This window comes from Homo sapiens, chromosome 13 (genome assembly GCF_000001405.40).
Source record: "Homo sapiens chromosome 13, GRCh38.p14 Primary Assembly".
NCBI classification, from domain to species: Eukaryota; Metazoa; Chordata; class Mammalia; order Primates; family Hominidae; genus Homo; species Homo sapiens.
The window spans coordinates 102,680,583-102,966,503 of NC_000013.11; the positions used below are offsets into that span (position 1 = coordinate 102,680,583).

Below are 285,921 nucleotides of genomic sequence, written 5' to 3' on the forward strand. Positions count from 1 at the left end.
TCACTTGACCCCCATGAATCTCCTTAAGAAAATCGTGGTGTTGAATCAGTGTGTCTATTCCAACTAAAAAAATTATTTCATTTGAATTAACTGAGTCTTTGCCTCCACTGTGTTTCGTTCTCCGTCCTCCCAGCAACCCAGCATTCAGAATACATGGGTCTTTGTCTTTCCCTTTAGGATCTAAGTCAGAGAAGCCTTCATAGGGAGATAGATAATAGGGATTCTTGCTATCTCCCCTAAAGGGGAAGGGGAGGAAACCTTGAATGGAGAGAATTTTTTGAGGAATAAAGAAGTGAGAAACTGAATTTCAAGAGTCTCAGTCTGAACATAGCAAACCAAGGGGTGAAGAATTTATCAGTAGTCATGGGTGGTAAACTGAAAAAGGGAAGCTGACTAAGTAAAATCCCGGAAACCAGAAGAGGAGGATGTAAGTGACGCTCTAACATGAAGGGTTTTTGGGCATCCCAATCAGCAGAATTTCTACCTGCCTTCTGATACCCTGAGACAGCCAGGTCAGGATGTGATGGTGCAGTACCTGCTAGCACTTTGCTGCAGAATGCCTCTGCACTCAGTTCTGCAAATGTACTGTTTTAGTTTCATTTAAAACCCCTTTTTTTGTGAGAAGATTTCAAACATCAGGCAAGTTTGTAATGAATTCAAGCTGAGTTCTCTCGAGGGACAAACATGTATAACTACAGTTCCAGTGTCAGTGCCAGCTGTCAGGTTTTCACTGTGCAGCTAGGGCTGCCTGCATACCCAGTCATGTAAACCAAATTCACTCTAGAATCGGCCAGGTCTTACCAAAATGCAAATAGAATACAAAGCAACTGGAAATATATTTCGTAATTTCATTTTATGTGTGATTTTAAAAGTTAAGCTACTTCAAAACTCATCTGTCTAACTTATTTTCACTAATAAGTGTAACTTGCCTGGAATTTGGCAGATCTAAGCTGGGCTTGGGCTAGATGGTTTCAAGCCTGAGTCATTAAGATGTGAAATTTACAGAAACAACAGAGGATTGAGGAACAAGTTAAAGGACACTCTAATGGTGCAGTCTGCATAATGCAGTAGTATGAAATTCTACAAAAAACCAAGATGAAAGGAGGATCAGATTTAAGAGACATACTAATCAAATTTGGACCTGATTGGGTTCTGATTGAAACTAAAAATAAATGTCATGACACTTACAAGACAATTGGAAATTTGAACACTACATATTTTAACGTATAATGTTACTTATTTAATATAAAATTATATTTTAGATGTGATAGTATTGTGGTTACGTATCTTGTATAGATACAACCTGAATTTACAAAAGGAATGATTTGTCTGATTTGATTCAAATTAATATGGGAGCAGAGAAAGGAATGTTTTAGATTAACCACGGTTTTCCATGAGTTGAAATATACTTACTTAGCAGAATATTGAGCTATAGTTGCCATATAATAAACTGCACGTATTTAAAATGTACAGTTAGTCTACTTTATTTAAAATTTTCTCTAATAGTGTAAAGAAAAAGGTGACTAATCAATTCAGCCATTCTAAAAGGACACTTCATTTACAAAATAAGCATAGGATCATATTCCTTTGCCCTGGAAATGTGAAAAGTTTTTAAGAAGACATTTAAAGGAACAAGTTTCATTGCTGTAATTTTCTTAATAGATTCCTCTACATTGTATATTTGAAAGATAGAGGATTTGAAAGAAAATTTGCATAACATTTGGGACAAACCGTGGGTTTTTTAACAGCTTTATTGAAGTGTACTGAACATATGATAAAGTTTAACCATTTCAAGTGTGCAGTCTAATGTCTGGAATGCAGCCATCAGCACAATCTGGGTTTTTAGCACTTCCCAATCATCTGGAAGAACTCCCTCAAGCTCATTTGTAGCCAGTCTCCGTTCCCACCCCTAGCCTCAGCCAGTGAACTGCTTTCTAATCCTATAGTTTTTCTAGAAATTTTATATACATGGAATCGCAATATGTAATTTTTTGTGTCTTCTTTCGCCTAATGTAATGTTCTTAAGTTTCAGCCACTTTGGGTGTATCTGTTCATTCCCTGTTGCTGCTGTGTATACTGTGTTGTGTGATGTACCACATTTTGTTCATTCACCAGTTGATGGATGTTTGGATTGTTTATATTTGAGGCTATTAGGAATCACGCTGCTGTGCTGCTGTGAACGTTTGTTTACAAGTCTTTGTATGGGCATATCTTTTCAAGTAATGTTGTGTAGATATCTAGGAATGAAATTGCTGAGATGTGGTATATTTCTTTTTACATTGTAAGAAACTAGCAGACCATTTTCAAAATGACTATCATTTGACATTCCTACTAGCAGTGTGTGAGACTTGCAAGCTTTGCACTTCCTCATCAACACTTGATGATATCACCTTCTTAACTTTGGCCATTCTACTGGTTGTGTTACAGTATCTCATTTTAATTTGCATTTCTCCAGTAAATGAACTTACTAGACACTTGTATATCTTCTTTGATAAAGTTTCTATTCCGATATTTTGCCCATTTTTTCAGTTGTTGGATTGTCTATCTTGAGTTGTGAGAGTTTTTTTTATGTGTTTTGGATACAAGCTGTTTTTTAGATGTGTGTTATGCAAATATTTTCTCCCAGTGTGTTTCTTGCTATGTTGCCCAAGCTAGATTTCTGGATTCAAGTTATCCTCCTGCTCGGCCTTCTGAGGAGCTGGTACTACAGGCACGTGCCACCGCACCTGGCCCAGTGTGTGTAATAGTCTTTTGAAGAGCAAAACTTTTAAATTTTCATAAGGACCATCTCAGCATTTTTTTCATTTACAAGTTGTACTTTTGGTATCATATCTAAGATATCTTTATCTAACTTAAGGTAACAAAGGTTTTTCCCTATGTTTCCTTACAGAAGTTTTACAGTTGTTATAGCTTTAGTTCTTGTATTTAGGTCTGTGATCCATTTCAATTTAATTTTTGTGTATCGTATGAGAGAAGGGTCAAGGTCGTGTGTGTGTGTGTGTGTGTGTGTGTGTGTGTGTACAATTTGAACACTAATTTAAAAAGCTATATTTTCCCATTGAATTACTTTGGCACCTTTGTCAAAAATCAGTTAACCATATATGTGTGAGTCTATTTCTGGACTCTGTTCTATTGATGTATACATCTATTTTTATGCTGAAATCAACTGACTTGCTTATTGGGCTTCATACTAACAAAGCAACGTTTTCCAGATTGAGTGACTTTCCTGGCCTTGCTCACACAAGACAGAGAAGCAGCTGCAAGTAAAATTGGCTGGAATAATTGGGAGTCACCAGGCAGATACCCTGTGCTTTCCACACAGTATCCAGATGTAGAAGACACGCTGCCTTTTCCTACAACTTTTCTTCTGTTTTGGGGGTTCTGATCTTGTAAGTTTTATATCCTAAGGGAGGACATTGCAAAAGGAATGTTCATTTTCCTTCCCTTTTGCTTGAGAGAAAGACGACTTCTTTAGCACCATATATATATATAAAAACATATATATTTATACGTGGGAGTGGGGGAAACATGATTTCCTTTTTAAAAAACAGTCTTAAAATCTTGGAAACAGGTTTGTATCAGGTAGATCTTGCTGTTAATGAATCCACTGTTGCTTATTTTAAAAGAAGAAACTTTAATCACCATCAAGAGGAATTGAAGAGTATTTAAAAACATCACCAAATTTACCTGAGAGACTCATTCTCAGAAGGCAAATATCAATAAAGGAGAAAATAGAGATAATTAAATCTTTGGAATTATGGCTAGAATGCCCATTTGTTCCTTAAACTTACTTCTTGTTTTACAGGCATATTTAAAGATCACTTTAAGAAATACCCATATGTATTATTAGAAAGTCATACTAATTGCTGTCTCAATTATTGCCTCTTTAAAGTACTACTTTTTTTTTTTTTTGAGACAGAGTCTCGTTCTGTCGCCCAGTCTGGAGTGCAGTGGCGAGATCTTGGCTCACTGCAAGCTCCGCCTCCTGGGTTCATGCCATTCTCCCGCCTCAGCCTCCCTAGTAGCTGGGACTACACTACAGGCGCCTGCCACCACACCCGGCTAATTTTTTTATTTTTAGTAGAGACAGGATTTCACCGTTCACAGGATGGTCTCGATCTCCTGACCTCGTGATCCGCCCGCCTCGGCCTCCCAAAGTGCTGGGACTACAGGCGTGAGCCACCGCACCCATCAAAGTACTACTTCTTATGAAGCCTGTCTTCCCACCAGGTTCTTCAGGAGCATCTTGATTCTTCTTGGCCTTTTTATTTTCACATGATTTTAGACTTAGCTTGACAAATTCCACAAGAAAGTATATTGGGATTTTTACAATGATTTCACGTAAGCTGTTGATCAATTTGGAGAAAACTGACATATTTACAATGTCTTCCAATGCACAAACTTGATGTCTCCCCATTTACTTATGTTAGTTTTAATTTGTCTCGATAATGCTAGATACATTTGCATCAATTTCTTGCCCATCTTTTGTTAGATTGATTCCTAAGTCTTCACTATTGCAATTGTAAGTGGTATCTTAATTTAAATTTCATTTTCTAACTATTTGTAGTTAGAATTTACAAATAAGATTGAGCTTTCACTATTGACATTTGGCAACCTTGCTAAACTCTTACAAATTCCAATAATTTCACTGTGGATCGCCTGCAGTTCCAGGGGTTGGTAAACTATGAGCTGTGAACCAAATCTAACTTGAGGCCTGTTTGGGCAGGCTAAGAAGGTTCTTACCTTTTCATAAATGGTTGTAAAAGCAAACAAACAAATATATATATATATATAGCATAGTATGTGACTAGAGAGCCTAAAATACTTACTGTGAAAAAAGCAGACAATACAGAAATTAACTAGAAATTATTAAGATAATTGACACAGAGGGAGACTCTTTGTAAATTATCTTAAGAAGTTCTTAAGACAACATTGTTCTCATTCCGGCAGTTTTATTTTTCACTTTTAATCAACTTTAAGCCTATTAACTGTTTTCTATCATTCAATATCCTCTTTTTGCTGCAGTTAAAAATCTGCAAAAGTAGATTCTTCAAACTAAGATATAGTGACTCTGTCAAGCCCAGTTTCAAAAAGCATGTGACAAGACTATATTGCCAAGTTTAAACATATGCTCTATAGCAGAAATAGGGAAGAAATTCACTTATTACTTTATCCATGTAAGATTTATTAAACATGTAACTTCGTTGGAACCAACAAAGCTACTTTCATGTTTTTATGTTGTTCTTTTTAGATATTTAGATTAACCAGATAATCTTAAATTATCTTAGAAATTAGAAAGTTTCTGCAGTATTGTTACATTTGTTCCAAGTATACAAGTTGTTTCTATGCACTACCTTCTCAATCCTGTGAAAGAAGTCTATTACCAAAGCAATTTCTAACACATTGCTCAAAAGACACAGTAACGTTGTGAAAGGCATTTTGTTGGATTTAGTCCCATTTTAGTATCCCCTTAAAAAGTTTGACTGATGACTCTGGATATTCAGCCAACAGTGTTGTGTCAAAAACTTGCTTGAATTTATCTAAAAATTCATAGTCGGTGCTGAACCTGAATTTGTTTGCCCAAAGCAGCACCGTCCCTGGCTGGGAAAGGTACACCATGGTGGTGAGCAGCTTGTCCAGGAAGTAGTGATGGTAGACCACATCTGAGGCTAGGACGTAATCATAGTAAAAAGCTGACTTGGGAAAGTTTTTGTCCAGGTCTTCCCCCCATACCAGTTCTTTCACTTCAGGCAGATGTGCTGTACATTGTAGTGTGTTTTTTAAAAGATTGTATTGAAGGTTTCCCAGGACATCAGGCAAATCTGTTGCTGTGACTTGAGCTCCTAAGAGAAAAAGAAAACAATGACCTGGAAACATCTGGGCAGTCACAGTGTACATATACCCAGGGAGAAACACAAGAAACAACTGGATTCCTTAGCCTTGGCTCTATTGGTGGGTGGGCTGGACATGTTTGACCTAATGTGGGCTGGCTAATTCTTGTGGGTGGTCCGTCCCGTGCACTGTAAGATGGTGAGCAGCCTCCCTGGCCTCCAACCACCTGATGTCAGTAGCTCCCCCACCTCACCTCACCTGTGGGATTGACAACAGAGATTCAGAGTCATGCCTCTGGACTCAACTTCGTCCCATGGAAACTGGTTGATTGGAGTTTATTAACCTCTCTGAGACTCAATGATCTCTGTAGATAACAGCAGTAATTCCTGCCGCATGACATTTTGGGGAGAGTCACTGAGTGAAGTTAGGGCCAGGCACCTAAACCACAGCCTGTCATAGAGTAAGCACTTGCTATTGTTGTTACAGTAAAGATCTGGATACTAGGTCAGGAATAAACAAACAAACCTAAAATACTGGCCACAATGGAAACAAGGCCTGGTCCGGCACCAATTTCAAGTATTTTTGCATCTTGGAAATTCAATTCCTCGGCATGTTCCTCCAAGTATTGACACAAAGCCATAGCCTAAAAAATAATTATAACTTTTCATGTGGGCATTGGAACATTGGAAACCAGTAGCAACCCTTTCTGGCACCCAAATTTAAATACTAAAAGACATGTTATTACATATGTTCAGTTTATATTCATAAGAACCCAAATGTACACTCAATGCCATATTTAGACCTCTGAAATAAAGAAGTTATAATAAATTGCATCTCAGGAACTGGGGAAAAAGATTTGTTAAATTGCCTCCTAAATCTCCAAAGAATAGGAAGAACAGTAGATCAGCTTAGCTCTTTCAAATCAGGGCAATGTTGGGCTAAAAGAACAGCAACTCCTTCCACTGGTTTAATCATGTTGGTCTCCAACTGCTTTAGGAATGTTGTTTTATGTTAGAATTCTTTCTTGTAAGAGAGTTTTTTAAATTATAGAAGTAATTTTTTAAAATGTCAATTTATAAACTTGAACACCTCTTTCCTGACTCCTTTACCAAAATTCAGGTTGGCGAGCACTTTGCCGTATTGAGCGACGGGTTAGTGACTTTTTTTAAAGTGGTTCTTCTAAGAAACAGACAGTTCAGAAACTGCTTCTCAGACTTCAGTGTGCAAACAGATTCCCTGGATAGCTTGTTAAAGATGCAGATCCTCATTCAGTAGGTCGAGAGTGGGGCTCAAGATCCTGCACGTCTAAACAAGCCCTGACATGATGCTCATCTGCTGGCCCATGTACCCACTTTGAGTAGTAGCAAGCAGATTTTTTTAAATGTTTTATATATCAACAAATATTGTTAGTTTTTTATACAGGAAATCAAACTTCCCTTTCTTCTTTATTCGTTCTCTTCTCCCTCCACCTTCCTCTAACCTTTCCACAAAGAGTAAAGGGTATTTGATTTGCATTGATTGCTGAGGTGTTTACGTGTATGGCAATGAGGCATCAACTAGCAGTGCCCTTGATTGGAGAGATTAGGAAGAGTTATGAGAAGAAATGACAAAAAGTTACTTAAATTTGAGTATAAATAGCCCAGCGTGAGGAACGTGAACACTGAGATTTAAAAAACAATGAACTCTATAATTTACTTATACATTTAGGCCCTAGCTAAAGATATGCCCCCATCTTCCTCTGGACTCTACTTTCTATTTGGGGCCCAGTTTGGAGTGGGGGCAGCCAGGATGATTGGAGACGTGTCACTCTTAGGATTACCAGTGGTAGGTTTGGTAGCCAACCTGACCCTGTACGTCACTCCATTTCATCCTCATCTGTTCATATTGAACTGCCACGGGCAAAGATGAATATGACGCAGTCACCTCTACTGTCTGGGAACTCAGTGGTGGGGCTTAGGGGCCATGTCAGCCAATTACAAACTGAATTCTGGGGAGGTAAGTGCTGTAGAGGAGGCAGACAGCTGGTTGAAGGGAGAGGGGTCACCACAGAGCCGCCGAGGAGTCTGGGCCGACTTCATGGGGCCGGGGAGAAGCCAGCTGGTGTGGAAGGCCAGGGCGGTGGGTAAAATAGCAACATGGTGTGACATAAATAGCACCAACTGCAGCACGCTGCAGGGAGCTCCAGAGCTTAGAAGGGAAGTTTTGAAGAAAGGAGTTCTTTGGTCCTTAAGGAGAGAAGAGAAGTATTTGCTGTGGGGGCTGGGAGGAGGGGGTCAATGTCAGGAAAAGAGTGTCACCTAGAGCCATTCAGAGGGCAGCTCTGAGGAACTTCCTGGAGATGGCTGCAGGGGTCCTTCCTGGTGCCCTGCCCTGTGAGGGGCTGGCCGCAGGGTGTCATGCGGAGACAAAGCTTTTCTCAGGGACAGCTGTGTCTTTTGACATTGCAAACATTCCCCCGCCAGCCCCTTGTCCTGTTAGCAAACTCTGAAGAGATCTTTTCACAGAGTTGCACCTGAAGTCGCACAGGAAAAGGGCGCCTTCCCACTCTAGATGCCCTTCTTGTGCAGCTTTCAGGAAGCAGGTTTCATGAGAGGCTAGTGTTTGGTGCATGAGTGATACCTTGTTCAGAATAAAACAGGGGGACAAATATTCTTTTTTCAATTTCTGATCTTTTTTTTAAAATTATTATTTTTAAAAGGGAGATGGGGTCTCACTATGTTGCCCAGGCTGGTCTCAAACTCCTGAGCTCAAGCGATCCTCTTGCCTCGGCTTCTGAAAGTGCTGGGATTACAGGCATAAGCCACATGCCCGGCCTCTGATCTCTTACTATACCACTTTCTCGCTACACCACTGCTGTCGTCTATTTGCTGAATGTGTTACAATAGGAAGCTGTGAGTAGTTTGGTGATTTTCAAACTCGTTTTTAAGGCAAAGAAAAGCCTTTAGTTGAAGGAAATTATATGCATAAGGTGTAAAAATAGAGCTCCCTGTTTGGGAGTGAGTGAAGGTCGACACCTAAGAGCCTGAAGCCCTTTGGCTACCCTTCTCCCCATCCTGTGCCATCGCCAGATGACCTGAGGGAGCCCCGTGGAACCACTAACCAGGAATACTCAATGTGGGCACCCTGGCCCAGCAGATAGGCATCACCCCGGAATGTGTAAGACCTCCTGAATCAGAATCCGCATTTTAACAAGACTGCAGATTGAGAACTTCTGATCTGGAGCCTTTCTAATCACTGACAACATCCGCAGTGGGAAAAGCAACCACACTGGCTCTGAGGGCCACTGTCTATCTTGGCTCTGCCCTGCACCCCAGTCGGGAGCTTTACCACGCCAGCAGACTGGCCTGCGTTCCCATTTCCTCAGCTGAAAGGTGGAAAGAATATTACATTAATGAGGACAGTTCATGTGAGCTTACGCTAGGACTTCATTTAATCTCACAATCTGAAATTAATTCTCACAATTCTGACAACCACGTCAGGAGCACTGTAGACATTACGACCACCCTAGGTTTTAAATATGGAAATGAAGGCAAACGGAGGTGAGGTGAACATTTGTGACTACCCAGCCCTGAAATGGCAGCTTTTCTGACTAAAAATCCAGAGGACTGCCCCCATTTCAGCGCCATCCTCTCAGGGCTGTGGCAGGGGTGACATGCCACAAAGTCATGCTTCCTAAACATCCCTACCGACACAGCCCCCATGGAAAAGAGATGAATGGCTGGCCGGCCGGGCGTGGTGGTTCACGCTTGTAATCCCAGCACTTTGGGAGGCCGAGGTGGGCAGATCACTTGAGGTCAGGAGTTCAAGACCAGCCTGGCCAATATGGTGAAACCCTATCTCTACTAAAAATACAAAAATTAGCCAGGCATGGTGGCGCGCACCTGTAGTCCCAGCTACTCGGGAGGCTGAGGCAGGAGAATTGCATGAACCCAGGAGGTGGAGGTTGCAGTGAGCCAAGATCGTGTCACTGCACTCCAGCCTGGGTAACAGAGTGAGACTCCATCTCAAAAGAAAAAAAAAAAAAAGAGAGAGATGAATGGCTGAGGGTCGATGGGCGTGGCTCGGAGATGCCCACTGCAAAATCTAAACTCTAAATCCCTGGGTTTATTCTTAACAATTTATACAAGTTTTGCATTCACTTCCTCATATAGCTGAGTTTATTTAATATAAAAATAATGTTTCGAGAAACAGAGCTTGAAGCAAAACCAGTGTTTCTGAAAGAAACACTGTTTTTGCTGATCCCAAGCACTCCACCAACACCCTCCAGGGGGCAAGCAACTGAACCTCAAATTGAGAAGCAGGATATGAAGGAACTTGACAAATTGTCCAAGGCAACTCTGAAGTACGGAATTGTTATCTCCAGAAATCCTGACATCACAAATATGACAGTTCTCTCACCCCTGGCCACACCACCGCTCCGTAACTCTCTATGGATTCCTGGATGACAATCTCCTTTCCTGCAAACCGATAATGCTCCTGAGTGTAGCTGGCGTAATCTGTAGGAACAAATTTCTGGAGGCTATGAAGAGATGGTTCTATCTTGTTGGATTCTGTGAAGCAGAAAAATAAAATGGAGTTCATGATTTGTTCAAATCCAGTGCAAAGACACACTTGGTATAATTGCTAAGATGGCATTAGATTGAATGACCTTTACATAAAGAGAAGGGATGATGCTATCAAGGAGAACGGCTGCAAATTGGCACAAAATTGAATTATATGGGGTGATGGGGACATGAAATTTGGATGTGACAGTTTTATCAGATGACAAAATGCCAAAGAATGCTCTGGGCCTTTTCTTTATTTAGGGGAGGACAGAAGATGTGTGGATCGGTCCCCACCCTAAATTTTGCTGATGGAAAAATGGCGAACTTACCAGCAAAATTGCACGAATGAGCTGTCTGGATACAGAGGAACTAGGTAAACACAAACCTGCCTTTTTTTTTTTTTCTTTTTGAGACAGAGTCTCACTCTGTTGCCCAGGCTAGAGTGCAGTGGTGTAATCTCAGCTCACCGCAACCTCTGCTTCCCGGGTTCAAGTGATTCTCCTGCCTCAGCCTCCTGAGTAACTGGGATTACAGGCGTGCGCCACCACGCCCAGCTAATTTTTGTATTTTTAGTAGACACGGGGTTTCACCATGTTGGTCAGGCTGGTCTCAAACTCCTGACCTCGTGATCCACTCGTCCTGGCCTCCCAAAGTGCTGGGATTACAGGCGTGAGCCACCACGCCCCGCCAGACCTGCCTATTTTTAGGTCTTGAAGTGAAGTAACATTCCCACGTGTTGGCTGGAGCATGTTCCTTCAATCTTTCCTACAATTGCTGTTCAAAAGGTAGAGGCCCAGCCAGCCCCACAGCCCTGGGGGAGGATGTCAGCTGAGCTCTGGCTATTAAGTTACTATTGCTTTAAATACTCCTTTAAACCCATGACCCATCTAGCAGCTCTCAGATGGCATATAAAATGAGAGGAAAAGAGCACCTGATCGGGCTGACATCAAGAGATCACAAGTGTTTGCAGGTTTTCCAGAGTGTTTAGGAATAAAAGAGCAGTGAGTCAAAGTGTGTGGAAGAAGGAGCAGGAGCAGAGGAAAAGGTGTTGGTCCCAGCGGGTGGGAAAGAATTAACAGTGCGGAGAGTAGGGGGGAGGAAGGTCAGTTTTGTTTGCACGAAACCTGCCTTTGTGGCCTGGGATATGACTGTAAAATGTTTAACCGGGGGTCAAATATGGGCTTTGGACAAAGGTAGAAGGGGGCAGCCGGTGAACATTGGAAGTGTTTTAATCTGAAATAGCCTCTCAAGGTGGAAGGCAGGAGGAGGTGAATACGAGGCAAAGGGAAGTGGGTCTTGGGAGAAACCTGGTCAGCAGGGCATCCCTCAGGTCGGGGGCAGGGCCTCCGGGTGTTTCAGGTCTCACTCATTCCATACACACTGGAACAGTTCCCTGCCACTGCTCTGCAAATGCTGATAACAGCTCCACAGTAAGTAGAGGGATTTGGAGTGAGCCTTTAGAAACAGTCACAACCATTTGACGATGCCTGTTGAATCTAACTACAAACAAAACCCGGAGCTTGTATTTTATATGTCTGTATATATTTTCATTTAATTTCTCTAGAAATTCATTTTTGTTGTATATTACAAAAGTATCAGTGTGCAGCACACTAAAAAAAAAATGTGAATGAAGTGACTCATTTGTAAATTAGCATCATGGGTGCCTTCAGTTCTTCAGAGTGTTGTTTTAGCCTGTGACTTTGATTTAGTATGTTCTACCACTTTGAAGGAGAATTCTCTGCCCTGACAAAAAAGGTGAGCTTCCAGAAACCTGGGACCTCAGTGAACTTGCAAGACGCCTCTAATAAAGGTAACCAATTCAGTCCTGAGACCTTGTCCTTTGCGGTCACCTGCCCTGGTAGGAGGCTGTAGGGAGATTGTAGGGAAAGGAGGGAGCCCTGTAGCTTTCCCCACCTCTTTTGGGAAGCCACTGACATCTAGCAGAACCCCAGCTCCCAACACAGGGCTGAGAGGCTGGCTCTGAATTCTGGTTTAGAGGCAGGAGGAAGGCCGAAAAATAGGGTGATTAATGTTTAATAACTAGTTCAGCAAGAGGGGAAGAAGCGGTGATTGACAGCGTTTGACGATTGCTCTGGAGTAAATACTCCCACCGTGCCGTTTTCAGAGAAGCAGCATGACTTCGCTGGGGAAAGACGTGCAGTACCTCGCCACTGTGTAGTGTTCCTACCGTACAGACACCACAGACACGATTAACCTCGAGAGCATAGATATTAGGAAGAGGTAATAGAATAATTGATGATGAGTTTTGAGTGTTTATCAACTTTGCTTTTAATATACCTTTGTCTTTAATATAATCTATTTAATCATAAGATTCTAACTTAAATTTAAATGATGGTTATATATAACAATCAGCTACAAAAAATGCTGAAATTCAGGTGCCAGTACAAGCCGTCGCCAGCACACCACTGGGTGGTGGCTCAGAGCATCAGGGACCTGTACCAGCCCCTGCCGGCTTCCCTGCCCTGCCCCACTCTCATCCAGGCCATGCCTGTCCCTCCTTCCAAATGTCACCATCTGGGGACTTATTTTTCTCTAGAGACTAGGAAGAGTAAGTAGGCTGATTTTGAATGGCTCATCATTTCACAGGTAAATAAACTGACAAATATTAAGCTTGACAGCTGCACTTTTCCAATCAACATTGTAAGGAAACATAGACATACACGTATTCTCTCATAAGACCCTGTGAGGTTCTACAACGATAAAGAAACATATGTTTTTGTGCCTGAAATATTTTCATTTATTCTCTGTGCTATTCTGATAGTTTTAGAGAGATCAGATTTTCAGATAAGGTAGAGTTGCATTTTTACGTAAACAATGCAGTAAAAATAGACAACATTCTCATTTATTGGAGTTGGGATACATTTTTTACCACCTTTAATTATGAACACTGTAAATGCTGCATCTTGGCTTTTATTAGATCATTTGTTATGTCTATTATTTATTTACAACTGAATCCATGCCCAGAAATGTAACCCTAAACTGTTACATTGTCCTAACGGGGAAATACAGTTTGATTTATAAAGATTCACTGTATGACAAAGCTACCAAGAATGTATTTTGGTGAAAAGCAGAAATGAACCTAGATTTTTTGTTCTTCTTTTAAGTTCTTGTTACAAAAATACAGCAAGCTTAGATCTATACATAGAAAAAAAACAAATGTGCAAACTTTGATAAGTAATGAAAAACCAGGAATTACTTTTAATAAGTAAATAATGAAAAAACAGGAATTATGTTTATACTTGCAAAACATTTTTCTGCTAAGCTTCATTATAGCAAAAAATCTAATGTTAAAAGGAAATGGAAATTCTTGTCACTGAAATTTACTTGAAGATGTCATCGCCAGGAAAACAACTGAGGAAAACTGTTGAAGTGATGAAGAAGGAGGTTACCTTCTAGGACTCCCCCGGTGCTGTCTTTCTGCGGAGCCCCCTTCTTCTCAGCCTCTAACCAGCCACCCGGGGAGCTGAGTCCTTCCCCCCGGCGCCCAGGCTGCTGCGCGGAGCTCAGACACACGTCCATAGCCGGCTGTCCCAAAGACAGCTGTGCATTGAAAAGCAATCTACAAAAGAACGACTATAATCTACTGACTGACTGTTACTAGTTCAGCACATCTATGATCTACATCGCATGTTCGTAATTAATACAGAATTGGAAATGACTCCTTGTTAGTATGCCCAAAATAATTTTGAATTGTTACACGTATCTTTACCTTATGCAGCAGAAGAGATGTGAGGCTTCTGTGCACTCTTTAATCCCCAGTGTTTTATATAGGTCTACACCTGAAAGGATTAGCATTTGATGAACAAAATCCAGCCAGTGGAAGCCCAAGTTATTTAGGGTAGCATTATCTACCAGTCCTCATAGACACATTACTTTGCTAGAATTCTCTCTCTTTCTCTCTCTCTCTCTCTCTCTCTCTCTCACACACACACACACACACACACACACACGCACAGTCCTAGCAACATTCAATGGAATTCCCTTCAAAAGTTTCAGGAATATCACTGGAACAGAACAGAGGCTGCCCCTGTGGCATCCAGTTGCTGCGATGTGGTTCGAAACGTTAGACTTCCAGTTCACTTTTCAAAGAAGTGGGTGTTGGACAGTTGCACAGACTTGCAAATTTTGTGCTCATTTGCCAAACTCCAGTAGCCACAGGGAGGACATGCCCACCCAGCCTCTGCCTAGGACCCGTATCCAGGCAGCCAGAAAGAACACAAGGATCTACCAAGAGGAAGGGAATGCTTTGGGGAGGAAGAAAGGAGAGCATCTATCCATGAGAAGGGACGGGAGTCAAAGGCTTAACGTTGAATCTGGGGGATTTAGAGCAGAGGGAAGAGGAAATCAGAAAAACTCTTCCAAGAAAAAGTAAGCCATTGTGATTTATTTAACTGAAATAAGGGATAGTCAAAAGGGAAGGAGAAAAATCATGTGCTCATTTGTGAAGCTCAGAAACCCTTAAAATAGAATATAGGTCACACAAAGTAAAGCCTCAGACAAATGGGAATTAAAGAATCACTTGTGATAGGCTACATTCAACCAGGGAGTTGGATGAATGGTGTTTTAACCTGAGTAGATATAAAAGCCCATTTTTGTTTTTGTACCCACCCTCGGTACTCGTTTCTCTGGTGTCACTATTTTGTGTTCTTTATGTCAGTTTCTTTTCACTCAGGATGTTCATCTAGATGTGCTGTGGTCCCATGTAAATCACCTTTCCCACTTTCTTAAATGACTGGGGATAAGCCGGCATTTGTTCCAGCTCTATCGTTCTAATGCTTTCTTATTCCCCAAATGCATCTAGTTCTATGATTGCATTCTGCATCTCTGCAACTTATTTCTTCCAGGTGTCATCAGTCCCTATGAGAAATAGCAAAAAGATAGTCATCAGTACAATTCTACAAAAACCTTTTAAAAACTGATTGCAATGTACGTGAATATATGTGTGTATATTTATATGCATGTAGACACACACATAGACAAACATATGCGTTCATTCTACAAGCTTTAAAATGAAGCAAAGGACGAAGGAAAAAATGTTGATCTCCTTTAATTCTACTATCTAGAGAAAGAAACCTCACCAACTTTTTTTTTTGTATCAACTTCTAGGCTTATTTTTTTTGTATAAACTTTTTTAAAGCTATTTTACTGAAAATGTGACTTGATAGAAACATGTACCTCTTTAACCTAGCATCCTATTAAGAGTTCCTTTTTAGGATGAGTTCATGTCCTTTGCAGGGACATGGATGAAGCTGGAAACCATCATTCTCAGCAAACTAACACAGGAACAGAAAACCAAACACCACATGTTCTCACTCATAAGTGGGAGTCGAACAATGAGAACACATGGACACAGGGAGGGGAACATCACACACCTGGGCCTGTCAGGGGGTGGGGGACTTAGGGGACGGAGAGCATTAGGAGAAATACCTAATGTAGATGATGGGTTGATGGGTGCAACAAACCACCATGGCACGTGTATACCTATGTAACAAACCTGCACATTCTGCATGTGTACCCCAGAAATTAAAGTATAATAAAAATAAATAAATAAATAATTTAAAAAACAGTTCCTTTTTAATACTTTCTTCAAAGCCATCTTTTAGATAGCTGCTTTAAGATATACATCAGAGCTCTATTGCCTGGAGCTAGACCACGGTAGATCAAAGGCTCTTAAATGCTGGACTTACCTGTAGGCAGAGGCTATGTCCAAATCACCCGGAAGCTTTAACATGCGTCAACTCCAGGCTCTGGCAATTCTTGTTTGCAGGTGTGAGAAGGAACCAAGAAGTCTGAATTCCCTGTCTGAGAATTGTTCTCTGACATATGGTAGCTCCTGGCACATAGTAGGTGTTGTAATTGCTGAATTTGTTATTGAGCGAAACTCTGAGTGCCCAAGCAGCCACGGGAAGACTCCAAAGGTTCAGGAAGGGATTGACGGGGGGCAGGGCAGGGAGGGAACAGGGCAGGGACACACAAGTTGTTTTCAAATAGTTGAAGTGCAGCCGGTGAAAAGGATTAGTCCTCCTGCATGGCTTCGGAGGGCACGCTGATGAAGTCAGTTACTGGGAAGCAGATTTGGGCTCAACAGGAAAGAACTTTCTAACAAGTAGAACAATGGAACAATTGATCCCAAGAAGCCTACATAATGGAAAGTGGGCCAGATTTGGAGTCAGAAGATACAAGATTGGATCAAAGGCTCAATAAGGAGGCTATTCATGTGCTGTCACTCGCCTCTCTCTGTCAGGATGGGCACTGCCTTTTTTCCTATGAAATCTGGCTCTCTTGGGCTGTGGTTCTCAAGGGGGAGTCCTCCCCTCTTGCCAAGGGGACATTCAGCAATTTGGGGGAGACATTATTAGTTATCGCAATAGGGGGTGGGATGCTCCTGGCATCTAGTGCACGGAGGATGCTGCAAAACCTCCTACAATGCACAGGACAGCCCCGCACAGCAAAGAATTACCCAGCTCAGAATGTCCACAGTGCAAAGGTCAAGCCACCCTGGGCCAGGCAAAGGATCAGCATTGCCATGAAGGGTAAACCACAATTACCAGCCTAGGTGTCTACTGACTGAGTGATGTCAGGTGAGTTGTTCCCGCCTCCCCTGTGTCTCAGTGTTCTCGTCTATACGGTGGAGGTGGATTTGCATTGATAGAGGGATTAACACAGGACCAACCCTGAGCTGCATCTTCCAAGCATCCCAGAAGCCCCCATCTTACTTAGTCTGGTTTCTCGATGAAGCAGACTCCAAGGCAGGGATTTGAGTGAAAGTATTTTATTTGGGGAGTGTGAATAACACAGCAAGGAAAGTGGACGCAACCCAGGGAAAGGGTGACATCCTGCCACGTGTGTGCCACAAGACCAGCAACAGGAGCAGGCGACCAGAGCTTAACCCCATGGGGAGACACTGGGAAAGGAGGCAAAACACACACTTCAGAATTATTCCACTCCAGCTGCAGAGAGCTCCGGTGGTATTTTTCCAGCAGGACCTCAGCTACACATGCAGAGCAGCAGCCAGGGCACTCCAACACATCTGACACACATGAGCGAGGCCAGGACAGTATCTGCTACAGCTTCATAAGATGCCGTTGCTCCTTTCCAGAATCAACAGGAGCAAGTGAAATTTTATATATCTGAAAGAATCTGGCACAGTGCCAGGTGCTCAGAGGGTCCTCGATAAATAAATGTCTCATATTATCTTGTATGTTGTTCAAACAGAGGGTTGAGTCCACAGGGTTCTTTGGAAGGGTTCTGGATCACTCACCTAATCATATGGAAAAGCTGAGCATCTGAAACCATCCCAATAAACTTTATTCATCAGGGAAGAAGGGAGGGAGAGAAATGAGACTAAAATGAGCTTGCAGCACACGCAGCATGGATCATGAGGTCGGCCTGTTCTCTGACGCACTTCCTTGTTGTTGTTTGTCTGTTGTCTTAGAATCAGATAGACCCTGTTACAAGATTATAGATCCCCTTATCTGCTCTAGAGATAACAACTAGAACCTTATGAAATGTTGTTTTCCTTTGAGATATTCTTTCACGTCCTACATGCCACTAAAACCACCCACATCAGCAGGTCTGAAGGACCCCCCAAGAAGCTGACTCACCAAAGCACACAGGCTCCACATCCTGATAATTTCATCCTCCTCACCCTGACCAATCAATGACCCCAATTTTCCAGCCCCTCATCCTCCAAGATCCCCTTTAAAACCCCAACTCAGAACTCTCGGGGAGATGGATTTGAGGGTCTTCTCCCATCTCCTCACTAGGAGCCCTGCAATCATTAAACTCTTTCTCTGCTGCCTCCTGGCTGTCTCAGTGCATTGGCCTGTTACTACACAGTGGGCATATGAACCTGTTGGTCCTATAACACATCGGCCTTGAGATATAAAGGGTCCAGGGCTGCTCTGGTTCCAGAGATATCAGCAGCAGGAGTTCATGGACCTTCTGTTTAAACATTGCCATTGAAGGTCACAACTGCAGTCACCATCCATCACTGTGTATCTATGGTCAAGATTCAATGTCTAGGGAAAAAGATTCCGAGTGCTCTTAGTCTTAAGTTCACCCCTATAGTCAGGGCTGGGTTGTGGGAAGCCTTGCACCAAACCACGAAGAGCAGGCTGGCAACTCAAAGAAGGGATGCAGGGCCATAACCCATAAAAAGCAAGGGTTATAATAGCCCTCCTACCCTTCTTCTCACCCAGTGCATACATACTTCCTTATTTGCATAAATACAACTTCACAGTGGAGACCCACCCTTTCTACAGTGGAAAATAACCTGAAGTCTCCTCCAGCTATTGCAACTAAAGGCAATGGAGTTGCACTTCCCAAGTCCAAACCTCTAGATGATGTCCATTTCTTCCCTGGCTCCGTTGCTTCTTCCATAACAGGCACATGATCCCAGGGGACCACTGACAATAACTTGATTGGCTGTTTCACCACAGCTCGCCCTGGGCTGCTATTCCTGTTCCCATCCCAGAATATGAATAGGAGACTCATTGATTTCCACATTGATCTTTCCTAAAAGGTCCACAAAGGATGAGATACTGATCAGGCAAATGCAAGACATACCCACCATGCCTACTTATAAGGGAGACTCAGTGGGAATTCCCTCCCAGAGAAGTGAGGGTTTCATTGGAGACACAGACCTTCTTCAAGAACCCTGGAACCACCGACATTCAATGTGTGTGATTTCCAGTGAGTAATGGAGAAAAGGTCAAAGTGAAATCATGCAATTTCATAACTTCTGGTCCCTCAATTAGCTGGTAACACAGTGGCCCAAATGTCAGAATCCTGTCTGTCAAATGGTCCAGGGCTGCTGCAATACCCCCCCGACCCAGCCCTGCACTGGCCAGACTTCTGGGGGAGTCCCCTGAGAGCAGCCGCTGTGACTGCCAGCTGCTTCTATATGGGATGCAAAGACTGAGGCCACTTAGAACACCTGTGCTTCAGGATTTTAAGACAGGATTCTTCCTGCTTTGGATTTGGCTCTGGTAACAATTAAATCCTATACCCACTCAGGTACAGTGTCAAATCTCCACCTGCAGAGAAAGGAATTTTGTAAACTAAAATTTGTCAGACTTGCGAACATGGAAAATATTACTTCTGTTTCATCTTAGATGACCAACATTACCAGTGAAGAAGGAAATAAAGCATAGCAGTAAAATAATCCAATAGGTTTGGAAACAGCAGTGAAGTTATAGTCTTTTTATTTTAAAAATAGCACATGCCTGTCCCTAAGCATTCGAGCCCCAGGCTTCACTGCAGGGGATGGCCTGGCTGTCCATAAATCACCTGCCTTGTAAAGTGGCTCTGATCAAAGGCCAGTGTGTTGCCTTGATAGACTTATATGCACTTTGGAGAATAGACATACTTAGTTGTTCGCTTCTATTTTTTATTTTCTTTCCCCAATCCAGTCCTTAAAACAGATTTCCCCTCAAAGAAATTTTATTGTAATTTTAGAAAAATCTCCAACTGCAACTATGTGTAAATCACAACGGGTAACTGCCAGGTTTCATGTTATCAAAATAGCCAAGAATGCTTTGCAGCTGAGCTATAAGCATGTGATATTAATTACACGGAGGAACGCTGTGCTTGGGAAACAAGTTTGGATGAGAAAGTCTGACACTGAAAATGTGCTTGAAATAAGGGATACTCTGGCAACGACATTTATTCTATTTTCCACTTTAATAAATGATACCTTTCTGCAGCTCACTTTAATCCTCAGATAAATGAAGTGAAATAAATGTATCAGTGTGGAAACACCATATCTTCACAGTGATTCAGCTTTGAAGCTGAGGAGGGGCAAGGATGCCTCGGTTCCTGTTTTACTGTGAGGCCTGGGAAGCAGCAGGAGAGGCTGCCCCATGACTCTGACACCCTACGACTCCCAGCCAGGAGCAGATGCCTCCAACGCTGTCCGTTCTTTCCATAGCGCCGTCCGCTGCTTGGACATGACACTTTTGAGAGGGGACTTAGTTGTCACTAATCATGCTCCGATTTTAGCAACAGCAGTTGACCACTGTTCAGAAAGATCATTTTTTCCCAACAGATTTCTATTAGGAAAGAATGTGTTTACCTGATGGAACTATTCTGGGATGTGCCACAACGCGGAATTCCTTTCATTCCTTCCCCTGTTCTAGGGGAAGGAATGGACTCCATTGGAGAGACGTTCTCCCATGAGGCCATGCTGTCAAGGTTTGGGGGGAAATACTCTGAATTATTTAAATATCTATCCAGGTGAAAAGCAACAGAGAGCCTGTTCCTTGGAAGCTGAGCCCTCCCCCTTTCCAAATAAGTGGCCTAGATGCGCCTCTTCAGCTCTGGGGTTCTGTTTCCTTCGTCTCTGAGAGACATAGCACCTTTCACATACCAACTCCACCAGGTTCTGGAAGGAAATGCCTCTGGGAACTTCTCCAATCTGCTTCTACCCCATTCTCTAGTAAAAAGCAAAGTATTTGGGTGGAGAAATAATGAAGCCATTCAAGGAAGCTGCCTCCATAGCTGCACCTTCTCACGGACAACCACTGCCCCTTGCGTGCAAATCTTATATGACCAAGACAAACGTTTAGGGGACAAACCACTGAGATGCTGGAGGTTTGTTATCACACATACTTCTAGTCTAGCCTGATTGTGTGTGTGTGTGTGTATGTGCGTGTGTGTGCATGCATGTGTGGCTGTGTGCATACTCTTGTCAAATGATTATTCTACGAGCATGAAGAAAAGTACAAGGCACATGCTGCAATATTAGTGGGAGCTGATAAAAGGGGAATTTGTGTGTAATTCCTCCCTTTAACAGACTAAAGAAGAAAAACTATATGATCATCTTGAAAGATATATAAAAAAGTTTGGTACAAGTCAACATCATTCATGGTCTTTTAAAACCAACATAAATATTAGGGGACTTCGGCAGGGCCCAGTGGCTCATGCTATGATTCCAGCACTTTGGGAGGCTGAGGCGGGCAAATCACTTGAGATCAGGAGTTTGAGACCAGCCTAAACAACATGGTGAAACTCGTCTCTACTAACAATACAAAAATTAGTCTGGTGTGGTGGCGGGTGCCTGTAGTCCCAGCTCCTCTGGAGGCTGAGGCTGGAGAATCACTTGAACCTGGGAAGTGGAGGTTGTAGTGAGCTGAGATCGTGCCCTTGCATTCCAGTCTAGGTGACAGAGCAAGACTCTGCCTCAAAAAAAAAAAGTGTGTGTGTATATATATACATATATATATATGTAGAGAGAGAGAGAGAGAGACAGAAAGAGAGAGAGAGACTTCATAAACCTGACAACATGTGTCCACTGAAAGCCCACATTAAATATATTCATTATTTATACATAATACACACATTAAATGGAGGAAAATTACAAAGACAGGAAAAAGACAACAATATCCACTGTCACTGTTCCTATTTAGCATTGTGTAGAAGTCTGGACAGTATGATAAAAGCAAGGAAATGAAATAAGAGCTGTAACAATTGGAAAGGAATAAACGAAGTTTCATGTTTGTAGATGACATGATTTTCCATATAGAATATGCAATAAATTCTATAGACAAACTATTTGGAACTAATGAAGGAGTTTATCAACTGCGTGTAAGATCCTGTACAAAAACAGGATTTTTTTTTTTTTTTGAGACGGAGTCTCGCTCTTGTTGCCCAGGCTGGAGTGCAATGGCGCAATCTCCACTCACTGCAGCAACCTCCGCTTCCTGGGTTCAAGTGATTCTCCTGCCTCAGCCTCCCAAGTAGCTGGGATTACAGGCATGTGCCAACATGCCAGGCTAATTTTTGTATTTTTAGTAGAGACAGGGTTTCACCATGTTAGCCAGCCTGGCCTCGAACTCCTGACCTCAGGTGATCCACCCACCTCGGCCTCCCAAAGTGCTAGGATTACAGCCGTGAGCCACTGCAACCAACCCCAAAAACAGCATTCTTATATACGAACAACAAAAATTTAGAAAGGGTAATTTTTAAAATATGCCATTTGCTATATAACAATAATTCCAAAGTACCATGGAATAAAATATATTGAAAGATGTTACATGAAACTGTCTTTTTCTCAAGATCTTTCCCTGTAATTGATGGAGAGACAGCTTCAAATAAATACTCTCATTGCAGTGGGATAGAGGTAACATGAGCTATCATAAACCACCTGGTTATGACATTTACCAATGACACCTTTCTTTCTATAGCTGATGACTAGATCTTCAGCAAAATAAATCAGAAGCTTTTAGAGCTTCACGTGCTGCCCTTCTCCTTTCCCCTCCCTGCTCTCTTCTGCTCCTTCCTCTCCTTTCCTAGAGCTTAGTCAATGGGCAGCTGGAACTTCTAGCCCTGAGGGTTCTAGGTGCCCCGTAGCCAGGCCTGCAGGCCAGAAAACATCAAATCTCAAGGTGCTGCCACAGTTAATTCATTGGTGTTCTTTTTCTCTCTCTGTCTCCAGCTCTGTTTGCTTTTTGTTGTCTTTCATTACTCAGTTAAAGTTAACTGCCAGTTTCATTTAGTTTTGTCAAAATAAATGGAAAGAAAACCCTGAAGCAGGAGATGAATGTAAACTGGGAAAATCTTGCAAAATCGCAAAGATAGTTCTTGGCGCTTCTGTTAAAGGAAACATTATTCAGCGACGCTCGTTACAGCACAGTGAAGCAGATGTTATTCAGGATCATCAGGGTTGGTGGAGGAACCACGGCAGTGAGGTTTTGTGGTGGGGGAGATGGGGCTTGTGAAAATATATAATTCAAAATCTAAGCTGTTGGAACTTTAAATTATTTTGACCCTTAAAGGAATGTGATTATGGGGCCTGAGTCAGGCAAGCAGGCAGACATAACCCAGGCAACTGAAACCTGTGTTTCTCTGATTAGAGATTAAACTTCTTCCTTCCCTACATTGTTCTATTAAATGTAAATGACTTAAGGGCCTCAGGGAAGACCTCTTCCCTATTCACTGTGGATCTTCATTATAGATTAACTTTCTCCCTACCTTTCTCACACAAAGACTTTATGGCTATCACATTGTCTTAAGATGCAATACTAAATATACTGTTTTAAATTGGAAAGAAAATGAAAACAAGCAGCAAACAAACTGTCACCATTTAAATTGCCGTAACTCATAAACCAGCTTTGTATAGAAAATGTTACAATCCAACTAAACTTCTCTGTTTTCTGCCTATATAAGCAAAAGCTTAATTTTTAACGTCAGAGCGCTCACCTCATTTCTCTGGAGTCTGTGTTTCCCAGATGGATATTCTCAGCTTTTCAAAGCTTAAATAACTTCTTTCAAGCTAGGTTCTAATTCTTTCGATTATTTCAAGTTGACAGGGTCAAGTTCTACCACAGCAGGGGCAAGTAAGAACTTATAGTCAAGGAGCAGGGAGGGGGTCAGTGGATAGAAAATTACTATGAGGTAACATCTGGGTAAGGAGGATTCTGGCTAAACCGACCTAACAGGATTCTTGCTGAAGACAGGTCGGGGTATGAGACATCACCTAGGGGATGGTGGAGGATGAGGAATCTTACCCTGAAGATGAGGAAGATGGAAGATGATCAGATATCAAGGGTTCTGGCTAAACTGACTTAGCAAGCTTCTTGCTAAAACTAGATTTCACAAGGAAGTGCACAGCTAGATCAAGAAGTGGCATGAGGAACCTGGGTCATGCAAGAATTTTTGTCCCTTCCAGAGACAGAGGGCACTGAAATAGATACACTTCTCCCTGAGACAGAGAAAGGTAACCTTCTAAAAGCTCTGGAATGAAAGATGACATTTACAGCTTCTTATCTCTTAGATTTCAAATGCTATTGTCAACTGTAATACAAAAAAAAAAAAAAAAATGGTCTCTCTCTGTCTTCTCTCTTTTTAACAGGTTGGGATTTTGCTTGCGCTGTTGCCCAGCCTGGTTTGCAGTGGCGCAATCATGGCTCATTGCAGCCTTGATCTCCTGGGCTGAAATGATTCTTCCGCCTCAACCTCCCAAGTCTTTGGGATTATAGATGTGACTACTGCACCTGACTAAAAATTGGTCTCTTTATTACATTTTTCCTTTTTTTTTAAAAAAAAGAATGATGGTCTCTTTTTAATTGGTATAATGAATACAATCCACTGGCCAAAGAAGAAAGAAATAAAAGCATGTGGATATATATGTGCATGTGGTGTGTGTGTGTGTGTGTGTGTGTGTGTGTGTGTACTGTCAATAGACTAGTAATGTCACCTGATAGGTGTACTGCTGCTTTTCAGTTTAAAAACCCCATCTATAAACACCATCTCATTTGATGCCCATGGCAATTGTGTAGGATCCATAGAAATGGCATAATGAATACTGGGGCACAGAAAGTGGAGGAGAGGTCCCTATTAGTCATCAAGGGCAGTGAGAAGGAAAACAATGAGTCAAATAAAAACAAACCAGCCATGAAAGAAAACATTGATATCCTGGACTTCATTAAAGCTTAAACTTCTGCTCTGCAAAAGACACCACCAAGAGAATAAGACACATCACAGACTGGGAGAATATATTTGCAAAAGACATATCTGATAAAGGATTTTTATCCAAAATATGCAAAAAAAACCTCTTAAAACCCAACGATAAGCAAATGAATAACTCAATCAAAAATGGACAAAAGATCTGAACAGAAACCTCCCCAAACAAGATACACAGATGGCAAATAAGCAGATGAAAAGATGCTCAACATCATATGTCATCAGGAAAATGCAAATTAAAACAAGACACCACTATATACCTATTAGAATGGCCAAAAGCCAGAACACTGACAATACCAAATGCTGGTGAGGATACAAAGCAATAGGAAGTCTCTTTCATTGCTGGTGAGAATGCAAAAATGGTTATAGCAACTTTGGAAGACAGTTTGGCGATTTCTTCTTTTTTTTTTTTTTTGAGACAGAGTTTTGCTCTTGTTGCCCAGGCTGGAGTGCAATGGTGTGATCTCAACTCACTGCAACCTCCACCTCCCGGGTTCAAGCGATTCTCCTGTCTCAGCCTCCTGAGTAGCTGGGATTACAGGTGCCCACCACCACACCTGGCTAATTTTTGGTGTTTTTAGTAGAGACGGGGTTTCACCATGTTGGCCAGGATGGTCTCAATCTCCTGACCTTGTGATCCACCCTCCTCGGCCTCCCAAAGTGCTGGGATTACAGGCGAGAGCCACTGCGCCCGACCCAGCTCAGTGGTTTCTTACCAAACTAAATAAACGTACTCTTATTATACAATCCAGCAAACAAGGTTTTTGATACTTACCTAAATGAGCTGAAAACTTATGGAACCCTAAGTTTATGTCCACAAAAACCCTGCACATGGATATTTATAGTAACTTTATTTTAAAATTTTTTTTATTTTACTTTAAGTTCCAGGATACATGTGCAGAATGTGCATGTTTGTTACCTAGATATATATGTGCCATGGTGGTTTGCTGCACCCATCAACCAGTCATCTAGGTTTTAAACCCCACATGCATTAGGTATTTGTCCTGGTCTCCCTAGTCCCCCACCCCTGACAGGCCCTGGTGTGTATTGTTTGCCTCCCCGTGTCCATGTGTCCTCATTGTTCAGCTCCCACTTATGAGTGAGAACAGGCAGTGTTTGGTTTTCTGTTCCTGTGTTAGTTTGCTTAGAATGATGGTTTCCAGCTTCATCCATGTTCCCTGAAAAGAACATGATCTCATCTCATTCCTTTTATGGCTGCATAGTATTCTATGGTGTATACGTGCCACATTTTCTTTATCCAGTCTATCACTGATGGGCATTTGGGTTGGTTCCAAAGCAACTTTATTTGTAATTGCCAAAACTTCGAAGAAACCCTGATGTCTTTCAATAGGTGAATGGATAAGTAAACTGTAGAACATCCAGGCAATGGATTATTATTCAGCACTAAAAAGAAATGACCAAGCCATGGAGAGACATGGAGGAATCTTAAATACATATTACTAAGTGAAAAAAGCTAGTCTGGAAAGGCTGCATGCTGTATGATTCCAACTATATGGCACTCTGGGGAGTGCAAAACAATGGAGACAGTAAAAGGATCAGTGGTTTCCAGGAGGTGGGGTTGAGGGGGATGAATAGGTAGAGCCCAGAGGACTTTGAGGGTGGTGTAACTACTCCATATGAGAGGATAATGGTGAGTACATGTCATACATTTGTCTTAATGTGCATTAAGAGTGAACCCTAATGTAAACTATAGACTTTGGGTGATAAGTGTCCATGTAGGTTGATCAATTGTGACAAATGTACCGCTCTGGTGTGAGATACTGATAGAGGGGGAGGCTGGGGAGAGATGAGTGGCATATGGGGTGTATGGGAATTCTCTGTGTTTTCTGCTTAATTTTGCTGTGAGCCTAAAACTACTCTAAAGACGTCTTTTAAATAACTGCACACATAATAAAAGTAAATAGCAACGATATTCAAGATTCAACGTTTTAGTTAAGAGACTTTATTTGCAATAACAGGTTAGCTTCTGTTTTAGTTCTCCCAGAACAAAATTCCATAAGTCAATATTTTACTAATCCTTTCTCACAATGTTAATAGAAAACCCTGAGTGGAAATCAGAATTCAATCGTCAAGTCTGTGCAAGTGGAAACCCTGAATTGCAGGGTAGCTTAAGTGCTTTACACACATTGAAGATCAGCTGATTTAGTTACTAGTCTTGGATCTCTTCCCAGCACAGCAATAACGATGGCATTATCAGTGGCTTCAATATGGGATCGTCTTGTCATTCCAGACATATGAATCACTCTAGATACTGGAATAATAACACAGGGATTTCTCCCAAAAGAAAGAATTGCAGCATGCCTTAATACAGAGACAATAAAATCAGAAATACTCAGTTACACGTGCATAGAAAACCTCAAGTTTATCTTGCAGTATCTCTTTAAGAAGCCCAGGATGAATAGAAGAGAGCAAGGAAATGTCACACTCCTCTCACTTTAGAGAAGATGAATGTGATAAAAGGCTCATCTCATGAAAGCTGTCTATGTCACCTGTCCCAGAATGTGTTGATTCTAGTCTGAAATGCATGCCAAGTTATCCCAACCACTTAAAACCATCAACATTAGAAGATAGCCAGGAAACGGACTGAGGCCCAAATAGAACCTCTTTTTTTAGCTTTCCTGGCAAAATAGGAGCTGTAGGTTCATAGATCATTTATAAAAACTTTGACTCCATCAAACTTACTAATCATTTTATTTAAAATAGAGCTCATCTCTACAGACATTCCTTATTTAGAGTATAACATTTTCCATTCTCTTGGTTTAATTATTTTATAAGTGACAAGCTGGGCTAGACGTTTTCCTTCCCAGACATTTATTTTGTTCTCTGGAAAATATTTCCTGCCTCTCTTTACCTAGATAATTCTTACTATTTCCTGCCTCACAACTAGGCATCACCTGCATCAGGTCCACTTTAATTATCTGAGAATCTGCCTCTGCCTCCTACCCACTGGACTGTAAGGAACATGAGGGTTGAGACCTTGTACCTGGTCTGGTTACTGGCATGGAAAAAATGCTCATTAAATGTTTAAAGAATGAATGAATGTACGAATGAACACTGGGAACAACTTCTTTTTATTTCTTCAACAGAATTTAGGTCACACAAGTTTTAAAAATTCATGCAGATCAGTTTCTTTTTAAGTAGAGAGATGCTTAATACTCTTATACTCACTCCTTTAGAAAAGATTGAACTGCTATATACCGATCACTTTTTCTCACCAAGATTTTTCTTCGCTAAATTTAAAACATATAGAAAGTTATAAAACTAATATAATAAATACCAAAATTCCCACCACATAGAATTTTAACTTAATATTTTCTCCTATTTGCTTCCAGTTATTTTTTAAAGATATAGATACAAGTAGAGGTCCCTTCCAACAGATACACTGTGTCAGTCATGCACTTACCACCTTTCAGCTCCAAATTCACCCTTTTTTGCCTGCTCTATGCAAACAGATGTGGGCCCTTTCAATACTTTGCCAGCTGGAACAATGCTAAACTTTGTCAGTAGACTAGACAGAAGGAGAGGGTTTTGCCCCTTGGTTCAGGTGTGCTCCTGCAGACTGGCAGCTTCCCCAGTGTCCAGCTCCTTTAGAGCACATGGTTTCCCCAGGACCCAGCTCCTGCAGAGCTCATAACCTCTCTAGTTCTCAGCCTCTGCAAGGCATGGCAGCCAGCAGCACCCAGCAGCAGCAACTCACCTCCCTACCAGCATCCTTGAGTAGTTTCGTAGCTCAGCCCTTCCCTACAAGCAGCTTTCCCAGAACCGTCTGGGGCAGATTTCTGACTAATGTGACTAGCACAGCACCACAGGGACTTCTCCACAATCCAGTGAGCCATGGCCACATCCTCTCAATAGGCTCTGGATCTCAGCCCTTTTGAGGGGACAGGCAACTTCTATCTCAGACTTAAGCATAGAGGCTGCTGCTTATATTTGTTATTTCCACACTTTTTAGGGTTCTTGTTTTACTAGTCAATGCCTCATTATTCCAATCCCTTGTTATACCTAATTCTTTTATATTCAACTTTCCCTGTTTAAATTACTGTCTGGTTTCTTTCTCCTGATTGGACCCAAGCAGAAATAGATACAAAGGGTCCTTTCAATAGGAATATAAAATTTATATTTTTCTTGTAAGGTATAAAATTAATCAGTATAGCTGCTGTAGCTTCTTCTACATCTAGAGGTATGATAGGAACTGATATGCCTGTACTCTCTGTCCTGCAAGTGCCAGAGGGGATGATTCTGATTGGGAAAAGCCACATGTAGAGACATGCTAGCACCCTTGGAGATTCACACACTCCTGGTTCCTTTGAGCTTCAGGTCATGGTGACCAATGATTATGCCAAATGGGGTCCCTGGCAATGGGAGACACCCTCCACCCAAACACATGCCCAGAAGTGTTGAACTTGTCACTTCCCTGTTGTGACTACCAGGCATACTCCTTCTGAAAATCAGCTATCAGCTTGGTCTTGTCCTCTAATTGAAACTGCACACCTGACCTATAAAGGCCTTGTGACTCTCTGGTCTGTTTAAACTCAGACTCAATCGCTAACATGGTGAGAAGGGTCCAACAAGCCTAGGCTGGAAAATGGAATTTGGACAGCCTGGCCCCAGCAGCATCTCGGCTGTACACAAAACAGTGGGCACAAGCCCTCTGAGGGAAATTTTATCTCCTATTCACCACCTGAGGCGAAGCTGTGGCTCCATGGGGCCCTCACTTTACAGAGGTTCCCCTAAATGCATGGGCCTGGGTCACTGATGGTTTTTCCAAGCTGAACCCCAGTGGTGTCCCCTGAGCTGCTGTGACTACACAGATCCAAAAACAGATGTGAGCTGTCTGCTCAGAAGGCAGAATGCATGGCTGTTCTTGCAGGTCTGGCCAAGACTGCCCTTGATGCAACTTGCCCTATTTTTAGTCATTCTTGGGCTGTTGTCAACGGCTAAGCATTTGGTCAGCCACTTGGAAAACTACAGATTCCAGATGAACAGCATCCCGTTTGCAGGTCACAAACTGTGGAAACAAATCGTGACTGCTGAGAGAAACATCTGGGTCACTCACATAGATGGAAATGATCAAGGCCCCTTCTCTGATGAGACCGATTAGAGCCAAGCTGCCGGTGGAGCCTGCACTAAGCAGATGGCCACGTTGCTCTCTGGACCCATCGCTGTGCTGGATGTGGGAACGCACCCACCACTGTGGATGGCACAACGTGCAGGACTCCATGTTTATGATGCGGGGGCTCCCACTGGAGCTCCTGCCACAAGTTGACCTACTTGTCTCACAATGGTGTGGCCTCGTGGCAGGGATGCTTTCCCTGCTGCCGCCCACAGCCTGACCTTTGGGCCCTTCATGGGACTATGGTGGTGCCCTGCTACTCTTGACACCTTTTCAGGTGGTGGTGTTATTGTTCTAGTTCCATTAACCAACTCTGGCCACATCATTGTGGCCCTTGAAGATAATCTTTGCCATATTTTCAGCTCTGTGAACCACCAGCAAATAGCTACTTGATGGCCCTTTCTCTCCTTACCACCCACAGGCATCTGATGTTGTTGATCATTGGAGCAGCCTCCTAAAAACTTGATTTAAAAGATTTCTGACCGTATTCCTGGTCCACACTCCTTAGCCAGGTAGTTTGGTCATGTACGTGGCTCATTATTGACTGAAATGCCATTATAGGCCACACTAATAAAAGACACAAAGTTGACTTAAACAATTGGAAAAACATAATACGTTCTTGATAGGAGGACTTAATTCCTTAAGATGTAATTTCCCCCTTACTATATAAATTTGATGCAATTCCATTAAAAACGCTGATTTTGCCCTCTGGAGCTAGATTATAGGGTTTGTATTTTAAAAAAAATTAATAGGCTAGGCAAGGTGGCTCATGTTTATAATCCCAGCACTTTGGGAGGCCAAGGCAGGTGGATCACTTGAAGTCAGGAGTTCAAGATCAGCCTGGCCAACATGGCTAAACCTTGTCCCTACTGAAAATACAAAAATTAGCTGGGCGTGGTGGTGCACGCCTATAACCCCAGACACTTGGGAGGCTGAGGCAGGAGAATCGCTTGAGCCTGGGAGGCAGAGCCTGCAGTGAGCCAGGATCATGCCACTGCACTCCATCCTAGACGACAGAACGAGACTCTGTCTCAAAAAATAAATGAATAAATAAGTAAAATTAATAAACAAGACTATCAAAGAAAATTTTGGAAAAAGCGCAATGTGGGAGGCTAATCCCATCAGTTATTTAAAACATTATAAAACTTCTATATTCAAAGCTTCATGGTATTGATATGTGATAGAAAAACAGGCCAAAGTTCGCATTTGAATAGCACAACTGGAAACAGACATATATGGTTATGGAAGTTTAATAAATAGTGAAGGTATTATCTCAAGTCATGGGGAAGTTTTGAATTATTTCATAAATAATATTGAGCTATGTGGGAAAAAATACACAGGAATAAATTCCAAATGGATGAAATCTAAATGTAAATAATGTAGCTATAAGTACTAGAAGGCATGTGTTAATTTCTTTATGACTTGAGAATTAAGAAAACTTTTTAAACCATCATTAAAAATCCAAAACCAATGTCTAAAAGATGTACAAATTTTGGCTGAGCATGGTGGCTTACACCTGTAATCCGAACACTTTTGGAGACCAAGGCAGGAGAATCCACTGAGCCCAGAAGCTGGAGACCAGCCTGGGCAACATGGCAAGACCTTATCTCTACTAAAAATTATAAAATTAGCCAGGAGTGGTGGCATGCACCCATAGTCCCAGCTACTCAGGAGGCTGACACAAGAGGATTGCTTGAGCCGAGGAGTTTGAAGTTGCAGTGAGCTATGATTTACCCCACTGCACTCCAGTCTAGGTAATGGAGCAAGACTCTGTCTCAAAAACAGGTATAAATTTGACCACATAAAATTTAAATAATACTGTATGACAAAAAATTCAGATGCAAGGCTGGGTGCAGTGGCTCACGCCTGTAATTGCAGCACTTTGGGAGGCCGAGGAGGGTGGATCACCTGAGGTCAGGAGTTCAAGACCAGCCTGGCCAACACGGTGAAACCCCATCTCTACTCAAAATACAAAAATTAGCCGGGTGTGGTGGCACACACCTGTAATCCCGGCTACTCAGCAGTCTGAGACAGAAGAATGGCTTAAACCCAGGAGGTGGAGATTGCAGTGAGCCAAGATCGTGCCACCGCACTCCTGCCTGGGTGACAGAGTGAGATTCCATCTAAAAAAAATTCAGATGCAAGATCACAAGATAAATTAACAAACTAGGAAAAGATATTTGCAATTTAAGTCTCTGATAAAGGGCTAGATCTCTGTTCAAGGTGAGATTTGGGTGGGGACACAGAGCCAAACCATATCAGTCTCTGAAAAGTTGTTTAAAAAATGTACATCAAGACCATCCTGGCTAACACGGTGAAACCCCGTCTCTACTAAAAATACAAAAAATTAGCCAGGCGTGGTGGCGGGTGCCTGTAGTCCCAGCTACTCGGGAGGCTGAGGCAGGAGAATGGCGTGAACCCAGGAGGTGGAGGTTGCAGTGAGCCCAGATCGCACCACTGCACTCCAGCCTGGGTGACAGAACGAGACTCAGTCTCAAAAAAAAAAAAAAAAAGTACAAATTAACTTACAGTAAACAATGTACAAAAATATAGAGTTCAAAGAAAAATAAAAATGGCCTTAAACATATGAAAAAATGCTCAATTGCATGCATGTAAAATAAATGTAAGTCAAATTACATTGAGATTTCATTTTAATCTGTTTTTTTTTTTTTTTTCCAAGACGGAGTTTCGCCCTTTCACCCAGGCTGGAATGCAGTGGTGTGATCTCGGCTCACTGCAACCTCTGCCTTCCAGTTTCAAGCGATTCTCTTGCATCAGCCTCTCGAGTAACTGGGATTACAGGTGCCTGCCACCACGCCCGGCTAATTTTTGTGTTTTTAGTGAAGACGGAGTGTCACTATGTTGGCCAGGCTGGTCTTGAACTCCTGACCTCGTGATCTGCCAGCCTTGGCCTCCCAGAGTGCTGGGATTGCAGGCATGAGCCACCGCACCCAACTTTAATCTGTCATAGTAACAAAAATTGACAATAAGTTTTATTGATAAGACACTGGAGAAACAGACACTCTAAAACTGGTAGCAATGCAAAATGGAGAATAATTTGTCAATGTCTACAAAAAAAGTATATGCATTTATACTTTGACCCAGCAATTCAATTTCCCAAAGGCACACTAGCAAAAATATAAAATGATTTATGCATCTAATTAGGGGACTGGTTACATAAACTATGACGCATTTTCCCAATGTAATGCCATGTAGCAGTAAAAGAGGCAAGAGGAGGGCCACCACATGCTGCTGTGGAGTGAATGGTGGATATATTGCTAAATGAAGAAAGTACACTGAAAATAGTATATATAGTATGCAACAAGCTGGGCACAGTGGCCACGCCTATAATCCCAGCACTTTGGGAGGCTGAGGCAGGTGGATCAATTGGGCTTAGGAATTGGAGACCAGCCTGGACAACATGGCAAAACCCCATCTCTACCAAAAATACAAAAATTAGCCGGGCGTAGTGGTGCACACCTGTGGTCCCAGCTACTTGCAAAACTGAGGGGAGGATTGCTGGAGCCCGGGAGGTCGAGGCTGCAGTGAGCTGTGATCGTGCCACTGCACTCCAGCCTGGGTGATGGAGTGAGACCCTGTCTCAATATAAATAAGTAAATAAAAAATATATAGTATGCAACCCAGTGTGCAAGCAAGCAAGGAGAATGCAGGTACAGTTTATATTTGTTAAAAGAAAGGCTAGAAAGATAAAATTAAAGCTAATAAAAATAGCTGCTTTTATGGAGAGGGAGGAAGTAGAATGAAGGGGACAGGAATATAAGCAGGTCTCTCTTGAGAGTCATTTGCTATATAGCTTTGATTTCAGAGACAATTCAAAAATAAAATGTTTAAAAACTAAGCCAGGTTTGGTGGCTCACGCCTGTAATCCCAGCACTTTGGGAGGCAGAGGCGGGTGGATCACAAGGTCAGGAGATCGAGACCATCCTGGCTAGCATGGTGAAACCACTTCTCTACTAAAAATACAAAAAATTAGGCGGGTGTGGTGGTGGGCGCCTGTAGTCCCAGCTACTTGGGAGGCTGAGGCAGGAGAATAGTGTGCACCCGGGAGGCGGAGCTTGCAGCAAGCCGAGATCGTGCCACTGCACTCCAGCCTGGGTGACAGAGTGAGACTCCGTCTCAAAAAGAAAAAAAGTTTAAAAACTAAAAATTAAATTCAAACAACAATAAATGAGTCAATGTGTATGACATACTGACAAAAGAGTTGTTTCAAGTGATTTTAGAACATAATATTTTGACTATGTGTGCTTATAGAGATATATTCTAAGGGCAAATAGAAGTGCAAGTAAATGTTAGAGTTGACTGGGTAGTTTAATTTTAAGCAGGTATACTGTATTACTAGTATTTTGAAATTTTTACATAGTGTAGGATAATAAAAATAGATAATTAGGCTGATGTTATTAATAACCAAAATTTTCAGTATGACAAAAGAGAAACAAGTATAAAGTCATAGCCAAAAGTGCACAATTTGGGCATTAATAAGAAAAATATATTCATTCAATTAAATGAGCAAATTGAACATATGAGAGAAAGAGAGCTCCAGCTCATTGGACACCATTGCAAATACCAGGGCACCAATTCCTTACTCTGAAAATTTACAATTAAAAGAGATGAATTAAGCACTCATCTTGTCTTTCAGGATAATTAAATAGCTCTAATTGGAGAGAGAAAATTATTATTTACTGAGGAATTCCAGCTAATAGATGAATAAGGAATGACAGAATCAGAAAACCATCACTTTGCCACCCCTGGTGAAACAATTGAGTCACACAGCAATCACCAGAGGATAACATTACTTCGTGATGGGTTGGTGGGGAAGGAGAATGGAGGGGTCAGGCTGTCACTACTTGAATTCTTTGATCAATCTCAGCATCACTGAAAATGGAAACTGATCATTTGGTGCCTCCTGATGTAATGTGATATGAAGCACACAGCACCAACTGTAATGTATTCTTGCCAAAAAAAAAAAAAAAAGTTAAGCCTGAATCTAACTAAGCCTCTAGGGAAACACAAGGGATAAAGAAGGAAGTGAAAACCACAAGGAAACAAAAAAGAAATCAAAATATGGGACATTCTATAGGACAGCTTGTCTGGTTTCTTAAATAAGCCAACATCAGAAAGCAAGGGAGAGAGGGAGGAATCAATTTGATTAAAAGAGACTTAGAAATTACAATATGCAAATGAAATGAATGGACTTTGATTTGATCTGAATTCGAATAAACAGTCTGTACAAGTTTTTTTTTTTTTTTTTTTTTAAGATGGAGTTTCACTCTCATTGCACAGGCTGGAGTGCAATGGTGCCATCTTGGCTCACTGCAAACTCTGCCTCCCAGGTTCAAGCAAATCTCCTGCCTCAGCCTCCCAAGTAGCTGGGATTATAGGCATGTGCCACCATGCCTGGATTATAGGCATGAGCCACTGCGCCAGACCATGTACAAGTATTTTTGAGACAACTGGAAGAATCTAATCATGGTCTGATTATAAAATGTCTCTGAAGAATTATCGTTAATTGTATTAGGTGTGATAACATTGGGATTAAGGAAGATAATGCTGTTATACTTTAGGGGCTAATGTATGCAGGAGAGAAAGGACATGTTGTCTAGGATTTTCTTTAAAATACTTTTAACAAAGAAAAAGAAAATAGACGTGGGTAGGTAAGTATGGAAAACTCGAGAACTGTTGAATCTGGGGAGCGGTGTGCAAGAGTTCTTGTGCTATTCTCTGTAATTTTGTGCATGTTTAAAATTTGTATAATAAAATAACTTAAAGCCTTTTATATAACAGATTAAATAATAGACCAAAAGAGAAATTATAAATTATTGATTTATCAGCTGAAAAGCTGAAAATCTTCTGCACTGAAAATAAGAAACTTACTAAAGCGAAAGATTTGGAGTGATGTTGAATGCCTTGTCTGTCATCACTGGAAGCTAGGAAACAGTTGGACTGCATATATTAACTAGTGCTAGAAAAAGACTACAAGCTAAGGTTTCCATACCCAGCCGAAGTATCCTTCATCCAGGTAGCGACAGAAACATATGCGTGGATATATATGGTTTGGGAGAGTATAGCTCTCATATGCTATGTGATGAAAGAGAAATTATAAACCATTGATTTATAATTTCTATTTTGGTTTATTATATAATCTGTTATGTTATTTTCTTTTCCCCTCACAAAAAATGTATTGAGTTGGACACGTATAATCTATACATTTTCATGTATGTGTATTATCCCTCAATAAAAGTTTTACTTCCATCAATGCAAATGATTCCTTTAAAATATTCAGTAGATTAACTGAAGAGAGGTTATTTATTGTTGAGACACAAATTTGTGACCTAGGAAATCAAATGAAAGCTAATTTCAAAACACACAAATTGTGAGGGGAAAGATGAGGAATTTGGAAGACAGATCTAAGAAACTTCACATGCAAATAATAGAAGTTCCAGGAGGAAAAAACCAACAGAGGGGCAAACACTGGTAATAGATGAGGAGACCCCTAAGTAGGAGAGAGACACTTATTTGTAAATGGAGAGGGTGCATGCCTCTTCAGAAAAGACTATGAAGGCCCACACCTAGGCATATCCTGGTAAAATAGCTGAACTCTAAGCATAAAGATGAAACTGAAAAGCTTCCGGACTGAAAATAAGAAACTTACTAAAGCAAAAGAATTGGAGTGATGTTGAATGCCTCGTCTGTCATCACTGGAAACTAGGAAACAGTTGGATTGTATATATTAACTAGTGCTAGAAAAAGATTACAAGCTAAGGTTTCCATACCCAGTCAAAGTATCCTTCATCCAGGTAGCAACAGAAACATACATGTGGATATACGTGGTTTCGGAGAGTATAGCTCTCATATTCTATGTGATGAATATGCTGGAGAAATCTATTTACAGTAAACCACAAATGAATTAAAAGATTGACTTAAAGATGAAGAAACACTAAGTGAAGAAATGCTTTATAGCTATGACCCTTGTGATAGTTAAATCTAAATGGTTGATTATTGATTGTTTAGGTTTCTAGAACTCTATATAAATGCTAAATAAAGATTCTTGTAACAGAAAAGGCATTCTGCAGAGGAAAACCTGTCAATAGCCTGAAAGTAAAATATTCAATTATTTATTGTTATGGACTGAATGTGCACTTCCCCCTCCAAATTTATGTGTTGAAATCTCTTGTTAGGATGGTATAATGAGGCGGGACCTTTAGGAAGTGATTAGGTCATGAGGGTGAAGTCCTCATGAATGGGATTAATGCCCTTAGAGGGGAGATCCCAGGCAGCTCTCCTGCCCTGTTTCCACCATGTGAGGATACAATGAGAAGACCACAGTTTGCAACCCAGAAGAGGGCCCTCACCAGACCCCCAACCATGCTGGCACCCTGATCTTGGACTTCCAGCCCCCAGAACTGTGAGAAGGAAACGTCTATTGTTTACAAACCACCCAGTCTGTGGTATTTTGTTAAAGCAGCCTGAACTGATTAAGACAATTATCCATCCCTGATAGTTAGGGAAAGGCTGGGACTCATAGGAAGCAGAGCTTTCTCAAGATCGTATCTGACAAGAGGAAAGTAGGTGAGGTAAAGGTAAGAAAGGATGAAAGTCGTGTCAGGAAGTTAGTGCTGCCTTCACACTCCAACAACAGGGTCCCTTGCTCTTCACATATGTCTTCAAGAGCCTGGCTTTTCTTCCATCCAAAGGCCACCTTCCAAGAAAGGAGTGCATGGTGTGTGCGAGAGGGGCGAGGGGAGGCAGGAAGTAAGGGGCCACCCACCTTCTTCTGGACCCTGCTCCGTGCTCCTGGGATTGCAGAATACCCAGTCTAAAAAGTCCTGAGCCAACTCTAAGCCACATCCGGGAAGAGTCACAACTCCTGAATGTGCCTCTTTTCGGATCTGTTCTCCAAGGAACCCAGTGGTAGGCAAGAGACAGCTGTGTGTGTGTGTGTGTGTGTGTGTGTGTGAAGGTTGATGGCATGTGTGTGTGTACTGGTGTGTCCACACCTGGGACCCCCCTTCTTGCTGTGGAAACAGAGCCAGGTTGGAGATAAAGCTGGGAGGGCTGCAGGCCAGAGTCCTAGACCAAGAGTGGCTGTGTTCATATACATTTCCAGAACAGGCTTCCAGGAGCTCTGAGGATTCTAAACTCAAGCCTGGGCTTTCAGTGCATTCTGAAGATGATTTTGACAGGGTAGAAGAATAGAGCATATATGACAGCTTATTAGTTTGATTTATACATTTTACATATTTAGATAAATGGTACATGGTTCTCCCTTTATATTCTTGTCCCAGCCCTGCTAAATGTTGGGGCAGCATTTTATATGGCAAGGGTGAGTCATGAATTCAGAGCAGAAAGAGATCACAGTGGGCTGGGTGAGCTATGAAGGAAGGCTTCGTGAGAAATCACTGCAAACTATGGCATTTTAGGGTAGAAAGAGACTGTTGAGATTAAGCTAACTAAAAAGCCAGGCGTCTTTTATTTGGGTTTGGATATAGCACAGCTGAAATCAAGGATCTAGTACTATCCTCTTACTTTGCTCTAAAAGAAAGCCCAGGAAGCTCTGGCTGATAGTAACAGAGCTGAGCCTGACCCTACGCCTCTTGGTTGCCATCTCAGGGTCCTGCCGCTTCCCCATGTGCTTCTGCTGACCTGAGAGGAGCAACAGCTCTGGAAAAGCAGGAGTGTGTTCAAGGACAGGCAAAGAACCTGGAGCTCCTGAAACTTTTCGGATGGGAAGCGAGTGATTGGCTCTTCTCTACATCTGGAAGCACAGCCTGAAGTAACTGCCTTTGAAATCTCACCCCGATCTTTAGAGGTGATGTGAATTGTACATTCTGTTCTCTAGTGAGGCTTTGGAATTAGACCAAGGGTAGAACTGAGATGCTGCCCCTTAATTGGTAAATTTGGGAAAGTTATTTGACCTTTGAGCCTCAGTCTCCATGTCTATAAAATGGGAGTAGTAATAGCAGGGCTGCTGTAAGTATTAGATGATGTTATGTATATCAAGAGTTCTTTGGTGTCAGCTCACACCTGTAATCCCGGCGCTTTGGGAGGCCAAGGAAGGGGGATCCCTTGAGCCTAGGAGTTCGATACCAGCCTGGGCAACATAGTAAGACTCTGTCCCTACAGAAAATAAAAAATTGGCCAGGTGTGGTGACATGCACCTGCAGTCCCAGCTACTTAATAGGCTGAGGTGGAAGAATTGTTTGAACCCCAGAGTTTGAGGCTACAGTGAGCTATGACTGCACCACTGTACTCCAGCCTGGGCAACAGAGTAAGACCCTGTCTGGAAAAAGGAAAAAAGAAGAGTGCCTTGTGCTCAACACATGTGGGCTGATGAGCCTCCCAGCTGTGTGGGTGGGCAGATTTCCCTAATGAATGGTCACTCTTGGTATGTTTACTTAGCTTTGCTATGTACATCGAGATGGTATTATTTAGTGTTTAGAATGGATGTTGCAACTTATCTTCTCCGTTTGGAAAATGATATGCCAGCAACAGCTGAGTTTTGAAGAATTGATGACACGTTAACTTAGAACGGACACAGGGTAATGCTGAGGCCTGGTAAATTTCCTGTGCAGCAGCTCATAATCAGTGCAGATTCTTGGATCAAGGGGAAGCTTCTCTTTCCAGAGTTCCAGTCTATTTTTGTCAGCAAGGAGAGGTGATATGGCTTATTTTGTAATAATTCTTGCAATCCTATGATGATATGCATGATCTAAATAGACTAATGAGCCAGTCGCAGTGGCTCACGCCTGTAATCCCAGCACTTTGGGAGGCCAAGGCAGGTGGATTGCTTGAGCCCAGAAGTTCAAGAACAGCCTGGGCAACATGGTGAGACATTGTCTCTATAAAAATTAAAATTAGCTGGGCATGGTGGTGTGCATCTGTAGTCCCAGCTACTTGGGAGGCTGAAGTGGGAGGATCACTTGAGCCCGGAAGGTGGAGGCTGCAGTGAGCTGAGATTGTGCCACTGTACTCCAGCCTGGGTGACAGGGCGAGACCTGTCATAGTATTATGCTTTTATACATATTTAGGGGGAACATTTAAGTTGCTAGAAAAGTCATGGATATGTCCAAGTGGTACACAAAAGGAACCAGGAATACATATTTGACAGTGTTTTAGTAAAACAAGTAATAATCTTAAATATGAAATGTATATGAGTCTCAAAATGAACTTAGAAAAAATGGCTTTGGTAGTATGTTCTCCCTGTGGGGAACTGTGAATTCTAGGAAGAAACTGAATGTTAAATTGTGTAGATCTATCACTAGTTTGCTGCAAAGTAACAGAATTGCTCTCCTCCTATGTTTCACCCACTTTGGATTTTAAGATGGGACTGGGACTGGCCCACCAATAAGGTAAGGATGAACACACACACACACACACACACACAAACACAGACACACACAGAGACACACACAGAGACAATACTTACATACAAGTAGCCCATAAACCAATACTTCTGACCCTCTCTCCACTCTAACCGTTAAGTCAAATTGGGAGAGTTGGTTGGATGATGAGACCAAAGTACCTCTCACTTCGAAAATGATGTGATTCTTTGGCAAGTCAGTGACTTGCCTGTCTTCGTGTCAGAACATTAATTCTAGGATTTTACTAGGATTCTTCCAAGTATAACATAAAGAATAGGGTCTTCAGTCCCAGGCTCCCCCAACCCCACATGTACTCGATGGCCTTGGTTTTCTGATCGTCCCTGAGACTGCTTTGGTTTCAAGATGCCACTGATAAATTGGTAACAAGAACCAAATTCTGGCTTGTCTGACTCCAAAGCTGTGTTAATTTCATTGCACTAGTATTACAAGTTTTCCAAATCTTTCCTTTGAGTATTTTATCTATGATATATTGCTCATATTTTAAATGTTCTATTAAAATACTATGGTATCTGGTACAAGAGGATAAGTACTCTTTATCATCTTGGATAAAAAAGATAAATAATTATTGGGGAAATAATTAAAGAGAGAATTTTGCACCTATCAAATTTACTCAGAGGTTATCTACCCCTGTTTAAGTTTTTTTTTTTTTTTTTTACTAAAGAAAGGGAGATAGTAATAGCTTCCACCCCTTGAAGACTCTGAGTTGGCCTAATAGAATATTTTAAACAACCCTTTATTTCAAAGTTGACTTTTCAATATTGATACAAGGCTCAGTGTTTTCAAAATATTTTAAAAGTTGAGATTCTTATTTAAAGGTATATTGAGATCCTTTTGTGGTTCATACATGTGGTGATTGGGTTTTCACACTCACATGTGAGATGTGCCTCCCTCCAACCTTGTTATGATGTCAGCACATTACCCATCTGACAGGAAGGAGAAAAAAAAGGAAAAAAATTCAACATTATGCAATCAAGTCATGTCCTGTCAATGGGCAAGCAAAATTTGTTTCCATGTGCTGGTCAGCTCTGCTAACCTCTCTGCTCAGTTGGCCGGTTGCCTTTCAGAGCTTTGCCATTGTGTTTGCTCATCCTGCTCCAAAATATCCAAGTGTTTATGTACCAGATGTCTGGGCACAGTGATGACTGTATCATCCACATTTAGCCTGAGACACTGGTCTATAATACATTCTTTTCAGCACCATTAATTTGGGATGCAGTTAACATTTCAGTTCTATTTGTAAGGATCCATTATTTATGTTGGTTGTGGATGGAACAGCACATTCTTTGAGCTCCATCTATTTCTGCCACTATTTGGTGTTTTTCAAAGTGCTCTGAGGAGCTCTGTAGCTTCAGTGCAGAAAGAAGAGAGGGTAGAGAGCCAAGTCACCAGGGGCTCATGCCACTTTCCCTTTACCAAGAGCAGTTCTTCTACTCATGTGCTTGGAGAATATCTTGAGAGGTTCATTTCTAGGATTTTTCTTCTTTTCCATGTAATTTCCTCTTTTCCTTCCACCACTCAAGGAAGTATCCAGCTTAATTTTACTCCTTCCATAGAAGTGTGTTTTAGGGCTAAAAAGCAAATTCACCTGTAAAACTTTCTGAATTTTGTTTCAAAAGATTATGTCCATGGGAGATCATAAGAGGCTGGTGGTGGAGGCTGATAGCAGAGAAGGATTTTCTGATAGAGGTAGAATGTCCAGAAGATGCAGAAGGGACCATGAGGATCTCCCCTCTGATTAAAAAGAATGCTTTTTAATCAAATCTTGTGGTTTGGCTAAAAAGAGCAGTCTTTTCTTGGGACATTTCTTTTGTCAGCTATTTGCATGGTGTTTCCAGATTCTGAGATTCTCCAGTCCAGAATATATAAGTGAAAAAGTTAAATAGGAAACTAACCTCCATATCCTTTTTTGAATCCTAAAGTATCTAGCTAATTTTCCATATTTTCTCCACCTTTCAGTCTTCTGATATTTATTTTATGTGTTTTGTCCAGGGTTTTTAGCTGTAGCTGAAGGAAGAGATATGGTAGAATGTGTTTACTCCTACTTGTGTGGAACACACACACCCTTGGGTTTTTGACCTGAACTACTGGAAGGATGGATTTACCATCAACCGAGATAGGAAAGACTATGGGTAGAACAGGTTTCCTCACAAAGATCAGCACTCCAGTTTGATTATGTTAAGTTTGAAATATCTACTACTCAAATGAGGGGGGATATGAGTAGGGCAATCATACATGTCTAGATTTTAGGAGAGAATTTTGGGGATGGGGATGTAAATTTGGTTGTAATCCAGTAGATAGAATGCCTTTAAAACCATGGTATTGAATGAGATCACCAAAGGTGGAGGAAGAAAAAGAAAAAAACCCAGCACATGCAACTGAGACGTAGGAGCCAATGATGGAGGTCTGTGGTATCCTGGAAGCCAACTGAAAAAAATATTTCAAGAAAAAGACAGCAATCACCTGTGTCAAATACTGCTAATCAAAAACAGTATTTTTGAATTAGATCTAGCATTGAATTTCACAACGTAGAGTCTACTGGAGACTTTGATAAGAAAAGTTTAAGTGGAATGGTGTGAGAAAGAAAGATTGGTGTGGATTTATGGGACAACGGGAATAGAGGAATTGGACTGTGAGTACAGATAATTCTTTTGAGGACTTTTGTTGCAAAGAGGAGAAAATAAATGGGGAAGTCATTGGCAGGGGAAGAAGGGTTAATGGATGATTTTAATTTTATTTATTTATTTTTTAGATGAAGGAAATAACAGCATGTATGCTCTTGGAAATGATCTGGTAGAGGGTGAAAAAATGCTAATGTAGCAGAGAGAGAGGAGAAATGTTGAAGTGATTCCATGAGTGTATGAGTGCTCTGGTTTGAATGTTTGTGTCCCTCCAAAATTCATGTTGAAATGTAATCCCCAATGCAAGAGTATTAAGTGGTGGGGCCTTTAGGAAGCTACTAGGTGAATGGGATTAGTACCCTGAAAAAATAAAATGGCTTGAGGGAGCGTTTTTGGCCCTTTCTACCCTTCCACCGTGTGAGCACACAGCAAGAATCTGTGAGTGAGGAACAGGCCCTCACCAGACACTGAATCTGCTGGTGCCTAGATCTTGGACTTCCCAGCCTCCAGATCTGTAAGAAATAAATTCTTGTTCTTTAGTAATTATCCGGTCTAAGGCAGTTTGTTATAGCAGCCCTAGTGAACTAAGACAATGAGAAAGGATGAGATTTGGCATGCAAATGGAGGCATTGACTTGAGATGGTTCTGTTCATCTGTGGTAATAGGTGAAGAGGCAAGTTATGTAGGTGGAGATGTGATGAAGAGAGTCTGTGAAGTCTCTTCTCAGTGAAGTATGAAGCAAGATCATCTGCTTTTGAGTGTGGGTACAAAGTGTTCAAAGTTTGAGAAGAGTAGCAAAGGTATAAAATAGCTAAGAGGGCCAAGTTCTGTGGCTCATGCCTGTAATCCCAGCAATTTGGGAGGCCGAGGCGGACAGGATCATTTGAGATCAGGAGTTCAAAACCAGCCTAGCCAACATGGCAAAACCCTGTCTCTACTAAAAATACAAAAAAAAAAAAAAAAAAAAAAAATTAGCTAGCCATGATGGCAGGCACCTGTAGTCCCAACTACTCGGGAGGCTAAAGCAGGAGAATCACTTGAGCCTGGGAGGCAGAGGTTGCAGTGAGCTGAGATCATGCCATTGCACTCCAGCCTGGGCAACAGAGCAAGACTCTGTCTCAAAATAAATAAATAAATAAAATAGTTAAGAGGGTTGGGGAGAGAATGGACTATGGGAATGTACTAAGGCCCACCAGAGTTTCGTCACGAATGTAGTGATTCCAATTAGAGTGGCTGTGTGTATGTGGGGTAACCTGGTGGCAGAATGCCATAAATCCAGCTTGAGTCTCTCACTGCTTTCAATTGTCCCCTTCTCTCACTCATATCACCTCTCATCATCCCATTGTTCTTGAACAAGCTACAGAAAACAAAGCATGGCAACAAATTTGAGACAGCAGTTCCAAACATGCGCTCTGCAGTGACATGGAGTATTTTTGAGCTGTGAACATAGCGGCATCTGTTGGACACTGTATGAATTATTAGCTCAAGGGAGTTCACAGTTTTATTATTGCATGGTGCTACATTCCTTTCCATTACATACTTTCTTTGTCGACCTGAGTTTTCAGCCGTTGCTGAAATAAAAGCAAGTATTGCACAAGAATCAGTTTGGTGTTCCATCCAATTCCAAAGTTTGAGTTGTGTCATGCCCAACAGGCAAACACACCTCACTCAGTAATTGTGGTTAAGAATGAAATAGGCGCAGTGGCTCACGCCTGTAATCCCAACACTTTGGGAGGCTGAGGTGGGCAGATCACGAGGTCAAGCAATTGCGACCATCCTGGCCAACATGGTGAAACCCTCTCTCTACTAAAAATACAAAAATTGGCTGTGTGTGGTGGCATGTGCCTGTAGTCCCAGCTACTTGGGAGGCTGAGGCAGGGGAATCACTTGAACCTGGAAGGCAGAGGTTGCAGTGAGCAGAGATCAAGCCACTACACTCCAGCCTGGCGACAGAGCGAAACTCAGTCTCAAAAAAAAAAAAAAAAAGAAAAAGAAAAGAAATAGAAATAAAAAATATTTTTATTTCAATTTATATGTACTATTATTTAAGCAACAACTAAGTTGTTAAGATATGAGTAAGGCCGGGCACAGTGGCTCATGCCTGTAAACCCAGCACTTTGGCAAGCCGAGGTGAGTGGTTTGTCTGAGGTCAGGAGTTTGAGACCAGTAGAGCCAACATGGTGAAACCCCATCTCTACCAAAAATACAAAAAAATTAGCCAGGCATGGTGGTGTGTGCCTGTAATCCCAGCTACTCGGAAGGCTGAGGCAGGGGAATTGCTTGAACCAGGGAGGTGGAGGTTGTAGTGAGCCGAGATTGCGCCACTGCACTCCAGACTGGGCAACAGAGCGAGACTCCGTCTCAAAAAAAAAAAAAAAAGTAAAAAAGAAAAAAAAAAGGTATGAGTAATAATTGTTTAGACCTAAGCTACTTTTAGTGCTATTGTTAGCAATTTATTTTGACCTAGAGGTGCAGTGGAAAAATTAGAGATGCTAAGGGCACCTAATTGACTGAGAAAATGTGGGAACCTCTGACTTAAAAATGAATTCCTGTTGCTTTCTCTATTTCTTCCACGTACTGGGTCAAGGCCTCGTAAAGTGCAGTTGTGTGCAGTAGAACTAAGAAATTCTCATGCCAAAGTCAAAATCTTGCAGGGAAATCGCTTATGACAAACGCTCTCTCCACCCCACTCCACCAAGTTCCCTCATTACCTTAAAACTTGAGCCTAAATATCTCTCCCTAGTTTTAATGGCGTATGGCTGCACCATGACCATCTGTTATAATACGGGAATTTAAAGCCAAGAGCAAACATGTGCCTTTTAGCTCCCCTAAGGACTTACATCTCTAAAAGAAGCCAGAACATGTGGGTCACCAGAAGACTTGGCTTGGAGGTTTATCGTTTTGTCAACATCTACTTCCAAATAGGTAATTCTTGATAGATGACTTAGGCTGAATAATTGTGGCCTCAGGACTGCTTTCTTTTTGCCAACAGAGATACCAGTAATATACGCATGTGTGTTGGGGAAATGAGATGCCACCAGGTGGTGTTTGTTCATATGTCTATGTGTCTATGTGTGTTATGGCCCTTTCAAGAGACTGTCTCTCTTCCCTGACCTGACACTGTGAGTTTTGCAAGTCAAGATTGTGCTTTGCAGCAAAAGAAACTCTCAGCAGAGTAAACAAACAATCTACAGAAAGAGAAAATATTTGCAACTCATGCATCCAACAGAGGATTAATATCCAGAATTTATAAGGAACCTAAATAAACCCAGAAGAAAAAGCAACTCCATTAAAAAGTGGGCAAAGGACATAAACAGACACTTTTCAAAAAGAGACAGACAAGCAGCCAACAAACATAAGAAAAAATACTCAACATCAGTAATCATCAGAGAAATGCACAATGAGATACTACTATCTCACACCAGTCAGAATGGCTATTATCAAAAAGTCAAAAAATAATAGATGTTGGTGAGGTTGTAGAGAAAAAGGAACACTTATACACTGTTAGCGGGAATGCAAATTAGTTCAGCCACTATGAAAAGCAGTTTGAAGATCTCTCAAAGAACCAAAAACTGAACGACCATTTGACCCAGCAATTCCATTACTGGGTATATACCCAAAAGAAAATAAATCATTCTTCCAAAAAGACATGTACTCGTGTGTTCATCACAGCACTATTCACAGTAGCAGAAATGGAATCAACATAGATGTCCATTAACAGTGGATTGGATAAAGAAAAATGTGGTACATATACACCATGGAATACTATGCAGCCATAAAAAAGAACAAAATCATGTCCTTTGTTGTAACATGGACGCAGACAGAAGCAGTTATCCTAAATGAACCAATGGAGAAACAGGCAACCAAATATCACATGTTCTCCTTGATAAGTGGGAGCTAAATCTTGGGTTCACTTGGACCTGAAGATGGGAACAATAGACACTGGGGACCCCAAAAGAAAGAAGGGAGGGAGGGAGGGATGGAGGAAGGGCTGAAAAACTTCCTATCGTGTACTATGTTTACTATCTGGGTGATGGGAGCAATAGAAGCCCAAATTTCAGCACCACGCAATATACTCTTGTAAAAAACCTGCACGTATACCCCCTGAATGTAAAATAAAAATGGAAATTAAAAAATAGATTGTGCTGGCCATGCATGATGGCTCATGCCTGTAATCCCAGTGCTTCGAAAGCCTGAGGTGGGTAGATCACGACGTCAAGAGATTGAGACCATCCTGGCCAACACGGTGAAATCCCATCTCTACTAAAAGTACAAAAATTAGCTGGGCATGGTGGTGTGTGCCTGTGGTCCCAGCTACTCAGGAGGCTGAGGCAGGAGAATCTCTTGAACCTGGGAGGCAGAGGTTGCAGTGAGCCGATATCACACCACTGCACTCCAGCCTGGTGACAGATCGGGACTCTATCTCAAAAAATAAATAAATAAATAAATAAATAAGTAAAAGAGTATGCTTTGTTAATCCAGGTGTGGTGTCACGCACCTATAATCCCAGTTACTTGGCTTGAGCCCAGGAGTTCAAGACCAGCCTGGGCAACATAGTGAGACCTAGTCTCAAAAAAGATAGTTTAAAAAATAATAAATGCTTGAGGTAACAGATACCCTAATTACCCTGATTTGATCATTACACATTGTATGCTTGTATCATAATATCACATCAACCTCATAAATATGTACAGCCAATATGTACTCATAATAATTAAAATTTAAAAAAAAATTTTAAGATTGTGCTTTGTTAATTTTTGTTCTGTTCAGTACCCAGGACAAGGCGTGGTATATGGTTGACTGAATTTGTTGCTTACAATATGGAAAATAATTGATGTTATCTGCATAAGCAGATATACTATAAAAGCTGAAAAAGCTTGAGCTTCAGGGCCCCAAAGATTTGTAAAAATAAGACAGGTTTACTGCAATTAGTTAAAAATGTTATTTCCACTTTGACTTACCCTCCATTACATCTGACTTCAAGTCAGTGAGATTGGATAGGTTACCAATATTTTGGGGACTGGATTTAGGGGAAGTTGAGTTAGGGTGCATTTAGACTGGGTTGTATATTTTTGTGATTGACATTCGCTTTGATATATATTTCTGTCAAAGTGTAGGAATAACTTTCAGGAATCCTTCTGCCCACTTTAAAGGACATATCCTAGGTGGTGAAATAAGGGTGCAAAGTCAGGGGCTACATCCCAACATGAAAGCCTCCTACAGTGTCCAGGACCAAAGGATTGTGCAAAGAGAGGAGAAACAGGGCTTGAAATGTACAGTATGAGAAACTGGTAGGCAGAAAAAGGCTTCTTTTCATCAGGTGTGTACAATTATAAGCAGGTAACTCTTTCTGTACAGCATCTAGTCAAAAAGGATGTTCCTTCTGTCAAGAATATACTCAAAAGAGCAGAGCATGAACTATCCATTTACTAGTCTTTCTTTTTTGATGGGAATTGCATGACATAAGGTTCACCAGAATTTTTGTGTTTGCGCAGTATAAACCCATACCAATACCACAAACAGCAAGGACATCTGTATGTGAAGTCACACATTTTATGCATCCCAACCTATTGGTTTGCACCTTACCATATCTGATGTATCCCTTTCTGATGAAGTCTGGTGGTTCCTGATGAAATGGTATGCAAAATTGCCAGAATCAGTAAAAGTGCCTGAACTTTCTAAATTGCTAATGATAAATAACAAATTTCAATCTATCATTGGAAGATTGGATTACTTTCTATCTTTATATAAAAACACTTCACGAGGAAGCCATTGGATGTTATATGATTGTATTTTTCACAGAATATCACAATAGCGACCAGCTGTCCACTTCAGAGGAGTTTAGCTATGGTAATGTCAGCTATGAAAAACGGTAGTAAGGGACCCCGAGAGCGACCCCAACAACTTTTTGGAGGAACTCCATATATTCCAAGAACTTGAAATCTTTGCCACTAGGGGAATTCTGAAGTTTCTTTTCCTTAAGGTTTCAGGGGGAATAGTCCAGCGAATGGTTTTGGGTATAACCTCCAGTGAGTCTGCCGGTACACAGGCAAAAAAAAAGGGCCGGTTTTGTTTTCTTTCAGAATAGAAGTTGATATCGTCATGATGAGGTTTTGATGCTGATTTATGTTTGCTTTGGAAACAATCCAATCTTTCTGACTCATAATCATACACTCTCTTCTTTCTGTCACGTTTCCCTTTGCTGTGTGTACAACTGTAATCGTGGTCCCAATGACTGCTGTTCTTCCTAAATAAATCAGATCTGGCCTTCTTTCTTTCTTGGCTTTCTGGGTGCCTGTGAGACTTGCCTTGGTTTTTTGCAAGATGTGATTTAATATTTGATTCAGTTAAGGGAGCTGAAGAGTAACTTGTTCTGCTCTTGGTAGTCCATGAAATCTTCTCTTCACTGAATGATACACTAGATGACCTAGACTGAATTTCCGCAGTATTTGATGAACTATGACACAACCAGTCAGGAGATTTCATTTTGGAAGATGATCTATATTTCCTGCTTTTGTGGGACTTACAGGAAGGTGGTGTAATAATTAAGGTTTCCTTTCTGCACTCTCTAGTACAATGGGAACCTGAATCTTCACTGTAAAATGATTTCAAATCAGTCGTGATTTTGTAGACATTTTCCAAAGGAATGCCTGTCTGTAATTCAAATAGAATGTTTTCTGATTCCTGACTTAAATAAGAGTTGGCTTCCAGAAACACACATTCCTCACTCTCACTTACTTCAAGACATGAACACTCGTCCAAGTCAGCTGGACTCTCAATATCTGTCTGAATATCAACAAAATCTTCAGAAATCTGAGTTTCACATGAAACAGCTGAACCAGTAGCATTTCTCTGGGTCCTTAAATCAACAGATTCACATGTATTTCTTTCTTGAAACCATACATGATATTGTTTGTTTTTTTCTGGAGTCACATGGAATTCTGACTCTGAAAGAACTTGAGTATCTTTCTTCCTCGGGCTGTGCAGATCACGGTCAGAAGCACACACAAGGGTTGGCTGTGGGAATTTTCTGATGAGTGATGAGTTTTCATGGGGACTTTGCTTTTTGAAAGAAATATGTTGTTCTAACAGTTCTGTATCAATGGAAAGACTACCACTTTGTCCACCAGCATTTACGTTTTTACACACTGCAATTGTGTTTAACTTACTATGTTTGGGAAGTACATTTGGCTTAGGGAACGTACTTCCAACAGGAAGCCCCAGGAGAAAACGAAGGTATTTGTATTGTAAATCAAGATCTATTTGATGGAGAGATTTCTCCTCAGAAAGTAACAAAATTCTGTTTTGTCGTTTTGGTCCTGTGAAACCAGGATGAATACAGTTAGATAAGGGTTTCTTTCTCTCATGAGCACTGGTCATTGCATAAGATTCTCTTACAATTCTGGGAAAGGCTTTCATTTGTATCTCCAATGTTTTCACAGAAAAGTGCATGAGGAGTTTGCCTTTTTCTTTTACTGAGTGGTTTTGGAGGGTATGAGGCAATAGCATCTCACTAGCAGAAGTCACTGCAGATGTTCCATTTTCTAGCTTATTAATACTCTGTAGCTTTGTGATTGTCTCCTCACTGTCACTTGAAACATCAACAATCAGTGTCTTCATATTGCTGGCAAGAGGTGAATCCTTTTGGTGTTTATGTTTTGAGTTAGGTTCTATGGTATCAGTCCCTTCTAGAGACATAAAGTTCATTGTTTTATGTCTAGAATAGAACCTCCAACTGTTATCTTTTGAAATAGTCCCTTTTGGATAAAAGTTGAACATTTGTAAAGATTTCCTTGCCATCTCTGGTATCAGATTCAGTTGTATTTCAAGTGCTTTTGACTCTAAATGACTAGTAAGCTTATTTTTTTCTTTGGGAGTAAACTGTTCTAAAAGGGATTTGTGCTGCGTTTTGGGATATATTGCTGTTGATATTGTATCTGGACCCTCTGGAAAAGGTGGTGACTTCAAGTCGTCAGGCTTATAGGCTTGTATGTTATCTAGTTTATCAGAAGAAACTTTGTCTTGGATCATATTTTTAACCTGGGACTCAGAGATAGCTTTGGTTGCTTCACAAATGGGAAGTAAATGTTCTGCATTTGTACTGTCTGCAACTATTTTGACTTCGCTACTTTTAACTTGAGGCGGTATGGGCACAGTTCCTGGGAAAGCTTTTTGCTGCTGAACCTTTTGTGTGGTCATGTCCCATACTGGTTCACTCTGATCCCTTTGCTTGGGTAACTTTGGATCTTCAAGCATAGATGGACACTCTGTGGGTGTCAGAATGCGTTTTAGAATCTTTTCTTCCTGCTCGATGATACGTAAGTCTGGTTTTTTAATGATCCTTGAGACATCATGCTCTGGAACAATCCGTTCTTTTGTTTGTGCCTTTAAGTATTTTTTATTCATTTCACTTCTGAGGTTTGCTTCTGATTTGACATTAGGAAGTTTCTGCATTTGTTGTTTGTCCACTGCAAAGGGCTGGGGATCTTGTGGAACTGTGTTTGTAAAATTCTGTTCCCCTTTTACAATTGTTAAAGTGTCTCTCTTAGACATTTCACTAGTGTTTGGTGATTTTTCCTGGAATTTAGGAAGACAGATTCTCTTTTCTCTTTCTAGGTTTGTCTTAGGGTCAGTGTGAGGTGAACGCATGATGGAAATAGAAAGACTTCTGATAAATATTCCTGAGACATCTTTACTCCACGAAGCTATGTTCTTTAACTTAACATCATACTCTAATTTCTTTCTATTGCTTGGTGTACCACGCCCCGTGATATTAAGCATCTGTGGAATTGGGTGATTCTGGATTTTCATAGTTAAATATTTGGTGCTCAATTCTCTTTTCAGATCTCTTATTGTTAATCTGCCTTTCTGATCTTTACGTTTGGGAGAAAGAGGAACATATGAATAAAATGAATCCAGAACATTTCTTTGAAATAATTTTTGTAGTTGAATGCTTTGTTTTGCATTAGATGCTTCTAGTTCTTTTTTCTGCTTTTGCATGATTAGGCGGCTGTTCTCCCTATGAGTGATGACTTGAGTCTTCATTTGAGATTCCTCTGCCTTTAGAGATAGAAGATGCGGGTGTGCACTACTGCTTGTGTCCATTCTTCCTCTCTCCTTCTCCAGATTGGCAGTCCTGGCCTTGTGCATCTCTGTTTTCTCTTCTTGCAGATGTAAAGCTCTGTTTGTGCCTATTTTTAATTTCCCTTCTTTCTGATTCACAGTACTATCATTGTCCATTTCTAATTTTTTCTGCTCTAGATTTATATTGGTGTTTGCGTCTGTTTGATGTTTTTCCTCCAGATCCCCTGATTGAAATTGAAAAGTCCAGGGAGGGAATAGGGACTTCGGAAGAAATTCCAGAACACCTTCCTCTTGTTCTGAAATGAGCAATGCCTGCTTCCTTCCCCCTTTTGCAGGGTCAATCTCTGTCATATCCATGTGTATTCCTGGTAGCATCTGTAGGCTGAGGTGCGCTGTTGTTTTCTTGTCCACATCTGTTTCCGATGGTGTCTTCTGCTTTCCACTTTGAAGGGGAAACTTAGAAAGGATAGTGTTCGTCCTGGTCTTGTGCCCATGTTCACACCGTCGGATCACTTGCTTTTTCATGACAATATCTTGTTCTTCTATATTTTGGGGGGCATTCCAGTTGGTGACGATACTTATTTTTTTGAGTGATCCCTTTGTCTGTGGTGCTAACACTTTGGGAGAAAACATTTTGCTGATTCTATCATTACTTTGTCCATCTTCCTTTGGCTTATCAAATTTACATGAACCTGCAAGTTCTGGAGATACTTTCGATGAAGTTTCTTGCTGGTGAGCGTATCTCTCTGAAACAGAAAATCCTTTTGAATTTGCAGGGGTGCCAAGTGTGACATACAGTTCCTTAGATATTTTCCTTATCAGTGAAACTGAAGCCTTAGGACTGATTTTATGGTTTAAGTTATCCATTATTTCAGTGTCTTCTTCCAGACCTCCCATTTTAGTTGCATCCATTGTGGGATAGGAAAGAAACGCAGTTAAAGTTTCTGTTTTGTATTTTACAGGCTGAGCCTTTTTCCCTGTAAAGAGCCATTCCGGCCTTTTCCCACTTCTTATGGTACCAAACCCTGTGAAATAAATGTCCTCATCCCGTGAGTTTAAAACTAACTGATTCAAATCTTCTTCTGACCTGACTCGTGAAGGTTGGTTCCTTTGCTGGACGCTGATCATGAAGTTTGAGGTCAACTGTTGCTCTGCCTCTGGGCGGGGCACATACTGTTCTGCTTGCTTAACAACGTTTTTATCAACGCCTTCAACTGAGTCTCTATTTGTTATTTTCTGGGTATTTGAGGGTACATGGAGAGTTCGCTGTGGACAAGATGATCCTGTAATTCCTGGAGTGTCTTTGTCTGTTTTGTTCCCTGAATCCAGATAAAGAGGAGGTGCTGACGGTATAGAAAGAAAAGTCCTTGACAGAACCACACATGCTTCATCTTTATCTTTGTGTACTTTTTTCTCCAGTTTGTTAATATTCAACACTAATTCCTTTGCATTAAGGATATGTGACATTGGTGAAATCCTTGCCTCTTGGCAGTGTATCCTGAACCTCATATCTATCGTTTTCACTTCATGCCTGTTTTCTTTCTGTGACCTATGTGGTTTTCCTTTTCTTACATCACCACTCCTTGCCTCTGCATCTGCTGTTTTCTCTGTATCTGGTAATGCTGATGGCATTAGTGGAAGTACAAAGGATGTCTTACCTCCAAGCCTTTCTTCATCTGCATGCGTAGCTCTCTCCAGTTTAAGGTTAGATGGCAAAGGTTTGGAAAAGAGTATGCACATTTTTCTTTGAATCATACCTGGTGGTTTATCTTGACCTTCATGTTCCTTTCGTCCTTGCCCTCCAATGTTCACATGCAGTTCTGTTCTGTGGAGCATACAGGAACGAGGTGACTTCTTTGACTTCAAAGTTATATCTGTGCCTCTCATATCGATTATTTTTTTTTGGTTCCTCTCTTCTTTTTGAGGGATATGTTGCTTTTCATTTTTAACATCTTTTGGGATATCACCAACGACGGACTCTCTATGTACAGTCTCCCCTATGTGTGATATTCTCCGCAAAATAGGTCTTTTAAGTCTTAGCATTTCATTACCTAAATGTGTTTCTTTATCCAATTCTAGTTGAGATAGAGATGGCAATGAAGTAGATTTGGTCAGAACCACACCTGGTTCACCTTCACATTCCTGCACCTTCTCTTCCTGATGTTTGGGGAATATTAAGATGCTTACTATTTGCACGTCATCCTCTTCCTTGTTCTGTGACACATGTTTTCCTTTTTGTAGATAGATTAAAATATCACCAGCAATTGGCCTTATACATGTGCCTCCCTCAGTATCTGGTGATACCTGGAGTTTTACTAGGGGAAAAGAGGGTCTTGTTAATATTGGTATGCTTTCCTCCTGAAACCCTGTATTCACATTAAGGTGAAGTGGGGAGGATCTAGAAGGACTCTTAGACAACATGACACCTGGCCCACTTTTAACTTTCTGGACCTTTTCCTCCTCTTGCTCTCTAGTTTTCCACTGAAGATCACTGAAACTGTGCGTATGTAAGACAGGCGATTTCTTTGCCTTCAAATACATTTTGTTGGGATCCAGTACACTGGTCATATCCGCAACTTTTTCTCTATCCTTCTCTTCTTTCTGTAGCAGGTGTGCTTTTAATTGCTTTACATCACTTGAAAGTTCTCCATGGGTTGCTTCTGGACATGCTATTCTCCCTGCATCTGATGATTCCTTGGACCGTGACTGTGGGAGAGACACTTTTGCAATTCTTATCACGTTCTCCTGTCCTTCTGTTGTATCAAACTTAAGATATGGTGGAGTAAGTAAAGAAGTATTAATGCTTGGCAGTCCTTTAACTTGTTTATTTTTATCTTCCTGAATCTTTCTCTTTTGTTCTTTACTTTTCCACTGCAATTTTTTGGTATTGAGTATATCTGAGAGTAGTAATTGCTTTGCTTTCAGGTCTGTACATTTGGGGAGCATTTTGTCTTCCATATCTATTCTGAGTCCACCTTTCTCTTCTCCCTGTGCTGTGGGTTGCACTGGTCCTTTTGAGTTGCTTAATGTGTAACCATGCAGTGACTCAGTATATGCTTTTTTGCCTGAATCTGATGAATCCTGAATCTTTAGTGGTGGAAAACTGAATTGTGTTTTTCCTAATGTGCCTTCCTTTTCATTCCTTCTAGTGTCACAATTCAGGTAAAATGGAGGAGGAGGGAATGAAGCAGATTTCCTCGGAACCACTCCAGGTTCCTTTTTGCTTTCCTGTACTCCTTCCCCTTGCTCTTCAATGTGCAAAGAGTAGTTCTTTCCATTGCATAGAAGTGCAAGTGGGAGTGCCTCTGCCCTCAAATGTATCCTTTTGGGGAGTATTCTACCTTCCCTGCCTTCTATTTTTACTCTGTCCTTTGCCTCTTTATATGGCATTTGTTGGTTTGCTTTTAGTATTACTTTATGTGAGCTAATACCTTCATTTGAATTTGCAAGTCTGCTTTTTCCTGCACCTGATGATATAGGAAGCTTTGGTTGTGAAGGAGAGAATCTATGGTGAGAGAGAGAAGGCATGAATGGATGAGTTTTTGTCAGAATCACATGAGGACGTCCTGTCCTGTCCTGCTTCTGTCCTGCTCTCTCTTTCATGCCCCACTGTGGCTCCTTTCTCTTACTCAGAGGACTGTGCTCAGTGATGCTGAACACTTGTGGAGGTGCTGATGTCTTTGCCTTGAAAACGGCACCATTGGGGTGCATCAGGCCATGCATGGATACTGTTTGTACTCTGTCTTCTTTCTGTGGAAGGAGTTGTTTCTCTTTCTTTACAAGGCTCTCTGTTGGCTTTGTAGGTGCTGTTTGCCTTGAAGGCAATGATTCCTGGATCTCAAGATGTGGCATAAAGCTTCTTGTTATTCGTGGTTCACCTTCCTCTTCTTTTATTGAGTCTAACTCAAGGAAAGCTGAAGAAGTGACAAAAGGACAAGTTTTGCTCAGAAGTACAACTATTTCCACCTCACCTTCTTGTGCCTTTTCCCCTTGTTGACTGATGTTCACCTGCAGTTCCTTTGTTTTTAGTATATGGGAAAGGGGTGATTTCTCTGCCTTTACAGCTATGTACTCGGGATGCATTACACTTTTCTCTGAAATATTTGCTTTATCCTTTTGGATCTGGGCCATGTATTTTGTTCTGTTTGAATCACCTGTGATATCATTCAAATATGACAATGTATATTTTAATTTCCCTGTATCTGATGATTCCATGTGCCATGAGGGTGGAAGAAAAGATCTTGTTACTCCTTGTTCCTCTTTTTTGCCTGCTGTTCGTTTGTCTAATTTACAGTGAGATAGAGAAGGTATTGTCAGAAACACATCCAGTTCACTTTTTCTTTCCTGTACATGTCTCAATTTTTCTTTTATGTTTGTTAGTACTTCTCTAGTTTTTGAGCCACTGCTGCCAGGGATATTGAGTGTATGTGGAAGTGATAATTGCTCTGCCTCAAAAATTGTGCCTTCAGGTTGCATTATATAATCCACACTTACTGTTTTTCCTCTATCTACTTCTTTCTGTGGCTTGTATTCTTGTACTGTTTTTACATCATTTGAGCTATCCACCCCAAAAGACTTTGTATGTGCTATTTTCCCTGCATCAAATGATTTCTGCTGCCTTAGTTGCAAAGTAGCAGATTTTATTATTCCTTGTAAGTCTTCCTCTCCTTCTTTTCTTGTGTTCAATTCATAACAAGTTAGAGAAGACTCAGAAGGCAAATGTAGGAAGAGAACTGTTTCCTGTTTACTCTTGTGTCCATCCCTTTTCTCTTGCTCTGTGCCTACTCCATCTGCTTGCTGTTGCTCTTCAGTTTCTCCATCCCTGTTCCCTTGCTCCTCACCTTCTCCGTCCTCTTTCCCTTGCTCCTGGCCTTCTCCATCCCTTTTCCCTGGCTCTTTAGGATTCAGTGGTAGGTTCTGTGAAAGTGCCTTCTTTCCTTTCAGATCTTTGTCTTCTGGATGCATTAAGTCTTTCTCAGCTGATATTTTTACTTCATCCTCTTCTTTCTGTTGCATGTAATCTTTTGCTTTTTGTACTTCACTTGCGCTATCACCCTCACTGGGCACCCCATTTGCTTTTTTCCCTGTCTCTGATGATTTCTGGTGCCTTGGTTGTAAAATACCAGGTCTGATTATTCCTTGTTGGTCTTCCTCTCCTTCTATTCTTGTGTCCAATATATAATGGGTTAGAGAAGAATTGGAAGGCAAATATAGGAACAGAACTCTTTCCTGTTCATTCTTGTCTCCATCCATTTTCCCTTGCTCTATGCCTACTCCATCTGCTTTCTGTTGCTCTTCAACTTCGTGATCCATTTTCCCTTGCTCTTTGTCTTCTCTATCAACCTTTTCTTGTCCTGCACCTCTTCTGTCCTCTTTCCCTTGCTCCTCACCTTCTCTGTCCTCTTTCCCTTGCTCCTGAGCTTCTTGATCCATTTTCCCTGGCTCTTTAGTATTCAATGGTAGGTCCTGTGAAAGTGCCTTCTTTGCTTTCAGACCTTTGTCTTCTGGATGCATTATGTCTTTCTTAGCTGATATTTTTACTTCATCGTCTTCTTTCTGTTGCATGTAATCTTTTGCTTTTTGTACTTTGATTGTGATATCACCCTTACTGGCCACTCCATCTGCTTTTTCCCCTGCCTCTGATGATTTTTGGTGTGATAGTTCTGGAAGATAGTATCTTGTTATTTCAGTGACATACTCTGCTTTTTCTCTCCTTGTATCCAGTTGTAAATGAGAAGGAGAAGGAATGGAAGCGCAGGCATTTGTCAGAAGCACACTTGGTTCACCTTTAATATGTTCTATCCTTTTCTCTTGCTCTTTAATGTCCAACTGAATTCCCTGTGAAATTGATGATTTCATTTTCTTCAAAGCCCTAATTTTTTCCATTTTTTGCCTCTGTTCTTTTTGCAATATAGATTCTAGGGCCTTTTTTACACTGTTTGAGATATTATCAGAAATACACTTTTCATATGCTGTTTTCTCTGTATCTGATGACTCTTGGAGATTTGGTTGTGAAAAAGAGGATCTCATTTTTATTCTCATGGCTTCCTCTCCTTCTATTGTGCCCACTTTAGAGTAAGGTAGAAAAGAGATGGAAGCAAAAGGTTTGCTCCAAATCTCAACTTCTTTATCTTCCTGAATCTTTCCTCCTTTTTCTTTGATGTTCAACTCTAATTCTTGGAATATTGAAGGCTGCTTCACCTCCAAAGCTATTCTTTTGGAATGCATGATTTTTTCCAAAGCCTTTTCCACTCTGTCTTTGTCTTTCTGCGGCATATGTTTTGCTTTTTCAATACTGCTTAAACTATCATCAATTGGCTGCTCACATTTTTCCATTGTATCTGATAATTCCTGCTGTGTTGATGATGAAAGACAGAATCTTGTTATTCCTCTCATGTATACCTCTTTTATTCTAGGATTCCATTCCAAGTGAGGTGGAGAAAGAATAGAAGCACAGAGTTTATTCTGAACTACATTTAGATTACTTTCATCTTCCTGCGTCATTTTCTCTAGTTTTTTATTGCTCCGTTGTGGTTCTTTTCCATGCAGTAAATGTCTAAAAAGTGATTTCTTTCCTTTCAAAGTGATACATTTGAGGCCCATTACATCTTTCACATCTACTATATTTTCTCTATCTTCCTTCTTTTTCTGTGGAAAACACTTTGATTCTATTACATTACTTAAACTGTCTCTATTAATTGACTCTGCAGATGATACTCTTCTGGCATTTGATGATGCCTGGAGCTTTAGTGGTGGAAGGCAGCCCTTTAGAGTTCCTGACTTATCTTTACCTGCTTTTGTTCTTGAATTTGAATTACTATGTGATAGAGATGGTAAAGAAGTACACAAGTTTGTCAGTTTCATACTTGATTTACCTTTACCTTCTTGCATCTTGCCCTCTTGTTTTATAATGTCTAACAGCAAAGGAAATTCCTTTATACTGAGTATATGTGACAGTGATGACTTCCTTGGCTTCAAAATGATGTTAGGGCTTTTTATTCTTTTCATATCCATTGCTTTTACTCTATCATTCTTTCCCTGTGATATGTGTTGTTTTGTACTTTTAACATTACTTGAGATCACCCCATCAATTGTTTCTTTATTCAATTTGAAGTGAGGTAAAGAAAGAATAGACTCACATATTTTTGCTGCAACCAAATCTATTTCACTCATTCTATGTTTCACATTGACCATTTTGTCTGTCATGTTCCACTGCATTTCTAGTCTGTTACTTGAGGCACCACAGTCACTGGTATTGAGTATATGTGAAAATACTGATTTCTTCCATTTCGAAGTTCTCCTTTTGTGGCATATCACGCCTTTCCTAATAACTTGTTCTACGCTATCCTTCTGTCCTTTACTTTCTTGCAAAATAGGCATGGATGCAGAAAGAGAATGTAATGTTATAGGCAGACATACTTCTTTTTGTACCTTTTCATTTGCCTTTTGTGTTTCTATCTTCTTCCCAAGTCTTAACTTGGGTGAGCTATTATTTGATATTAAATCAAAGACCTGTACCCCATCTGATGATTTCATTCCTTTTGGAAATAAGAGACTTGCATATTTTATAGTTTTATGGTATGATCCTAAAGGCAGCATTGAATCTTGTTTTTTCATCTGCCTTGGAGAAATCAAGGGCACAATCCATTCTAGTCTATTCTTAGTTATAGTGCTTAGCTGATCTGCAGAAAACAAGTCTAGTCCTGGTGTCCGGCTTGATAAATTACCTCCTTCTGATAATGCTTCCTTTTCCTGAGGCATTAAATGTTGCAGGAGACAGGGATACTTTTGAGGGCAAGATATATGCTCCCAAAAGTTCTCATAGGAAATTGGTAGGTACTGCCATTTTTGGCCTGTTTTGAGTAAGTCTTGTCTTTTTTTACTGTTTTGAGTATATCCAACTATGACATCCATTTGTTTCACTGCTTCTCTTGTCTGTGAAGTTAAATAGTCATAATGTGGAATATCCATAGCATCTAATTTCTCTTGTTGCATAGATGCATTGAACTGAAATAGATCTGTTTTGGAGTGAGATGCAGGCTTTGGAAGAGCCTTGTATGTATATTTTTCTTCCTTTTCTGCCTGTCTTGGAAAAAGCAAGCCAATTCCTTTTGTATTTGAAGTGAGGTACCCTAAACTATTGATTGCCTTTAATGCTTTCTTTACCTTTGGTGACTTAATCTGAAGTACGTCCATTAAAGAGTGAGAAACAGATGCTGGAAAAGCCTCGTGTGTACTTTCTTGTGGATGTTCTTTTCTTCCTTTAATATTCAAATGTATTCCTTCTGAACATGGAGGTTGATCCACCGGAATACCTACTTCATGTGATGCTTTCTCTACCATTGGGCTTAGAACTTTTGAACTCATGATTTCTTCTGCTGAGCCTTCTTTCTTGGGATTTTCAATATAAAGTTGATGCAATATGCAAGGGAGAACAGATTCCAGAATATTCTCTTTATTCTGATAATAATTACTTAGATGCTTCATCCTCAATTTTTTTGAAAAGTCCATTTTCTGTCTATTTGATTTTAATGTAATATCCAACTTTGATTGCTCTTTTCCCCAAAGATTTTCATTGAAACTTTCAGAGATGGTAACATTTTCTTTTCTTGCTGTATTCACTGCCTGTTTTAAGTGAAGAGGGTCCTTACTGAGGAAAGATTCAGAATCCAGAATACTTTCGGGAACATGATCTGGATTCACCTGTTCTTTCTGCTCTGCAGGCACTTTGTGCTGTACCTCTGAATTTGTACAAAGAAATTTCTGTCCTTTAGAACCTACAAATATATCAGTTTCCTTTAATCCTTCTTTTCCCAATACATGTGAACTAATTTTTCTGTTAATGTACACATCTTCTTCCTCAGTTACCTTTCCTGTGTTTTCCAAATGAAGAGGTTCCATAATGGGGCAGGCCATAGACCCCAGGTTTGTCATAGAAATATCTTCTTGTTTCAGCAATTCTTGCTCCTGGCAAGTCTTCTGTTGAGAAGTATCCAACTCTGTAAAAAATATATTCTGTCCTTTTGAGTTTAGTGGAATATCTAGTCTCTTCGATCCTTCTCTCTCCCACGGAATTGAAACTGAATGTTTGGCAATGCCCACATCTTTTTCCTTTGCTCTTTGTGCAATGAGGAATTCAAGTTCTTCATCTGTTCTAATTCGTGGGGCATCGAAACTACTGTAATTGATTTGTTGTGAACTAATCCTTAACGGTCCAATATAGTATTGGGATATGTCTTCTGAAATGCTTTGGTGTTTTTGTTCCTTTTCTCTAATATCTTGTTCCTGTTTTCTAAGAATGCTGGACATATCAGTACAACCTGACAATGACCTTTGCATTTCTTTTAGTGGTTTCTCCAGCTTTGGCTGTGGAAGAATGCATGTCCTGTCTTTTGGCTTGTCTTTCTCCATTTTTACTTCTGTAAGCTTTTTAATGCTAGACACACAGTATCCAGAGTCATAAACAGCCTTTAGAACTCGATGTACTGCATTTTTACTCAGCTGGAATGACTTCTGCTGCTGGATGTTACCTCTCAGTTCTTTTTTATTGCTTGCAGTACCATACTCAAGCAGCTGGGAAACTGTTATTCTTTTTGCCTTCAATTTTATCTGTTTGGTATGCATAGTACTTTCCACATCTGCTGTCTTTGCCTTATCTTTATGTCTTATGATTTTAGGAGAAATAGATGTGTAGGGATTAGGATAACTCCAGATAGTTCCTGAGACACACAGCTCTTGCTGTTTCTTTGGCAGGGCAAATGTCTTGGGATCTGCCCTTGTTTTCCAGTCTGCAGTTTTAAATTCTTTCTTGTTTTCAATTTGAAGTGGATGTATCTTAGAGAAAAAAACAGATTCTGGATTAAACTCTTCTGCAACATTTATCTTTGCTTCTTGATCTATTAAATCAACTTCTGCTTCTGTCTTCTGGGCTTTAAAGTTCTGTTTCTGCTCCTTATTATTGCTTACAACAGCATAACCTGCAGTATCAGGTGATTGTGAAACTGCTGATTGCTTTGCCTGCAAAGGTCTACCTTGGGGACTTGACCTGTCAGCCATTTTAAGTCTGCCATTCTGTCTTTTCATTTCTTCTGAAGCAGGTGAATGCCTGCCAACAGAATCTGGGACAATTGCTGCCAAATTACAGAAAGCATTTTCTTTTAAAACAGAATGGCCAATGTTCTGTTTATCATATTTGTTTGATATGGCATCATCTGTTGCCTCACTCAGTTCTGCACAATTATCTGATTTCTCCATCCTTGCGAGCCCAACTTTGAGACTTTCTTTTCCATTTTTGTTTTTTTCTATTTTTACATTTTTTTCTGAATTCCCTTTGTAAATCTGACTTTTTGAGAAAAAAGTTTCTCCCAAAAGCACATCCTCTGATTTACCAAGATGACGATCCTTTCTAAGATATGTGTTTGCCATGAAGTTTTCTGCATAGAATGGATCCATTTCTGTAAGATGTTCTTGCTTCTCTTCCCCACTTTCTCTATCATGTAGTTTTGCTCCCTTTACCAAGTTGGAAGTTCTTCTCTTGTCAATGGGATCAGAATACCTTGCTATCCCTTCAGCTAGTGACTCTATTTGTGTTGGTTGTGTATGACTTAACCCTGATATTCTCATGTCTATCTCTGTTTGGAATCCACTTTGCCTTTTAATGTCAGAGGAATCTGGAGTGAAGGAAGTTGTATTTGGAAATGTATCAGCCACATTTTCACCTTGCCACATTGCTTTCAGTTTGGTTTTTAAATTGGATTCAAGTTTCTTCCTATGTTTTGTAGTAAACTGCCCACTGATTTTATGTATCTGTGAAATTGGTGGTTTCTTTTCCTTCATAGTTAAACATTTGGGATTCAATATAATTTTCCTTTCTGATAACTGTATTGTGTTTATCTGGTTTTTAGAGTCAGATAAAACAGGCATGAAGAAATCTAAAGGACCCAGGAAAGTTGCAGGTGAGTTTTCTTGTACTTCTTCCTCTTCCTCTGTAATATGACCATGATTTTCTTGGCACTTTCTGTTGGATACAGTTTTTAAATAGGATTTACATTTCTTCCTATGTTTTCTGGTAGACTCTCTATTGATTTTATGTATCTGTGAAATTGACGACTTCTTTTCCTTCATAGTTAAACATTTGGCATTGAATATAATTTCTTTTTCTGATAACTGTGCTGTGTTCCTCTGGTTTTTAGAGTCAGATAAAACAGGCATGAAGAAATCTAAAAGACCCAAGAAAATTGCAGCTACATTTTCTTGTACCTCTTCCTTTTCCTCTGTAATATGACCATCCAGATTTTGTCGGCGTGTTCTGTTAGATAGAATGCACCTCGCTGCTGTATTGTATAAGAGTTTATCAATCATTGATTTGGATGTTGTACTCTTAGCATATTCAGTGGCACTGAGTAATGCCTCTCCTATACTTGTGTACCATTGCTTCCCTTTCATCTTGTACTTAAAACGGTGTTGCTTTTTCTTTCTGTGGTTTTCTGTAGAATATCTTATGATATTAAACAACTGCAAAATTCGTAGTTGCTTTGCCTTCAAAGTTACACATTTGGGACTCATACTTTTCTTGCCTATAAACTCTAATGTATAGCTCCGGCTTTCATATTCAGATGACATGAGGCTGGAGAAATCTAAAGGTTTTAAGACTGTTTGTAAGTTTTTTTGATTCCATGCAGTTTTCTCAGAAATAGAACTATCCCATTTCCTTCTAGGATTTTCATCCCAAGGGGTATCACGTGGTATTGAACCAATCTTTGATTTCCCTGTTTTGGGAAATGAAGTCTTTAGACCTTCCATACATTTTATTCCTTCTTGCATATGAGGACTTTGTTTCATCATGTATCCAGAAATAGGCTCTAAAACAGTTTCTCTAAAGTGTGTTTCTTGCTTTGTTTTTTGCACTATGTGAGACAAATTCCAAGATCTGCCTTCGGGACTCTTCGGTTCAGATCCTGATTTGCAAGGGTCAGGATCTTTCATTTGATGTGTACTGAAACGGAGGTGTTGACTATAGCATGGAACTGATTCTGTTAACATTTTTTGAATATTTTTATCTTCCCTTTCATGTTGTACATTCATGTTCATTGCATTACTAGATCCACTTTCCATGTCAGTCAAATTGGCCTTCTGTGCCTCCCCACCATGTGGTGATTTCTGTAACTCCAGGACAGTTGCTTGTAGATCTTTATTAAACTCTGCCTTTTCCCCTTTACCTGAATTGTGCTGTTCCCCCATACATTTCCTATCAGTTGGTACACCACGTTTTATTGCACCAGTTAAAACTTCACCATTTACTGAGTCCTCTGATTTTAGAGGAAGAAGTTTTGAATTTACTGTACATATTGTGCCATTTTGGGTCTGGAGGCATTTCTTTGTCTCCTCTCTTTGTATTGGCTCTGCAGGCTGAAGTTGCTGTGGGACATCTTGTTTGGTAACAAACAGAATTTTCCTACTTCCTTGGTTTTCTAATTTGTGAAAGTCAAGATCCTTCCCCTGACCTGAACGGAACATGAAATGTTGCAGGTGCTGTGGAATTACTTTTAACAATGCCTCCTGTTTCCTTTCTTCTTGCTCTTCATCTTGAAGAAGGGTTTCTTTAATGTCACGTGAAGTAATACTATCTTCATGTGGAGATGTATCTTGCTTTACTTGAGTAGAACTGAGTCTTTTTTCTCTTAGCGTGTCTTTTTCTGTTTCTACCTTGCTATACTTGTTAATGTCAGGTGTCATAGTCAGGAAAGCATATGTTTCATCTACCCCCTTTTTGCCTTGATGCAGTTCTTTCATTTTGGTTGTCAAGTTACAGCTCAGTTCTTTTCTACGTTTCGGACCAGCACCAGCCCTGATATTGAGCATGTATGAAATTGATGGCTTCTTTGCCTTTATAATTCCACATTTGGGATTCACTAAAGTTTTCATGTCTGAAAATTGTTTTAAGTTTCTCGTCGTTTTAGGTGTAGATAAAGCAGGCATGCAGGAACCAAAAATCGCTGTCTCTTTCTTTTCAGTACCACCAGCCTGTTCCTTTTGATGGCTAGAATCAGATGAGATACCACCTTCTCTTGCATAAAATATGATTTCATCAACCTTTGCTTCCCCAGACTTTAGAGGTGAAAACCTAACATGACTCTCTACCTTTTCAAATGGAAATTGATCCAGTGTAGGGCATGAAGTAGACTTCAAAATAGTTTGTGTAAAATGTGTTTGTGGTTGTACCTGAATATTTGTACTTCCTGGTTGGTTCAGTTCCTCATCTGATTTGACAAGCTCATTATCCTTCTGATATGCATTGAGTATTAAGCCATCGCTGTTCTCCAGAGCCTGTAAAGCTTTGGGAGGTGGAATCTTAGGACCTCCAAGGACTTTTATGTCATTTTCTGTTTCGTTGGCTTTTTGTAGTTCTTCAGCTTCTAAAGGACCCATTTGGAGACTAGTCTCTAAAGTAGTTTGTTCAAAACCTGTTTGGTGCTGCAAACGTTGTCCATTAATATGTAGCTCCAGTGTTAAACAGTTCAGCACTGGGTCTGATTCAAGATGGATTTCCTTCATTTGACCCGCCTCAGACCCCAGGTGCTGGCTCAGCTGTGGCGCTGCTTCTAATAAAACTTTATGTTCCTCTTCCTTTCCATCTTGCAATTTTTCCTCTCTGTCATGGGATATGCTATTCTTAGCAAAGACATCAGTGTATGTCTTATCTGCTGTTTCTCCTTGCTTTAATTGAGACGCAGGGAGACAGAACTCTCTCTGCAATCTGCTATGCATTGGAGAGCAAAGGGTATTTAGACATTCAGGTACCAATCCTTTAGTTTGGTTTATCTTTTTAAACTTAGTCTTAAAGTCTAATTCTGATTTCTTTCTGTGGCTTGTGACACTGACTGTCTCTGAGATTGATGGCTTCACAGCCTTTGTATTTACACATTTGGGCTTCGCTGTACTTGTTGTGAGTGCAAATGTTACTCTCTTTTTCATCACTTTAGAACAAGATAAAACAGGAGTGCAATAATTGAAAGTCTCTGGCGAAGTTGCTGGTAAATCTTTTGGTATTTCTGTCTTTTCTTCTGCAAAACAGTAACCCATTTCTCTTGTATCACTTCCATTACTTGGAATATAACTTTCTCTTGTTTGGTTTAAAGGGTCTCCAATCAGTGATTTTCCTGATATTGGAGAAGGCGTCTCTGAATCTGCAGTGCATTTGCAGTCTGTTTGTGTTTTTTGAGTACTCTTCACATTCTCAGCATGAGATAGTTCCATTATGGGAGAAACAACAGACTCAATAATAGTTTCTGTGAATGGGATTGGTTGATGCATTTCTTTCTCTGTTTTAATCTCCTTCTCTAGATGTGCATCAAGTCCAAGGTTGCAGCTATCATGCAGGACTGCTTTTGGTAGAGTTTCTTTGACGCCTTTTACTTCATCTTGCAATTTAGCATCTAGTGTGTTTTGGGATTCATTTCCCTCATTAATGAAATATGGATACTTTTCTTCCCTTTCAATTTGGGATTCCTCTTGGACTAGCTTGATATGACTGTGATTCTCTGCATTTAATCTGCTATACATTCTAGTATTAGGCAAAATAGACATGGGAGGGTAAATAACATTCAGAAGCATACCTGCTGCAATTTTATCTTGCAGTATCTGTTTAATTATAATTTCAAAATTGCCTCCCATTTTTTTCCTGTGGTTTGAAGTACCACATATATTAATATAAGGCATCAGTGAGATTGCTGGCTTCTTTACTTTCATAATTACATATTTGACACTGAGTACACTTTTTGTTTCTGATAATTTTTTTTTAATTTCCTGCCTTTTAAAATATGGTAAAGTAAGCAAGTGGTTATTGAAAGACCCCAGGGCAACTGCAGGTAAATATCTTTTTACATCTTCCTTTTCTTCTGCAATATGACTATCCGTTGTCTTTTGGAGGTTTCCACCAAATGGGACACTATACTCTGTTGTTTCAATTAAAAGTTCACCAACTGGCAAGTTCTCTGGCATTGTAAGTGGATTCTTTGGATCTCCGGCACTCTCTCTGTCTGTAGGTCTATCTGTGCTTTGCTTCACCTTCTCAACTTGAAATGGATCCATCATGGGGCATGGACTATTCTCCAAAATAGTTTGTGTAGAAAGAGTTTGTGGTTGGACTTCTTGCTCTTTATTTGGGGCTTTACTACTTCCTGAACTGATCTGTTCCATTTGGAATTTGACATACTTGGGCTTTTGCTTTAGATGTATGCTGAACCTGAAGCCTTGTGTCAGCTCTGAATTTGCCTCTTTCTCCTGTTCCTTTCTATCACATTGTTGTGGCTTTTTAAATGTACAGCTCTTATCAATGTATTCTGCGTTCTGTGTTTCCTTCTCATCTGGTAATTTCTCTTGCTTTGATGCTGAATGACTGAGCCTTATTATTCTTAATGTGTCTGCCTTGGCTTTTGATATGCTATGTGTTTCTGTATCAGGTAGTTGAGAAATGGTAGTGTAAGTGGCACTGTGAAATGCATCAGACGTTTCTTTATCTTGATGCATATTTGTTATGTTACTTCCAGTGTTGCATTCCAGTTCCTCACTTTCACGTAGGTCACTGTCTTCTGTAACATTAAGTATCAATGGTTTACTTTCCTTCAGATTTACACTTTCTGTATTCACTTGAATTTTTATGGCTTCTAATTCTTCACTGCTTTTATGCATTTTGCTTCCTGGGGAAATGAGCAAACCGACATTTGACAACTCCAGAACAAGTTCCAAAAAATCTTTTTGTTTCTGTGTATTTTCCCTTGGAAAGCACCTTTGCGTTTTTGGTGTACTGGTTGGTAACTCCTCTCCATTTGAAAGTTGAAGATGGGAATTTTCTGAACTTTGTAGGTCCTCCTGTATTTTCATTCTATTGTTCGATTCCATTTCAGGAGAGGAAACAAGTTTCTGCATAGGTTTTGATATAGCTTCTTCTAAAGATGTCTTGTGCTTTGGAATATGGAGATCAAATGGTTTTTTACTATTTAGAACATGAAATTCTGTAATACCAATTCCCTTTGCTTGTGTAATTGAGTCTTTAAGAGATTCTTTACTCTTCCCATTTGTTTCTACTAGTAAACAAGGTGCTTTTAGTTGAACAGTGTTGACCATGAAGGATTGTTCTAGCTGAGGTAACATTTTTGGTGAAATGTTTTTTAGTCTTTTGTTTTCTTTGTCATACTCCTTTTCCTTTTTAGTAATATCTGAGATTCCTGTCTCCTCAAGAGGACCTGCATAATTGATTTTCTCTGTATCTGGTGACTTATTTTGCTTCTGCAGAAAATGTCCACATTTTATTAAACCCGGCATGACTTTCACTAGTTGTTTTCTGGAATAATTTTTAACATAAGGCAGAATAAGCTTGGAAACAGAAATAAGATGCAAAGCTATATCTGATATATCTTTCCTTTCATGTAATTCTTTCTTCTCAGTGTTATTCTTGCATCCTAACTCATTCCTATTTTTTAAAGTGTGACATACTGTGATTTGAAATACTTGTGAAGTTGGTGTTTTTTTGGCTTTTAGAGATGGAACATTAAGACTGAGTTTGCTTTTACTGTCTGGTGTTTTTCTTCTATTTTTCTGCCCTTTAATGGTAGACAAAAGAGGCACTGAGCTATATACAGAATCCTGGTTCAATTCTGATGAAACAATTTGTTGCTGGCCTTGTGCTTTTACACTCCTTAGTTGTGGCATATCTTCAGTGACTAAATTTGGATTCAGAGTTAAAACGAGAAATTCAGCATTCTTAAAAATAGTGTCTTGCCCCTTAATTGAATATTTAACCTTGTTTGAATCTATAAACCAAACACAATGTTGGTCCTCACCTAAGTGTTCATCAGACTCCAGGCCCTTTACTGAATATTTTGCCTCAACAATTGATGGAACTTCAACAAAATGTTGGTTCCTATCCAGATCTTGGGACTGGAAGGAGTCTTGTGTGCTGCTAGAAAATGGCTTCTTCATCACATCTTCAGGCTGGGCAAAGTTGCTGGCTTTGCTCTCAGGCTGGCTCTTAATTGATTCTTGGTTATGATTTATATATTGGGCTTGACTAGTAAATTGGACTTCATAAAGACCTTGATTCTGAAAAGCATTTTGTCCTGGAAAAGAATCCTGTGCTTGGACAGAAATAACCATTCCAACAGAAGGTTGATTCTGATTCAAGGACTCTTGAGATCTTGAGCATTGATAAGTAGTTCTGCTCCCTAACTTAGTTTTGGGTTTTGAAGGAATTTGATTCCTCACATTTTCTTCCAGAAGTCTAACTTGATCTCTAGAAAGAAATAAGTGGGCAAGAGGGCAAGGTGCCACATCTAGATCTTCATTTTCTACAGTGAATCTAGATGCTGAAAAGCTAAGATCAGAAGAAAATCCTGAATTTTTGTTTTTGTTGGTTTTCATCATTGAAAATAATTTCTTGGAGGAAAATTGTATTGTTTCATATTCTCTGTCTGGATGCTCTGTATGGCTTAGACACGTTTCCTCTACTTCTGAATAAAACAATGGCAAAGATGAGCTGATTCCATTTGAAGATGGCACATGACTTTCACTAGAGGGACTTACTTGATCTTCACTTTCACTAGTACCTGACCATAGTATTTCACGTGAGAATAAAATTCTATCTTCAAAGTTACATTCCTTTTCTTCAGATGTAAGTGATGAAGTAATTCTTTTTTCTAAAAAGGTGCCAACTCTGAAATATAAGAAAACAGTGTACAAATGAATATTAGAATATATTTCGTATAAGAATTACCTTTAGATTTAAGAAAATGCAGCATAGTATATGAAAACAGATCAGCATAGAGATAAATTGGAAAATCATTATCCATATTACAAAACAATTCATTACCTAGTTCTTCTCACTTAATAAACTAATCGACGGAAAAAGTGAAGTAAATCAATTATATATCTCAGAGACTATACCTCAGCATCTCTAAAAGTCTATTTTTGACAAGATTGGGTCAAAGTTGCTGGATTAAGATTATATTATTTTACAAGGAATATCTTTTCTGTTCTCTATATGAAAGTTTTCACTAAAAGAAAACATTCTTATGGAAATGTAATAGGTACAACAGAAGAATACCAATAGTATAAACTAGCTGTCTATAGATAAATCCAGATTATGTTAACAGTTCTTTGAGATCAAAAGAAAAGCCTACATTTTAGGGAAGCACGTCTCAGTACAATTTTGGGCCGGAGTACTGATCATGGATGATGTGAACTTGCCAACACCCATGTACCTCAAATGATTAGTCTCAGTCTAAGAAGTGCTCAGACCAACAGCATCAGCATCTTCTGGTGTGATGGTTAATTTTATTTGTCAGTTTGGCTGGGCAGTGATGCCCAGAGATATGGTCAAACATTATTCTGGATGTTTCTCCCAGGGTGTTTTGGATGAGATTAACATTTGTATCAGTGAACTGTGAGAAAAGCAGATTGTTCTTCCTAATGTGGGTGGGCATGATCCAATCAGTTAAAGGCCTGGATAGAACAAAAGACTCATACCTCAACCCCCTGACATACTCCAGCAAGAGGAAATTCTGTCAGCAGACAGCCTTTTGACTTAAACTGCACACTTTAGGCTTGCAAGTCACCACAATTGCTTAAGCCAATTATTTAAAATAACTGTCTTACTCTCTCTCTTTATACACACACACACACACACACACACACACACACACACACACACACACATATCCTACTGGTTCCGTTTCTCTGGAGAACCCTAACAATACACCTGGAAACTTATTTGAAATGCATATTCTTTGGTCCCATCCCAGCACTGTGGAATCTGACGTTTTGAAGGTGGGGTCAAAAAATCTGAGCTTTAATAAACTCTCCAGCTGATTCTGATACATGATAAATTTCGATAGTCACTGTTTGATGCATGAGCAAGCCTAAAATCAAAAACTGAAATGCATATAAAATAGGTCAGATAATTCTAGTAGCTATTTGTTTGGAGAACACAGATTATCTCTTACTTTACTGTAAGTGTGACTTTACTTTTAAATAACCCTCAATCAAAATAGTGAAGGCAGTATATGAAATCCATCATGATCTACCCAACCACAAAAATTATTTGTGCTAAATGATTACTTGTAGAACTGAGAAATAAAAATGAAATGCTAAGTCCCACAAATGACTGAATGGACATCCTCTTGACCAAGGGGACCCCAAAGGAATCTTGAAAAATGAATTCCTGACCATGATGGGATGGGAGGTCAGACAGGCCTTATTATACCACCTCCCTGCCTCGCTACCATTAGGCTTTCTTTCCTAAGGGTAAACAGAACAGCCCTTTGGAAAGGCTTGCACCACCCTTGATATCAACCAATGACCAGATGCTGCCCCTCCCTTTCGCCTTCAACAAAGCAACCAGCCAGCATTCCTTCCTGATAAGAGACTACCAACCACAGAGTGGTTCTGCCCAGTCTAGGAAGGATGTGCAGTGGGGGTTTTCATGTCCCCTGCTTCACCTTTTGATGTCAGAGGACCAAAAACTCCACCCTCGGATCATGCTAAAGCTGCCATTTTTTGAACATGAGTTCCATGGAGAGGAATGAAGCTCAATTGCTCATGCACACATTTCTCCTTTCATAAATATTCATGACTCCTCCTACAGCTTATTGACTATGAGTATTATCCACCTCGTTCAGCATGATTTCCTGTCTTATTCTTCCTGCCCTCCAATGGCCTGTTTCTGGCTTCTGACAGGAGGCTACACTTCCCAGTCTGTCAGAATGGCTACCCTGCAGGCTGCAACCTTTTATGAGCGCCATCATTCTTTTCAAAACACCATCATTCTTCAGTTGACACAATGAAATCTCATTAATCTGGATTTGGTTAATTAGAATTTGGGGTATTTTAGGCTACACTAATGATTTTGTTTTTTCATCGATAACACAAAAATATTAGGTAAATATTTAAAATATGTTAGTTTTCAAGTTCTCTCAAATTTTAGAGCACTTATTAACCTCTAATATATAGGCTATTTTATGGGCTGAATTGTGTTTCTCTAAAATTCATATGTTGAAGTCCTAACCGTAGTACCTCAGAATGTGACCATATTTGTAGACGTGGCCTTTAAATAGGCTATTAAAGTTAAATGAGGTCATATGGGTAGGCCTTAATCCATATTTGGAGATAAGGCCATCAAAAGATGATTAAATTAACTGATGTTAGTTAACTTATTTATAACTGATTAAATTAACTTATTTAGAGTGGGGCCCTAATCCAATATGACTGGTGCCCTTGTAAGAAGAGGAAATTTGGACACAGAGACACCATGGACATGCATATACAGAGAAAAGAGCATGTGATGCACATGCGTGTTTATTGCAGCAATATTTACAATAGCAAAGACATGGAATCAACCCAAACGCCCATCAATGATAGACTGGATAAAGAAAATGTGGCACATATACACCATGGAATACTATGCAGCCATAAAAAAGAATGAGTTAATGCCCTTTGCAGGGACATGGATGAAGCTGGAAACCATCATTCTCACCAAACTAACATAGGAACAGAAAATCAAACACTGCATGTTCTCACTCCTAAGTGGGAGTCTAACAATGAGAACACATGGACACAAGGAGGGGAACATCACACACTGGGTCCTGTCAGGGAGGTGAGGGGCACAGGGACGGAGAGCATTAGGACAGACAAATACCTAAAGCATGCTGGGCTTAAAACCTAGATGACGGGTTGATAGGTGCAGCAAACCACCATGGCACATGTATACCTATGTAACAAACCTGCACATACTGCATATGTATCCCAGAACTTAAAGTAAAATTAAAAAAAAAAAAAAGAAAAGAAAAAAAAAAGAAAAGAGCATGTGAGGACACAGCAAGAAAGTGGCCATCTGCGAGTCAAGGAGAAACACCTCAGGAGAAACCAAGCCTTTCAGCCTCCAGAACCATGAGAAAATAAATTTCTGTTCTTTAATGCCACCTAATTTGTGATACGTTGTTATGGCAGCCCCAGCAATCTACTACAGACTGTATACACATCTTTGTTATCTGCCCATTACTTTTAGTATATAGTCTTTGGTAGTAAAGTCTATTCTTCAACTAAGACAAAATTTTGCGTTGGATGATCATGATGTCTACTCTCCAACACCTGTTCTACCTCAGATTATTAGGCTCAGTCTAATATAGTAATCCCATTTCTGAGTGATTAGTTTAGGAATGGGCATGATCTAATCCTAATATAAGAAAATGCTGAAGCAGGCTGGGCGGGGTGGCTCACGCCTGTAATCCCAGGTCTCTGGGAGGCCGAAGCAGGTGGATCACTTGACATCGGAGTTTGAAACCTAGCCAACATGGTGAAACCCCAACTCTACTAAAAATACAAAAAGTAGCTGGGCATGGTGGCATGCACCTGTAGACCCAGCTACTCGGGAGGCTGAGGCAGGAGAGTTGTTGAACCCAGGAGATGAAGGTTGCAGTGAGCCGAGATTGTGCCATTGCACTCCAGCCTGGGCAACAGAATGAGACTCCATCTCCAAAAAAAAAAAAAAAAAAAAAACCCTGAAGCAAACCATTTCCCAAAATCCAATAATCCAATGTAAGATCAGCAGTTTGCTTTGCTCACTGAGACTATGCCTGGTCAGCACAGTTCTCTCTAATTTCTCATGTCACCTCCTGACATATAATTTATTTATTATGTTGTCATTTATTGTCTGACCCTGTCTCACCCCCACACCCTGTTTTGTTTGCTGATGAGTCTCAAGGGCCTACAGCAATGCCTGACACAGAGTAGGCAATCAATAAGTATTTGCTGAATGACCATCTCCACCTCCAGGCTTCTGATTGCTAACAACAAACTGACCCAACTCTTTCCTCAATTTCAGTGAGAAAAAAATCCCTCATACACAAACCACTCATATATGTTTAAAATCATGTGACTGATTTTAGTGAAGACTTGGAAGCAGAAGCAGGAGAGAGTTGACTACAGCCATGCATAGGGTTCCCATTTAAACATTAGGTACGTCTCCCCATTTGTGAGATGTCCTTTGGCCTCTCCCCACCAAGGAATCTTAATTGGCCTTTGAGATTTTAAAAACAACTCCTCATTCTCTAGGAAAAGAGTAACAGTTCTAGAGCCATGGTAACCAATAGCAGAACCAGTTGTAAATCAATCAATGGCAATCCTATAGTCATAGTAACAAATAAACAGAGTCTTCTTTTAAACTGTTTTATCTATCAACGATAACTCCCTTCAGGAAATGCACTTCTGAAACCAACCAGTCAGTGACAAGTTTAAGCTTTGAAAGTCAGGTGGTTGGTGGCAGACTCTCACTCAAGCATGCATCTATGGGTAAGGCCAACCCTAAAACAAACCATACCCCAAAATCTGATATAAGGTCAGCCATTTGCTTTGCTTACTGAGACGATACCTGGTCAGCTCGGGTCCCCGGATTTCAGATACTGAGTGGTGGTCTCATCCTTTATGCCACTCAGTCCTAAGCCTCACACCACTACACCTGCAACTCCCTCTGTTCTGCTCCTCTCTGCCCCCCCAGCTACCCCCTTTCTCCTTTGTCTCATTTCATAAGCAAGATAAAATCCACTCCATCTCTAATGCAGTAGATTTTAACCATTCTGATGCTTAGCTTCGGCCAATATACCCTTCTATTTCAAAATAATTTATTAAGATGCTGTCCCACTATTTCCAATAGCAAAGACATGGAACCAACCCAAATGCTCATCAATGATAGACTGGATAAAAAAAATGTGGTACATATACATCATGTAATGCCATGCAACCATAAAAAGAATGAGATCATGGCCTTTGCAGGGACATGGATGAAGCTGGAAGCCACCATTCTCAGCAAACTAACACAGGAACAGAAAACCAAACACCGCATGTTCTCACTCCTAAGTGGGAGCTGAACAATGAGAACACATGGACACAGGGAGGGGAACAACATATACCAAGGCCTTTTCGGGGATGGGGGACGAGGGGAGGAAACTTAGAGGACAGGTCAATAGGTGCAGTAAACCACCATGGCACACGTATCCCTATGTAACAAACCTACACGTTCTGCATATGTATCCTGGTTTTTTTTTTTAGAAGGAATTTTAAAAAATTAAATGAAATAAAATTATTTGAAGGTGTCAATGGTTAAAAATAAAAAAATACTATGTTCATAGTTCTTTTCCCAAAAAAAGTTTATATATATATGTATACACATATATATGTGTGTGTGTGTGTGTGTGTGTGTGTGTGTATATATATACATATATATATATATATATATTTTTTTTTTTTCCTTTTGAGCTGGAGTCGCTTCGTCTCCCAGGCTGGAGTGCAGTGGTGCAATCTCGTCTCACTGCAACCTCTGCCTCCCAAGTTCAAGCCATTCTCAGCCTCCCAAGTCATTGGGATTACAGGCGCATGCCACCACAGCCGGTTAATTTTTGTATTTTTAGTAGAGATGGGGTTTCACCATGTTGTCCAGGCTGGTTTCGAACTCCTGACCTCAGTGATCCGCCCACCTCAGCTTCCCAAAATGCTGGGATTACAGGCGTGAGCCACCGTGTTACACATACTATTTCAACTATTCTTCATGATATTCCTAAGAGGTAATTCTTCTAATCCTTAGTTCGAAAAAAAAAAAAAAATGGAGGTATAGTGAGTTAAGTCATTAGCCCAAGGCCATGCCATCATTAAGAGGTAGAACTACAGGGCCAGGTGCAGTGGCTCACGACTGTAATCCCAGCACTTTGAGAGGCCCAGGTAGGTGGATCACCTGAGGTCAGGGGTTCGAGACCAGCCTGGCCAACATGGTGAAACCGCATCTCTACTAGAAACACAAAAAATTAGCCAGGTGTGATGGTGGGTGCCTGTAATCCCAGCTTCTATGGAGGCTGAGGCAGGAGAATCACTTGAACCCAGGAGGCGGAGGTTGCAGTGAGCTGAGGTCATGCCATTGCTCTCCAGCCTGGGCAAAAAGAGCAAAACTCTGTCTAAAAAAAAAAAAAAAAAAAAAACAAAAAAACAAAAAGAGGCAGAACTATGATATAAAGCTAGACCTTTTTTAACTTCAAAATTTATGTTTTTTCACCATAATATGCTGCTGCCACAGGAGCCATATCTTTTCTCTAATCCTTTTTCTTCAACACCACCCCCTAACCTCTTCTTCTCCATGAATTTCCCTTAACGCCCCCTAGAAAGATGCCACCCGAGGATTAACTTCTGTCTAGGCAGGAAGGGAATAATAGGACACGGGGATGGAAAATCTTTAAAGTGTCCTTGATTCTGAAGCTAAAAATCCTTTTTTTCTCCATGTCTTCTTGTGAATTCCTCTTGCCTGTTAATCCTCTGGTTTTGAATTACATGTGAACCTTGGGTCACCATGCACACCTAAGCCCTCTAATATCTCAAATGCTGAATCTTGGTCTGTCCATTTGGACTTATTCTGATTGCACTACTGACATGCTGTAGCTTGTGCTGGCATTCCTGTTTCCAACTGGCCCTCACAAGGGTTCTACCTACTCACACCTCCAGATATTGTTACAGCTTCCCAAGACACTCACCTGAGAACTAGTGTTGCTAGTACCCAATACAACAATATAGCAACCAGATTAAATGAATAAAGCCCTTTTATACCTGACAAATGAAAGAAATTAGACGAACATCAAGTAATCCTCTGATTCACACAGTGACTAGTGATCTAGCTGAAACACAAAACTGCCACTCTTATGTGTAACCACCAGTAGTGGTTATTATCTACAGAATTGAATCCAGGTCTTAACATGGTATAGAAAGCCGTTTATGACCTGACTCCTACCTACCTCTTCACATTCATCTTCCACTACTTCCTGACTCAACCTCAACATTCCAGCAACTCTGAAATAATAGTAATTTCTTGCACATTGCTGCTGTTTCTGTTCATGTCCTGGAATGTCTTTCTTATCCTCCTAAACCTCTGTCCTTTTCGGGCTAATGTTCATTCATCCTTTAAAATTCAGCTCCAGGATAACATTCTTCGTGAAGCCATTCCCAATGCCCTAGGCTGGCTTAGGTATCTCCTAAATATATTAATATTTCTGTCACTGTGTCACCATACCACAGGGCAACTTTCCTGTATGTATACATCTTCTCCACAAGAATATAAGCTTCTTGAGAACAGAGACTATATTATGGTTTGAATCCCAGTGTTGGCGTCCACTATATTGTAGATATCTAATAATTGTTGAATGGATTTCAATTAAAACAATTAAAATATTGATAGCATCAAGAGTTGTGATTATGTCAGTATTTAATCCCTAGCACGGAGATAACTTTACAATTCTGATAAATTCTGATTTTACAAACTCCTTTCATGTCACTCATGCAGCACCTAGCTCAGTGTTTGCTTGGTCCACAGTAAGTGCTAAATAAATATCTTTTCAGTTGAAATATAAGAACTGGTGTGTTGGAGAGAGAGTTAGAGTAGGAAAGCAAGTCACTTATCCTCTTCAAGCTTTATTTTCCTCATCTGTAAGAAACTACCTGCCTCGAAGGATAATTTCAATAATATACGAAAAGTCCTTAACACAGCTTGGAGCATAGCAACAATTTAAAGTAAATGTTAGATTGAATCATGATATTGAACAGCTAGGAAAACCCTTCTCTGAAATTCAGAAGTAAAGGCAATTTTGAATAGAACACAACCAACCTATTTCATTTAGCTTCAAAATATTTTTGTGATATATCACATACCTTTCTCCTGAAGATGAATTAATAACTGACCAATTCTCTGGAGCTGAATAGGAATAAAAAAGTCACAGTATCAATGAGAAAAGCTCAGGATGAACAAGTTTTATATTAAAATGTGAAATTGTATAATACTTACCAAGTTTCCTGCTTTTGGGGCAACTGTCTTCCGTCTATTTTAATGGAAAAAAAATTGTTAGAGGAGTAATCGGAGTATCAAAATTCAAAAATTTTACAAATTATTCTTATGTCTGATTTTGAAAACTAGGAAAAGGGGAAATCAACCATTTATTCTTACCTCCTGGACATCTGAACTACCCTTTTCAGGAAGTGTGGGCTTCTTCCAAAAGGATGCACAAGCTTTCATGAGTATTATCTCAAAAATAATTCCTAGTAAAATTATAAAGAAAATTGCCACCCAATCATTTTGAATAATCCAGGACTCTAGAAAGTCCCATAATGTCATGAATGTATTATCTTCCAGTCCACTCCCTACCCCTTTTTTAAAGGAATAATATTGCTTTGACATTTTAATGTCATATGTGAAAGAGACTGGTGTCTCATTCAGAAGTCCTTGATTTCAGAGGCCCTGAAATATAAAACCTCGGTATGCCCAACTCATAACCATGTGCAACATTTGGCCAGTGCTGCTGGTATCTTATCAAGTGCAGCAGTGATTGCTCTGGGCCTAAGTTAAGTGAGGTACGTGTCATAGTGGGTATTTAACTGAGCTCATATTAGCTTTAGCAATAATGGAAGTTCATAGGTAAGATATGTACACTGTATAAGTAGTTTTTTACTAAAATTCAAAAAATTACCTTCTCTTAACTTCATAGATAGCAACATAATTCTATCATGGATTGTTGCTGCCCTATTATAAATATAGAATAAATTTGGATTGGTAGAAAGCATTTGACATAACCATTTCTATTAACACCAGGAACAATGTATTTTATGCTTCTTTGTGGTAAGGAAAATATAGTCCTTTCTTAGAATGAATATAGATAGAGTTGACAGGTTTAGCAAATAAAAACATTAGATGCCCAATTTAATTTGAATTTCAGAGAAATGTCGAATAATTTTTTTGGTCTAAGTATGTCCCATTACAACTATGTAGAATGTATGATGACTTGTCTTTTATGAGTCTGATTTTTTTCTTAAAATAGAACACATTTTATATTTCTTTTTGCTAGCAGGGTCTGTTGGCACCATTTCCCTTCAACAATCTATTGACATGCTGAAAACTAAAGTGTCTTTGGAATAACCTCCTGGTGAATTTCCTTTTCACCCTGTCTACAGTGATTTCAGGGAGCTACTTGTGATGTCCTTTCCGATGTCAGAATTAAGGGTAGGGCAGAGGCAGATGTAAGTACAGTACTGCCCACTCCCCTTCAAAGTCTAGTGGGTAGGCCTGGAAGCTTATTGAGCAAATATGATTTTAGTCACAAGTAGACAGGATAGTCTGGACTAATAATGAAAAATGTTAACACTACCTTGGATTTAGAGTACTCTTCCTTTGAAGGTGTAATTAATTAATACTTCCTTTGCAGATGTAATTCATTAATGCTTCACTTTGGTTTTGTTTTAGTACTTCACTTATCCAAGGTAGGTTAAGCAAAGAAGTATTATTCATTACACTGAAGTATTATTCATTACACTGAAGTGAACAGTTCAGGCCTCTTCTGTCACATCAGTTTAAATAAGTACAACAAAGATTTATGACTTCAGCTGGGCGAAGTGGCTCATGCCCGTAATCCCAGCACTTTGGAAAGCTGAGGTGGGTGGATGGCTTGAGCCCAGGAGTTTGAGACCAGTACTAGGCAACATAGGTGGACCTCCGTCTTTACCAAAAATTTAAAAATTAACTAGGCATAGTGGTGTGCACCTGTAGTTAGTCTCAGCTACTTGGGAGTCTGAGGTGGGAGGATTGCCTGAGCCTGGGAGTTGAAGGCTGCAGTGAGCCATGATCCTGCCACTGCACTCCCATCCTGGACAACAAAGCAAGACACTGTTGCAAAAAAAAAAAAAAGAAAAGAAAAAGAAAAAAGAATTATCAACTCTTACTGTCCCTGAACATTGAAGATCAAGAGATCAATGACATTCTAAATGTTGGAATTTACAGTCTTCCAGTCTCCTGGACCACAATGTACAGGTATTTCTAATCTTTATTTAAGTATAATTCTTATCTTGAATTTTGTCTTCGCAAAGAATCGCCCTTTAGAATGCTTGGTAGGTCTTCATTGGCTCTGAAAGAAACTTCAGCAATTCCTCTTGATTTTTCTAGAACTATGGTAAAGTACACCTTCCCCGTACTCCCCTGCCCACAAAGACAATTGAGGTGATTTTAGTCTCCTGGGTTTCCCCATAAAATTCAAGCAGCTGGGCCAGGCGCAGTGGCTCATGCCTATAATCCCAGCACTTTGGGAGCCCGAGGCAGGTGGATCACCTGAGGTGAGGAATTCAAGACCAGCCTGGCCAACATGGTGAAACCCCGTCTCTACCTAAAAATACAAAAATTAGCTGGGCATGGTGGCAGGTGCCTGTAATCCCAGCTACTCAGGAGGCTGAGGCTGGAGAATTGCTTGAACCCGGGGAGGCGGAGGTTGCAGTGAACCGAGATCACGCCATTGCCCTCCAGCCTGGGCAACAACAGCAAAATTCCATCTCAGGGGGGAAAAGAAAAATTAAGCAGCTGGAAAAATACTGTTACTCTCACCTACTTGCAGAAACTCTCTAAATCATTTAATGGTAACTATCTTAAAAGGGATTCATTGTTTCAACATTTTCTTCTCTCTAGTTAATAGATCTTTCCAAGCTTTATGGTACTGAATCCCTAATTAGCATTCCACTGAAGAGCTCTTAAGGAACTGAAAAGGAACTGCTGCGTACCACTCCTGCTGATGGGTAGGTTTACATAGGGGTAAGTATTATCCCTCTCCAGGGCTTTGTCATGTTTGTTACTTATGTACTTGCTACTAACAAAAGTATAATTATCTATTTTTCAGCATAAATGCTTCTGTCTCTTGGACTAGAAACCTCTCAGACCAATGTCAAGTGAACAGCATCAAAAGTAAATGCTAAGCAAGATTTACTTGCTTACAGAGTAAAAAGAAAAAGAGTATCAGAGAAAGCCTATTACAGTAGTAAAACATAGACACTACGAGAAAACACAATGAAAATTCTATTAAAGTTTTTTTTAAAACTTCCTATTATATTTACCAATGTTACCATCTTTGAACTATCTTGACATTATGAACTTGGTTTTTGTTCTTTACTTAACAGGAAAAAGTCCCAATATTAGATATATAAAACAGCAACATAAAGCCAGATATTGTTCAAAATTGTTAGAAATTCTTTCTGTAAATATCTTAGTTTAATACATGTGTTGAATAATAAATGTGTAAAGCACTGAACAAGGAACAAAAACGTGCTTTAACACATTTTGTTAACGTTTTGTTAACATCTTTGTTAACATTTAACAATGATGAGGAAAAAAAATCCCAAACTTGAAGGAATTTGTAATGTAAGTGAGATGGAGATATTAATAACTTAATGAGAAGGTAGAGTTCGGTTAACACAGAAAGGACGAAGATATTACAGGGGTTTGAGGTGAGATGCTTGGTTTGGGGTAATTTCAAGGAAATCTGCAAAGAGGGGAAAAAAATCCCCCCTACTCATTTGGATTTGGTAGCAGGCAAAGATGAACAAACAAAGTAGGAAGAAGAGTAAGAAATACTTCTTCCATTTTATAAACATTTATATAGTCCATGTTAGCTATAGCACGGTTACAGGTGTGAAGTCTGGGAAAAGAAGGCTAAAATGTTGACAGAGCCCTACTGTGGAGCCATCTTCGGAGATCTAACAGTTTTTGAGTTGGAAGTACCAGCTGGTGTATCAAAGCAAGGTGACAATAAAATTGGAAAATCAATTAGGCTACTGCACTGATAGATGAGAATTGATAAGGGTCTGAATTAGAGTAAAAGACTGAAACCCAGGATTTAGCAACTAAAAGAAAGCAAGTGGCTGGGTGTGGTGGCTCATGCCTGTAATCCCAGCACTTTGGGAGGCTGAGTTAGATTGCTTGAGCCCTGGAGTTCGAGACCAGCCTCGGCAACAAAGCAGGACCCTGTTCTCTACAAAAATATTTGAGACCCCGTCTCTCTAAAAAAAGATAATTTTAAAAAGTAGCCAGGTGCAGTGGCAGGCGCCTGTAGTCCCAGCTACTTGGGAGGCTGAGGCAGGAGGATCCCTTGAGCCCAGGAGTTCAAGGTTGCAGTGAAGTATGATAATGCCATTGCATTCCAGTCTGGGTGACAGAGTGAAATTCTGTCTCAGAAAAATAAAACTAGGCCAGCGCGGTGGCTTTTGCCTGTAATCCCAGCATTTTGGGAGGCCGAGGCGGTCGGATCACTTGAGATTAGGAGTTCGAGACCAGCCTGGCCAACATGACGAAACCTGTCTCTACTAAAAATACAAAAATTAGCCAAGTATGGTGGCACACACCTGTAATCCCGGCTACTCAGGAGGCTGAGGCACGAGAATCGCTTGAACCCGGGAGGCGGAGATCGCGCCACTGCACTCCAGTCTCAAAAAAAAACACAAAAAAAACAAAAAACAAAAAAAAAACCTAACATAATAAAAAAAAGCAAATGGATCAAGGTGGGGGATGGAAGAGTTCATGGTGAGGGAGAAAGGACTTACAGATAATCCCAAATCTGGTTTGTCTAAGATGAGGTTTCCCAACGTGGGCACTAATTGACATTTTGGACAGGACATTTCTTTGTTGTGGCTGCAGTACTGTGTATTGTAGGATGCTTAGCAACATCCCTATCTTCTACCTACAGAATGCCAGTAGCACCCCAACCCTAGTCGTGACAAAAATATTTCCAGACATTGCCAAATATCCCCTAAGACAGGGGTCCCCAACCCCCGGGCTGCAGACCAGTACTGGTCCGTGGCCCACTATGAACCAACAGTAGGCAAGCCAGCATTACTGCCTGAGCTCTGCCTCCTGTCACATCAGCTGTGACATTAGATTCTTATAGCAGCAGGGAACCTTATTTTGAACTGTGCACATGGGGGATCTATAGGTTGTGCGCTTATGAGACTCTAATGACTGATGATCTGGGATGGCACAGTTTCATCCAGAAAACATCCCTACCCCCGCCACTCCCAACCCAGTCAGGTGGAAAAATTGTCTTCCATGAAATGGGTCCCTGGTGCCAAAAAGGTTGGGGACCACTGCCCTAAGGGGTAAAGGTCCCCCCTGGGTGGGGAGCATTAGTCTAGGTGAGTGTTTATGAGGCAGGAGAACAGGGTCTGGAGGCAGAGAACCTAAGACCAATTCACCCTGACTTCCTACAACTAAGTTGATAGGAAAACCCCAACTTTCCATGCCTAAGTAACAAAAAGACCAGAGGCTACTCCCTTTGCAAACCCACACCTTATCTGTGCAGCAGATAGAAAATTGAAAGTTGGTTGCAAAATTGGTTGCTTTCTGCAAACAGACATTTGCATGGGAGTGTAACTTTGTAACTTCACTTCAGCCTCTGACTGGTTGCTTTCTGCAACCAATCAGACTGACTGTGGGCCACCACTTCATTTACATGGGGTGAACACCCAGGTAGACAATGGGAAACCTCTAGAGGGTGTTTGGGCCCCAGAAGATTCCTTTTCCAGGGTCCTTGAGCCGCTGCTTGGGCCCACTCCCACACTGTGGAGTGTACTATCATTTTCAACAAATCTATGCTTTCTTTGCTTCACTCTTTCCTTGCTTTGCTGTGCATTTTGTCCAATTCTTTATCCAAAACGTCAAGAACCTGGACAACTTGCAGTCAAGACCCCCTCAATAACAGCTATGCCATTAATTAGGGCCTACCAGAAGAGGTGCCAGAATGGCTCTTTGATTATAATCTCAAACTTGAAGGGGCTGAACATTTTCCTGCAAGGCGTGGTAAATCTATGGAGGAGAGCAGATGTGACCTTTTCCTAAATGTTCGTTTCTGCTGTGGATACATCATTCATCTTTCTCTAGGAGTTCTATGTTCCCCAAATATGGCTAGCTATACAGTCCTCAAATGTCAAGCCATTACATCAATAAGGAACAGTAGTTTCTTATAGAAAACTCAGGGGAAAATCAACTTTAAATGATCATCTACCTACATTACCCCTATATTTGATGTAGTATCTTTGGTCATCATATTATGCCTATAGTTTAATTTTGCAAACGCAAATATTGTAAATTGTATAGCCTGGTCAGTAGCCTTTTAAATGTTTTGTTGTACTCTAACATTATGTAATAAGTTGTCTTTTGTGTTTTCCTTGTCCTGTTAGCTTTACTTCTGGTTCACAATACTTATGTTCTTCAATGACTTATAGTGGTTAATAGACCAGTGATTCTATCTTCTTGATAGCTTTGGATATTTTTTATGTTTATCATCTTTTGATATTAGTAGTGTTTTAAAATTTCAAATGTTAATTATTGTTTACTTATACAACATTCTTAAAAATTTAGGTTCAGGAAATGACTTTTAGTCAAGAATATCTATTATAAATAGTCACAGGAATTTTAAATTTATAGTTATGCATCACTTTACAATGTGAAAGATTTGGACATTATTACCTACGTTTTCATTCTCTTTGTCATATTTAGAAAACTAATATTTTGAATCTACTGATTCCATCAGGGCAGAGGAATAAAGGGCCTCAAAAATCTGCAAGCTGCCCAGGCCACTTGAGGCTATTTTAATGGCCTAACATTAAGAGTAGTAGGGAGGATATGCAAAAGATTAAAGAAACATTTCTTACTACAAACTTCTATTTAAATTTAACATCAGCCTCATCACCTTTTGTGAATTTTACAGGAAATACAGAAACTATGTTCTTTATATATAACTCAATACCATTCAAGCTCGAGATCAGGTGATAGCTGAACTTTCCAAGGCAAAATTAAGTGCCCCAACTGCATAGATATAGCAAAGATGTTAGTACTACAATTTAGCAATTATTTCTCTCTTTAATCAGAGTAGTCTATTGATTTTACACACTATGTTGTGTTTTTGAGACACAGTCTCACTCTGTTGCCCAGGCTGGAGTCTAGTGGTGTGCTCTGGGCTCACTACAGCCCCCACTTCCTGGGTTCAAGCAATTCTTCCACCTCATCCTTCGAGTAGATGGGACTATAGATGTGTGCCACCATACTTGGCTAATTTTCGTATTTTTAGTAGAGACAGGGTTTTGCCATGTTGGCCAGGATGGTCTCGTAGAGACAGGGTTTTGCCATGTTGGCCAGGATGGTCTCAAACTCCTGGCCTCAAGTGATCCTGGCCTCAAGTGATCCGCCTGCCTCAGCCTCCCAAAATGCTTGGATTACTGATGTGAGCCACCGTGCCCAGCCTCACACACTATGTTGTAAGCTCCAAGTTTTTATTCATCTTTGCAAACCCAATGAGGTTTGCCTGTAATAAGCCTTCAGTGAACACTTCTTGAATTAAAGATCTTTATTTCATTCTAAAAAATCTTCAGGGTCCCCATATTTGAAACATATGTCCACTCCTATCCTTTCATTGTGATTTATTAAAAGATAAGGTGAAGAGATGTGTGCATTCTATAAATCTCTGACTAGATTAACCATAATGTTTTCCTTTTCTGAAGATAACGCTGCTCTGCAAAATTTCTCAGTTGCCTATCAATAAGACAAAAGCACCTTTTTGTAACAAAATTCAGATGTTTAATTTTTTTCAAAACTTAACTATACTAATGAAAATAAATTATATGTAGACCACCTTCAATATTTTTACATCATCTTTATACAACTGTAACAGTGCTTTCAAAAGACATTTTGTGAAGGACATTAATTTCACATTTAAAACGTGTTTCAAAAATAAGGGAACATTAAAGAACATCAAATTAGTCTGAAATATATCTCACAATGCTGAGAGGCATACTCTTCTTTATCAAATTAACTGTATGTGTACTCAAGATAACATGGCTTTTAACTAATGACATTTCTTGTCCATTTCAGTAATTTCTTGGATCCAAAACAAAATCTGTGTATTTATTTCTTTGAAAACATCATTTGTCGACCGTCCTTTCACTGCCATGGAATGATTTGCCTTCTCAATCCAGTGGATTTTATGGGGAGCTTGCATTTTCTGTGCCACTTTCTCCAACAAGTTCTAAAGAGAAAAAGAAGAGGATACTAGACTAATGTTCTGTTGATATTTAATAAAAGGTCCTCTCTCCCCTGCCTATACTGGCATTCATTCCCAAGTATTCATTAAATGCTTTCTCAGACAACTTTCTAGGTAATAGAATGTGTGAGGAAATGTCCGTAAAAGTGGCAGTCCACTTCTCTCAGCTGTAGCAGTATCAGATCAAGCATTTATTACTAATAAAATGTAAAATAAATTGGAATAAAAAAATTTCTTCCCCCAAAAATCTTTTTCCCAAGCAAATTATATGCCCTGGGGAATATAAAGTTGTTTCATAATATTGGGCTAATATTTAGTAATGTGTAGACATTGCCAACCCTTTCTCAAGAATCAATTTTATAACAAATACTCTGCCTGAATGTTGAAATGATTAAAAAAATCTATAGTGTAGTAATCCCAAAATCAGATGATTCAGATATTAATCCTTCATTTTCCAAGTAAGGGTCATATTTACCAACTCTATTTCCAGGGATACAAATTTTGTCACTATACTTATATTTTTAGGTTCTCAAAAGCAACAGAGTAACCAGGACACAAAACTAGCATTAGTCAAATTAGCAATTTTTAAAAGACACTGTTGCCAGAAGTATCTTGCTCCCAAGATATGTCTGCCTTTCATTCTCTTTCATTGACACAAACATTGAGTTATAATTCACCTTTTCACACATTTCATCTGCTGAGCCTGACACAAACAGTACAGGCTCTTTTAAACGAAAGAGGTCTTCATCTCTGAGTTTATGCTGCTGCTTTGGATGGTGCAGTGGGTAAGAAATACAAATGAGACCCCGAACAAAATCATCACCATCATCTGGCTCAATGTGACACATTACAGAAGCAGCTGCTCTTGAGCCCATTGAACGACCTAAAATCAATTAAAATTAAGTTCAGTTTGAAATATAAACTTTCACATAAAGTAGCAGTGATGGTGTGGCAAATTGGATCTTTTACTGTTCATCATATCTGTTTACCAACAAATTAACTCCAAAAGGCAGCAATTAACAAGTTGCAATACCAGGCCAGGCACGGTGGCTCACACCTGTAATCCCAGCACTTTGGGAGGCCTAGGTGGGCAGACTGCCTGAGGTCAAGAGTTTGAGACCAGCCTGACCAACATGGCAAAACCCTATCTCTACTAAAAACACAAAAATTAGCCAGGCATGGTGGTGCACACCTATAGTCCCAGCTACTTGGGAGGCTGAGGCAGGAGAATCACTTGAATCCCAGAGGTGGAGGCTGCAGTGAGCCGAGATGGCGCCACTGCACTCCAGCCTGGGTGACAGAGCAAGACTCTGTCTCAAAAAAAAAGCTAAAAATTGATCTTAAATGCTAAAAAAATAAAAGGCAATTATTTTTCTAAAGAACACTTAAAAGGACAAGGACAATCATTGTAAAGGAATCATCATATGCAGGATGATGATTCAGGGATATGAATAAAAGGAGAGAGGCTCAGATTATAATACATATACATGAGGTTCAAGTTTGCTCTAAGTATATAAAGTGCTTTAACATTAAAAAGGTGACTTACCAAAACAACAAAAAAAATCCTTAAATTAGCTTCCTATGATCAACTAATTTTAATTCTCCATTACCTATTCCTATATTAAAACAGGTAATTAACAAGTATTCACAAGTATTGCACTTACCTCCAAGAAAAACACCTGCAAGTTTGTATTCTCCTGATGTCTTCAGGTAATTCTAGAAAAATAAAAAAATCATCAGTTCTTCACCTATAAAATATTCCACTGGAAAGGCAAGATATATTGTTTCTCATCATTACTGAAATGTATGAAAATCTATGCAAAGATAACCAGAAAATCTTAAGGGATTTTTCTTAAAAGAAGTAAGCAGTCCTTCCTCTTCTGGTCATGCCTTCACTATTAAATCACATGTTAGGTAATACAGGCAAATATGTGAGAAAAAAAGTCAATCTACCTTTACTAAAATATTTAAGCACTAAACTATTTTTTAGAGAATTATTTTTTAAAAAGGCCAGCAAAGGCTTCCAACTAATACCAAATTTGATAATGTTAACATCTAAAGTTCTAAAAAACTTATTAGTAAGCTTGAAATTATTTAGATCAGGGGTGTTCAATCTTTTGGTTTCTCTGGGCCACAGTGGAAGAACTGTGTTGTGCCACACATAAAATACACTAACACTCATGACACCTGATAAGCTTAAAAAAAAATTGCAAAAAAAATCTCATAATGTTTTAAGTAAGTTTACAAACTTGTGTTGGGCCACGTTCAAAGCTGTCCTGGGCCATATGTGGCCCATGGGTTGGACAAGCTTGATTTAGAGAAACTTTAGTGTTATCCAGGATTTTAAGCAAGGTTTCTAAATAACATATACAGAAAACAGTATCATATTTATACATGCATAGTATGGTAGATGAAATATTCTAGAATGCCAAAATGATGTGCTAAAGTTACATAATTCCAGGGAGAAAAATCATAAGTAGCTTCCTTGGCAATATCACGGAGGAACATTTATGATGTAAGCATTCATCTCCATGGAAACTGATGACAAGGGAAATCTGACGACTAAAAAGCTTTCATGTACTGCTGAGTTTTCTAAGAATACACTCATTCAAAGATTTTTTAAATTAAACCAGATGACTAATAAAATTTATCTTACATTTATTAAGGATTTCAAACAGAATTCTGTTATAAGTAAATATAAAGAAATTTTCTTACCAAAACTGATTTATACGCCTTAATTCTATGTACAATATTAAGGCCTTTACAGGTAAATCTCAGGCAGAAAAACCCATGAGATGCAAGATGGGATGCCAGTGACATCAAATGAGGAAGATTCATATCTCCTGATGCTCCATGTGTAAGAATTATTCCATATGTTAAGCTCTTGTTAGGTACCAAACAAACAGCATCTAGTAATTTATTTCCAAAAGGTATTTTTAATTTAACCTGGAATTCAAGAGAATAAAGGGATCAAAAATTACTTTCTTGCCTATTAAGACAACTGAACAGCTATATATATGTTTGCTCTGTGAGGCTCATAATTCAAGTCATAGCCTCCAAATAAAAAGTAGTGATATTAATAATAGTAGTTAAGTGCTTACTGTGTCGGGTATTATTATAAGTGCTTTATATGTATTAACTTATTTCACTTTTCTAACAATTCTGTGAGGCAAGCACTATCATTATCCCCATTTTATAGATAAGGCACAGCAGATTAAGTAACTTGCCCAAGGTTATATAGCCGCTAGCTAGGATTTAAACTCAGGGTAGTCTGCTCTAGATTCCTCGCTCTTAACCACTTATGCTATACTGCCTCCCACAGTGAAAGTTGAAAATAAAATTACTCTGAAGCCACATAATTACAAACAAACAAAAAACCAGGAACCCTGAAGATGCAGAACATACGAAAATATTACCTCTGTATGACTCATTTTCACTGTTGAATAACAAACTTAAAGTGCATTTACATCTGAGAAGCAAAGGACATCTCCCTGAAAAGAAGATTCTGTTGTGAAAGGTGAGTTGGCAGACATGGATATGACACAAAAACTATGAATGAACACATTCAGTAGCTAAAATAAACATTTAGAATTACTTCCCTAAAATCTGGTGTCTTTACATGTACATTTTTCTACGGGCACTCAGAATTGGTTAGAGGGCCAGGTGCAGGGTTGGTAGATGTTATAGAAGATAAAACAAAGGTGATACTTTGACATGGAAACTGTAAGGTAATTCATATCAAAGTAGGATGCTGTATCTTGTCAAAATATGGTAATGTAAAATGTATAAATACACATTTTTGTAAGAATCTTCATTCTAAACCAACTATCCTAAACTTAATTTTTCAGCATCTTTCCATTAACCCATTTTCTTCATCATTATAGTTCCCAAGCCTACCCATCCACATCTTGTCATGGAACTTCACAGTGCTGCTAGAAGGCAGAGTATATATGTCTTCACCCTGTTTACTTTGGACTTGGCTACGTAACTTGTTTTAACTAATGGAATGTAGGTAGACATTTCAATGTGTGACTTCTGAGCTGAGGCATGGCAAACTTCCAGAAGCCCTTTTGAACTTTCACCCTCAGCCATGAGAAAAACATGCTCTAGGTGGTTTTGCATTTTCAGCCTGGGTCTCAAAATGAAGACACACGGAACAGAACTGAACCCAAAACTGAAGTCTGGAGTCCAGACTAGTCTAACCAACATCTGACCAACAGCTGATCTGAAGATCCATGAGCATAAAATGTAAGCCACTGAAATTTTGGGGTTGTTATGCAGCATTCCTTCCTATGTTAAGAGCTCTTGTATTGTTTAAGACATTACCAACATCAGGATCTCCATTACTCACCCATTTTTCCCATTAACATTTATTTATTCATTCATTCAATAGGTAACAATAACATGGTTTAAAGTTCAAAAGGTACCAAGAATATGTAGTGAAAAAGTCTCACTCATTCCACTCTTGACTTGACATCAGATTCCCCTCTCCAAAGGTAACCAATATTATCTGCTTCTTACTTATCCTTCCACATAGCACTGTACTTATTTTCACACGATGTAAGTGTATTTATAAGATAAATTCCTGGGGAAGGAATCGCTGTGTCAAAGGGTTTGTTCATAATTTTTTACAGAATTTTTTCATAGAACTTCCCAAGGTGAATACATTTCATTTTTGAATAGGTATCATGTGCACACGGTACATTAAAAAAATGTAAACAGAAGTCAAAGTATTTGTTCATAATTTACAGAATATGTTTTTCATAGATCTTCCTGAGGTGAAGAATACATTTCATTTTTGAATAGGTATCGTGTGTACATGGTACATTTTAAAAGACAATGTAAACAGAAGTTTCCACACACTCTTCCCCCAACCACCAAGTTCCTTTCACTTCCTAGAAACCACCATAAGCAACTTATTATGTACCTTTCCCCATCTGTGTGTGTGAGCGTGTAGAATTCTCTTATTTCAGCCTGGAGAGCATTAGTCTGATCTGACTGCAAAAGTTTTGGAAGTTGAGTGAGACAAAGGAGATGAAAGACTTCAAGCTTCAGTGTCCCTATCTTCATACATGCAGCCCCACAATTATGCCTGGGTTTCTCAGTTCAAAGATCCTCTGTTTTACTTTCTCAAGAGAATAAGCCTCCATCCAGTCTTCTAACAAGGGGAAAGGCAGTCACCCAACAGGTGAAATGGGGAAGGGGATCTGGATATCCAATTGCTTCTCAGATTTCACCTAAATCATCTTTCTTTAAGCTCCTTACACCCACCTTCTGCACCACACCACCTTCATTCCCAGTACCACCGCTGTCCAGTGCTGCCAGTTTCCGTGCAGTTTGAAGATTCTGTGGTTAATACAGGGTTTGCTAAGCCATACATGTTTTGGAGCCCGCTATTTGATTGCCAGCGTTTCCTTTCCTATTCTCCCATTGCTGGAGGTTCATGTTTGTTTTTAAATAGCCTTAATGTAAGTTTAGTGAAACTTCATGAAGGAGTAAATTTAGATGCATGTAAACAACCACTATCTTAATTTAGAATGCTTCCCTATTTTTTTTTTTTTTGAGACAGGTTCTCGCTCCGGCGGACAGGCCGGAAAATTGAGTGGCGCAATCATAAGCTCACTGAATCCTCGAACTCCTGAGCTCAAGCGATCCTCTCGCCTCAGCCTCTTGAGTAGGTGGGACTACAGACGCTCACCACCACGCCCGCTTATTATTTTTAAATGTTTTTGTAGAGACGAGGGTCTCCCTATGTTTCGCAGGCTGGTCTTGAACTCCCGGGCTCAAGCGATACCCCCTGCCTTGGCCTCCCAAACCGTTGGGATCCCAAGGCGTTTGCCACCTCTCCCGGTCTGCTTTACTTCTTTTCAGACTTCACGATGCACAGTGTGTTCTTCACGGCAGCTGCACACATGCTGGTTTTCTTCAGAAACACGGAAAATGCCCCATAATGCAATCCCCAAGCAACCTGCTCTAGGTCATCTGGGTTTGTTTTTTTGAGACAGAGTCTTGCTCTGTCCCCCAGGCAGGAGTGCAGCGGCGCGATCTCGGCTCACTGCAGCCTCTGCCTCCCGGGTTCAAGAGATTCTCCAGCCTCAGCCTCCCGAGTAGCTGAGATTACAGGCGTCCGCCACCGCGCCCAGCTAATTTTAGTAGAGACGGGGTTTCACCATGTTGGCCAGGCTGGTTTTGAACTCCTGACCTCAGGTGATCCACCCGCCTCGGCCTCCCATGGTGCTGGGGTCAGGCGTGAGCCACCGTGCCAGGCCACTGTCGTCTGGGTTTTCATCTCTGGCTTCAGGTTCAGAGAGGGCAGGGTTTGAAGCCTGGCCCGGCCTCAGTGCCCTCAATGGCGATGGTGAAGATGACCGGCTAGAGGTGCTGCGCCCACGAAACGCCAGCTCTAGTGGCGTCCGGAGCGCCGGCTCCACCGGCTAGGCGGTCGGCGGAGTTCTAGGACGACAACTACTCACAAGGGCTGGGCGATCACCTCCCACGCCACGGGACGGAGACGCCACAGCCCCTTCAACTTTCAGTTACAAACGTTCGTGCCCTGTTACGTCCACAGCATTAAGCTGGCTGTCGTGGGGCAAACAAAAACGTTGAGTCCGAGTCTTACGGGGGGTCGGGTCAACAACCCCAGCAAACATGGAGAGAAAATTCAAAGCGGGTCTCACGGGCGTGCGGGGCTCGGCGGCGCTCGGGGCACGGGATCCGTTCTCTCCGCAAATGCGCGCTGCCGGGGCTGCGCCGCGGGCTGCCCCGGTCGACCCCTCTCAACTCCGAGGCTACTTCGAGCCAGTCACCCGGGACTGGCTGACGTGGTCCAGGTTGGCCCCGTCCGGCTCTCCCCGCCCGTACCAACCCCACATTCCGCCCTCCTACCCGGCAAAGCGGACGAAGCCCCCACCGGCTGGTGCCCGCGGGCACCGAACTTAGCGGAACGCCTCCCGGCTCGGACCAGACGCCCCTGAGGAGTGACGCCCGCGAGCCTCAAACGTCTCAGGCGGGCCTGCCGGGTGCTCTCCCCGTCTCCCAGGAAGCCGCCCGTCAGCCGGCGGCGCCAACCGCCACCGCCGCACTTACCCGGGAAGGCAAAAGTGGCCGCGGGCACCCAACCGCCGTCACTCCCTTCAGGGAGCTGACTAGCGCGCTCGAAGCGACCGCCTCGCCTGCCCCGCCACAGCGTTCGGCTACGACGCACGCGCGCGCAGGCCACGCCCCCCGGGTGCGCGGGCCGGGCCGCAGAGCACGCCGGGAGCGTGGGTCTCCCAGCCCGCCACATCCCAGGGCTGTACGCGCGGACTAGCGGAGCTAGGGGAAGGTGCCAGGGTGGCCGCCGCCTCAGTAGCACGCGGACGGCTGGAAAGTCAGCCCCCGTTTCCGCCTCACCCAGGATTGCTCCACTCGGGGCCTTTCCGCATCCCAGCCACCACTCCATTCCGAGGCGCGATCAGCTCTGACCAGTCTTCCTCACACCCATAGTCGATTCGTTACTCCCGTTAAGGTCAAACGCTGACAGAAACCAGCCGCTTCGCACACTTCTACATGGGGTCAAGCCCCCTGTTATCTTTGCGGGGATGATTGTAACAATCACTTAAATGGTCGCTTCGTACCATCTTGCCCCCGCCTGGGCCTTGTCGGCGACGCCGCAGCCACGTGGATGCTGTGGAAGCCTGTCCCCTGGATCTTCCAAAGGCTCCGCGCTCATTGCCACAGCCAGCGGCCGGCAGTGGCCTAGGCTGTTGCACGCGATCGGTCCCCCACATCTCCCCTCTCCATCTGGCTCCTTTCCCTGGAAGCCCAGGGCAGCCCACACTTCGCTGTCCTCACCCCCACTCACCAGGCGGGACCCCACGACGACCGGCTTTTGTCCTGGCTGCTCCCTCCCAGCGTGGGCCGCGTCTCCTCGGGGTCGACAGGGCGCGTGGTTTTCACAGCGAGGCCTCCCCTGATCACCTCCCCGCTCTTCCTGTCCTTCCCCGGTCACCTCACGAGCTATGGATGTATCTGTGTCTCCTCACTGCGCTATAAGCTCCCAGGTGAAGAAAGGGTTGCTTTTTGTAAATTTTTGTTTTAACCGTGAACCTCTTGTGTATGAATAATGCTCAGAAAAAAAAAAATTTCTTAAATGAATGAATCTTCCCCAAGCCCAGTGCAGTTGGCACCTGCCCTCTTTTCTGTCACGGTACATACAAGGAAATACATTCCACAAAACCACATAGTCGCTGTCATTTATCACAAGTGTTTCCCCAAATTACAAAGTCTTAATACTTCTTTGTCTCCTAATTTTTTAGCTGTGTTTTTAAAAAACATTTCTTTACATGCCATAAAATTCACTCATTTGAAGTGTACCATTCAATCATTTTCAGTAATTTTAAAACCATTTGCAACCATCACTATAATTTAAGAACATTTCCATTATCCCCCTGAAAAGTATTTGCACAGTTATAGTTGAGGTAGGAGATCAGCAGGACTTTCCAAGCACTGATCACCACCTGCTGAGCAAAACAGGATCTGGTCAGAACAGGATGCCCTAAAAAAACGGCCAAAACTGCCCTAAAGAAACAGGCCCAAGCCAGCTAAAACCAGGATGGTGACCAAAGTGACCTCTAGTGCCCTCACTGCTCATTATACACTAATTATAATACATGAACATGCTACAACACTTCCACCAGCACTCTGACAGTTTACGAATGCCATGGCAATGCCCAGACCTTACCTTATATGGTTTAAAAACGGAAGAATTCTCAGTTCCGGGGAACTCCCCACCCCTTTTCTAGAAAATTCGTGAATAACCCACCCCTTATTTAGCGTACGATGAAGGAGTAGGTATAAATATAGCTAGCCAGTGGCCGGGTGCCCTGGCGCATGCCTGTAATCCCAGCACTTTGGGAGACCAAGGCGGGTGGATCACCTGAGGTCAGGAGTTGGAGACCAGCCTGGCCAACACGGTGAAACCCGGCATCTACCAAAAACACAAAAATTACTCAGGCGTAGTGGCAGGCACCTGTAGTCCCAGCTACTCGGGAGCTGAGGCAGGAGAATTGCTTGAACCCTGGAGGCAGAGGTTGCAAAGCCGAGAAGAGCGCACCACTGCACTCCAGGCTGGGCAACAGAGCGAGACTCCGTCTCTCTCTCTCTCTCTCTCTATATATATATATATATACATACACACACACACATATACATATGTGTATATATACACACATATAATATATATCCGTACTATATATAGTATAAATACTATGTATACATATATAGTATAAATATTATATATAGTATTTATGTGTGTATGTATATACTATATACATATAGTCATATAGTATAAATACTATATACATATAGTCATATAGTATAAATACTATATATGTATATATGTGTATATATACACATATGTATATATAACATGTATATGTTTATATACGTATGTATATATTATATGTATGTATATATTATATATGTGTATATATGTGTGTATATACATATATATGTATATACACACATATGTATGTATATACATATATATGTATATGTAGATACATATATATGATATGTATGTATATACATATATATGTATATGTAGATACATATATATATATAGCTAGCCAGCAATCCATGAGTGTTACTCTGCCTGTGGGGTAGCCCTGCTCAGTTTACCAGAAGCAATTTTCCTGTGCTTTGTTGCTCTAATGTACTTGCTTTGCTTTCATTTTACTGTCAGTTTGCTCTTGAATCCTTTCCTGTGCAAAGTCAAGAACCCTCTCAGGCTGAGCTCCAATTTTGGGATTCACTGGCATTACAGCCATTCTCTGTTCCTACCCCTAACCCCGGGCAACCACTAACATACTTTCTGTCTCTCTGGATTTGCCTTTTCTGGACAGTTCATATAAATGGAGTCCTACACTGTATGGTCGTATGCCTCTAGCCTCTTGCACTTAGGATAATGTTTTCAAGGTTTATCCATGCTGTGACATGCATCAGAACTTTGCACCTTGTTACAACTCATATATTTTTATTGCCAAATAGTATTCAGCATTTTTGAGTATCCATTCACCAGTTGGTGGACATTTGAATTGTTTATACTTTTTGGTTATTATGAATAATTCTGCTGTGCCATTCAGAGAAACAAAAGGCGATGTGACGACAGAAGCGGAGAGATTTGAAGATGCCAAGATGCTGGCTGAGAAGATGGAAGAGGGGCCTCAAGACAAGAAATATAAGGACTGCAGCTCTAGAAGCTGGAAATAGCAAGGAAAAGTTTTCCCCTCTCAGAGACTCCAGAAGGAATCAGCCCTGCCAATACCTTGACATGAGCTCTGTGAAACTGGTTTCGGACTCTGACCTCCAAAACTGTGAAAGAATAATTTATGTTGTTTTCAACCACATAAGTTTGTGGTAATTTATCATAGCAACAATAGGAAACTAATACAAAAGCTTTATTTATGAACCAAAAATTGAATTTCATATATGCTTCTCATGTAATGAGATACTCTTCTTTTTATGTTTTTCAGCCACTTAGCAATGTTGAGATTATTCTTAGTTTGCAGGCTGTACAAACACTGGTGGTGGCTCAGATTTGGCCTGTGGGCTATAGTTTGAAATATCCTAAATTAAATATTAGTGCAATTAATTCAGCCATGTATTAAAATAATAATATGTAATAACCCTGGGTTTGTTTTTTTTTTAAACCCTGGGGTTTTATAATGTTTCAAAAATTAGAATGCTATTAATGTAATCCATTACAGATTAATGCAGCAAAAACAAAGCCAAATAAAACATGAGCATTTCAATAGATGACTTAAAAACATTTAATAAAATTTAATGCCTTTCCTATTGAAAAAGGAAATAAGTCAGTATTAGATTGGAAATGTATTGTTTTAATAGTGGTTGTTTATCATAAACTATACCAAACATTTTACTCGACATTGAAAAATCTGTAGCATCTTTGATGATCCAATCTAAAGTAGCCACCACTATCTACCCCACTTTTCTCTATAATACCCTATTTTTATTTATGACAATCCATAATTATCTTGTTTAGTTTTTACTTGTTAATTTCATTCTTTTTCAGAATAGACAGCAGTTGTTCACTTCTGTATCCTTAGAGCACAGTACAATGTCTGGCACATATTAGGTGCTCAACAGTTGTTGAACGAATTCCCATTTGTAATGCTAACTTTATGTGTCAAGTTGGCTGATCCAGGGTGCCTAGATAAGTGGTCACACATTATTCTGCATGTTTTGATGAGGGTGTTTTGGGATAAGATTACCATTTAAATCAGTGAACTGTGAGTAAAGCAGATTGCCCTCTGTAACGTGGCAGGGGGGGGGCCTCATCCAGTTAACTGAAGGAGTAAGTAGAACAAAAGACTAGCCTCCCTTGAGCAAGAGGGAATTCTGTCAGCAGACCGCCTTCAGGCTTGAACTGCAATACTAATCTCTCCTGGGTCTCCAGCCTAATGGTCTTTGGACTTTAACTGCAGATTTTGGACTTGCTAGCCTCTATAATTGTGTGAACCAATTTCTTAAAATAAATCCTTATGAACACACACACACACACACACACACACTCACACCCTTCTATTGGTCATATTTATCTGGAGAATCCTGACTAATGATATACCACTGAAGTCTGAAAGACAATAAGAATGCTTGTTGTCACCACAATCATTCAACATTATGCTAGAAGTTCCAGCCAATGCAATAAGGACAGAAAATAAATAAGATTATAAATATGGTAAAGAAGATACACTGTCAGTTTCAAATATGACTGTGTTTGAGAAAAAACAAGTGAAATGTATTAGAGCTAATAAAATCGTTCGTTAAGGGGTTGGGTACAGAACATATATAAAAATCTATAGTTTTCTTAGCTACATTAAATAACCAGCTAGTGAGACCCTGTCTCTACAAAAAAAAACACCCAAAAAACAAAAAACATAATCTTTTGAGCATTAAAAGACAATGAAATGAGAGTCTAAGATATACCATAAAGTAGGATGTATGCAGCATATACCACAAAGTACTAACTCCAAAATATATGTCTATGAATCCAGCAGGAAGTTGAACAACTTAGTAGGAAAATAAGTAAAAATTTAAAAAGATTAAAAATTTTACAGGAAAGGCAACACAAATGGCTCATAACCACAAAATGGTCAACCTCATTAATAATCAGAGAAATGAAAATTAAAACATAATGTGTTACCATTGTGTACTAATCAGATTGGCAAAAAATTTGTAAGTCTGATAATATCAACTGTTAGCAAGAAAGTAAAACAACTGCAAATTCTGTACAGCCCTGGAAAGAGCATAAACTGGGACAACCAATTTGGAATCATTTAACATTATCGAGTGAAATAACAGGTGTACATTCCTTATAACCCAGTAATTCCACTTCTAATCAAATGTGGCCAAGAAACATGAATAAGAATGTTTGCTGTAGCACTGATTGACATTCCCCCCAAATGAGAGGAATCCAAATGTCCATCTGCAATGGACGGTAAAATAAAGTGATCATATTTATATGGTGAAGTACTGTCCACATATAAAAAATGAATAAGGCTGGGTGTGGTGGCTCATGCCTGTAATCCTAGCACTTTGGGAGGCCGAGGCTGGCATAGCACTTGAGTTCAGGAGTTTGAGACAACCTTGGGCAACATGCTGAAACCCTGTCTCTACTAAAAATACAAAACATTAGCCGGGCAAGGCAGGCACCTATAATCCCAGCTACTCAGGAAACTGAGGCAGGAGAATCGCTTGAACCTGGGAGGTGGAGGTTGAAGTGAGCCAAGATTGTGCCATTGCACTCCAGCCTGAGTGACAGAGTGTGACTCTGTCTAAAAAAAAAATAGGCAAGTAACAACAACAAAAATTTGATATGATTCCATTTATATCAATTTCAAAATAGGCAAGAGTAAACTCTACTGCTTAGGGAAGTGTATGTAGGTGGTAAAACTAAAAAGCAAGAAAAAGATTATCACAGCCATCATGTTTGTGGTTACCTGGGAGCAGAGAGGAAATGTGATAAGAGGAGGCACTGTGGTCACCTCTAAGCAATGTTCTATTTCTGAACCCGAGTGGAAATGTCGAAGAAAAACCAGAGCTGGACGATAGTTAAAGTGGTAAAAAAACAGATGTTATTCAGGACTATTGCAACAGGGGAAAAGACACTTCAGTATAGGATTGGACTCAATTCTGAATACAGCATGGTTAAATGGGCATTTATAGCCAAGGAGCAGGGTAGGGAGTCAGTGGATGGAAAATTACTAAGAGGAAATGCATCAGGGTGACAGAGATTCTGGTTAAATAGACCAAATGGGATTCTAGCTGAAAACAGGCCAGCACGATCAGACATGACCTGGGGGATGGTAGAGGATGAGGAAGCAGATTAGATATAAAGTGTGGTCACATATGGAGGGTGGGGGATTTTTGTGAAACTGACTTAGCAGGGTTCTTGCTAAAATTGAATTTTATAAGGCAGTGCACAGATAGGCCTACGACAAGGTTCAGGAGGCTGATGAAAGGATGGTGATATGGTCTGGCTGTGTCCCTACCCAAATCTCATCTTGTGGCAGGCCAGGTCTCACTAACGCAGGCCTCCATACAACAGTTTCAGTACTGACTGAGTGGTTAAATTAAATGTTAAAAGCCAGCGTCCTTATACAAAGGCTGGAATGTAACAACAGCCCAACAAGAGTTTTGCCTAGGCCTTTCCTGAACCTTAAAGCATGATAAAACAAGTTTTACTGGGGGCCTGAAGAAACTCCCAAGGCCTCCATAAACTAATTTATTGGGAGTCTGAAGGAAATCCCTAAACCTTCGTGATTTAGTAGGAGACAAGATAAGGGTAATCACCCCAGCACCTGGACTCATTTAGATTAAGTACATTTACTGAGGCTCCAGAGAAAGGTCTTCAAGACTCAGACCTTAGTTACAGATTAAAAGAAGTTAATCACTTATGTGTTTAGATGAATGCATACTTAAATATAGACATATAGCTTGGAAGGTATATAGGCTCTGGAAAACTTTGTAATTTTCAGTTGGTCTGGTGATAATTTCCAGGCCTTCTCCCTGTAGCTGGTTACAGAAATAAAAACTCTCTTCCTCCCCAGTTCATCTGCATCTTCTTATTGGGCCACGAGAAATAGTAGCCTGACTCTCAGTTTGGTCTGGGAACAATCTTGAATTGTAGTTCCCGTAATCCCCATGTGTCATGGGATGGATCCAGTGGGAGGTAATTGAATCACGGGGGCAGTTACCCCCATGCTGCTGTTCTCAAGATAGCGAGTGAGTTCTCACAAGATCTGATGGTTTTATAAGGGGCTTTTCTCCCTTTGTTCAGCACTTCTTCCAGCTGGCATGTGAAGAAGGATGTATTCACTTCCCCTTCCACCATGATTGTAAATTTCCTGAGGCCTCCCAGCCCTGTGGAACTGTGAGTCAATTAAACCTCTTTCCCTTATAAATTACCCAGTTGTGGGTATGTCTTTTATTAGCAGCGTGAGAATGGACTAATACAGTAAATTGGTACTGCAGAGAGTGAGGTGCTGCTGTAAAGATACCCAAAGAATGTGGAAGTGACTTTGGAACTGGGTAACAGGCAGAGGCTAGAACAGTTTGGAGGGCTCAGAAGAAGACAGGAAAATGTGGAAAAGTTTGGAACTTCCTAGAGACTTGGAGGGCTTAGAAGACAGAAAGACATGGGAAAGTCTGGAACTTCCTAGAGACTTGTGGAATGGCTTTGACCAAAATGCTGATTGTGATATGGACAATGAAGTCCAGGCTGAGGTGGTGTCAGATGGAGATGAGAAACTTGTTGGGAACTGGAATAAAGATGATGCTCGATATACTTTACCAAAGAGGCTGGCAGCATTTGGCCCCTGCCTTAGAGATCTGTGGAACTTTGAACTTGAGAGAGATGATTTAAGGTATCTGGCAGAAGAAATCTCTACATGGCAAAGCGTTCAAGAGGAAGCAGAGCATAAAAGTTTGGAAAATTTTCAGTTTGACAATGTAACAGAAAAGAAAAACCCATTTTCTGGGGAGAAATCCAAGCTTGCTACAGAAATTTGCATAAACAAAAAGCCCAATGTTAATCATTAAGACAATGGGGAAATGTCTCCAGGGCATGTCAGAGACTTTCAAGGCAGCCTCTCCTATCACAGGCCCAGAGGCCTAGGAGGGAAAAATGGTTTTGGGGCCAGGCCCAGGGCCCCCTGCTGTGTGCAGCCTAGGGACTTGGTGGCTTGTGTCCTAGCCACTCTAGCTGTGGCTGAAAGGAACCAAGGTACAGCTTGGGCCATGGCTTCAGAGGGTGCAAGCCCCAAGCCTTGGCAGCTTACATATGGTGTTGAGCCTGCGGGTATGCAGAAGTCAATAATTGAAGTTTGGGAACCTCTGCTTAGATTTTAGAGGATGTACGGAAACACCTGGATGTTCAGGCTGGTTTGCTGCGGGGGCACAGCCCTCACTGCTAGGGCAGTGTGGAAGGGAAATGTGGGGTTGGGCCCCACACAAGAGTCCCCACTGGGGTAGTGCCAAGTGGAGCTGAAGAGGGGCACTGTCCTCCAGATCCAGAATGAGAGATCCACCAACAGCTTGCAGCTTGCACCTAGAAAAGCCGCAGACACTCAATGCCAGCTGTGGAAGCAGCTGGGGTGAGGGGCTGTGGCCTGCAAAGCCACAGGGGTAGAGCTGCCCAAGGCTGTCGGAGCCCACCTCTTGCATCAGTGTGACCTGGATGTGAGATATGGAGTCAAAGATTATTTTGGAGCTTTAAGATTTGATTACTGCCTTGTTGGATTTGGGGCTTGCATGAGGCTTATAGCCCCTTTGTTTTGGCCAATTTCTCCCATTTAGAACAGGTATATTTACCCAATGCCTGTACCTCCATTGTATCTAGGAAGTAACTAACTTGTGTTTGATTTTACAGGCTCATAGGTGGAAGAGACTTGCCTTGTCTCAGATGAAACTGTGGACTTGGACTTTTGGGTTAATGATGAAATAAGACTTTGGGGAACTGTTGGGAAGGCATGATTGTGTTTTGAAATGTGAGATGTGAGATTTGGGAGGGGCCGGGGTGGAATGATATGGTTTGGCTGTGTCCCCACCCAAATCTCATCTTGAATTGTAGTTCCCATAATCCCCACATGTTGTGGGAGAGACCTGGTGGGAGGTAATTGATTTATGGGGACAGTTACCTTCATGCTGTTCTTATGATAGTGAGTGAGCTCTCACGAGATCTGATGGTTTTATAAGAGGCTTTTTTCCCTTTGCTTGGTGCTTTCTCCTTGCTGCCATGTGAGAAAAGACTTGTTTTCTTCCGCTTCTGCCATGATTGCAAGTTTCCTGAGGTCTCCTGAGCCCTGTGGAACTGTGAGTCAATTAAACCTCTTTTCTTTATAAATTACCCAGTCTCAGGTATGTCTTTATTAGCAGCGAGAGAATGGACTAATACAGGTGGTCAAGCAAAGAATCTTTGTCAGTGATTACATGGATGTTTTCTTATAATTAAATTGCAGATATATGTTTAAATTGCAGATATATGTTTTATATTCTTCTGTATGTCTATTTCAAAATTCAAAATAATTTAGAAAAAATTATTTGACTGGAAGATGAATGGAAGAGAGAATATTAGGTAAAGGAATTTGTAGAATATGATATATGGTTCAGTGTTCAGATTTTTAGTTCTTTTTAAATTCTTTTAACTGCATTTCAAAGTGATTTTCATTCATTCATTTACTCATTGTGTTAATGCCATTTTTGTGTTGCTATAAAGAAATACCTGAGGCTGGGTAATTTCTAAAGAAAAGAGATTTATTTTGGTTCATCGTTCTGCAGGCTGTATAGGAAGTGTGGTGCCAGCATCTGCTTCTGGAGAGGGCTTCAGGAAGCTTCCAATCATGGTGGAAGGCAAAGTGGAGCCAGGGTATCAGGTGGCAAGAGAGGGAGCAACACAGAGAGAGGGGGAGGTGCCACACCTTTTAAAACCACCAGATCATGTGAACTCACAGTGAGAACTCACTTGTCACTGCAAGGATGGTGCCAGGCCATTCATGAGGGATCCACCCCTAAGATACAAACATCTCCCACCGGGCCCCACCTCCACCACTCAGAATTACATTTCAACATAAGATTTGGAAGGGACAAACATCAAAACCATATCACCCATTAGATATTTATTCAGTCTTTCTAGTTGCTGGCACTCTATTAGACGTTAGGACTACCCAGAAGAAAGGCCTGGTCTCTGAGGTCATGGCACTTAAAATCTAGTAAGGATAAAATATGTGCTGAAGGATGTGTAAGCCGGTTGAAGAAAAGAGGGCCAAGACATTCCAGGACAAGGGAAAGGCAAGAGCCAGGAAGGTAAGGACACAGGCATTGACAGAACTGGGAGAGGACTCGTTCTTCCAGAGGACAGTATTGATACTAGAAAGTGCTGAGAGATTTGACTAAAGATGCAGGTAGAGGCCATCTAATGACTGGCCTTGTACGAAGTATTAGCTAGAATTAAGTTTGGCTGAATACCCACAATAATATGGGCTTAAAAGGAGACAGGGGTTCATTGCTTTGTCATTTAAAACCAGTCTGGGCAGGTGGTCTGGGCTGCTGTGCATTAAGGACCCAGATTCTCTCTGTTTTTACTGCTCTCTGTTCCAAACACGGCTAATAATTAGCACAACGTAGTCCTTTAAAATAAAGGTGGTTTTATTATAAAATTCTAAAAATGTACTTTAAAGTACAGTCATGAGAATACTGCATAAGTAGAAATGTGTCTTCATACTGCAAACAATCACACAGATTTTATATTGTCCATGGAATTAATACTTAAAAAAATTCTTCTTTTTAGTTAAGAAGAGTCTTCAGAGCACCATTATTCTAATAGAAGTTATTTTGCATATCAGAGTTCATCTTTGGTCTGCAATTAAGAAGCAAAATATTTAGAGCTATCAAGAAGTCTTACACAAGTGAAGAAGACTTACATTCGTTAATTATTTTCCTGTAAAGATGAGAGGGAGCCAAGCTGCTGCTAGAGGCTTTTAGGGCTTGGGACTATTTCCAGAGGCCCAGAGTCAGCTAAGGGTAAAATCACATTGTGTTTCATAGCCTACTGATAAGGAACCCAAACATCCATGGGCTGTACTACTGTAAAGGCCTCATGTTATGAACAGTAGTGGTGAAAGACTAGGATAGACAATGAGCAAAAAATAAACGAAGCTATCATTCTGGCCCCTAACTTCTACTACTCAGTGGAAGAAACTGGCTGGGTACCTCCTCTCAATCACGTAGATGAAGATAAATAACTGAGCAGGAGTGGAGCAAGGAAGCTGCCAGTCTCACTTAGAGCCAAAGTGAGAAGTGTTCTGATACCAAATCACGGATTGGTGAGGGGGAACCTTTCGATTTGGCAATTCTTGTTTTATCATTGGTTTTAACTGATTTTTATGGCCTTGGAGCACTGACAGAGTTCACAATGATGACGAACCACCTCTGAGGGCCAGTTGGTTAGTGGTTAATGAGTTCTATAAAAAACAAAGACAAAAATAAAACAGCCAAAATTCTGATTTGTAGCATGTGCTGATTGTCATGGTGTAAATACTCCTATCAGGATGATTCCAAGCTACCAAAAATTTAACTAGTATGCAAAATTCCTGAATATTTATCAGTGAGCTCATATAAGCTGGTTCTGTCACATCACTGGGGCCAGCCTCACCTTAATTCCTTTTACACCTCCTTGAGAGGTAGACATAATAATTGCCAAATCTGCCTTCTTGTCTTTGGTTATAATACCACAATTTTGAACTTGTCCATTCAGAAACCTAATTATGTTGCCTAAAATGTTAAGTCAGCATATGTTACACACACACACACACACACACACACACACACACACACACTCTAGTTTATGCAATTTACATTCCTTCAAACAAACAAAAATCATAATCAAAGCAACAGTCCCCTGCCACACTATAGCTTTATATACAAGCACACACAATCACAATCTGATGATGAGAGATTGGTTTTTGCTTTGCTATAATCCAGCTAGATGATTTTGAGCACAATTCCTTTTTGGGCTCAGTTTTGTTAACCATAAAATGAAGGCATTTACTGGATGACTTCTAAGGTCCTTTCTACCTTAAAAGTCCAGATGTGAATCTGACTTTCATTTTTATCAATGAGATCCTTATGTAGTGGTATCAACTGAGATGACTTTCAAATGAAGAATTGGAAAACATTAATAATCGTGGTTACATATTTTTCCTTCTCTAAACTGGGATGATGAACTTTGCCAAACTTATCTCATGAGGAGATGAGGGCATCAGATGATACACATGAAAATATTTTTCAGACTGTAAGCATCCATTCAAATAGGGTGTGAGCTGGATTCTCACATTATAAAAGACTTCCCCCCACTTTGCCAGGGAGCTACCATGTCTTCTCAATTAACTGCATTGTAGCATCCTTTCTTGAGCACTGCTATCTTTTATACCTATCTCTCTGGCAGACTGAATTGCTTGGAGACCTCGAGAGGAACTCAAATATTTGCTGCCTGATTGAATGACTATAGGAATAAAAGCAAGTTTGGATCAATGTTAGTTTTTACTCTGACACCGGCCATAAGCTCAGTTCTGGTTACCTTTTTCCTATGGCAAGTACAAGGGAAGAGGTCGTCCTCAGTCTGTGGTTCTACCCTTTTCATGCCCTCTCGGATTTGGGGCTCACTCACTTGTAAATTGGCATATTCCTGTTTAAGCAACAATATAAAAGCATTCCTTATAAAACACTTTATATCCACCCAATGAGAGAGGCTAGAATATATGAAGACTATGATTCATTTAACTCATGTGTGTCAAACTGTGATCTGCATAGTCCGTCATATATACCAGTTCTGAACATCAACAGTAGAGCATCTGAGAGGAGGCCATCCTTTGAACACTGGCTGCCTATTCCTAACAGACACCTCTTTATGCTATCCTAAATTTCCATGACTTTTTTTTTTAACCGTCTTCTGCCTCACAGTAAAAATAATTTTGCACACAATCTTCCCTAGACTGAGAATGTGAAGACAGAGACTATTCTGCTTTCCTTATCATGGCTTGCACAAGCCTCCATCATCATCTTCATTTATCATGTGCTTACTCTGAGTGAAGCACTGTGCTAAGTACCTATGCTAAATGAATGAACACTGCCCCATGGATCCTTAGAAATTCACATGGTAAATCCCCCCAGTTTATTCATTTTACACGGTTTGTCCTCTGCTTCCCTCTATCAAGGGAAGGTTACAAAATCGGGAGGAGCCAGTACAGGCCAGAAATACACCAACTTTGATCTGTAGCAGAGCCTCAGATATGGGGCTCAGTATCTGCAACTGTGAGATAAAACTCTTACTCTAGATCTAGTACTGTTATTAGCCAAGAACTTGTTTACTACCTGATTTTGTTTTTTTTTTTTTGTTTGTTTATTTTTTTGAGACAGAATCTCACTCTTGTCACCCAGGCTGGAGTGCAGGGGTACGATCTCGGCTCACTGTAACTTCCACCTCCCGGGTTCAAGTGATTCTCCTGCCTCAGCCTCCCGAATAGCTGGGATTATAGGTGTGCACCACCACACCCGGCTAATTTTTGTATTTTTAGTAGAGACGGGGTTTCACCATGTTGGCCAGGCTGGTATCAAACTCCTCACCTCAGGTGATCTGTCTGCCTCAGCCTCCCAAAGTGCTGGGATTACAGGTGTGAGCCACCGCACCCGGCCTACTACCACATTTTTAAAAGAGTCCTTTAAATCGTCGGATATGCTTGATTACAATCTCTAAATGCTTAGGTCCATGGAAATAATTTCCAAGGGAAGTCATGGCTCATACAGAGTCAAGACAAGAGGCCCAAACACACCTGGCACTGTTTAGACAAAGAAATGGTAAGGCAGCAGCAATGTAACACAAAGAGAACATACAAATCCATGCACTGTAACTTTGTAGGATCAGAGGCCAATTTCTTAGTCAGACATCACATAGTTCTAATATTAATAGTTTTCGCTTAATATTGTAACATTTTCCATTAGCTAATCTTTGGTTTTCAACTATTTTTTTATGATTACTTAATATTTGTCTCTGATTTTCATCCACAGAAGTATATATATCTCCCTATAGTAACATATGTTTAGAAATTGTTAAGTAAAATATTATTTGTTCTTAACATGTCTACTTATAAGTTACGTGATGATTTTCTTGGAAAATACTGACCTGGAAAAGTTTGAAATAATAACAGAATATGTCATCGCCCATGAGATTATTTCTTGCAAATTCTTGTCCTGCTTTTGCTATCTTTTTGGCCTACAGGAAGAACAACGACAAAATCCTGTAATAGAATCCATTTTTCCCATGCAGGCATCTGCAAACTGCTCTTCAGAGTATGTATACATTGGGGCAACTGTGGGAAATAATATCTTTGGGGGTAGTCTCATGGTAAAACAGAACATTTAACAGAGTATGTTTGTTTAAATCAGAGGGAGGTTTCTAAGACTTAAAAGTTTGAAAAGTCATATTGGACCTTCTAGAACTAAGCCTCTCCTGGAGAGACAAGGTTGTACACCAAGCAAACTGATGACTTTGTAAACGCAAGATGAAGCTTAGCCAGCTGCCTTCACAAATTTCAGGAGACAATTAGCTTAAAGTTTATTGCATTCCATCCCTCTTTATTTCTGTATTTATGGCTGCATCTACTTCTGAATCAATCCCTCATTTTAACCTGGAGCCTGTTAGTGACTTCTGCCAGACTGGCCATCTTACAATTTTCACATTGCTAGCGGAGGCAATGCTTGTGGCTCAGAGCAACGCTACTTGAAAGAGAAAGTGTAATCAAGGCCACAGTTTAGCTTTTTGTTGTTGTTGTTGTTGTTTGTTGTTGTTGTTTGAGACGGAGTTTTGCTCTTGTTGCCCAGGCTGGAGTGCAATGGTGTGGTCTCGGCTCACTGCAACCTCCGCCTCCCAGGTTCAAGTGATTCTCCTGCCTCAGCCTCCCCAGTAGCTGGGATTACAGGCACCCATCACCACGCCAGCTTATTTTTGTATTTTTAGTAGAGATGGGGTTTGACCATGTTAGCCAGGCTGGTCTTGAACTCCTGACCTCAGGTGATCTGCCTGCCTCAGCCTTCCAAAGTGCTGGGATTACAGGCACGAGCCACCGCACCCAGCCTAGCTTTTTGTTTCACATGCAGAGTGGAGAGTTAATGTAAGATGCAGTGCCCGCTGTGTTCAGCCTAGGGGAACTGCCGTGCCATCTATGGGCAGGCAGCTTCCCATTTACAGGCCAAAGTCTATTACGTGAACATCCTGGATGCTCTCCAGGTACAATACATTTCAAAAGGACCCATGATATTGGGAAACAAGTGGAAATAAGCCTTCAAGGGGACTAACCTTACCTCTTCATCGTGATCTTTCGCCCATTTAAGTTTTTCTAGCAGATCGCTCAGGTTGCTCTTAACTGGAATGTAGTGTTTCCAGGGCTGCAGCTCATTGTAAAAATGTTCATAGTAGATGGAATCCTGCTTCAGCACAACACTGTCACCAACTAGCAAATATGGCAGGCGATAAGCTGCTACAGTGCCATCGATATTTATTTGATACTTATGCTGCAAAACAATGGTAAAGTCTAAGAACCTCTATTAAATCTCCTTTTCTCCACTCTATTCTCCTTCCCATCCCACACATAAACCTTTGCAATCCTCAGACACAATTTGGTCAGCTTCCACGCTCTGCCTTTGCCGTTTAGTAAGTGTTATTAAACAACAGGTTGATCTAGAGCTAAATGCTCATTTTGATGTGCTTCTCAATTTTACAAAGGATACAAATCTAGTGTTGAAGCAGCGAATACAATCATACTGCTGTCCTAAGGCTGCAACATAAGGAAGGATGGATTCATTTGTGACTTTTTGTAATTCTCCTGCTACTTTATTGATTGCAAATGTGCCCCTAATGATGGCATATTCTGAGCCATGTTAACCGTATTATTTATGTATTTATTTTGAGACAGAGTCTTGCTCTGTCACTCAGGCTGGAGTGTAGTGGCGTGATCTCAGCTCACTGCAACTTCCACCTCCTGGGATCAAGTGATTCTTGTGCCTCAGCATCCCCAGTCGCTGGCATTAGAGGCACGCACCACCACGCCCAGCTAATTTTTGTATTTTTAGTAGAGATGCGGTTTCACCATGTTGGCCAGGCTGGTCTCGAACCCTGGAACTCAGGTGATCTGCCTGCCTCAGCCTCCCAAAGTGCTAGGATTACAGGCGTGAGCCATCACGCCTGGCTAACCGTATTTTTTAAACACCCAGACATATGTCTTAAAGAAATTAGCAAGCTCTGGAGCAAGAACACCTATGAATAAAAATATTCATAGAACTGTGGTAATCTATCATCTTTAGTTGCAGAAAATTCAACAGGCAGGAATAAAGCCAAGGCAGGATGGAGCACCCCTCCACTGAGGAAGGTTGGCTAGTATCCTTTCACTTTGGTTATAATCATTTCTTTCAAAAATCTTTGGGATATGCATATAGAAAAATACTGACAATTCAACTTTAACATTGAACAAGGTTAACATTTAGGTCAACCTGCCTCAACAAAACCCATCAAAAGAAAATTTGGTCATCTACAGGGCAGACAGAACTCGTTAATCACTTGTCTTCCCACATACAGAGGACAGATGATGACCTTTTTCCCACCTCTCTCTCTACCATGGGGGACTTCAGAAACAACTCCATGGTCTAAAGAGCAGGGTGGTGCCCACTGCCTTATAAAAGGAGTTGTTAGAAAAAGGACTACTCCCCAGGAACCATGCGGAATCCACATTCTAGACAGAGAAAGCAAACCCTAATTCCCAGACAGAACATTTGGATGAGTTTCACGTCATTCCCCACCAGAAGGCCTGGTAAGAAACAAGTAGTTTATATCTTCCTTATTCTGTTGTGATAACATGGCTCTGGGAAAAAGTATTTGTAAAATGACTTACATGTAAGTATTAATAAAAACATATTTGGAGGTGACATGTGCTTATCTCAAGGGTTAGCTGGAAAAAAATTATAGCTCTATCCAGGCTCCAAACTCCCTTGATGCGCATTTAATATCAAGACTGGGCAGTGAGGGCAGACCCTGGTTGCCAAAACAGTCCCCAGCACCCCCATGTCTCAATATTCGCTCAATTTTGTGCTAACTTCTCCCACCTCTTGAAATTTGCAGGCCTTAATTTCCCTTCCCAAAGCACTATGTACAAATACATTAGAAAAACAAAAAAGATTAGCTACTGATTAAGTCATACCTTGAAGAAATCAAAAAATGAAATATGTTTCACAATGGGACCATACAGGTTTTCATCGTGTTTAAAGAAGAAAAAGTTGGTGAAAGCAGCGTCTATGAGTTCTGGGTGTTTTCTACTGAGTTTAACCAGCTCGAGTCTCTCTTTGCGGCTGTCTCGCCCTCTCCAGACGGCAGTGGAATTTTTGCTTTCCCAGGGAGGACCCGTGTTAGCTTGCACGGACATCATATCCAGACTTACCCTAGAAGACAAAGTGCAACAGATTTTCCTCCCAAATCATCATATCACAAAGGTTGTTGCAAAAGAACTCACCAAAGAAAGAAAACCAAGGCTCTGGGCCAACCCTGACTTATCTCTCACCGGCCCATGGTTTCCAGAACAGAATCAGTCAAATCGTACGTAGGCATCACGATATCCTTGGAATCTGTGGAGCCACACCAGGAAAAGATCGGATGGATGTTTGAATTGGATTTCTTTTTTTCCAAAGGCCAGTCTCCCAAATTAACAAAGAGCTCCACATCTGGCATCTTCACCTAGAAAAAACAAAACGAGGAGCTTATTCACATTTCCTGCATTGGATAATACATTGTATTTATCAATTTAAATTTGAAATTGCATTAATGAAAGGCCAATGTTACATGTTTCAGGTAATAATAATTACCTTGGTTTGAATAGTGGGCAATGTTTCAGAATATGGTCACATGTATAAGTATTCTATGCTCCCTATGAAAGGGATGAAACTGCAAAAGTAATCTCTGTTCTAATACTGCGAACAGCCTCTAAGATGATCAAAGAGAAGGAGAATTATTGGAAAATAATTTAAAAAATAGCACTTGGGACTCTAACCCTAGTTTCCTGCTAGTGAGCCAGATGGTTCCATTTTAAAAAACATACACCAGGTAGGTGGTGGGACCAGGATTTGAACTCAGGAAGCCCAACACCAACAGCAACGTAGTAAGTTTCAAGCTATGCTTCCTTCCTCTACTGGCAAATGGCATGAATATGTAAAGAGGATATGTTTTATCTAGTCACAGAAAATGTTTAGAGTATTTACAAAACAACAGATATACATTTTTAAGGCCAGAAAAGCACTGACCAGTCTGAGAAGCATCTTGAGAAACCGAAGTCCTGAAGAACATTCTCATTTTCCCATGGATTGACAAAGAGGAGCAAGAGAAGTATGACGGTACTCTGATGTCTTAGTTTAAAGGAGGCTTAATATTGATGCTATATAACTACCTACATTCAGAATTAACAGACTGTAAGTGCTTTGAAATCTTGAAAAAAAGGCATTATGATTTTCCATGAGTAGTTTAATCAAGATATACATGCAAATTATTCAACAAATAAATATAATAGATTACAAATAAATATACATTTGGTAAAAATGTTGGTAGAGTCTTTCACATCCACCATTTTAACATTACTTTCAAACCATTCCACTAGAACCCAACAAAAGCCCATTATCCCAAGGAATGGGATTCAGTACAAGGCAAGTCATCTTTGGACTCAGAGTTAGTTTAGTACCAAAATAATTTTATGATAAGGCATTTTTCTTTCCTCTATAAAATATTGTGTCCCTGCAAAAGATATGCTGAAGTCTTAAATCCCAGTGTCTCAGAATGACCTTATTTGGAAATAGGGTTGTTGCAGATATTAGTTAGCATGAGGTCATACTGGAGTAGGCTGGGCCATTAATCCACTATGCTGTGTCCTTATAAGAAGAGACCCAGAGACATGAGGGGAGAAGCCCACGTGATGACAGAGGCAGAGATGGGAGGATGCAGCTGCAAACCAAGGAACACCAAAGATGGAGGGCCACTGACAGCAGCCAGGAAGAGGCAGGAAAGGAAAGGAAAGGATCATCTCAGAGGGAGCTGGCCTCCTGACACTTTAATTTTTTTTGGGGGGGGACAGGATCTCACTCTTGTCACCCAGGCCTTGGGAGTGCAGTGGCGTGATCTCGGCTCATGCAGCCTCGACCTCCTAGGTTCAAGCGATCTTCCTGCCTCAGCTCCCCATTAGCTGAAACTACTACAGGCTAATTTTTGTATTTTTTGTAGAGACAGGTCTTCACCATGTTGCCCAGCCTGGTCTCAAGCTCCTGGGCTCAAGTGATCCACCCGCTTTGACCTCCTAAAGTGCTAGGATTACAGGCGTGAGCCATGGCACCTAGCTGACACTTTGATTTTGGACATCTGGCCTCCATAACTGCCAGAGAATACATTTCTGTTATTTTAAGGCTTCCAGTTTGTAGCACTTTGTTACGGCAGCCCTAGGAAACAAACGCAGGTACCTGAAATAACAGAAAGCTTCAGAATAGTATTATCATAAGGCTCCAGAAGAGAATACCCTGATAGTGTATAATTTGTATTTTGAAAAATTATCCTGTAAAATCTGGGCTTAAATTATCTATTACAGCTAAGAGAAAATATATACTTACCTTTCTAGTCAAAGAAAGTAGTATGGCATCCATGAAAATTCTAAAACCTACATGTTCACCATGAGTCTTGATATAAACCTAAAAGAGAATTTACCATTTATTATGTTAGTCTAAAGACGCTGGCAGACTTCACTGAGGAAAAGCTTGTCACAGTGCTCATTCGAATGATGTTTATAAAATGATTTAGCTAATTGTAGCCAAATGTTCAAAACAAGAAAAAAAATCACTAAAACAAACAAGCAAAAAATCATGTGTTGTACCTTGTTATCCTTTAAGGTGTAGTGACATAGGCTCTGCCTCTGTCCAAATCTTTTTGGGATTTCTACTGCAATCTTTTCTGGATCCACAGCAGGGAAATGTGCCAGATCTCTCTGAATCTGAGCAATGGTTTCAGGGCAGTTCATCTCCCGTAGCCAGGCTGCACTATCTTGCAGAGGACAGTCACAGTTCTCATGGTAAACCGGCCCTATTTACATAAGAATAACAAAGTACAACAGTGATCATTTCACTCAGCATTCGAAACTTGTAATAAACATCTATAATGTGGCTTCATGAATTTTGCTTAGTTACATAGGAAGAGCATTTTCATTGAAAACACATTTTAAGAGAATTACAGGCCAGCAAGGTTGGCTCATGTCGGTAATCCCAGCACTTTGGGAGGCTGAGGCAGGAAGACAGCCTGAGCCCAGGAGTTCGGGAGCAGCCTGGGCAACACAGGGAGACCATGTCTCTACAAAAAATAAAAAATTAGCTGGGTGCGTTGGCATGCACCTGTGGTTTCAGCTACTTGGGAGGCTGACGTGGGAGGATCACTTGAGCCCAGGAGGTTGAAGCTGCAGTGAGCCATGTTTGCGCCACTCCATCCTGGGCAAGACAGTGAGAGCCCGTTTCAAAGAAAAAAAAAGTAATACATTTTTACTATACTGGGGCATTGCAAGTAAGTCAGCCTTCTACTCTGACAGCTCTTCACAGTGAAGTTTTGTGATATTTTCATAATAATAAGGTCTACTTTGCATGAGTTCAAAAGAAAGGAAATAGAGGCTGGGTGCAGTGGCTCACGTCTGTAATACCAGCACTTTGGGAGGCTGAGGTGGGTGGATAACTTGAGGTCAGGAGTTTGAGACCAGCCTGGCCAACATGTTGAAACCCCATCTCTACTAAAAATACAAAAAAGTTTAGCTGGGTATGGTGGTGTGTGCCTGAAATCTCAGCTACTCAGGAGGCTGAGGCATGACAATAGCTTGAATCTGGGAGGTGAAGGTTGCAGTGAGCGGAGATTGTGCCACTGTGCTCCAGCTTGGGGGACAGAGTGAGACTCTTGTTTCAAAAAATAAAAGAAAGACAACAGATACTTGGTTTATGTCTATGGTAATATTACAGCTCATTATTCCTTATGTTTTGCAGACTGAAGAATAACCAAATACTGGTAAAAGGGTATCAGAGGAGCATACCTATTTTAATGAAAGACAAAAGTGATATGATTTACTATTTTGATGGTCTGTTATACAAACAGGTTCTTAAAGTGTCTAAGGTACTTTTCTCAATAAGTAAATCATCAATAACAGCAAAAATAAACAAGGAACTGCTATTCTTTTTTTTTTTTTTTTTAAGAATTATTAAGGAGGAAAAGTAGGCTGGGTTCTTGGCTCATGCCTGTAATCCCAGCACTTTGGGAGGCTGAGGCGGGCGGATCACGAGGTCAGGAGATCGAGACCATCCTGGTCAACATGGTGAAACCCCGTCTCTACTAAAAATACAAAAATTAGCCAGGTGTTGTGGCGCGTCCCTGTAGTCTCAGCTATTTGGGTGGCTGAGGCAGCAGAATCGCTTGAACCCGGGAGGCAGAGCTTGCAGTGAGCCGAGATTGCACCACTGCACTCTAGGCTAGTGACAGAGCGAGACATCGTCTCAAAAAAAAAAAAAAAAAAAAAAGCAAAAGTAGCTGGGTACAGTGGCTCACGCCTGTAATCCTAGCACTTTGGGAGACTGAGGTGGGCAGATCACTTGAGCTCCAGGGTTCGGGACCAGTCTGAGCAACATGGCAAAACCCTGTTTCTACAAAAAATACAAAAATTAGTGGGGCATGGTGGTGAGTGCCTGTAGTCCCAGCTACTCATGCAGCTGAGGTGGGAGGATTGCTTGAACCCAGGAGGTCGAGGCTGCAGTAAGCAGTGATTGCACCACTGCACTCCAGCCTGGGCAACAGAGCGAGACCCTGTCTCAACAACAACGGCAACAAAAAGAAGCAAAAGTAATTCTCAAAACAGTCCACTTCACTAATTTTATAACAAATTAATTACAGTCTGCACTGAGGTTTTTACTGTTATTCCTTTTTATAATTCTCAGATCCCACCTAACCCAGGCAGTGGCTGACAATGGAATATCTTTTTAAGGTTTAGTGGGTGATACTGTACCAGGCTGTACTGGCAGAATGTAGGAAAGGAACCTAGACACTCTTGAAAAGTGTTTACCTTTTCTTACTTCTCTGCAGAGTTCACAAAAATAAAAAAAAAAAAGTTTACTTTTCTTGGGGTTGTTAAGGGGGGGACAAGATTTCTGCCTTTGTATATACACTGCTTCCCTACTGTCTTGTGGTACTGTCGCCTGTAAGAGGGAAGGAGATGGCTCTAGGTAATAAAACTGTACTCTCATCCTATATAAGAAACATCAGAATGGCCGAGCATGGTGGCTCACACCTGTAATCCCAGCACTTTGGGAGACTGAGGCAGGCAGATCATGAGGTCAAGAGATCGAAACCATCCTGGTCAACATGGTGAAATCCTGTCTCTACTAAAAATACAAAAATTAGCCTGGCATGGTGGTGCGTGCCTGTAATCCCAGCTACATGGGAGGCTAAGGCAGGATAATCGCTTGAACCCGGAAGGCGGAGCTTGCAGTGAGCCAAGACTGCGCCATTGCACTCCAGCCTTGTGACAGAGCGAGACTCTGCCTCAAAAAAAAAAAAAAAAAAATAAATAAATAAATAAATAAATAAATGTCAGAGAATTTCTCTGGGAAAATGGCATTGGAACAAAGACAAAAAAACAACCACCAGTGCGCTCCTTGTCTTTCGAGCTATCTCCCTTCCTGAAGTGATCTACCTAATTTCAATAACACTTATCAGTTACTTAAGTCATATATTTCCAATTAAGAAAGTATCATATATGAGCATGAACACAGCTTGATTATTCTTGCTAATGTATGTCTTCGCGGAGTAAATTCTCTACTAATATGTTCCTTGCTCTTTAGCAAATCAGAATTTCCGTTCAAATCTTGAATGTCTTTTTACCAGGACTCATAACTTAGCTTTCAAGTAGAAAGCCTTTATTTTTCTTCTTTCAGTAAAAAAAAAAAAAAAAATATATATATATATATATATATCATGCCAAGTTGTTTTTGTTGATGGAATAACATATATTATTTTATTCAAATACTGCTGTTATAAAATTATATTCCAAATTACCTTTTAAAATATATGGGGATTTGGCCACATGTTGCCCTTGGAATTTAATTTCCACCTTCAGATTTTTGTAGCTTGCATACATTCTGTATCTTACTATGAAGGACCCATCTTTTCGGTCTAAAACCTGGACTCCAACTCTAGTGAATTGCTCCTCTGGTGCTGAGACTTTCACCTGGAAGACCTTTTCGCCTGGAGAAGATGTGAATCTGTGATGAAAAGGCAATGGGGGAGATAAACAGATTTTAACGAACAAACACACAAAGGTTATGCTCTTCAGTCTGGAAACTTGATTATTCTCCTCCACATTCTTCCTCTAACATATGATTGCTTCTTCTTCTCTTATGCTTTTAGTACCAGAATGAATATGATGGATCAGAGATTTAAAAAAATGAGGATGACAATGGCCAAGATAACATGAAACAGTTTCATTAAACAGTCACAATGGAGTATGTTAAGACTATTAATCTATATAAGCACAGAACATACTCATGCATTCCATATGGAAAAATATTCTTACTAACTTATTTCATGCTATCACATCTGGATATTTGTGATCAAATGATGCTCCCAAAGATAATGATCTTATTTTGAAAAATCTCTGCCAATGAATCTTTACAATATCAGTATTATAAATCACGCTCAGGCCTGGCACTGTGGCCCATGCCTACTATCTCAACATCTTGGGAGGCCAAGGAGGGAAGACTGCTTGAGGCCAGGAGTTCGAGATCAGCCTGGGCAACAAGGTGAGATCCTGTCTCTACAAATAATAATAATAATAATAAAAAACAAATAGCCAGGCGAGGTGGCACACGCCTGTAGTCCCAACTACTAGGGAGGCTGAGGTGGGAGGATAGCTTCAGCCTGGGAGGTTGAGGGTACAGTGAGCTGTGATTGCACCACTGCACTCCAGACTAGGCTAGGAAGTGAAACCCTGTCTTAAAAAAAAAAAACTCACGCTCAGCCATGGGCAAAAGCAAAGTAGTAGGTAGTGTATCATCTTTTGCCAAATAACAAAATTTACAACCTGCCTTTTACTTGACAACCTTTTATTCCAGTATTTTTTTCTGTATGAAATACACACAGTCAGCATCCACCAATAATAGAGACAATCATTTCAGAAGTATAGGAATTATAAAAATAAGTTTTAAGTATGATGTTAAAGTATTAAATTCATTGGAACAAAATATTTGTTACAATCATATAGGAGATTAATACTTCGATACTTTCCTTCCGAACTCTGAAGTTTCAAATAGTACTTCATTTTTCTTTTTCAGTTTCAAAACATGCTTACCTGCAGATGTCTCCTTGAAAATTGAGGGCCGCACCAGAGAAAGATGAAGCCCATCAAGTCTCTAACAACTAGGTTTAAATCCCTTATAATAGCTTATGCGAAAAGTAGTTAGAAACAGTATTTCCAGCAAAGTGGAGGGACTTTGTCTTGCCCTGATAATGTGGGAATCTGAATCAAAATTGCTAGGAGATTATTTTATATGTTATATACAATACATTATATTGCATATATTATAATTCGGAACAATTTCTACAGCTACAGAGAAAAATGGGTAACCAAATATCCTGGAATATAAACTGCTGTGGAGAAACGAGTTCTTGGAAAGAAAAATCTTAAAGGGAGAAACAGATTTAACCGCCATCCAAAATAGGTAAGGAGCCGTTTCTCGACTTACTTATTCCCTGATGTATCCACTGCCTGAATATAGAAATAGCGGGCGGGAAGGACGACGTCTGCTTTTAGCCCGGGTCCCCATATTTCGCTCTTCTCCGGGCTCAGCTGCCTTTCTCCGCCGGTCTCGGCGAGTGCTGGAACTGTCGCCAGAAAGAAGCAATAAAGTAGCAAAGTGCCAAACATTTACAAGACGGACTCTCGAAATGATCCACCGATAAATGAAGAAGTGTAAGAGGTGGACAGAAGCAGCCGAGCCTTCGGCAGGGACCCGCCGGCCGATCGCAGCAGCCAACGCGACTGCAAAGGTTGCCGCCCGGCGTGCAGGGCAGGCGCGCGGGTCTCCGCGACCCCAGGACAATCAAAGCCCGTGCCCCGGCGCGCCCAGGTGAGGGTCCCCTGGCGTTCTGCTGTCCCGGCCGAGAACCGCGCTGCTCCTCTCTCTCAGGACAATGATGAACTTGAGTTGCTCCTGCCACTGGAGCATCATTTGGGAGCGAATCCGTCTCAGGTTCCAGCCAAGGTGTAGGGCGAGGGGATTGGCCCGTGCGTCGGGCCAGGCTCAGTAACGCCTTCTCCAAGTGGATGGCGGGGTGGACACGCGTCCCGGCGCCCCGGGCTCCCTGGGATATGTAGTTCGCGACAGGACGAGCGGAAATACTGCCAGGATTTTACCACCTCTCGCCCATTTATTTACTTCTCGGTCACCGCTTTCGGGGGACAGATAAACACCACAGATGCCCATCAAAGGGGCGCACGGGTCTGGAGGCGCAGCTCAGGTTTTTGCGTTGGTCACCCTGCCCTCCGCACGTGGAGAGGGCAGGCATAAAGCACCTTGAAAGGAAGGTGCTGTCAATGCTATCCGACGACCTGTCGCCGGGCACCGCAGCATCCTCGCTCGCTCCGATGGGACGAGGGACGCCGGCCCCAGGGTAACAGGAGGCGCCTCGCCGGCCGCGCGCTGGATGCTGTGATCCAGGTCCGGAGCCGGGTTCCGCCGCGGCCGCAGCGACCCGACCCCACCCGACAGGCCAGAGGTACCCCGGGGCGGGGGGCAGGGGCCGAGGTGGCGGCCGGCTGTGCGCTCTGAGCGCCTGGCCCTCCGCTGGGCACCTGGGCGCCGCCAGCCCGGCCTGCTGCCGCTCTACGCGCAGCCACCTGGGCATTCAAAATTTTTACTTAATTCGATACCGGCCTGGGCTGCCAGGGGTCATCGCCTCTCCGAGCCCCGTGGCGTCCAGATGGAGGCCACTGCATGGGTGCGCGCTCTCCCGGGAAGGAGTAGGGGGAAGAGCTGTGTCGCGGGGGGAAGAGAAGCGCCAGGGAAAGAAGGGCCTAGCCCTCTGGTGAACAAAGCTCGATTAGGAGGTGTCCATGTGGATACCGGTGACCCCTGTGCGGCCGTCGGTCTCCACGCCACGCTGGGCAGGGTCCGGGAACCAGCGCGCAGCGGCCGTCGCCTTCCCCTGCACGCCAGCACCCGGGTCTGGGCCGCCGCCAGGAGTCACGGGCTCACCGCCCTGGTCAGCTTGGCAGTCGGACCCGGAGCCGCCTCCTCTGCCTGCCTCCCTCTTGCCAGCTGCCCCGAAAACCCAGAAGAGCCGGTGGCTCCGAGCCAAGGCGGGCCTGGTTCGGCGCCAGGAAAGGGGGTTTCTTTCCTATTTTCTTTTGTGCAATTGTCATTATTAATGATACCGACTCGTTTACTCAAACAGTCGAATCGGAGCCCCAGCTCTTAGCCCGGATGCAGCAATTGCCCGTGGGCCCCCTTTAACACCAACAGCGTCCCCGGGGCCCGGGGCAAGCATGTTCGAGGCGGTCACCCCCGGGCCTCGGCGCGCTCCCCCTGGCGGAGAGCCTCGTCTTCCGGCCGGTGAGGGAAGGTAGAGGAGGGAGTAGGGGCGAGGAGGCCTCGGCGGCCCTTGGGCTCTGCGGGCTGGGGACTCGGGGTGCCCGCGACACGCGCGGAGGCGCGGGCTGGGTTGGCCACGGGCAGGGAGCGCAGCCGCGCTCCTTCCTCTCTGCCCGCGTCGCCTCCGCGCGCACTGGTTCTGCGCGGCGGGGCTTGGCCTGCGCGACTGTCTACTCCGTCCCGGCGGCCTCGGAGCCCGGCCGAGCGGCGAGCTTGTCAGAGGACGGTGGTGGAAACGCTCCCGGCCTCCCCAGGGGCGCGGGCTGGAGGCTGGCGCCAGGCGCGGAGGACTCCCGGTATCTTTTGACAGGCTGGCGCCTCGGCTCTGGGGACCCGCAGGTCTGAAGGGGAGGAAGGGGCCTGGAGGGCGCGGGAGGACACCGGGTGGGAAGGGTGGCATTAGCTCGGCCGGGGGCTATGCGCCTCTGGTTTCGCCCTCCCGCGCATATTCGACCCTTACGAGGTCACCGGAATGCCCCTGCTCCTCAGTTGCCTTCTATACAGGATATCGATCAGGGTATTTTGTTATACGAAAAGGCTTTACTGAAGAGGTTTTTAGAGATGTTTGGTTCTCTCATAAACTTGATACTTGAGAATACAGACAAAATATAACCTGAAAAGACTACAACCTAGGCGATGAAGATTGGCTTTACAAATGGACGTTTATTTTACAGAACACTTCGTTCAGTGACTTTGAACAATCATGACTCTGGCGGTGCTTTTTAAACTTGCCATTTTATAAATTTTTGCTTTGCATACGAGCAAACCATATTTCTATTGCTTATGACATGATTTTATGAGTAAGCTATTAGTTGAGCCTGAGGTCCTGCAGTCATTCTTAGTAGTAAATTTTTTTTTTTTTTTTTTTGAGACGGAGTTTTGCTCTGATCGCCCAGGCTGGAGTGCAATGGTGCAACTGTAACCTCCACCTCTGGTGTTCAGCGATTCTCCAGCCTTGCCTCCTGAGTAGCTGGGCCTACACGCATGCGCCACCATGCACGGCTAATTTTGTATTTTTTTATTTTTTATTTTTTTTTAGTAGAAACGGGTCTCACCATGTTGGCCAGGCTGGCCTCAAACTCCTGACCTCAGATGATCCACCCGCCTCAGCCTCCCAAAGTGCTGGGATTACAGGTGTGAGCCACCACGCCGGCTTAGTAAATCTTAATATAGCAACACCTCACTTGCCTGGAAGAGGGAACCGCAATCAATCAAAATGAGGGCCTACAGTAATGCCTGGCATGATGCAAACACTTAAAAATTATCTGTTGAATGAGACGTCTACAAATCCTAGGCCCTGGGGATACAATAATCTGGAAAACCAGACTTGCAGGATGCAGACGTTGATCATATGAACAGATATGCACAGAAGTAAGTGTAAAATTGCCACCTGGTAAGACCTGTGTGAGGAAGGTACTAGAGTCTGTACCGGGTCACCTGGCCTAGTTTGAGAAGCCAAGAAGGTTTCCCCCAGAAAGTGACATTTGAGCTGACATTGGAAAGATGAATGGGAATGAGCTAAGTAAGGGAGACAGTATTGGGAGAACCAAAAAGTAATGTGGAGCTTGGGGGGTGGGGGAAAGGAATGAGATGGAGCTAACCAGATAGATCTAGGGACCATCAGGAGTTGGCCTTTTGTTCTAAGAGCAGAGGCTTTCAGGCAGAGGAGTTCTGTGATCATATATATGTAGCAAACTTTATTTTCTAATATCTCTGCACAGGTCAGGTTAGAAGTGTCAACTCACTGGGAATAGTTTATAAATAGAGAAACAAAAGGAGATAAAAGATGAGTCAAAACAGTGACAGCTGCAGCCTATTAAGTGGAGGGACAAACTGCCTCTCTATAGCTCAGTATTGTCTATAATGATTCTGTTATTAGTATTATCAGTAATAAATTGTGCTTAGTGTACTTTAAGAAAGCTAGAATCTGAGCATGCAATAATAGAAGCCCCCTTGGCCTCTTGGGGCTCTCACTATAGTGGAGAGAATAGACGTGAGACAGTGTGGAAAGAAAGTAAACACTAGCAGTGTTTGGGTCGTGGGATTTGGGTAATTTCCATTTTCCTGTAATATCTTTTGGTACTTTGCATTTTTTTGTAATGTTTTACTTATAAAATCTATGAATATTACATTTTCAAAGAGAAATTTACATATAGTTTCCAATGAGAATGTTTCATGCCCTTGGATTTTAGTGACAGTCAATATAAAATGCATCCTTATATTGATGATCTTCATTTTTTTTTTGCTAAAACTTCGACCAAATAAATCATCTTGTTCCGTGACCATTATTTAAAAGCAAACAAACTAAAAACACAAACAAACCAGACTGTTACTTTTTTCTCTCTTTCCTTTTTTTTTTTTTTTTTTGAGACAGAGTCTTGCTTTGTTGCCCAGGCTAGAGTGCAGTGGTGTGATCATAGCTCACTGCAGCCTCAAACTCCTGGCCTCAAGTGATTCTTTTGCCTCAGCCTCCCAAAGCATAGATATTACAGGTATGAGCCACTGTGCCTGGCTCACACTGTTACTCTTTTTATTAATCTAGTGCTGTGTTCTATCTTTAGCGTCCAGGAAGCTTACCCCCAACTTTTGTGCTTAAATGCAGTCATTTCCCTTTGCCTATGTTTTTGATAAGAATATTCTCCATGGCTGGGCATGGTGGCTTGTGCCTGTAATGCCAGCAATTTGGGAGGCTGAGGCGGGAGGATTGCTTGAAGCCAAGAGGTCAAGACCAGCCTAGGCAACATAGCAAGACCCTGTTTCTTAAAAAAAAAAAAAAAAAAGGTTATTCTATATATGTTCCAAATGAGCATACTTTTACAATCCCTGCCAGGTGCAGTGGCTCATTCCTATAATCCCAGCACTTTGGGGGGCCGAGGCCAGCAGATCACCTGAGGTCAGGAGTTCCAGACCAGCCTGGCCAACGTGGTGAAACCCCATCTCTACTAAAAATACAAAAATTAGCCAGGCATGGTGGCACCTGCCTGTAATTCCAGCTACTCCAGAGGCTGAGGCAGGAGAATCTCTTGAATCCAGGAGACAGAGGTTGCAGTGAGCTGAGATCCGGCCATTGCACTCCAGCCTGGGCAACAGAGTGAGATTCCATTTAAAAAAATCAAATCAAATCCCTACACTGTCACACAGAGAGCTGGTCCCACAGGCAAAATTCCATTCAGTGTGAGGAAGGAAGCCCTGGGAAAGTGGAAGCCAAGTCTGAGATGAGGATATAAAAGGGGCAGGGCCTGGAACATTTCCGTCTCGCCACCAAACTCACTCTAATAACCTTTGTCTATTGCCTCTCACCGAGACTATATGCTCTTTCATTCCTCACCTCGCACAGCCCACCCCCACGACCCCAATACCACAAATACCTACCTCTCTGTCCACCACACTGATGTAGAGAAAGGCATGAAGGTCACAGATGAGAAGTAGAAAATGCTATGTTAGGACATCTGCTGAGAATCAGAGCAACTCTGTCTTCCAAAAAGACAAGAGTTTGGTCTGAACAACGCCAGGTACTGAGCTTCCCTCTGCCATCACCGTTGCACCACCAGATGAATAAGGAGAGAGCACCACTTCCACTTGAGGACCCACTACAACTACTCCAAGAATTTTTTTTACCAAAAGAAAGTGAAAGTTTTCAAAGTGAAACCACAGGAGGTTCCACCTTTCGTGGTAATATTCCTATCCAACTGACCCTCTTGCAAACAACTATAAACTCTGCACAAATTATTTTAAAACTGAAGAGTTTTTTGTTTGTTTGTTCGTTTCGAGACAAGATGGAGTGCAGGTCACCCAGGCTGGAGTGCAGTGGCGCGATCTTGGCTCAACGCAACCTCCACCTTCGAGCCTCAAGCAATTCTGCCTCAGCCTCCCGAGTAGCTGGGATTACAGGCATGCGTCACTACCGCCTGGCTAATTTTTATCTTTTTTTTGAGATGGAGTTTCACTCTGTCACCCAGGCTGGAGTGCAATGGCAGGATCTCAGCTCACTGCAACCTCCACCTCCTGGGTTCAGGCCGTTCTCCTGCCTCAGCCTCGCAAGTAGCTGTGATTACAGGTGCGCGCCATCATGCCCAGCTAATTTTTTTGTGTTTTTTAGTAGAGACAGGGTTTCACCCTGTGTGCCAGGCTGGTCTCGAACTCTGACCTCATGATCCACCCGCCTCGGCCTCCTACAGTGCTGGGATTACAGGTGTGAGCCACTGCACCCGGCCCTTACTGTCTGGCTAATTTTTAAATTTTCAGTCGAGATGGGGTTTCACCATATTGGCCAGGCTAGTCTTGAACTCCTGACCTCAAATGATCCACCCGCCTCAGCCTCCCAAAGTGCTGGGATTACAGGCATGAGCCACCACACCAGGCCTAAAAACTGAAGGTTTGAATAGAGAAAAAGCATGCTTTAAAAGTAAAGAAAATGGAATTTTGCCTAGCATATGTGGAGTCCTAATATGCAGCTCTGTTTCCTTAAATTCCATGAAAGCCATGCAGTACCTTTGCTAGTTTCTCCTCACAGATCAGGATAACCTAGGGGGCTCTTGTGTGAATCGTCTTCTATTTCTTGCAGCCTAACTCATAGGCTTTCGTTGTTCAATATTTGTATGATGGTTTTGATACTATTTTTGGTAACCCATGACAGTTATTTTTATTTCTAATTTTTTAAGTAAGCAAATGGGCAGAGATATTAACTGGTAAAAGTCCAACTGATCACCCAGGGTGGACTGAATCTCTCAACTGATGCTCTGTTGCTGGAGCCCTGAGAAACCCGCATACCCTGCCCGGGCACCTGCCTGGGGTTGTCTGCTGCGTGTCCTGGGATGGTTCAATTCACCAAGGACTTCCTCTGGTATAAATCTTCAGCTTCCTTGCATGCCCTCAGTTGCTATTTAAGCTTTCTGTTTTCTTCCCTAAAGGAATCAGTTTAGACTTGAAATTCAGTTTTTCCTGAAACTGATCAGAAGTTAGTGACACCTTGATTGGATCCGTTTTTCTGTCAGGTGATGAATCTTTGGAAAATTTACTTTCTGTATTCTGTGTTTATTTAAATCTGTGGCCGTTATTCATCATGTATCCTTTATGCCTATGTACGTAAAAAATCTTGCTAATACATTATTTTTTAGACAACTTTATGGAGGTATAATTCACACACCATATAATTTACCCATTAAGTTATGCAATTCATTGGCTTTTAGGGTATTTACAAGTTGTGTGTTCATTGCCACAATCATTTATAGAATATTATCATTATTACAAAAAGAAACTCCATCACCCCCAAACCCCAAGCCCTAGGAAACCATGAATCTACTTTCTGTCTGCATAGATTTGCCTGTTCTGGACATGTTATATAAATAGAATAATACACTATCTGGTCCTTTGTGACGATCTTCTTTTACTCACTATAATGTTTTCGGGGTTCATCCATGTTGTAGCATGGGTCAGTACTTCATTTCTTTTTATTGCCAAATAATATTCCATTGTATGGATATACCACATTTTATTTATACATTCCTCAGTTGGTGGACATTTGGGTTGTTTCCATTTTTTGGCCATTATGAATAATGCTGCTATTAACATTTGTGTGAAGATGTATTTTCATCTGTCACGGATATATACCTTGGCATGAAATTGCTGGACCATATGGTAACTCTGTTTAATTGTTGGAAGAACTGTTTTCCAAAGCAACTGGACCATTTTACATTTCCATTAGCAATGTATGAGGGTTATGATTTCTCCACGTCCTCACCAACATTTTTGATTATAGCCATTCTAGCGTGTGTGAGGTGTTAATCTCATTGTGGTTTTGATTTGTATTTCCATGATGGCTAATGATACTGAGCATCTTTTCATGTGCTTATTGGCCATTTATTTTTATTTTTGATACAGTCTCGCTCTGTTGCCCAGGCTAGAGTGTAGTGGCGCGATCTCGGCTCACTGCAACCTCTACCTCCCAGGTTCAAGTGAGTCTTATGTCTCAGCCTCCTGAGTAGCTGGGACTACAGGCATGTGCCACCATGCCTGGCTAATTTTTGTATTTTTAGAAGGGACGGGGTTTCACCATGTTGGCCAGGCTGGTCTCGAACTCCTGACCCCAAGTGATCCACCTGCCTTGGCCTCCCAAAGTGCTGGATTACAGGTGTGAGTGACTGCGCCTGGCCTTATTGGCAATTTCTGTACTGATTTTGGAGAAGACACTATTCAGATACTTTGCCCATTTTTAAAAATTGGGCTATTTGCTGGCCGGGCATGGTGGCTCACATCTGTAATTCCAGCACTTTGGGAGGCAGAGGTGGGCAGATCACTTGAGGTCGGGATTTTGAGACCAGCCTGACCAAGATGGAGAAACCCCATCTCTACTAAAAATACAAAATTAGCCGGGCGTGGTGGCGCATGCCTGTAATCCCAGCTACTTGGGAGGCTGAGGCAGGAGAATCACTTGAACCCGGGAGGCGGAGGTTGCGGTGAGCCGAGATTGTGCCATTGCACTCCAGCCTGGGCAACAAGAGTGAAACTCCATCTCAAAAAAAAAAAAATTGGGCTATTTGCTTTTTAATTATTTTTTAATTATTTGAAAATAATTTAATGCATATTTTAGACTAATTTAAAAAATAAGATAGTGATTGTGACTCCAGTCATATAGTAGTTGTAAAATTAATATAGAATGAAGGCATATGTATGCATAAAACTTGCTATGCTTTTTAGTGGCTCTTTGTGTATCTGGTGGATTGTTGATCATTCTTTTTCCTTCCTCTTAGGAGCTCATTTTGCAGCTCTCAAGCTTTTATAGCATGCTGTAAACAATTGTCAAAGTTGTTTATCAAGAAACAGATAGAGTTGCAACTTGTTTCTAGTAATAGAAACTTTTACACTGCATTCAATGCCTAACGTTGCAGAAACAGAAAGGTCAAATGATTCTGGAAATGGTGAGCACAAATCTGAGAGAAAGTCACCTGAAGAGAATCTACAAGGTGCTGTAAAATCTTTCTGCACAAGTGCCTCAGGAGCACCCTTGGGTCCCAAAGGAGATGGTCATTATCCATGGAGTTGTCCAGTGACTCATACACGGGAAAAAATTTATGCCATCTGTTCGGACTATGCCTTTCTCAACCAGGCGACCTCAATCTATAAAACTCCAAATCCATCCCGCTCTCCTTGCCTCCCTGATAGTACCTCTTTATCTGCTGGAAATAATTCATCAAGATACATTGGTATCCCGACTAGTACATCGGAAATTATCTACAATGAAGAAAATAGCTTGGAAAACTTATCCAACAGCCTGGGCAAGCTACCTCTCGCATGGGAAATTGATAAATCTGAATTTGATGGGGTGACCACAAATTCGAAACACAAATCAGGTAAGGAGGGAGCCATGAAGTTCATATGTGAAAATAATGAGAAAACAAACACTATGTCTTGTTTAATCTTGCCATTACACATAGTTTCCTTGTATAATACTAGATAAGGAACATGGCTATCATCTTGTCTGTCAATGTAGTTTTAGGAAAGTAACCTTGACGTAGGGCATGTAGTTCATTGCGGGGCTTCCACTGGAAACTTCAAGCATAAGCTTTGTATCAAATATTTTGAGAGATTTGAAAATCTAATAATGTAAAATATTATAAACAGATGGTAGCTTAGAAAATGAAATGTTAATAACATGGCTAGAATAACTTACTACTGTTTCATAGTTTTATAGGCACATGAAGTTGTATTTCCTGACCAAACATCTTTTTTTCCTGCTATATAATGTTTTAGCTTTTTTTGTTGTTAAAATTTTTTAGGCACCCAGCAAAGCCTCCATGTACCACCAAGTGGGTTGTGTACTGCTCAATTTAAGAGGATGCTGTTTACCGAGGTTGTGCATAACTTTCACAGTTGCAATGGGGTGGTCCTATGGCAGATAGAAATACTTTACACTTCTTTCTTTTGAATTCAAAGTAATACAGGAATTTTATGAGGCAGGTACTGTTAGCCCCATTTGTAGGTGAAGAAATTGAGGCTTAGAAGGGATAAATCTCTAGACCGAAGTTGCAGAGTTAATAAGAGGAGGTCAAACTAGGATTTGTATTTACTTCTAGTCTTCTCTGATGATTTTATAAAACCTTAATGCTTCTGCTTGTTTATCTGCAAAATCAATTTGTTTCATAGAATTTTAGGTAAATTTGTAATTCTTAAGGGTAGGAGGGGGATTTTGCTTTTTTTGTCTAAATTTGTAGGTAATGAGTCTGCAATTTTCTTTTTGTCTAATGCCTTTGGCCAGTTTTGGAATTAGGGCTATGCAAATCTTCTAAGAAAAGTTGGGAAGTGTTTTTTCCTCCTGTTTTCTGAGGATTTTCAGAGAGATATTAAAATCTGTATTTATAATTATGGAGTTGTCTTGATTTCTGTTAATTTCTGACAAATTTTAATTTGTCCATGTCATTTAAGTTGTCAAATTTGGGGGCTTAAAGTTAATGTTATCCCTCTAACATCTAAGGAATCTTTGTTGACAACTCCTTTTGCATCCTAATACTGGTAATTAATTTATTTTCTCTATTTTTTTTAAAACTGATCAATCTAGCTAGGAGTTTATCAATTTTGTTAATCTTTTCAAATAACTAGCTTTTGTTAATTTTCTCAATTGTTTGTTTTCTATTTCATTGGTTTCTGCTCTTTATTATTTGCTTCCTCTGACTTACTTTGGGTTTATTTTGTTCTTCATTTTCTGACTTCTTAAGATGGAAGCTTAGATCATTGATTTTAGACTTTTCTACCATAAGCATAGAATACTCCAAATTGCTAAGTACTGCTTTAGCTGCAGCTCACAAATTTTGATATGCTTATTATTATTACTTAATTGGAAATATTTTCTAATTTCCTTTGCAATTTATTCTTTGATACATGTATTACTTAGATGTATGCTGTTTAATTTCTAGATATTAATAGTTTTTCTAAATATTGATTTCTAGTTTAGTTCCATTGTGGACAGAGGGCATATGCTCTCAGTCTTTTTAAATTTACTGAGACTTGTTTTATGACCCAACATATGGTCTATCTTGGTGAATGTGCCATGTGCACTTGAAAAGAATGTGCATTCTGCAGTCATTGGGAGTATCTATAAATATTAATTATGTCGAAGTGTTTGAAAGTGTCATTCACATCTTTTGTGTCTCCGCTTAACTTGTGTCTTGTTCTATCAATTACCAAAAGAAGGGTGTTAAAAATCTTCAACTATGATTGTGAAGTTGTCTTTTCTCCATTTAATTTCTTTTTTAAAAACTAATACATGTCTAATAACAGAAAATTTACTGTCTTAACCATTTTTACGTGTACAGTTTAGTGGCATTAAGTACATTTACGTTGTTGTGCAACCATCATCACTATTCATCTCCAAATCTCTTTCCTTTTCTTTTCTTTCTTTTTTTTTTTTTTCTGAGACAGAGTCTCGCTCTGTCGCCCAGGCTGGAGTGCAGTGGCGCGATCTCGGCTCACTGCAAGCTCCGCCTCCCGGGTTCACACCATTCTCCTGCCTCAGCCTCCCGAGTACCTGGGACTACAGGCGCCTGTCACCGTGCCCGGCTACTTTTTTGTATTTTTAGTAGGGTCGGGGTTTCACCGTGGTCTCGACCTCCTGACCTCGTGATCCGCCCGCCTCGGCCTCCCAAAGTGCTGGGATTACAGGCGTGAGCCACCCCGCCCAGCCCTTCTTTTCATCTTACAAAATAAACTTTGTACCCATTAAACAATAAATCCTCATTCCTTCTCCTCACAGTCCCTGGAAACCACAATTTTACTTTTTGTCACTGTGAATTTGACTATTCTAGGTACCTTATGTAAGTGAAATCATATAGTATTTGTCTTTTTATGACTGGTTTATTTATAGCCACCCCTGCTCTCTTCTGGGTGCTATTTGCTTTGGAATACTTATTTCCATCCTTTTACTTTCAGCCTATTTGTATCTCTAGATCTAAAGTGAGTGTTTCAGAGACAGCATATAGTTAGCTAATTTTTTCTGTTTCTGTTTTTGTGTGTGAACCCACGTATACAAAAACATATTTTTAAAAAAATGCATTCTGCCAGTCTCTATGTTTTGAGTGGAGAATTTAATCCATTTACATTTGAAGTAATCACTGATAAGGAGAGACTTGTCATTTTAGTACTTGTTATTTATATGTAAACACTCTGTTCCTATACTGCTTCGTCCACACTTAACTTTCAGTTATTGATGTTATCAAATTACAAATTTATATATTGTGTGTCTGAAAACATAAACTAATAATTTTTATGTATTAATCTCTTAAATAATGTGGAAAACAAAATGTGGAGTTACAAACCAAAGTTATTATAATAATAGCTTTTTTATTTTTATTTTTTATTTTGAAATAGGGTCTTGCTCTCTTGCCCAGGCTGGAGTGCAGTGGCACGACCATGGCTTACTGCAGCCTTGACCTCAGGCTTAAGCAATCCTCCCACTTCAGCCTTCTGAGTAGCTGGGACTACAGGTGCACATCACCACGACTGGCTAATTTTTAATATTTTTTTGTAGAGATAGAGTCTCACTATGTTGCCAGGGGTGGTCTTGAACTCCTGGGCTCAAGCAATCCTCCTGCCTCGGCCTTCCAAAGTGCTGGGAATACAGGCATGAGCCACTGCTCCTGGCCTACTACTAGCTTTTAAGCTAATAATAATTTCTCAAAAATGTATTAGTCTCATAAATCATATAGAATACAAAAACTGGAGTTGCAAACTAACAAAATAACACTGGCTTTTATAATTGTTCGTGTATTACCTTCACTGAGGTAAATTTATTTCTTCCTATGGCTTTGAGGTACTAGCTAATGTCCTTTCATTTCAACCAGCAGGAATCCTTTTAGCATTCCTTACAGGGCAAGTCTAGTGGTAATAAACTCCTTCAGTTTTTGTTTGTCTGGGAATGTCTGAGTTTCTTCTTCACTTTTGAAGGACAGTTTTGCTGGATTTAGAATTCTTGTTTGAATTTTTTTTTTATTTCAGCACTTTGAATATATCAGCCCACTTCCTTCTGGCTTCCAAAGTTTCTGATGAGAAATCTGTTGATATTCTTATTAACAGTCCATTGTATGTGATGAGTTGCTTCTCTTGTGTTGCTTTTAAGAGTCTTTGTCTTTTTGCAATTTTTAAATTTTTTATTTGATACGGAGTTTTGTTCTTGTTGCCCAGGTTGGAGTGCAATGGCACGATCTTGGCTCACCACAACCTCCACCTTCTGGGTTCAAGCAATTCTCCTGCCTCAGCCTCCCAAGTAGCTGGGATTACAGGCGTGCGCCACCATGCCTGGCTAATTTTGTATTTTTAGTAGAGACGGAGTTTCTCCATGTTGGTCAGGCTGGTCTTGAACTCCTGACCTCAGGTCATCCGCCTGCCTCAGCCTCCCAAAGTGCTGGGATTACAGGCGTGAGCCACCGTGCCCAGCCTTGCAATTTTATTATAACATATATTGGTGTGGGTCTTTCTAAGTTCATCCTATTTGGAATTTGTTGAGTTTCTTGGATGTTTATATTCATGTTTTTTAAATCAAATTTGGAAAGTTTTTAGGCATTATTTGTTTGGATAATCTCCTACCCCTTTTTCAGTGTCTTCTCCTTCTGGAACTTCTGCAATGTATAGGTTGGTCCACTCGATGGTGTCCCCAGGTCCCTTAAGGTCTGTTTACTTTTCTTCAGACCTTTTTTTTTCTGTTCCTCATACTCAATTATTTCAGTTTTCCCATCTTCAAGGTCACTAATTTTTCTGCCTGCTCAAAACTGCCTTTGAATCACTCTAGTGAGTTTTTCATTTCAGTTATTATATTTTTCAGCCCAAGAATTTATTTTTGGTTTTAAGTTTTCTATCTCTTCATTGATATTTCCATGTTCTTCATACATACATCTTTCGTTAGTTCTTTTGGCATCTTTAAGATAGTGGTTTTAAAGTCCTTGTCTAGCAAGTCTGCCATTTGGTCTTTCCAGGATGGTTTCTGTTGGTTTATATATTTTTTTGTTTCTTTGAATGGGCCTTATTCTGTTTCTTGTGATTTTTTGTTGTTGTTGTTGTTGGAAACTAGACATTCAAATATTATTTAATAATGCAGTAACTCTGGAAATCAATACCCATCTTTCCCAGAGTTTGTTGATTTTAGTTTTTGTTTTTTGATTGCTATAGGCTGTTTCTATGCTGGTAATCAACCTGAGGTATACATTTAAGGGCTTCTCAGGGAAAAGCCCCTGCCTTTCTCTGAGTGTGTACAGTGATTTTCTACATTTCCCTGTATAAGTGATTGCTTTTGAATATACTGTTTTTGAAATGTCTGGCTCCCCAAACAGAAAATGGAGAGGAAAAAAAACAGAACAAAAAAACCACACCAAAGGTGCTGGCCCCTTAAGTCCTCTGGAAGTTGCTTCTGTTGTAGTGGGAGGGGCTTGCAACATTGGAGGGAGAGTTGCAACAATGGCTGCCCCCCTGTATCTGTGCTTTCAAGATCAGAAGCAGCAGTCAGCAATCAGAACACAGATTTCCAATTTTCATAGGACATGGACCTTTTTGCCCACCATGGTTCCCACAAACTGCCTGAAGCTTCTCCAGGAGCATATGCACAGTTTCTTGGACTTGGGGATAGGTAGTTGTACCTTGCTATGTGCTGAAATTGACCAAAATTTGCATTTACTGTTCAGGACTTCCTCTGAAAGTTGCAATCCTTTGAATAGACTCTGGAATTCCAAAATAATTACATCAGACAGATTCTGCCAGTGCAGTTGTCTAGGTGGGGAGACAGATTCCTGGTGCCTCCTACACTGCACTTAATTCTGTTAATTTTTTTAAAAATGTAATTTGAAGCTCTGTTATTAAGTTCACATACATTTATGAGATTTAGGCCTTCTTCCTGAATTGACCCTTTTATCATTATGAAATATATTTCGTTATTCCTGGAAGTATTTCTTGTTCTGAAAGTTACTTTGTTTGATATTAATAAAGCTCCTCAGCTTTATTTTGATTATATTTGCATGGTATATATTTTTCCATCTATTTATTTTAGTTCTAGAATTTACATTTTTATAGCTTCTATTTCTCATCTGAGATTTGCTATATTTTTCATTTATTACAAGAGCATTTTATCTATGTCATAATGCAGAGTTATAATATCTACTTTAATTTCTTATCTGCAAATTTCAAAATCTGGCTAATCTCACAGTAGGCCTTATCTTTTTTCTTGAGAATGAGTCATATTTTTCACTTTCCTTATATGTTCTATAATTTTGCATTGTATCCTAGAGAGTGGGACTATTATGTTATGGCAACTCTGGTATATTCCTTCAAAGTGTTGATTTTTTTTTGGTTTTGGGAGGCAGTTAATTTGGTTGAACTAAAACTGTAAATTCTGTCTCCTTGGTACAGCTCCAACCATCTCAGTTCAGCTCTTTTAGCTGTGTTGCTTGAATTTGCTCCTTACATGCATGGTCCAGGGGTCAGTCCAAGGTTTGGGCCAAATTTATACACAGAATTTGGGCCCCCTCTTCTCTGTGGCTCTCTTCTTTCTGGGTTTCCTCTCACCTCACTTTCAGTGATGGTGATTGCACAGGACTCTGTCCTTTGGTTCTTCCAGTAAAAAAAGACAGTGGATTTTCTGCTTTTGTTTGCTCTTCTCATACCTTTTTCTAAAAGTCAGTGTGGTGAATACATATATTTGTGTGTGTATGTGTCTGTGTGTGTCTGTCTGTCTGTGTGTGTGTTTGGTGTTGAGGCTGTGTGTGTGTGCTGTGGGTAGGGTGAGGAATGGAAGAAGGAACTCAGTAATGAGAAGGAGCAGTGGGCGAAGGTTCTTGAAGCTGATGTGATGGAAGGCAGAAGGTGCAGGTGTTGCTCTTCTATGTTCCCATCTCAAACGGCGCTTTCACTTTGATGTGGCTTCTTTCCCTCAAGTCAAATGAACTTTTGCCTGTGGGACCAGCTCTTTCTGTGGCAGTGCGGGCATTTTATGAAGTACGCTCATTTGGGCCGTATATGCTAATTGATCCCAGGGGCAATCCGAGATTCAACAAAAAGAGAATAGGGGGCAAGGTCATGGAACCCTAGAGGAAAGTGTGAGTACAGACTGTTGGCAGAGCCTATCAAGGTCACACATTTCTATGTTTCATTAGCTTTAACATTTTAAGTGGCTGGGAAAACTACTTAGGGAATTAAGTCATTATTAGGCAGTGAAGACATCTCAAGAAATGTTAGAAACTAATTCTTCTGTTATCTGACTCTGTAAGAGTCATTTTACCAGTCAAGGAAATTTGGCACAATGAGATTTGGCACAGTTGCTCACCTTTGCCAGTGATGTTCAGCTCTGTGAAAAGTGTGTTCTCTGTAAAAACTTAGAAAAAATAATTAAAAGGGTCACGCATGATGGCTCACACTTGTAATCCCAGCATTTTGTGAGGCTGAGGCAGGTGGATTGCTTGAGCTCAGGAGTTTGAGACCAACCTGGGCAACATAGTGAGACCCTGACTTTGTTAAAAATACAAAAATTAGCTGGGCATGGTCGCACGCACTTGTGGTCCCAGGTACTCCTGAGGCTGATGTAGGAGGATTGCTTGAGCCCCGGAGGCAGAGGTTGCAATGAGTGGAGATTGCGTCACTGCACTCTTGTCTGGGCAACAAAGCAAGACCTTGTCTCAAAACAAACAAACAAACAAACAAACAAAAAGAATAATTAAAAGGAAGGCGAAACATTGTTTCTTGACTTTATAGTCTTCATTATTATTACATTTTTACAGAAATTCCCTGTGTAATAATAGTTCCTGAGTTCCAGCTGTTCGTAGGTGTCAAATGGTTTCTCTGTATAGTATCTTGAAGGAATAAAACTGATCTCTTTCCATGTTTGCTTACTAGGCATATATGTATATAATCTATTTTATAATTTATGAATGACTCATAAAAATGAAATATTAGCCTTCAGTTAATTTTTATAACAGAACTGTTTTAAAATAGAATATGTGTGAAATATTAAAGTATTTGAGCATAGCTATCTGAAATCTTAATAGTATTTTAATGAAATGAGGCTTGGATGTTATTTATTGATATTTTACTTTATATAATTTTTTACTAGATACTTCACTAACGATTTAGAAATAAAACTTATAAAAATAAAAAGTATAGGGATGGATACCCCATTCTCCATGATGTGGTTATTTCACATTGCATGCTTGTATCAAAACATCTTATGTACCCCTAAGCATGTACACCTACTATGTACTCTCAAAAATTAAAAAAAATTAAAAAGTACAAATTCTCACTCTTACTTTTGGCTTCCTTTTGTCTAGCTCCCAATTCTCCCTTCCCCAGTAGTAACCACTGTTGTTTGCCTTGAGGGTCTTTTGGAGAATGTTTGTATGTGTGTGCATGTATGAGTGTGTGTGCACATGCATACATAGATGCATACATGCACACAGGAGGCTTGCTTTTCATTCTAGTTTCTGTGCTAGAGTTGCATTTTAGTAATGTATATGTGTGCATCATTCTTCATTCATTCTGTCGTCTCTGTCGGTCCAGAGATATTTTTAAACATCACATCATCACATTAATGGATCTGGTGCTTTTACTTTCTTAACAGAGTTGCTTTAATTTGGTTTTATTGTTTTATAGAAAGCCTTCATTTTCTGGAAAGTGGTCTAGTTAAATTTTTTTACTGTCGATAATTTGATTTTCCGGATGTGGCTAAAGATTTAGTGATTGACTGTTCCACCAGCTAAGTGACTAGCTCTGGAATTGGAGTATAAGAACCTGACACGAAATAGGATTCATGGTTGTTTAAATTTGTTTTTATTATTTCTCTTTAAGGTAGGGGACTATTATTGAAAATACATGTATTACTTCATTGTGTTTGCAAATATCACTTTTAGAACCTGTGGCAGTTATTTATTTGTTATTATTTTTTCTTTGCACTTTCTCAGCAGAATTATTAAGGCAGTTACTTCTTAATTTTGGTGCATAATTAATTTTTGTCATTTCAGTTTACTTCATCTTAAGCATTTTGCTTATTTTATACTCTTGTATTCTAGGCAATGCAAAGAAACAAGTTTCCAAGAGAAAAACTTCAGATAAAAAGGGAAGATATCAGAAGGAATGTCCTCAGCATTCTCCTCTTGAAGATATTAAACAGCGGAAAGTATTAGACCTCAGACGATGGTGATGTTATCAGTTTTTATTTTTTTCATTTTTGAAATATGTAATATATGTTGGCAATAACGTAGCAGTTTACAAATTAATACATTATATGTATCATAAATATTTTTATTTCTAAAATTATTACCAGGATTTCTGAATATTTAAAGTCACCACAAATGTTTGAAGTAGATTAATAATGAGTTATGCTGGTCTTTCCCAAACTCGGCTTATTATTAGAGTCATCTGTGTGACTCCACGTAACTGCCATGTAGATTTAACAATGATTAACCTTTTGATGTAGTTAAATACTTAGCTTTTCATTGCTGAAGAATTTTCAAGTAAGTGACTGATTTTTATTATATTTCATCTCAAGTTACCTAAGTATGCATCTCTAAAAAATGACTTTTTTCTACTTAACCACAATACTTTTGTCATACTTAATAAGATTAACGATATTTCCCTAGTGTCTAATTCCCAGGCTAAATTCACGTTTCCCAGATTGTTCTGAAAAGGTCTTCACATCTGTTTGTTCAAAGTGGGACCCAGTTGTGAACCACATGTTTGCTTGTCATGACCCATAATTCTCTCAATCTAGGTCAGTCTCCACCCCACTTTCCCCCTTGTCTTTTAAAAATTCTATTATTTTAATCGACAAATGAGAATAATAAAGATTGACTTATTGAAGAGACTTGGCCAGATATTTTATAGAATGTCCTACATTCCAGATTTGTATTTTCCTTTTAGTTTCCTAAATTATGCATCTAACCTCAATATTTCCTGTAAACTGGAAGTTGAATACAAAGACTTGATTAAATTCCAGTACAACATTTTATGCAAGAACACTGCTTAAGTGGGCCCTCATACTTCAAAGGTTTCACATCAGAAGGCACATGGTATCTGATTATCCAGTATTAGCAATTCTAAGTGATTACTGGGTTAAGGTGGTGACAGCTGTATTCTACATTGACGAGTTCTTTCTTTCTCCTCTGGTACCCTCAAGTAATCAGTAGAGTGACAGAGTGGCATTAGGTAATAGCCAGGTTCCATCAGCTTTTTACCTTATGGTTTTAGCCAAATGTATTGACAACCCAAACCCATTGATGATCCTTGTCTGAATATTTGTTGCAAAATGGTTATATTTCAAAATTCCAATTTTTTTTTTTTTTTACTTTTATTACCCAGCCTTCTTCTGTAGCTTTCACTGATCAACTGGGGCTATTTGGTTATCTTAAAATACAGTTCCTAGTCTAATGAAAACAAGTTTAATTCATGACAACTTTTATGTATTACTGACCCTGATTTGGGTTTTTAAAATTCCTTTGTATGACATTTTAGAAATATATTTTTATCACTTATTTAATAAATATTGGACCCTTTGCTGTAGGCTGAGAAACAGAGATGCACACAACATTGTCTTTGTTTTCCCAAGGTTTACAATCCAGTTGAGGTGAGGGGACTAAACAGAAAAATGTTAAATATCTTAGGCAGTTTGTCATGTGATGGGTATGAATCACTAATTAACCATGAAAGGAGGTAATGATCACCAGAATGCTTTACTAAGGTCCTGGGTCTTAAGGGAGGAAATATGAAGGGTTGGAGGGTGAAGGGTCTTTGAAAGAATTACAGCAAAGTGTCTCTGGAATGTGGGTAATGAAGAGTAGAGTAGCTTGTCTAAAGTGAGGCTCAGAGAGGCCAAGAAACCTGCCAGTGTCACATGGCTAATAAGTAGAAGATCTTGTATTGAAGCTGAAGAGTCAGACTCAACATTCATGCTGTTTGCGTATAATACATGTCATGATCTGTTTCTTAGATATCAGGCTCAATATTTAGATTTTTTTTCTGAGTTAAAGATAAGCCATGGACGATTTCTTAACAAAAGGAACTTTTATCAAGATAAATTTGGAATAGTTAGTATGTAGGGAATAATGGAGAAGAGACATTAAAGTCACAAACATTCATTTTAGTTTCTTTGAAAAGAAGGTTTTGCTCGTTTGTGCTTCTAATCACTTAGATTTAAGCTTTGTTTCAACAACAAATCTGTGTAACTACATATTAATAGTATAACATGTGAGGCCATGAAGGCTAGGACTAGGAAGGATAGATGGGAGAAATGCCCTGAGGGGAAAACATCACCAGGACTATAAGCCTGTTTTCCACTGAGAATATTACAAGATTAGGTTAGAATGGAAAGTCCCGTAGAAGATAGTAGAATGTTGGTAAGCATTTTAACCTGGTCATAAACAAGACTAGGAAACAAGTTTAGATTGATGAAAAAGTATGAAAAATCTTAAGAGAAATTCCCCTTTCCCTCTCCTTTTTAAAAATTCTTTCAGGCCAAATTTAGTGTTATGAGAAAAACTATATACATGCATGCAATACTTTGTTAGTAAATATATGTAAAGATAAATGTTGTAAAATATAAAACACTGTTAGTATTGGACTTGTAAAATAATCCCCAAAATTGAACTCTGGCAAAAATATTCACAGCAGAAAAAAAAAATCAGTAAATGAATGAGTTGCTTGTGTTTTATCAGCAAGGGCCATATAGCTTATGATGACAGAACTGTTAATAATCACTTGTCCACAAAGGTCTCTTAGGTTGGAGTTCACACTCATATTTAAACAACTAGGGCAGATTACTTGAATAAGGACATTAGTAAATTGCTCATGTTTCCAGGGATAGGGGAAAGGGGTAAAAGGGAGTTGTGTTGTTCAGTGGGTAAAGAGTTTCATTTTTGCAAGATGAAAAAGTTCTGTTGCCTAACAATTTGCATATAGTTGACACTACTGACCTGTACACTTAAAAATAGTGTACATGATAAATTTGATGTTGTATGTTTTTATCACAATTAAAGAACAAAGCAAAACTGAGGGAGGACTCAATAGATTTGACAGTAAGGTGTTGAAGACAGCACTTAGTATGTTAAGTGATAGTTATTAGCTTTTGTGTGTCATTTTGTGTAGTCTACAGATTTAGGGCTCGTGGCACACGTTCTCACTGATAAGTGAGAGCCGAACAATGTGAACACATGGACGTAGGGAGGGAACAACACACACTGGGCCCTGTCGCGGGGTGGGAACCGGGGACAGGAGAGTATCAGGAAAAATAGCTAATGCACACAGAGTGTAATACCTAGGTAATGGGTTGATAGATGCAGCAAACCACCATGACACACATTTATCTATGTAATAAAGCTGCACATCCTGCATGTATACCCTGGAACTTAAAAAAAAATATTGAAGGGTCATGGTTAACTTGTATGTGTGCCAATATGCATAGTATATATACATATACAAATGCATATATGTACACATGCATATGTCTAATTTTTCATTTTGTAATTAATTTTTAGACCACACTAAAGTTGCTCTTAGTGATGATAGGGCTTGTTTCTTTGTTTCATTGTGGCTACTTCTTAGCACCTTCTTTAGAAAGCAGTTAGGAGAAGATCATTTGAAGGCCAACGAGTGTTGTGGGTTATTGTTAAGCTGATTTAACATTATCTCCCCCCACAACCACGCTTGACTAGCTTCACATTTGGCCAGGTGCAGTGGCTCACGTCTGTAATCCAGCACTTTGGGAGGCTGAGGTGGAAGATCACAAGGTCAAGAGATTGAGACCATCCTGGCCAACATAGTGAAACCCTGTCTCTACTAAAAATACAAAAATTAGCTGGTTGTGGTGGCGCACGCCTGTCGTCCCAGCTACTCGGGAGGCTGAGGCAGGAGAATTGCTTGAACACGGGAGGTGGAGGTTGCAGTGAGCCAAGATTGCACCACAGCACTCCAGCCTGGGCGACAGAGTGAGACTCTGTCTCAAAAAAAAAAAAAAAAAAAAAAAAGAGAAAGCAAACGTATTTCTTCTTAAAACAGAATAAATAAATAGTCTGTCTCTTTCTCCTTCTGTTCACATTTGCCCCAGTTTCTTCTCTTGAATCATGACAGTTTGGAAAATTGTCTGGATTGCTTAGTGCCACTGAATCATGCCATGGAAGGATTTTGTATTTCACTTTTAAACTTCTCTGTGACAGGAGAAGCACTGCTTCATGGCTTCTTGCCCAAGGATTTTAGATGGACACAGTGGGTAATAAATGGATGAATTTTTGTTTGGGTTGAAGAATCTCTCTGAGAAGTTGACACGTGGGGGCAATGGTTTGTTTCTCTTGTATTTCTGAAGTTGCAAATAATCATGTAAGCAGTTCAACCAGGAGTTTACACCAAACTTTTAATAGGCGATATATCATTATTTTTTTTCCCATTGGTTTGGATAACATCCACTTTAACTGGCAGTTAGTCATACTTAGCTATTTTTGTTAAAGCAGGTGATTTATTGTTATTTTATATTTATGACATGATTAATAAGTGAATATGGAAGATTTTACATTGACTTAGGGGATCAAAGTTTTCATTATATTAACACCTTTAATTGCCATGAGTTTTCTATTTCTAGCATGCATATTTTGTGTTCATTCAAGTGAAGAAAACAGTCTTTTGTGTTCTCAGGTACTGCATAAGCCGACCACAGTATAAGACTTCTTGTGGCATCTCTTCATTAATTTCTTGTTGGAATTTCTTATACAGCACAATGGGAGCTGGAAAGTAAGTATGTCAATTTATCAGTACCCCCAAACTCCAAAGTAATTTGATGTTGCTTTTTCTATAACAGAAAAAAATTTAAGAATAGATTTTTTATAAATTTAACAAAACCCTGCTGTATTTTAGTGTAAGTCTTTTAGCTTAAAATATATACATGTATTATTTTCAGTGAAATAAAAATGGGCTGGGTACAGTGGCCCACACTTGTAATGTCAGCACTTTGGAAGGCCAAGGCGGGAGTATTGCTTGAAGCCAAGGAGTTTGAGACCAGCCTGGGCAACAAAGCAAGACCCCACCTCTACAAAGTAAAAAAATAAAAACAACTAGCCAGGCACAATGGCATGTACTTGTATTTCTAGTCTCTTAGGAGACTGAGGCAAGAGGATCACTTGAGCCCAGGAGTTTAAGGCTGCAGTGAGCTATGATCACGCCACTGCACTCCAGCCTGGGCCACAGAGTGAGAACCTGTCTCTAAAAAAATAAATAAAATAAAATAATGAAAAATATTACTAATATTATTTGCAAATCAGACAAGCATATTAACATTGAGACAGGCTGTATTTGCGTATGACTGGAATTGAAAAATGAAAGGCAATGAATGTTTCTTTTGTAGCCTTCCACCTATTACCCAAGAAGAAGCTTTACATATTCTGGGCTTTCAACCTCCATTTGAAGATATTAGGTTTGGTCCTTTCACGGGGAATACAACACTTATGAGGTATGAAGACCCTCTTAGAGGCAATATCGTGTTTCTAGTTTTGCAAAATAATAATGATGTAGATGTGTGTTGATAGTAAACCATGTATCCAGCTGCTGGGCTTCAACCTCTCATAGGTATACCAACTTTGGGCTATGCCTGAATTTCTTTAGAATTGGAATAATGCCATCTTTGTTGTAGAATTGTTGCCATGAACAAATCTTCTTGTTACTTTCAGGTGGTTTAGACAAATTAATGACCACTTCCATGTAAAAGGATGCTCTTATGTTCTATATAAGCCTCATGGGAAGAATAAAACAGCAGGAGAAACTGGTAGGTAAACATATAGAAGATTTACATACACACATACACACATGCACACACACACATACACACACACGGTTTAGAGTTCGTCTCAAAGACTGCCTGTTTAGCTTCCTGGGACATTATGTAAACCCTCAGCACAGTCTGTTACTTGCATGTAATCTGTAGGGCACTTTTTAATAAGCAGTTTAATATTTTACCTCTTCTAACCTTTTTATGTAGAACCTTTAGAACTTTAAGGTATATCACAAACACTACTCTAACACATTGTATTGTTTGGGTCCGTGGTGTGTGTGTGTGTTTGTGTGTGTATGTATGTGCGTGTGTACGCGCACATGCTAGTAAAACTCTAAGGAAGCAGCATGGAGTTAGCAGTTTTCTTCCTAAGAAGGAATGTAAGGATTTGAGAATATTTGATGTTAGACCTGTGTGGTGACATATAATGGCAGGAAAATAGACTGTTGAAGTGACAAAGTTCTGCTATAAAATAGTCTTGTTTATAACAGAAATATTAATGGAGTTGATCTCAAGGATTATTTTAGTTATGTGCTAATTAAATAATTTGTACTATTTAGCAATTTCCATTTTTAAAATTGTTACAATCTTTTGACTGTGTAAATCAGAAAATTGTAATACATTGTTAAAGAAAAAATTATTCTGACACTTGTTAATAGGGTGAGAAGACTTTATTTTAAACTTGTGAAAGGCCTATTGTAGTAGGAATGAGAGATCAGGCTCAGCTCTGAATACAGCAAAGACAACAAAGACAACTGGGACTTTATAGCCAAGGGACACAGCGAGGGGTTTGGGGGTGGGATATTACTAAGAGGGTCAAGGGTATGGGGATTCTTGCTAAAGCCTAACAGACTTCTTGCTAAAGGCAGGTCAAGGGCTGAGACATCAGGAGTTGGCAGGGGACGTCCGTAAGGAACTTGATTAGATATTAAGGGTTGTGGGTTCTCTCTAAACTGACTTAGCAGGATTCATGCTAAAACTGGACACAGAAGTCTAAGGTCCAGGCCTGTTTGAGAAGAGGACTCAAGGATTAATCAGGAAGAGAATTGTTATCAATAGAGGGTATATGGTTTACCAAGGTAAAAGACTGAGCACAAAGTCAGATATATTTCTGTTGACCTATATTGGGTATATCAGGTTGGTTACTTGGAGGCAGGCTTGGAGATTACATGTTGCTTTCTACACATACTAGTTTTGTGACCTTGAACAAGTCACTTGCTGAGCCTTGATGTAGACCTTTTATCTTTCTATATTTGTATAGGGTCAGTGTGAGGATAAAAGGAGACATACTTGTAATGTACTTAGCACGCTGTGTTACAGAGTAAGGACTCAGTAAGTGCTAGCATTTATTCCTACTGACTAAATTCTATGCATTCACATGGGGCCTGTCTATCCTTCTGGAAAACACAGCTTTAAATGCTGTGTTGCTATTTATTTCTGTTTCTAGTGAGACTGTCACCACACTACTCTCAGTAAGTGATCAGGCAACGAAAAACTAAGAAAGGATATATTATCCTGTTTGGTAATTTTCTCTTCAGCTGTGTCTAGTTTGCTTTTTATACTGCCTATTGAGTTTGAGTTTTTTAAAAGAGGTTTTCAATCATTTTTATTCTAAAATATGTAGTTCTTTTAAAAATCTGCTTTTAAAAATAACCTCATTCCTTACTCATATTTTCAAACCCTTTTATTTTTTAAATCTATTGAAACTTTTTCCTCTGTATTTGGTGTAATGTAGGAAATGTGTATATATCTGATTTTGCTGTCTCTTGTTTCTTCTGGATCTTATTTGAGGTGTCTTCGTGTGCCATGAAAAGAAAATGCATAATTTGGCATTGTCTTTTATAGTTCTTGAATGTTTACTTCCACAGGATGTGCCAAACCTTTTTCTGGTCCAAAAGATTTTTATGGTCATTCTCCAGTTATTAGAAGGTATAATAATGATTCTGTCAGTTGTGTTCATTAAAAGTTTTATAAAATGTCTGCCAATGACATTTTGCACCCTGTAAACTGAATACATAGCAGTTCAGTGAAAGCAAGTGAGAGGGTAAGGGGTGTCAAGGCACAGTAATTAGCAACCTGAGCTGGCACCACCATGTGGAGTTCCTGCCCCTCTCTCAGGATAGCACATGTGTGACCTGGGACCTTTGGATGTAGGGTTGTATAGTGTAGACAGCATCCACACTCAATCCACAGAATAAATACTAGTAAAGCTTAATTTCTTTTTAAAATATGAGGGTCACTATAAATAAATGTTCTAATATTTTGTTTCTGTGCCCACAAAGGGGGTCATCTTGTATAACCACCTGGATGTGTCGGTACTGAAAATCATTAACCTAGAGGAGCAGTAGTTGGCAAATGTTTTTACATAAAAGGCTTGATAGTAAATATTCTTGGCTTTGAGAGACACATGGTTCTGGGGCAGTCACAGCTGCTTGATGCAGCTGCTTGGATCTTGAAGGCAGCCATAGACAACATGTAAACAAATGGATATGGTGGTGTCCTGGGAAAACCTTACTGATGGACCTGAAATTTGAATATCACATAATTTTCACATGTCACAAAATATTATTTTTCTTTTGAACTTTTAAAAATTTTATTATTTATTTTTTAGAGATGAGGGTCTCATTCCGTCCACTAGGCTGGAATGCAGTGGCTGTGATCATGGCTTACTGCAGCCTTGAACTCCTAGGCTCAAGCGATCCTTTCCCCTTAGCCTCCCAAGTAGCTAGGACTACAGGTTCATGCCACTGCACCTGGCTAATTTTTAATTTAATTAATTAATTAATTTTTTTTTTGAGACGGAGTCTCGCTCTGTTGCCCAGGCTGGAGTTCAGTGGCGCGATCTTGGCTCACTGCAAGCTCCACCTGCTGGGTTCACGCTATTCTCCTGCCTCAGCCTCCCGAGTAGCTGGGACTACAGGCGCCCACCACCATGCCCGGCTAATTTTTTGTATTTTTTTTAGTAGAGATGGGGTTTCACCATGTTAGCCAGGATGGTCTCGATCTCCTGACCTTGTGATCCGCCCGCCTCGGCCTCCCAAAGTGCTGGGATTACAGGTGTGAACCACTGTGCCCAGACTAATTTTATTTTTTAATTTTTTTCAATTAAATTTTTAGAGATGGGGGCTCACTATATTGCCCAGGCTAGTCTTGAACTCCTGGCCTTAAGTGATCCTCCTACCTCGGCCTCCCAAAGTGCTGGGATTACAGGCATGAGCTACTGTGCCTGGCCCAATTTTCTTTTGATTTTTAACAATGTAAAAACCATTTTAGCTTGCTGCCCATTTCAACACAGGCTGCAGTCTGGAGACTGGATTTACCTGTTGGTGGGAGTTTGCCAAACCCTAACCTAGAGGATGAAGCCTAAATTCCTGAGCATGGTGTTTGAGGGACTGGCTTTCGAATATCCTGCTTCAGCCTACCTCCCCTGGTGTTCAGCCATGCTGGGCTCCTCGATGTTTCCCTGTTCTTCACAAGATACAGGTCATCCTTAGGCCTATGTGCCTCACTGATGGGATGCCCTGCTGTGGAGCATGTGGAATGTGGGATTTCATATCTTTGTGATTGGTGGATTCCTATTTATTTGTCCATCCTGGACTTCAGCGTAACAAATGGATATGGTGGTGTCCCGTGAAAACCTGGGGGGATGGCTTTTTCTTCTGCTTGCCAGGCAGGATTCAATCCCTTCGTCTCCTGGGTTGTCACAGCACCATGTGTGCCTCTGGTAGAACTTTGATTTCATTGCGAGGTAATTCTTGGTGCACCGTATGGTTTCATGCAGAAAAACTAGAGTTGCCTTTCTTGAGGATTAGGCCAAGTTCTTACTCATTTGTGCATCACAGTGCCTGATACTTAGGTGCTCAGTAGGAGTTAATTTAATGAATTCGCAATTGAGGATATGAGTCAGGAGGAATTCAGGAGATTGGGGTTACGAAACTTCTAAGAGAGAATTTTGTTGTCCATTCCAAAGCTGGCATTCTTCCTTTGCAAGAGCTCTCTCTTGTGATGTGGAAAGGAAAATGTTTTCTCTTTCCCTTTCTGTAGCTCATCTTTCCTTCTGGCTCCTACCTGCTCTCCCCTCCCCACACTCCCAGACACACACTCACCTGCACCTGTGTGCTAGATCTGCCCTGCTTTCCATCAGAACCCAGTGCGTCCTCCTTCTGTCTTCTGGAGTCTCTCAGTTGACAGTTTTTCGTGTGTTCCTAAGGACAGGAAATGAGCCAACTCATTGAATCTGAAGTTTTCAACTTTACATCTTAGCAGTGCCTTGAACATTGCCTTTTACATTATAAATAGTAAGAGATTAAGATTGTCTCAGAATCACTTCCTAACTGATTCATAGGGTGGCTTTATATCTCTTTTAATGGGGTGTGGACCAAAATGCATGTCTGGGAGTATAGAAATAATCACTGGAACGAATGTCATACTTACGTGTCGGATATAATGGAAAGCTATTACAATACAGTTCTCAGTCTTGTGTCCCAAGACTGCATTATGAGTAAGGCCCTGGGAGACACCAGAACAAGTCTCATAATTCCTTTTACTTGTTTTCTTTTTGCCTGCTGATTAGAAGAGGACTTCATTTGAGTAGTTAATGGCTTTTTCTATTAATATCAGCAGTATCTAGATGGAGTGAGAGGATAGATGAAGAGATGGGTCAGTCAAAGTAAAGGAAATTAAGGGAAGCAGGAAGACCCAGAGAAATTAGAATAAGAGAGAAAATCTATCAAAGAAACTCTGGGTATCGAGGAAACATCAGCTATATACATTTAATCAAATTCCCAAAGTAAGAACATATACTTTTATAATTAATGGAATGGAATAAAACACTAAAAGGGCCATGGAGAGAGTTGACTTAGGAATCACTATTCTGGAATTTTAAAAGATTTTTGATCAACTGTCTTGTCCAACTTTAAGATTTTATACTATAATTTTGCTAGAAATTCTCATTTGTAGATCTTTTGAATATCTGTACTTTATTTATTTTATTTTCCAATAGTCTGGTACCTCCCAAGTTCTTTGTGACTTATTTAAATGTAATGATTTGGTGCATGTGTTAACCAGTTCCCTTAATAATCTAGGATGTGTAGCATTGGGTCCCAATGACTTTTTTTTTTTTTTTAACCTATTTGTTTAAATTTCCTCCAGCATACATCCAAACTTTTCATTGAGGAATGGGATAAACTACCTATTTTCCTTAAATTTGTTTTCTTTTGTTAGGGGGTTGAGGTGCTTACTGTAATTTGAGTAAGTTTTAATATATTTTTCAAGTTTTATTCCTACTTTCAATTTTTTTTTTCCAGAATATTCGACTTTTTACTGCTTTTCTGTGTGCATTTCCTGAAGGATAATTAATCTGCGTACGCCTCCTGGAATATTTTTGTCTTTACCTTTGCTAATTGGGGGACCCAGTTAAGCCCTGCTTCATCTCTGATATGTTCCTTGGCCACCTTAGCCCTGGATTCCTCTAAATTCCTCTAGTACTGATTTTTCACACCCATCATTTTCCATTTGCTATGTGCTATGTTTTATTATGTTTCACCTGTTCAATGTGAGTGTCCAGCTCCTTGACCATAGGGACTGTTCTGAGTAGCCCTTACATGCTAGATATGATGCCCACGACATTACACGTTACCCTATGAATTCTGATGGTATTCAGGCGGTAGGGTGGTTCATGTGTAAAGCAGACGTCTCTTCCGTTCTCTCCCATTGTGGAAGAAAGAGTTGCAGAGATAGGCTTTCTGATTTCTCTCTGGGATGTTCACTGGTGAAAACCATTGTCAGTGGCGCTATTTGTTTAAAAACACTTTTAAATCTATCTTCTCTTTGTGCTTAAATTGTTTTTTAAGGACCACTAAGCCTGTTTTTCACAATGGGCTTTACGTTTTCCTGGGGACCACGCTGTTGTGATTCAGGGACTCCCCGGTGCTTATGTCCAGTGGGCTCTTAGTAACTGTAAACTAAGCACACTAATGGAATAAAAGTGAAGTCCAGGGATTTTGATAAGACTTAGCTGTTAATATCAGTATTTTTTTCAGAGATGTCACTAGTCACAATGAAAATTTATTCTAGGAGTTGCCAACATTAGGTCTCTGTTCAGATAACTTCCGAGTATGGGTTCACTTAGCCACCAACATTTGCACCAGGCAAGTCCAGACTCATTTTTTTAATCAGCTAGCTTGAAAATTGCATTTATATTCATGTATTTAGTTTTTTCTAGTGGGTATTGCAGTTCATAACTTTTGCTTAACAGAGAAGACCCGTCTCTGGCCTCATTCCTGTATAACTCACACATCGCTTCACCATGATTGTTGTTACCAGCTTACTGAAGCACCTCAGTACATCTCCGGTGGACAATACATTAGTATTCTGTTTTCCTCATGTACTGGTTTTCTCCAATTAATATTAGACACAAATAATAAATCTCTTGAACATGCAGTGCTAACATACCCCTTTCCTCTTTAGGAGCTGTTTGGTGCTTGCTTACAGCATAAACTGCTTAGTGTCATTCCAAGCTGACACAAATTGGCCTTCCCCTGCTGTCCTCCATGTACCAGTTGTATTTAAGATGTCAGGGGAAGCTGGCATAGTGGCTCACGCCTGTAATCCCAGCAGGTTGGGAGGCCGAGGTGGGTGGATTCCTTGAGGCCAGGAGTTTGAGACTATCCTGGCCAACATAGTGAAACCTTTTCTCTACTAAGAATACAAAAAATTACCTGGGCATGGTGGCGTGCACCTGTAATCCCAGCTACTTGGGAGGCTGAGGCACGAGAATTGCTTGAACCCGGGAGGTGGAGGTTGCAGTGAGCTGAGATTGTGCCATGCACTCCAGCCTGGGCATCTTTTTTTTTTTTTTTAAAATAAAAAAGATGTCAGGGGAATAAGGACCTTGCAGAGTAATGTTAGATTGCTGGATTACCTATCAGAGTTTCAGAAGCTATTCTTGTCTTTGAAGGTGTAAAAATATACTCTATAAGTTCTTATGGAGTTATCTAGCATTCCTCTATAGATGATCAGGGTCTACAGGACAAGCTCATACTAAGCAAACTCAGAATGTCAGAATGTTAACAGAGTAACTTGAAGTAAGAAACATAATCTCAAAGGGACCAGAATTCTCTTATTGGCTGCTCAGAATACCTGCTCTTCTCCATGCAGCAGGCCAGTGGATTCCTGTAGTTTTTTTCTCCTTTCTCTATGCCGTGCAGATCATGGCTCTGCATTTGGTGGTGGTTGCTTTGTTGCTTAAGTTTCAGATTTTAAAGCTATACTGAAGTACAGACTCAACTTCATTCTGAATTTAGCTTCCCTCAGTAATACATTTGTGTCTTCTCATACACAGAATTACTTTCTTGGACAACTACCTTAATGTGTTGAATGCTGTATTTACTGGCTCGGCACAGTGGCTCACACCTGTAATCCCAGCACTTTGGGAGGCTGAGAGGGGCGGGACACTTGATTTTGGGAATTTGAGACCAGCCTGGCCAACATAGTGAAACCCCGTCTCTACTAAAAATACAAAAATTAGCTGGGCGTGGTGGTGAGTGCATGGAATCCCAATTACTTGGGAGGCTGAGGCATGAGGATTGTTTGAACCGGGGAGGTAGAGGTTGCAGTGAGCCGAGATCATGCCACTGCACTCCAGCCTCGGCGACAGAGCAAGGCCCTGTCTCAAAAAATAAAATAAAATAAAATAAATAATTAAATAAATGCTGTATTTACTATCTTTTATTTCAGAGGGTGATCTTTTTCTTATTTTGGCCTGAAATTGTTGGATTGTCCCACAGTAGGCTCCTCTATACCATCCTACCCTGTATTCTATAAACTAGATCACGGGCTGTTCCCTGAGTATATTCCTTTTCCCCAGTGGTTTTGTTTTCTCCTAATGCTCTTTCCTCTGTCTAGATTGTTGAAATCCTGACACTTCATTAAGTTTCATCTTGAATGCTACTTCTTCTTGACTCCTCAAACCTGATGTGCTCTTTCTCCTTTGAATTCTATGCCCCTTTTGTGGCACTATCTTATTCCACCTTATATAAAAGTTACTTGTTCCATCTTCCCTACTAATGCACTTGAGGGACCGTGCATCACTCCTTGGCTCTCTTCTGCGGCCGTGGACCTGCTGCTCTTAGTGGTCTTCAGCTATTTCAGTGGCCAGAAAGTCGATCACTGAAACTATGACTTGCAAGCTTTCATCTGCTTCATCTATTTTTAGGATTTCTAGTTTTAATGGGCTGTTTATGAATAAATAATTTAGCTTCTTCTAGGACATGCCAGTTAATGAAACCTCAGTTAATGGCTTTGAGTACTAAGTGCTGGTGAAAAGTCATTTCTTATGGTAATACTTTTGAAATTGACCACTATTATAGTTATGGCAAATGTCCAGGGAAGAGTGGGCATAAGAGGTTGTGGTGGTACTACCAGCCTGTCTCTGTAGAGATGTTATCTTGTCACTTGGCTTGTGAAGACTACTCCTCTAGCCTCCATAAGTTTTGTGTAAAGATTAAAGTGTGTGTAGAAAAATCTGGGTTCTTATCACACAACAAGGAAAGATTAGGCTCACAGATACTTTGAAGGGTGAAGGGGAACAGAATTTATTGGGTGAAAAGGAAAAAACTCAGCAAAGCGAGAAGGGTTCCTGCTAACAGGCCCCCATCTCACAGATTGAATCCCAGGTTGCCACACAGGGACAGGAGAGGCCAAGGTCCTCCCCTCTGCAAACAGCGGGCACTTCCTGAGGCCCAACCCCATCCTCCCAGCACGCAGGCCAGCTGGAGATTCTCCAGGAAGCCGTTTTTACTTGGCTGTCTCATTAGTAGGAGAAGTTTGCATTTTTAGAACTTGATTATTACCTGGAGTTTATTTTTATTCATATACATCAGTAGTTTTTTAAGTTGGGATGTGTGTACTGCATATATATTAGAACTTCTATATTTTAACCTAATTTTAAATTCCAACTTTTTGTATATCTTTTATAAAGACATATTAGTACAGTGGTATATGTATATACTTTATAAATGCATGTGCTAACATTGGGCATGCTTGTTCAGAATTTTAAGTGACAGCTGTGTACAACCAGAAAAGTTGAAACCATTGCTGAATACACTAGGTAAATTTCATAGACAAGTATGTGTGTTATTAGAAGGTTTTGGTAAGCAAGGACATATTTTAGTTCTTTAGTTTGCTAATGAGCTTACCTGAATTTCAGTTTAAAGAGTAAAACAGAATACATTTATTAACATTTTTTGTACCTATCAATAGCTTCTTGTTTTTCCCCAGCAGTGTCAGTGTATTCCAAGTAATGTCTTTTCTGTCCTTAAGCCCTTAACCGGTCCTTTGTGTAAAGCATGGACACTGCTTTATGGGCTTTCAGTTTGTGTGTTTGTTTGTTTTTAATAGCTTCAGGGGCCCTGTCAAAGTTAACCCGTGGATTGAAAGATGAATCGCTGGCTTATATCTATCATTGCCAAAATCATTATTTTTGTCCAATTGGCTTCGAAGCAACCCCTGTTAAAGCTAATAAAGCATTCAGGTAAGCATTGACGTGTTTTAGAAAGTGCATTTTAAGAAATATTAAAAAATAGATGGGTGCGGTAGCTCACGCCTGTAATCCTAGCACTTTGGGAGGCCGAGGTGGGCGGATCACGAGGTCAGAAGATCGAGACCATCCTGGCTAACACGGTGAAACCCCGTCTCTACTAAAAATACAAAAAAAAAAAAAAAAAAAAAATTAGCCGGGCGTGGTGGCAGGCGCCTGTAGTCCCAGCTACTCGGGAGGCTGAGGGAGGAGAATGGCGTGAACCCGGGAGGCAGAACTTGCAAAAAAAAAATTAAAAAAATTAAAAAATATTCAAAGTCTGTGATATTGGGAGGCTTGGCCATCTGCTTTCCTGACATCAAGTTAGACTATTCTTTAAACATTATGACTTATTCTTCTGCAGAATTGCATTTAGTTAATTGTGCTGTTGAAAATATCCATTTAGATACTGTTGTTCAGTCATTATAGGAAAAAGTCATTTGAAAAGTCACTTGTTTTTCTCTTAGAGACAGGGTCTCACTCTGTCATCCAGGCTGGAGTGCAATGGTGTAATTATAGGTCACTGCTGCCTCAAACTCCTGGCCTCAAGCAATCCTTCTACCTCAGCCTCCTGAGTGGCTAGAACTACAGGCATGCACCACCATGCCCAGCTCATAAAATTTTTTAATTTGTGTTTTCTATAGAGACGGGGTCTTGCTATGTTGTGCAGGCTGGTCTCAAACTCCTGGCCTCAAGTGGTCCTTATTCCTGGGCCTCCCAAAGTGCTGGGATTACAGGTGTGAGCCACCACACCCTTCCTGAAAAGTAATTTTTACATTTATTATAAAACAGTTGCAAAGGATTTTATAGACTATGTCACAGTGCCTCATCCAACGTCCCACATGAACAATATATTACAGAATCTAGTGTCAAGAAGATTGTCACAACTGAGTAAATTAAAAAGCATCTTCTTTTCTTAAAGTGAAGAATATGGAATTTGTCTGGGTTCCCCCTTTGTCCTGATTGCAAGGAAGCTCTGAGCCAATTTTTATTTCCAATGTCAGAAACTACATGACTTTCATGGTTATATTTCTTTTTTGCCTAATCTAGAGTTTCTGTTTTATTAACTATATAACTTTACTGGTAAACTTGCATCTTTGTGGAAGAGATGATCCCTAAGAAAGAGAAGGTGACTAAGTTTTAATGGTTTTTTTCCTGTTTAGCCACTTTTCCTTATGATGGGTTGAGATAATACCAGGATGGTTGAAAGCCAAGGGAGAAGTATCTAGTTAAGAATTGGTGGGTGGGGTGCAGTGGTGTAATCCCAGCATTTTGGGAGGCTGAGGCAGGCAGATTGCTTGCACCCAGGAGTTCAAGACCAGCCTGGGCAACATAGTGAGACCCTGTCTCTTAAAAAAATACAAAAGTTAGCTGAGTGTGTTGGTATGCACCTGTAGTCCCAGCTACTTGGGAGGCTGAGACGGGAGGATCGCCTGAGCTGAGAACATGCCACTGCACTCCAGCCTGGGCAACAGAGCGAGATCCTTTCTGTAAAAAAAGAAAGAAAGAAAGAAAGAATTGGTGAAAACACAAGCCATGAGTACTTTGAGCAAAGGGATTGGCTTGGTCATGGGGATAGGATGGGTTTTTTTTTTTTTTTTTTGAGACAAGGCCTTGCTGTGTTGCCCAGACTGGAGTGCAGTGGTGAGATCATAGCTCACTGCAGCCTCGACCTCCTGGGCTTAAGTGATCCTCCCACCTCAGCCTCCTGAGTAGCTGGAACTACAGGTACACACCACCATACTTGGCTAATTTTGAGATGGGGTTTCAGGGTTTCACCATGTTACCCAGGCTGGTCTTGAACTCCTGGGCTCCAGTGATCTGACCATGTCAGTCTCCCAAAGTGCTTGGATTATAGACGTGAGCCACCACACCCAGCCAGGATGGGTTATTTGGGGCTGGAGGCCATGTGGCTTTGGAGTCCCACTCAAAGGCCCCTCGGGTTTGGGGAAGAGAGGGATTCTGAGACAGGTTGGAATGACCTGGGAGAACCAGGAAGCTGGAAGTTGTGTTTTGTGAATAAGGAGCAAGAGGGAACTCTCTTGTTCTCTCCCAATGCTGAAATGCTTTATTCATCTTTCTGGAGGTGGAATTTCTTGTAAGTGAGGTATACTGTATGTTTCTTTTATGATTTCATCCTGCAGCTTCACCTTATTTCTGACATTTATCAAATATAAATCATGGTTTTAAACCAACTTTGTACCCTTTAAAAGAGAGTCCCTCACTTCTGCCTGTACCTAAGAATCATGTGAGATTTTCTTAAAAAACTATATAAATCCCCAGGCTCTACTCCAGACCTATTTGAATTAGAATGTCCAGGGATGGGTTTAGGACATCAGTGTGTTTAAAGACTTCATTGCTTTAGGGTTTCATTTTTAGGATGCGTTTTGAGATGTCTTGAATTCATAGTGAAAGGAGAAGAGTAGTGGAAAAATGCAGATAGCATTCCAGGATTTTTTTTTCCTCCTAGAATTTTAGAGGTGGTATATTAAAACATTTTATAGCCCTAGATTTTGAATAGAGGATTAAGGCTGAAATTTTAATTTGTGAGTTCTCTTTAATGGCCTGTAGAAATTTGCCCTCACCTAAGCTCTAATGTCTGTTCTTGATGAATGAATGCCAGGTTTGAATACACTCTAGTATGCCTTTTATTAATATATATTTGAAGCAATATACTCAAGGGAGTAACTATTAAACGTACTGTGAATGTATTTTATATTTAGCAGGGGACCTCTCTCACCACAGGAAGTTGAATATTGGATCTTAATTGGAGAATCAAGTAGAAAACATCCTGCCATTCACTGTAAAAAGTATGTTAACTTCCCTTTATTTTCTTTAATTGAGGTAACATTTAGATACAGTGAAATGCACAGATCTTAGTTGTATATAATTAGTTTGATAAATGAATGCACCTGTATAATCACCACCCAAACAGGATATGGTACACATTCATTGCCATGGAAAATACTCTCACTCTCTACTCCTATCAATCTCCATAGAAAGCCCCTCTTCTGATTTCTGTCACTACAGATTTGCTTTGCCTCTTCTTGAATTCCATGTAAAGAGAATCAGACAATATTATTTTTGCATCAATATCTTAAGTAACATTTTTGAGATTCCTCCATTGTGTCATGTGTATCAAGAGTTTATTATTTTTTTATTGCTGAGTAGTATTCTGTTGCATAAGCATGCTGCAATTTGTTTTCCATTTTCCTGTTGATGGGCATTTGGATTGCTTTGAGGTTTGGTCTCTTGTCAATGAAGCTCTTGGGAACATTCATGTACAAGCCTTGAAACAAATTATATAAAAATTTTATTAAAATATAATTCACATACCATAAAGTTCACTGCACCCACCATGCGCGGTGGCTCATGCCTGTAATCCCAGCACTTTGGGAGGCTGAGGTGGGAGGATCGCTTGAGCCCAGGAGTTCAAGGCCAACCTGGGCAACATAGTGAGACCCTGTCTCTACAAAAAAATTAAAAAATGAGGCAAGAGGATTGCTTGAGCCTAGGAGATTGAGGCTGTAATAAGCTGTGATCGTATCGCTGCACTCTCATCTGGGTGACAGAACGAGATCCTGCCTCAAAAAAAGGGAAAAAAGTGTACAATTCCATAGATTTTATTATAGTTACAGGGTTCTGCACCAATCACCACTATATAATTGCAGAACATTTTCATCACTCCAGAAAGAAACCCCATACCCCTTGGCAGTCACTCCGTATTCCCTGAGCCCTGGCAACCACTGATCTACCTTCTGTCTCTAGGGATTTGCCTATTCTTGTTTGTTTGTTTGTTTGGTTTTTTTAAGACAGAGTCTCTTTCTGTCACTTAGGTGGGAGTGCAGTGGTGTGATGTCAGCTCACTGAACCTTCATCTCCCAGGTTCAAGAGATTCTCCTGCCGTAGCCTCCTGAGTAGTTGGGCTTACAGGCGCCCACTATCACGCCCAGCTAATTTTTGTGTTTTTCGTAGAGACGGGGTTTCGCCATGTTGGCCAGGCTGGTCTCAAACTACTGATATCAAGTGATCCACCCTCCTCAGCCTCCCAAAGTGTTGGGATTACAGGCGTGAGCCACCACGCCTGGCTGGGATTTGCCTGTTCTTGACATTTCGTATAAATGGTGTCATACAGTATGTAGCATTTTGTACCTGGCTTCTTTCACTTAATACAGTGTTTTCAATGTCATCCATGTTTTAGCATGGATTAGAACTTCATTCCTTTATATGGCCAAATCATTTCCTTTGTATGGAGAAGTCACTTTTGTTGTACAAGTCTTTTAGAGGACATATGTTTTGTTCTCCTGGAAGACACCTAGGACTAGAATTGCTGATTCATAGTATAGATGTATATTTAAGAAACTGTGAGAAAATTCTCCAAAGTGGTTGTAAACCTTCTGATGAACAGAAGTTCTGATTCTAATTAATCTTAATTAAATTTATTTTATCAATTTTCTTCTTTTATATGTTTTGTGCCTCTATAAGAAATTTTTGCCTACCCCACGACCTCAAAGATGCTTTCCTGTTTTTTTCTAGAAGCTTTATAGATTTTATGTTTAGATTTCTGATCCCTTTCTATTATTGTTTTGAGACAGGGTCTCTCTCTATCACCCAGGCCAGAGAACAGCGGTGTGATCATGGCTCACTAAAGCCTCGACCTCCTGGGTTCAAGTGATCCTCCCATCTCAGTCTCCTGAGTAGCTGAGACCACAGATGTGTGCCCCCATGCCCTACTAATTTTAAAACTTTTTTGTAGAGACAGAGTCTTGCTGTGTTGTCCAGGCTGGTTTCAAACTCCTGGACTCAAGTGATCTTACTTCCTTGGCCTCCCAAAGGGCCGGGATTACAGATGTGAGCCACCATGCCTGGCCTTAATTACCTTTTGTGTGTGGTATGTGGTAGAGCTCAACTTTGATTTTTTCCCCCAGTGTTTATCTAGTTATTCTAGCACTATTTGTTTACAAAGATTTTCCTTTCCGTATTTAACTTCTTTGGTGCCTCTGCTGAAAACTGTATGTGTGGGCTGTTTCTGGACCCTGTCCTACTAATCTGTCTGTCCTTTTACCGATGCCACACTCTCAATTGTTGTTTATACTAAATCCTGAAATTAGATAGCACGAATTCTCTGAATTTTTCTTTTTCTTAAAGATTGTTTTGGCTCTTCTAGGACCTTGGCTTTTCCATAAAAATTTTAGAATTTGTCCTTTTAATTAGAGTTTGTAAAGATTTTGATGAGGATAGAATCTATAGAATTCATAATTTTGGCTGGGCGCGGTGGCTCATGCTTGTAATCCCAGCGCTTAGGTGGGAGGATCACTTCAGCTCAGGAGTTCGAGACCAGCCTTGGCACTATGGCGAAACCCCATCTCTACTAAAACGACAAAAATTAGCCAGGCATGGTGGCATGTGCGTGTAGTTTCAGCTACTCGGGAGGCTGAGGGGGGAGGATCAACTGAGCCTGGGAGGTCGAGGCTGCAGTGAGCTGAGATTGCACCACTGCACTCCTCCCTAAGTGATAAGGTGAGACCCTGTCTCATAAAGAAAGAAAGAATTCATAGTTTAGTTTTGGAAGAATTGACATCATAACAACATGGACTATATCTTTACTTAATTAGAGCTTTAATTTCAACTTTTTAAAAAAATTTTTTCAGTATGGAGTTTTATGTCTTTTATTAAACATTTTTTCTCTATGTGTTCTATTACACTGCTGGTGGGAATGTAAATTAGTACAATCACTATGACAAACAGTATGGAGATTCCTTAAAGAACTAAAAGTAGATCTACCATTTGATCCAGCAATCCCACTACTGAGTATCTGCCCAAAGGAAAATAAGTCATATGAAAAACACACAGGCACACACGTTTATAGTGGTACAATTCGCAGTTGCAAAGATGGAGAATCAACCTAAGTGCCCATCAACCAATGAGTGGATAAAGAAAATGTGGTATGTATATTACCACGGAATACTACTCAGCCATAAAAAGGAATGAAATGATGTCTTTTGCAACAACTTGGGTGGAGCCGGAGGCCGTTATTCTAAGTGAAGTAACTCAGGAATGGAAAGCCAAATATCATATGTTTTCACTTTAAGTGGGAGCTAAGCTATGCGGATGCAAAGGCATAAGAATGATATAATGGACTTTGGGGACTCCTGAGGGCAGTCTGGGAGGCGGGTGAGAGATAAAAGACTACATATTGGATTCAGTGTACACTGCTTGGATGATGGGTGCACTAAAATCTCAGAAATCACCACCGAAGAACTTATTGGTATAACCAAAACCCAGCTGTACCCCAAAAACAATTGAAGTAAAACTTAAAAAAGATATTGCAATAAAAAGGTTTTCCTCAGTGTGTTATACTTTTTGATGCTATTGTAAATTGATTTTTTTAAAATTTCATTTCTTCATTATTTGCTGGTTGAATACAAAAATACAATTGATTTTCCTATGTAGACCTTGAATCTTCCATCTTTACCAAATCCTTTTAGTTCTAGTAGTTGTTTTGTAATTCCCTTGGATTTTCTGCACAATTGTGTTGTCTCCTAATAGAGACATATTAACTTTACATTCTTTTAAAAGTGGACTTGACTGTAATTGAAAAGGAAATATAGCATATTGCTGCTTTAGCATGCAGGATGTCATCTAACATGTTGGTATTTATTTATTCTGTAGGAAGAGTAACCAATTGTACACTGAAAACCTTGGCAACGGTTGGATAAACAGAATTGTCATAAAACTAGAAGTTATTACAGTTTAGTAGATGAAACAATGTTGAGATAAGAGAATTACTGCCAATTATTGCTGTGATAATATTGCAGCAACTTGCTCATGAAAAATTCCATTGCAATGATACTTTAGACCTAAAGAAAATTGTGCTTTATCCTTTCTTCTTAACTATAGATGGGCAGATATTGTTACTGATCTAAACACTCAAAATCCAGAATACCTGGATATCCGGCACTTAGAGAGGGGACTGCAGTATAGAAAAACAAAGAAGGTAAGAAGAACACCATTGTGTTTGAAGGCATTTCCCAGCTGACCAAAATGTGGTGTTTTACTTAGCACTCTTTAGGTTGCAAGTAACAGAAACCTATATTTGATAGAGGAGTGAAAATTATTTTAAGGACACACGGCTGTCTTTAAAACCCAAGGGCAAGGGGTATAACCTGGAGTCATAAAGGAATGGTAGATGGTAGCAGGTATTGGAATGACAGCAAGGGCCAAGTAGCTGGTAGTCTGCTTCACTCTTTTGGGGGCTATATATTGTTCTTAGCTTTCCTTTTGTCTGATTACTTTCTTCGTAAGATCATCATCTTTCCATTTATGTGTCGTTTTTAGATGAACAGTCTAGACTGAGACTGACCTGTCTTGGGTTCAGTTCCGTAGTCTTAGCCCAGCTTGGGCCAGATTAACTGTGGCCTTGTGGCAGAGTCATGTGTACAAACAAGGCTTTGGGAGAGGCTCTCAGGAAATGATATCTTATTGATGCAATCTTACTCATATAACTATATGAAGAATAGGAGAGAGAGGAAAAGGAATGATCTTGGTGTTTGAATTAGGCAGATGGGGAAGTTCTCTAGTATGTGTTGGGAGTGAGTAGTAGAGAGGCATGGGGAGGAAGGTGTTTTGGCTCCGGTGGGCATTGTTATATTTTGTAAAGGCAGCTGTTAGAAAAGGTGCAGGATGAGGTGCTCTGATGATGCCTGGAAGGAAAGTACCATTCTGAGGCCGGTGAAGTAAAAAAAGAAAGAAGGGAGTTCATAGGGACCTACAAATTAGTACAATTAATTTCCCTTTATTTTCTTCAGCCAACATTTTTTTCTTCTCAGGTTGGGGGAAATTTGCATTGCATCATAGCATTCCAGAGACTTAACTGGCAAAGATTTGGCCTTTGGAACTTTCCATTTGGAACCATTAGACAAGAATCACAACCTCCAACACATGCCCAGGGAATTGCCAAATCTGAGAGTGAAGACAATATTTCCAAGAAGCAGCATGGGCGTCTGGGCCGGTCTTTCAGTGCTAGTTTCCATCAGGACTCGGCATGGAAAAAGATGTCTAGTATCCATGAGAGAAGGAACAGTGGTTACCAGGGTTACAGTGATTACGATGGGAATGATTGACTATGCTTGCTACTGAACAGCTGGCATTATATATGAAACTGCTATATACAGGACTGTATAAAGACAGTAGAAGATTTTAGTAAGCCTACATTAAATAGGAGCAGATCTTGTGGTATAAAAAATAACCTTGTAGTTCTCCAGATACTAAGCTTGTATATGATTATGGTGGGTGATTTCAGATATATAAGCAGATAAGCACAGATTATTGTCCTTTCAAGTTAAGAGTATATAATCTGGACAGAAAATTTCACAAAATTCAATAAAATTACAACTGTTGTCTAAATAAGTGAAACACAAATTCACTTAATAGCATCAAGATTTGAAATACTTAAGCATGAAGTGACTTTTATAATGACTCGATCCCTAGACATTTGTTACAGATAGTTTTATGCCTAAGACCAAGATGTAAAGTACCATCTGCCCTTAAAAAAAATTGGGGCTGTCAATTTCTAGTTTTCACTCATGGTTAACACGCATTTAAAATTATTTCATGAGTCTAGTAGTTCTTTGATTTATAGCAGGATCTTGCTTGCCTCATTTGTTTCCTGGTTATGTTCTTAGGATTCTGACTAAGAGGCAAAAGAGAAAAGACTCAAGAAACTGATCCTGGAGATCGAGACCATCCTGGCTAACATGGTGAAACCCCGTCTCTACTAAACATACAAAAAATTAGCCGGGTGTAGTGGTGGGCACCTGTAGTCCTAGCTACTCGAGAGGCTGAGGCAGGAGAATGGCGTGAACCCGGGAGGTGGAGCTTGCAGTGAGCGGAGATCGCGCCACTGCACTCCAGCCTGGGCGACAGGGCAAGACTCTGTCTCAAAAAAAAAAAAAAAAAAAAAGACGGATCCTTTTTTTTGGTGCAAATGGGTGACTTAGTGCATTGATTCAGATTTTTAAAATTTCTTGATGTGGTTTGTAATAATCAAATATTGACAAGAACCTTAGGTCTCGAAAGACTTTTATAAGTCTAGATGACGTTTGCCTTAGGGGTAAAGTAAAAGAACAATTGGCACCTTAAGTTTCTATACCCAAGGTTATCTGTGAAATGAGATCTCCTGATATTTGATTGCTTTCTCAGTATGGAGTCATATGTTGATAACAGTACTGAAGATGCATAAGAAATGCCCAAGTCACTCAGAGGACAACTACCCATATTCCAGACTCTGAGCTGTTTCCTTTTTAAAAATCATATAGACAATTAGCTGTTTGAAGTGAGTATTAAATATTTCAGAAGTGTGAATTTCATGTATTTGAGCTCCTCTAGTTGCTGTTGGTTTTTCTTCTGCTGCCAACCTGTGACTCACAAATGACTAGGATCTCTTGTTCTTTAATTTTAGGGTCTTGTTCCAGGACTCAAATCAGTAACTTGGTGATTACAAGGTGCTGAATGTGTTGGTAACCATATCGCAATACACCTCAAGGAAAAGGTTCAGATTTTTATTTTTAAAATATTTTCATTTTTTTCTTGAATTTTATATCCGTTTGTTCACTCGTACATGCCTAGCCTACAGAAGGGGATATATATTATGAAATGGTCATTTTTCTGAAGAGAATATTTTGCTTGAAATGCAAAGGACTGAAAGAGATTTGTAGGTTGTTGATTTTGTTACTTCATACTGGAACTTTTAAAAAGATTTCATCAAATAAAGTTTTGTTTTCTACTTTTAATTATATGAATGTTTTTAAACCTTTGTTTTAGGTAGAAGGTACCATTGTGTCTTTGAAGTACATGATAATTTGTCAATTCTGCTCAACTGGTACATTGTAAGAAACCATCTTGAGCCTTTTATAATTAATGAAACAATATGCATTATGATGACTGTAATTTTAGATTTCTAATTTAATAGGAAATAGAAAATTTGATTCTTTTATTAGCTTGAACCAAATGAAGTTGTCATCTTTGTAGGTCAAAAATGGTTGAATATTAGCAATTTCATACAGTTCAACTGAATATTTCAGAGAAGACGTAGGTAGGAAGAACCAAGAGGAAAGGAGAAAAATGCAAAATAAAATAAGAAATTAAAGGATAGGGAGACACCTAGAAAAACAGGATGAGTTATTCAGACTATTGACCATAATCAATTTTTATAAAAGTCTTGATCTGTTCTAAGTTTGGCTTCCAAGTTTGGCTTTCCAGTTATTAAGAGCACAATGAGGTTTGAGTTTAGTGAGATTATCTTTCCCGCAGAAGCTGTAAGCAAGAGTTACTGCATACTTCTCTTAGAAGATTAGTAAAATTCCCTTGATATTTGATTTCTTGGTCAGCTCTTAGGAATCCTATAGATACAGTGAAAGTTCAAATACTGGCTCTGCACTTACAAGCTATATCACCTATAGTGATATAGGCAAGTTAAGGTTAATTTTTTTTCTGTGCCTATTTCCTCATTAGTAAAGTGGGGGTAATAGTATCTACTTTATAAATGAATTTGAAGAATAAGCTAATACATGTAGTGTTTAGAACAGTGCTTTGTAGATAGGAAGTGCTATTTAAGAGCTTGCTATTATTCCAAAAGATGTGAATTTTACTATTCAGAGTCTTTAGAGAGAGCCCTTTAGATAGCATCTTAAGGAGCTAATTCCTTTTAAATCACATATGCACCCCTTAGTTGCTGTTTCTTCAAAAGAATATTTCATATTCAAGAATGTTGCTTTATTTTTTTGAGACAGAGTCTCGCTCTATTGCCAAGGCTGGAGTGCAGTGGTGCTCTCTGCAACCTCCGCCTCCCGGGTTCAAGTGGTTCTCCTGCTTCAGCCTCCCGAGTAGCTGGGATTACAGGCATGCACCACCATGCCCGGCTAATTTTTGTATTTTTAGTAGAGACTGGGTTTCACCATGTTGGCCAGGGTGGTCTCGAGCTCCCGGCCTCAAGTGATCTGCCTGCCTCGGCCTCCCAAAGTGCTGGGATTACAGGCGTGAGCCACCATGCCCAGCCTTTGCTTTGGTTTTAAAAGTACTTACAATACTCAAATGCCTATGTTGGCTATTTATTTTTACCCAGCTCACAGGCAGAAAAAAAAAAGTTTATTTAGATCAAATTCTGCAGCAATTCCTTTCCCTACTGCTATTACTGTTAAAGAACTGTGTGCCATCATTAGGCCAAGTTGGTGCAGCACCCAAAATACTTGCCAACTTGTCTTCTCCCAGACTGGAGGGGCTCAGGCAGCTCTTCTAGGATCCATCACATTCTGCATCTCAACTTTACCAATAACACTCCCACCCCTCCTGTACCAGCGATTCACTCAACAAACTAAATTATACACCATTACCAGGTCAGTTCTTAAATAGCTCAGCAGCAACAAGAACAACAAGATGTTGGTCGCATTCTAATTTTACTGGCAGAAACTGAGGGTTTCATTGGTGAAGAAACCTGCCTAGGATCACAGTGTCTTAGTTTCTCAGGGCTACCATAACAAAACACCACAGACAGGGTGGCGTAAACAACAGAAATTTGTTTTCTCATGGTTCTGGAAACTAGAAGTCCAGGAGCAGGCAGGTTTGGTTTCTTCTGAGGCCTGTCTCCTTCACCTGCAGAGGGCCGCCTTCTCACTGTGTCCTCACAAGGCCTTTCCTCTGTGCCTATCATCCCTGGAGTCTCTCCCTGTGGCCCAATTTCCTCTTTCTACAAAGACACCAGTCAAATTGGATTTAGGGCCTATCCTAATGGCCTCGTTTCAATTTAATCATTTTTAAACGCTGTGTCTTCAGATAGTCACATTCTGAGGTACTCAGGCTTCCACAGATGAATTTTGGAGGACACAATTCAGACCATAACACAAGGCAACATATGGTTCAGATGAGATCTGAATGAATGATCAGCCTAACCTCCAAGCAGATTCTTTCAGCAGACTGCAAGGTGCACTGGAGAGCTTTAGACTAGAGGCTTAAGAGGTCATTTAGGCAATATTTACAGAACTGCTAAGTGCCAGGATTGGGGGATGTAGCAGTCACGAAAATCGTTCTTCGTTTCAGTAAGTTTACAGTTTACCATGGGGAAGAGACAAATACTGAACAGGCAGTTATATTACTCTCAGTAAAATAACAACTGGGAACAGTTTCTGGGGATTACTTTACATATGGAGGAAATGCAAAAAACACTTTGTCAGGATTATTCCTGTAGCAAATTAGATGTGACTAGGTCAACCAAACATGGCCACTGTGAACCATCTTATTGAGCATAGAAGTGGTTTTGCTAAAAATGGATTTCTCCACGGAGCACGGTGGCTCATGTCTGTAACTCCAGCACTTTGGGAGACTGAGGCAGGAGGATTGTTTGAGACCAGTTTGGGCAACAAAGCAAGACCCTGTCTCAAAAAAAAAAAAATCAGGGCGTGGTGGTGGGGGCCTGTAATCTCAACTACTCGGGAGGCTGAGGCAAGAGCATCACTTGAGCCTGAGAGGTGGAAGTTGCAGTAAGCTGAGACTGCACTACTGCACTCTAGCCTGGGCGACAGAGTGAGACCCTGTCAAAAAAATAAAAAATAAAAAAATAAAAAAAATCAATTTCCCGTATACTTCTGTTATAAAGAAGTCTTTAAAAAATTGCCTGCTCCCTTAAGTCAGCCTTTTCACTGAGTTTAAATTTCGTTCCAATTTGAACAAATATGGATGCTAATACTATCCTTTATAGTTACTAGTGCTAAGTGCGTTGCATGTAACACCTTGAATACTTACTGAAGTCTGCAAGGTTGGTTTTATGCCCTGATTACTGATGGAGACACAAATTCTGAACAACTGTGACTTCAGGGATGCTAAACACCATAGTGAGGCACGATGCGGGGATTTGAATCTTGGCCTGAGGGTTCCAGAGCTGTGGCCTTTTCTGGGGTTACTCTGTTAATTGATTTCTAGTCCTTTCTGATCTACAAGCCGCGGCATTATAACTTTTAGATGCTGAAGAAAACTAAACTATATGTCAAGGATTAAGGCTTGTGAACCCCCAAAATTTGGGACAGGTCTCAGTTAATTTAGAAAGTTTATTTTGCCAACGTTAAGGACGCGCAGCTGTGACACAGCCCCAGGAAGTCCAGATGACATGTGCCCAAGGTGGTTGGGGCACAGATTGGTTTTATACATTTTAGGGAGACAGGAGACATCAATCAACATATGTAAGTACACTGGTTCCTTCCAGAAAGGTGGGGACAACTCGGAAGCAGGAAGGGCTTCTAGGTCACAGGTAGATGAGAGACAAAAGGCTGCATACGAGTTTCTGATAAGCCTTTCCAAAGGAGACAATCAGAATATGCATCTATCTCAGTGAGCAGAAGGATGACTGACTAGAATGGGAGGCAGGTTTTGCCCTGAGCAGTTCCCAGCTTGACTTTTCCCTTTTGCTTAGTAATTTTGGGACCCTAACATTTTCACAGGCTTTAAATTTTATTATTCTTTAGTTACTACGTGCTAGCATATAAATAAATAGTACAAAACCAAGAAGGCATCCACCTTTTGGTTGTCTCTTCACGTGTAAAACAACACTTTGTGTTAAGTATCTTCACACACGGCGGCGCAAAGGTAGAAACCGATACTAAAAAAGCGTGTAGAAAATAGTTCCCAGCCTGGGCAACACAGGGAGACCTCATTTCTACAAAAATAATTCGCCAAGCATAGTGGTGCGCACCTGCGGTCCCAGCTACTTGAGAGGCTGAGATGGGAAAGTTGCTTGAGCTCGGGCAGCAGGAGTTCCAGGCTGCAGTGAGCTAAGAATGCGCCACTGGACTCCAGTATGGGCGACAGCGTGAGACCCTGTCTCAAACAAAAACAAAAGCCCGTTACTCCACCAAGAAGGCGCTTTTGCACATTGTTTTAATGCTTAACGCCTTCAGGATGCCAGCGTGACGGAAGCAAGTAACCACCAAGGCATCACCACTGGCGCTAAACTTCTCACTTCCGGAGTGCTGCAAGCGCAGAAAATATACGTCATGTGCGGAGGCGGAGCTTCCGCCCTGCGCGTCGTATTAGACGGAAACCGAGCGGGCCCATTTTTCATGGGTTTGCGGACCCACCAGCGAAGGCGGGAGGTGTCGCAGGGACATCTTCTGGCTGTTTCCGTCGCCTGCGTGGCCCTTGCACCCCGGTCTTCCATTAGCGGCGCAGACGTTTGGGCCTAAGCGCTGGGCGAGGCGAGGCCCTGCCCCTCCCCGCCAACGGCCATTCTCTGGACCTGTCTTTCTTCCGGGAGGCGGTGACAGCTGCTGAGACGTGTTGCAGCCAGAGTCTCTCCGCTTTAATGCGCTCCCATTAGTGCCGTCCCCCACTGGAAAACCGTGGCTTCTGTATTATTTGCCATCTTTGTTGTGTAGGAGCAGGGAGGGCTTCCTCCCGGGGTCCTAGGCGGCGGTGCAGTCCGTCGTAGAAGAATTAGAGTAGAAGTTGTCGGGGTCCGCTCTTAGGACGCAGCCGCCTCATGGGGGTCCAGGGGCTCTGGAAGCTGCTGGAGTGCTCCGGGCGGCAGGTCAGCCCCGAAGCGCTGGAAGGGAAGATCCTGGCTGTTGGTATCCTTAACGCCGCGTTGGGACTTGGGGTGCAGGGATTCGGGGCTGGATTCCTCGCGGGGCTCTGCCTTGGGCACAGTGGCATCTGCAGGATGATGGTCTTGGGTCGGGGTCGGGGTCGCTATAGAATCTCTGTCACTAGGTTTTCTAAGTACAGTCGTCCCTCGGTATCCCCGGGGCTTTGGTTCCAGCCCCTCCTCCGTATACCACGATGTTCAAGTTCCTTCAACTCCCTTATATAATGGCGTGGTATTTGCATATAAACTACCCACTTCCGTAATCTTTTAAATCGTTTCTAGCTTACTTGTAATGCCGAATGCAATGTAAGTGATCTGTAAATAGTTGTTATACTGTATTTTAAAATTTTTTGTAGTTTTTATTGGTATGTTTTATTTATTTATTTTTTTCCATCGCAAATATTTTTGATCCGTGGTAGGTTGATTGCGGAATCGGGTGATGAGGCGGGCCGCCCTGTCTGCTTTCCCCAGCTTTGCAGTCTTAGCGGCCTGTGCATCCTGGTTTGTCACTTTGTGGCAGTGCTTTATGTTCCTCTCTGCCTTAGTTCTCTCATCTGCAAAGTAGAGGTGGTGATAGTATCTACACACAGGATTGGAATGAGGAATAAAGAAATTGCCTACATGAGAGAAGTTTAGTGCGATTAATACAGTAAATCTTAAAGTTATTATCCTGTCCGGGAGGTCAGTAAGGAGAGCAGAGTAGACTTCGACGATTAGTTTTGCTTGAGTCTTGCCCCATTTATGTTTCTTAGAGGAAGGATAGTGTGGACAGGTGTTTTACCCATTTTTTAAATTGACTTTTTAAGGACTATTGTTTCTGTACATGTTTGGCTGGTTTTGTTTGTCATTGGAATTAAATTCTTTTTTCATTAGCAAAACGTGATACTGCTTTTGAAATTTTTATCTTTTTCTTTGTTATGTAGTCATTTTTTTTTTTTTTTTGAGTATCTATTCTGGCTCAGAATCTGGTGATACCTTACACCAATTTCCTAAATGGGGATCTATGAGTCTAGGGGCTCGTGGGCTTGTGGAAAGAGTCCTGTAAATGATTGCGGGGGGATTGGGGACGGGAAATGGAGTGCAAGAGTGTGTGGGCGTTCAGCAAAGGAATCCCTGACTGTGGAGCCCTAATTCTTCAGTAGGTACAAAACTTATAAATAAAACGACATTGATAAGTTTTAAAACATAATGAGATTATCATTTTTTGCAAGTGAATAATCTTTAAATAAATCTGTAATTGATTTTTGGCTTAAAAGTTTTTATACAGGGTACTTTGAATTGGGGAAAGCCAAAGGATTTTTGTTTTGTTTTGTTTTGTTTTTTGTTTTTTAGAGCACATGCGCTGTTGCTGCCCTCAAGCTGTTGCTTAGTATCATTGCAGTCTAAAGATTTTCTCAGAAATAAAGGGTAAAGGTTAGTTTTCAGTGACAAGAACCCTTAAAACTTCAGCAAAGATTTAGATCATTTTATGTAGCAGCCCTTGTGAAGAATTACTAAAGAGGACTGTGGCCAGGCTCAGTGGCTTACGCCTGTCATCCCAGCACTTTGGGAGGTCAAGGCAGGAGGATCATTTGAGCCCAGGAGTTCAAGACCAGCCTGGGCAACATAGTGAACCCCTGTCTACACACAGTCAAAAAATTAGCTGGACGTGGTGGCCTGCACCTTTGGTCCCAGCTACACGGAAGGCTGAGGCAGGAAGATTGCTTGGGCCCAGGCGGTCAAGGCTGCAATGAGCCGTGTTCATGTCTGTCTCTGAATAAATAAATAAAAAGGACTGTGAAAGACATTCTAGTCATGACAACCTCATATATTTATAATAAACTCGTTTATGTCAAAGGAGTATATCTGATTACTTGTTCTACAATCGGTTTTGCTTTATTTCATTTTCACGGGAATTCAGACACCTGAAATTATTTAGATTTTATTGTATTGTTTGTTAATGACAAACTTACCCGTTATTATACTAGTTTCATAATTTACTCTTGTATCTCTATACTAAATTGTTTGGTCTTTAAACCATCTATATAGCTTAGTGTCTTATTTATACAGTCTAAATGTCTGTGTCAAATAATGCAGAAGTAAGTTAAACTTTTGTCTCTTATAGATTTTAATGTTTGTAATATGCGTTTAAGTGTATTAGCAAGATATTACCATCTCTTTAGGCTATGTATACTAATGGAGATTTTTAAGTCACCTAACTAAAGAACTAAAGAAACTTATTTTTTGTATTGAAATGTTATTGGTCTTTGGGTCTTATACCGAAAGTGATTTTTGGCTTTGCTGCAGATTTTAACTTTTCTGTCCGCAGAAATTTAATTTTGCGTATATAAACTTACTGAAATTAGACAAGTCAAATTATACAAATATTTTCAGATTGTCTCATTTTTCATATTTCTTGTCTAACAATTTATGTGAATATTTTCAGGTCGTCTAATTTTACATATTTCATCTCTAAGAATTCAAGCCAAAATTCTCAACCCTAGCTGAGAATTGGCATTACCTGTAGTTAATTGAAAAATAAAAAATAAAAGAAGTCCTACCTCAGTCTCTATGATTTAGAATTTTAGGCCCATGGGGTTTAATAATCCGTATGTTTCAGAAGCTTCATATCCTATTCTAATGGATAGCAGGGATGAGAGCCACTGATCTGAAACTAGATTTCCTCACTGAAGTTAAAGTTTAAAGTAGTGGGCCAAGTAGAAACTAATTTAATCCTATGTAATAGTGAGCTTCATGGCTTTTCCAGACTATACTTGTAGCAAGCAGAAACATCGATCTAATACAAGACAGATGCACATCAACACCAAGTTCTACCTCTGAGATGTATCTTTTATCCGATCTCTTCTCGTGGTCTCCACCACTACTGTCTGCGTTAACTTGGGCTATTGTAACTCATTTTAGAACTGGTTTCCTTATAATCTGTTCTTCACATGTTCATCAAAGTTATCCTTAAATCATGTTCTAGAAACTTCCCAGTGGCCGTATCACCTCCTGCCATTCCTTTTGTCCTGCTGCACTGGCTTCCTGGAGATAGGGACCGTCTCTGTTTTGTTCATGGCTGAATTGTTTGGTGTATATCCCTAGGGTCTTGGATATGCCTGGCCCATGGTATTGCTAAATATTATAGAAATAAGCATAGCAGTAGCTTGCTTTCCACTAGGTATTTTGTTACATAGTGTTTTGTAAATTAATTGTTGATGGACCTACATTTTTTTTTATGTTAGTAAAAGTTAGGCAGTGTACATTCATTTAAATACTAAACTGTTCAACTTATTTAATAGCAGATATTTATTGTGTATAAGAGTCCCTGTGAAAGGGAGTGCAGTGCACAAATTGCCCGGGCAAGCCATGGAGCACACAGGCTGGGTTTTTTCCCTGCTAGATTATAAACTCCATAGGGCCAATACTGTGTTTTGTTCAGTGCACTGGATATGCCAGTGCATAGAAAAAATGCTGCCACATAATAAAAACAGAAATAACGTGATAGGTGGCCCCTTCAATGTTCTTTTCCTATGTTAGAAATTTACCTGCAAATATTAGCATCAGTCCAGGTTTCTCTCTGTTTTTTTTTTCTTTTTGTTTTTTTTTGAGACAGAGTCTCCCTCTGTTACGCAGGCTCGAGTGCAGTGGCGTGATCTTGGCTCACTGCAACCTTCGCCTCCCAGGTTCAATCGATTCTCCTGCCTCAGCCTTATAGGCACACGCCACCATGCCTGGCTAATTTTTGTATTTTTAGTAGAGACAGGATTTCACCATTTTGGCCAGGATGGTCTCGATCTCCTGACCTCAGGTGGTCTGCCCGCCTTGGCCTCCCAAAGTGCTGGGATTACAAGTGTGAGCTACCGCACTCGGCCTCAATATATTTTTTAAATAGGAATGTATACAAGGAGGATGTCTTCATCTAGACTGAGGAGGGGACCCCTGGACTGAGACCTTAGAGTAGGAGAGAACTAGGCGGAGAGAGGGAGAAACTGTTTCAGGCAGAGGAAGCAGCATGTGAGAAGAACCTGGAGGCAGGAAGGAGCTTAGTGATTTCTGGGTTTGAGGAAAGCCCAGTAGCAGGAAGTGAGCAGAGGCCAGATCATTCAAGGCTTCCTAGACCAGGAGAAGAAGTTTTAGATAGTATCTTGAAGGCAGTGGGAAGCTTTGGAGGGTTTTCACCAAAGATACGTTGGTGAAATCTAGTATATACCTTCAAGATACATTAGAAGATAGAATTGATAGACCTGGTAATAGCTATAGGTGGTGATGCCCAGCATTCTGGCTCAGGTGAATGGCAGGGACATTCACTGAGATGGGGGCATGAGCAGCTGAGTGGAGAAGACATGGAGTTCAGTTTTGATCATGTTAAGTTTGAAATGTCTATGAGGTATGGGGTAGAGACGTCATCTGGGCTCTCTGTTCTGGGGTCAGGAGCGTGCTCTGGGCCAGACATATACATGGAGTCAGGGCGTGGTGTATGTGGAGGGGAGTGGAGGTTGATAGTTCAGACAGGAGGAAAGAAGAGGGCCTGAGAAAGATCACTGATGAAGTGAATACTTTAACAGTGTTACAGGAGCTGGCAAAGAGTCTGAGAGCAGGAAAACCAGCAGAGCGCGGTGTCACTCTTTCTTTTGGACAAATATAACATTTTTTGAGAAGCACTTTTTAGAAAAGTTTAAAAATATAAGAAAACTTCAAGATGAAAATATAAGTTATCTTTAGTCTCAGCAGACATAATATCTACTTTAATATTTTGGTATGTGAACTAGTTTTTTATATTTAACATATATACTGTATCAGAAAATGGAGTTATACTTTATATGGTTTTATAGCCTGTTTTACTATCTTTAATAATATTTAATGACTATCTTCCTTATCACACATGCTCCTGCAACTTCCATTTTTAAGGGCTTTTTGGTATTCCAGCAAATAGGTCTGCCATAATTAGTTTTTCTTTTTTGAGACGGAGTCTTGCTCTGTCACCAGGCTGGAGTGCAGTGGCGCGATCTCGGCTCACTGCAACCTCTGCCTCCTGGGTTCAAGCGATTCTCCTGCCTCAGCCTCCTGAGTAGCTGGGACTACAGGTGCGCACCACCATGCCCAGCCAATTTTTGTATTTTTAGTAGAGATGGGGTTTCACCATGTTGGCCAGGATGGTCTCGATCTCTTGATCTCGTGATCCACCTGCCTCGGCCTCCCAAAGTGCTGGGATTACAGGTGTGAGCCACCGCGCCCGGCCTATGATTAGTTTTTTAAAAAGACCTGCTGGAAAACTTTTAAGTTGATTTTTATATTTTCATTATTATAAACAAGCATTCTGTAAATAACTCTCATTATATATCCATGATGATTTTCTGAGGATCAATGTCTGGAAGTGGTAAAATAGACTGCAAAGTTTTAAAAAGTTTTTTTCACTATGAATTGTCAAATTGTCCTCCAGAAAATTTGTGCTAATTCATGAAAATTCTTTAGCAATCACTTATTTTTTTTTAAAGAAGCAATTCTTTGCAATGAGACTTCTTAAAAGGATATGTCTGTCTTTGTATGATTTTAAAATGCAGTATGTGAATAGGGGTAACAAGAGTTCAACTAAAAGTTAACTGACTTTAGGTAGATCCCATGAGAGCTAAATGTTTTTCAATTTTAAATGAATAGTGATAAGTATTTAGTGTTCAACGTTTGGATAATATCAGTTATTAGGAAATTGAAGTTGTGAGGATGAAGAGAAAAATCCCGGAGTTTTTTCCATTAACAATTCTCCCAGATATTAGCATTTGGTTAAACCAAGCACTTAAAGGAGTCCGGGATCGCCATGGGAACTCAATAGAAAATCCTCATCTTCTCACTTTGTTTCATCGGCTCTGCAAACTCTTATTTTTTCGAATTCGTCCTATTTTTGTGTTTGATGGGGATGCTCCACTATTGAAGAAACAGACTTTGGTAAGTGTCGTATAGTTTTTAGTAAGTGTCAAATAATTTTTTTCTTTCTGCATTCTTAGAAAAATTCACATAAAATTTTTGTTTTCTCTTTAGAATTTTAGAAACAGACTTATTTTGACACATACTTAATTACATCTACTTTTTTATCTTGAACAATTAATTTTTCTTTTAAAAAGTTTTATGAGAGTTCATCATGGGTACAATGATAAAATTTAACTTTTAAATAAAACTAACTACTAAAAACCTTGCTGTTGAGAGTTTTCCCTTCAGAGGATCTTGTTAGGTGTTTTATATTTATTTCAAGGATGCGGCCATCACTCAGAACACTGTGGAAACCCTCTTTTGGGAAGTGCCTCCCTGAATCTGAGATCAAGTATCCTCCGTGATAGCAAGCCTTCTTTTAAGGGGAATTGGATTTTAGGAGTAAGCAATGTTATGTGGTGCCAAGTGGTGACTAAAGTGGATTATCTAGGAAGGAAATTGACCATGATATAGAAGAGTCAGAATGAGTTGCTGCTTTATTGTTCTGGAAGTAGTTTTAAAAAATGTTTTTGGAAGGCCGGGGGCAGGAGGATTGCTTGAGCCCAAGTCCAGCCTGGGCAACACAGGGAGACCCCATCTCTAAAAAAATGACATAAAATAATGTTTAAACAGTCCAAATGACAGCACCCATTTGGATATATGACTTTTATTTGTTGAAAATACCAAAGTAATGAAATGATGACTTTGTAATCATACCAGATACTCTCTAAATGAGGATATAGGATAAAAGTAAGGATATAGGATAAAAATAAAAAGCATTTATAAATGCTGGGGGACCTTTGTTGCCTCAGTAAGAGTGTCTAGTCTTGAATGTTGCAGTTTTCAGTTACCCAAGGCATACTGTAAATCAGGTACTTTGTGGAAGGATTAGAAAGGAAAAGAGAATATCTTGGTTATTTTTATCCGATATTCAGCCATAAGCACAGGGACTATCCATTTGTCACTACTTGAACATTTCTTACAAGATATTTCTATACATTTTAGAATTTCTCATGATATATAATCTTGAATATTGAAGGGCAGAATTACATGTAAGTAATGCATGTTTATAAAAAGCAATATTAGAAATTGTTTTTGGTGTCACTGTGACATTTTATAGAATAAATAAATAATTTCTTTTGGGAAGCATTTAAGCTTTCCACTTCTTGGGCATATTAAAAGACATTTAAAAGAAACTGAAAGTAAATTAAGTTTCCCAAATATATTGTGTAGTAGCCCATTAAGTAATAGATGGAAACTCTGGGTGTCCTTTACGTAGCAGCAACCTGAAGATATACACTGATATGGCAATTAGGAGGAAATGCTAAAGCAGCCATAGTCTGAAAACTCAGACAAACCAAATTCTCTGGAAAATAAATCACAGCAATGTTTCTAGTGGTCTAATATCCTGAAGTGAGATCTTACATCCTTTCTTCTCATAGGTGAAGAGAAGGCAGAGAAAGGACTTAGCGTCCAGTGACTCCAGGAAAACGACAGAGAAGCTTCTGAAAACATTTTTGAAAAGACAAGCCATCAAAACTGCCTTCAGAAGCAAAAGGCAAGAGGAAAATTATAGTCGTGTTAGAGATGAAGTTTTAAAAAAGTGATTTTTGTCTTGATTTCCTGCGATTCTCTTTCCCTATCTAATTTTGACTCTCAACAGAAAATAGAGAGTGAAATGAGACAAGTAGGCTGCCATTTTGACCTGGTAATTTGGAGTTGTGGCAATTCTCCGTTCTGTGAGAATCAACTTTGCTAATGAGAAAAAAAAGCTGTCGTGTTGCGTCATGTACACTTTTTACTTTGATTATGGTCTTCTTGACTCTAGGTGAGCAGCCCCGCCAAGGTTCCTTCCTTTCTCTCGGCTGCATTTATTTTCCACAGCAGTGGCCTGAGAGCAGCCAGGTCAGGTCCCTGTTCACCATCCTGAGCAGGGTCTGCATAATCTGTTTAAAGATTTGTGTACTTTCCAGAGATGAAGCACTACCCAGTCTTACCCAAGTTCGAAGAGAAAACGACCTCTATGTTTTGCCTCCTTTACAAGAGGAAGAAAAACACAGGTAAATGTTTAACTATTTAAGAATATTATTTTAGTCATTGCTACATTCAGACACATTTAAACCTTGATGTGTTATCTACATGATAAGGCATGTGAACATTTCTTAATGCATCTGAAATAGGCATGCTCTATACCTTTCAGAATATTTTTCAAAGACTAAATTTTTTATTTACTATTCTTTGTGTTTTGGTGATTCATGATTCTTATTCCTCTTCATTCTAAAGAACTTCTGCCAGGGCTGTGGATTCTAAATTCTCCAAGGCATGAATTTTAGTTTTGCTTACACTTTGCTTACACATGCTGTCTCTAGCTGCTTTTCAATCCAGTATGGTCTCTCTCACCATGATGCTAAAATACCACAACCCATGACATTCTTGTTGCTAAATCTAGCAGACGCTTTGCACGTCTTAGTGTGCTCGACTTCTCTGCACTAAACACCATGCCACACTGCCCCGCTCCCCCGGCATCTCTCTGGCGCTTTCTGCTCAGCCTCTCTGTGGACTCCTCTTCCTCTGTCTCTCTCTTAATGGTTGGTGGTTTCTGTGTTTGAAGTGAAGGTGGAGAACCGGAAGCTTGGCAGTTTGCCTTTGTCCCCTGTCCTTCCCTCCACCTCTTCCTTTCCCAGGAGTTCCCAAGAGACAACTTAGCTTTTGTATCAGCTCAGTTCTATTTGTCTCCATTGCTACCACTGTCATTTTTTCTCCAGGTTACATTATTAGCTTTTAAACTTCTTTCTGTCTTTGTCTTTGATCATACCCTTTTTGTAATAGTTCCTCCCACCAAGCCCAATCTCTGTTTTGTGTTATAGTCTGTTTAAAATCCAAATCTGATATTGTCATTTCCTTACTTAAAACACTTTCTAGCTTCTCCTTCTCATTTTTTTCTTTCTTTTTTTTTTGAGATGGAGTCTCTGTTGCCCAGACTGGAGTGCAGTGGCACAATCTCAGCTCACTGCAACCCCTGCCTCCTGGGTTTAAGCGATTCTCCTGCCTCAGCCTCCGGAGTAGCTGGGATTACAGGCACGTGCCACCACACCTGGCTAATTTTTTGTATTTTTAGTAGAGACGAGGTTTCACCATGTTGTCCAGGCTGGTCTCGAACTCCTGACCTCAAGTGATCCACCTGCCTCGGCCTCCCAAAGTGCTGGGATTGCAGGCGTGAGCCACCACACGCAGCTTAGCTTCTCATTTCTTTAGGATAAAACTTTAACTCCTTAATTACACTTTCCAGTCTTATCCCTGCCTTTCTTCACATCATCCACAGGCAGGCTTTCTTTTCCTTGTTTCTATATGGTCATACAACTTAGTTCTTTTGCCTGGAACACTCTTCTCCATGAACCTTCCCGCTCCCTACAACTACACTCATTAATTCGTGGCTAACTCCAACCAGTGTAATTGCAGGAGATCCTGGAAAGCTTTTGTGACTCCTAAATTGGGTGAGGTGACTCCCTATTGCATCTCTAGTGACCTGCCCTTCCCTTGTGGTGGAAGTTATTAGATCCCACTCTAATTGCTTACTTACACGTGTCCCCCACCAGACCATGAGACCAGTAGTGGCACAGATCTTGCTGTTTTATTCACCACTGTAGCCCGTATAACGAGCAGAGCCTTGCATACAAGTATTTTTGTAAGGGGTCCTTAAAAATCATAGATATCGTAAAAGTATGTTTGACTTTCAGTTCAGAAGAGGAAGATGAAAAAGAATGGCAAGAAAGAATGAATCAAAAACAAGCATTACAGGTATTTAGATCATTTTTGAATTCAGAATGTATTCTGTTATTTGAAATGAATGACATGAAAATGAATATTAATGAGGTATATCAAACTGTGAAAGTTCCTGATAAAAAGTAAAGACAGATGGCTTTTTGGTTGTGCATATATATGTGTACATGTATGTATTTAAAACACACTCACCTACACACGTGTATATATATATATATGGAATTTGCCATTATGCACATCTATATATTCAAAACAAGCTATTTTTCTTTTACAACCAACCAACCAATAGTAATATGTGCTTACATAGAAAATATAGAAAACATATCATTCATAAATAACTTGTAATAACAGTTTGATATATTTTCATCCATTCTTTGCCTGCCCCATATAGTTGAATATCTGTGTGTGTATTTGTATATATGTATCAAATGTGCATGTGTACATATATATGTGTACACATATGTGTGTATGTTCTAGTTATCTGTCGCTGTGTAACTTAGTGGTTAAAACATCATTTGTTATCGTCATCTGTCTGGGTTCCAGGGGTAGATGAGCTCAGACAGGCAGTTCTCTCTGGGGTCTCTTGTGTAGATGCAGCCAGTCTGTAGCTGGGGCTGGAGTGATTAACGAGGTTTCCTTGCTGCCATGGGCGGTGGTTGATGCTGGCTGTCAGCCAGTCTTCCATGCGGCCAGCACCAGAGCACCTACTTGTGGCCTCTCCACGTGGCCTGGGCATTTTCCCAGCATGATGACTGTATTCCCAGTGTGGGCATCCCAAGAGAAAGTTCTAAGCAGAAGCCCTGTTGCCTTTCTGACCTAGCTTTGGAAGTTGTGCAGCATCCTTCCCACTACATCCTGTTCCTCAGAAGCTAGTTACTGCCCTATGGAAGGGGCAGAGAGTTAGACAAGAAGAATGTCCCACACATATTTTCATGAATAACATTTTTACAAATTGAGATTATGCTGTATATATACATTTTTTTCATAAACATTTTTCAAGTTTCTTAGTGTCACAGATAGCATTTTTTGATTCCCAAATTCACTGTTTCTTGTTTGTTCATATGGTTTTGTTCTATCAGGTAGAAACTTTTGAGCTAAAACCTCGAGATCCTTCAGGTTGCGGAGGTGCTGTGCTATTAATGCAGCTAGTGAGAGCAATCTTAGTTAAGACCATGGGCCTCGTGGTCAAAAAGACCTGCGTTTCAGTCCAGGCTCCACTGTTCACTAGCTGTGTGATCTTACACAGATTAAATTCTCCAAGGCTTTATTTTTTTTTGTAAAACGAAATTGATATCAATGCCTTCCTGATGGGGGTGATGGGAGCATTAGTGAGGGAAAGCACAGGAAATGCTGAGCGCAGTGACAGGTCTGTCCTACGTGTTTGCTGGTTGGTACGTACACATGTAACATACAGACATGCAGGACATCAGGTTGTATTAGCTTATCTTTTTTACTAATGAAGGATTTTAAAGTACTTTTGGTAATGAGTTAAAGTTGAGAAAAGTTTTACACTTTTCCATGTCTTCTGTGAATTTCTTTTAATTTCATTTCTTATGTTATAAGCAAAATAAAACTAACTTAATTATGGGAATGATATATATTGCTTGAATTCCTAAGGCACATTCTGTCTTGGGTTCTTGCATTTTCTGTTCTCTCAGCCTGAAATGCTCTATCCTCAGTGAGGCTCTTTGATATCTTCCAAGTCCCTGCTCACACATCCTCTTTTTAGTGGGGTCTTCTTTATCTATCAAATAGATCTTTTTTTCCACGTTCTGTTCATGTAATCACTCTCATATCAGATAAATCTGCTTTATTTTACCATTATCTTGTTCATTTATTTATTTATTTATTGTCTTCTCTCCTCTGCTCCTAAGAGCAGGGACCTTATCTGGCACCTTATCCGATCTCACAGTACCTTAGCACCTAGAACAGTGCCTGGTGCCTTAGAGGTACCTGCTAAGTATTTTTTTCTTTTGAATGAATTAAAGAGTGAATGGCTACATTCCCTAATTTGCCTACTCACTTTGTTGCCTGTCACAGATTATATGCAACTGTGTTTAGCCAATTGTTGATTATGTAGAACTGTGTTTATTATATAAACATAATACATATCCTTAATGTTGAATAGAACTAAGTGTATGAAATGTAAATTTCATGGTGCTGTGATTTTATCTTTACAGGAAGAGTTCTTTCATAATCCTCAAGCGATAGATATTGAGTCTGAGGACTTCAGCAGCCTGCCCCCTGAAGTAAAGCATGAAATCTTGACTGATATGAAAGAGTTCACCAAGCGCAGAAGAACATTATTTGAAGCAATGCCAGAGGTGAAATATGCAACAGTACATTCATGCTTAGAATTAAGAACTTCAGCAAAACTTTTTATTAGAAAGAAGAGAAAATTGATAAGCAATACTTACACGATATCTCAGTTAACAGTAAACAGCATTTCTACATCTCAGATTCTAAGAAGCATCGTATATTTATACGTTTGAGCCTATAGACATTTACTCTAAGAAGTTTTTCTTGACTTTTGACCCGAGACTAGGTCTTTTTTCCTGGTCTTTGTTCTCACAGCACCCTGTAATATCACTTCATAGTTCTTAGTTCCAAAACACGCTTATCTTGCTCACCTCTGTATTTTCAGTGTCTAGCTCAGTATTTTTCACATGGTATGTGTCCAGTAGATGCTTACTGACTCAATTCTTAGGTTAGGTCATAAAAGTTATTGTAACCTATAATATACATTGTCTATAAAAACTAATAGTCATATAGAATCTAATCACAATGGAAAAATAAGTTCTAAATTGAAATTCCAGGTATATCTTCCTCTGCTGCAGCCCTAGAGATGCCATTGGCTCTCCACATTCCCTTGCCCTCTTCCTGGACAGTGCGAATGGGGCTTCTTCACCTTGGAACATCTTGTAGCTTGGCAGGCCCAGAAAGCTAGAGTGGAGGTGGTATGTGCAGTTGGGTGCTAGCAAATGTGTCTCCTGATCATGCTGCCATTGATACTTAATTCATGTTACTATTGATGACTCCCTGTCTTAGTTGCCAGTGAGTGAGTTCTTTTTCTCTTTCTGTTGCTGCTACCTGTTATTTCTACCGTAGTTCTCCATTCACCCACTATAGGACAGAATCGAAATTTTGCAGCATCATCGACCTTAGTGCATAGATGGAGTGTTTTTTTATTTTCTACAATTTTTGAATATTGCTTAAATTGATAGCAGAAATATGAAAAAGGAAGGGTAAATTTCTTTTCTCATCACTCCCTGTTTTTTCCACAAAGAATGTGCAGTAGCACACACTAAGGTGCACAGAAGTGACATTCTTGGGTCTTTGGATATACAAAGGACAGAAGTAAATTGATTTTTATTTCAGGAGAAAAATCCAGGCTCAGTCTGTCTATCAGGCATTTTATTTCTTGAGTATGAAAGGATCTCTGGCTGGCAGTTGAGGAAGTAGAATTTTGGTTGTGTAAACAATAACAGGAAGAAATGGGAGAAAGAGAGACAGTCCCTAATGATTTACTGTTCTTTATTTTCTTTCTGCAACCATGAAGTCTCTGGAAGTGGTGGACTGTAGGGTGGTGTGGAGTAGCAGCTTACTGGATCTGTAATTTTGATAGAGATGTTCTAAGTCATCCATGTTGGGCCTTTGTGTGATCTGTATGTCGTGCAAATGTAATATTGATAATAGTAGTGATGGTAGGTAATAATAGCAGTAGTAATAATCATAATACCATAGTTCCACTTTACTCACGGTTTGCAGTTTTCAGTGACCTGTGGTAAACTGTGGTCTGAAAATATTAAATGGAAACTTTCAGAAATAAACAATTCATAAGTTTTAAGTTGCACACCATTCTGAGTAGAGTGATGAAATCTCACACCCTCCTGCTCCATCTTGCCTGGAACGTGAATCCTCCCTTTGTCTAGCATCTCCGTGCTGTAGATGCTTCCTGCCTGTTAATCACTGAGTAGCTGTCGCGGTGATCAGATCAACTGTCGCGATATTGCAGTGCTTCTCCTCAAGTCACTCTTATTTGACTTAATGATGGCACAACAGTGCAAGAGTATGATGCTGGCAATTTGAATATGCCAAAGAGAAGCTGTAAAGTGCCTCCTTTAAATGAAAAGGTGAAAGTTCTTGAATTAATAAGGAAAGAAAAAAATCGTATTCTGGCTGAGGTTGCTTAGATCTGCATAAAAATGACTTTTCTATCTGTGATATTGTGAAGAAGCGAAAAGAAATTGGTGCTAGTTTTGCTGCCGTACCATAAACTGCAAAAGTCATGACCTCAGCGTGTGATAAGTGCTCAGTTAGGATGGAAAAGCCATTACATTTTGGGGTGGAAGACATGAAGAGAAACATGTTCTGATTGATGACAATCAGGTTTGGTACTTCTGCAGTTTCAGGCATCCTCTGGGGGTCTTGGAACATACCCCAAGGATGAGGGGGCTGTCTACTATGTTAATAGAATCAATTGTAGTAAATTGACATGCTTTTGATCCCAGATCTACCACTTATTAGCCCTGTGACTCTAGGGAGGTTACCTAACCTATTTAAGTCCCAATTTCTTCATTTATAAAATGGAGGTGATATCTGTTTCATAGGATGATTGTGAGAATAAAATGAGGTATTATATGTAAAAGCACTTAGAAAAATGCCCTCCATGGGAAATGCCTTATAATGTTAAGTATTACTGTTAATAACTGTGATTACTGTGATTTATTGTGTCTTTTATGGGATAAGGTTGTGCAGGACACTTCACTTGCATATTTACCTACATTCTAGAAGATTGTTAAGCCATAATCAGATGTCATAGTGACTGCTATGCATTACATGCTCAATACATGTTTATTGAATAATGATTAAATCATAAACAGTATTCATGATTTTTTTTTTTTTTTTTTTGAGGGGAAGTCTCGCTCTTGTCCCTCAGGCTGGAGTGCAATGGCACAATCTCGGCTCACTGCAACCTCTGCCTCCCCGGTTCAAGTGATTCTCCTGCCTCAGTCTCCTGGGTAGCTGGGATTACAGGTGCCTGCCATCACACCCGGCTAATTTTTGTATTTTTAGTAGAGACAGGGTTTCACCACGTTGGCCAGGCTGGTCTCGAACTCCTGACCTCCGGTGGTCCACCCATCTCGGCCTCCCAAAGTGCTAGGATTACAGGCATGAGCCACCGCACCTGGCCATAGTATTCATGATTTTTTTTTGCCCAACTCTTTCGAAGATTATTTTTTTAAAAGGAAGCTGTAGTTTTTCTTGTTATTCACCTTTTATAATATGAAACTACCATCAATGAAAAAAGCCAATTGTTCTTTGTTCCCTGTTGGGGAAAGGGTGGAAATATGGTAATATTATCTGTATTTAATATAAAACAGTAATTTTGTTTGTTTATTTTGCCTTTAGGAGTCTGATGACTTTTCACAGTACCAACTCAAAGGCTTGCTTAAAAAGAACTATCTGAACCAGCATATAGAACATGTCCAAAAGGAAATGAATCAGCAACATTCAGGACACATCCGAAGGCAGTATGAAGATGAAGGGGGCTTTCTGAAGGAGGTAGAGTCAAGGAGAGTGGTCTCTGAAGACACTTCACATTACATCTTGATAAAAGGTATCAGGCACCATCATTTATATATTTACATTAAAAAATCAAAGATATATCATGACTCTGAATTCTATAAACTAGCACCCCTGGATAATATTAATGAAATTCTATTTATGTAATAACTGTATACTGCTATTAATGGATTAACTACTATAGTGCCAAACCACTTTAAAATTAGCTAATGAATTAACTCCTAGTTGCCGATTAAATGAAAATGTATATACTTATTTATGAGAACCAGTGTTCTCTTATCCATCTTACTAGAAGCGTATTGTCACACTGTAAAACTGAATGGTGAGAAGTGTTTTAATTCTTCTTAAGGTATTCAAGCTAAGACAGTTGCAGAAGTGGATTCAGAGTCTCTTCCTTCTTCCAGCAAAATGCACGGCATGTCTTTTGACGTGAAGTCATCTCCATGTGAAAAACTGAAGACAGAGAAAGAGCCTGATGCTACCCCTCCTTCTCCAAGAACTTTACTAGCTATGCAAGCTGCCCTGCTGGGAAGTAGCTCAGAAGAGGAGCTGGAGAGTGAAAATCGAAGGCAGGCCCGTGGGAGGAACGCACCTGCTGCTGTAGACGAAGGCTCCATATCACCCCGGACTCTTTCAGCCATTAAGAGAGCTCTTGACGATGACGAAGATGTAAAAGTGTGTGCTGGGGATGATGTGCAGACGGGAGGGCCAGGAGCAGAAGAAATGCGTATAAACAGCTCCACCGAGAACAGTGATGAAGGACTTAAAGTGAGAGATGGAAAAGGAATACCGTTTACTGCAACACTTGCGTCATCTAGTGTGAACTCTGCAGAGGAGCACGTAGCCAGCACTAATGAGGGGAGAGAGCCCACAGACTCAGTTCCAAAAGAACAAATGTCACTTGTTCACGTGGGGACTGAAGCCTTTCCGATAAGTGATGAGTCTATGATTAAGGACAGAAAAGATCGGCTGCCTCTGGAGAGTGCAGTGGTTAGACATAGTGACGCACCTGGGCTCCCGAATGGAAGGGAACTGACACCGGCATCTCCAACTTGTACAAATTCTGTGTCAAAGAATGAAACACATGCTGAAGTGCTTGAGCAGCAGAACGAACTTTGCCCATATGAGAGTAAATTCGATTCTTCTCTTCTTTCAAGTGATGATGAAACAAAATGTAAACCGAATTCTGCTTCTGAAGTCATTGGCCCTGTCAGTTTGCAAGAAACAAGTAGCATAGTAAGTGTCCCTTCAGAGGCAGTAGATAATGTGGAAAATGTGGTGTCATTTAATGCTAAAGAGCATGAGAATTTTCTGGAAACCATCCAAGAACAGCAGACCACTGAATCTGCAGGCCAGGATTTAATTTCCATTCCAAAGGCCGTGGAACCAATGGAAATTGACTCGGAAGAAAGTGAATCTGATGGTACGTGTCTGTGCTTTTGTAGAAATCTGGAACGGTAGGATTTCCCCTCTGTAGGAATTCAGAGATCGGTTAGTGTAGTCCCGTTTTAACTTTTTACAGATAAGGAACGAGAGACGTAGAAAGAAAGATGAAATGACTTTCCCAGGGAGTCACAGCTGGTCATGGAATCTTGACCTTCCCTGTGTTGCTCTGCTTTTTGTTATCATTTTTAAAGGCATGAAGTGCCCTATTTGGGGAAGGTAAAGTTGAGTTTCCCTCTAGTTTTTAAAAACTTTTTATTTTGAAATAATTATGAACTTTAAAAAGTTGGAAGAATATTATAAAACACTGGTTCCTTCATCCAGTACCTCAGTGGCTAGCATGTTACCACATTAGCTTAGAATTTCTCTTGGTCTCTCTGTGGCCCTCTATATGTATATCATATATCTCCAAATCTGTATACATATGTATACCATTGATCCTCATTATTTGTAGATTCCATATTTGCAAAATTGCCTGATCACTAAAATTTATTTATAACTCCAAAATCAGTACTCACCGCAATGTCTTTGTGGTCATTTGTGGACATTTGCAGAGTTGGGGAAAAGCTTGAGTTGCCACACTGTCCCCTGCTGAGGTTAAGCAAGGTGACACTCTGCCTGGTTCCCGTGTTCTGAGAGAGATGACCAGAGGGTGGGGACAGTAGGGGATTATGCAATGGAGAGAGAGCAAGAAGCTCCGGCCCCAGGCCAGTTGGACCAGATTTGAATCCCTATTCTGGCACCTGTTAGCGTGGCAGCTTCACACAGGTCACTAATTTGTTTCTTGAACTTTGTTTCTTGTTTATAAAATAAATGGAATCTATTAAGATGGTGGTTTTTTAGGATTTAAGATAATATATATGAAATGTGTTCATATATATGTTATATATGCATATGTGTGTATATGCACATAGATATGTTTAGGAGCAATGACTCGGTATTGGCTAATTTAGTGTTCACAGAGACTTCATACGTGATGGCCACTTTGAATAAGAGAATCAACCACACACACACACACACACACACACACACACACACACACAATTTGTTCCTGGTATCTGCTAGTTTTCTTCATTCAAATGTTACTATTTCCCTTTTGTAATTAATAAGTATTTTGTGGAAAAGGAATTTTTGGAGCTATATAAATATGCTGTTCCTGAACAAACTTCCACCCACTTGTTAGCATCCATTGATGTTTACCTGAATAATTTGTTACTACGTTGGTTGCCAAATGATGGTTTTTCTAACTCCATCATTCCTTATATATTATTACTTGACATCCTCCTATGAGGAAGATCTTTTCCTTCTCCCCATTTATTTTTATTATTTTTAATCAGTGTAGACTCCTGTATTCCTATTTAGTGAGTTATAATCCAATACTGTCATAATTTACTTTGTTACTCAAATTATCACAGCTTTGGCCATTGGGGCTCCTTCTAATGGCTTTCAGCAGTTTTTTCATTATATTTTGAGCTTTTCCTTGCTTTCTGGCCAAGCTGTTTCAGGCATATGTTGTACTTTCTCTGCCCTGGTCCTGGAACCAGCCATTTCACCAGGGAGCTCTGGTTCCTTTCAGTGGAGCATGGGGTTTAGACACCACAAGCTGGATGTGAGTGTGCTTATGGATCCTGAGGTATAACTGTCTCAGGCCTTTTCAGCAACAGTGCCAGGAAGTATATTTATGTATACATATACATGCACACACACATCTATATTTATTTCTATGTCTATCTGTACTAAAATCCATGAGTTTATACTGACATCTGCAATTCCATGGGGTTCAGTCTAGCCTCCTGCTTCTTTATAGTTTCCCTAACAATGAGAAACATTGCTCCCCTTATCCTCAATACATTTACATCTGCTTATTCTCCCTGGATATGTAACCATCTCCCCCTCCCACTGGCCTCCTCCTTGGCCCTGCTCTCTTCTTTGCTTCAGCTGTGTCCTTGGTGCCAGCTCCCAGTCCCTGAGAGCCCCCTCCTCTGTTCTGATTGTCTCCTTAAACCCAGCTGGACAGGCCTTGCCAGCCCTCTCCACCTACAGGGAAGGAAGGCAACCATTAAATATATTTTAAGGAGAAGGAAAGACAGTAAGACAGTAAGAGAGGAGAGAAGGGAAGTGGAAGAGGAAGAACTATTTCTTAGTCACAGCTTTATTCTGTGCTGTGTAAATAGCATAAAAACATACTGAGCAACTTCCATGATTGTTTATATACTTTGATAATCCTCCTTTTTGAATTTTTAAAACAATGTCAGTTAACTTAGAACATATTTATATAAAGCGAATATACAAATCTTAAGAGAGTTTCCTACTTTCAAAGACAGTGCCAGTTTACCTAATTGAAAAGGCTTGTTTTGAAGTTACAGGCATTTGTGATTACATTTATTTATTAATAACGCTACTATTACATGTATTCTGTTATAGTCATATCTTTCCTTTTTAGGATGTAGCATTTTTCAGGTTCCTCCAGAAAGCTCTTGATGATTGCAGGATCATTTTAATGTTTTGATTGTAGATGAAGTGACCTTTTAATTTTGGTACAGGAAGTTTCATTGAAGTGCAAAGTGTGATTAGTGATGAGGAACTTCAAGCAGAATTCCCTGAAACTTCCAAACCTCCCTCAGAACAAGGCGAAGAGGAACTGGTAGGAACTAGGGAGGGAGAAGCCCCTGCTGAGTCCGAGAGCCTCCTGAGGGACAACTCTGAGAGGGACGACGTGGATGGTGAGCCACAGGAAGCTGAGAAAGATGCGGAAGATTCGCTCCATGAATGGCAAGATATTAATTTGGTAATACCGTAACATTGTGTTTCGACTTCTTGCTGAGGAAGCCAGGTTAAGTAGGTTTTGAGTTTTAAGGAGTTGGTGGATGAGTATTTAGTAGCTATTTGCAGTACATCTTGTGGTTGCTGATGGCTTCATTTTTGTGTAGGTTACTGGCTGGGATAGACTCCGTTTTCCATGTGGTTTAGTGATGAATCTCTAAAGATATTACAGAGTCTTGGTTAGACATCCAGTGGAGTACTTCCTAAGGAGAAAGAGCTTATTGGTAATTTCAGTCAGACTAAATGCAGGCTTTTTGTAAACAAAACTCATTTGGATTATTAATATAAATCTATAAATGAAAAAACATTTTATAGGAGGAGTTGGAAACTCTGGAGAGCAACCTCTTAGCACAGCAGAATTCACTGAAAGCTCAAAAACAGCAGCAAGAACGGATCGCTGCTACTGTCACCGGACAGATGTTCCTGGAAAGCCAGGTGGGTGCAGGCAGCTTGGGTTTCCTTTACCACCTTCTTCAGACCCCTGGGGGAATGCACTGCATGAAGGGGGTATGCACTGTGCCCCCTGGTGCTCAGGGCCTGGTGATGCCGTTCCCTGGGGGTCACTGTGTGTCCCTAACTCTGCAGGAATGAATGCATTACATGAAGTGGTAGGCACTGCTCCCCCTGTGCTCAGGGCCTGGCGGTGCCCTTCCCTGGGCGTCACTGTGTACCCCTCACTCTGCAGGAACTCCTGCGCCTGTTCGGCATTCCCTACATCCAGGCTCCCATGGAAGCAGAGGCGCAGTGCGCCATCCTGGACCTGACTGATCAGACTTCCGGAACCATCACTGATGACAGTGATATCTGGCTGTTTGGAGCGCGGCATGTCTATAGAAACTTTTTTAATAAAAACAAGTTTGTAGAATATTATCAATATGTGGACTTTCACAATCAATTGGGTAAGACTTCAGAGTCTTTTTGATTACTTTCTGACATTTACCTTCAGAGTTTGTCCTAGGAAGTTTTCTTTCCAAGGAACTAGTTTGATGCATTGATGGAAATTGCAGGTCTATGCAAATTTTTATATGAGTGATCTTTGGCTTATATAGAGGAATAGGATTTTAAACATTTGAATTAAGGAATTAAAGTCCTAGTATGTTTAGGTAGTTAATCAACTGACTTAGTTAAACTTTGACTAGTTACCCGAGATCTCCACAGTGAACAAAAGGTGGTGGAGAGGGGAAGCAGGCCGCGCCTGGGCCTGTATTCGGGTTTCTGGCACTGATCTTCTTCTGTTCATCCAGCAAATATATGTTTGGTGACTCCTATATGCCAGTTGTTCTTAACAAGAGGGAAGGAACAGAGAGTAAAATAGTAGGAGAAACAGATGATAAGCAGATACATAAATCATAATTTGACAGTTGGTGGTAAGTGCCAAATAGAAAAATATAACAGTAAAGGAGAGGAGAGAGTGAACTTCAGGCATCGAGAGTGCAGGTGCTGTTTCAGAGAGTTGTTGGGAAAGGCTTTACTCGTGTAACTTCAAGGCAGGGACCTGCAGGAAATAGGAAGCAAGCACTGTAGATAGATACCTCGGGACTAGTGAGTGAAAGGGGCTGAGGCAGAAGCTTGTGGGCTGTGTTCTAGGGAAGCAAGGAGGCCAGTGTGAGAGGAGGAGGGAGGAAATGGCAAGGGTTAATCTTAGAGAATAGGAAGAAGCTGAAACCCACCAGGGTCTGGTGTGCTAGGGTATGCAGGCAGATTGAATGTGGGGTGGGAGAAGAATGAAGTCGAGGAGGATTCCAGATACTGAGCAGCTGGTCGAGTGGACCTGCCTTCAGTAAGACAAGGAGGGAGCACAGTGGAGGAGGAGAAACGAAGTGTTCAGGTTTGGATATGATAAATTGGGGATGCTCATTGGATACCCAGTGGAGGTGTTGAGTTGATAGTTGAATATATGTGACTGTGGTTCAGAGAGACTCAGGCTAGATAGCTAACTTTGGGGGTCAGCGTATAGAGGGTATTTAAAGCTATGAGAATGGATGAAACTTTAAAAATATTAACAGAATGCCATTGAATAAAATAATTTATTTTCAAATAATAAGATATTTTTGGTGGTTGGATATAGATATAGATATACACACGTACATGATTTATATAATAAAATGTTTATAAATGTCATATAAGAAATCTTGATAAAAATTAAAAAATATTGTTACTCTTTAGGATTGGACCGGAATAAGTTAATAAATTTGGCTTATTTGCTTGGAAGTGATTATACCGAAGGAATACCAACTGTGGGTTGTGTAACCGCCATGGAAATTCTCAATGAATTCCCTGGGCATGGCCTGGAACCTCTCCTAAAATTCTCGTAAGGTCTTTTATTTCTTTAATTTGGATAATTGTGTAAATACCCAAATAAGCAAATAGAACTATTATTTACAGCATGAACTGTCATGCTGTAACATGTGAACAATGGTTCACTGAGAAAGCAGCAGAAAGTATTGGTTGTTTTCCATTTTCTAGAGATGATGAAATCAGAGTCAGTTCTTAGTGGTGCTGGGCTTATCCTAGTTCAAGGGTACAAAGCCAGTCCTGTGGATTTCACAGGAATGTAGAAGTTGCCTTTTCATCCATTGACATACTTATAGAGCAGCTATGATGTGTCAGACACTGTGCTGGCCCTGGGGAAAGGAGAGATGAGTAAGGCATAGGCCATACCCTCAAGGACTCCCCCCATATACTTGGAGGTGATGGAGAAGCAAAGCAAATTGTACTTGTCTGTGTGTTTGGTGTCCTGAGAGAGGTCAGCCAGGAAGCGACTTGGAAATATAATGCCAGGAATGTTACATCCAGCACTCCTGTCCTGTTTCTCACCATGTGAATCCCGTGACGTGTTCAGTGGTGAAGTCTTGCTCCATCCAGAACCCAGAGTCGTGCTATACTCGGGGTACATTTATCATTTTGAAGATTCTGAGATGGTAGGAGTTATGAGTATGTCTGGGAAAGTAGTTTTTTCTTTGTCCTTGATGGCATCTTTTTAAAAAATTGAAATATAGTCACATACCACAGAGTTCACCGATTTAAAGTGTACAGTTCATTGGTTTTTAGTGTATTCACAAGATTGTGGTGGCATCTTTTAACCGTCACTATGTCGTGAGATGCTGTTTGGTGGTGGCTGATTTAATGATCCTTGAGTGTTCTCTCCAGTTACATATCCTGTGTTTGAAAGATGCTAGGATGCTCTGACCTGAAGAGTCAGTGACTGGAATCACTGAAATGAACGGCGAAACTGTTGTAGTGATCATGGTCTTCCAGTCATAGCACACTCACCAATGTGTTGTATTTTATACTTTCTTCATTTATCTTTTTCTGATTTTCTTATTGTTGAGGAAATTTATATACCGGGAATGAGTTATGAGGTAGACATACGTCATGGTAGGTAAATAACTTGAAAACCTACAAATAACTTTATTATACAAATAAAGTAAATACATCATAGAAAATTATAAATATGTATTAAAAAGATGATTACAGTTTACAATTTGTTTATGTAATTTTAGACTTCACACATATATATGCATATACATTGCATATATATGTATACTCATTTGAGTGTGTGTATGATTTTTTTTATAAGAATGGGATGATGCTATATACTTTTTATTTTACCTGTAACCCATTTGGTATTAGAACAAGACCTATTATCAACGATGATATAGATTTATATCGTTTTTAATGGCTACAGGTAGTATCTTTTTGCGTCTATCAGGGCTAGTTTAATCAAGTGTCTTTTGTTATTTCTATTTTTAGAAAGGTATTAACAGACATTGATTTGAGTGTCCTTAATCTTCGGGTTCTTATCTAATGATTATTTTAGAATAAGTGAAATAGTATCTGACTTTTCCATTTGGTTTCTTGATAACTATTGAGAGTGAATTTTTTATGTTCATAGACGGTTTGTGTTTCTGATTTAGTGAATGACCTGTTTATGCTGTTCCACTTTTCTTTGTTCAGCAGTTTTTGCTCGTTTGTTGCCTGCTGAATCATTTTCATATTTGAGCAGTTTCTGCCTTTGGTCCTCCAGCTCGTTGATGCCAGATAGGAGCAGCCTTCGCTCTGCCTGGCTCAGGACATTTAGGATGAATACAGAGTAAAGAGCAGGAAGGATGGTGGGAAACCAGTAAAATCAGAATGTGGCCTCACTTTGTTTTCTGTTCTCCTCTTCTGAGGGCACCCTGGCTGGTGAATCATTCTTAGAGTGGGGCTGCATTGGGCCTGCAGGTTGAATTGAGCTGTAGTCACATTTGGTTTGGACTACACGGTGTATTCTTCTCTTGAGCTTTAATTTTCAATTGGCTACCAACATTTACCTTTGGGAGATTTTACACAAAATTATGGATTCTGTTGGGGGAAAAAGGAGAGCTGAAAATACTGGGCCTGAATTTCTGGATAGCCCCAAAATAGCTGGCATGGAGCAACAGCAGTTCCCCTCCCCTACCCCAAGGCCTTGGACTGGGCATGAATCCTTCAGTTTCATCACAGTTGCCTCCACTCCCCCAGCTCAGCTGATTGACAGACACCTTCCTCCTTTCATCTTTATGTGAAGTGCCAGGCCCTCCTGCTTGAAGGAGTAACCATAGCTTTGGCTTGATGAGCTCACAAGTGCACTGATTCTAACTGCCAGTCATGATTACAGTTTCAAAAACGAAAATCTGCAAGTAAAGTAGAGGAGAATTATCGGTATTCTCTCAGTGCACTCCTGGAAAGAATGTTGTAAAAGTAATGAAGAAAAATTATTTTTTCCTTTTTGCATTTTGTTGTTATAATACTTTGAAGACCGCAATTAGTAATTTCCAACGCTAGATGGCACTCCTGCATCGGTGAGGCGGACCCTGGCCCTGACAGCCGGTCTGAGTGGGTTCCTAATGCTGCACTAGCAAGCTTGTGAAGCGGGGGAGCCTGAGCTGCGGGCGTTTTTTCAGGTTCCATTGAGTACATAGATTGGTGAGGATTATGTTAGTAACTTTGATGGCATTTATTTTTTCCTAATTGTGTAAATGTTTCTGGTCAGTCGTCACTGCATTACAAACTACCTTCAGCCTTAGTGGCTTCACACAGCAGTAGTCACTGATTTTGCTCATGCCTCTGAAGCTCGCTCAGGCCTGGTGGGGGTGTCTTGTCTCTGTTCCATGTCGGCTAGGACAGCTCAGCTGGGCTAGGACCCCTTAAGATGGCTCGCGGGGCTGATGAGGTGGCTTCGGCCTCGGGGCCTGGGTGGACACTTGGTGAGCTTGGCTTCCTCATAGCATGTTGGAGCCAAGAGCAGGAGGTCCAGGGGACAGGAAGTGGCGAGGGCCTCCCCTAGGCCTGGCACGGCTTGAGTCACACTGGTCAGCCATGGCCGCCCTGCTCAAGAGGAGGCCACAGGGACCCCCTTCGTGATGGGAGGAGGGTCCAAGAGTGTGTCGCTGTCTTTATCCGGCCGATTTAGGCTTAGAATGGAAAACATTGAAAAATGAATAAAATATAAAGAAGAAAATGAATGGCTGTGTGCTCACGTAGAATATTGCCTAGCACACAGCGAAATAATAGTTGTTAGTGTTATTTATTTTAAGTATCTGTTTACTTTTCTCATATATGTGTTTTTTCCAAAACTGGAATCATACTTTAAGTAGAGTTCTATTATCTCTGTTTTTGTATATATTTATTTGTTTTACATACATATGTATTTATATATATATAAAATGTTAAATTTTAAAAACAGATACATGTATCTGTTTTTACAGATTTTTTAAACAAATTTAACATTTTCTTGGCATATTTACATTTTATTAAATATTCTTCGATCCATTATTGTATTTGATTTGAGGTAAATAATACAGATACATTACTTCCATTTTACTGCTGAGAAAGAGACCCAGAGAAGTTGTAACTTCTGTGGTATAATTATGAGTGTGGGCTCTAGAGGAAGACTGTACCAATTCCAGCTGTGAAATCTTGAGCCAGTTACTTATTTTTGAGTTCAGTTCCCTCCTCTGTGAGGTGAGGGTAACGATAGGGCATGGCTTGTGTGATGATTGGGCATGTGAAATATTTAACACAGTGCCAAGCACAGAGGAAGACTTCCATAAATGTTTGCCATCATTATACATTGTGGCTAATAGTACTAAAATTAATAAAATATTCTATATAGCATACAATTTGAGTTAGAACTTGAGTTTACATGTTCTAAGTTTAGTTCTTCATCCATAGTGTATGAACTATAATGTCTCATTGCTGTGTAAGTAATTGTTTCCTTTATTTTACAGAGAATGGTGGCATGAAGCTCAAAAAAATCCAAAGATAAGACCTAATCCTCATGACACCAAAGTGAAAAAAAAATTACGGACATTGCAACTCACCCCTGGCTTTCCTAACCCAGCTGTTGCCGAGGCCTACCTCAAACCCGTGGTGGATGACTCGAAGGGATCCTTTCTGTGGGGGAAACCTGATCTCGACAAAATTAGAGAATATCCTTTGCTTCTTAAAAGAGAAGGAAACACCTTGTCAAATATGTGTTTGGTTTAAAACTTATGGAAGAGAAACTTGGATCATTTTTTTCTTATATCCCGTTAATCCCATTTTCTTAATATCCCGCTCTCCTTTTCACTCTTTCTTCCCTCTCCTCAGTTGTTGTTTTTTGTTTGTTTGTTTGTTTTAAAGGAACAGTGTATCACTCTGTCACCCAGCCTGGAGTGCAGTGGTGCAATCATAGCTCACTGCAGCCACCACTTCCTGGGCTCAAGGAATCCTCCTGCCTCAGCCTCCTAAGTAGCACAAGCCACTGCATCTGGCCCCTCTCCTTAGTTTTAAAGAGGGTCTTTGTTTGAATAAGCAGTGATAAGCATTCATAGATATAACCACATACTTAAATATTATTGATTCTGAAAGAAGGAAAGATGACTAATCTTGTCCTTTTTATTACTGGTTGTCCTTTCCGTGTATATTTAAGTAATCATTTGGATAGATGTTTCAAAACTTGCACTAGAATTAATCCAACTACGTTTGATTTTTTCTCTTAATGAAATAGGCAAGATATCTGAAACTTGTTTTTATTCCAGTTAACCTTTTTTCATAGTCACAAGTCTTTGATGTCCTAAAGTGAGAGCTAAATATGTTTTATTTTATAGAATTGAAAAGAACATAGTGCCAGATGATTATGCTGGAGTCATTTATTTTGTTAGTACTTTCTTTTAGCACTCTAATCTTTATAAATAGGAAAATCTTAGGAGATACAGGGAATGGAATCAAGAATGGGTTCTTTGGACCTTTTTATTTGTCACTTGTTTAAATATCTTTCAAAATATTTATAAGTCTTAACTGCATGCATATTTTGTCAGCGGTATTTCGGCTGGAACAGAACGAAGACAGATGAATCTCTGTTTCCTGTATTAAAGCAACTCGATGCCCAGCAGGTAATCATGGTGGACCCTTCTCCTAAGTTCAGGATGAAGGGTAGGCTGTGGTTGACAGCTGTTAAAGACCAGTTAACTCTTATTTTGGGGCATAGAGCAGACATTTTGAAATTAGGATAATTTAGATGAGAGAATAGAAGAAAATAGAAAAAGAAAAGTTAGACTTTGGCTTCATTTTCTATGATCACTCTTAGGGCTGAACTTTGGAGTCCTTTCATATTCATTTTTTTCTTTGAAAAAACCAGTCTAATAACTGATTTCACACTAAGGTGTTTCTGATTAAATACATTACCCCTTGGGATTTACTTTCATTTTTTAACGAAAGGAAGTCTTCAAAGCAATTCTGATCATTTAAGTTTTTATAAGTACTAATATTTTTAAATTCTATAAACGAATCTTGAAAGGTAGAAGTTCAGTCATTATTGTGTATCAGTAGGAGAGGTTTTTGTGGGAAGGAGCCCTTTTGTATGACCTTTAGTTCCTCTAGGTACCTACTTCTTGCTTTATCTGTGAGTATGTTCTGACTCACACAAAACAAGCTTTCGCCCACACTAGAAACAACCCACAAAACATACATACAAATAAACCACTTAGCAGAAATGAGAATGTAGCTTTTGTGATAATATATTTAAATTAAACCCATTTTCATTAGGCTTGGATAATTTTGAAAAACATGAACAAAACTAAGACAGCATTTCTATGAGTTTCTCTTTGTTTTTTGGATGACTATCTACTGGAAACATTATAAACCAACCAAAAAGGAAAGCTATTTGTCTTAGTGTCTGGTGATTTCTTAATTTCAGATAAATTTTGTTGTAATATTTATCTCCTTTTTCATTCTAAAACTTAATGTGTTTATTTTTCCAAAATTAGAAAATGAAGAAAATGAATTAAAACTACTCATTAGTTACCTCCTCTAATACAGTTGTTAACATTTAGGTTAAAAAATTTTCCTGCATTTATTTGTGGCCATACTAAATGTAACTTAATAGATCTAATCCTCCCCCCCAACTTATTAGCATATTTTCTTCTATGTATTGTGTGGTTTTCTTAATTCCAGATGACTAGATTATATTTCATGAAAGATATTTAAATAATTAGTTCAGTTTACTTGTTAGACCTTTAATTTTCAAGTTTGTTATAGTAATGCTGTGATGAACATTAGGCATATAGCTTTACCCATATATTTTTTTTTTGAGACGGAGTCTCACTCTGTCTCCCAGGCTGGAGTGCAGTGGTGAGAACTCGGCTCACTGCAAGCTCCGCCTCCCGGGTTCACGCCATTCTCCTGCCTCAGCCTCCCGAGTAGCTGGGACTACAGGCGCCCGCCACCACGCCTGGCTAATGTTTTGTATTTTTTTAGTAGAGACGGGGTTTCACCGTGTAAGCCAGAATGGTCTCGATCTGACCTCGTGATCCACCCACCTCGGCCTCCCAGAGTGCTGGGGTTACAGGCGTGAGCCACCATGCCCGGCCAAAGAATATCTTCTTAAAAGTGAATTTACTGAATAAAAGGCATGAATATTTCTTACAGTTGCTAATATATACTGTGAACTTGCCTCTCAAAGGTATTGTATGATGATAATGTTTTTAAAAGAAAGATATAGTAGGACTTAGAAACAGGCCCCATGAAGTCGTGTTGCTCCTGAGGAAGATGAAATGTTTAGCTACAGAAAAATATTTAACGCTCTTTGAATATCTTAGGAAGAGATTTCTCATTTGAGATGTGGACTAAAGACTTAGTTGACAGAGATGGTACAAGTACTGCTTTAGGTATGATTTAGAAAGTGAAAATTACTGTCAGTAATTCACTGGGAGAGAACTGGGTTTTGGGAGATAATGAATTAATATTCTCTGACATAGTAATCCAATGTGAGTGATCAAGGTTGAGCTTGTTGATTTGGTTTAGAAACTTGACTTACTTGTCTGATTTATTATTATTATTCTTTTGTTATTTTTTTAGACACAGCTCCGAATTGATTCCTTCTTTAGATTAGCACAACAGGAGAAAGAAGATGCTAAACGTATTAAGAGCCAGAGACTAAACAGAGCTGTGACATGTATGCTAAGGAAAGAGAAAGAAGCAGCAGCCAGCGAAATAGAAGCAGTTTCTGTTGCCATGGAGAAAGAATTTGAGCTACTTGATAAGGCAAAAGGAAAAACCCAGAAGAGAGGCATAACAAATACCTTAGAAGAGTCATCAAGCCTGAAAAGAAAGAGGCTTTCAGATTCTAAAGGAAAGAATACATGCGGTGGATTTTTGGGGGAGACCTGCCTCTCAGAATCATCTGATGGATCTTCAAGTGAAGATGCTGAAAGTTCATCTTTAATGAATGTACAAAGGAGAACAGCTGCGAAAGAGCCAAAAACCAGTGCTTCAGATTCGCAGAACTCAGTGAAGGAAGCTCCCGTGAAGAATGGAGGTGCGACCACCAGCAGCTCTAGTGATAGTGATGACGATGGAGGGAAAGAGAAGATGGTCCTCGTGACCGCCAGATCTGTGTTTGGGAAGAAAAGAAGGAAACTAAGACGTGCGAGGGGAAGAAAAAGGAAAACCTAATTAAAAAATATGTATCCTCTATAATTAGTTATGACAGCCATTTGTAATGAATTTGTCGCAAAGACGTAATAAAATTAACTGGTGGCACGGTCTTTGTATTTAGTGTGTGGTTCCTAAAAACAAATGCTAAATCTGACATTTGTTTTTTAATGTTTTACTTTTCTAGTATTTTTTAGCTGAATATTTCAAGTATCATTGGATATTATCTTGTATTCACAGGCTTTGTCTTTTCATGTTTTCATTATCTTAACAATGTCTGATCCTTCCTGGTCACATGTTAAAAAAGCGAAAAAGATTTCTATTGATCAGCACTCACTCTCAATAGGCTTTCCCTCTGACATTCAGACGTAGCTGAGAAGAAATACGTGCATGTTTCTAATTCCACAATAGTGGCAGTTTTACACAACTGTTTAGCCCTGCTGCCCACGGCTTTGCATTTTCCCTCAGGTTCCACTTAAAAGCATAGCAGGAGGGAGCCTCACTGCTGGAACATATTTCAATATGTTTGCTGTGGTTTTAGCAAACAATTAGGAAACCTAAATGGGGTGCATCATTCTACCTGTGAACATTAAGTGTATGGGAACCTCTGTACCGTTATGTTTGGCTTTTAAACCAGACTTCACTTATTAGAAGCTGACTTCTGTGTAAATGGATTTGGAGGCTGGGGGCTGGAGTTGAACTGGTGTAGGTGGGTCAGCTTTAGGAGTGGCCTGCAGGGGATGATTGTTGTTGACACAGTGTTTGTTCAGAGTGGACAAAGAAGGTTATTTTAAGACTGCTCCTGTGGAGACGTCTCCCAAGAACAACCCCCAAGCTCCTATTTGCTTCGAGTTAAGAATGATTGGAGGAGAGTACTACCAATTACTTTGAGCGTGGGTCCTCTGCCTTCAGAGCTACCTTCCCAAGTCTGTGTCCTTTTGGCATCTTTAGTATTTCCATCTTTCCTGACTTTTTCCTTCAGCCTTCAAATTGAAAATCTTCACCAATGAAAACAAAATCCAAATAGATAATCTCCAGCAGTCTTTGAACGACTCCTAGATGTGTTGTTTTTTAGGCTCTCATTTATATTGACTTGGCCAGCCAAACTTCTCCAGTACTTGGACTACAGCAGCTGCTTTTCTTTGCACACTATTTTTTCCTAATTTCAAATACGTCTTCTGCATCCATCATTCTTCTCTAGCAGCTCCTTCTAAAGTCAACAATGATTTCCACATAAACTCAAATCTTTTCTTCATGCTTCTTTTCTCTGGAGGTACTTGGAGCAGAACATTTTTGGAGGCAAGGGGAGGGGAAAATTAACTTTTTCGTGTTTTTCTCATTTCTCAGAATTACTTGTCACTGGGAGTTTTCTGCATATATATTTGCAGGTAGAATAATTGTCTTGCTAACAAATTTAATTTGATGCCTTTAATAGATATTTACATTTGTTTTTCACTGCGTTAGCTTTGGGAAAGGATAAGCTACTGTAACAAAAGATGCTCATATACAGTGGTCTGAATAAGCTAGAACATTACTTCTCTCTTACTCAACAGTCTGGCCAGTCTGAGCTGGTGAAGCAGTTGTGCACCATGAGGTCATGCAGTCCTGTGTTCAGCCAACCCCTAGGGTGCTATCTTGCCTGAGTGGTCTATACTGGGTGATTACTTCATCTGCATTGCATCCTGCCAGAAGGGGAAAGAACCAAAGTCCAGGGCAAGCAGAAGGGGAAATGGATGGTCAGGACCATGAGAAACCTGTTCTGTAACACTATTTATATGAGAGTTTGATATTGTATCTTCTTTTTCTCTTAACCCTGTGACCAAGACATAATGCTTTTACAAGGGGAGAAACACGTTTAGAGACATTAACCAGTTTTGCCAAATTCACCCATGTAGTAGGTAAAACTTCTCACCTGAACCAAAATCTTCTAACTCAAAATTCCAGGGTGCTATTTTACCTATGAAAGAGGTTGCCTGTTTAAAATAATCAGCAGCTGAACAAATTCTTTATTATTCACATCAAGTTGGTGTACCTAGAGCTTATTTAGGATGATGACCATCATACGCCTTTTCGATTATCTTCCAGCTCATTAATATTTTGTTTAGCTTTATCTATACTTGCTGTTAAACCCATATATTGAGTATTTTATTTCATTGATTGTTATTTTTCAGTTTTATTTGACTCTTTTTTTTTTTCAATTTGACTCATTTTTATAGATTCCAGTTCCCTGGTGTACTTCTTGTCATCTGTTTTTGAGTATCTTAATCACAGTTACTTTAAAGTCTGTCGAATAACTCCAATATCTAAGTCACCTATGAGTTTATTTCTATTGTCTGTTTCTTGGTATGCATGGGTAAATTTTAACTGAATGTTGGACAGTCTATGGGAAAAATTATAGGTACCCTGTACCTTCCTCTAGAGAGGATTCCAGAATGTATTTGGACAGGCAGCAGAGGGGAAGATCACCTCAGTGCAGCCAGCGAGGACAAAGTAGATTGAAGGCTAGTTTGCAGTTTTTTCTGTAAGACTCCAGCTTCTAGTTTCACCCGTATTCCAGGAAAGTCACTTTCCAGGAGTGCCCTGATGTTTCTTCTTTTGCGCTTGGATCTGCTTTTGCCACTGAATGCTTCAAAAATTAGCCTCTTGCCCTAAACAGCTTAATCAGTCAATTCTTCGACTGAATAGTCAGCACTAAGCGTCAGGCTTCTCTCTCCCTTTTTTCTGGGATCTTGGGCCCACAAATCTGACTGTCTTGGCAGCCACACTCTTCTTTTGTCTCCACAGTTCTGTGAGATTGCCTGATGCTCCGCTGCTATCCTTACATGCGGTCTTCTCTTTGGCTTCCTCAGGAAACAGCAATGCCTGGAATTCTTGGCTGCCTTGACAGCTCTCTGATACTTTATAACAGAGGCATGTTTGTGTGGGGTGTGTGTGTGTGTTTAAAAATCTATTTTTCTCATTGTTAATAGAAGCTGAGGTTTGCTATAAGCTACTTACAGCTGGAGGCAGAAGTCTGTATGTATTTGTTAAACAGTCATGTTGGTTAAGATGCTTGATTGAGGGATTCTGCCTCTTAAGAGATCTAACAGTGAGGATTGCATGATCTTTCAAAAAAATCCTTAAAAAAGACAATGGTTTTTATTCGTCATTTATTTTGTTTTTAAAAAAGCCCCAAAGAAAGAGTATCCTCTGCCCCAAGTTAACTGCCTATGAATAATAGTTCACATTGCTTAGGATTTTGAACTTTCCAGAATGTTTTTACCTATAATATTCACCCCACAAATATATGTTGTATGACTTTTGTATCATTTTTAAAAGACATTTATATTTTTTTGAGATAGGGTCTTGCTCTGCTACCCAGGCGGGAGTTTGGTGGTGTGACCACGGCTCACTGCAGCCTCCATTTCCTGGGCTGAGTGGTCCTCCTGCCTTGGTCTCCCAAAGGCTAAGGCACCCTGCCGATATATACTTGTTCTATAGATGATGAAACCAAGAAACATACTAAGTAAATGGCTTAAAATCACAATCTAATTATAGGCAGGAATAACTAAAATCAGGCTTCCCAACTCCTAGCCCTTTCCAATACATTAAAGTGACCTCGATTCATCTGTGTATACATTATGGACCTGTAGTCACACTCCTAAGTTTAACTTTCCAATATTGCTTTATCTTAACTCTGTAACTTTCTATCAGGGATCTTTCCAGTGGCATGGGAAATGTGTATGTCCTCTGAGAGGCACACATACATGCACTTGGGCAGGTGCACAGATGGATCTATGTTCGGAGCCTGCCCATTCAGTCTGAATAAAAAGGAATCATGGTAGTTTGATTTCTGGGTGCAGAGCAATGCTACAGACATTCTAGTATGGTTGTTGGAGTCTAAAGACAGTGTTCCCATGCAGATAGGTGACATGAAAAATATGTAGCGTTCATTTCCTAGAATGTCATAGCCACGGAGTCTTAGAATAACTCTTGGCATCCAAGTTAAAAGCTGGATCACTTCCTCCAAATAGTCTTCACTCACTTCCGGGAGTGGGTTGTATTCACCTTTAGCTCTGTTCACGAGACACTCGTGGGATATTCCTAGCCTTCTGCCCCCTTAGTTACGGGCATTGCCGTCTCACTGCTGTATAACCAGAGGCGTGGGAGCTGCAGCTGTCAGAATCCTAATCCCTTCTGCCTGGACTCGTTACCAGTGGTAGCGAGTGTGTATAGTAGTAAACTGTGCTGCGATGCTAGCCTTTCAGTCACTACCAGAGGTCCCAGCAGCAAAAACAAAAATTGTGGATGATACATTTTAACCTTCTAGAAACTCAGCTAACTCCTTTAGGTATGTCCAGGCTTTCCATTTAAATATCAGCCTTAAGGCAGACATGTCTTTCTTTAATGGAAGAGATCTAAATTGGGAGCAAAACATGTGACCACTTTTGCTATCGTTTTAGCTGTGTAGCCTCAATGACATAATTTAACCTTGGTTTTCCTGATTTGCAAACTGTAGGGAAAATAATGTCTTCTAACTTGCTGAAGTATGCTGTAAAAGAAAATGTGGTGGCTGTAAAATGTGCTTTGGGATTCTCGGAAGAAAGGAGTGCTATATTAATTCATGGTACTGCAATTGTTATTTTACCCCAGATTGAGAAGTAAAATATCAAATCGTTATTTTCTAAAGTTTGAATAACTGTTAAATTTATTCAGATAATCTGCTCTATTCAAGAGGCATAAATAGTTTCTTCAGTTTTAAATATATCGGCTGTGATGGTATGGACTCCTTAAGGTAGACGCTGCTCAAAAGATTATCTGGCAATGAGGCTGTTTGACATTGCATAGGTGCTAATGATGCATTGATGGTAACAAGTGAACTTTCAATGTTTTAATCGCCTCTTAAATTTTAGGATTGCAGTCTTACTAGTCAATATGAAGATGATGCCTTTCTTTGTTACAACTGAGGTAGTCTCTGGTGAAGAATATGTTTTCTTTCTGTAGTAGCTTTTTAAAATTTCTGACTCAGAAGCTTTTGTTCTGATTTTAATTTGTTCTAGATAGTGTTTAGATGGTCTTTCTTAAGTCACGCTTCGTTAATATATGATATTTTAATATAATTTTGTCTGCTGTATTTGAAGTTAAGCTTTATTAAGAAACTATAAAAGCACTCCATACATATTTTGAATTATTACCATTTGATATTTTAATGTATTATCTATCTAGTTTTCAAGAAATAATGAAGAAAACATCAATATATCACCTACCATCATTTCATTACTTGATGGATTCAGAAGCTCAAGAAGGTAAGTCATTTTATGTTTATGTAGCTTACCAATTCTAAGAAGACAAATAACTAATAGAATATAAAGTGTCACCTTTGTAGTATTCATTAATGTCTTAAATGGAGCTGACACTTTTATCAATGGCATATTATGTCTTGGTTTATATTTGTGAGCCTGCAAACATCTTGAATCATGTTTAAGTCTATTACTATACCATGATCTTGATGATATGTTAAAGATACTTTTGACAGATTAAATTAAATATATAGACTTACTAAGCATGTACAGGGTTTTTGATCTTCAAATAAGGAATACATTTTTTTCTCAAGTGCTGTACACTAAATGTATGATGTGATTTCTAAGCAAATTTTATTTCAGATAAGAAGCTTGCAAGAAAGATAAAAATAGTTTTATGTGAAAACTATAAGTTTTTACTGGTGGTTGGATGAAAGGTGAATTTAGGCTATACAGACATCTGTAGCCTGAGTTTATGGTTCCTCTAACTATTTATTAGAGGCAAATACATAATGTAATTTGACCTCTGGATGTAAAGAGATTAAGTTTGAATTCTACTATCAGTGTGGTTATTTGAAATTGAACCATCATTTTTATATAGTCTTAAGTATCAAGCGTGACTTTGCATGGGTTATGTAATATAACTGTCCCCATTGTCTTGAGATCAAAAGTACAGACATACACTCTTGACAGACTAGAAAAATTACCATATTTTTGTAGAGCAGTTGTAATACAAATCTAAATATCTTGATTTCTTTTGTTCTCTCCTTATCTGCACACACTGTAGATGTTTTCTGAACACTATAGTTCTGGTTTTTCTGTTTTTGGCCATTCCAGGTGGCTTCTACCTAGGAGAACACATCTTTAGGCCAAGAAAGCTGGGTGTATGCCCAGTGTTGGCAGCCTACCTGGCTTAAACACAAATAGTTTTACCAAGCGATTCTTGCAAACCTAACCATTTAAGTCGATCACTTAGAGAACCCAGCCATTTAGATGATTTGAATGAAGACGCAATTTCTGTATGGTTTATGAATAAAATTATATCATTATCATTACCATTAGTAACAATTCTTGGTTTCAACTGTGTAGAAGATAATTTGGCAAATTACAAAGGAAGTGGAAGAAGTTCAAGGTAAGGTTGAGACGGAACTAGCATTACAATGTTTTACAACACAAACAAACACACTCTGTAATCATCTATATAGCCAAATGAAGCTTTAAAAATGTGTTCACACACACAGAGCTAAGGGAATTAAGGATGTGCCCTTGGAGCAGATCAGGTGGCATTTAGTTGGAAAGCCATCACCAAGTAGAGGAACACTCAGTTCTCAAGTACTGAAGGATACTGACTTTTCCTGCCCTCTTTTATACTTAGAATCCTGTGCTTGGAAAGGATGGAGCAAACCCATAGCTCAGTGCTCATATTTCAACACTGGCATGAAGATCCAAGAACTATAGGATGTCACTTATTTATACACAGATTAAAATTAGGGCTATGGTGGGTGCTAAAAAATTCTTCTGTATGTGTTTCTAAGGCTATATTGTAATCTAAGGTGTCTAAAACCTTACCCACATTAACTATTCTAAATATCCTATGTTGCCTGCCTCATGCCAGCAGCCTCTCTCCAGCTGTTAGTACACGTAGCAATCTGTTATAGAATAGTAGGGTCACCGGAGGACCTGCAGCCTTGGGGCAGATTCATCCTTGCCCAAGGCTCAGTGATTCTGGCTCTCAATGACCCTCGAGTCTGTCACGTCAGCTGCTTACTTGACATCCTACTTACTACCTCTTGTCAGTTTAGGGCCTTCAAGACATAGATGCCAAAATGGGGCTAAGCATGTAAGGGATTTACTGGGGGAAATGTTTGTGGAGGATAAGGAAGAAAACAGAAGTAGGCTAGGGGAGCCTTCAGAGCCCAACATGGGTCCAGTGCCCGTGAGAGGAGACAGAAGACAGATTGGATGGGAAGAGTCTCCAATTGCAACACAATTCTGAGACAGTCTCAGGTGGGCTGATGAAAATCCCTGAGCAGGAGTTGCCCACTAGAGGAGTGTCCTATATGGAACAGGAACTGGCTGGCTTGAGTAGGCAGCCTCAGGAGGAACATGGTCTCCCAGGAGCCACAGGTGCAGCAATGGGCAGTGTTGGGCAACTCTGCTCCTTGTGGCAGGTTCTCTTAATCTGAGTGGCACACCAGGGTAATATGTATTTAAAATAATTTTCCTTTACAGGTTTGCCCTTCCACCTATATTTTCGATCTCACTCAATGGCAACATCACTCCCCAGGCTACCCAGAAACCTGGAATCATCCTGATTTTCTCCCTTTCCTTCACACCCTTCATCATTACATCTCATTGATTTTACATTCCTGATATGTTTCCCTACGCCTTGTTCCATTTCCACCATCACTTACCTTGATTCTTCATTATCTCTGCTCCTGACTGCTGTTAACCACCTTCTAATTGGCTGTCTCGCTCTGGGCCAACTCCCTTTCTTTACCCTCTCTAGTTCTTTTCCCACACTGTAACCTGCACTGCATGATCTTTTAAAAATCCAAATCTTGTCACATTTGTCTTCTGCTTGAAATTCTTCAGTGCCTCATTATTTCTTACAGGATAAAATCAAGGCTTCTTAGTATGGTGTAATGTGTTTTACCTTGTGCTACTATCCTCATTTATCCTATATTCTGGTTCTCAGGGTTTCCAAAATTGGTCAGGAGACTTTTTGCCAGTGGGCTTTTGCACATGTCATTTCCTGTATATGGCAGGTCTTCCCTTCTCCTATTTGACAAACTCATAATTAGGAAGGCTCAGATAATTCTTTCCTGAGCTCTCTGAGAGGTGGAACTTTCCATTTTTGCATTGCCTACTGAAGTCTCTGTTATAGCACTTTTACTGAACCTCTCTTATATAGCACTTGGTCTGCCTTCTAATTCATAGTGCCCAGGTACTTAATAAGTGAGTGAATGAATGAATGAATGAATTAGCTATAACATAACCGTATTGGCTGACTTAAATTTGCTCATGAGTGATGATCTTGTATTTCTGATCATAAGTCAGTTGACTCCCTTCAGGACCTAATATAATGTTCTCCTCAAGGCATCACATTAAAAATTTTCAGGAGCATCTTCATAAATCTTTGCAGAATTGGATTAATGGGTAATATGGTTTTTATAAACAGTATTGCATTAATATATATGGAAATTTATGTAATTCTACCACTGTTTTAAGAAACCTATCAAACTACAGTCTGAGGCAATATATTTAATATACTAGTTGGAGTACTATAGCACATATAATTACTAAAGTGAGAATAATTTATTAACACATTTTAAACATTTTACAAGTAACATGAATAATTATCTTCCAGATAAGACTAATAAATTTTCTACATGTTGAATAAAAATAACTCTTGAATATACCAGTCTACTTCAGATGTCTTCAAAACTCAGATTTGAACGTCAAGTTTGAATGTCAATTGTCCACCCCTAGGGGAGGCATACCACCACTTTGAAAGCACACACGTTCATACTTGGCTCCTTGACCCAAGGCCTTCATTTAGACTCTTGTCATTTTTCATCTAGACTGTTCCAATAATCTTCTAATTAGCTTGTAAGGTCACCAGTTCTTCAGCTCCTGCTGTCAGATGTAGTTCTTAAATATCAAATCTGATCATGTCAATTCCTGTTCTAATAATCTTTATTAGCTCCTCCTCACCTTATAGAACAAAGGTCAATGTTGCACATAAATTTAATCCCAACCTACTTCTTCAGGCTTATTTTCTATAGTTCCCCTCCATGCACCTTGTGTAATATTCATTATAATCCCTAAAGACACAATCCAAAATGCCATGATCCTGAATGTTGAAATCCCCAAAGAACAAATGCCCTTACAGCTAATTGAATTCCCAAACCATAATGATAGATTTGGAATTAGGTGCCATCAAAACTTCTAAAGGTGGATTTCAAGGTGTTAGCAACAGTTTCTTTTTCCATTCAGCCCAATACATTTGCCGGAAAATTCAGATGAATGGATTGCCTGTAGAATATAGTAACATGGAAAACTTCAGTTTATAACGCATTATTTGTCTGCATTGGCATTCCTTCTAGCTGATGAAATTCTAGGAGGTCTTAATGAGTTAAAGCTGAATTTGCCTGATGAAGCCAGCAAAGTTACTGACTCTAAAATAACTATGTGCATGGTAGGATAAGAAAGCACACAATGATGTTGCTGTTCGATCACCAGTATTGTTTCAGCCAAATCTGTGGTCTGTATATGAGTGCATGAGCAAAGGATTTCCATGTACCCAAAACAACACAGAAGCATGACACAGAGATAGGAAATTTAATAGAAAATGCTCATGTCAGTGTGTATTGAATAAAACTAGAATTTCAAAAAGAGCAGCATCATGTAGAAAATCAATGTGAATGTATTCTTCAAGAAGAGCCATGTCCTAAAAGAAAAGAAACAGTTACTCATCTCCACGCAAGACTTCAGAATACAGTTAATGATTGTGGAAGTCGGCCAGCTCTTATGGGCTACCTCCGTGCAGTTGCCCATAATTTATCCCTGTAATGCGCTTTTTCATATGTTGAATTTTCTTTTTAGTTTCTTTGGGAAGGTTTTGTTTTTCTTTTTCCTTTTTTAAAGTTTTTTTCCTCACCATTTTAAATCATCAGCATTATTTTTTACAACTCACTATGGTATGCTACGTGTTTCATCTTTACATTTCCAAAACTAGAGGCATAAATTGTATGAGCTTTTAGAGAGTTCTAATTTGTTTTATGCACTTTTTGTTTTTTGCAAAATTGACTCCATGGAAGTGCATTTTAATAACACTGACCTTGTGTGTAAGCATTGTGCATATATATGTAAAAACCTTAAAACTTCCTCAATAAATAAAGGGATATCCTTTTTCTGCATCTGCATTTGTGAAAGATAACATTTTTCAATATCTCAGCTCTTTAGGCAACTGTATATGACTGTATATGTGGTGGTGACCCATTGTTGGTATTTAATTTTAATTTTTTTAGCAAGGGGCGTCTCACTATGTTGCCCAGGCTGGGCTCTAACGATCCTTCCACCTCAGCTTCCTGAGTAGCGGGGACTACAGGCGTGAGCCACTGCATTCAGCTCCACTGTAGGTTTGGATCTGTTTCATCAGAAGACTTAGGTTGTTCATCAGGATATTTCAAGTGACCAAACTATATAAGTGATTTCTTTATGAATACAATTTCTCTGCTCATAACTGTTATGCCTGTGTAACTGTGGGTAGCACACCTGAGTGCTTATCATTGCAAAATTATGTATATACAATTTTATTGTATAAAGTAGCCCACAAAGTGTTCTGTTGTGTTTTTATGTTTCTAAACTCTTTTAAAAATGTAAATATGTTTTAAAGAACTTTTAGAATTATTTTTATCAGAATTATGTATTTGGGGTTTTGATCTTTCAGGATTCAACACTGGGGATTATGGCATCAGAAACTATCTTTTGGGATTCTGGCCCAAACCTCTAGCCTTGTACCCTCGCTCCATAGATCTTCTAACAGCTCCTGGGCTTAAATATCTCCTCTTTTATGATGCTTCTCCTGATTCAACCAACCAGTGGTGCTTCCCATAGCATTTTAGAAAGACCTGTTTTATAGCATTTATCAAGGTATTGACATTTGTTCAGTTGTCTGCCCCTTCCGTGATCTCAGTAGCAAACTTGTAGTACAACTAATTTAGGTTCTTTATTTTTCCACTTGCATCCTGAGCAACCTCAATAAAAGGTGCATTTTCTTTCTTTTGTAAACACAAAGTGTAGCATTGTTTGGTCTACTTGATTAGAGTTACAACCTCTGTACATTCTTGAAACTAAGAAGACCAGCAGACAGAGAATATCTGTAGAATCTTCTCAGGAATTGGTTTCAACATAAGGGTCCAAGACCTTGGCATTGCTGAGGTTTTCAGAATTCTATCTTTTAAGTTAAGCCTGTGACTATTTACTAATCTGAAAATATCTTTAACTTCTTTTTTTTAATCTGTAGGCATTTCTAAGAAGCACATGACATTCAGCTTTGAATAGAAGATTCATTTGAATGACAGTTTCTTTCATTTAGTAGAGGGGATTTTACTTTAAATTTTGCTGACAGGTTTTCGTGACAGCCCTCAAATGGAAGCTTGAATTCACTTGTCACAGCTGTTAAAGAGTTGTTGTTGTTGTTGTTTTTTGTTTTTGTTTTTTTTTTGTTTTTTTGGGTGGGGGATGCACTTCTGTTATCTGATCCTTCCACTTATTATTGCTATTATTGACCTTAAAAGTATAGAAGAGAAGAATATAGACAAAGCCTCTATTTTTGAAGGCTTGTTGTAATCCAGCATTGAAGTCAATTCACTGTTGAATTTTCCTCTTAAAATCGTCATCATAATGTGGCAGAATCTTGCTACTTTTCACTTTATACTTGAAATCCCTTTAATTCTGAGGAGAACAAGAGCACCTGGTAGATTTTATTTACTATCAGCAAAGAATGAATAGCAGGAAAATGGTGTTAAGACTTTTTTTGTATCAAAAGCATTAAAATAGATAAGCCCAAGATAGCAACGTAATTGTAATACTCTGTCTTGACAATGTTTTATTTACAATCTATTTTAATATTTGTGTTTTAATATTAAATTCACCAATAAAATAATGTTCTAAAACTATAGTAGATAGCTTTTATCTGAAGGTACAGTTATCAGAAGTTTGCTGCTTTTCATATAGGGAAGCCGATGTACAGAATCTTGTGTAATATTATCTGGTTTTTGTTATTTGTCCTGGGGGCTAAGTGCTAGATAATGAGGAAAGAATATATGTGGAAAAATTATTCTTCAGAAATGTATATTAAAATTCCATTGTATGGCAATGCTATTAATTTTTGTAGGAATTGCTCTTCAAATCTTAAAAACCAGACTATCTACTAATTCACCAATCTTCTCAATATTCGACTCATATTCAACAACTAAATAAGCATGCAGTTTAAGGGGCATGTTCTTTGTAAATTATTTGGAGCATAGATTTTTTCCTTTTTGTTACAACAAGGCTGCTGTAGGCATGCCTTTATAATAGGGCAGCTCTTTCCATTAGATTCTTGTTTAGAGATTCTTATTATCAACCTTGAAATGGGTGGTGTTATTGTTGGAGCTTAATATTAAACATGTCTTGATTTACATAAATAATTACCATTAAAACTATCACCTCAAGGCCAGGCGCAGTGGCTCACATCTGTAATCCCAGCACTTTGGGAGGCTGAGGTGGGTGAATCAGTTGAGCTCAGGAGTTGGAGATCAGCCTGGGCAACATGGTGAAACCCCGTCTTTACTAAAAAAATACAAAAATTAGCCAGGCGTGGTGGCGCATGGCTGTAGACTCAGCCACTCAGGAGGCTGAGGCACGAGAATCGCTTGAACCCAGGAGGCGGAGGTTGCAGTGAGCCCGGATTGTGCCACTGCACTTCAGCCTGGGTGACAGAGCCAGACTCTGTCAAAACAAAACAAAACAAACAAAAAAAACAAAACCCTCAAAAAACAAAACAACAAAAAAACAAACTATTACCTCAAAATCTTTAAATAGAAGTTCACACTGGAAAACAGCAACCAATGTTTTAAGATGGAAATAATTGTCTGTTTATGTGTATATGTTTGCTTTTAAAATTTTACACTTTTAGACAAATTATTATTTTTTTCCGTGTCATAAAGAAATTTCATTTTAATCCTCATTCCTCTAAAATAATTTTTATGGTTTTATCAGCATGATACTTACAAAGAGCATATCCCCCTTTAGACAAATTATTTTAGGCAGCCAAGTTTAGTTTATTTGGGTTTCATGCTATAAATTATGCTAATTTATGAAGGTTATTTCTTGTTGGATGCTTGTAGTATTCATATAATATTTAAATGCAAAAGAGAATATTAATATAAAGCATTATCAATTAAATTTTATTCAACCTGATAATGTTTTCTGTGATACATGATCATCGTAGGTGTATAACTAATTTTGCATTACCATTTATGAGTGATATAGTTGTGTTCTTTTTAAAGTGTGTATGCAATTAGTAGTGGTTATATTCATTTCGTGAAATCTCTTTGAAGGTCCTTTGTTTTAGGAGTGTAAGTAATTTTCATTATAATATATTCATAAATTTTTAAATCTCATTTCCATATGAAGGTAAAGATGGGGTCATTCTTAGAATGAAATAACTCTATTCAGAAGGACGCAGTCAAAAGCTAGGAATTCATTTGTTATCCCTCTGTAGTTGTTAGGACAGGAGCACTAATCTGGCCAACTAACCTTTAAAAGAACATGCAAAGTCAAAGATGTCAGGTTGTACCAGTAAATATTCACCGGCAAACTTTTTATATCAAAGACTGGAACTTTCGAAGATGCTCCTGGGACTTAGTGTACTCTAACATCTATTAATCCCTGGTACCTTAGGTGACTTGTCATAGAAGTGCTACATTTACAAGTAGTATGCAAGGAGGCCCAAGAGGACAAATTCAGTTAAAGGTCAAGGAAGCAATTAACGTTCTCTACTTTTCCCTAAAGAACTTCCACAGCAAATGTTGCCCTCCCCCTGCATCCCCAATCTTACCAAGGCAAGTGCATATAGTGAAATGGAAGTTAAAGTTCAAATAAAACATGTTTCCAATATTATTTGGTTCTTAGAGCTCTTCCTGAATGTGAATGCACACTGTTGTTTAAGGTGAAGTACAGTGAAAAATATTAGAAGAGATGGCTCTCGCTGAAAAATACCAAATTTCTGTTTCTTTGTTTCCCCTGCATCTCTGTCAAGGGTCAACGTTTGCAGTAGTGGTAGAGGTGGGTGGTAGGCTGGGCCCTTCCTGTGGATGTGGTTAAATTGGAGTTCTTTTGAGGAGTACATGATTCTGTTTGTATTCTAAGCAGGACACACACACACACACAGACACACACACACATGCATGCACCCCAACCTTCTATTTTCTAGTCCTTCAAATTTTGAAAACTCTTGTGTTCACTCAGGTCTTTTCTTCTTTTTGTTGAACATGTTGAACTCCCCAAAACTGTCCTTATAAGGCCGAGTTTCAAGATTTCTCACCTCCCAGTTGCTACAGTTTCTCAGTGTCCCTCTAAAGTGGGCCTTCCCTAACTGGATGTACAAGTATAATCTGACTGGTGTAAAAGAAAGCCTCTACCTCCATGATTTTGGAAATTATATTTTTAATGTGGGCTAGGTGCACCGATTTTTTGATGATCATATTAAACTTTTGACTCATATTGAGCTTGTGGCCAAGTAAATGTATCTGTCTGTCCCCATCCCCTACACAGTGCTGCTAAACTCAGGCTGAATACAGACTTTAGACTTATCTTTATTAAATTTCACATTGTTAAGACCAATCCATTTTTACAACTGAAGACATTTTCCTTCACATTTAGTTTTCTGTTATACTTGTTGTCCCCATCCCATTTATATATTCTGAAAATTTTATAATACTTGTAATGTCATCAGTTAGTCGAACCATTGACAAAACTGTTCATCAAGGCAAAGCTGAGAACACACCATTTATTAGAAATGTCTATCCAGGTGGGCACCAAAGCCAAGAGCCTTGGGAGTACTGTGGAAAAGCACTTTCTTCCAATCCAACAATTCTTTATAGGTATGCCCTGAGATACCACATGTTTGTGTCTATGGATTTCCAATTTTTCCAAGGGCAGGGACCATGTCTATTTGGCTAGCTACTATACTCCATCACCCAGCACTGTGCCTGGGACACAGAACAGCTAGAATTGCGCTAGGACACCAATATGAAGAGGTGGGTTCTTATATTCCATCACCAATCTCTCTCTTATTCTATATGAACTGATTGGTGGCTCTTAAAATATATTGCTTTAAAAAAGTACATCAATTATTATTTGTTGTGTGTAGCATTGCAGAAGGGGATAATGGTGATTTGAACTCCCATGAAAATAAGAAAGATGTTGCCACCCTGATGAATGGAAATATTAGCTTACATTGAGAGTCATTTTCAAATAGTTTACCTTATTATTTCTCACCTAAAGTCACTGAATATTCAAAAGCTCCTTAGACTAAGCAGAAATGCTGTATTTCCATCAAGTTCTTTTCTCTTTTCATGGATTTACTTATACAACCATTACCTTTTTCTTTTCCTTTCAGACACCAGAGAAGCCTATGATGACAAGCAGGTGGTCACAGAGATCATGGCAAGATGTTTTATTCCAACTCTGATAACAACTACTTCCTGGGAAAGTTTTCATTTTATTGGTCATGAGATTCGAATTACTGAGGCCATGGATTGTTATGGTGCTGTTGTTTGGCCATCGGTATAATTTCATACAGAATTTGTTACATTCCAATTATTTTTCCAGCCGGTTTTATTCATTATTATGTTCTATTTGGAAGAAGAAAACAGGTTCCATATTCCTTCTTTGTGACCTCAAATAGTACTATGTTTTAGAAATCATGTGACTAGGAAATTATTTCTCCCAATTAATTCTGTAATTCTATTTCTTTTCTTTTCTTTTTTTTTGAGACAGAGTCTTGCTCTGTCACCCGGGCTGGAGTGCTGTGGCTTGATCTCAGCTCACTGCAACCTCTGCCTCCTGGGTTTAAATGATTCCCCTGCTGCAGCCTCCTGAGTAGCTGGGACTACAGGCATGCAACACCACACCAAGCTAATTTTTGTAATTTTGGTGGGAATGGGGTTTCAACCACGTTGGCCAGGCTGGTTTTGAACTCCTTGCCTCAAGTAATCCATCCACCTCCACCTCCCAAGGTGCTGGGATTACAGGCATAAGCTACCACGCTGGGCCTCAATTAATTCTATTTCTGACTTTATTGAAATTTGTAGGATTAATACAGGGTGTTGTTTACTTCTTCAGTTTTTAAAATAAGAGTTTAGAGCAGTAAACATTTTTATTTCCCCTTTTATCAGCTCCATTTGAGTTAAACAATTACATTGAAATCTATATGAGTCTCACATGTAGAATGTCCTCAAAGACCCTCAATCCTTTACCAACTGTCCCATGAAGAGTAATGGACCCACCACCCCACCTGCCCCAATCCCACACACCACTTGGAAATGACTAGTATTATCAGAAGTTGCTTCCTTTAAAAATGATCAAACCTAAGCAATTGAACTCCACATTTTTAGTTATTTCTCTTTTCCTCTCAATAATCCCCAAGGAATTTTTCTAGCAGAAATGTTGAACCTCTCAGAGGATGCACTTTTGTTCATATTTTTTGGAGTGATGTACAAGTACACACATGAGTACTCTCATGTACTCATATGAGCACGCATACATAGCATAACATTAGCAGCATATTTGTCCAATAAAGTTTAATTTTACTTTCTGTTATTACTTGCCAAGCGTCCCTTTTTTTTTTTTTTCTAACTTTCATAGGCCCTTGTTCTATGCTATTTCCTGGAAACAAATGCAAAGCAGTATAATATGGTTGACAAAAACGTGATTGAAATTGGAGCTGGAACAGGGCTAGTCTCCATTGTGGCAAGTTTACTTGGTAAGCAGATATTTTTGATTGAATAGAGGGAGTGTCAGAGAATTTAATGATCAAATATCATTAGTTGTTTTACTATCCAGTGTACTATGACCTGTGCCTATCTGTGACTCCTTAACTGTTTGAATGGGCTTCATCTAGAAACTACAGATTTTAAAGTCTCCTTACCAGTCTCTTTTATAGTTTTCTGCATTAAGTTGTGTTAATTCCGGTCTCTTTCATAGTTTTCTGCATTAAGTTGTGTTAATTCTTCTTGTGGAATACTGTCACAAGCCTCAGATGAAATGTTCTAAATAAGAGTTGCATGGAAGCATTCTGGTTGCAAGAGAAGAAATGTGAAATACCAGGCAGAGGCAGATTCTATTGCTGCTGATTCAGATGCACTTTAGATTTTAGCGCCATTTCAGTGTTCCCATGTAGCTGTAGATTCCTTTTGAGTTTTGAAGTGCTATGCTTTTATGAAAAAGCACGTATCAGAATAGGGAGATAATATTAGAAATCACACAAAAATCACACGTCTGCTTCTATTTTTAGGTGTTTGTCCTTGAATTTGTTTTCTCAGTTCATTCAATTCTTTTTTTTTTTTTTTTCTCTGTCGCCCAGGCTGGAGTGCAGTGGCGCGATCTCCGCTCACTGAAACCTCCGCCTCCTGGGTTCAAGTGGTTCTCCTGCCTCAGCCTCCCCGAGTAGCTGGGACTACAGATGCCCACCACCATGCCCAGCTAATTTTTTGTATTTTTAGTAGAGACAGGGTTTCGCCATGTTGGCCAGGCTGGTTTCGAACCCCTGAGCACAGGTGATCCGCCCGCCTGGGCCTCCCAAAGTGCTGGGATTACAGGCATGAGCCACTGCGCCTGGCCTATCTCCATTCTTTTTTATTGTGACCCTGAGTTCTCTCACCAGCATCTTTTCCAACTGAGCATGTGATAGTTTTTAACATTAAAAGAGCCTGTTTCAGTTCAGTCTTTTTGTTATTGTTATCTATCTCATTGCCTTAGTTTAGCTCTTTCTCTGATGTGTGCTACCCAGATCCATCCTGATTTCCTTGATCTTCAGAAATGTACACCTGCCACTTTGAGAGGAATTGAACATTTAGAAATTTACAACTTTCAAATACTAGAGATTTATAAGACTCTTGGAGTCTTCCCAAATAATATTTTTTAAAAGTTGCTGTGTCCTGATATTGTTTTCCAAAGTCACTATTCCATTTATTAAGGGTAAGTCAGAGTCACTATTCAATTTATACCTGAAAGCCTGACTTAGGAGCAGAATTTGTGCTTTGGGGAGTCATTTGTTTTATTAAAAAGAATTGGTCCCTTGAGTCCGCTTGCCTAACTTGAAACAAATATTAAAAGATAGAAACTTTGTTTAGTCAGTATTCTGAAAGTGGTAGTGTTTATCTCTCTAGGCACAAAGATATTAAGTATAAGGGAGAGTTTGCATTCAATATGGGCAAAGGTGTATTCCTTACTCTGAGATTTAAGAAAGATTTGTTGAAAATGATCGACCCACCCATAGTAGAATGTAAAGGCTTATATCTCTGTGAGTGTACCAATGATAGGCATATTCCCCTCCCATTTTAATATTTTCACAAAATACAGTTGATGCCAAGAGACTTGTGATATTGCAGCTGAGGAGTAGCTTCTGATTTGGTCTGAGCTGAGCTAGACTTCTCTTCCATTTCTGCTTTCTTGTTCTTCACCTGGTCTGTGCTTTTCTGATGCTGTAGAATTGGACAATCTTAGATTTATTTGCAGATTATTTTTAGCCTTTGCTTTACTGCTCAAAGTTTACTTTAGTGACCAAATTTCTACAAATTTGCTCCTGCCATATTTCTTCCTCAAAAACCCATCACTATTCACTTCTATCTTGGAAATTGTTTACATCTTCATCTATGAGTGGTAGCTTTATGAGCACTATACACACGTTGTGACTAGGTTTTTAGCATGTTTTGGTGGGAAGATTTATACTTGTGATGGGCCAAGTTGAAAACCTGGGCATAGCATGGATATCATAATACTTTTCAGTGAATGCCATTGAAAGGTCTTCTTGTCTTCTTTCTTCCCTCCACTTCTCACATGAGCACTTCTGTTCAACTATAGGATGTCTGATGTTACATACACTCATTTGGTCTCACATGACCGAGGCTCAGAATTCTTTTAGGGAGGTACCTATTCTTCCATCAATGACTTCTCATTGGTCCAATGAGGGTGCCAAATATTTTGACTTTCTCTTTCTCGTGCTTATTTTTCTCCTGGTATGTAGCAGATAAATAGCAAACAAAAACAATAGTAACAGCAAAACATACCAGAACAAAAACCAGGAGAACATAAAAAATGCAATGGTGCGCAAAAGTACCATGGGTCTCTCTCTCTCTCTTTTTTTTTTCTTTAAGCAGAGGCATATAGCTGCTTTGCATCCATTTGAATGGGATTCCCTTTCTGTGTAGAGGTACTGATGAGTCTTTTTTTAGGGGGGGATGAAGAATTGTGCAGAACTGCAAAGTGCATCCTGGCTTGAAACTTTTGATTGTTCTACCTTATCTCATGAGGGTTACTTTCTCTACTGTCCTTTGCTTCACAGGTGCTCACGTGACGGCCACAGATTTACCCGAATTACTTGGAAACCTGCAATATAATATTTCCCGAAACACCAAAATGAAAAGCAAGCATTTGCCTCAGGTTAAAGAACTCTCCTGGGGAGTAGCTTTAGATACAAACTTCCCCAGGTCTTCTAATAATTTTGACTATATTTTGGCAGCGGATGTGGTCTACGCTCATCCTTTCTTGGAAGAGCTCCTCATTACCTTTGACCATCTGTGCAAAGAAACCACCATCATCCTGTGGGCCATGAAATTCAGGTTGGAGAAGGAAAATAAATTTGTAGATAGATTTAAGGAGTTGTTTGACCTGGAGGAAATTTCCAGTTTCCCTAGCCTGAATATTAAGTTGTATAAAGCTGTGAAGAAAAACCGGAGGAGCGTATGACATCCTCGATGAGGATGTGGAAATGCTAAGGCAATTTTTAGCAAATAATCACTTTAAAGAAAACCCTGAATAACTTTATGTGCCACTGAGTTTCCCAAGGGGAAATACACACACAGATGCGCGCGCACACACACACACACACACACACACACACACACACACACACAAAACCCCCTACTACAAGAATAGAAGATAGTTTCCCAAATTTGCCTCACCCCAGGCAGTAATTTTTCCAGATACTGCATGTGAGTCTAGGATTGGGGTAACTTGTTCCTAGTTTGTCTCTATCAGCACCCAGGCCCTGGGCCTGCCTTCTACTCATGCGGTAATAGAAGCTCTTGGCAAAGTCACACTGCACTGTTGTTGTCTGTTCTCCTTTTTCCTTATATCATCATTTATTATTATTTTAATAATGGTGCAATTATTATTTTTAATGTATAATCACAAAATGATAGTTTTTAATAATATCTCTTCAGTGAAACTTGTTATTCTTTTAAACATAAGTGTAGATGATTCTCTCTTTAGAAATAATGAAATTGACTACAGTGGGATCTGCAAATAAATCTGAACAGACAGATACATAATGTAATGGTAAATTTCCGACTTGTGTGGTTTTCATTAGTGCCAGCTTATAGGTGGTCTGTCATCTCTGCCTGGCAGAGTAGACCTCTGATGTAACCTCCGATGAAATCAGTCAAGCTTGTGGATTTGAGGTCATGGATGAGGACATTTTATTCTGCTAAATGAAAAGTGAATGAATGCAAGCAAAAATTGTTGAGACATTGGAGAAGTTATTGTTTTGTTTTAAGCCAACTATCATTATTTTGTATCACAAAAACAGAAATAAATACAAATGCTTTGGGTTAAAAATACATATGAAAAGATATAGGCCTCTAATCTCAGATAATCAGACATATAGCTGGTTTTAAAGTTTAAAGCTCTTCTGATGAACATATATACATCTAGATACTTGAAATATTATGCGACTTTTTCACATATGCTTTCCTTAGAGACTAGAATAAAGTCTGTAGTAATTCAAGTCAGTGCAAAAAGAGCAAAGAATTAGGATTTTGTACTATGTAACTGCCTAGACGACACTGGTTGGCAATTACTCTGCTGTGTCCCCAGTAACATTTTTTAGGCTGTTGCTGTGCCCTCGGGGTGATACTTTCCTTCCTAGAATTAGTCCTTTCTGCTTTGCTGAAAGTTTTCTGTCTACTCCAGGTTGAGTATAGATGAAAAGAATATTTTCTAGGACTCTGATCAGTAAGTCAGGATACAAATATACTCCAGTGTATTTTATTTTATTTTTTTAGTACATGTGGTTCATGGGACCATCTCTCAGTAATTCCCAATATTTACATGGATCTTTGTCATTTTCACAGTCTGTTACTTACATAAAGTCATTTAATCCTCACAACCATTCTAAGAGGTAGAAGCTATGCTATCCCTGCTTCACGGATAAAGAAACTGAGGCTGAGATGTCCCCTGGCTACACATCTGCAGAGTGGCAGTGCTAGGACATTCAAGTCCAGGTCTGTATGAGCCCAAAGCTGTATTAACCACTGCACTGTCTTTATGTATTTAAAACAAGAATTTTCAAGCTTTTAAAAACAGGTGAAGTCATTTCTTCAAAATCTAATAAATATCCAGAAAGATAAGCAAATACATTAAAAAAATGAGAACTGTTCCATTTTAAAACTTTTATTTCCTATATGAGTAGGTCAGGGTAGGCTTGTTTCGAAGGCAATATTTAGGTGAAGCTGACAGGAGGTAGCAGTGTAGGTGTCTGGGGAAGGGTGTTGCAGGCAGAAGGAACAACCACACAGGGATCTGGAGGCAGGAGCCAGCCAATCCTCTGGAAATATCAAAGGCCAGTGTGCTTGGCACAGAGTGAGCAGGAGAGGCTGGCGCAGAGTGAGCAGGAATTCAGAGAGGCTACAGGGAGCTAGATCACGTAGGACTGTGTTGCAGGCTGGGTTCTCTAGAAACAGACTCTGAGAGGGAATTGGGTGAGCAGGTCATTTTTTAGGGAGTGCTGTTGAAATGAAGACCTATGGAAGGGAGTGGAAGGAAGTAGGACAGAAACAGGTCGAGCTGCAATGCAGGCCCGGTAACAGTTTGAGGTGACCCCCACATGGAGCACTGTCCTGAGAGTGGCCTCTGGAGTTGTCCTGACTGGGGAGATACGTCTGGGCCTTTATGACCCCATGTGGCCCAGTCATTGGATATGGGCTGCCCTGGGAAGACTCTGTGACCTTGGATGAGGTGACTTCAGCTGAGGCAGTCCTGAACATGTTGACAGCTGTGGGCTGCCTGCCACCAGCTCCAGCAGCTGGGGTTAGGTCACCCTCAAGAGGATCTGGGTGGCTTATCATAGGGTCCAGCATGATCTTTAGGCCCCAGAAAGAGCTCTGGCTGTTCTTCTGGTGGAATGGAGAATCTCTGAATGGTTTTGTGAGTAGAGGAGTGAAATAAACTTTCCTCATGTAAGGACCACTGTGCCTGGCATTTTGAGACTAGAATGGGGAGAGATGAGACCAGGGAGAGGCTGCTGCAATCTGATGTGGCAGCCTGCATTGGAGTGACAAGAAGTGGTCAGTTCTAGACGTGTTTGGCTGCCAGAGCCAACAGACCTTCCCACCATGTAGAGTGTAGAGTGTGTGGGAGAAAGAGTCAGGGCTGAGCCACTGTGCATACATTTAGAGTCAACAGCTTAGAGATAGTTTGTGAAGCTCCCTCAGGGAACAAAAAGACTAGACAGAGAGTAAAACAAGGACTAGGCCCCGAGTCCTTAAGAGATCACATATGGGTGTGTATACTGAGATGATTTTGAAGGTTCTGCACACTCTCCCCCACTCCAGTTATAAGAGTATCTGTTGACTCTGAACAACATGAATTTAATACCGCAGTGGTTTTTGAACTGGTCAGTAGAGTTCCAAGGTTCCCAAAAGCTGCCTCTAGAGGCTTCTAGGAGACTGAGAGTTGTAAATGCAGCAGGAACCTTGGGGTAACAAATGAAAAAATGACTCCTCTGCTAAGAAAATATTTGAATATCATTACTAAGTTATTTTTAGGTAGAATATGTAAGGTGTCCTTTGAAAGACAGCATTAGGACCAAACCAACCATACAATTCTATAAAGTTCCTCTTTCTCTATGTGCCAATCTGTCAAATGCAGTGTTCCAGATTCATTATTTTATTCTGTTTATAGCATTTACACCCAAAGTTTAACACCCAGCCACACACATCATGTCCCTCTTTTCCACTTCATTCGATTATCCACTTCATTCTTTTATTCTTTTGTCTTTTTGCTGCAGTTTCTCCATACTTTTTAGATCCAATTTTACAATAATTTAATTTCAAAAGATGTAATTAGAGTAGGCCTTTTCTACCTTACTTTTTTCTTTTTTTTTGGACTGGGAATTGATTTGTTAACTTCCATCCAAGGGAGTTATACTGTGAATTTTCGCACCTTTTTATCTGGCTTTTTGACAAGTTAGACTATGTTATTAAAAACCTTGGTCCAATTCTTTCAGTAACTTTCTGGATTTCCAATAGAATGAACTTAACTGATTGTCAAGGTTTTAATATAGGTTAATGCAGAATAGCTATCACTCCACAGAAGACACCCCAACCTGCAGGAGATTCTCTGCAGCTTAAAATTACACACAGGTAACCTTGAGAGTTCTGTTCCCTAGACCGTATCGACTGTCTTTGGAAACTAAGTACTGCACCAAAACCTTCTATCTTGGAATGTAATGATACAGCCTCTTTTATTTGTACCAATTTTTGTCTACCAGAATTTATAAAAAAAGTTTTTTTCATTCCGTATTCATACTCTGTTCCCTTTCTTTTGGATAAAGAATTGGTGACATTGGGTAACTTCCTAACATATCTGCAGCCAAATAGGATGCTTATTATATTGTGGAAGAGATGAAGCATAACAGAATGGACTGTTCCTTTTCTTCATTAAGGCCTCAGAGTCTAGGAGCTTGGCCTTCTCAGTGAAAGCCTGGTCTATATAGACAGAGACCATGTCTCATTTGTTTAGGTAGCACCATTTGCACATGAGCAGACAAATAATTTCTAAATATCATTTGGAAGTGAAACACATCTACTGAGTAGAATTTTGATACAAGAAGAGATTTGCAGGTATTAAATTGGAAAACTAGCTGGTGACCTTGGGTTGTAGATATAAAAGAATTAAAGTCAACCCTAAGTAAATCAGACAAGTAAGCTTATTGATAAGACTAAAATAAATTTAATATACTGTGCTTCTTCCTACTTCATTTTAATTTAGTTTTCATGGAAATCTGTAGGTGAAGAAAATAAAAATGGTCAAAAATATGTTTTTTTAAGTCATAAATAAATTATAAGGCCATAATAGGAAATAAAATTGGGAATGGAGCAAGTGAATAATTTGTAGAAGTGTTAATAGGAATACAGGCACAGCAAAATTTAAAAATTATAGACATTTGTGTTAGTGTGCATGTGTGTGGACCCAGTTCCTTCTATCTTCCTTATGAAGCCTGGAAGTGGTTTGTGAATGAGTTCCACACCCAGGTATCACCGTGTTTGAGTTTGTGATGTGAAATTAAGTCTAGGATATTACCTGCAAGTCCAGTGTCAATATTTGCTTTGCTTTCAAGTTCCACACAAAATCAAAGACAGCGTTCTGTATAATTATACTGTAGTATTAACGGGATAGTTGTGTCTTAGGTGCCTTGGTTAGCATCAATTAGTTCTGCAGTCATATTAACTCCTTTTTGAAGGATTCCTGAGCTAGACATTTGTGTTTACTCAGGTCGCATATGGCTGTGTAGTACTTAGATTGCTGGGCATACACTGTTGACTGCTTATTCTATTGAACTAACCTTTGGTCTCTATCATAAGCAATGCTTTTACTCTCAAAAATCCTGCTCAAAGGCAGGATTTTTCCTCTCTGTTCTTTGTTTGTTTCTTTGTTTCTAAGGCAATTGTCTTTTCCTGAAATCCAATCAAGTTTTAGAATTGGCATTTACCATCAAGCAATTTCAAGGGATTACTAAAAGCAATAACAGATATCCAGGTCAGTTTTGTGATAAATGGTATTAATGGAAAAAACATAGAAAAATATTGAATATCTTCTGCCAACCACGAACACTTTATCAAACCAGAAAATATTGCTTGGTGTTTCAAACAAAAGCACAAACAGAATAAGATTAAAATATGCCATTAAAAATATTTTAATAGCCGGGCATTATTTCATGAAGCTACAAATATAAGTATAAAATTTTTAAAGTGACTTATTTGGCAAATGCTAGATTTTGTAGTTTAGGTTTTGAAAGTTTCTATATTCTCATTGTCCATAGTCTGTAATGCCTATACTCTTTGTTTTAATTTTAAATTACCTCCACTGGATTTTTTTTTTTTTTATTTTTAGTGTCATGATTTAATTTGGGTGTTCTTATCTAGTGCCATGATTTAATTTGGGCTTCTTATCTACTTCTGTGTTTTATTTGTTAGTAGAGTATAAATCATAATGGCAAAGGTTGTCTCTTTGTCACAAACCATCATAAATAAGCCCAAAGGACAGGCCATAAAAATGTAAGAAATTCTTAGATTAAAAAACATGAGTAATGCTTCTACCTACCTGGCATGCAGAGGTAAAAGTACAGTTGGCAACTGGTAAATTATTAACACTTTTCTACCAAGGATTTCCTTATTCCTTAGTATCTCTGTGATTAATAGATAGTCAATTTAAGAATTAGAAGATGTAAAACATAATAAACACATTTTGTAATCACGTATTGGAAAGAAATTAAGGAAACATTTTGTGCAACATTCAAGGGGTCAGGGGAACAAAGTACTAGAACTCTTGGAAACAGATTTCATATTTTTTTAAGAAATAATTCAAGGAGGCTTAAAGGGAATTATAAGAATGCAACTATTAATTAATGCATAATAAATAGTTGAATAAAGAATAAGTAATGCAACTACCTTTTACTTTCCTTGAATTTTAGTTTTTCTTCTTTTGGAAGCCTCTAATGGTTGTCATTCATTCATTTATTTATTCAGTATTTACTGAAAACCCACAATGTGCCAAGCAGGGGCTGCAGACACAATAGTGAATAGACAGACAGAGCCAGTCCTCACGGAGGCCATGAGCCCAGTGCAGATGGGCAGAGGCAGAACTGGGGATGGCCTGGTAGGGGGAATACATGAAAACCAATCAGTGCTAGGTGTCCTGGCAGGGGGAGCTTAACCCACAACCAGGGCACAGTGAGGGCTTCTGAGGGAAGGTTTAGCTGGGTGAAGGAGATGGAGGTGAGGGCAGAGAGGAGAGACGGGACATGTCCTAGGCAGAAGGAAGTGTGTGTGCTAAGCTTTGGGGGCAAATAGGAGTGACTTGTTCTGATGACTCGCTGGAAAGACTGTAGCTTCTACGAACCTTTGCTGAAGTAATAACCATTATTAGTGGAATAGTCACTGCTTTCAGGACTGTTTTTAGAGATTTCCAGTATAGCATCTCACTGAATCATCCTGACAACCCTAGCGGCATTAACCCAATTTATATATGAAGATGTGGCTCCACAGAAATAAGCCTCCTCCCAGGTTACACATGGGTGGCAGTTGTTGGGATGGGAACCTCTGTCTCTACGGCACCAAAGCTTGTGCTGTTTACAGAGTATGGCCTTGTGTAAGTTTTCCACTCTGAGCCCTGCAAGGAAATCTCGAATTTTAATTTTATTCTAGCTAATTTGGAGCTATCCAGTTTCGTAAACCTTGTCTTCGTTTGCCACCTGAGCACAAATTAGCTTAAGTGGGCTACTCTTGAGATGAGCCTGCAGAAATGTACTCCTGTTCATAATATGTCTCCAAGAGTAGAATTTTATGAATCCACATACATACCCAGCAAAGACTTCACTAAGTTTTTCTTTGCAAGGAATATTGAGCACGTATTAGAGCGATTAATTTAAAGGTGTATGTTGATCTTAAAACACTAATGTGGGAAGCGAAAGACCGTATTATATAAAGGAGATGCTGAGGTGGAAGCAAATGCTGTTCTTTTGCTTGGGCAACGGCTCAGGAAGAATGAAATGAATGAAATGCGGGCTGCCCTCTGGTGACTTTTCAGCAGAGAAGGCCAAGGGGGTGGGGATGAACTTTAAAACCTCATCTGATCTGTTTGTGGCCATATTCTGTGAACGGTGCTGATGTTTATAGGTCTGTTACTAGGCGGGAACTCTCCCTGAATCAGCAGAGTTAAGCCATGGGGTGATGTGAGAACACCAGTTCTTGGAAACCACCTTTCAGCAATCTTTCAACGGGAGGGCCCGCATGGACTCAGGCAGCACAGCCTTCCAATGCCAAAGACCAGGCCGTAGGGACCTAGTGGGAGAATGGAAGGACACCGATATCTTTGGCAGCAAAGTGCTTGTCTAAGTGGAAATGGCCTTTGGTGCCTGTTAGCCTGAGGTTGGCCAGGCACCTCTGTCCCTGGAGGGCGATATTGCAGAGTAAGCTGCAAGCCCTGGCTGGAGGACTCCGACAGGTGACAGGATGTAAGCTGATGCAGGAGCAGGGTGGTAGGTGAGGGGTGGTGGTGGGGGGTGGCTCGGAGAGCTGCCACGATGTCAGAGTCTGTCCTGTGAGCACGAGGTGCAGAGGACGGTGCTGACTGCCACAGGAGAGCAGAGGCAAGGCAGCCACTGAATGTTCCAGAATGGAGAGGAGGGAAAACGTTGTGTTTAAAACTTCTTGTGGGAAATGGCTACCCGGCACAGGCACAACTTCAAAAGCAGGATGGTAGAAATGGAAACCCGAGGGAGAGACTCCAAGGTTATTGAGGAAAAGAATCACAAGATGTTTTTCTCTGATCGTCTCTTTATTGTCCTCGTTCCTGGTTGAATTTTGAGCTGACCAGCAGAGCCTGAAGTCTGCCGATTGTCGTCTCTACGAAGCAGATGACTGAATACGGAGTTTGATAAATGCAAGAAGTCAAAGCCAACATCTGAAGAAATTTCAGCTGGGATGCTGATGCAATCTCTCTTAGACGAAATGCTTGCTTTGCTTCTATTTCATGCTCCTACCAAGCAGGTGAAATTCTAAGGATTTAGATACCATTACCCTAGAGATCCCAGAATAAAATTCGAGTATGAAATTACAGATGATCGCCACTGGGAGGCCCCAGTGATCTGCAAAATGAACTTTTCCTTCTGGATAAATAAGTGAAAATAAAAGAAATGATTTAAGCAAGTGAATTGAATTATAAAAGATGATATGCAAATGCATCAAAAGCGGCAAGGGGTAAATACACAACAATGTAATGTGATAAACGTGTGGTGTTGTCTTCTTTAATTAGACATTGTTTAAATTCCGCCCCTTGCCTGCGCACTATGCACACGTTATAAAATACATTCTCCAAGTAGAGGAGAAATGGGGGCTGGTTTCTAGTTCTTTGAACGCCGTACAGGTGTTCGTTGGTGTGTGGTGAGGCGGAAGGGGTGACGAGGGAGGAGAGGGAAGAGGATGCCAGTGTAAGGGAATGAAGACAGGGAGCAAGCAGAGAGGACACTGGGGTGGGAAGAGAGGTTTTGCTTCTTACAGCCTAAGAGGAAATGTCTGATCGGACTTGTCAGATTTCCATTTCTTGTAATCTAGTGGTTCTCAAACCTGAGGGTGCATCTGAATCACCTGGAGGTTTTGTCAAAACACAGGTTGCTGAACCCCAACTCCAGAGTTTCTGATTCAGTGATTTGGAATGCGGCCCAAAGATTTGTGTTTCTAAGTTCCTGGTGATGCTGATGCTCCTGGTCTGGGAACCAGACTTTGAGACACACTGTGTGGCTGTACACTACGTCTCCATCTTCAGAGATCATCATTTGAGACTGGGGCACGTTGGTACGAAAGGGAGATGCTTCCACCTACCTGCTCCACTGTGTCCTCCACTCATTTCATCTGCTGTGTCTGATGATTCACATCTCTAAAATGCACCTCTTTCTGGAAAGAACACCTCCCCAAGAGGCCTTCTATGAACCACCTGGGCAAATTCCTCTAGGCTCCATCCTTCCCAAGTTCTTGCAAGATTGCATGATACAGGCTACCATTTTTGCATGCACTTAATATTCTTTATGTGCCACGTATGCCCATTTGAGTCTAACACTTTAAGCATAGTTATAGTCTATGAAGTGAAGACGAAGTGAGAAAAATTGTGCAGAGCTTATTTGACAGCCAGAGACTAAGGGGATATTTCTTAAAATTATAGTTTGGGGACTTTGAATATGAGACGTGTGTCAGCTATTAAAGAACAGAGAGTGACAGTGTTTAATTTTATTGCTACAGTGTGTAATAGCTCCAAATTCAGACAGGCTCTTAATTAAAAATGTGCTCCTAGTACCAGAGATTGGATTCCCAACCTTTATATGGTCTTCAGAGGTATGATTCTGATATACACGAACAGTGACAATGTTGAGTGTGGGATTTATGGGGTACAGAGGAGTTTGTAAGGGATGGGGGAGCATGGTGGGGGAAGCTCAGTCAGAGTTTTTGATTTCATCATTGTAGGGGTGTACCTGGGCATGCACCTTGTTTTCACCCACCTTCACCACTTGCCGGATAAGCTAGAAGATGATTGGCATTGGTGAGATTTTTTTTTTTTTTTTTTTTTGAGATGGGGTCTCACTCCTACAGCCTTGACCTCCCAGGTCAAGTGATCCTTCCACTTCAGTCACCCCAGTAGTTGGGACTACAGGTGCGTGCCACTACACCTGGCTATTTTTTTGTATTTTTTTTGTAGAGATGGACTTTCACTATGTTGCCCAGGCTGGTCTCGAACTCCTGGGTTCAGGCAATCCACCCACCTTGGCCTCCCAAAGTGCTGGGATTACAGACATGGTCCACTATACCCAGCCTTGCTCGGTGAGTTTTTCTTTTCTTTTTTTTTTTTTTTTTTGGTCACAAGTGAAATATTCTGGCAGCAGTGGGGTATAGTATTTTTTCTCTTCAAATTTGGGATGAATTCAGGGCATATTCTTCCATGAAACTGGCATCATAATACCTCCAACTAGATAATCTCCATTAAGTAATTTAAAAAACTGAAATTCATTATTATCATTGTAAAAAAAATTTTAAAATAAATTAAGAATTTTGACAGTGAAAGTGAAGGGAGGTGTTCATTCACTCTTTCCTACTATGAAGGGATGGTCATCACAGTGAAATATACCAGCCTGAAGCAGTGGTTCCCAACCTTGGCTCCCGAGTGGACCCTTGTGGGAAGCTTTATGGAAATTCTGTTTCTCTGGTTCTGCCTTAATCCGTTGAATTTAGAACCATCAGGAGTGGGGATGGGTGTATTTTGGTGCAGAAATCTGTGTTTTTAAAATGCTCTCCACAGGATTTTGTTGGCCATTTTTTTGGGAAATATTGGTGAGGTGAATTTGGCTAAATGCCAAGACTTTCTCTCTTTGGCTCTTCCTGTACTCTTCATGGCTTGTGATTTACTGAACCACTTATGAATTCAAGTTTTCTCATTGCACATAATTGCTAAGTAGAGAATTTTCCACATGAAAGACTCCAACTGTATTGAAACCAACCTCAGCTATGTCCTAGGAAACATTTCCCCTAGAGCTCAGTCAATACAGAGTAATTGCTTTTGGAGGAAAGAAAACATACTACCTCACCTCAGCACTAGAATATTAATTGATCTAATCAATAGAAATTGGAATATTCCAATGTTAAACACAAACTACATCCTTTGCCCAATGAACCACAACACCGCCATTTTCCAAGAATCCGAATAGTTCAGCCTCACAGAAAAGGGCTCTGCTTTTCACCAAGCAGTGTTCAGGGGTTCTCTAGAAAGGAAGTCTTAGCAGGGAGTGACAGTGTCTCAAGCTAAAGTGAAAAGCTGAGAGTGACTGCATAGATCTCCAGGGAGAATACTCCCAGGTTCTCAGTGCTGTCATGACCGGGTCCACTCAGCCACATTTATTATTTCCACTCTTAGTCCGCATCGGTAAATTGGATGGAGGACAGAAAACTAACAATAAAGCCTCACAACATAAGAAAATAGATAGATTACATAAAAATAGCTGGATTACATAGGTATGTGTAAAGAGTACATGTGTCTCTCTGTATTATTTCTTATAACAGCACGTGAATTTACTACTATCTCAAAACAAAACATTTAAAAAAAGAGTTGTGTGTTCAGATGTATTTATGTATTTGCTTATGGACTATGCATAAAAAACTTTTGTGTCCCTCCCCTTCCCCATCCATCTTCCTCTATGTGTATATTTCTAGTACGTTTTGGGGCATGTGGAAAGTATTCAAACAGTACAGGGAAAAAGCACATTCCAACCTCATGTTGTAGGGATGTGGTAGGCATGATGTCTGATAACAACTGCCCTATATTAAGGGGTTTCTTCGAGCCAGGAACTTTGCCTAGTTCTTTATGTTTATTATCCTGAGGATAGGGATTGGGGAGAAATGGGGAATGACAGCTGCTGGGTACAGAGTTTTTGTGGGGAGTGATGAAAATGTTTTGGAATTAGTGGTATTGGTTGTGCAATGCTATGAATATACTGAAAACCACTGAATTGTACACTTTAAATACATGGCTTGTATGAATGTGAAAAAAAATCCTTACAACAGTCTTATGAGCTAAACACTATTATCCCATTTTACTGATGAAGAAATTAAAGCTTATTGAGGTTAAGGGACTTGCATAGGTCACATCAGGTTTTAAATGGTAGAGGAGGGATTTGAACCTAAGCCTAACATTGAAGTTTATGCTTTCACAGTTTTAGCAATCTGTAAGGTAATGGGGATCATATCTGCTGGCATCAAATCAAGTGTTTCTGACTTAACCAGTTGCTTTAGAAGAAACTCTTCGTTCCAGAATGACTCAAAATTCTCATGCAAAAAATGTGTTTAAGTATAGTATGTTATGAGTTAACCAAATATACAGACTATTAGGAACCTAGAATTTAAAGCTACCTTAAAGGTTAGGAGTCCAATCTCTTATTTAGTACAAAAGTATTGGTAGCAGATGGTGAATGGGAATTCTTTCAGGAAAGTGACACTTCTCTTTGACAAAACAGTGTATTCTAATTATGAGAAAGCACTTCCTTATATGGAGCTGAAATCTGCTTACCTCTTACAACCAACAAAAAATAAGCCTTTTTCCATGCAAAACGAACCTTTTCTATGAAATTGCAATGAGAAGAGTATAAGACAGTCTTTTTTTTTTTTTTCAGGCTAAACATCACCAGTTCTTTTTCAATCATTTGTCATTTGAAGTTACTTTCACAGTCTTGATTACACCCTTTGGACATACTCCAATTACTCAATATTGCCTCTTAAATTGTGGTCTCCAAAGCTTGAGGCAATGGTGTAGACGTGATCTGACCAAGATGGGAAGCATGCTTTCTGAACATTCTTAATACCTCAGTAAGGGGATGTAGGCATTTCATAGATATGGTAGGAACCAAGAAGTGTTCCTTCCAGGAATCTGACTTTAGTTGGTTCATAGGAAATATAGTATTGGAACACATTGGTGTACCAATGTGGATCCACCCAGGGTGATTATAATATGTGGGATTTCCCATGGAAATTTTTGCCCTTTGTAAACCCAAAGAGTTATTTGCTTTGCAAGATCAGAGTCCAATGCTTCACTTTTGGTAACTGATGAAATTACTCAAATCTATGCACGGGCTGAGTAACAGGTAAGAGGGAGTGGTCATCTACCAGTAGCTGAGAAGTCGTCGGCACCCACCTGAATTTGGCTCCTGGATGAAGGGTCAAGAAGGTATATGACCTTTATATGTGGCATTAGGCATTTTTTATGTATATGTAGATTCATTTAGGGATTTTGAAAGCCACATTCAATATTTTCTTAAAACCATTATGTTTTCTTCAGAAAGCTCAAGTAAAGTCATAACAATAAATGTGCTTTGGAACTTGCCTTTTAAAAAAGATCTTAGCCTTCAACACAGACTGATCATTTCAAAATAGCACAGAGCCAAAGACAACCGTGTTGACCTTTAGAGTTGGCATATTTGTGCCCACTTTTTATTTGAGTTGAATTTCCTAGGTCTGTTTACGTTTTGCTATTGAAACATACATAAACTATAATACTGGTGTAATAATATTATACTTCTCACATTTTTTAAAAGATTAAGAAAAAATTGGTATGCTTCAGTCTGCCTGGTTAGCAGAAGAATATTACGTTGGTCTTATTAGGGCTCTACTCTTCGAATTGTTCAAGAACTTTAGACGCTTGCTTGGTCTTGAAAAAAAAAATGATGGAGGAGTCTTCATCCAGGGCAGTTGATACTGTTACTGTCATGCAGGCAATGCTCTTTGGCTATGTGTAGGGCACTGATTCTCCCTATGGACAACAGAGATCACCCACTCTGGTTGGGAACCATAGGAGCCCTCATCCTTGTTCACAGGGCCTGTGTTCAGTGCCTAGCCCCTGTAGTTACTGATCATAGCCATATTTCTACTGACAATGTAGTTTCCAAGCAGAGCATAGGCTCCCATATCTCTAGAAAAAGATTTTTATTTTTTAAAAAGATTCTTATTTATTTATTTCTTTATTTGAGATGGAGTCTCACTCTGTCCCCCAGGCTGGAGTGCAACGGTACGATCTTGGCTCACTGCAACTTCTGCCTCCTGGGTTCAAGCAATTCTCCTGCCTGAGCCTCCTGAAAATCTGGGATTACAGGTGCTCACCACCATGCCCAGCTAATTTTTGTATTTTTAGTAGAGATGGGGTTTTGCCATATTGGCCAGGCTGGTTTCAAACTCCTCACTCAGGTGATCTGCCCACCTTGGCCTCCCAAAGTGCTGGGATTACAGGTGTGAGCCACCGCACCTGGCCTAAGATTCTTATTTTTTAACTTTAATTACTTTCAGAGAAATTATTTCTCTTTCTACATCATCTTACCATATTATCTTGTTTTAAACTTAAGTCTTTTGTGTAAATAGATGCATGCAAATGTTAAACTTTTAATTTACTTAATTTTCTCACAGTGCTATAAATATCATCAAATGAAAATGGCCACTTACATGAAAGATCTTTAATAGAAATAACTTCTCTCCTTTGTCTTGGCCAATATCTGCATGCATGGCATTTTATTTTTTATCAGGAGAGAGGTTGTTGCTACAGTGAATGACCCCCATTTTTTTTTGTTTTCATTTCCCTTGATAGCAATTTAAAGATGAATTCTCTGGGTTTTTGTCCCTTATCACTTTGATGCTTTGTTACTGACTTAAAAAGAGAGTTCTGTTGGAATTCTTGTTTTATTCATTGAAGAAATACATAAAGATACTAATAAGCTGATTTGGAATTTTAATAGACCATTATTAGCAATAAAACCAGGCAGCTGTGATTAGATGTCAAGAAATCTGCTGTGTTGGGAGTTAGATCCTGAAAATGTTTTGTACAGGGCTCAGGAGGAGAAAATTGTTTGCCCCTAACAAATGCTGTCCAGGCAGAACTGAGCGGGAAGATGGCCTGGCCTTCTGTTTAGAAAGGCTCTCCACAGGGTGCTCAGTTTCGTGCCTCTCTTCTGTTTTCTTCAAAGTCCCTATAAGAGAGTTCATTATAAAAGCCCTTCTTGAAGGTAAAGGCAAAATACCATTGCTAGGGATAATTTATAAGGGATTTAAATTCGCTCATGCCTCCCATTGCCTTTGGTGTGTTTCAGATAATAAGTAGAAGAGAAAAAAGAACATAGCAGAGTAGATGATGATATCTATTTGATTAGCTGACTTGACAGGTATTACCAAGAAATATAGTAAGAAAAATTAAACGCTTCACTGTGTTTATGATACATGTGAAACAATTGAGCAATTCAGTTTATTTGAGTTACAAACTCAAGTCAACAAAAGCAAAATAAAGATTCTTTTGTAAGTGTGTTTATTCTGACATATCAATTCCTCAGCAGAGGAATATTTGGAAAACAGGACAAGAATATATAGCTTTTACTTGGGAACAGCATAGATAATAAAATGACTATTAAATGTTTCCTTTTTAAAATGCTTCCTAGGCCAGCACGGTTGCTCACGTCTGTAATCCCAGCAATCTAGGAGGACAACATGGGAGGATCACCTGAGCCGAGGAGCTTCAGGACCAGCCTGGGCAACACAGGGAGACCCTGTCTTCACAAAAAATTTTAAAATATTAGCTGCATGTGGTGGTGCATGCCTGTAGTCCCAACTATTGGGAGGCTGAGGCGGGAGGATGGCTTGAGCCCAGGAGGTCGAGGCAACAGTGAGCTATGATCATGCCACTGCATAGCAGCCTGGGTGACAGAATAGGACCCTGTCTCAAAAAAAAAAAAAAAAGAAAAAAACCAGGAATGTTTAAAAGGCTTCTTGACTTTCCTGTGTTTACATTTGTAACATAAACATTGTTAATACTCATTTTATCCTTAATTTCCTGAGATTTCTGAGAGAAAATACAAAGTAAGGACATAGAATAAAACCTTTGCCAGATCTAGTTAGGAAGCAGTAAACATTTTACTGTCTAGTTTTGATACAGATAAAAAGCCAAATGAAACAGCTTATTGTGCAAAACCGTATTTAAGCTGCTTATAACTTTTAAAAAATACTTTCTCCTTTTGGAGTTGAGTAAAACTCCTGCACAGTAGGGTACTTGTTCACTTTGGTGTAAAATTGAAAAATTTACCAGGTTTTGAGTATTTAAAATGCCTGAGGGAAAGCTTGGGAAGATGTGGTTTTCAGGTGCATTTTGCAGTGGGGAAGTGACTACTAGCATAGCTATGTCCATCCATCTGTCCATGCGGTTGAAAGGTGTGCTCCAGGTGCCAAAGGCAAAATGAATAATGTACAGGCCTGGATCCCCGAGGCCTGCGGCAGAGGAGGCAAATATCTGCAAGGCCGAGGCGGAGGGAGGGGCCGCTGCTAGCTCAGACCTGCCATCTCACATTCCTGTGAAATGTGCTTCACCTTTCCATCATTGTTCTTTGTCTCTGGACCTTGAGTAGTTGCACAGCTTTTTGAGTCAAACTTTAATAAGAAAACCAAATGCACACTCTTGTTCTTAGGTGAGATAAAATCAAGATTGCATTTAAAACCTGGAAGTTAGGAGTGAATGAATGTGGAGCTTTATCACTGAAATGATTTTTCATCCTTAATTCCAAGGTAGCCTTTGCTTTCTCGTTCACCAAAGGCACCGAAAACACAAACTAGACCTTTGAGAAATGATAATATTTTAAGGTCATAGTTTCCTTGATCTCTGTGAGGCTCCTCTGTATTAAAGTATTTTTTGCTATTTTCTGACACAGATCGGAAACATGCCATTTGTTCCTGCCTTTAAGATACAATAGTTCAACATAGTGATGACAATTTTGAGACTATTTTGATGGCCAAGTGTCTCTTTTCTGGAGTTAAAAGTAGAGGTTCTAGTCTTTCAAGAAGCATTTCAACCACTCAGATGTCCTGGCTGGAAACACCTCCATTATTATCAAGTCCATGTTTCCTTTTAGCTTTTGAATTATTTCATCATCAAGGGTTATCAATTTTACCTCCTAAACTTTGCCCTTACAATAGCTATCAAACAGTCTCCTGACTTTATTTTTCTTCTGCTCCAACCCATTTCTCACAGTGTTATTAAAAAAATTATATATATACATATATTTAATTGACAAAGTATATGTTTATCATGTATAGCATGTTTTGAAATATGTATACTTGTGGAACAGCTAAATCAAGATAATTAACATATGCATTCCCGCACATACTTATCAAATTATTGTGATGAGAACACTTAAAATCTACTCTCTCAGCAATTTTCAAGGATACAATACACTATTAGCTACAGTCACCATGTTGTACAATAGATCTCTTGAACTTATTCCTCCTAACTGAAATTTTTCATCCCTTGACCAACAACTTCCATACACTGTCTTTTTAACTTTTTTTAAAGTCTTTTAGTATCATTTGGAAACATTCATTTAGGCAAAGCTTCCAGAAGCACACTCAAGGAATGAATGGGGAACGAAAGGGACACTGCTTTGTGGACCAGGTTAATTACATTGTCTTCCTAGACAATCTGAGCTTGCCACTGTCCTGGTTAAAACTTGTTTGTGGTGCCCTGTTGCCTTAGGTTAGAGTCCAAACCTGTATTCCAGGTAGAACGCAGGCCCTTGGCCAAACGATCACAGGCCAAGCTCTCTTAGTCTCCATCCTTTTTCTTTCCTTCTCCTTCCACCCTCTCTACCTCCTTTCTTCTCCACCCCATCCCATTTCCCTATCAACATGATGCTTAGTGACTTCCTCTCCCTCAAGCCCATTCTTCATCAGAGCCATTCTCTGCTTTGCCATCACTCTCTGAGCCTGGAATACCCATCTCTTTCCCATTTCGGTTCCCTGCTTATCTACAAAGACCCAGCTCAAATGTTCCTCCTCTATAAATTCCCAGAGCAGGCAGCCTCCTGCTCTGTACTCTCCATGATGTAGTCTAGGATGGCTATTTCACATCTCTTTGTCTTTCTTTATGTGTTCTGATCTCTGCCTTTTCAACTAAACTAAACTTTATGAGGCAGAGTCTATGTTTTTCATTTTGTGTACAATTGCCTTGCATTGGGCCTGGCATGTCACAGGTGTCAATAAATGTTTGTCAATTGAATAAATGAAAGTGTGTCACTTTTCTGGCTAATGTCATATATTTTTCATTTTGCTCTAGGTCTCCAGAAAAGAGCATCCATTGAGCTGAGTGGAATGAACTCAGTTAGTTGCTATAAAGTCTATACCTCGTCTAGCCTTTCAGTGATGATTCATTTATCCATTCTTTCATGTAATGCGCAGTTGTTGAGCATTTTCTATCAGGTGTTTTACCAGCCATTGAGAATGAAAAGATATCTAGGCCAGATATCACATCAGCTTGCTTGGAGCCCTTCTAGGAAGGGAAAGGAGCTACAAAAACTAGACTTGTCTCCTTACACGATCTGTGACAACTGTGAGCCTTCTGGCAGTTTGTTTCTAGCTCTTCTTTCAGTTTCAGCAAAAACTCGAGTGAGCTGAGGGCAGGACAAGTTGACGTATCGATCTAGTTATAAATGCTTCTAAAAGGTCCCTCCTGGCTTTGGTAATGTCTGGGCTCAGACACCTCTGCAAAGCTGAATTATTTCTAGGTCAACCATTTTGAGGTTCCTTCCTCCCAGATGAATGGTTAAAAACTCAGATAAGAAGTATTTTTTTAAGTAATGCAAGGTGGAAAGTGAATGGCTTTTGTTTAGTTTCAAACCGATTCCTCATCTTAGGAAGACAGAAGAGCGCTGATGATATCCTGGTGCTGTCGTTTATTTGTGGTGAATTTGCTAATTAAACGCCCACTCCCTTTTCTATTCCTCTCTGCTCAGCCTTCAGAAGAGTGCTGGCATCTGACTTAAGCAAAAGGGAGGAGCGAGTTTTCTAAGGTGGCAGAATGCCAACATCCCTTTGCCTTCTGTTGTCTTGTGAGTGATGCCAAGTCATCTGGTGGCTACTTGTAGTAGAGGAAAGGATTATTAATTGTTCTCTGATAATTCGCTCAAGGATTCTTTAACCTCTTGACTTAAAGTAGCTATGGCAGAGATATTAGAATGACAAACCCAAGGGCACGTAGTAGAATTAATATTCTGCAAAGACCAAAGTTTTGCACAGGTCCCATTTTACTTGTTTTCACGTCACTCCCGTATCTCTGGTGAAGTGGATAGGATGAATTGATAGAGTAGCAAAGCAAAGACAAATGACCACATCTCTTCCCAGCCACGGGGTGACCCGGCTTGCACAGTAATGAGTATAAACAGCAGGCACTCTGAGGCTAAGGAGAGAAAAATGCTGACAGAGCACTTGCTTTGATTGGATTTATAATATTATAGGGAGAAATGGAAAGCGAGAGGGAGAGATAGGAAGGGTGAGGCAATACGGAGTGAGGACGTGGAGACCTATTTATGGCTGTTTCGTGGTCATAACTCAGCTGCTTTGTTTTGCCCACTCAGTGAACTGACCTTCTTCAATCCTTTTGTTTGACAGCCTCAGGGAATAAATTCCTCCTTAATCCACCTCCTAGGCCCAGCTGAGGTAGTGGGAACAGAGCAGCTTCGCACAGAACCAATAAGTTCACTTCCCAGAGGCGAAAGGGTAATTTGTCCTGCCTGTTCACTCCATCACTGCCCTTGCTGTTCTGCGGGTGCACAGGGTACCAATTAGTGCTAATTGCTGCCGATGGTGGTGAAAGATTCTGTGACAAGTCTCTGCTGAGAACAGGGCTGACCCCTAACTCATTTCATGTAGAGCATGCCCATGAGACCAGGTACTTTGGGATAGTACAACAGTGTGGATGGGCGGGAAAGAAAGATCCTTGGCAAGAGCACAGGCCTGTCTTGCTACAGTCCACTAACAGCTACTGAAAACCACAGTTAATTTTTCCAGAAAGAGGAATTTTGCCATTGCTCCTCCAGATCTTACTTTGATGTGGAAGGATCCAAAAGTATCCCCAAAGTAAGAGTCAATCTAATTATATCTGGAGTACAAATTCACTGCTTCACTTCTGCCTAGCAAAGCAGCCAGAGATCTTTATGCCCAGTGAAATAAATTTTTAACAGACTTGCTATAATGTGTCAAAGTTTCCTGAATAAAGTTGAGCGAGTAAGCATGGCTTTTAAGATCTTTCAACGTGATGGACAAGAAAATATCCACGTAGAGAGAAGTAGGGCTGCTTATTGCAATTAGCCACATTATTGCATCTGGAAAATCCTCTCCAAGGAGGATCAGAGGTCCTGGCATCACACATTTAAATTAATATAAAAGAGGTGCTTTGCATTAGCCAAGGAAAAGTTGAGAGTTTTCTGATTTGGCCACTGTACTCTTGAAAAAGGTAGTTCATTTCATATCTAAAGTAGCCAGAGATAGCTTCAACAATTGCCAGCTACCAGTTATAAATAGCTTTCCTCTCTGAAACAAAGCCTCATCTTTCAAATTGCTTCTTTCTTAAGGAAAAAGAAAAACCCTGAGATTCTTTCAGCACTCGCCAGCTGTTCCAGATGTTATGATTCCACATCTAGGGCCACGTTCTGAACTAAAAATATATACATGAGCTTGACTTCCAACTTCTTCACTAAAGTAACATCATAAATTATCTTATTTGTCCCTTTGTTATGTTCCAGAAGTGTTGGTAAGTAGTTTTTAAGGGGAGAGAGAATTTGATCCTCATTTTTTCCGTGAAACCTCTTATGACAAATAGTAAATTTCACTCATAAGATTGTAACCTAGTCCATTAGAGTGTAGTCCAGACTTCTTTTTACTTATAATGAAAAGTAAAAAAATATCCTATTGTTATCATAATCATAAAAACAAGAGAAAATAAATAAATTGGATAACAGAAACTTTTGAAAGTGGGACTTAAAATAATTTGATTAGAGACAGATCTTGGTGGTAGTCTGAAAAGACTTGGATGTTTCCAGAGCCCGTGGAATCAAACAGTTCCTACTACGGCCACCAGATGGCCCTATGAGACCGGAGCTTTTCGTGTAGATGCTGGCGGTGGTAGTGGTAGTGGTGGCAGTAACTATGGTTTCAGGATGGGTTGGGACTCAGGCAGAAAGCAGCAACCGCCCAGCCTTCACGTTGGCTGCATCTCCTCCAACAGTTCTCCATCTCAAACATTCACCAGTTAGTGTGACATTTTAAAAATGGAACTTGGATGATCACATTTTCTTGCTCAAAACTCTCGAATGGTTTCTCAGTATGTGTAGAATAAATTCCAGACTCCTTACTCTGGTTTACAAGGCCCTACATGATCTGGTACATAGCTACTGTTCTGACCTTATTGCGGCCCACTCTTCCTCTAATCTTTTTTTAAGACGGACTCTCGCTCTGTCGCCAAGCTGGAGTGCAGTGGCGCGATCTCGGCTCACTGCAACCTCCACCTCCTGGGCTCAAGCGATTCTCCTGCTTCAGCCTCCTGAGTCGCTAGGACTACAGGCATGTGCCTCCACACCCGACTAATTTGTGTATTTTTGGTGGAGACAGGGTTTCACCATGATGACCAGGCTGGTCTGGAATTCCTGACCTCAGGTGATCCGCCTGACTCAGACTCCTAAGGTGCTGGGATGACAGGCGTGAGCCACCGCGCCCGGCCGTCCCCCGTTAATCTTACTCCAGCCACACAGCCTTTTCGTATTTCTATTTATTTATTTACTTTAAGTTCTGGGATACATGTGCAGAACCTTTTTGTATTTCTTGAAGGGGCAAAGCTCCTTCAGAGCTTGTGCATTAATTGTCTCATTTGCCTCAGATGCTCTTATTCATATCACCAAATGGCTCAGATCTTATCCTTCAGCCCTCAACTCAACATCCATGTAGAGTAAAGCCATCCAATCCAAAGCATTAACTCAGCTGCTTCCCAATCTATCACTTTAGTTTTCTGACTAAGCCTTAATCGTGATTTCTTTCTTCCTTCCCTTACTTTCTTTCCCCTTCTTTTCTCTTTTCCTTTTTTCCTTTCCTCCCTCCCTCCCTTCCTTTCTCTTCCTCTTTCTTTCTTTCGCTTTCCTCCCTCCGTCCCTCCCTCTCTCCCTCCTTTCTTCCCTCCTTCCCTTCCCTTCCTTCCTTCCCTCCTTTCCTTCCTTCCTTCCTTCCTTCCTTCCTTCCTTCCTTCATCTTCCTATTTACTTATCTAATGTATGATCTATGTATTATCAGTTTATCTCCACTGGAATGTAAACAGCATGAGAGCAGGATTTTTTTTTTTTTAAAGTTCATTGTTATTTATCTCATCATTAGGACCATGGCTGTTCTTGTATAGAGAATGAATAAATGGATGTTTGAGATATTTGTAAGTTAGGCATTTATAGTACAAGTATGGTACATCCACAGATTACTAGCATTTGGATAATTTGTAATGGTAAAATTTATCATAAATTAGTTAAGTTTTTTCATTTACCAAACAGTTACTGAACAGTAACTAAGTGCCAGGCATTGTGATGGGCACTAGAGATAATCCAGTGCTGAATGCTAGCAAGAAAAATTATGTTCTGAGAGCTCAGGCTCTATACCAAGGGCTTTTACATATTATCTCATTTAGTACTTACAACAGTATTCTGAGACAAGTTCTTTAGTCTCTAATTTCATTTTACAGAGTAAGAAACAAATTTAGTCAAGATAAGTAATATACCCAAGATAACATGACTGTTGCATTGTGGAACCGGGACTCAACCTGGTATGACGTAGTCCATCCTGAAGGAATCAACAAAGACAAACAATGGGACTAGACTCCAAGCATGTCTGGCAATAGAAGTATCAGGCAGAGATAACAGCATGACTAAAGACATAAAACAAGTTACCAAAATGTGAACAAGACTATCAGAATATTCCAGATGTATCTAACAAAGAACCATATAGAATTTCTAGAAAGAAAAAAATAGTAATTGAAATACAAATCTCAGTGGATAAGATAAAGTCTAGCTAGATTTAAAGAGAGTAGTAAACAGATGAAGAGAGAATTTGTGAACTAGATGACTGATCTTAGGAAATTATCAAGATTACAGCACAGAAAGATTAAGTGATGGAAATATATTAAAGAGAAGTTTAGAGATGTAGACAACAGAATTGGAAGGCCCAATATATTTCTAGTAGAAATTCTAGGTGAAAGAAGAGAAAGAAGGTAAAGGCCAATAGTTAAAGAGTTGATGGCTAAAACTTTCAGAAAATTGATTAAAGCCATAAATTGACTAAATTTCTTTCTTTTTTTAAAAAAATTCTATGTTAGGTTCAGGGGTACATGCACAGGTTTGTTATATAGGCAGATTGCATATTGTGAGGGTTTGGTGTACAAATATTTCATCACCCGTGTAATAAGCATAGCACCTAATAGGTAGTTTTTCAATCCTCACCCTCCTCCCACCCTTTACCCTCAAGTAAGCCCTGGTGTCTGCTGTTCCCTGCTTTATATCTCTATGTACTCAATGTTTAGCTGCCACTTACAACAAATATGCAGTATTTTGTTTTCTGTTCCTGTGATAGTTTGCTTAGAATAATGACCTCTAGCTCCATTCATGTTACTGCAAAGGACATGATCTCATTCTTTTTTATGGCTACATAGTATTCCATACTGTATATGCACCACATTTTCTGTATCTAGTCTACCATCGATGGACATTTGGGATGATTCCATACATTTGCTATTGTGATTAGTGCTGCAATGAATTTGCATGCATGTGTCTTTATGGTAGAATGATTTATATTCCTTTGGGAATATACTTAATAATGGGATTGCTGGGTCAAGTGGTAATTCTGCTTTGAGTTCTTTGATAAATCATCAAACTGCTTTCCACAGTGGCTGAACTAATTTACACTCCCACCAGCAGTATATGAGCATTCCCTTTTCACCACAACCCCACCAGCATCTGTTATCTTTTGACTTTTTAGTAATAGCCATTATGACCGGTGTGACATGGTATCTCATTGTGGTTTTGGTGTGCATTTCTCTAATAATTAGTGACGCTGAGTATTTTTTCATATGCTTGCTGACTGTGTATGTCTTCTTTTCAGAAGTATCTGTTCATGTCCTTTGCCCACTTTTTAATGGGGTTGCTTTTTTCTTGTAATTTTGTTTAAGTTTTTTGTAGATGCTGGATATCAGGCCTTTGTCAGATGGGTAGATTGCAAAAATTTCTCCCATTCTGTAGGTTGTCTGTGTACTATCTTGATAGTTTCTTTTTGCTGTGTAGAAGCTCTTTAGTATAATTAAGTCCCAGTTTCAGTTTTTGTGTTTGTTTTGCAATTGCTTTTGGAGGCTTCATCATGAAATCTTTGCCAGAGCTTATGTCCGGAATAGTATTTCCTAGGTTATCTTCTAGAGTTTTTATAGTTTTAAATTTTGCATTTAAGTCTTTAATCCATCTTGAGTTGATTTTTGTATATGGTGTGAGGAAGGGGTCTAGTTTCAATCTTTTGCATATAGCTAACCATTTATTCCAGCACCATTTATTGAATAGAGAGTCCTTTCTCCATTGCTTGTTTTTGTCACCTTTGTCAAAGATCAGATGGTTGTAGGTGTGCAGCATTATTTCTGGGCTTTCTATTCTGCTCCATTGGTCTATGTGTTTGTTTTTGTACAAGTATCATGCTATTTTGATTGTGTAGCCTTGAAGTATAGTTTGAAGTTGGGGAATGTGATACCTCCAGCTTTGTTCTTTTTGCTTAGGATTACTCTGGCTATTTGAGCTCTTTTTTGGTTCCATAGGAATTTTAAGATAGTTTTCTTCTACTTCTGTGAAGAATGCCATTGGTAGTTTGATAGGAATAGCATTGAATCTGTAAATTGCTTTGGGCCATATGGCCATTTTAACAATATTGATTATTCCTATCCATGAGCATGGAATGTTTTTCCATTGTTTGTGTCATCTCTGATTTCTTTGAGCAGGGTTTGGTAATTCTCATTGTAAAGATCCTTTCACTTCCCTGATTAGTTATATTCCTAGGTATTTTTTTATGGCTATTGTGAATGGGATTGTGTTCTTGATACAGCTCTCAGCTTGAATGTTATTGGTGTATAGGAATCCTACTGATATTTTTACATTGATTTTGTATCCTGAGACTTTGTTGAAGTTGTTTATCAAGTCAAGGAGCTTTTGGATAGAGACTATAGGGTTTTCTAGGTGTAGAATCATATTGCATAAATTGACTAAATTTCATAAATCAGATTAAAAAATGCAACGTGTCCTGAGCTGAATAAATAAATCCACACCTAAACACATCTTGATGGAACTTCAGAACACCACAGGCAAACAGATCTTATAAGCAACCAGAGAAAAAGACATAGCTCTCCTACAAAAGGATAACCATTAAACCAAAAGAAGCCTCATCAGCCAAAATAGATGTTAGAATATAATAGAATAATATTTTCAAAGTGCTGAGGGAAAATCATGGTTAATAAATATTCTATACTTAAACTGTATTTCAAGAGGCAAAATAAAAAAAGACACTTAAAGAAGACTGAGTTAGTGTGCCACCAACAAAGTTCTTGATTCAAAACGTCCTGTGTAAGAGGTGCTTCAGGAAGAAGGAAACTGAACTCAGAAGGAAGGGGTGAGCTGTGAGAATGAAGGTGAATGTGCGGCTCCATGTATATAAGCATCATCCACTTAAAACCACGGAGGCGGTGACTGTGAAGGGTGGCAAAGTCAAGATGGAACTCGATCGCTGCACAACATAATATGTCACATGGGAAGACGATGTCTGTACTTAAATCACTCTAAAGTCATCTAAGGTTAGAGACATTGACAATCTTCAGACTTTAAGTATGTTTTTGACTATGCTGAGGTAATCAAGAAAATCTGAATTTCAGGGTGACTTTGTTTAAAGGGATGACTTAGCAATCCAGGCTTCTTCCACTTAGTGAGGCCACTGTCTTTGATGCACCCACAGCTGCTGTGCATGCTGCTAACAGCGGAGAGAGTGGAAGATTGCAGAGGACACGTGCAGCTAGGCTTGGAAGTGCAGACATCAGGTGTGGCCTCATCCTTTGCCAGGTGCCATTCCCATCATCCCAAACTCATTGCCCCACTTTTGTGTAACTAGAAATAGGGACAGCCTGCCAAAATACTAAAACACTAAACAGTAAAAGAATAGAGGTAGGATCTGTAGCTTGCAAATAAGTAGAGGAAAGAAAAAGAATAAATAAAACTTGGTGAAATTGGTGAAATCAATAGAAACCAAAAAGGAGGAAAAAAGCATAGAAAAAAATGACGAGAAAGTGCAAAATAAAATAGCAGAATAAGCACAATAAATAACAATTACATTAAACTTACCACTTATTATGCAGAGATTATCATAATAGATTAGAAATTCTTTACACTCAAAGGCAAAACTAAAACACAAAGCCAGCTGGATGTAATTTGCAAGGAGCATATCTAAAAAAGATTGAAAAGTAAAGGGAAGAAAAAGATATACCAGCTAAATACTAACCAAAGAAAGCTAGTCTAACCATATTCATTGCAACAGATCCTTAAGGCAAAAAGCACTGTTAAGGCTGATGAGGGTTACTACATTTGGATAAAAGGAATAATTCAGGAGGAAAATATAAGAATTAAGAAGTCTGAACTTTTAGTCACCTAATAATGCAGTTTGTATTTAAACAGCCAAAATTGTCATCATCACAAGGTAAAACTGACAAATCCCTGTTGTAGTGAGAGATTTTTAGCACATCTGTCAGTGATCAGTAAATGATGCAAAATCAAAATTGGTCAGGCTGTAGCAGATCTGAGCAACACAATTACTTTACCTGTACAGAACCTGCTCCCAACAGAAAGAATACACATTTAGGAGGGTTCTGCCGTAATTTTTTCAAGAGATGAAGTGAGCCTCGACCAAAACAACTGCAATGAGTTAAAAGCAAAGAAATGGAAAAGTAACAGGATTTGCTATTTACTAAATATGGGAGTTAAGGAGGGAAAAGGTAGAATGGAAAATTATTAAGGCCAGCCGGCTGGATCGTGATGCTGTAAATGGTGAGAACAAAAAGGATTGAGGAGGAAGTTTGGGCAGAGGGGAGGATGATGAGTCCGGGGGTGACCTTTTGAGTTTAAAGTGCATTTTATGGAGAAAGCTGAATATCAGCTCCCCGGGCTGTTCCATTTGAATAGTCTTCTCTGGCTTTCCATATACACGTGTTCAAAAATAATATTGCTGATTCATCCGTATTTAATAGATAACTCTTAGTGGAAATGCTACTTGATCAATCAGGTAATACTTAGGGGGCTTATGTTGGAACAGCTAATTTTATTACGCACTACTTATTATTAATTGATTAGGGCTCTTAAGTAGGTAAGAGCTTTTCCTTTCAAGTGAGTTATAGAAGTAACTATTGATTCCTTAAAGCTGATCTATAACATGAATCAGATAATAATAATAGTAATAAGCTATCATTTGTAAGTACGTACAAGCTCTTCCACATATGCTATTATTATTTTCACAGTGATGCCAGGAGGTAGATAGAATAGGATACATATTATTATACCCATTTTGCAGATGAGGAAATTGAAGATAAAATCACACAAGTGTATTCTCTGACCTTCAAATCCTGTTGGTTTTATAATTTAGACTTTCCAAGATGGTTGCAGGCTGAAAAGGTTGAAATGAAAAAAATAGCCACTTCTGCTTTTCTTTGGTGCTTAATTCAGGATGCTTTGCTCCCCATCTTATCTCTTGCCCTGGGCTTGCTGTTATGAGGTCTTTATTTCTCAGGAGGCTTTTTTTTTTTTTTTTTTTTTGAGAAAGAATCATGCTCTGTCTGTCACCCAGGCTCAGGTGCAGTGGCATGATCTCTGTTTACTGCAACTTCTGCCTCCTGAGTTCAAGCGATTCTCCTGCCTTAGCTTCCCAAGTAGCTGGGATCACAGGTATGTGCCACCATGTCTGGCTGATTTTTGTATTTTTAGTAGAGACGAGGTTTTGCCATGTTGGCCAGGCTGGTCTCGAACTCCTGACATCAAGTGATCTGCCCACCTTTAGCCTCCCAGAGGGCTGGGATTACAGGCATGAGCCATCGTGCCTGGCCTCTCCTGAGATGTTTTGATCCTGGAGCTTGTGGATAGGTTTACACGTGTGCAGATATTTTTGCATATGTTTTTATTCACTCCTTTTTTATGCCTTTTTTTTTTTTAAACTCAAACCTCCTTTCCTCCTTCCAGTGCTCCTTCCCATACCGTAATGGGTGGAAAGATAAAAGCTACAGTTTCTGGAGGATTCTATTCTCTGCACTGAACCTTGACCAAGAGTGCCTATGTGATATTTTCTAAAGAGAAACTCAACAACTTTCATTGATTCTCAGAAGTCTCCAGAACCACCGTGGAGAGAGAAGGGAATAGTAACAGGAAGACATGCTTTAAGCAATCATTAGATTTCTCTTTTGCATTTCACTCTCCTTTGCATTTCTCCATTTTTCTCTCTAGGGACTGTAAGTCCAGTTAGAGTTATATATGACTTGATAACGTAGCAGAAGCGGGGGGAGGTTTCCAAAACTCTATCCTTTTTATTTGGGAACAAACAATATCTAGGTACTAAGTTTCTCTATGGTTAAGCTAAAGGAAAATGCCCCTAATACCCTATACTATTTTTGATATCTCTGGAATGAAATCTATATTATACAAATGCAGCTTCCAAAGGACAGAAGTAATTACACTAGTCCTTACGTTTGTTCATTTCTGTATACTTCGGAAAAGTCATTTGCCTTCATTGGAATTAACACAGACGGGTGGCTGAGAAGACTTGGATGTGGCTTTCAGCCTCTTTATGCCTCCAGGTCTTAATTCTTCCTCTTCTTTCATTTGAAATTTTCTCTCCTCATCTTCCGCTTGCCAAACTCATTCTCATTCTCAAGAACGAGCTAACATCCCTCCTTTGGGAAGGTAGCTCTTAACTCACCCCAGTCTGATGTAATCACTTTCTAGTCTTCCTCTCTAGACTGTGTGCTCCTTGAGCACAAAAGAACTGGGTCTTTTCATCTTCAAAAAAAACCCTTCTCTAGCACTGAGCATAGTGTCTCACATAAAAGGAAATTTCTATATATTTTATTTTTTCGTGTTTGGTGTGAGTAAATATTAGCAGTAAAGTGCGTAATTCTTAAAAGTCTGTTTGAGACCATACACATAGCAAAGAAGCATATGAAGAAAATATTCAACATCACTAATCATTAGAAAAATCAAATCAAAACCACAATGAGATACCACCTCACACCAGTCAGAATGGCTATTATTAAAAAGTCAAAAATAACAGATGTTGGTGCGGTTACAGAAGAAAGGGAACACTTATACACTGCTATTGGGAAGGCAAATAGTTCAGCCACTGTGGAAAGCAGTTTGGAGAACTTACAACTACCATTTGACCCAGCAATCCCATCATTGGGTGTATACCCAAAGGAATAGAAATCATTCTGCAATAAAGACTCATGCAGGTATACGGTCATCACAACACTTTCATAGTAGCAAAGACAAAAATCAATCTATATGTCCATCAACAGTGAACTGAATAAAGAAAATGTGTAAGTATACACCATGGAATACTATGTAGCCACAAAAAAGAATGAAATCATGTCCTTTGCAGCAACATGAATGCAACTGGAGGCCATTATCCTAAGTGAATTAATGCAGGGACAGAAAACCAAATACAGGCTTGCACTTCCCTTCCCTCCCCTCCTGATGCCATGCAAAGAGAAAAAGGAAACCGAATCCAACATGTTCTCACTTATAACTGGATGCTCAACATTGGGTACACATGGACATGAAGAAGGGAACAATAGACACCAGGGCTTACTTGAGGGTGGAGGGTGGGAGGAAGGTGGGGATTGAAAAACTGTGTATTGGGTACTATGTTCACTGCCTGAGTGATGAAATCATTTGTACACCAAATACCAGCAACACACAATTCACCCCATTTAACAAATCTGTGCATGTACCTTCTGAACCTAAAAGAAAAGTTGGACCAAAAAAAATTTTCTCTCAAAGATTTTTGAAAATGCACACATAAATATGCATGAATGAGGGAAAGAAGGAATGAACTAAAGATTTGGCATGCTGGAGATCTGATTGTGTTGACATTGATTGGGAATCCCAACGTGCTCTCTCTCTTAAGAGTTCAGAAAAACAGTTCCCACTAGTCTACCTCACTGCTCTGCCTCTGGCTGGACATTGTTCTTTCTGGGTAAGACCTGAGCACAGAAAACTCTTGTTTGCAATAAAGAATTCCCACTTACCATTCACTCACATTCATTCCAAAGAGTTTATTGAGTGCCTGTTAGGTTCTAGACACTATTTTAGGCACTAAAACTCAAGAACAAAACCGAGAAGAAACATCTGTCTTCTCATTGAGTTTACATTCTAGTGTAAGGAGATCAAAAATTATCCATAACTACAAGAAGGGAAATATGTTAACATTTATGTGTTATAGAAAAAAATCGAGCTGGGTCAGAGGCTTTGGGGGGTCTGGGTGATAGTGGGCTGCTTTCATTTTAAATAGAGTGGGCAGGAGATGCCCTTCTGAGGAAGCGACTCTTGAGGGAAGATGTGGGGTGAGTTGGCCATGAAGACATCTGGGAGAAGAGCATTCCCTGCACAGGAATAGTCAAGGCAGAGGCCCTACAGCAGCTGCTGGGGCTGGAGCAGGGTGGGCAAGGGTGAGAAGGAGGGGGTAAGAGGGAGGGATTAGAAGGAGGTAGTGAGGGCCTTTGATGGTTTGGCTGTGTCTCCACCCAAATCTCATCTTGAATTGTAGCTCCCATAATTCCCACGTGTTGTGGGAGGGACCAGGTGGGAAGATAATTGAATCATGGGGGCAGTTTCCTCTCTACTGTTCTCATGGTAGTGAATAAGTCTCATGAGATCTTATGGTTTTATATGGGGAAACCCCTTTTGCTTGATTCTCATTTTCTCTTGTCTGCCACCATGTAAGACATGCCTTTTGCCTTCTGCCATGATTGTGAGTCCTCCCTTGCCACGTGGAACTTTGAGTTCACTAAACCTCTTTTTCTTTACAAATTACCCAGTCTCCGGTATGTCTTTATCAGCAGCATGAAAATAGACCAATCCAGTCTTGTAGGCCATTTTAAGGACTTTGGCTTCTTTCTCTGAGGGAAGAAGGAAGCCACTGGAGGGCTCTGAGCAGAGGAGGAATATAACTTGGCTCAGCGATTTCAAAGACTTCCTCTGGCTGCTGTGCTGGGAGTGGATAGGGGGTGAGCAATGGTGGAAGACAGAGGAGGTACTGCAGTTAGCTGGAGACAGGGGACAGGCAGCAGGGGACCAGTAGCAGGTGGACAGGCTCAGGTCAGAGGCATCTGGTGAATGGTGCTTTTGACTAATCCTGATCAACTGTGAACTTAAACTGAAGACTCAGGTATCTTTTGAAAGGCTTCCATAAAAGTGTTGATATGGGTAATAATTTGTAAGGTTTTTGGATGACAGAGCCTATGCTCCACAAGACTCATATCTTGCTTTTTTTAAATGTGGGTTTTCTTCCTATAAAAGAGTTGCTATTGATACAACATCCGTACCATAAATTGAAAGTCATCTTGGTTGTATTGTGTGAGCTCTGTGGAAGGAATGCTTCCTGGATTTGATCAAGAAACATGGCATCTGAGTAATTTATTAGAGGATTGTGAAGAAGTGTAGGTGCTAGGGGATAATGTTTAGACTTTTCAAAAAGTTCTGGACAATATTTTAGACTATGAGCTATTGAAGTGTAAGTGTTTGAGTAAGAAATTGTTTAAAAAATAGAAAACCAGTAGTATAAGTAAAATTTTTGTTGGGGAGCTCATTAAGAAAATTCTAAACAGCAAGATTCTCAGTGAATTCCACAAGTCTATGGTAAGAGACCGTTTCCAGAGAAACAGGAAATACTTTTCACATGGGGAATATGCTAACAGAACACATTAACCAGAAAGCTGGAATCTACTGAAAATAGTGGTAGATCTTAAAAGTCTGAAATAAAATATTTTTGTGGATACCTTCCTAGTTTGACACAAGAGATATAAAGATGTTTGTATGTAAGCCTTTGAGATTGAACCCTAGAGAAGACCAAGAAGTTTCTACGTGGATAACTCACAGATAAACCTCAAATTCAGATTCCCCTTTCCCTCACTCCAGGCTCTTTATCTTGGATAATTGCCTCATCCTCTCGGTCTCTTGCTCGATCCAGAAGCCATGAATACTTCTGCTTGCCTGTTCCCCTATCAGGTGCACAGCTCGGCTGAGTCTTCTATTCCTCATCTGTTCCACTCCCTCCTCGGTATTTCCACCCCCAGCATCCTGCTTGGGGCTCTGCCATTTCCCTTCTGGAATATTCCCCTGGCCACCTGGCTGGTTTCGTGGCCTCCATTCCAGCCCCACTCCAGCTTGTCCCCAGATGGGACACCAAGGTGAGGGTTCTCACCCACAAATCTGATAATGTCAGTTCCCTCGGAAAACCCCTGAACAGCTTCCCCTTGCCTTCCAGATGAAATCCGAAATCCTTAACGTGGCACACAAAGTCTTCTGTTATCTGGCCCTTGCCTTTGTATTCTCGATTCTCCTCTTATCACTCCCTTCCTTGAACCCTGGAACCCTCATTGGAACTGTGTACAGCTCCCTGTGTGTCCTGCTCATCTCAGTGAGGAGCTTTGCATGTGTTTAATTTCCTCCTGCAGCACTGGGCTTCCTGCAGGGTTCATTCCTCCTCCTCCTCAACATCCCAACTTGAGGTCACTGCCCTAGGAAATCTTTCTTCTCTGTCTCTGTTTCTACATCAGGTATCATTCCTGTGTGTTCCCATAGCATTTTGTGTCTATCGCACTTGTTTCTTGAATTGTTACTATTGTTGAAAAAATTTAAAAAATCTTAGTCTCCTTAAGCTTTAGTAAGTCTCAGAAATGTGAAACATGCTTAGTTAATGTTTGCTAAAAGAACTCAGACCTTCCATTACATATCCTTGTATATGACTATCAAACACGTCTCTGTTTTCAGGACTTTTTGTTTCTTTGTTTTTTTGAGACAGAGTCTTGCACTGTTGCCTGGGCTGGAGTCCAGTGGCGCGATCTCAGCTCACTGCAACCTCTGCCTCCTGGGTTCACGCGATTCTCCTGCCTCAGCCTCCTGAGTAGCTAGGATTACAAGTGCACACCACCACACCTGGCTAATTTTTTGTATTTTTAGTGGAGATGGGGTTTCACTATGTTGGCAAGACTGGTCTGGAACTCCTGACCTCGTTACCTGCCCACCTTGGCCTCCAGACTTTTGGTTGAGTGTGCTTGTAGAGATCTTATTTTTATGTGGTAGTATTTTAAATATGGGGTTGAAAGGACAAATGACCTCAGTACCTATGTTATCTTTTATTGCATTCCACTAACATTCCCATGTTTCTGTTTTTTGCCTTCTCTCATCTTCATTTAGCATGTCAATATTTTATAAAATAGATGATGATACAGAACTTTCAAATATATATCCCAGGAAATAAACAAGATGGAACCTGGAGTTGGTCATGAAGAATTCTTGAGAGCCAGTATTCTGAGTTTTTCTTCAGTGACCCAATGTTAATCACTTTGAAAGAAGAGAGGCAAAGAAGTCTGTTTTTCATTCCATCTCTTTGCCTGTGTAAATAATTACTATCAGTTTCTAGGCTTTAGGACCAGTGCCATAAAGACATTTTAAGGTTCAATTTCACAGACTCATTTCTGACTATCTCAGGACACCATGGGAATGATCTGTGTACTGTGTTGTTTTCTGGAGTGACTTGGCCATGCAGCCCTTTTGCTATGACACAGCAGCAGAAATCAGGCCTGTTTTATTTAGTGCCTCCTTTTTTCTTCCATTGTTCTCATGTGTTTCAGACCCTCACCACCTGGTGACCGGCTGTAACCCCCTCTCCAGCTTCCTTAGGGGGCAATATCCCTATGAGAATGTGAGTCAGAAACACAGTGGCCACTGGATACAGCACTGCTAGAGACAAGCGAAGATCAAGCAAGCTGAGGTCAGCACAGGTAGACAGGTTCAGCTGGAAAAAGGACTGGGTGAGCTGTGCTTGGAATGAGACTGGCAAGTCTGATCTGGTGCTAGGCGGAATTCTGAACTTAAAAGTTGACAACAGGTGGGAGAAAATTTCAATAGGGCTGGACATACTATGAAGAATACACAGAGAAATTACTGGCTTTGATAAGGATCTCTGCAGATGAGACATTTTATCTAGGGCAATTCAGATATATTAAATTGGCCCTACTCCAGGTAGAGACTTACTGGTCTTAAAGGGCTCTCATCAGTTAAGGAGAAACCACTTCCCTTAAAAGGAAAGGCGTTTCTTCATCTAGCTGTGCTTCTTCAGTAGGTGAACAAGAGGGGGAATGCAAGTGAAGGAGACGGGCACAAAGCCCGACCTCCTTGTGGACTTGGGCTTCTCCGGGGAATGCTTGTTCTCGGGGATGTGGTTGGATTAGCCCTGGGAGGTGGGGAGAGGAGGAGATCGGTGGAGGGCGGTTTTCTTCCTTTTCCCTTTGCTTGGATTTCCCCTTCTGAGACCAAGTCACCATATGGCACCAAAGGGAGAGGTTTGGCCCAGGAACATAGACTTCTCATTTTCCAGTTTGCACAGCTCATCCTGCCCATATAGATCTCTTCTTCACTTTCAAATAAAGCTTCCTGAAATGTAATTTTCATTGTATCAAAGGCCTTTAATGACTTCTTATTGTTAATAAATTGCAAACCCCTTAGGCTGACATTCAAGGATCTTGACTATCTGGCCCCAACCTACCTCATTCTTCCCAAAGCAAACCCTTGACTCTGAAGCAAGTGTACTGGCTGTTTCTTGAAGACACATGCAGTTCCTGTCTTCAGGATTTGTCCATACTACTATCATCCATCTAGAACACCTCTTCACTCTTCTCCATTGATGTGAATTTTTAAACACAACTGCTCAAATCCTACCTTTTCCACTCTTTTTTTTTTTTTATTTTGAGACGGAGTCTCGCTCCATTGCTCAGGCCGGAGTGCAGTGGCGCGATCTTGGCTCGCTGCAAGCTCCGCCTCCTGGGTTCATGCCATTCTCCTGCCTCAGCCTCCCGAGTAGCTGGGACTACAGGCCCCTGCCACCATGCCCGGCTAATATTTGTATTTTTGGTAGAGATGGGGTTTCACCGTGTTAGCTAGGATGGTCTCAATCTCCTGACCTTGTGATCCGCCCGCCTCTGCCTCCCAAAGTGCTGGGATTACAGGCGTGAGCCACCGCGCCCAGCCCCTTTTCCACTCTTGACCCTTCTGAAACCAGTTGGGTTCTTGCTTTTCTTTCCGTAATGTCTAACTGAGTTTGGTGATCTCTGGTAAGAGTAAATGAGTGAAAAGAAAACAAAATATTAATACCAAAGACTGTGTGGAAGGACTATGCTTTCCAGAAGTAAGCTGTCTAAACTTCCTCCAAGAGATAAATGCCTTTAAGATATGCATCTCTTACTTTGCCCTCTTGAGTATCAGATATCTTCCTCTCTCAGCGTGGCATTTGTTTAAAATCCACTGGGGATATTTTTGCATCACTGACTGAACACACTTAGAGGGCTCAAGTAGCAGAATATTCTCAGGGCACACTCTGTGTCTTGAGTCCGGGACATTCTCAGGGACTTGCAGCTATCAGTTTTCTTTCCAAGCATGCAGACACTACTTATGTAATTCTGGCCTCAAGGGTATTTCCAGGACACTTGTCTGCAGACAGGAGCAGGATAATTAGCACATACACGATGGCCCATACAAGAGGGGGACAATTAGGATAAAAGTTGGAATGGTCCAGATTTTAAACTGAAACTGCTAGGTTGAGAAAGACTCAAGACAAAGGCTCTACGGGGTGTGGGCCAGGAAATGTGGGTTGGCATGGTGTTAGAAAGTCCCCATGAAAACACAGGATATGATTTATTTTATGCTTTCTTTTATTTTTTGTTTTTGAGATGGAGTCTCGCTCTGTCACCAGGCTGGAGTGCAGTGGTACAATCTTGGCTCACTGCAAACTCTGCCTCCCAGGTTCAAAGGATTCTCCTGCCTCAGCCTGCTGAGTAGCTGGGATTGCAGACACCCACCACCACACCTGGCTAATTTTTGTATTTTTTGTAGAGACAAGGTTTCACCATGTTGGCCAGGCTGGTCTTGAACTCTTGACCTCAAGTAATCCACCTGCCTTGGCCTCCTGAAGTGCTGGGATTACAGGCGTGAGCCACTGCACCTGGCCACAAGGATATGACTTAGATCCCTAGCATGTTTGCAATGCACACTGGACACTTGCAGATCTCATGTTTGAATGATGGGAATTGACTAACTTTCCAATATGCTAAGACGGGTAGACTTTGGTCAAGGGAGGTCAGGAGCATCCAAGTAGTTGAAAGAGTTCTGAAGTCGTTGTACAACTGCTTGCCTTAATGCAGCAAATGTTCTGTGGATAATATCTTCCTGCCGAGTTACATCAAATGGAAATCGAGCTGTGTATTTTCTTAGCATCTTAGGCCACAGTGCCCTGTGCGTTTAACTCAAAACTCTTTAAGCTATAGTGGAACACCCTTAATGGATCATTTGGCATATGTGGTGATGCTTACATGAAACAAACTTCTAAAAAATTTAAACTAAACCTTTTAGAACTTCCCACTAGGGAGCACAGTTGCGTTGAAAGGCAATATAATTTATGACATCAGAAGACTCTTGTTAGTCTCTTTAGAAAGTGTTCTTTTCATTTTCCTGACTACATTTTCTTTTTTTTCAAAAGAAAATCAATTATTTCATTAGATGAAACATTTTAGGATGCATGTATGTTTTTCAGGAATCACATACAAGGTAATAGACTGTTATGGTGATTTCTATCCAGCACAAGCTACATACAAGTAATATTTCATTGAGGTTTTCTGGCCCATTATTTTTATAGGTAAAGTTATATTTAGGGAGGGGTAATGGTGTGTCAGGGGAAACGGATGCTGAGACATTATAATTAACTTGCATTTTAAAGAAAGGCAAGCTAGACACTAGCCTTAGTGTGTAAGCTGTAACAATTAGAAAGAGATCTTTATTCTAAAATTATTAACTGCAATAATTAACTTTTAATAAACTCTGATTCTGAGATACTATTGGTTGGTATGACTAAATTTAAAAGTCAGCATTTTGTGGTCACACACCTGTATCTACGTATTTATTTTACTAGGATGCAATTGGTAAAACTCTCATTTTTCTTATTTTGAGTAGAAGTCAGTAGTAGTTTGCAACATAATTTAGCAAGCAAACTGTTCAGCATGATTCTGTCTTTCTATTTGTATGAGTGAGGTTTCATGACCCTTGGACCACAAAGACTTCACTTGGAGACAAAGTGTGACCCAGCACACTCCCGTAAACTTTTAAATGATCCAGCCTCATGACCGTAGCTACAATTATAAAGAATATTATAGTTCATTTTTCATTTGTTTATATATACACAGCAACTTATTTTATGTACAATCTTGATGCATAACTCAGTAATTATGACACAGTTACCCCCAAAATATCGGGGCTATGTGAATTAAAAAATGTTCTTAATAACCTTGTATTTCTTTCAGAAGAACCTATAAAAAGGAATGATTGCTTTTCAGAGCAGCAAAGGATAATCAGAGAGCCCAGAGTGGGGGAAATCTCTTCTCTTGGGCTTTGCTTGGGACTCATCCATCTGCTGTCTCTGTTCTCAACTGTCTATTAAAGCAAATGAGCAGACTCATATTCTGTTTCTGTGGAAGAGCTCATTACCTCCCACCTTTAGGATGAAGCTCTAACTTCTTACATAATGCTCAGTGCAGTAATACTGGGGTCAAGACTGGAATTCTTCCTTAAAGCAAGTTATTGGATTATGATTCTATAGTCAGGGACCTCAGTAATATTTGGTGTATCTTTTTTTTTCTTTTTTTTTAAGGCTTCCTTCAAACTTGGAATCCAGAGCAGACTTTCCTGGTAAAGAGATGACGCTTTATTGCTTTAACCACTATTTTATTTACCAGGTGCTTAAATAATGCTGACTCTTTGCCAGATGCGTGAAAATGTCTTAGAAATAATTAACTCCTTTAATCCTCACAATGACTCTAAGATAGACTCTGACTTTTCCTATTTCACGAATGAGTAAGTCACATGCCCAAGGTCACAAAGGTAGACCAGGAGCACAGGCTGAGCATAGGCATCAGCTCTGGAGTCCATGTCCTTGGCCACAGTCTCTGCGGCCATTAAACCATCCATACAGGTTACCTTCTGGAACCTAAACTCTCACGTGCCCTGGCTGGTGTCTCTAAGCCTGTCCTGGAGGATGCATCAGCATCCTCACGGTTCAGCATCCCCCAAAGAAACCCCACACATTTACATCCCACCACCAGCTTCCCTTCTTGCAATCCAGACACAGTGGATGCCTGGATGAGATTTCTCATAACTTGGTGCCTTTACACTTCTCCTTACTCCACTCTTATGGGAGACTTTTTCCCTTTTTATTCATAGGATATTCTTCCAGCGACTTTTCAAGGTATAGCTCTTTTGACCGTTGCCTCCTTCTGGCAGACTGAAGCACGTGCTTGGTCCACACCACTCCAATGCTTCCTGTTTGATCATAGCCCTCTTATGCCATCTTTCAGCCTGATTTGAGTCCTTTTGGACTGCATCTGGGATTTGGGGCCTGGCTCAATAGGCCCTGGGGCCTGATAATTCTGGGTGGTGAGTGTGGGGCCAAAGTCCCACCCCCTTCCTTAATGAAACCCTATAGAATTTTTAAGAGCTGACCACCTTTTGAGCAATGCTTATTATCGTTATATGCATGACATGCTCCTTCTTAACTGGATCAGCCAATCTGTTGAAATGACTCTCATAGCTATAATAAATTGTCTGGGACGTGAGCTTCAGAATACAGATATAACACTAGAAAGATCTAATTGAGTTTAACTTTTATTTTTTACTATTTTTTTTAACCAAGCAGCAGCACTGATGGGTTTAACCTTTATAGACATACGTATTTATAAGACTCTGACCAAAATGCTAAAAACAGATGCGAAACAACACTCCACCAAAACATTACATTGAAAGAATATTAATTTCATATTAAATATGCCTATCATAGCCTCATGAATACACAGTTATTAGATTTCCATAGGAACTGAAAATGCTGAATAGTTAAGAATTTCCTCAGCAATTTATTTCTTGTTAGGATTTCTCCTGTAATCTGTAATAGTTTTGGCAAACTGAAATAACAATATATTGCTGTAATCACATAAATCTCCAATAGTTCTTTAGTCAGCCTGGTTTTGATATTTGAAAAATAGATATATTATTTTCACATGCAAACTGAGGATAAAAAAATGTGAGAAAAAATCAGTTCATAAGCCAAGTGTGCATTACAACAAGGTTTTTAATGTTTTAGAAAAATCTTGGCCGGGTGCAGTGGCTCACGCCTGTAATCCCAGCACTTTGGGGGGCCGAGGCGGGTGGATAACTTGAGGTCAGGAGTTTGAAACCAGCCTGGCCAACATGGTGAAACACTGTCTCTACTAAAAATGCAACAAAATTAGCCTGGCGTCATGGCACATGCCTGTAATCCCAGCTACTCGGGAGGCTGAGACAGGAGAACCGCTTGTACTCGGGAGGTGGAGATTGCAGTGAGCCGAGATGGCACCATTGCACTCCAGGCTGGGCGACAGAGTGAGACTCCATCTCAGAAAAAAAAAAAGAAAGAAAGAAAGAAAAAAAATTCATTACAGTCGGTACCCTTAGGTGCACCTCATGTGACTAATTCCTGACTCTTTAATATACTATAGCTACCTTTTATTTATCTGGGAAGTGAAATTTCTTAATAATTGTAAGAAAAGAAAAGGAAATAAATATTTTGGGTAAATAAGCTACCTGTCTGGAAAATCTTGCTTTAAGTAGAACCAGCACTTGGAATCATTGTCTACATCAAGTACGTTTCAGGTCAAACAGAAACAAAAGTGCTCAGAAATGGGGAGAAACTAGGACATCAACATAAAGAAGTCCTCAGGTGTGTGCTTGGGTGATGTGTATTTGTGTTGTCTCATAGGATGATTTCAGGAGCAGTTGAAATAATACCAAAATATTCTCTTTCCTTTAATGCGCAGGCAGTGTGGGGCAATAGTTTGAGAAAAACCGAAGAGAATAATTAAATGATCAACTGCAAAGATATTAGGAATATTTCAACAGTGTCTGTCAAGAAGTTACCTTGGCTAAAGAGATTTGGGTTTTATTCTTTACCACTTGCTAGGTGCTGTTAAAGTTAATACATGTTTTTGTCTTTTTCTGAGGTTAAGTGTTTACTTGGGGATTCTGGTGCATTTTGATGTGGAGATGTTTTAAAAGTACCTTGAGAGAAAGGATGAACACATTACTGTAAAGTGAAGTACACTGTTTCCAGGGATGGTTGGCTTTTAATTTTTACCTTGACTCACTTCTCTATTGAATTGAACATAAACTTCTTTTGTCAACAGACAAAATGAAACAAAATGACATCTATATTCTACATGTTTCTTCCAGAAAAAAAGAAGCACTGTATTGCTAACTGGTGCAGTCAAAAAGGCATTTGTGTCTTATGTTTCATTTACTGAAGTTCTTGAAAATGCAGTTTCTTTAAGAGCCTTTGTAAATATTCCTCTTCTACACGATAAAGGTTTTCTGTGCAAATTCATAAATTACTATAGGAGGGAGGTTTAAATCTATTTGCTGGCACTTGTAAATTAGAAATTTTGCACACATTGTAAGTGCAGCCGTGCAGGAAACCACCACTGATCTCAACTTGAATGTATTCTATCCAGTTTTTACTTGGGAGGCTTTGATTTCCAGTGCAATTAATTAAGCAAACAGGAAGAAAGTTAGTACTTTTTATAAAACAAAGGCCCTTACATTGAGGCTTTCACGGGTCTTATAAGTAGACAGTTCTCCTAAATCCTGCTTCACAGATCTTTTGATTCTCCCTCAAAAGCTTTATCCTATTCCAATTGACACTCATCACCACAGGAGGCTTGCTACTTGCAAATTTCTCTATTGCTGCTTTCATTTCCTCTTTAGTAATAGAGGCAATCAGTTTCTCATTATCCAGAAGATCCAGTTTTGGCATTTTAATTTTAGCCAGAATTTTCATAATCTGTTATCAGCTGCTAAGTCTGATGCAAATATCAGTTTGGAGAACAAGAACAACAAAAAGAAACTTTTTACATTATTGCCATCTATTGATAAGATACAGAACCTACTAAAAACTGTGGTCTTTCTGATTTTGATTCTTATTAATATATTTGTTACTCCTGACATTGGGATACTCATTTACAAAATTTAATAGAGATTTATTAAGAAAATCACAGTACATACTAATACTAATCTTTAAGATTCATTACATTTCTGCTTTGGGAATAGAACCACATCAGATATTATCAGGATCACGGAGAACAGGTTTGGGTCCTAGTAGGAACAAATTAGTGCCCCTCAGTGAGGGTGGTACTGTGCTGAAAGACGGCAGTATAGTTGGGCCTAACTAGTCTCTACTAGTTTTGGGCCAATCACCCTCCCCACCCTAATCATTAGCCTTGTGTGTTTTGAAGAATTAGAAGTTAGAAGAACTACCATTTAGGAGAAGAGAAAAGAACAAATAAAAACTGGAGGAAAAATTCAAGGGCTTTATAATTCATATTAGTAGACAAGTTTTACAAAAACAAAGAAATGACTTTCTTGTTATAAAATATATAGTGCTTCACAAACAACGTTGGAAAACAATCTGTGACTGTAGTCTTTAACATTCATTTGGTATTTAGGGGTCCGGGGTCTAATTTTAAACTTATTTTTTAACATTAATTTGTATAAACATGTTTGAAATTCTATTTGATTTATTTGAGTAAGCTTACTTTTATGTGCGTGTGTGTGTGTATGTGTGTTTGTGTGTGTTTAGAGATGGGGCCTCACTCTGTTGCCCAGGCTAGAGTGCAGTGGCATAATCAGGGTTCACTGTAGCCTTGACCTCTTGGGCTCAAGTGATCCTTCTGCCTCAGCCTCCCGAGTAGCTGGGACCACAGGCACACACCACCATGCCCAGCTAACTTTTAAAGTTTTTTTTTTGTAGAGACAAGGTCTTGCTATGTTGCCTGGGGCTGGACTTGAATTCCTGGGCTTAAGTGATCCTCTTGCCTCGGCCTCCCGAAGTGCTGGGATTACAGGTGTGAGTGACCACACCTGGCCTACTTATGTTATAATTCACTGATTTCATTAATTTAATTCATAAGTGATTCATTTTTTATTTTTTGGATCTGTGTTCCTGATGGTACATCCATCTGCTTTGGGGCAGCATTTTGCAGACTCTGAGAGCTGTGAGTTTCTTTAACATGCCAGTCTGCCTAGTGGGACAGCAGCCTATGGGCTTGAGGGCTAGGCAGGGGGCACTCTAGCGTCCTTGTTGGAATCTTGGACTCTTTCATTAGTCAGAAAGGCAGCAATGGGAGACTGTAGTTATTAGGACAAGCAGACCGTCTTTCTTGCCCTCTTGATAGCCGCAGCTGCTTCATCCTGAGTTAGGAGGCTATCACTGTGGCACAAGGAAATGTATTTTACATAAAAAGAGAGAGACAACTACCAGTCAGGCCTTCTGTGTGACTAAGGCTCAAAGCGCCAATTCTTTTTAAATTCTGCTGACTCCTGCTGCAGGCCGTCCTGGCTGATCCTCAGCCGAGCCGACAGGGACATTCATCTGAGAAAGAAGATTCTAATGGGGGTGGGAAGCAGTGGTGCATGGCAGGGGTAGTGGGTCCCCAGGAGTTGTGGTCTAGAAGGGTCATGGTGAGTTGTAGAACAGAAGCACTCAGCATAGGTTAATTCAGTACCCACCATGAGAGACACACTGCTGTAGGCATGGCGGATGTTTGTGAATGGCATGTGGTCTTCACACATTAGAGACGCTTCCCGCGGAAATCTGCATATCCACATGTTGGCGGTCCTACAGAGGGACGATTTCTGCCTGAGGGAGTCAGAGAAGGTGTCTGGTGTAGGTAACTTCTGAGATGAGGTTCGTGGGGTGAGGGGCTCGCCAAGAGAGGAAACACAGGGATGGGAGGGGGTGACAAGAGCATTCCTGTTGTAGGTTCACCCCACGGCATGAATCGTGAGACTCCAAGGTAGGTTTTGTGGGGTGCAGTGGTGACCTGCTGTGGCTGCAGCATAAGGGAGGGGTAGGGAAGGAAAGTGGAAATGTGGATTGGGGTGAGAGTGGGAAGAATCTTCTATCAGTGCAAGAATCTTCTATCAGTGCAAGTAAGTACATATTCTATGTAGACGGAGTGGGAACTTTTACTCAGTGGGATGACATGGTCACATACCTGTTTGGAGAAGCTAGCTCTGTTGGCTTCAGAGTATGGATTGAAACTGGGGAGAGACTGGGGGAGGGGAATGACATAGGCATGTGTATGGCTGATGCAGAGGACCTGAGCTAAGACAGTAATATGCAATCGAGATGCTGGATTTGAAATAAAATTCAGAGACAGAAGCAACTGGGCTTAGAAAACGCAGCAAAAAAAGGGGCTGACCCTGAGATCTTGAACTTAGGGATCTAGGAGATGGTTTTGCCATGAACAAAGGGAATGCAGGCAGGGGGCAGGTTGGATTAGTAGGGAGAGATGATTCTAAATGGTGGAGCCCATACTCCAACTCAACGCAAATACAGAAACACCTCTATTTCCAGCATCTGAGCCTCTCCCAGGATGATCACCGTTACTGACAGAGCCTCAGAAGGCTTTTTTCCCTCAATAGAAGCATATCTTTTGGAACAATTTTAGATTTACAGAAACTTGTGAAGATAGTATAGCAATTTTCTATATACTATGCATCTAATTTCTATTATTAACATCTTAGATCAGTATGGTAAATTTGTTACAATTAATGAAACAATCTTGATTTATTATTTTAACTAAAGTCTGCAGTTTATTAAGATGTCCTTAGTTTTTACCTAATGTCCTTTTTTTCTGTGCCAGGATCTCATCTAGGATACCACAGTACATTTAGTTATCATGTTTTCTTAGGATCCTCCTGGTTGTGACGCTTTCTCTAAGTTTCCTTTTTTTTTTTTTCCTTTTAGAGACAGGGTCTCTCTGTTGTCCATGCTGGAGTGCAGTGGCATGATGTTGGCTCACTGCAGACTTAACCATCTGGGCTCAAGCGATCCTCCCACCACCTCAGCCTCTCAAGTAGCTGGGATTTCAGGTACACGCCACCATGCCCAGATAATTTTTGTATTTTTGGTAGAGATAGGGTCTCACTTTGTTGCCCAGGCTGTTCTTGAATTTCAGGGCTCAAGTGATCCTCCTGCCTTGGCCTCTCAAAGTGCTGAGATTACAGGTGTGAGCCATTGTGCCTGGCCCAAGTTTCTCTGTTCTTGACAACCTTGATAGTTTTGAGAATGCCAGGTCAAATACCATCCCTCACTTAGGCTTTTCTTATGATTAGACTGGGCTTATAGGTTTTTGGGACAAAGATCACATAGGTAAAGTACAAGTCTCATCACATTATATCAAGGGAGCACACTGCAAATGTGACATAACTAGTTGTTTTTTTTTTTTTTTTTTTTGAGATTTTATCTTGCTATGCTGCCCAGACTGGAGTGCAGTGGCTATTCACAGGCATGATCATAGTGCCTTGCAGCCTCAAACTCATGGCATCAAGCAATCCTCCTGTCCCAGCCTCTTACGTAGCTGGGAATATAGGTGCAGGCTGCCATGCCTGGCAATGATTTATAAGTGATGTTGACCTTGATTACCTGGCTGAGGTAGCGTTTGTCAGGTTTCTCCACTGAAAAGCTACTTTAAAAAAATCCCTTTTTCATAATGCACTCTTTGGAAAGAAGTCACTATGGGTGGCTCAGAGTTAAGGAGTAGGGATTGACACTCCACTTCCTTGAGGGTAACATATTTACATAAATCACTTGGAATTTTTCACGCGAGATTTGTTTCTTTTCCCTCGTTCATTAATTTACTCAATCACTTATTTATATCAGTATGGACCCATGGACATTTAATTTATACTTTGGGTTATGATACAGTACTACTTTATCCTGTTGCTAAATTGCTTCTGCCCTGGCCATTGGGAGCTCTTTCAGTTGGCTCCTGTGCCAGCAGGGGGCAGTTGTAAACATACACTAGGTTGTGGCACCACGGTCTGTGTCAGAGGGAGGGCTGGGAGCCGTCAGAAGAGCCCTTGAGGTTTGCCTGCAGGAGGCATGGGGAATGGATAGCAGAGGTTGGTGGACCCAGAGTTCTGTTTAGCAACTCAAAGGTTCTGCGGATTCTTAAGCAGGAGGATGACATTATGAATAGTGTCTTGGATGATTACTTTGGAAGCTCCATGCATTGCGTAGTTTCACTCATTCATTCATTTAACAAACTTTTAAAAATCCTGTTCTATCACCTGCTGGGGAATGAGGGTGGAACATGATGGGGAAAGAGAACTAACACTTACTGAGAGCCTACCTGCCACATGGCATTTTATACACTCAATTCCAGGTAATTCTCATAGCAACCCAGTGAGTTAGACATTGCTTTCAACATTTTATGGCTAAGAAAACTGAGCTTATTCTAAGAATAGCCAGCTGACATGTACAAAATCTAACTACCCTGCAACTGCTGTCCTGTGAGGTAGCAAAAGCCAACCATATGAGACATCTGACCAATCCCCAGTGTCTTACCCCAGCACCAGAAATGTAAATAAAGAAACCTTCTGATGATTCCAGTCCCTGCCAGCAAACAACTGCAATTGCACAAGAGACCCTGAGCAAGAACCACCCAGCTGAGCCCAGTCAACACTCAGAACTATGAATGATAATAAATTGTTTTATTCCACAGAGTTTTGGAGTAGTTTGCAGCAATATAAAACGGATAAGTGGCAAACACAGGTGGTGTTTTTTTCCTCTGCACTATCTTCCCTCTGGTAGTGTCTGCTGTTCTGACAAGGATTCTAGATTGAAGCAAAGAACATGGGAAGCCATTACATTTATCTATTGAGGATGCCATTTGGGTCTGGCTTGAGCTGGGTTCTTGTGGATGAGAAGAGGCAGAACTAGGTGGCATCTTAAGAGAACTTGCATTAGGGCAAGATAGCATTTACATTAGTGCATTGTAGAGGGAAAAGATAGTGAGTTTGTTATCAGATAGTATTGAATTAGCAGTTGCTTTCTCACTTCCTGGTAGTCTAACCTTGGATATCTTCTTTAACTCTGATTCTCAGTTTCCTTGTCTTTACAGTTGGGATGATCTGAGGATAACAACAGATCCAATGAGGCAAAAGTAGTAAGTACTCAATAATTGTGTTCCCACAGTTTTCTAAACATATCTCTATTATAGCACCCATTGCATTGCATTTGAATTGTTTATTTTCCAGTTTGTCTCCAAAATACTCAAGTCAAGTAGACTCTGAGCTTCCTTAGGAAAGCTTATATTACATATTTTGTATTCTTGCTGATTAGCACAGTATACAGAACAGATATAAATAGCTGCTGAATGAAAGAAGGAATTGATGAATCAGTGAGTAAAGATGAATTGTGGAATGAAAGAAGGATAAAAAAATAACTTGAAGGTAACTAGCCTATTTGGTTTGGGGTTTGAAGGTAGCATTTGTTAAAAGGGGGAAAACCAAGGTGGAAAGAATTCTAAGAACAGTAGAAAGTGATTGGTAGTAATAGATGTAATACTAGGCTGAGAAACAGATCTGGCCAAGAAAAAAGTTTCAATGGAGTGTTCAGAAGCCCCAGGTGAAGGTGTTAAGGAAGAAATGGGTGCTGAAGGAATGGAAGCAGCATTGGAGTCCTCAGGGTTGGCTGGAGATGCCTGTATCCACACATATAGAGTATATGCTTTCTCCCCTGAGGAGTTTATTTAGCAGAAGGTGGACATATTAGATTGCATGATACTTAAAGAACACATTTCCTATTCATCTAATCATCAAATATTTATGAATCATCCAATGTATTCTAGCAACTGTGCCCAGCATGGGAACATTGTGCTGATCCAAGTATGTATAATGTTTCCCCCTTATCAAGCATATGTTCAAAAGAGAAGAGAGTCATTGAACAAATTATCAACCAAATAAATAGGTAACTATTAATTGAGTTACAACTTGTGAAGAGAAAATATAGAGACTGTTCGCTTTTCATCAATTCCATTCTGTCCATCTTTAGTCAGAGAACGCCTGAGTTTCAGCCAGGAACATGACCAAGCATCTAGCATCTTTTGCAACTTGCCCAAGTGACTAAGTTCTGGCCAATGGTAAATAAACAGAATTATTATTATTAATTTTATTATCACTTCCTGAGTGTGCCTCAAAAAGGAATCATGTATATTCTCTTGGTCCTTCCCTGCTTCCTGCTGGCTGGAAGATAATAACTGAAACTGCAGCCTTCTACTGCAAGATAGAAACCATGAGTTGTAGACTGTAGAACTTCCCATATAGTCTTGGACTATGGATTATAATGAGGCAGAAGAATGAATTTTCATCTTATTTAAATCATTGTATCTTTTGATCTATTTATTATTGCTGTTTAGCCTATATCTTAACTAGGAAAACTACTAAAGAGGGTGTATTAGTTTGCTCAGGTTGCTGTAACAAAATACCATAGATTGGATAGTTTAAACAGAGAAATTTATTGTCTTGCAATGCTGGAGGCTGCAAGTCTGGGATCAGGATGCCAACATGGTTGGGTTCTGGTATGGGCTCTCTTTTTGGCTTATAGACAGGCACTGTCTTGCTGTGTCCTTACATCATGACTGGGATACAGAGAGAGAGAGAGAGGGAGAGAGAGAGAGAGAGAGAGCACAAGAACAAGACAGCACTCTGGCCTCTTCTTATAAGGGCACTGATTCCATCATAAGGGCCCCACCCTCATGACCTCATCTAACCCTAATCATCTCCCAAAGCCCCCATCTCCAAACATCATCACACTGGGGGCTAAGCCTTCAATATATGAATGTTTGGGGGACACAACTCAGTTCATAGTAGAGGGCAAGGGGAGGACCCAGTTTAAATGGGAGTAAAGGGACAGGAATCTCCCATGAGGAAGTATCTTTGAAGCTGAATGAAGAAGAGTGCTCCAGATAGAAGGAATAGTGTGTATAAAACCCTTGAAGGGGGAAGGAACTTGATATTTTCAAAGAAGTATGAGGGAAAGCAGGTGAGAAAAGACCGGGGTAATCCCAAATGAAACAGGAAGTCTCTGATGGGTTTTAAGTAATGGGGTACCATAAACTGATTTGCATTTCCAAAAGCTTCCTCTCTACTGGGGGGATTGGAAGGAAAAGGAATGGATGAGGGGGTATCACTCAGCCTCACGGGGGGATAATGGCAACTAGCCCTAGAGCTGTTGTTGGAGCTGGAAAGAAGTGATGAATTTGAATGATATTTTGAAAGTAGAACTAACAGGTCTTTTTAATGGATGGGATATGTGTCAGGGAGAAGCAAGGTGCTTTCAGGGTGATCCCCAAGTTTTGAGAGGGAGGAGACTAGAGGGTAGAAAAAATTGGCAGATTAAGACCACGTGTCCAATGTCTTTTGAAGATGTTATATAGAAAAAGAGCCCCAAATCCAGCATTCAGTACCCACCACTGTCGATTATTAGCCATGACCTTGGGGATGTTACAGCTTTACCAACAAAGAAAACAAGGTTTTGAGATTAAGAAACATAAAGTCAGCATTTTGAACTTAAAATTCACAGAAGTAATATGTCATAGTAGAAAGCATGGGCTGTGAAGACAGGTGTCCAGTTATATTACTTCCTTATTGGGTGACCTTGAGGAAGTCACTTAAATTACTAGAACCTCAGTTTTCTCATGTGAAAAAAAATTAGTGGGCTTGTCCTGTGGATTAAAAATGATAATTTCTGTAAAACAGTAGCAGGCTGTCTGGCATGGTAAGTGCCAAGTAGATATATGCTTAATTGCTCCAAGTAACTTACATTTAGTGTTCAATATGTGTAGAAATCAGATAATTTAATTGTATATTTATATTCCAAAACTCAGAAAGGGGAAGACTGAGAGACAAATACAGGCTGAATTGCCTGAACTGCAGCAGTCATTACACAGCCCTCTTTCTTCCCGGGTCTGAATATTGAAACTGGGAAGTGAGTCCCTGAGGGGTATTGGAGTTAGACCCTGTAACTCACTGGTCAACATGTTCTGTTTTACAATTTTCCAGAAGGTAGCAGTGATCTTCTGGAAAAGTTGTCAAGCACCAATAGTAAGCTCTGAATGCAACTTCAACAGTTGTCATTATTTTTTAGATTTTTCATTTATAGAAAGTCCATGCAGCTTCCTGGAATTTGGGGGTATTTGCTCAATGTACTGTGGGGAAGTGGTCTGAGCCTACAGCAAGAACACCACTTTCATAGTTAATAACTAAATAGTCAACAAGCGCACCCACTCAAAGGGCAAATCTGGCCAAGGTATTAGGATTTGTACTAAGAAAAATGCCTAAGGTATTTCATGGATATTTGATGAAAGTACTTGGTCATCACCATGATTTTAAATTCCAGTGACCTGGAAATTCTGAAGGATGATTTCAAAAAAGTTTTTACTCTTTTTCATCTCAGTGTGTGGTGGATGGTGCAGAATGCATTCCTTCTGTAGAGTTACCCACAGGTGATAGCCTTCTTCTCAGTGTGGCAGAGGGGACATGGTGGGAACCCCTGAGGTAGCTGGACATTTATCTGGACCTTGGTGAGAGAGCCTGGCCCCTTGGTACTTTGAAAAAATGTGCAGTTTGGATGGGAACCTTTGGAAGTCAACACTGGAGAAGTGGTGGGACTTTGCCTCCGTGGGGTGTAACTTGATCCTATTGGGAAACAAGGATTTGCCTTTTACAGAGTTTTGCCTCTATCAGATGATAATAATGAGATTCTTCAGCTTCTCCTTAGGCATTATTCTTGCACCTGTTGCTTGTGGGGCTTGAGTTTTTAATATGCTAGATGCCACTTTATGTCTCATTCCTAGTGCTGGGTTTTAGCAACACAGAAAGCAGAAAGCCTGACGTTCTACAGCCATATGCTTGCATCGTTACTTAAAGAGAAAGATAGAAAGAGCAGAAAACTCTTGATATTTGTTATTTTAATTTTTCAAACAAGAGGAGCAGAGCGAATTTCCACAAGTGAGAACAAAACTAAATCGTGCTGAAGAGAAAATCTATTCTTCTATCCTTTGGACTTATTTTTTTGTACAAGTAGATCATACGTAGGTTAAAATAATCACAAAACTTGGAATTTATCCAGTTGTATAGTGGGTAATTACAGAGTTGCTTTGTTTAATGATGTGGTATTTTATAGAAGGGCATTTTTAACCTTTGTCACTAGTGCCAAATGGAAGGGGACACAGCCCTTCATAAAAGGTATCATAATTCTAATTGCATGTAAAGTTTATTTAGAAGCAATTCATTTTTAAAGACGTGTTCCAGTTTGTGTACTTTGTTTTTAGCGGGTAAATATTGCGGACGTAAATTGGTTTGTGGTAACAAAAGTAAAGTAAGAGCAAGTGCTTGTTAATAATCTGTTTCACTATTCATATTTCCAAAGTCCAGCTCTGGCTAACAGAGACGCTGCAAATTCATTTCTAAAACACAAGGGAAGGCCTTTATATAATCAAGTGGCTCATTAGAGAAGATCAGAGGATTTCAAAGTACACTTTAAAAATCAGAACTAACGTATTGTATTTAAAAACAAGATCAAAGTGGACACCATGTCCAGAGATCTTTTGCATATATTATCCTTCCGTATTATTATCAGAAGTGACTTTCATTGACATTCACTGTAAGTCCATGCACGTACTAATGATAGATTAAACAGTTAAACCACCACATTTATTCATTTGACATGATTATTGGGTGACTTATGTGCAAAGCGGTGTGAAACCGAATACCACATATAGTGTCTGTCTTTTGTCTTTGAAATGCTGCTACTGAAGTGGCACTTTCAAAAGAGAAGTCATGACACCTTGAATGTTGTCCTGGGGCCAGGATCATTTAAAATAATTAATAGAAGTGGAAAGTGTATTAAAATTTCTAAAGGCTTTAAAATGTGAATTTAACTAAATTCAAACATTTATTGAGCACCTCATGCACAAGGTACAGGGCTAGACAAAGTGGGTTGTGCAAAAAGGAATAAATCATGGTCTTTGTCCTTGAGAAGCCTTTGGTTTAACGGGGAGACAGTATATGCAGATCTATGATATTATAGGAGTTATGAGAAAGTGAGAGACAAGATGCTGCGTGATCACAGAGGTGAGAGGAATTGCTCTGTTCAGGGGCAGCAGGAAAGGCTTCGTGTGGAGACTGAGTCAGACCCTGAAGCACAGGTTTCAAAGCATGTAATGAGGGAAGAGCCTTCTCCATGAGTACTACTCTGGACAAAGGATGGAGATGAGGAAGTGCACTGTGCATTTAAGGAAGCATTTCCATGTAGCTGTGCTAAATGTCCCATGAGGGGGATCATTGCATGAATGGCAGAAAAGGAAGAGGATGAAGTGAAAAGTTTCAGTGATCTGAAAGTGATGATCTGAGTTTATAGTCTGATATGGTTTGGCTGTGTCCCCACCCAAATCTCCGTTTTCGTGACAGTGAGTGAGTTCTCAGGAGATCTGATCGTTTTATAAGGGGCTCTTTCCCCTTTGCTCCTCACTCTTCTCTCTCCTGCTGCCATGTGAAGAAGGTCCTCTGCCTTCCACCATGACTATAAGTTTCCTGAGGCATCCCACAGCCATGTGGAACTGCGAGTGAATTAAACCTCTTTCCTTTATAAATTATCCAGTCTTGTAATATTTTTATAGCAGTGTGAGAATGGACTAATACATAATCCTTCTACTTATTAACCACATGCATTTGGGTGTCATTTACCTTTTGGAACCTTAGTTTTCTCATGTCTAAAAAGATGTAGTTAATTTCTGCCTGGATGGTTAGAATAAGCTAGCTTACACTGCAATAACAAACAAACTGAAATCTCAGGGACTTAAAACAATAAAAATAGAATGTTTTCTAACATCAGGGTTTAATTTGGTTTCTAGGGGTGGGAGCTCTGCTGCAGAATGAGTTTTAAGCGCTTCATCTTGAGATGCTTTTGTCTCCCACACAGGTCTCCACATTCACCACCAGAGGGGAAGAAAGAGGGAAAGAGTGTGGGCAATCTTTTAGGGAGCAGGTGTAGAAGTACATTAAGTCTGTTCACATTCCATAGACCAGAACCAGTCCCATGGTTCCACCCAGGTGTCAGCGGCTTAGAAATAGAGTCTTCGATGTGCCCAGGAAGAAAATGAACTGTGTTGGGATACACATGACAGTGCTCTGTGAATCTCCAATATTACTGTGAAAATAGTTCATAGGGCACTGTGTCTGAAATAATATGTGTGAAAGGACTAGGGCGATGCAAGTCACTCCTGTCATGTTAGTTTCTTAAGACTGGAAATAGTTACGGGCCAGCCTATCAAGGGTCTTCAATTGTTGTCAATTTGAGAATTTATAATTTACTTCCTAGGTTATGGGGTTAAAAGCTTTTGAAGAGGGGAGTTACTTGAAAAAAAGTATGCTTGAAGAAGATTGGACAACTACCTATAGGGCTGGAGGGTCCTGGGGAAAACTGTAGACAACGGTCTTTCGTGGTTGTTGAGGGACTATAGAGCCTAGACATAAGCCAAAGCCAGGGTTCTGGAAAGGCAGGCAGGGAAGTAGGAGGATGGCAGCAGACTGAGATATTTTATTTGTCTTTACATCCACAGTATCTTCCACAGAAGCAGTACCTTCACATGCGGTAAATAAATGTTGCTGAATGAATCAATAATGACTTAATGAATGGATGAGGAAATGAATTCCATTTTGCAGAACAGTTAATTTTGCATTTGACTTTCTCTCCATATAGATAATAAATCCTTCGAGGTTGGGAATCATTTTTTTTTCATTATGAAAGGTCATGATATGAGGCTAAAATGCACAAATAATTTATGGCTCTGGGTGGCAGTGAGTCCTCATGCATGCAAATCGGGGAAGAGAAATTTGCAGCTGGGGATTATCCTGGCGGCGCCAAGACTAACAAACAATGGAGGGACAAAGCCCGTGGACATGGGGAGACTGAATCATTGTGAGATAGGAAAAGAATACTGGCCTATGCAGTTTAAATCTTTTATTGATTTCAGCATGTTTCTCACTCATCAGCATGACATTTTAAATAACAAAGTATTCCTTTGTTAAAATCCAGAGGATTATATGAAATAAACACTACTTCATATGAGAAACTCAGAGTTGAAATAAATGAAAATTTTAAAACCCTATCCATGATTTTACAAAAGAGAAACTATAAAGATAATTTTGTTTGCTTTTCAACTTTAATGTAATATCTGTGTAAACAGAATGTTATCTATGTTTGCTGTACTGTAGTGTTTCACTCTATATAATCCTCGGGATTTTAGTAATTTAGTTATTGCTTCTGATAAATCATTTAAACATTTCTTTTGTATTTTCTCTGTTTCTCTAATGAACTTTTTTAGTCATCTGAATCAGCAGGATTGGTGGTAAAGAATTTCATAAAAATCAGCGAACATCCTCAAAATTGTACAATATAGTTATCAAATCAATTATAAGGTGAAACATTCATTTATTGATTTAATAGACATTGACCGAATATCTTCTATATGATAACATGGTGGTGGTGGGGGGATTCAATGGTGAGGTAATGATAGATTAGAATCCTTTTTTTTCAAAACATTGGAGAGCCAGTGCATTGAATTTCTGCCATTCAACAGGCTGAAGCAGATGATGACAAACTCTTCCAAATATTTTTGGCCAGTGGAGCTTTTCAATCAATCCTCCCTTCAACTTTAAGGAAACAATATTTGCTTTTTATTTTAGTGTGTACTTGTAACAATAATTAAGCCGTTTTTCAGCTATAAAATGGCCAACAATCAAAGGGCTATCAAATTTTCCCGGCTTGGCTTCCTAATTCTTTTTGTTTTAGGGTTAAGAGAAATTTGTCTAGGTATTTTCAGTGTATATATAATATATATGAATGCAGATATAATACACATATTATTACATATAATATATATATTTCATACTAAAATGATATGTGTGCAATACTATATTTTCAATGACCTAGAGTGTAATAAGACTCTGAAGGCATTCTTCAGCAAAGTAAATAATGTCTGAATTATAAAGGGTAAACCTCCAAACTTCTGTGTTCTATTGCACTATACACACACACACACACACACACACACACACATATATGCATATATATATATATTTCAGTATTATATAAATTGTTCTTACAACAATTTAGTCAACTAGAGGTTAGGTGTATGAGCTAACATGTTCCTGTGCAATTAATGAATTGAGTTATTATTTTGCAGGTCATTGGAGCGGAGAACAGATGCATACAAGCCTCTATAGAATTTCACTTTCTTTAGGTGATCAAGGCTAGGATCACAGAATCCTAACCACATAGATATATTTTCAAAGCAAATCCAGCTAAAGATTAATTTTACTCATTTGTAATTTTATTTGTTTGTTTATAATAATGCTATAGTGATTTTTAAATGGATTAGACAGAACATTACTCATATTAGGAGGAGCAGAACAATGATTCTGGGAAATGTTAATCAGGGTTCCCCAAACAAAGGCTATCTGATCAGATTAGCTGGGACTAGCTAGACTGTATGCTACAGTTCCCATTTGGTGATTCAAAATATTGATTGACATTTTAAAGTATCCAGAAGGGCTTCAGTAAAAAAAGTATCGAACTTTGCTTGCCGTTAACAAACTCACTTAATAGTGCAAGGAAAGTCTATTTTTCTTGGCACAGGATTAATGCTACATTACAAGGAAAACTACAAAGTTTTTCTTTGACACCAGTTTGGGAAGCACTGCATTAGCTAATTTAGACTATGCTTAATGCTGTTAAAAAATGTAACTCAAAATGAACGCTAAGTCTAAATCGAACACATCGGTTTAGTTTCACAGCTGTCTGTGAAATCTTTGGCAATGATCTGGCCGTCCTGTTCTACTTGCATTTTCCTAAATGTGTCATGAGGTGATGCCACCATTCCCTGCTATGTGCTTTTCTTTTTGTCTTCTAGAATGTCCTTACGGCTAACTTACGCAAAGCCTGTATGTCTTAGCTCAAGTGGGACCTGTGAAATAGTTCCCTGACCTCTTCTAAATGTCGAGAACTGTGTTATTTTACGCCACTTTTGAGCTAACACTTAAGCCTGCCACTGATTCACAGATGCTGATAGAAGACACAACACTCCTGGGTAAGAGACAAAGGACTTTTTCCCTCCCTGCATAGCAAGTGGCATGCAATGAATGCTTGTGTCAGTTCCCTTCGTCTCCCAAGTCCCACTGGGGCCACACAGAGTGGTCCTGGATGTTTAATTAGTTATATTTATTTATGTATTTTTATTTATTTATTTATTTTTTAATTTTACTTTAAGTTCTGGGATACATGTGCAGAATGTACAGGTTTGTTACCTAGGTATACATGTGCCATGGTGGTTTGCTGGATCTATCAACCCGTCATCTAGGTTCTAAGCCCCACATGCATTAGGTGTTTGTCCTAATACTCTCCCTTCCCTAGTCCCTCACCCACCGACAGGCCCCAGTGTGTGATGTTTCCCTCCCTGTGTCCATGTGTTCTCCTTGTTCAACTCCTACTTATGAGTGAGAACATGCGGTGTTTGATTTTCTGTTTCTGTGTTAGTTTACTGAGGATGATGGTTTCTAGCTTCATCTATGTCCCTGTAAAGGATGTGAACTCATTCGGGGCCCTGGATGTTGCACGTGTATTTGAGAAACCCTCAGCTTAGGGAACACCAATATTTGGTAATAAATGAAATGCAAGCAAACCTACCTAAGTTTTGCCCAGGAGGGAGACATCTTTTTTTTTTTGAGACAGAGTTTTGCTCTTGTCACCCAGGCTGCAGTGCAATGGCATGATCTTAGCTCACTGCAACCACTGCCTCCTGAGTTCAAGCGATTTTCCTGCCTCAGCTTCTTAAGTAGCTGGGATTACAGGCACCCTCCACCATACCTGGCTAATTTTTGTATTTTTTTTTTAGTAGAGTTGGGGTTTCACCATGTTGGCCAGGCTGATCTAGAACTCCTGACCTCAGGCAATCCAACCACCTCAGCCTCCCAAAGTGCCGGGATTACAAGTGTGAGCCACCACGCCCTGCCTGGAGACATTATCTTTATTGTACTGTACAACATTCTTCCCTCTGCTCCAGAAGAAGACACTGTTCCTACCTTTCAACTGTTCATGTATATTTTTGAAAAGAGAAAAAAGGCTGTCATGCCTCTGCTAAGAAGACGTGTGAAAATGAGAAAGACCCACAGAGAACTGTCTCTCAAGACTAAAATCCTAGTCACCAACTTAGTGCTCTTCCTTAAATTACCCCAACCACCAGTACAATCCCACGATTCTGATCTTTCTTGAGTGGCTCTAAGTGCTGCTTTTCTGGTGGGGATGCGCTTTTCTTTCTGCTTTTATTGCAGCCAGCTGAATAACAGACAGAGTAGGTGTTCGGCAAAGTTGATGAGATACAAGGTGGTGTCTTTAACTGTTGTCTGAAGCTGTCTTCAAGTGCATTTCCCCAGTTACCTAAGGAGAAAGGAGAGAGGAATGGAATAAGCAGGCTTTCACTAAAAGGCTCAGATGGCTTTAGTAATTCAAGGAGGAAATCTTCCTTTCTTATAGAAGCAGCAGTGCCGCAGCAGCGTTGCGGGGCAACAGGACTCAGTGGCCTGCAACTCTTAAAGGCGGGGAGAGACCACACTAACCAGAGTGCTGGCAGCCACACAGCAGTGTCAAGGAAGGCGATGACAACCAACCATCGTATCAGGGATGAAACAGGGCCTGGCAGGCAGCTGCAACACCGAGTAGCGGATAGGAAGACTATAGATCATGCAGCATCTGCTTAGGAGTTTTCTGGTCACAAAAATGCGAAGAGGAAGAGGAATCAGCATGTGGGAAGGAACAGAGATGGATTATACATTGGGGGAACCCAAGTCAATAAATAAATAAATAATATGTAAGTGAATGAATGCACAAATGCATAAATACACATTTTGCAGGAAGAGTTGGGGTGTGGGGGAAGGGTTGGATTGGAGGATAAGATTAGGCAAAAAACTAGCTGGACCATCGGTAGTGAAGGGCTCCTAACTTAGGTGCTTCTCAAAGGGGAGCTCTCAGTCCAGTAGCTGTTTGTCAGGGGTCCATGAAGAGATGAGTGGAGAAATCAGGACTGTGTGTTTAGAAACTTTCGCAGCAATTTGACAGACTCTTTTCTTTTTTTCTTTTTTTTTTTTGAGACAGAGTCTTGCTCTATCACCCAGGCTGGAGTGCAGTGGTATGATCTCGGCTCACTGTAACCTCCACCTCCCGGGTTCAAGCAATTCTCCTAACTCAGCCTCCTGAGTAGCTGGGATTACAGGCATGTGCCATCATGCCTGGCTAACTTTTATATTTTTAGTAGGACAGGGTTTCACCATGTTGACCAGGTTGGTCTCGAACTCCTGACCTCAAGTGATCTGCCTGTCTCGGGCTCCCAAAGTGCTGGGATTACAGGCGTGAGCCACCGTACCCCATCAGCAATTTGACAGACTCTTTATGCCCATGACGTGTGACAATTAAAATTTGAGACTTTTATTTTGTATATGTTTAGGTTTTTTTGTATTAAATTTTTCCAATAAATACTTTTTACTGTTTTACACATGTATGTTCTGTTACTGAAACTTGGTTAGGAAACAAACTGATCTTCAGTCCAAATAGTCTGAGAAGATAGCAGTAGGTGAAGGGCTTTCAGAAGGAAAGTGGCATCCTGGGCTTGTCCTTTTGCACTGATTTCCCTGGTGCCTGCAGGGAGGATGGATTGGAAGAGGTGACACCAGGCGCTGGATTTAAGTTAGAGGGTGATGAATGGCACTCACACCCAAGAGGGATGGTGAGAGCCTGAACTGAGGTAGCAGCAAGCAGAGATGGAGAGACAAGGAAGGACTCAGGGGCCAACAGTAATAGCTAACCCTATCAAAGCACTGGGTAGGTAGCGGGCACAGTCTAAGTGCATCCTGTACTGTTATTATCACTCCCATTTTACAGATGAGGAAACCGAAACAGAGAGATTAAGTGACTGGTCCAATGTCAATCAGCGAGTCAGTGGTGGTGATGAAACTGAAGCCAGGTAGTTCTACCAGTAGGACTTCATGGTGAATTATTTGAGTGAAGCGGATGAGAACCACGTCAAGGAGGACTCTCAGGGTCATGTCCTGAGGGCCCTGGTTGTTGGTGCTGACAGGGGACAGACACGGAAGATGGAGGAAGAAGTGTAGCTTTGGTAAGAGACCCAAAAGGTGACGAGTTCATCCCTGATACTTAATGTTTGTTGAGTAAAATTGCAGAAATGCAATGAACTGATTTTGATTATTAACAAGCCTTTTAAAAATGAAAAAAATATACAGAGACGAACTATGATTTGATAGGCACTTTGTTACGTGCTTCAGTGTAATTCTTCAGATAACCCATTAGGTGGGCAGGTTGAATACAAATGGGCAAAGGAAAAGGAAAATGTGAAAATGGCCACAGTGTTTCCATCAGCCTGGATGAGTGAGAACATGTCAATAAAGAAATTCGAAAAGGGGAGTAGGTTTCTCTAGATAATGGGTGGAGAATACAAAAAAAATTATTGATTGCCTACTGTGTGTTAAGGGTTGACAGTACACTATCTTGTTTAATCCCCATAATAACTATCAAATATTTATTATTATTTTTGTTGAAAATGGAAGCCATTCTCAGAGATTTAAGTAGCTTAAACCAAAATCTCACAATAAGTAGAATTCAAACCCAGAGCTGACTAGAAGCCTCGTTCTATTCATTATCCTGTGTTGGCTATAATATGATGAATTTTATACAAGTGAAATTTGAAATTCAGGGAGGACACCATGAAGAGATGTCTAGCAGGCAGTTTAAGTAGGATGAGAAAGCAGAGTTAGAAATGGAGATTTGGGAGTGTGCTGGCTAGATTGCTGTAATGACACCCAATATTGATGCAGTTTGATGGGGCCTTCCTACATTGACCTTGGGCTTGTCTGTGTGGCTTGCTTTGCCAATGGGACAGCAGCACCTGTGAGGCGAGCGGAAAGTTGAAAATGTAGAAGATTGCGTGGGGTTTACTATCTATGTGCTTTTAGAACCTTGAGCAGCCAGGAGAAAAAACTCAGCCTAGCTGGGTAGATGATAACAGATATATGGCCTAGTTTCCTTCATGGTCTCAGCTGACAGCCAGGCAATCCCCAGAAGCAGGGGCTCCCAGTGGGACTGGCAACTCACTGCAAATGCATGAGTAAGCCCAGCCCAGCCTAGCAGAATTGCATAGCTGATCCCATTCAATGTTTCTGCCCCATAGAATTCTGAGCTAAATAGATGGTTGTTATTTTAAGCCACCATGTTTTGGGGTGATTTGTCATGAAGCAGTAAGTCATTGATGCAGAAAGCCATTGCGTTAATGGAGTAGTTGCAGACTTTGCAGATTTGAGAGTGCATGAAATCACAAAGAAGAGAAGTATTGAGATTTGAATGATTTATTTTATTGAGTTTCTTTTATATAATTTTATTTATTTTTAAAACAATCCCCAGCTCAGCAAAGTTGTGAGGACAGTGCAAAGAACCTCTTCTCTTTCTTCTTCCTTTCCTCCTTTCCCTCCTCTTCCTCTTTCTTCTTTCTGTACCATTTAATGCCCATCATTTCCAAATGCAACCATTAAAGTCAAGAAATTAACATTGATGCCTTACTAACATCTAATATTCAGGTCCCACTCCAGCTCTCCTGTTGGCTCAATAACACCTGCCAGAGAAAAAACAATCCAATTCCAAATTATACCTTGCTTTCAGTTGTCTTATCTCTATGTTCTCCTTCATTCTGGGATCATTTTCCAGCGTTTTCTTTCCAGCGTTTATAACCTCGGAGAGACTTACTAATCGGTAGCAGCATTTTGAATAGTAATATCCAAAACAAATGCCAGTAATATTTCCTAGGCTCTAAAGAAGAGCTACACCACAGTCTAATTGTTATCAAAAGGAATTCAAATATTGCCCAGAGCCCAATTATAGGGAAAAATGATTTTAGGTTTATTTTCTCCATGCCACCCCTGTCTACTTTCCAACAGTCATACAATTTAGTGAGAGGTCATCTTGCATTTCCCCAATGACCCCAGGGAGATCCCACCCTCGATCTGGGATCGTTCCCATTTCTCCACCCTCAGTACACCCAGAGGGAAAAGAACACTGGGGTGTCAGTGATGGGTGGAAAGCTAAGCTATTTTACCAGGTGGTTTTAGAAGACAAACAATATTCAGATTTCAGGAAATAGTGAATATATTTTTTTTTTTGGTAAGTACTTCTTGAAGTAAATAGTTTTCAGAAAGGGAGGTGGGAGAATGGCATTGATCAGGGAAGTGTTTTTCCCTTTAAGTTTTGGGGGCAGTTATCACCTCTGGCTTTTGTGCCATGTCTTGCCTGAATGGCTGTTGTCTTATTGACTCTGCCGGTATAATCTATCTGTATTTTCAGGTACTTCATTAAACATTTTTGGGCTGCTGACATCCCCTGTCAATATACAACACTTTTATTATTGAATATTTAGTAATGTTTTAGAGGATCAGATTAAGGATTGAAAATGGTCCCACTGTCTCCTTATCTGATCAAGGAACAAGTGCAAGGATAGCAAGAATGTGCTGGGAATAAGATGGTTTACATGAATCTTTGTGCTCCTTCAGAAATTATCAGCTGGTTTCAGCAGACACTATGGACCTTATCACCTGGAGGGAGCTCTGTGCACTAAAAAAGAAAGAGTAGACTGAGTGTGAGTGTGTGTGTGTGTGTGTGAGAGAGAGAGACAGAGAGAGAGAGACAGAGACAGAGAGAGGTTTATTTGTTGGTTTGTGTTTTCCCAATAGCATTTACTTGATGGCACTTTCCTGTACTCGTTATGTTCTTATGATCACTCCAAACTTCTTTCCATTTTCATTTTTTCTTCTCTCAGCTTAAATTAAGAAAAGTGAGAGAGTTTGAGATAGTTAATTTACAGTTAATGTCTACATCTTGAAACATAGCCCACTCTTCTTTGTATATGTAACAGTTATGTTTCAGTAATTCCATTTAGGAATTTTTGAGGCAAAGGTAGAAATTTGCTGTGTGTTTAGTCACAAGATAAATACACAGTCTTCAGTCTTCTTCAATATCTTCTAACTGCGGTCACTTTCCTCTAATGGTAACTCACAGAAAACCAATAACATCTCCAATAAAAGGGTTAATGATACCTGATTCTCCTCTGGGGCCCTTAGATTCTGCTGAGTCTCTTCTCAGATCTGGGGAAATATGATTAGCTGTGAAGTCAAGGCAGAGTATCCTGCCGCTGATGGACTCACTCTGTCTCTTCTCAGGGAGGATGGCCAGGGCTGTGGCTCCTTCCAGAACCCATCTGAGAGTCAGTTTTAATCTATTCCTATCTATCAAACTAGGATGTGACCAAAGGCAGGACGTCCTGGTCAAGGAAGCCCAGTGAATAACACAATCCAGCTTGCAATTGTTCAAGGATGCCAAACATTTTCAAGGCTGAGTTCACGGGGAGATTGCCCCCTTTTGTATTAAAATTGGATGTAGGGGTGGGTAAATTAAAGTCAGCTTAAGAGATAGTGCAGAAACTCTTTACCAACTTTGCAGGTAAGATACCTCCCTCCACCCTCTAACACAAAAGGGCAATAACTGAACAAAAAAAGAGCTGTGTCTATCTAAAAGGTTTTTAGAATAAATAAAACATAAATTACTCCATTACTTTTCCCTGTTTTTAACTGTTGTAGAGCAATATTTCTCAGACTTTAATGTGCACCAAGTTACCTGGGGATCTTGTTAAACTGCAGCTTCTTACCCCAGTAAGTCTGGGAGGAGGCCCAAGGTCCTGCATTTCTAACAAGCTCCTGGGTGAGGTTGATGCCATGAACCGCACTTGCAGTAGGAGCAGCTTCTGTAGGCATCCTCAAAGGATGGATCAGCAGCATCACATCAGCATCGTAGATAAGTTTCTAACATAAAAATACTTGTCAGAAAGGCATATTTCTGGGTGGGTCCCAGCCCAGGATCACTGTAGCAGGTGGAATGGCCCCTCAAAGATGTCCACCCCCGAATCCCTGGATTCTTCAACTATATTACATGCAACACGAACTTGGCAGAAAATTAAAGTTTCTAAACTTTTAAGATAGAAAGTTTATTCCTGATTATTCAGTTGGCCCAATCTAATCACAGTAAGTCCTTAAAAGTGGAGAAGTTTCCCTGACTGGTGTCAGAGAGGTACAGCAGAGGTGTCAAGAAAATTCAAAGTGTGAGTGGAACCTTGCTTGCTGGATAGGCCACAGGGAGAGCATGAGAAGGAATGGAGACAGCCTCCAGCCTCCAGCCATTCACCAGCAGCCAGCAAGGAATGGGGACCTCAGTCCTATAACTGCAAGGAACCGAATTCAGGCAACAACCTGAATGACCTTGAAAGCAGGTTCCTCCTCACAGCCTTCAGAATGGAACACAGCCTGGCCAGATGTGGTGGCTCAAGCCTGTAATCCAAGCACTTTGTGAGGTCGAGTTGGGAGGATTGCTTGAAGCCAGGAGTTTGAGACCAGCCTGGGCACATGGCAAAACCCCATCTCTACAAAAAATACAAAAATTAGCCAGTCTTCATGGTGTGCACCTGTAGTCCTAGCTACTCAGGAGGCTGAAGTGGGAGGATTGCTGGAGCCCAGGAGTTCAAGGTTAAGGTGAGCTATGATTGTGCTGCTGCACTCCAGCCTGGGCAACAGAGTGAGATCCTGTATCTATTAAAAAGTAATAATAAAGAATGGAACACAAGGTCTGGTGTGGTGGTTCACACTTGTAATCCCAGCACTTTGGGAGGCTGAGGTGTGAGGATTGTTGAATCCAGGAGTTCAAGACCAGTGTGGGCAACATGGCAAAACTTTGCTTCTACAAAAAAATACAAAAATTAGTGGGACGTGGTGACATGCACCTGTAGTCTCAGCTACTCGGGAGGCTGAAGTGGGAGGATCGTTGGAACCTGGGAGGTTAAGGCTGCAGTGAGCTGTGATTGTGCCACTGCACTTTAGCTGGGGCAACAGAGTGAGACCCTGTCTCAAAAAAAAAAAAAAAAGAAAAGAAAAAAAAATGGAACCCAGAACTTCTGACACCTTAATTTCTGCCTTGTGAGACTCCATGCAGAATTGTGCTGTACCTGAACTTCTGGCCTACAGATCTGGGAGATAACAAATTTATGTGTTTTTAAGCCACTAACTTTGTGGTAATTATCTGCAGCAGCAATAGGAAGCTAATATTCTGCCTGATGAGAAACTTGGAGTGCAGGGCTCAGCAATCTGTTTTAACCAGCTCTGCAGGTCATTCCCATGCATTCTGTAGAAAGATCCTGCTTTGCAGTCCAACATCAATGAGGTGCCTCCGCTTAATAGCTGTTGTTTTTGTAGCACTGGCCAATCTTCCGAACATCCTTAATCTTGAGTTTTTTTTCATGTATAAAATGGGATTAATAAAACAAAGTGTTAGTAGCAAACCTTTGGTCAGAATCTCTGGTGGAATATTTAACAGTTCTTATTACTACAGCAGGCCCTCCAATGTTACCTTCCTTCTACAATTTACCTCCATGGACACACTAAATACTAACAGTATTGATGATTCTGATGTCAGTTTTCTGAGGATTAGGGCTTGAAACTTGACCTTAATGCTCATTGTGTAAATATGAGCTGGAAAGGAAAACAGGTCTAATTTATAAGTAATTGCCCTGCTCAGCTTAATTGCTACTCTTCAAAGAGGGAACAATGAGTATGTGTCCTTTGCTTTTAGGAAAACATTCAACATTATTCAAATCTGGATACAGAACATTTGGTTCTAAATGTGACCTTTTAATCATAGCAAGACTATAAGCTGGTTCTTCACATCCCACTATCTTTGCGGTGGGACCACAAAAGCTAAGATGTATTAATATTCTGCACATTCTTAGGAGTGCAATGTGCTAGTTCTAATTTGCTTGTTTACTGGAGTGCTCTAATAAACATTAATTTTTAAAATTTCAAGTGCATTTTTTTCACTTATGTCCATTTCTGAGGTAAAAATACTCACTCATTCTCTCTTCTTTAACCACTCTGCAGGGTGCACTCCTTCCTCAGATGATTATGTATTCTTCTCCTCCATGATCTCTACAGCCTTTCCTTTCTGACCATCAATCACTGTGGGATGAAGCTGGTTGATCAGGTTTATTTTGCAAATGATGCAGTTTGCAAAGTCCCAGGTTCATAGTCATTTTCCATTGCTGTCTAGCCCATACTAAGACTCTCAATCAATCAACACTTGCAGATTAATTTTTCCCTCTGTGAAATAAAAAAAATTAAGAGTTAAATTAGGCTTCCTGGCTTATGTATTTATTAATCAATCAACCTTCCACATAATACTAAATTAATCTTTATGGTACAATATCTGCATACCGATTTCTGTGTCTGCCAGCTCTAAAATAGTGCGGTGCTGAAGCAAGATTCTATCTGCTGTGAACATTTTTATAATGAGCTGCAGCCCTAGAAACATTGAAACTCATTTAAAAAGTGACCTGAATAATCTCTCAGGGAAAATTAAATGGGTGAAAGATCATGAAGAAGAAGTAAATATATATTTGAACAACATCAGGATGGCATCTATTCTTTACTGTGCCGGCCTTGCTTTTACTAGCATAAAACTCTAGGTAATTCAGAAAGGAATTGTGGTGGGGTGTGCAGGGGGGCTTTTCTACGACTTACAGATGCTCTTTCTTCAAATATATATATAGTGCAAATCTCCCATGTCCAGATCATATTTCTTCTTAGAATGTGTACTAAATGTTCTTAGTGTCCAGAGAACAATACTATTTTTTTTTATGTCTAACAAGATTTGCTTTTCTCCAACAATGGGGTCTAGAATAGAGGTTAGTTGCCTAGAGTGTGGTCCTGGGACCAGCATCATCGACATCACCTGGGAGCTTGTTAGAACTGCTGAATCTCTCAGATTCCATCACTTCTAGCCAGAATCTGCTTTTAACAAAGTCCTAGGCAATTTATATGTTCATTAAAGTGGGAGAATCACTGGAGTAAAAAACTGGCTGGGAGGGGGAATGTGGGAACTATGGGGGATGTGAAGAATAGAGGTAGTGAGAGACAATATTGAATCGAAATGTGCTTCTTGCCTGCTCACCATCGAGTGGAGAAGGGTTGGGGAGGCATCCATTGATCTCCCTTGCCTTTTTATCCTGGAGTTCGGTAGAATGCATGTGTTAAAAGGCTGAGTAGATTTGAGGGCACAGTTTATAATTACACACTGACGGTCTGCATGGCTTGCATTCTCTAATAGAGCATCTTCAGATTTTTACTGTGACCTTAAATGAGAAGCAGTGTAGGGTAGTGGAAAACCCAAGGGTTTTAACTCTAACTCTGATAATGTGTCAACAGTTTATATACAAAATTGGCAAAATAGCCATGCCCATTACACATGGATTACATGAGATAATGCCTAGGAAGCTCAAACTTCAGTGACCAGAGCAAAGTAGTTATCTACAAAGTGTGTCTTTGCCACTTTTTTCCTTCTGATCATTCACTGGTCCATCCGTCTGTGTACCCCACACCTACTGCCATTTAGATATAAATATAGTGCATAAATCTATCTATCTATCTGTCTGTCTATCTATCTATCCGTTCTCACACTGCTGTGAAGAAATACCTGAGATTGGGTAATTTATAAGGAAAAGAAATTTAATTGGCTCACGGTTCTGCAGGTTGTGCAGGAAGCATGGCAGCATCTACTTCTAGGGAGGCCTCAGGAAACTTACACTCATGGTAGAAGGGAAAGGGGAAGCAGGCAGTTCTTACATGGCAGGGGCAGGAGGAAGTGGGGCAGGGAGATTCCACACACTTTTAAACAACTAGATCTCATGATAACTCACTATCACAAGAACAGCACTCAGGGGAAATCCACCCCCATGATCCAATCACCTCCCACCAGGCCCCACCTCCAAAGCTGGGGATTACAATTCGACATGAGATTTGGGCGGGGACACAGAGCCAAATCATATCAGTCAGTCAATCCATCCATCTACCTACCTACCTACCCACCTACCTACCTACCTACCTTCCTACCTACCTACCTAGTGCATTTATCTTTCTTTCTACCTTGTTTTTCTGTCTTTTGATATCAGTAATGATTTTCTGTCTTCCCATCAAGTATGCCACTACCAGTATCTCCACTCACTCCCCTTTCCACCTACTTAGGTGAAGACATTGAGGGACGTCAAAGAACTTGGGAAGAAGTGTTCCAAACAGCTGAGCTTGCAAGGTATTGAATGCTCTCGGGTTAATATCACGTGTACATTATGTCCAGCTTCATGAGCTTCTATCCTTTTCCACCTAAAAGATGACTGGCACTTCCCAGGACCAATCTGATTTCTTCCAACATGTTCTTATGACACCGATTTGGATCAGATGAGGCCATGCACATTTCTCTCCAGTCGGCTTCCTGGTCCCTGCATACGTTTGTTACAGGGTTGGATACTCCCACAAATCCTGGTGAGGAGGGCGAGACACAGTTAGGTTTTGTTGGAATTTAAGCTTTGAATACAACCCTGATAATGCTGGACTCTCAGTTCTCCCCTCTCTATTGGGATGTGTGGGGAGGGATGAGGAGGGCATGTACCTTGTGCTTATGTTTTCACAGGGATGGCTCTTGAGCCCAAGTGTTTTCAGGTAATTGGTATCAAGGATCCTGACATTGAGAGAATGAAATTTTGATACTGAAACTGATCCTTCAATATGAACTGGAATTATTCCCCGCTGAGCCAAACTGCTCATTTATCTCGTACGTGACAAAAAATCTGCTGTAGCATATGGTTTCACCTTTTATTGAAAAAAAAAAAGAGTCATTTTAATTGCTAGTTAAGACTGCTGGGTTACTTAAATTTGCAGGCTTTTTATTAATGGTGATCTATTTCATTTAAAGCAGCAATAAATGAGATTTGGTGTTAGCCTCCCAATTATTAAATTTCATGGGCACTGTTAGAAGACTCGAGGTCACCCTTTTGAGAGTCTGAGCCATTTACATTTAAGGATTTAGTATACTTGAAGTGAGGGCAGAGTTCTGACACATAGCAGGTTCTTAATACATGTTTGAAAAGTTGAAAAGGTAGATGTGCACAAGCTTGTCTCCATTTCCCTTTGATACTCTTGTTCCCACCGTCTAAGGGTGGGATATACTTTCCCTCCATTGTATCTCTCAAATGGAAACATATGTGGCAACAGTTGCTTAAAATATCTGCTGCAGGTATTGAAAGCTGTACATTTGCTTATTGAGGGTTAATCTGACTAATTTCTTTACTTTTACTTGATGAAGGCAGGCAGGAGGAGGAGCTATTCCAAATATTAATAGCATGGCTATTATGAACAGAGACTGAATGACAGTTTTTAGTTTGTGGAATGGAAGTCTCATTCAACTATCTTAGAAGAGGGACAACATGCTTTGATGGAAAGAATTCTTGAAAACGGTATTTTTTTTTTTGAAATTTAGAAGTAGAACTTTTTGTTTTAAATCAGCTTTTTATTTTAAAATAGCTTTGGACATACAGAAAAGTTGTAACAATGGTATGGAGAATTCCCTTATATCTCTCATCCAATGTCCCCCATTGTAATCATCCTATATCACCATGATACATTTGTCACAAGTAAGAAACAAGCATAGGTACATTATTCTTAATGAAGCTCAATACTATATTCTGATTCCATCAGTTTCTCCCAAATGTCCTTTCTCCATTCCTGGACCCCATCCAGAACACCACTTACATTTAGTTATCATGACTCCTTAGCCTTCTGCGATCTCTGACGGCTTCTTAGACTTTCCTTGTCCTTGATTACCTTGATGGTTTTGAGGAGTGCTGGTCAGAAACCTGTATTCTTGTCTCGATTCTACTCATCATTGAATTGTGACCTTGAGTAAATCACTTATCTCTCTAGATCTCAATGAGTTTACCTGCAAAACGCGAGGCTGGAGATGAAAATATTGTTTAGGTTCCATCGAGTTTTCAAACTCTCATTCCTTTTAATATTACAGGCAGATATCAGAACCTGAAGTGTCATGTTTTTAAAAAAATATTTTTATTAAGATGGGGTGTCACGACATTGCCCAGGCTAGCCTCTACCTCCTGGGCTCAAGCAATCCTCCCACCTCAGCCTCCTGAGTAGCTGGGATTACAGGCACATGCCACCACGCTGAGCTCCATTTTGGTTTTATTTCTAACTTGCTGTTTAACTCTGGCTAGATATTCTAGGTCTCCAAACTATAATTCTGTGAGGAATATTCCAGTGTTTTAGCCTTCAAGTGGTTAATTGGCCATATTAAAAAATATTATGGGAATCTTAAATGTGTTGTATCTACGTGTCTCTTGGTTACTGTAAGAGACAGAACATAGCTTACCTCCTTTTGATGACTCAGACATTAGCTGAACATCAGACATTAAACTGACAGGTTTTGATGTTTGTGCACCCTTGGGGTCGTGGAGGTGTCTCAGCCCATTCACCTCAATCAAGGACACAGGATTGTTGTGGTGTTTTGTTTCTTTCATCTTGTCCTTTGCTGTCAGTTGTCACTTCTTATGCTGTTGGTTACCAGAAGAATACAGGTAACTAAACTTCAAGTCAGTAACCTGAAATTTGTACATCATACTAAGCTCATGGCCTCTGACTCAAGGGTGACTCTATTTCTTTTTCTTCAGAGCAAAGTGCGTTAACTTCTTGACAATTTTCTTTGCAGCTTTCAGGCCTTTTTAACTGATTTACATGGTTGATAGCAATAACTTGAATGTCTAGAGTTGCCAGAAATCAAATTCATGTGATCTAAGTTGAAGCTGGGGAGGAGTTGTTATATATGAATGTACGCAAATACATATTCAGTGATATATCATGTTTGGTGTATAAAAGAACTACGTTTAAAACATTTTTATCATTCCATACAGTACTTAGCACAGTGTGCTATATGTAGGCAGACAACTAATAAATTTTGTTAAAATGCAATCTGAACTTGATCATGAGGGTTGTAAATCCCAATTCACAAGTATCTGATGGTCATTTAAATTTTTTATGTATTATAAAGGCATGTATATAATCTCTTGAGACTCCACAGGTCTCCTTGTATTGTGGGTACACAAATGGGGCACTTTAACAGGAACAATCCAAATTTCACCTGTCCCACAATGCTCACAGAGGACTTTAAATACTTAGAAATTCCCCAGGTGTGCTTAGAAGTGTGTCTATCACTGCCAGATGTGAACACAGTCCCCCAGCTTTAAGAAGGCAGCGTCTGGGTTTTGCTGTGTTTGCAGATCGCTCCCATCTCTGGTAGCATGTGAAGCCCTGGAGCCCAGGGGCGATGGGACGTGCATGACATTTTATTGTGGAGCAGAGGGAGGAACTGCTCTCTGTCTTCTGTCCCCCTCTTCCCCCATCTTTATTGTTATTATTATTATCTAATATTGGTGGGGGGAAAGGGGTATTTCCCTAAGCTGTGTGTTTTTAGTGAAACAGCTTCTCTGGTTCCCCTCCCCTCTCCCTCACACATGCTCTCCCTCTCTTTCTACGGGCCTTACTCAGGTGTTTACTGTGGGCTAAATTGGGAGACAAAGCCGAATAATAGAACCCTTTGTGCTGGGAACCTCCCGACATGGAGACACCGAGGCTTTCCTCCCAGCTCATGCTCATTCTGCCTGTATTCTCTTTCTTTTGGTGGGGTCTCTAAGAGGCAGTTCCTTCGCACCTCTTCCAGATGTGCTTCTGATGGGCTCAATCTGCAAATTCACTGGACATGTCTAGGTATTTGTGACTACCAGCCTAGGCTCCTGCTGGGACCCCAAATATACAGCATCTCCAACTTGCTGGATATTGTATACTTCATGTAGGAGCATACACTTCATGTATGTCCAGCAGGTTACCTATGCACAATATGGACAACCTTTGGCAATTCCAGGTTTGAGGAAGAGTTTAGATATCATTCGGGCCTTATTTTACCTTTGTTATTTCATGCCATGGTGTCCACCTCATGGCTGAACTCCTTTACCAATAGAAGGGCAGAGGCAGATACAGAAAGCAGCTTAAATATCATTTTAGCAAGCAGCTTAAATACCATTTTAGTAAGGTGTATGGTGAAGGAAGCAAGTAAAAGGATTAAATCAAATGAAACGTTTGAAATCAGTGATAGATTTCAATTACACATAGACTTCTTTCTTCTGAGCACAAGGTTAACAGCAGATTGAGTGTATGTGCATGTATATCTCCACATACACACCAGTTCCCAAATAGAACATGTTCTTTTCATTCTACCTGTAATATGGCTGGGAGATCAAAGACTAACTCCTGTTGCTTTTTTATTTCTCAATATCTGTTGAGAAAGTGCCTCTGTTATGTTTCCAGTTTGTAGAATAGATCTTGTAGAATTTTAAAAGTAAGCCAAAATGTTAGTGGAAAAGATGGGTGTGTGTGTCTGTGTGTGCATTCTATTTTCCACAGCTGTCACCTGCTTTGCAAAGATGTTCTTAAAAGGTACAGAGAAATCCAAGGCATTGCCCATGATGCACTTAGGCACTTAGCCTTGAACCATACTCAGAATGACCTTCTCAAATCCAGTAAACAGAAGCTCTGTGACTATTTTATTACATGCTGCGATGCTCACAGTCATAAGTAGTTACCCTGAACTTTCACCCCTTTTTGGTTTTTGAAGTTATGAAACAGTGAACTTGAAGTGACATGTATAGAGGAAACCTGCCTTAACCTGCTCCTAAATGGCTTCCCTTTGCACGGTGTCCTGAACAAAACTGAAAACATATTCTACAAAGTAGTTATATTTTTGATCTAACTAGTGGAGAAGAAAAGAGGCTAAAAAAATAAAATTCAGAGGAATCATATTTTTATAGATATAAACCTTTTTCTTTCCAACTTTTATTGTAGGTTAAAGGGATACATGTACAGGTTTTTTACATGGGAAAATTGCATGTGGCTGGGGTTTGGTGTACAGATAATTTTGTCACTCAAGTAATCAGTATAATAGCCGATAGGTAATTTCTCAATTCTCACCCTCCTCCCACCTTCCACCCTCAAGTAGGCACTGGTATTTTTTGTTCCCTTCTTTGTGTCCTCAAATAGACATTTTAAAAATTCATACAAAAACATTAGGTTATGGCTGGG

At 40.2% G+C, this 285,921-nt stretch overlaps 7 protein-coding genes, 1 long non-coding RNA gene, 1 other non-coding gene and 2 pseudogenes across 25 annotated transcripts, besides 20 other annotated features; 7 read left to right on the forward strand and 4 right to left on the reverse strand.

Moving 5' to 3' along the window:
• METTL21C (methyltransferase 21C, AARS1 lysine) lies at positions 5,165 to 23,718 on the reverse strand. 2 transcript variants are annotated; one of them, XM_047430117.1, is made up of 6 exons: positions 23,598 to 23,718; positions 15,006 to 15,254; positions 13,787 to 14,176; positions 10,231 to 10,382; positions 6,358 to 6,475; positions 5,165 to 5,843 (listed from the first exon to the last, which is right to left on the reverse strand). In XM_047430117.1, exons 3-6 carry the CDS (start codon positions 13,914 to 13,916, stop codon positions 5,449 to 5,451), a joined length of 795 nt encoding a protein of 264 aa, XP_047286073.1. In that variant the 5' UTR covers positions 13,917 to 14,176; positions 15,006 to 15,254; positions 23,598 to 23,718; the 3' UTR covers positions 5,165 to 5,448. The 2 variants fall into 2 exon arrangements, with proteins under 2 accessions (XP_047286073.1, NP_001010977.1); NM_001010977.3 differs by lacking the exons at positions 15,006 to 15,254; positions 23,598 to 23,718 and having other exon boundaries at positions 13,787 to 14,462.
• Positions 35,173 to 35,402: a silencer, noted in NCBI's record as "fragment chr13:103368105-103368334 (GRCh37/hg19 assembly coordinates)". NCBI's record gives its function as "represses an EF-1alpha promoter that drives an FKBP-Casp9 reporter gene in an ReSE screen in K562 erythroleukemia cells {active_cell/tissue: K562}" and the evidence as "EXISTENCE:reporter gene assay evidence [ECO:0000049][PMID:32094911]".
• On the forward strand, positions 41,220 to 41,323 carry LOC124903258 (small nucleolar RNA U13). The gene has a single exon (XR_007063957.1). It is a non-coding gene; the product is annotated as a small nucleolar RNA U13 (small nucleolar RNA).
• Positions 48,785 to 78,490, reverse strand: LRTM3 (leucine rich repeat transmembrane protein 3). 2 transcript variants are annotated; one of them, XM_011521106.2, is made up of 5 exons: positions 78,120 to 78,490; positions 77,961 to 77,994; positions 77,828 to 77,870; positions 68,938 to 69,806; positions 48,785 to 68,817 (listed from the first exon to the last, which is right to left on the reverse strand). In XM_011521106.2, the coding sequence occupies exons 1-5, from the start codon at positions 78,348 to 78,350 to the stop codon at positions 48,869 to 48,871; spliced, it is 21,126 nt and encodes a 7,041-aa protein (XP_011519408.1). In that variant the 5' UTR covers positions 78,351 to 78,490; the 3' UTR covers positions 48,785 to 48,868. The 2 variants fall into 2 exon arrangements, with proteins under 2 accessions (XP_011519408.1, NP_001139669.1); NM_001146197.3 differs by having other exon boundaries at positions 48,785 to 69,806.
• Positions 74,360 to 74,581: a silencer, noted in NCBI's record as "fragment chr13:103407292-103407513 (GRCh37/hg19 assembly coordinates)". NCBI's record gives its function as "represses an EF-1alpha promoter that drives an FKBP-Casp9 reporter gene in an ReSE screen in K562 erythroleukemia cells {active_cell/tissue: K562}" and the evidence as "EXISTENCE:reporter gene assay evidence [ECO:0000049][PMID:32094911]".
• Positions 79,072 to 87,711, forward strand: LOC105370337 (uncharacterized). Its single transcript, XR_931685.4, has 3 exons — positions 79,072 to 79,973; positions 80,619 to 80,725; positions 87,644 to 87,711. It is a non-coding gene; the product is annotated as an uncharacterized LOC105370337 (long non-coding RNA).
• Positions 85,306 to 93,204, reverse strand: TEX30 (testis expressed 30). Of its 10 annotated transcripts, XM_024449439.2 has the most exons (7): positions 93,100 to 93,204; positions 91,285 to 91,359; positions 89,430 to 89,504; positions 88,729 to 88,959; positions 87,678 to 87,729; positions 86,691 to 86,896; positions 85,306 to 85,998 (listed from the first exon to the last, which is right to left on the reverse strand). In XM_024449439.2, the coding sequence occupies exons 3-7, from the start codon at positions 89,442 to 89,444 to the stop codon at positions 85,819 to 85,821; spliced, it is 684 nt and encodes a 227-aa protein (XP_024305207.1). In that variant the 5' UTR covers positions 89,445 to 89,504; positions 91,285 to 91,359; positions 93,100 to 93,204; the 3' UTR covers positions 85,306 to 85,818. The 10 variants fall into 10 exon arrangements, 9 of the variants coding, with proteins under 9 accessions (XP_024305207.1, NP_620134.3, XP_005254154.1 ...); NM_138779.5 differs by lacking the exon at positions 91,285 to 91,359; XM_005254097.4 differs by lacking the exon at positions 91,285 to 91,359 and having other exon boundaries at positions 92,899 to 93,204.
• Positions 92,959 to 93,636: an enhancer, noted in NCBI's record as "H3K27ac-H3K4me1 hESC enhancer chr13:103425891-103426568 (GRCh37/hg19 assembly coordinates)". NCBI's record gives its function as "activates a minimal SCP1, AML or CMV promoter by ChIP-STARR-seq in primed H9 embryonic stem cells {active_cell/tissue: H9 hESC(primed)}" and the evidence as "EXISTENCE:reporter gene assay evidence [ECO:0000049][PMID:30033119]".
• Positions 93,037 to 93,376: a silencer, noted in NCBI's record as "silent region_5483". NCBI's record gives its function as "represses an Ori minimal core promoter by ATAC-STARR-seq in GM12878 lymphoblastoid cells {active_cell/tissue: GM12878}" and the evidence as "EXISTENCE:reporter gene assay evidence [ECO:0000049][PMID:35858748]".
• Positions 93,637 to 94,314: an enhancer, noted in NCBI's record as "H3K27ac-H3K4me1 hESC enhancer chr13:103426569-103427246 (GRCh37/hg19 assembly coordinates)". NCBI's record gives its function as "activates a minimal SCP1, AML or CMV promoter by ChIP-STARR-seq in primed H9 embryonic stem cells {active_cell/tissue: H9 hESC(primed)}" and the evidence as "EXISTENCE:reporter gene assay evidence [ECO:0000049][PMID:30033119]".
• POGLUT2 (protein O-glucosyltransferase 2) lies at positions 103,699 to 118,394 on the reverse strand. 4 transcript variants are annotated; one of them, NM_001318732.2, is made up of 11 exons: positions 117,907 to 118,394; positions 116,222 to 116,427; positions 113,019 to 113,224; positions 112,759 to 112,836; positions 111,412 to 111,554; positions 110,676 to 110,848; positions 110,319 to 110,556; positions 108,430 to 108,639; positions 107,252 to 107,341; positions 105,650 to 105,757; positions 103,699 to 103,930 (listed from the first exon to the last, which is right to left on the reverse strand). In NM_001318732.2, the coding sequence occupies exons 5-11, from the start codon at positions 111,424 to 111,426 to the stop codon at positions 103,913 to 103,915; spliced, it is 852 nt and encodes a 283-aa protein (NP_001305661.1). In that variant the 5' UTR covers positions 111,427 to 111,554; positions 112,759 to 112,836; positions 113,019 to 113,224; positions 116,222 to 116,427; positions 117,907 to 118,394; the 3' UTR covers positions 103,699 to 103,912. The 4 variants fall into 4 exon arrangements, with proteins under 4 accessions (NP_001305661.1, NP_076994.2, NP_001425939.1 ...); NM_024089.3 differs by lacking the exon at positions 111,412 to 111,554; NM_001439010.1 differs by lacking the exons at positions 105,650 to 105,757; positions 111,412 to 111,554.
• Positions 118,537 to 160,951, forward strand: BIVM (basic, immunoglobulin-like variable motif containing). 2 transcript variants are annotated; one of them, NM_017693.4, is made up of 11 exons: positions 118,537 to 118,939; positions 124,725 to 124,808; positions 126,564 to 127,163; positions 135,846 to 135,972; positions 140,455 to 140,550; positions 141,161 to 141,265; positions 141,483 to 141,577; positions 150,983 to 151,115; positions 153,884 to 153,970; positions 158,061 to 158,157; positions 158,990 to 160,951. In NM_017693.4, the coding sequence occupies exons 3-11, from the start codon at positions 126,686 to 126,688 to the stop codon at positions 159,281 to 159,283; spliced, it is 1,512 nt and encodes a 503-aa protein (NP_060163.2). In that variant the 5' UTR covers positions 118,537 to 118,939; positions 124,725 to 124,808; positions 126,564 to 126,685; the 3' UTR covers positions 159,284 to 160,951. The 2 variants fall into 2 exon arrangements, with proteins under 2 accessions (NP_060163.2, NP_001153068.1); NM_001159596.2 differs by lacking the exons at positions 124,725 to 124,808; positions 126,564 to 127,163 and having other exon boundaries at positions 158,969 to 160,951.
• Positions 118,544 to 118,763: an enhancer, noted in NCBI's record as "active region_7970". NCBI's record gives its function as "activates an Ori minimal core promoter by ATAC-STARR-seq in GM12878 lymphoblastoid cells {active_cell/tissue: GM12878}" and the evidence as "EXISTENCE:reporter gene assay evidence [ECO:0000049][PMID:35858748]".
• Positions 118,824 to 119,093: a silencer, noted in NCBI's record as "silent region_5484". NCBI's record gives its function as "represses an Ori minimal core promoter by ATAC-STARR-seq in GM12878 lymphoblastoid cells {active_cell/tissue: GM12878}" and the evidence as "EXISTENCE:reporter gene assay evidence [ECO:0000049][PMID:35858748]".
• Positions 119,654 to 119,703: a silencer, noted in NCBI's record as "silent region_5485". NCBI's record gives its function as "represses an Ori minimal core promoter by ATAC-STARR-seq in GM12878 lymphoblastoid cells {active_cell/tissue: GM12878}" and the evidence as "EXISTENCE:reporter gene assay evidence [ECO:0000049][PMID:35858748]".
• Positions 119,734 to 120,163: a silencer, noted in NCBI's record as "silent region_5486". NCBI's record gives its function as "represses an Ori minimal core promoter by ATAC-STARR-seq in GM12878 lymphoblastoid cells {active_cell/tissue: GM12878}" and the evidence as "EXISTENCE:reporter gene assay evidence [ECO:0000049][PMID:35858748]".
• Positions 126,564 to 195,413, forward strand: BIVM-ERCC5 (BIVM-ERCC5 readthrough). Its single transcript, NM_001204425.2, has 23 exons — positions 126,564 to 127,163; positions 135,846 to 135,972; positions 140,455 to 140,550; positions 141,161 to 141,265; positions 141,483 to 141,577; positions 150,983 to 151,115; positions 153,884 to 153,970; positions 158,061 to 158,157; positions 158,990 to 159,221; positions 171,536 to 171,711; positions 173,175 to 173,290; positions 173,706 to 173,792; positions 175,470 to 175,530; positions 177,693 to 177,836; positions 180,925 to 181,132; positions 181,448 to 182,521; positions 185,085 to 185,329; positions 185,680 to 185,799; positions 186,050 to 186,263; positions 187,531 to 187,675; positions 191,616 to 191,816; positions 192,677 to 192,761; positions 194,725 to 195,413. The coding sequence occupies exons 1-23, from the start codon at positions 126,686 to 126,688 to the stop codon at positions 195,319 to 195,321; spliced, it is 4,923 nt and encodes a 1,640-aa protein (NP_001191354.2). The 5' UTR covers positions 126,564 to 126,685; the 3' UTR covers positions 195,322 to 195,413.
• On the forward strand, positions 139,417 to 139,484 carry RNY5P8 (RNY5 pseudogene 8; annotated as a pseudogene).
• Positions 145,228 to 145,729: an enhancer, noted in NCBI's record as "NANOG hESC enhancer chr13:103478160-103478661 (GRCh37/hg19 assembly coordinates)". NCBI's record gives its function as "activates a minimal SCP1, AML or CMV promoter by ChIP-STARR-seq in naive H9 embryonic stem cells {active_cell/tissue: H9 hESC(naive)}" and the evidence as "EXISTENCE:reporter gene assay evidence [ECO:0000049][PMID:30033119]".
• Positions 152,764 to 152,963: a silencer, noted in NCBI's record as "fragment chr13:103485696-103485895 (GRCh37/hg19 assembly coordinates)". NCBI's record gives its function as "represses an EF-1alpha promoter that drives an FKBP-Casp9 reporter gene in an ReSE screen in K562 erythroleukemia cells {active_cell/tissue: K562}" and the evidence as "EXISTENCE:reporter gene assay evidence [ECO:0000049][PMID:32094911]".
• Positions 164,380 to 165,204: an enhancer, noted in NCBI's record as "H3K27ac hESC enhancer chr13:103497312-103498136 (GRCh37/hg19 assembly coordinates)". NCBI's record gives its function as "activates a minimal SCP1, AML or CMV promoter by ChIP-STARR-seq in primed H9 embryonic stem cells {active_cell/tissue: H9 hESC(primed)}" and the evidence as "EXISTENCE:reporter gene assay evidence [ECO:0000049][PMID:30033119]".
• Positions 164,380 to 166,027: a biological region, named in NCBI's record as "H3K27ac hESC enhancers GRCh37_chr13:103497312-103498136 and GRCh37_chr13:103498137-103498959".
• Positions 164,789 to 164,838: an enhancer, noted in NCBI's record as "active region_7971". NCBI's record gives its function as "activates an Ori minimal core promoter by ATAC-STARR-seq in GM12878 lymphoblastoid cells {active_cell/tissue: GM12878}" and the evidence as "EXISTENCE:reporter gene assay evidence [ECO:0000049][PMID:35858748]".
• Positions 165,049 to 165,838: an enhancer, noted in NCBI's record as "active region_7972". NCBI's record gives its function as "activates an Ori minimal core promoter by ATAC-STARR-seq in GM12878 lymphoblastoid cells {active_cell/tissue: GM12878}" and the evidence as "EXISTENCE:reporter gene assay evidence [ECO:0000049][PMID:35858748]".
• Positions 165,205 to 166,027: an enhancer, noted in NCBI's record as "H3K27ac hESC enhancer chr13:103498137-103498959 (GRCh37/hg19 assembly coordinates)". NCBI's record gives its function as "activates a minimal SCP1, AML or CMV promoter by ChIP-STARR-seq in naive and primed H9 embryonic stem cells {active_cell/tissue: H9 hESC(naive and primed)}" and the evidence as "EXISTENCE:reporter gene assay evidence [ECO:0000049][PMID:30033119]".
• On the forward strand, positions 165,450 to 195,413 carry ERCC5 (ERCC excision repair 5, endonuclease). Its single transcript, NM_000123.4, has 15 exons — positions 165,450 to 165,772; positions 171,536 to 171,711; positions 173,175 to 173,290; positions 173,706 to 173,792; positions 175,470 to 175,530; positions 177,693 to 177,836; positions 180,925 to 181,132; positions 181,448 to 182,521; positions 185,085 to 185,329; positions 185,680 to 185,799; positions 186,050 to 186,263; positions 187,531 to 187,675; positions 191,616 to 191,816; positions 192,677 to 192,761; positions 194,725 to 195,413. The coding sequence occupies exons 1-15, from the start codon at positions 165,685 to 165,687 to the stop codon at positions 195,319 to 195,321; spliced, it is 3,561 nt and encodes a 1,186-aa protein (NP_000114.3). The 5' UTR covers positions 165,450 to 165,684; the 3' UTR covers positions 195,322 to 195,413.
• Positions 166,189 to 166,238: a silencer, noted in NCBI's record as "silent region_5487". NCBI's record gives its function as "represses an Ori minimal core promoter by ATAC-STARR-seq in GM12878 lymphoblastoid cells {active_cell/tissue: GM12878}" and the evidence as "EXISTENCE:reporter gene assay evidence [ECO:0000049][PMID:35858748]".
• Positions 185,106 to 186,305: an enhancer, noted in NCBI's record as "BRD4-independent group 4 enhancer chr13:103518038-103519237 (GRCh37/hg19 assembly coordinates)". NCBI's record gives its function as "activates an origin of replication core promoter dependent on BRD2, P300/CBP, MED14 and CDK7 cofactors, and independent of BRD4, by STARR-seq in HCT116 cells {active_cell/tissue: HCT116}" and the evidence as "EXISTENCE:reporter gene assay evidence [ECO:0000049][PMID:35650434]".
• Positions 199,517 to 215,451, forward strand: METTL21EP (methyltransferase like 21E, pseudogene; annotated as a pseudogene). Its single transcript, NR_026965.1, has 4 exons — positions 199,517 to 199,630; positions 200,506 to 200,585; positions 210,754 to 212,118; positions 214,699 to 215,451. The product of NR_026965.1 is annotated as a methyltransferase like 21E, pseudogene (transcript).
• Positions 235,767 to 235,876: an enhancer, noted in NCBI's record as "active region_7973". NCBI's record gives its function as "activates an Ori minimal core promoter by ATAC-STARR-seq in GM12878 lymphoblastoid cells {active_cell/tissue: GM12878}" and the evidence as "EXISTENCE:reporter gene assay evidence [ECO:0000049][PMID:35858748]".
• Positions 285,504 to 285,553: an enhancer, noted in NCBI's record as "active region_7974". NCBI's record gives its function as "activates an Ori minimal core promoter by ATAC-STARR-seq in GM12878 lymphoblastoid cells {active_cell/tissue: GM12878}" and the evidence as "EXISTENCE:reporter gene assay evidence [ECO:0000049][PMID:35858748]".

Bases quoted from the DNA above. Each gene is read 5' to 3' on its own strand.
- METTL21C (XM_047430117.1), bottom strand. From the start codon at position 13,916: ATGGACGTGTGTCTGAGCTCCGCGCAGCAGCCTGGGCGCCGGGGGGAA. The intron at 10,383-13,786 runs GTAACCTCCTTC...TCTGCTTCACAG, and splicing joins CACCGGGGGAGTCCTAGAAG to AATCCAACAAGATAGAACCA. The intron at 5,844-6,357 runs GTTTGTTTGTTT...TTTTTCTCTTAG, and splicing joins CATTGTGGCCAGTATTTTAG to GAGCTCAAGTCACAGCAACA.
- LRTM3 (NM_001146197.3), bottom strand. From the start codon at position 78,350: ATGTCAAAGCAATATTATTCCTTTAAAAAAGGGGTAGGGAGTGGACTG. The intron at 77,995-78,119 runs GTAAGAATAAAT...CCATTAAAATAG, and splicing joins GTAGTTCAGATGTCCAGGAG to ACGGAAGACAGTTGCCCCAA. The intron at 77,871-77,960 runs GTAAGTATTATA...ATTCCTATTCAG, and splicing joins CCCCAAAAGCAGGAAACTTG to CTCCAGAGAATTGGTCAGTT.
- TEX30 (NM_138779.5), bottom strand. The intron at 87,730-88,728 runs GTAAGAAAATTT...TTATTTTTCTAG, and splicing joins AGGCGTATAAATCAGTTTTG to AATTACCTGAAGACATCAGG. The intron at 85,999-86,690 runs GTGAATTATAAC...TTTTCTCTTTAG, and splicing joins CAGATGAAATGTGTGAAAAG to AACTTGTTGGAGAAAGTGGC.
- POGLUT2 (NM_024089.3), bottom strand. From the start codon at position 118,088: ATGTTTGGCACTTTGCTACTTTATTGCTTCTTTCTGGCGACAGTTCCA. The intron at 113,225-116,221 runs GTAATTTGGAAT...TTATGTAAATAG, and splicing joins ATCCCCATATATTTTAAAAG to GGCCGGTTTACCATGAGAAC. The intron at 112,837-113,018 runs GTACAACACATG...ATTCTCTTTTAG, and splicing joins ACACCTTAAAGGATAACAAG to GTTTATATCAAGACTCATGG.
- BIVM (NM_017693.4), top strand. From the start codon at position 126,686: ATGCCTAACGTTGCAGAAACAGAAAGGTCAAATGATTCTGGAAATGGT. The intron at 141,578-150,982 runs GTAGGTAAACAT...TGTTTTTAATAG, and splicing joins TAAAACAGCAGGAGAAACTG to CTTCAGGGGCCCTGTCAAAG. The intron at 151,116-153,883 runs GTAAGCATTGAC...TTTTATATTTAG, and splicing joins AAAGCTAATAAAGCATTCAG to CAGGGGACCTCTCTCACCAC.
- BIVM-ERCC5 (NM_001204425.2), top strand. From the start codon at position 126,686: ATGCCTAACGTTGCAGAAACAGAAAGGTCAAATGATTCTGGAAATGGT. The intron at 135,973-140,454 runs GTGATGTTATCA...TTGTGTTCTCAG, and splicing joins GTATTAGACCTCAGACGATG to GTACTGCATAAGCCGACCAC. The intron at 191,817-192,676 runs ATATCCTTTGCT...AACTGCATGCAT, and splicing joins GATCTCGACAAAATTAGAGA to ATTTTGTCAGCGGTATTTCG.
- ERCC5 (NM_000123.4), top strand. From the start codon at position 165,685: ATGGGGGTCCAGGGGCTCTGGAAGCTGCTGGAGTGCTCCGGGCGGCAG. The intron at 171,712-173,174 runs GTAAGTGTCGTA...TTCTTCTCATAG, and splicing joins TATTGAAGAAACAGACTTTG to GTGAAGAGAAGGCAGAGAAA. The intron at 185,330-185,679 runs GTAATACCGTAA...AACATTTTATAG, and splicing joins AATGGCAAGATATTAATTTG to GAGGAGTTGGAAACTCTGGA.